Source organism: Cervus canadensis, chromosome 11 (genome assembly GCF_019320065.1).
Source record: "Cervus canadensis isolate Bull #8, Minnesota chromosome 11, ASM1932006v1, whole genome shotgun sequence".
Taxonomy (NCBI): domain Eukaryota; kingdom Metazoa; phylum Chordata; class Mammalia; order Artiodactyla; family Cervidae; genus Cervus; species Cervus canadensis.
Genome location: NC_057396.1, coordinates 31,742,760 through 32,027,506, shown reverse-complemented (window position 1 = coordinate 32,027,506; position 284,747 = coordinate 31,742,760). Strand labels below are relative to the sequence as shown.

Here is a 284,747-nt window from a genome sequence, read left to right as displayed (position 1 = left end):
GACACCAGGCACCCAGAAAGGCAGCCCATTGTCTTCGAAAGGAGGTAGGACAAAATATAAAAGATAAAAAGAGAGACAAAAGAGTTAGGGATGGAGACCCATCCTGGGGAGGGAGTCGTAAAAGAGGAGAAGTTTCCAAATACCAGGACACCCCCTCACTGGTGGGTCTGAGGGGAGTTTTGGAATCTCAGAGGGCATCATAACCGGGAGGAAAAAAAAAAACAAAAAAACCCATAGATTACATGCCTAACTGCAACTTCCAGCGGAGAAGTAGCACAGATGCTCATGTCCACTACCAGCAAGCGGGGGCTGAACATGGAGGTGCAGGCTGCATTGCTTAGGGTAAGGACCAGGCCTGAATGCGAGGGAAATCTGAGGGAGCTAATGTGAGATAGCAACCCAAACCATGTATCCCATGAGAAATTTAAAAAAAAAGAGGAAAGGGAGAGAGAGAGAACTTTCCTGCGAAAAGCTCTAACCTAAGGTACTGCTGGGCCTGCTCACAGAACAAAGGACTGAGCGAATGCCAGAAGAGAGTTAACTGGCTGAGGACTGGTCTATCCCCCGCCGGAGGCAGAGAGGCAGGTGGGCGACAGCCAGAGCCGGAAGGCAAGGGGCAAACTTGGCCCCAGAGATGGCATCCCCTACCAAACTGTGAGTGGGCTCCCAGTTGCTAACCAAGTCTTCTTGGGATCCTGGACAGTTGACATCTGCCAGGAGGGTCGCAGCCAGAGATCAGCTCCCCAGAGGAGACACACGGCACACCTAAGCTGGCGTTCCCGCTGCGCACCCAGGAAACGAGTGGCTGGGACCGGGGAGGTGATAAGATGCATCGCACCTGGGGAGAGTGCACTCACCAAGCATCTGGTCGCCTGAGCTGCTCGTATCAGGGAAGGGCACAAAATGCAAGCCCAACTGAGTCTGTGCCTTTGTGGAGCACATGAGAACCTGAACCTGAGCTGTGTAGACCTGGGAAGTGCACACAACCCAGGGCCCACCTTAGACAGTTCCCTGGCAGAGCAACCTGGAGCCTGAGCAGTGTAGACCAGGAAAGCACACACGCCATGAGGAGGGGCAAACCCAGTGTGGCCAAACATTGCAAGGACTCCCCACACATGCAGTGTTCCTTCTTCCCTGCAGCACAATTGAACAAGTGAGCCTAAATAAATGACCACCTTCACCCCCTTGTGTCAGGGCAAAGTTAGATACTGAGAGACTTGCAAACAGAGGAAACCAAAATAAACAAAGAAGAGGGAACAGCTTTGGAAGTGACAGGTGCAACAGATTAAAACCCTGTAGTTAGCATTGGCTACACTGGAAGGGACCTATAGACCTTGAGAAGTATAAGCTGGAACAAGGAACTATCTGAAACTGAACTGACCCCACACTGCCCTCAACAACTCCAGAGAAATTCCTAGATATATTTTACTATTAACATTTTTTAATTAAAAAAATTTTTATCTTTAAATTCTTTATTACTCCATTGATTTTAATTTTTAAAACCTACTATTACCATGGAAAAAAGACCCTGTTTTTAAAGCAAATTTCACATATATATATATATGTATATATGTATATATATATATAAAACTTTTGCAATTTTATTTTGTTTTATTGATATTGTATTTTTGAGAGTCTAACCTTTACTCTAGATTTTTAATCTTTGCTTTTTAGTATTTGTTATCAATTCTGTACCTTTAAGAATCCAATCTTCAGTTCCAATTTTTACTTAAGAGTGTGATTACTGGCTTGATTGCTCTCTCCCCTTTTGACTCTCCTTTTTTTCCCCCAGGTCACCTCTATCTCCTCCCTCCCCCTTCTCTTCTCTACTTAACTCTGTGAATCTCCTTGGATATTCTGGGCTGTGGAGAACACTTAGGGAACTTATCACAGGCTAGATTGGTCTCTCTCCTCTTGATCCCCCTCTTCTCCTCCTGGTCACCTTTATCTGTTCTCACCTCCTCCCTCTTCTCTTCTTCATGTAACTCTGTGAACCTCTCAGGGTGTCCCTCTCTGTGGAGAATCTTCTCACTATTAACCTAGATGTTTTATCATCAGTGCTGTATGGATGGAGAAGTCTTGAGGCTGCTGTAAGAATAAGACTGAAAGCCAGAGGCAGGAGGCTTAAGTCCAAAACTTAAGAATACCAGAAAACTCCTGACTCCAGGGAACATTAATCGACAAGAGCTCATCCAAAAGCCTCCATACCTATACTGAAACCAAGCTCCACCCAAGAGCCAACAAGTTTCAGAGCAAGACATACCAAGCAAATTCTCCAACAAAGCAGGAAAATAACACTGAGCACAAAAAACAGGCGGGCAAAAGTCACACCAAACCCACAGACACCTCAAAACTCACTACTGGACACTTCATTGTACTCCAGAGAGAAGAGATCCAGCTCCACCCACAAGAACACCGACGCAAGCTTCCCTAACCAGGAAACCTTGACAAGCCACTCGTCCAACCCCACCCTCAGGGAGGATCCTCCACAATAAAGAGGAAACACAAACTTCCAGCATACAGAAAGGCCACCCCAAACACAGCAACCTAAACAAGATGAAAAGGCAGAGAAATATTCAGCAGGTAAAGGAACATCATAAAAGGCCACCAAACCAAACAAAAGAAGAGGCTATAAGGAGCCTAACTGAGAAAGAATTCAGAATAATGATAGTAAAAATGATCCAACATTTTGAAAACAAAATGCAGTTACATTTGGAGTTATAATTTTGAAAACAAAATGGAATTATTTATTAATAGTCTGGAGACAAGGATTGAGAAGATGCAAGAAAAGTTTAACAAGGATGTAGAAGAAATAAAAAAGTCAATCAATAATGAATAATGCAATAACTGAGATCAAAAGCACTCTGGAGGAAATCAACAGTAGAATAACTGAGGCAGAAGATAGGATAAATGAAGTGGAAGATAGAGTAGTGGAAATAAATGAAGCAGAGAGGAAAAAAGAAAAAAGAATTAAAAGAAATGAGGACAATCAGAGACCTCTGGGACAATCTTAAATGCCCCAACATTCAAATCATAGGAGTCCCAGAAGAAGACAAAAAGAAAGGCCATGAGAAAATACTTGAGGAGATAACAGTTGAAAACTTCCCTGAAATGGGGAAGGAAATAGCCACCCAAGTCCAAGAAACCCAGAGAGTCCCAAACAGGATAAACCCAAGGCAAAACACCACATGACACATATTGATCAAATTAACAAAGATCAAACACAAAGAGCAAATATTAAAAGCAGCAAGGGAAAAACAACAAATAACCCACAAGGGGATCCCCATAAGGATAACAGCTGATCTTTCAATAGAAACTCTTCAGGCCAGAAGGCAATGGCAGGACATACTTAAAGTGATGAAAGAGAAAAACCTACAACCCAGTGTACTGTACCCAGCAAGGATCTCATTCAAATATGAAGGAGAAATCAAAAGCTTTACAGACAAGCAAAAGCTGAGAGAATTCAGCACCACCAAATCAGCTCTTCAACAAATGCTAAAGAATCTTCTCTAGACAGGAAACACAGAAAAGGTTTATAAACTCAAACCCAAAACAACAAAGTAAATGGCAACGGGGTCATACCTATCAATAATTACTTTAAATGTAAATGGGTTGAATGCCCCAACCAAAAGACAAAGACTGGCTGAATGGATACAAAAATAAGACCTCTATATATGTTGTCTACAAGAGACCCACCTCAAAACAAGGGACACATACAGACTGAAAGTGAAGGGCTGGAAAAAGATATTTCATGCAAATAGAGACCAAAAGAAAGGAGGAGTCACAATACTCATATCAGATAAAATAAACTTTAAAATAAAGGCTGTTAAAAGGAACAAAGAAGGACACTACATAATGATCAAAGGATCAATCCAAGAAGATATAACAATTATAAATTATATGCACCCAATATAGGAGCACTGCAATATGTAAGGCAAATGCTAACAAGTATGAAAGGGGATATTAACAATAACACAATAATAGTGGGAGACTTTAGTACCCCCTCACACCTATGGATAGATCAACTAAACAGAAAATTAGCAAGGGATCACAAACTTTAAATGATACAATGGACCAGTTAGACCTAATTGAAATCTATAGAACATTTCACCACAAAACAATGAATTTTACCATTTTCTCAAGTGCACATGGAACTTTCTCCAGGATAGATCACATCCTGGGCCATAAATCTAGCCTTGGTAAGTTCAAAAAAATTGAAATCATCCCAAGCGTCTTTTCTGACCACAATGCAGTAAGATTAGATGTCAATTACAGAGGAAAAATTATTAAAAATTCCAACATATGGAGGCTGAACAACATGCTTCTGAATAATTAATAAATCACAGAAGAAATAAAAAAAAGAAATCAAAATGTGCATAGAAACGAATGAAAATGAAAACACAACAACCCAAAACCTATGGGACACAGTAAAAGCAGTGCTAAGAGGAAGGTTCATAGCAATACAGGCTTACCTCAAGAAACAAGAAAAAAGTCAAATAAATAACCTAACTCTACACCTAAAGCAACTAGAAAAGGAAGAAATGAAGAATCCCAGGGTTAGTAGAAGGAAAGAAATCTTAAAAATTAGGGCAAAAATAAATGCAAAAGAAACAAAAGAGACCATAGCAAAAATCAACAAAGCTAAAAGCTGGGTCTTCAAGAGGATAAATAAAATAGACAAACCATTAGCCAGACTCATCAAGAAACAAAGGGAGAAACATGAAATCAACATAATTAGAAATGAAAATAGAGAAATCACAACAGGCAACACAGAAAGACAAAGGATCATAAGAGACTACTATCAGCAACTATATGCCAATGAAATGGACAACTTGGAAGAAATGGACAAATTCTTAGAAAAGTATAAGTTTCCAAAACTGAACCAGGAAGAAATAGAAAATCTTAACAGACCCATCACAAGCATGGAAATTGAAACTATAATCAGAAATCTTCTAGCAAACAAAAGCCCAGGACCAGACAGTGTCACAGATGAATTCTACCAAAATTTAAGAGAAAAGCTAACACCTATCCTACTCAAACTCTTCCAGAAAATTGCAGAGGAAGGTAAACTTCCAACCTCATTCTATGAGGCCACCATCACCCTAGTACCAAAACCACACAAAGATGCCACAAAAAAAGAAATCACTGACCAATATCACTGATAAACAGAGATGCAAAAAACCATAACAAAATTCTAGCAAACAGAATCCAACAACATATTAAAAAGATCATACATCATGACCAAGTAGGCTTTATACCAGGGATGCAAGGATTCTTCAATATCTGCAAATCAATCAATGTAATACACCCCATTAACAAATTAAAAGATAAAACCTGTATGATTATCTCAATAGATGCAGAGAAAGCCTTTGACAAAATTCAACATCCATTTATGATAAAAACCCTCCAGAAAGCAGGAATAGACGGAACATACCTCTACATAATAAAAGCTATATATGACAAACCCACAGCAAATGTTATCCTCAACGGTGAAAAATTGAAAGCATTTACCCTAAAGTCAGGAACAAGACAAGGATGCCCACTCTCACCACTACTATTCAACATAGTTTTGGAAGTTTTGGCCACAGCAATCAAAGCAGAAGAAGAAATAAAAGGAATACAGATTGGAAAAGAAGAAGTAAAACTCTCACTGTTTGCAGATGACATGATCCTCTACAGAGAAAACCCTAAAGACTCCACCAGAAAATTACTAGAGCTTAATCAATGAATATAGTAAAGTTGCAGGATATAAAATTGACACACAGAAATCCCTTGCATTCCTATACACCAACAATGAGAAAACAGAAAGAGAAATTAAGGAAACAATTCCATTCACCATTGCAACAAAAAGAATAAAATACTTAGGAATAAATCTACCTAAAGAAACAAGAGACATATATATATGTCTCTTATATATATATATATTATATATATATAAAACTATAAAACACTGATGAAAGAAATCAAAGATGACACAAATAGATGGAGAAATATACCATGTTCATGGATCAGAAGAATCAATATAGTGAAAATGAGTATACTACCCAAAGCAATCTATAGATTCAGTGCAATCCCTATCAAGCTACCAATGGTATTTTTCAGAGAATTAAAACAAATAATTTCACAATTTGTATGGAAATACAAAAAACCTCGAAGAGCCAAAGTAATTTTGAGAAAGAAGAATGGAACTGGAGGAATCAATGTGCCTGACTTAAGGCTATACTACAAAGCCACAGTCATCAAGACACTATGGTACTGGCACAAAGACAGAAACATAGATCAATGGAACAAAATAGAAAGCCCAGAGATATGTCCACGCATCTATGGACACCTTATCTTTGACAAAGGAGGCAAGAATATACAATGGAGAAAAGACAGTCTTTTTAGCAAGTGGTGCTGGGAAAACTGGTCAACCAGTTGTAGAAGAATGAAACTAGACCACGTTCTAACACCATGCACAAAAATAAACTCAAAATGGATTAAAGATCTAAATGTAAGACCAGAAACTATAAAACTCCTAGAGGAAAACATAGGCAAAACACTGTCTGATGTAAATCATAGCAGGATCCTCTATGACCCACCTCCCAGAGTAATGGAAATAAAAGCAAAAATAAACAAATGGGACCTAATTAGACTTAAAAGCTTTTGCACAACGAAGGAAACTCTAAGCAAGGTGAAAAGACAGCCTTCAGAATGGGAGAAAATAATAGCAAATGAAGCAACAAAGGATTAATCTCAAAAATATACAAGCAACTCCTGCAGCTCAATTCCAGAAAAATAAGTGATCCAATCAAAAAATGGGCCAATGATCTAAACAGACATTTCTCCAAAGAAGACATATAGATGGCTAACAGACACATGAAAAGATGCTCAACATCAGTCATTTTCAGAGAAATGCAAATCAAAACCACAATGAGGTACCATCTCATGCCAGTCAGAACAGCTGCTATCCAAAAGTCTGAAAACAATACATGCTGGAGAGGGTGTGGAGAAAAGGGAATCTTCTTACACTGTTGGTGGGAATGCAAACTAGTACAGCACTATGGCGAACAGTGTGGAGGTTCCTTAAAAAACTGGAAATAGAACTGCCATACAACCCAGCAATCCCACTGCTGGGCATACACACTGAGGAAACCAGAATTGAAAGAGACACGTGTACCCCAATGTTCATAGCAGCACTGTTTACAATAGCCAGGTCATGAAGTAACCTAGATGTCCAATAGCAGACAAAGGGATAAGAAAGCTGTGGTACATATACACAATGGAATATTACTCAGCCTTTAAAAAGAATGCATTTGAATCAGTTCTAATGAGCTGGATGAAACTGGAGCCTATCATACAGATCAAATTAAGTCAGAAAGAAAAACACAAATACAATATATCAATGCATATATATGGAATTTAGAAAGATGGTAACGATGACCCTATATGCAAGACAGCAAAAGAGATACAGATGTAAAAACAGACTGTTGGACTCTGTGGGAGAAGGTGAGGGTTGGATGACTTGAGAGAATAGCAGTAAAACATGTATATATCATACATGAAATAGATTGACAGTCCAGGTTCAATGCATGAGACAGGGTGCTCAGGGGTGGTGCACTGGGATGACCCTGAGGGATGGGATGGGGAGGGAGGTGAGAGGGAGGGTCATGATGGGGAACACATGTACACCCATGGCTGATAATGTGAATGTATGGCAAAAACCACCACAATATTGTAAAGTAATTAGTCCAATTAAAATTTAAAAAAAGAAAAAAATTAACCCCCCCCCACCCAAAACTCAACAGTCATAAAACTAAGATCATGGCATCCAGCACCATCACTTAGTGGCAAGCTGAAGTGGAAAAGTGGAAGCAGTGACAGATTTTATTTTCTTGGGCTCCAAAATCACTGTGGATGGTGACTGCAACCATGAAATGAAAGATGCTTCCTCCTTGAAAGGAAAGCTATGACAAACCTAGGCGGGTTTTCAAAAGCAGAGAAATCACTTTGCTGGTAGAGGTCCATATAGTCAAAGCTATGGTTTTTCCAGTAGTCACATACAGATGTGAGAGCTGGACCATAAAGAAGGCTAAGCGCCAAAGAATTGATGCTTTTGAGTTGTGCTGGAGTAGACTCTTGAGAGCCCCTTGCACTGTAAACCAGTTAGTCTTAAAGGAAATCAACCCTGAATATTTATTGGAAGGACTGATGCTGAAGCGCCAATATTTTGGTCACCTGATGTGAAGAGTCCACTGATTGGAAAAGACCCTGATGCTGAAAAAGACTGAAGGTAAAAAGAGAAGGAGGGGGAGAGGATAAGATGGTTAGATAGCATCATCGACTCAGTGGACATGAATTTGAGCTAACTCCATGAGATAGTGAAAGACAGGGGAACCTGGTGTGGGGCCGTCCATAGGGCCGCAGCAAGTCAGACAAACTTAGGCCCCGAACAACAATACCAGAAGAGGATTTCTCTTCAGGGACGACTCCTTGGAAGGCGTAGCAGTTGAGAAAAGGTGTAATTTAGGATGTTAGAATTCCATAGCTGGACCTAACTTTGCAATCTACTTGTTACAACTGTGGCCCAGAAGCTAACATTCTGAAGGCCCCTCAGCTAGTGATGTCAGTGTGGGCACCCTGTTCCTCCTCAAGTTCTTTGCTTTTTCCAAAAGCCGTGCGTGCTGCTTATTCCGCAGGTAAGTGAGAATATAAATATCTGTTTAGTTACTGATAGTATTAGTAAGCCTAATTTAGTACATTAACTCTAAATTCACTATGCCAGTAAGGCTACTCTTTATTGGGACGTTCATCATGCCACGCTAAGTGGATCTTCTTTATTTATTTATTTTTTCCTTTTTTTTTTTTTTTCCAATTATTTTTATTAGTTGGAGGCTAATTACTTCGCAACATTGCAGTGGGTTTTGTCATACATTGACATGAATCAGCCATGGAGTTACATGTATTCCCCATCCCGATCCCCCCTCCCACCTCTCCCCCCACCCGATTCCCCTGGGTCCTCCCAGTGCACCTGGCCCGAGCACCTGTCTCATGCATCCCACCTGGGCCGGTGGTCTGTTTCACCATAGATAATATACATGCTGTTCTCTCGAAACATCCCACCCTCGCCTTCTCCCACAGAGTCCAAAAGTCTGTTCTGTACCTCTGTGTCTCTTTTTCTGTTTTGCATATAGGGTTATCATTACCATCTTTCTAAATTCCATATATATGTGTTAGTATGCTGTAATGATCTTTATCTTTCTGGCTTACTTCACTCTGTATAATGGGCTCCAGTTTCATCCATCTCATTAGAACTGATTCAAATGAATTCTTTTTAATGGCTGAGTAATATTCCATGGTGTACATGTACCACAGCTTCCTTATCCATTCGTCTGCTGATGGGCATCTAGGTTGCTTCCATGTCCTGGCTATTATAAATAGTGCTGTGATGAACATTGGGGTGCACATGTCTCTTTCAGATCTGGTTTTCTCAGTGTGTATGCCCAAGAGTGGTATTGCTGGGTCATATGGCAGTTCTATTTCCAGTTTTTTAAGGAACCTCCACACTGTTTTCCATAGTGGCTGTACTAGTTTGCATTCCCACCAACAGTGTAAGAGGGTTCCCTTTTCTCCACACCCTCTCCAGCATTTATTGCTTGTAGACTTTTGGATAGCAGCCATCCTGACTGGCGTGTAATGGTACCTCATTGTGGTTTTGATTTGCATTTCTCTGATAATGAGTGATGTTGAGCATCTTTTCATGTGTTTGTTAGCCATCTGTATGTCTTCTTTGGAGAAATGTCTGTTTAGTTCTTTGGCCCATTTTTTGACTGGGTCATTTATTTTTCTGGAATTGAGCTGCAGGAGTTGCTTGTATATTTTTGAGATTAATCCTTTGTTGCTTCATTTGCTATTATTTTCTCCCAATCTGAGGGCTGTCTTTTCACCTTACTTATAGTTTCCTTTGTTGTGCAAAAGCTTTTAAGTTTAATTAGGTCCCATTTGTTTATTTTTTCTTTTATTTCCAATATTCTGGGAGGTGGGTCATAGAGGATCCTGCTGTGATTCATGTCGGAGAGTGTTTTGCCTATGTTCTCCTCTAGGAGTTTTATAGTTTGTGGTCTTACATTTAGATCTTTAAGCGGATCTTCTTTAGAGCAGCGCCCGGGTTAACCGGATCCTGCCCAGTTTACAAAGCGATACTAGAGACAGTCCGCCGGTCCGCCCATCTGTCCAAGGTCCGCCCGCCCCTCCGCGCGGCCGCCCCTCCACCCGTGCGCGCATCCCTCCGCGTATCCGCGCGTCCGCCCCTCCGCGCGTCCGCCCCTCCGCCCGTCCGCCCCTCCGCCCCTCCGCCCCTCCGCCCCTCCGCCCGTGCGCGCATTCCTCCGCCCGTGCGCGCGTTCCTCCGTTCCTTCGCCCTCCGTCGATCAACACATTCGCCAGTCCGCCCCGCGCTGCGGAGGCGGGGATTGCGTGTCTCCCTGACCGCGCCTCATTTTCTGCCGTAGGTGCGACTGAGCAGGCGCTCGCCGAAACTTTTCCTTCTTTGGGAACGGAGTTACCAAGACGAATTCGCAGAGTTCTGCAGAAGGGGTCCAGAGACCTAAGTAGGTGAACGTGCGCCCTTAGTTAAATACGCCTACAGTTCGGTCTGGACGCGAGAGAATACACTTTCCACCCACTTCTTAGGTGCTGCTCTCTCTTAAGAGGAAAAAGGAAGAAAGAGGAAGTTCGAGGCCTCGGTTCCGCTAGGCACCGGCAATGGCGAAGAGGGCGGCTGGCCGCGTGCGGTGGGGCTCCGTGTGGCTGCTCTGCGTTCTGATGTCGGTGTTGGAGCTGGAGCACTTTCAGCTAATAGCGGGTAGGACGCGAGGGAGAGAAGGAGGGAGGGAAGAGGGGTAGCCGTCGCTAGGCCGTGAGATCGCGGTCGGCTGGGTTAAGAGCGGAGAATAACCCGGCGGTTAGGACTTCGGCTTTCAGGAAATACTGATTCGTCCACTGATTGAATAATTGTATACTGAATCCCTGCTTTGTGCAGAGTCGCCTCGTGTAGGAGCCCGAGAACAAGTGTTTCCTCAAGTTTGTGCCCTGGTGTTCTGTAAAATTCTTTCTTTCTTGCATCATCCTAGTTGCTGTAACTGGAAAAAATAAAGGATGTGAAATGAGATTGCTCTGGGACTTCCCTGCTTGTCCAGTGGTTGAGATTCCACGCTTCCACTGCAGGAGGCAGGGATTCAATTTCTGTTGGTAGTAAACTAAAATCCTTCATGACACCCGTGGTGGCCAAAAACAAAAAACACTCAACAGAAACCTCTTCAACAGGGGAGAAGGAATTGGGCCATGGATCATACTGGCTGAGAGTCCCTTAAATCCCCTTTAAAAAGAAAAAGAAATAGACTCCACCGCATATCAGTGACTTCACTGAAGTCTTTACTGAGAGTGCATGGGTATAACCGAAAGTGGGGTACGCCTGTTGGTCCCTCAAAAGCTAGTGACGAGGCCAGGTTGGTGGAAAGGAAACTGCTTTATTTTGGATATTGGCAGATTGGCTGGGTGGATGGAGTGGGGGTGGGGTTGGTGGGGGGAAGGGAAAAACAAAGTTCAAGGATTTTATGTGGATTAATGAGGGGCCATGAACTAAGGGCTTTTGTATCTGAGGATGCCCCCCTGCGACCTGCCCCCCACCCCCAAAAAGGGGAAGATGTTCCCAGTCACGTGATTGTGTTTTAGAGTACCAGGACTATGTTTCTTTCAAGGGTCTTCCATAACCTTCTCTTGTTGGCCACAGGTTTACTGCAAGTGGAGATGGCGGGGAGGACTCAGATGGTTTTCTTGAATGAAAATGTGACTATCTCTTGCAAGATCCCTGATTCCCCACACCTGGACATCAACAGTATAGGTATCACCTGGTTTCAAAAGACTGGAACTTCTGAAACTGACACCAAACTGTTTGAGTATTTTGGAAACCACAGAGAGGCATCCCAACGTGGAGCCAGTGTGTCTCTACGGAGTCTGCAGAGGGGAGATGCCTCATTGCAGCTGCCTGGTGTCCGGCTGGAAGATGCAGGAGAGTACCGCTGTGAGCTGGTGGTTACTCCTCAGAAGGCACAGGGGACTGTCACGTTGGAGGTTGTAGGTGAGTGCCTGAGGGCAGTGCCCTGTGGTTTCCATGGTGATGGGGCTTGTGGTGGAGATGTGGATGGGCTGAGTGGAGCAGAAGTTTAGAGCCTGGGCCTGGGAGTCAAATAGACATAGGTTTGAGTCCAGGATTCCATGGACTTCTTAAGAACTTTGGGCAAGTTTTTAATCACGCTGAAACTCTAAACACATGTAATAGTATTTTTTCTCAGAGAATTGATTGTAGGGAAGTGGCTATGAAAAATGCAGGTAAGATAGCTAGTAGGAAGCTGTTGTACAGCACAGGGAGCTCAACTGGGTGTTCTGGGATGCCCTAGAAGGGTGGAATGGGGGGTGGGGTCAAGGGGCTCAAGAGGGAGGGAATATATGCATACATAGAGCTGATTCACGCTGTTATACAGCAGAAATTAACACAACATTGTAAAGCAATTATACTCCAATTAAAAATTTTTTTTAAATGCAGGTAAAATGCTTAGACTAGAGCGTGGTCCATTTTAAGTGTCAGTAAAAGATAGCCACAGTAATTAGATAATTTCCCTGGTATGTCTAGCAGTGAACGGCGGCTGCGTGGTGCTAGACATACCAGGGATATTATCTAATTACTGTGGCTATCTTTTACTGACACTTAAAATGGACCACACTCTATGCTAAGCATTTTAATTGCATTCAAAGATGGGCTCAATAAAGGACAGAAATGGTATGGACCTAACAGAAGTAAAAGATATTAAGAAGAGGTGGCAAGAATACACAGAAGAACTGTACAAAAAGATCTTCATGACCCCGATAATCACGTTGGTGTGATCACTCACCTAGAGCCAGACATCCTGGAATGGGAAGTCAAGCAGGCCTTAGGAAGCATCACTATGAACAAAGCTAGTGGAGATGATGGAATTCCAGTTGAGCTATTTCAAATCCTAAGAGGTGATGCTGTGAAAGTGCTGCACTCAATATGTCAGCAAATTGGGAAAACTCAGCAGTGGCCACAGGACTGGAAAAGGTCAGTTTTCATTCCAATCCCAAAGAAAGGAAATGCCGAAGAATGCTCAAACTACTGTACAATTGCACTCATCTCACATGCGAGTAAAGTAATGCTCAGAATTCTCCAAGCCAGGCTTCAGCAGTACGTGAACTGTGAACTTCCAGATGTTCAAGCTTGTTTTAGAAAAGGCAGAGGAACCAGAGATCAAATTGCCAATATCTGCTGGATCATCAAAAAAGCAAGAGAGTTCCAGAAAAACATCTGTTTCTGCTTAGTTGACTGTGCCAAAGCCTTTGACTGTGTGGATCACAATAAACTGTGGAAAATTCTGAAAGAGATGGAAATACCAGACCACCTGACCTGCCTCTTGAGAAACCTGTATGCACATCAGGGAGCACCAGTTAGAACTGGACATGGACCAACAGACTGGTTCCAAATAGGAAAAGGAGTCCGTTAAGGCTGTATACTGTCACCCTGCTTATTTAACGTATATGCAGAGTACATCATGAGAAATGCTGGGCTGGATGAAGCACAAGCTAGAATCAAGATTGCCAGGAGAAATATCAATAACCTCAGATATGCAGATGACATCACCCTTATGGCACAAAGTGAAGAAGAACTAAAGAGCCTCTTGATGAAGGCGAAAGAGGAGAGTGAAAAAGTTGGCTTAAAGTTCAACATTCAGAAAACTAAGATCATGGCATCTGGTCCCATCACTTCATGGCAAATAGATGGGGAGACAGTGGAAACAATGGGTGACTTATTTTTTGGGGGGGCTCCAAAATCACTGCAGATGGTGATTGCAACCATGAAATTAAAAGACGCTTGCTCCTTGGAAGGAAATTTATGACCAACCTAGAAAGCATATTAAAAAGCAGAGACATTACTTTGCCAGCAAAGATCCATCTAGTCAAAGCTGTGGTTTTTCCAGTAGTCATGTATGGATGTGAGAGTTGGACTATAAAGAAAGCTGAGTGCCAAAGAATTGATGCTTTTGAACTGTGGTGTTGGAGAAGACTCTTGAGAGTCCCTTGGACTGCAAGGAGATCCAACCAGTCCATCCTAAAGGAGATCATTCCTGGGTGTTCATTGATGTTGAAGCTGAAACTCCAATACTTTGGCCACCTGATGCGAAGAGCTGACTCATTTGAAAAGACCCTGATGCTAGGAAAGACTGAAGGCAGGAGGAGAAGGGGTCGACAGAGGATCAGATGGTTGGATGGCATTACCGCCTCAATGGACATGAGTTTGGGTGGACTCCAGGAGTTGGTGATGGACAGGGAGGCCTGGCGTGCTGTGGTTCACGGGGTTGCAAAGAGTGGGACATGACTGAGCAAATAAACTGAACTGAACTGATATGTCTATAGTTAGCCTTCACTGAAGGGATACCTCTGAAAGGTAGCTAGGGAAGGAGAGCAATTTCACTCTGGTTCCATGGATCTGAATCCTATTCTGTCTGACTTGGCTGTTTCCAAACTGAGTGATTGGTCAGTCATTTAATATCTTTGCCTGTGAATTTTCCCACTCAAAATGAGGTGACAAGTGTAACCTGCCTCATAGTGTTCTGAGGATTAGATAAGCTCATGTACGAAAATGCTCGACCAGTGCTGTTGTAAGGCAGGTGCTCAGTCATGACTTACAACAGCAACATTCTTCCCTAAACACCTTTTTGAGCTCCTGTTTCTGCTATTATAAGTATGTTGGATTCTCTGTGGATGGGCTTGGGGCTGCCATAACAAAACACTACTGACTGGGTGGCTTATACAACAGAAATTAATTTTTGCACAATTCTGGAGTCCAGAAGTCTGAGATCAAGGTGACAGCAGGGTTGGTTTCTTCTGAGACCTGTTTCTTTGGCTTGTAGGTGGCTGTCTTTTCCCTGTGTTTGTGTATCCTAATCTCCTTCTATAAAGACATGTGTCAGATTAGGGCTCAACCTAATGATCTCTTTTAACTTAGCAGCAACCTCACTAAAAACCCTATGACTCAGCTTTTGCTTGTCTGTAAAGCTTTTGATTTCTCCTACATATTTGAATGAGATCCTTGCTGGGTATAGTAATCTGGGTTGTAGGTTTTTCTCTTTTGTCACTTTAAGTATGTCCTGCCATTACCTTCTGGCTTGAAGAGTTTCTATTGAAAGATCAGCTGTTATCCTTATGGGAATCCCATTGTATGTTATTTGTTGGTTTTCCCTTGCAGTTTTTAATATTTACCCTTTGTGTTTGATCTTCATTAATTTGATTAATATGTGTCTTGGGGTGTTTCACCTTGGGTTTATCCTGTTTGGGACTTTTAATGGACCGGAACCTGGTGGTCTGGAGTCGACGATGAGAAAGTGAAAGAAGGAAAGAGGCTAATATTCCCTGGGTTACACAGCCGGTCTTTGCAGTCCAGGGAATCAGTCAGAAATAGAGAGAGAGAGAAAGACATGGGGACCCAAGCTCTGATGGAGCAAAGGTGTTTTAATCAACATGGTGTGGGCATGTATACTGTCTTACAAGGTAGTTATTCTCAGCAAAGATAAAGATTAAAATTCCAGACTTACAAAACATAAGGTGATCCATATTAAAAGAGAGAGAGTTGTAAACAATCACTTTTACCGCATGGTTCATAAGAAGGAAGGGGGTACTTATCACCGTATTGAATAACTAAGGAAGGACATACCTGGATTCCTCAGCCCTGGGGGAGGCTTGCCTCTCTTCTTAATTCCTGTTAATAAGGAACAGGGGATTCATGACAGATCCAGAACAGCACACAAGAAGTCTCCTGTTAAATGCTTCCTGACAGGGACTCTCTGGGTTTCTTGGACTTGGGTGGCTATTTCCTTCCCCATTTTTGGGAAGTTTTCACCATTATCTCCTCAAGTATTTTCTCATGGCCTTTCTTTTTGTCTTCTTCTGGGACTCCTATGATTCGAATGTTGGGGTGTTTAACATTGTCCCAGAGGTCTCTGAGGTTGTCCTCATTTCTTTTAATTCATTTTTCCTCTCTGCTTCATTTATTTCCACTATTCTATCTTCCACCTCACTTATCCTATCTTCTGCTCAGTTATTCTACTGTTGGTTCCCTCCAGAGTGCTTTTGATCTCAGTTATTGCATTATTCATTATTGATTGAATCTTTTTTATTTCTTCTAGGTCTTTGTTAAACTTATTTCTTGCATTTTCTCAATCCTTGTCTCCAGTCTATTTATCTGTAACTCCATTTTGTTTTCGAGATTTTGGATCATCTTTACTATCATTATTCTGAATTCTTTTTCAGGTAGACCCCCTATCTCCTCCTCTTTTGTTTGGTTTGCTGGGCATTTATCATGTTCCTTTACCGGCTGAGTATTTCTCTGCCTTTTCATTTTGTTGTAGATTGCTGTGTTTGGGGTGGCCTTTCTGTATGCTGGGAGTCTGTGGTTCCTCTTTCTTGTGGAGGGTCCTCCCTGAGGGTGGGGTTGGACGAGTGCCTTGTCAAGGTTTCCTGGTTAGGGAAGCTTGCGTCGGTGTTCTTGTGGATGGAGCTGGATCTCTTCTCTCTGGAGTACAATGAAGTGTCCAGTAGTGAGTTTTGAGGTGTCTGTGGGTTTGGTGTGACTTTTTTGTGCTCAGGGTTATTTTCCTGCTTTGTTGGAGAATTTGCCTGGTGTGTCTTGCTCTGAAACTTGTTGGCTGTTGGGTGGAGCTTGGTTTCAGTATAGGTATGGAGGCTTTTGGATGAGCTCTTGTCGATTAATGTTCCCTGGAGTCAGGAGTTTTCTGGTATTCTTAAGTTTTGGACTTAAGCCTCCTGCCTCTGGCTTTCAGTCTTATTCTTACAGCAGCCTCAAGACTTCTCCATCCATACAGCACTGATGATGAAACATCTAGGTTAATGGTGAAAAGATTCTCCACAGAGAGGGACACCCAGAGAGGTTCACAGAGTTACATGGAGAAGAGAAGAGGGAGGAAGGAGATAGAGGTGACCAGGAGGAAAAGAGGGGTAGTCTAAAGGAGAGAGAGCAATCTAGCCAGTAATCAATTTGCTATGTGCTCTGCACAGTCTGGATCACCCAGAGAGGTTCATTGAGTTCCATAGAGAAGAGGGAGGAAGGAGATAGAGGTGACCAGGAGGAGAAAAGGGGGAGTCAAAAGGAGAGAAGAGCAATCTAGCAGTAATCAGTTCCCTAAGTGTTCTCTACAGCCCAGAACACCCAAAGGGAGTCACAGAGTTAAGTAGAGAAGAGAAGGGGAGGGAGGAGATAGAGACCTGGGGGAGAAAAAGTAGAGTCAAAAGGGAAGAGAGCAATCAAGCCAGTAATCACACTCCTAAGTAAAAATTCGAACTGAAGATTGGATTCTTAAAGGTACAGAATTGATAACAAATACTAAAAAGCAAAGATTAAAAATCTAGAGTAGAGGTTAGACTCTCAAAAATACAATATTAAAAATACAAAACAAAATCACAAAAATTATTTAAAAAATATATATGAAATTTGCTTTAAAATAGCATCTTTATTTTGCAAGGTAGTAGTAGGTTATAAAAATGAAAATTAAGGGAGTAATAAAGAACTTAAAAACATTAAAAAATGATAATAGTAAAATATATCTAGGAATTTCTCTGGAGCTGTTGAGGGCAGTGTGGGGTCAGTTCAGTTTCAGATAGTTCCTTGTTCCAGCTTGTATTTCTTCTCAAGGTCCATAGGCCCCTTCCAATGCTTAGTCAATGCTAACTACAGGGTTTTAATCTGTTGCACCTGTCACTTCCAAAGCAGTTCCCTCTTTGTTTATTTTGGCTTCCTCTGTTTGCAAGTCTCTTCAGTGTCTAATTTCCACCCTGACACAAGGGGGCGATGGTGGTTACTTATTTAGGCTCACTTGTTCAATTGTGCTGTGGGGAGGGAGGAACACTGCGAACAAATATCACTGGTGTGTGTGGGGAGTGCTCGCAGTGTATGGACCACACTGGGTTTGCTCCAGCTCACGGCGTGTGTGCTTATATGATTCAGCTATCTCACTGCTGGGCATGCACACTGAGGAAACTGGAATTGAAAGAGACATGTGTACCCCAGTGTTCATCATAGCCCTGTTTACGATAGCCAGGACATGGAAGCAACCTAGATGTCCATCGGCAGACGAATGGATAAGAAAGTTGTGGTACATATACACAATGGAATATTATTCAGCCATTAAAAAGAATACATTTGAATCAGTTCTAATGAGGTGGATGAAACTGGAGCCCATTATACAGAGTGAAGTAAGCCAGAAAGAAAAGCACCAATACAGTATATTAACACATATATATGGAATTTAGAAAGATGGTAACGATAACCCTGTATGTGAGACAGAAAAAGAGACACAGATGTAAAGAACAGACTTTTGGACTCGGTGGGAGGAGGCGAGGGTGGGATGATTTGAGAGAATAACATTGAAACATGTATATTACCATATGTGAAATAGATCACCAGTCCAGGTTTGATGCATGAGACAGGGTGCTCAGGGCTGGTATACTGGAATGACCCTGAGGGATGGGATGGGGAGGGGTGTGGGAGGGGGGTTCAGGATGGGGAACACATGTAAATCCATGGCTGATTCATGTCAATGTATGGCAAAAACCACTACAATATTGTAAAGTAATTAGCCTCCAATTAAAATAAATTAATTAATTAAAAAAAAAATCCCTATCTCTAAATATAGTCACAGTCTGAGGGACTAGGTTTAGGACTTCAACATATGAATTTGGGACAGGTTAAATTCAGTATAACTGGGGGGCAGTATCTGTGAGCTCCTCACAATTGCACTGAAGACTTGGAATGTTTTGTACATTTCAGTTTTGGAGGTGGGGATGTATATTAGAATTCCTCTGCAATCGATAGCCTAAAATAAAAGTTTTTTTTTTTTTTTCCAAAAATTAAATAAAGAGACTTTTTTTTAAGAAGAGGTTTAGATTTATGGAGAAATTGCAAAGATAGTACAGAGTTCCCATATTACTCTTGCCTCCACACCTTACTTGCCCTATTAACATCTTGCGTTTATGCTATATTTTTATAATTAATGAACCAATATTGATACATTTTTGTTTATTAAAGTCCATAGTTTGTTCACTTGTAGCTCAGTCAGTAAAGAATCTGCCTGCAGTGTGGGAGACCCGGGTTTGATACCTGAGTCAGGAAGATCCCCTGAAGAAGGAAATGACAACCCACTCCAGTATACTTGCCTGGAAAATCTCATGGACACAGGAACCTGGTGGGCTGCAGTCCATGGGGTCACAAAGAATAGGGCATGACTGAGCAACTAATGCTTAACTTACTTACATAGTTTATTCAGATTTCCTTAGTTTTTTTCTCCTGATAATTTTTTTTTTTTTTTTGCTCTGAAGGCTATTTTTTCAAAAATAGTTTTATTTATTTATTTGTTTTTGGCTGTACTGGGTCTTCATCGCTCCATGGGCTTTTCTCTAGTTGTGGCAAATAGGGGATGCTTCTCATTGCAGTGGCTTCTCATTGTGGAGCATGGGCTCTAGGGCACATGTGCTTAATTATTATTTAAAAGTCTCTATCTGATAATTCCAAAATCTGTGTCATACCAGAGTTTGGGTCTGATGCTTGCTTTGTCTTTTCATACTTTTTGGCATGCCTTGTAATTTTTTGTTGAAAACCAGATGTTACATATCAGGTAATAGGAACCGAGGTGAATAGGCTTTTGGTATGAGAATCTGTGTTTCTTTGGCTAGGAGTTGGACTGTGTTTAATGTTAATGCTGTACCTATAGGTGCCAGAGACTTCAGTTCCTTCTGGTGTCTTTCCCCCCCGCCTTGTTTCCTTTGAGTTTCCTCATGAGCTCCTTCTGAAATAGAGCATTCTGGGGCTCTGTTGATGTAGTGGTTAGGTGTAGAGGGGAAGCTGTTTATAATTTTCTGATTAAATCTCATTCTTTGAGTTGCCTGAGCCCCTAGACTGTCTCACCTTCACAAGTGTTTCTAGGTGAGACAGGAAGGCGAGAGGGGGCTGGAGTTGGCTAAACATCACTGTCCCAGGTCAGATAAGACTTTGGCAAATTCTTTTTCCTTAAGAGCATCCTTCATTGTGGAGAATGCACTGGCTGTATATATATAAATACTTAACTTTTATTTATTTAATTACTTAGTTTTGACTGCTCTGGGCCTTTGTTGCTGTGCCCGGGCTTTCCCTAGTTGCAGCAAGTAGGCGCTACTCTCAGGCTGTGGTGTGTGGGCTTCTCATTGCGGTGGCTTCTCTTGTTGCAGAGCACAGGCTCTGGGGTGCACAGGCTTCAGTAGTCATAGTGCATGGGCTTAGTTGCTCTGCAGCATGTGGAATCTTCCCAGACCAGGGATCAAGCCCACGTCCCCTACATTGGCAGGCGCATTCTTAACCCCTGGACCACAAGGGAGTCCTGGGTATGTTTTGAAATAGTTACTTTTCTTCTCTTCCCTGCTCAAAAGAGGAGGGGATTTTTCTTGAATCTTCACAGTGAGAGCCTGGTGGGATTCTTGGAGGTACAACTCATGAAAGTGTGTGGCCCGCTCTAAGGCTGGGCCGCTAGGAGTTCTTTCCTCTCAATCTAGTCCACACTCATCCTCTAGCAATTTATCAGAGTTAGTGCTTATGTGTGTCAACCAGTTTATTACTCTAGTACCTTCTGCTCAAGGTTTTATGATCTTGGCCATGATTCTCTCAATCTGCCTGTCTCCCTTGTTTATATGGAGGTGGTTTGCCCTGTCACCTCAGTTCTCTGATGAACTAAGGAAAGCTGTGGATTTTCAGTTTGTTCAGCTTAGCTTTCTTTCCTGTTCCAAGGATAGAAATGATGACTTTCAAGATCTTTACATGTGAGAGGGGAAGCCAGAGGTCAGCAGTGATTTTAAGAAGGCGGCTTATTTTCCTTTCACAAAAATGTAGCCAACCCAGGGCAGATATGGCAGTGCTCTGATCATCTGGGACCCAGGATCCTTTTATCTTGTCACTTTGCCGTCTTCAAGCTGCATTTCCTCCTTTTGTTTAGAAATGGCTTCTCTGATATTGGAAATAAAAGCAAAAATAAACAAATGGGACCTAATGAAACTTAAAAGCTTTTGCACTACAAAGGAAACTATAAGTAAGGTGAAAAGACAGCCCTCAGATTGGGAGAAAATAATAGCAAATGAAGAAACAGACAAAGGATTAATCTCAAAAATATACAAGCAACTCCTGCAGCTCAATTCCAGAAAAATAAATGACCCAATCAAAAAATGGGCCAAAGAACTAAACAGACATTTCTCCAAAGAAGACATACAGATGGCTAACAAACACATGAAAAGATGCTCAACATCACTCATTATAGAGAAATGCAAATCAAAACCACAATGAGGTACCATTACACGCCAGTCAGGATGGCTGCTATCCAAAAGTCTACAAGCAATAAATGCTGGAGAGGGTGTGGAGAAAAGGGAACCCTCTTACACTGTTGGTGGGAATGCAAACTAGTACAGCCGCTATGGAAAACAGTGTGGAGATTTCTTAAAAAACTGGAAATAGAACTGCCATATGACCCAGCAATCCCACTTCTGGGCATACACACTGAGGAAACCAGATCTGAAAGCGACACGTGCACCCCAATGTTCATCGCAGCACTGTTTATAATAGCCAGGACATGGAAGCAACCTAGATGCCCATCAGCAGACGAATGGATAAGGAAGCTGTGGTACATATACACCATGGAATGTTACTCAGCCATTAAAAAGAATTCATTTGAATCAGTTCTAATGAGATGGATGAAACTGGAGCCCATTATACAGAGTGAAGTAAGCCAGAAAGATAAAGAACATTACAGCATACTAACACATATATATGGAATTTAGAAAGATGGTAACGATAACCCTATATGCAAAACAGAAAAAGAGACACAGAAATACAGAACAGACTTTTGAACTCTGTGGGAGAAGGTGAGGGTGGGATATTTCAAAAGAACAGCATGTATACTATCTATGGTGAAACAGATCACCAGCCCAGGTGGGATGCATGAGACAAGTGCTCCGGCCTGGTGCACTGGGAAGACCCAGAGGAATCGGGTGGAGAGGGAGGTGGGAGGGGGGATCGGGATTGGGAATACATGTAAATCCATGGCTGATTCAAAGAATAAAAAATAAAAAAAAAAAAAAAGAAATGGCTTCTCTGTCCCCAGCCATGATATACTATTCCAGCCTTTCTGTAGAAAGAAGGAAGTGGAGGGGGAGAGATACTGTTCTTTTCTTTAAGATACCCTTGTTATTTCAGGATACTTCTTAGAAGTTGCTCTCATCACTTCTGATTACAATAAAACTTTCAGACCCTTAGTTCACATGACTACACCCAGCTGCAGAGGAGGGTGGGAGAAGTAGCTTTAACTTGGAGGTGTCATGGAAGAATGGAGACTGGCAGCAATTAGTAGTCTCTGCCCACATCAGTGTTTATTCCAAGGGTTTCCTCAGATTCCCAAAGGTATCTATGACACAGAGGGACTTAAGAAACTCTGCTTTATAAAACTGCCTGAGATTTGGGGTCACAGCATATCAGTACCCCACTGGCACTGGGACCAACGTACCCAGAACATTTAGTCTAAGAAGAATACCATTCAGTTTATTTCACTTTTCTGAAGGCTTGCCATGGGTCTGACATTGAGCTGATAATAAGCAAATCTCTACCTACCCTCAAAGAATGACTTCTCTCCCCTGGCAGCTCCACCAGTCAGCAACTTGTCTGAACAAGTCATGATGAAAGATAACGAGGACAAACATATTTTCTGTACATCAAGTGGGTTCTACCCAAAGCATATTAACATCACGTGGAAAAAGTGGACCCAGAAGGATCCCCAGTTCCGGGAGTTTTCTAAGAACATCACCACTGACCGCATAGTCGAGAATGAGGATGGTACATTTAATATCACTAGCCACCTGAGGCTGAAGCCATCTCTGGAAGACAATGGGACCATCTATCAGTGTGTGGTATGGCATGTATCCTTGCCCACAATCCAGTGTTTCGACTTCCACTTGATTCTACATCCAGGTAAGCATCTTCTTGGACATTTCCCTTACTCTTCATCTTGAGGGGAGGATCATATAAACTTTGGTTATATAGGGAAGGGGAGAAAGACTGGTCTGATTTAGCTCAGCCTCAGAGTCAGCAGTCCAGATTAGGTCCCTAAGCCAGGACAGATGGTCTAATAGGTAGACAGATGGTCTAATAGGTGACCTGGCTTCTATGGTCATGGCTCTGGTCCTAGGTGGGGATGACCCTGTTTGTCCAATGCATCTGCATAGAGCTGAGAGAGGTAATGAAGGCAGAGACTGACTGGTGGCCCTGAGGAATGTGGTCTGGGTGTGCCAGATGGGGCTTGAGATGATCCTGAAGGGAGAGAGACATTGTTCTTGGAAATAAAGACTAGGGATTGTGTGGGTAGTATGTGCACAGATGTGTTTAGGGTGTCTCTGGAACATGGGGAATATGAAATTGAAATATGCTTTGTGTGTTTAGTATTAGGGATTTGTCTGGGCTGGGTGATATGTATACATCTTAGCCAATTGTTGTTGTTTAGTCGCTAAGTTGTATCCAACTCTTTTGTGACCCCATGCACTGTAACTCGCCAGGCTCTTCTGTCCATGCGATTTCCTAGGTAAGAATACAGAAATAGGTTGGCAGGCAGATTCTTTACCATCACCAGTCACCAGGTAAGCCCTCTTAGTCCATATGGACTGCTGTAACAAATTGCCACAGACCAGGTGGCTTGTAAGTGCCTCCTCAGGTGGTGCTGTAGTAAAGAACCGCCTGCCAATGAAGGAGATGCGGGTTCAATCCCTGAGTTGGGAAGATCCCCTGGAGAAGGAAATGGCAACCCACTTCAGTATTTTTACCTAGGACATCCCATGGACCAGAAGAGCCTGATAGGCTACAGTGCGTGGGATCGCAAAGAGTCAGCCACGCCTGAGTGACTGAGCATGCACATGCACGCATGCGGGTGGTGTATAAGCAACAGAACTTCATTTCTCACAGTTAACAGAGGCTGGAATCCCAAGATTAGTGGCCAGCATGGTTGAGTGAGAGCCCTTTTGCAGGTTTCAGACTTCTCATGCTGTCCTCACAAGGTGGAAGGGGTGAGGGATCTCTCAAGGTCCTCCTTTATAGGGCACTGATCTCACTCCTGAGTGCCCCATCCTCATGACCTAATCACCTCCCCAAAGCCCTGTCTCCTAATGCTATCATGCTGGGCATTAAGATTTCAGCATTCACATTTTGAGGGGAGAGTGACATTCAGACTTCAGCCGTTTACAGGTGATATAGGATGGTATAGTGGTATGGAAGCTTTAAACATGTGCCCAGCACGTGCATATTGTATGTAGTGTTTGATATTGCTGTATTTCTGATACGTGCTAAACAGGCTGTTTGGCGTCTGGAGGTGTAAGTGATAGGATGGAAGAGGGCAAAGACATGTGGCAGAAGGTTGGTGGTACTATCTCTGACAGAAGATGACATACAACCACACAAATCCTAGAAGCAGTCATGTGGTCTCTTTGCCCCCTGCCAGTATGCTTCCTCTTAACGTTTTCTTCTTTCCACAGAATCTGAGAAGAAAACTTACTGGTTCTATATTGGAATGAGCATATTAATTGGACTGATCATTATTGGACTGATATATCTTTTTCTTAAGGAAAGGTAAGGGGCTCCAAAGCAAAGTTTAGCCTTGTGTTTTGGAGTAGGCTCTGGGAGTTCAGAATTTATTGCCAGTGCATGGTGTTGGAGAGCTCTCAGGATTGATGCTGGAGTGTTCTAAGTGTATTTATGATGTATGACTTTTTTTGATATGTTGGGGAGGAACTGTCTCATCTGGTCTCCATGTAGCAGCCTGGGACTCTGGGAAGATGTGCTGTAAAGCCCCTCTGCCTCCTCCTGATTAACTGGCTCACTGTGAATCAAGACCTCATTGTTCACCCCAGGCCTGTGAATGATATATGAGCTGCAGTGTTACTGTCACATATAGAGTCCATGGCTCAGAGAGGGGATTTCCTTCCCCACATATTTGCGCATATTTTGTTAGTAACTCAATGGGATAACTTACCACCCAGATTATACTGGTTTAACCAAGAATTTCCAACCCTAGTGAGGGTGTTTCCAATCTAAAACATGTTTCCAAACATGTTATTCCCTATGGCCCAAATAGCAAATAAAACAACTCAAACTGTTGTCGAGGCCAGTTTAAATGCAGTTAAATGCTTCTGGGTAATAAAATTGCCCGCAATTATTTACAGGCCTGCCAATGCAGAATCTGTGCAATAGCTAGTATATCTCATTATAAATGCTTTTGGAAAAGCAGACCAGTCCATTCATCAAGAAAAAAGTCTGTTTGTCTAAAGTTGGCCAACTGATTCATAGGACTTACTCTCCTGATTTAACCTAGGTCAGCAAAATGCTGGAAATGCTGCCTGCTGGAGGATGAGGAGAGAGGGTCTGCGCTCAGTGTTGTCCAACTCTCCATGACACTACGGCCTGTAGTCCACCAGGCCCTTCTGTCCATGAAATTTTCCAAGCAAGAACACTGGAATGGGTCGCCGTTTCCTTCTCCAGGGGCTCTTCCCAGCCCAGAGATCGAACCCAAGTCTCCTGCATTCCAGGCAGATTCTTTACTGCTTGAGCCACTGGGGAAGCTGGAGGATGAGAGATACTGTAATCAGAGACTTCTGGAGGATGAGACTCTCGAAGCTGGAACTGGATCAGATGACCACTTCCTCAATGCATCAACAAATCTAGCTAAGACCCAGAGGGATGGGATGGGGAGGGAGGTGGGAGGGGGGTTCAGGATGGGGAACACAGGTAAACCCATGGCTGATTCATGTCAATGTATGGCAAAAACCACTACAATATTGTAAAGTAATTAGCCTCCAACTAATAAAAATAATAGGGGAAAAAAAAAAGCAAAAAAAAAATTCTGGCTAAGATCATCAGTACCAACAGAACTGACTCTTGAGTGCATGAGACTTATTTTTCAAAGCCACTTGAAAAATAAAGCAGTAGAGTGGCTTGTCACACAGTGAAAGCTGACTGATACAGCTCTTCTGGAAGCTGGATTTTGACCCAAAAGTGTGATTGCCATGGAGATGTGCTGCTGAGACCCCCTCCAAGAGAGCTTGCTACGAAGAGCCTACTTAGCCACCATGTTCCAGCTATGGCATCTCAGGTATCTGCTGTAGTTTTCAGGCTTACTTGAAAGCTAATGTCATGCTATCCCTCACTTATCCCTTCTTCCTCCCTTCACAGATAGCAGACCTGTGTCAAAGTTTCAGTCAGAACTGTACTTACTTCCCTCTGATTTACCCTGTATGTATTTCTATTCTCCAATAACAATGGCATAGTGAGAAAAACTGGAATTGATCAAGGGAAGTAAGAGTACATAGAAGCAGGGTTATGTAATGAATTGTGTAGTTGCATATGCACTTTGTATCACTGCTTCAATTATTGGCATCAATGCCTGGAAGGACCTAAGGACAGGGGAAAGACAAGTTTACACTCCTGTACCCAAGTTGGCCAGTTTAGGTGACCTGCCTTTCATATCACTCCAGAGTGGAAATAGAGTAGGGTGTAGGTAGATGAAGATATGCAATGCCCCAAGCCAGGTGGACCTGGCAGAGAGGATGCCAATTGTAGGGAAAGAGCAATCGGTGGTGGCAGTAGTCAGGCTCTCTCTTGTTCTACAGCCTCTTGCTCTTGCCCCATGTTTGGTAAATAATGATTATGTAAGAGCTGAGATCACTTACAGCACTGTGCATGCATGTCATGAGGTACTTCTTGGCCACAGGCTGCTTTTGTTCTGTAAGTATATATAAGCTCCGCCTGAAAAGCCCTGGAGGCTGCATTAAGGCTACATTATGGCTATGTTAAAGTTATGTTATGGCTGCTGCTATGGGTGCTGTGCCAGTCAGGAGAGAATAAATGTGTCTGCAGTTCCTATAGCTCCTTGCGTCTTCTTTCAGCCTCTTAGTTCACACCTCACCTACCCTGGGTTCAGCGAACAGTGCATATAATGAGATACAGCAAGACAGCTGGTATAGTCAGCAGGATACAGCGAGACACCAATACTCTAGGTTCTAATGCAAGAAACCCACTCTCTGGAACCCAGTTTTGACTCTAATCCCATTGTTTGGCCTTTCCCCAACTCCTTTCAAGTTGGAACAGATCTGTTGTTAATTCAAGCCTACCCTAATCTGGGGGTCAGCAGCATTCATGTCTTCTTCCTCCAGGTCTTCTGCATGTCTTAGTACAATAAGGTGTCTGACACTAGCCCTGGGGAGACTTCAGAGGTGAACCCAGATACATATGGGGAGCCAGAGCTACTCTTTGCAGCAAGCACTCTAGGAAAGTTCTCCCTAAGAAAAGATGTTGGAGAGGAACTCGAGAGCAGGACAGAGCTGAGAGGATGATACATGAGGAGAGTGGGTTCGTAGAAGCTGGCTGAGTCCACCCTAGCAGAAAGACCAGAGGGCCACCTAGGTGGGCCACATGTGGGCTGTGTGGTGACTGGCTGGAGATGCCAAACCCAGAGGCATTAGGCCTGAGCAGTTTTTCAGAATGTCTAAGTAGATCATGAACTCCTTATTGCCAAATTCAGACTTAAACTGAAGAGAGTAGGGATAACCACTAGACCATTCAGGTATGACCTAAGTCAAATCCCTTATGAATATACAGTGGAAGTGAGAAATAGATTTAAGGGACTAGATCTGGTAGACAGAGAGCCTGATGAACTATGGACGGAGGTTCATGACACTACAAGAGGCAGGGATCAAGACCATCCCCATGGAAAAGAAATGCAAAAAGGCAAAATGGTTGTCTGAGGAGGCCTTACAAATAGCTTCGAAAAGAAGTAAAAAGCAAAGGAGAAAAGGAAAGATATTCCCATTTGAATGCAGAGTTCCAAAGAATAGCCAGGAGAGATAAGAAAGCCTTCCTCAGCAATCAATGCAAAGAAATAGAGGAAAACAACAGAATGGGAAAGACTAGAGATCTCTTCAAGAAAATCAGAGATACCAAGGGAACATTTCATGCAAAAATGGGCTCAATAAAGGACAGAAATCGTATGGACCTAACAAGCAGAAGATACTAAAAAGAGGTGGCAAGAATACACAGAAGAACTGTACAAAAAAGATCTTCACGACCCAGATAATCACAATAGTGTGATCAGTCACCTAGAGCCAGACATCCTGGAATGTGAAGTCAAGTGGGCCTTAGAAAGCATCACTATGAACAAAGCTAGTGGATGTGATGGAATTCCTGAAAGCTATTTCAAATCCTGAAAGATGATGCTGTGAAAGTGCTGCACTCAATATGTCAGCAAATTTGGAAAACTCAGCAGTGGCCACAGGACTAGAAAAGGTCCATTTTCATTCCATCCCTAAGAAAGGCAATCCCAAAGAATGCTCAAACTACCACACAATTGCACTTATCTCACACGCTAGTAAAGTAATGCTCAAAATTCTCCAAGCCAGGCTTCAGCACTACGTGAACCGTGAACTTCCAGATGTTCAAGCTGGTTTTAGAAAAGGCAGAGGAACCAGAGATCAAATTGCCAATATCCGCTGGATCATCAAAAAAGCAAGAGAATACCAGAAAAACGTCTATTTCTGCTTTATTGACTACGCCAAAGCCTTTGTGTGGATCACAGTAAACTGTGGAAAATTCTGAAGGAGATGGGAATACCAGACCACCTGACCTGCCTCTTGAGAAACCTGTATGCTGGTCAGGAAGCAACAGTTAGAACTGGACATGGAACAACAGACTGGTTCCAAATAGGAAAAGGAGTACATCAAGGCTGTATATTGTCACCCTGCTTATTTAACTTACATACAGAGTACATCATGAGAAACACTGGGCTGGAGGAAGCACAAGCTAGAGTCAAGATTGCTGGGAGAAATATCAATAACCTCAGATATGCAGATGACACCATCCTTATGGCAGAAAGTGAAGAGGAACTAAAAAGCCTCTTGATGAAAGTGAAAGAGGAGAGTGAAAAAGTTGGCTTAAAGCTCAACATTCAGAAAACTAAGATCATGGCATCTGGTCCCATCACCTCATGGGAAATAAATGGGGAGACAGTGGAAACAGTGTCAGACTTTATTTATTTGGGCTCCAGAATCACTGCAGATGGTGACTGCAGCCATGAAATTGAAAGACGCTTGCTTCTTGGAAGGAAAGTTATGACCAACCTAGATAGCATATTAAAAAGCAGAGACATTACTTTGCCAACAAAGGTCTGTCTGGTCAAGGCTATGGTTTTTCCAGTGGTCATGTATGGATGTGAGAGTTGGACTATAAAGAAAGCTGAGTGCGGAAGAATTGATGCTTTTGAACTGTGGAGTTGGAGAAGACTTGAGAGTCCCTTGGACTGCAAGGAGATCCAACCAGTCCATCCTGAAGGAGATCAGTCCTGGATGTTTATTGGAAGGACTGATGCTGAAGCTGAAACTCCAATACTTTGGCCACCTCATGCGAAGAGTTGACTCATTGGAAAAGACCCTGATGCTGGGAAGGATTGGGGGCAGGAGGAGAAGGGGACGACAGAGGATGAGATGGCTGGATGGCATCACCGACTCGATGGGCATGAGTTTGAGTAAACTCCTGGAGTTGGTGATGGACAGGGAGGCCTGGCGTGCTGCGATTCATGGGGTTGCAAAGAGTCGGACACGACTGAGCAACTGAACTGCACTGAACTGAAGTAGGCTAGTTTCTCCAGCCCAGCAGTTCAGTTTCACTACTGGAAGAGGGTGGCTTGGCTTCCTTTCTCTGCTGAGCTCAGGACCGAGACCCAGGACACATGTCACAACATGTGTGAGTTGGAGACACGGATGGCAGATGTGCAGCGTCAGTCTGCACTGCCACCCAGCTGGCTGGAGCCGGAGGAGCCTACAAGGCACGGACCTCAGTCCACATGAAGAAGGCAGAGGATGGAGGGTTCTTCATAGACATCAGTGGGAAAAGGTGTCAGTGAGGCCCTGTAATAGGGAAGGAGCTTTTTATTCTCCTGTTAACCAATAACAGGCTGTTGCCTATAAGGTTGAATTATACATAATGGCCCATCCCTGGGAAGCCTGCCTTTCAGGTAATGAGTATTGAGCTAAAATACCTTTGTTGAGCTCAAAGGAAACATCCTGATGACCTACGAATGACTGCAGAAAGGAAGAAATGAACACATCTCTGGAGGATGACCAGAACCAGTAAAGTCGTTTGATTTTTACTTCCTCCCATTGCCTGAATTCTAACTCAGACAAGATGATTCTGAGGGGCATGAGTCCACCATCTTCCTGGGCTACTGACTTTCTAAATAAAGTTGCTGTTTCTTGCTCCAACAACTTGTCTCTTGATTTATTGGCCTCTCATGTGGCAAGCAATATGAGCTTGGACTCAGTAGCAGTCCCTCTGGCTCCTTTGGTGTTTGGACATGATCCGGGCTGTCACTTATAGATGAGTCTGCATCAGTCTCAAATCTAGGACCTTTCTGAGTTACACTTTCCCTCTTGTTCTTGGTCTAGAGACATCTGTCTGCCGGTGGTGGTTTTTGACAACCGAGAGCAAGGTGACACCTCTAGTAAAAGGTGATGCTCAGGTCATTGGGATCGTGCAGCAGTGGGAAAGGAGAGAGCTTTGGTGTGAGACAGACTCAGGTCCAAATCGTGGGCCTGTCACTTACTAGCTGTATGATCTTAGCAAGTGACCCCCAAGTCCAATCCCATTTCCTCATCTGCAAATTGGGAGAAGAGCGCCTCCCTCAGCACTGGACCACAGTGACATGAGACATCCTTTCTGGGGGATCTGCACACAGGATGTGGACGAGCTTAGACTGCTCCATCTGTTCTCACATGACGCCCTGGAGGCAGAATATCAGAAACAATTCTCACAGAATTTCCTGCTAGGCTGAGGGGAGCTTACGGGAACTCTTCTCTCTATAGTTAGACAAGTGCCTTAAAGAGATGGATGCCCGCCTTAGAGCTGGGAGCACTGTTAGTGGACAAGAACATTTGTGGGGTGGTCAAGGAAGGTCTGGTCCAGCTGCTCCCTCCATGCCTGGAGCTTTTTAGCTTTTCCCTGAGTTAAGCCTAAAGGCTAGGGGTCTCACAGGGTGAAAAGCCTAGGACTAGTGATTTCTGATTTTCTGGGATCAAGTAGGTCTTGTCTGTGGCCAGCAGGTGGTGCTAAGCCCTCAGTCCTGCCATTTCACTATCCCCAGCTGTTTAAGGTGTATGAAGGAGTGGAGGAAGGGTACTCTGAATGGTCCCCAGGGAAGGTGCTGCCCAGACACTTCTCATTAGTGAGTCTGGCCCCCTCCTCTGGTCTTAAGGACAGCTAAGCTGAGTCTTTAGACTAAAAACCAGGCACTGTCCCCAGAACTCTGGACCAACTTTGAACAGCTTTCTCATCTCCTTCCTCTAAACTAGAAACAAGTCAGCACAGCAAGAAATCAGTGTGTGTGTGTGTGTGTGTGTGTGTGGAGGGGGGGGAGTCTCTGTGGGTACACGGATGGATGGGGGGGTGTGGTGTGTGTGTCTGTGGGTACAGGGATGGGGCATCTTAGAGCTTGAACCAGCAGTTCCTTTGTCCTTCAGCCCTGCCTCTGGAGTAGCCTGGGACAAACTCTCACTGATCCAGCCAAAGCCCCCTGCAGGCCTCACACTGCACCATTGACCTTGACTCGTCCTGTACATTATTCATCATTCACTCATTCAGCACTTGCTCAGTGACAGTCACAGTGCTCAGTCAGCCACAGTCCCTGACCTCAAGGAGCCATGGACTTGGGAATGGGGAGACAGACCCACAAACACTGGCAAATGTGGAATGCCCACAAGCACAGAGGAAGGGACAGGACCATCACTTTCTAGAGGAATTAAGGGAGGCTTCAAGGAGGCATCATGGTGACTTGGACTTTTATAGATTTCCACAGGGAGAGATGAGGCCTGGACAGTCCAGGCAAAGGGAATAACATCATCTAAAGCTCAGAGGTAGGAAGATCAATGCTGTATGCAGGGAGGGGATATTGAGGCTGCCAGGGTGGTGGGTGGTTACATAGGGTCCTGGCCAGAGAACAGTAGGCTGTAACGACTAGAAGTCAGGCACAGCCTGAAATGACTGGTTATGGGTCTAGCCTTGACCAGAAGTTAATGGGGAACCACTGGAGGCACTTGATGTTGGAGAGAATGAAGTCTTTTAATAAGACCACTCTGGTCACCACATGGCAGATGGAGTCCAGAGGGTTGAGATAGAGAAAGAAGCACAGGTAATAGGTGCTGGCACAGGCCCTGTCGTCAGGGTCTGAGCTGGATGGGGACATAGTGTAGAAGGTACATTTAAGCACAGAAACTCCTCACTAGGGGACATATAATAGCACTTTCTCTGTTAGCATTCACTTGCTCAGTTGTCTCATCACGTAGCTGATTCAACAGCAGTCTCAACAGTTAACATTTATTGAGCACTTACCATGGACGAGGCACTCAAGCATTTGACATATGTTCTTCATTTACTCCCAAAACAATTCTATAAGGTAGGTACTATCAGTAGCCCCACTTTATAGATGAGGCAACTGAAGCACAGACAGGTTACATTAGGTGAAGCCTGAGAACTCGAGCCAGGGTGTGAACGAAAGCACTTGTTTTGAGAGCTAATGCTCCAGTCGCCACAGTAAGGCCCGTGACGTCCCCGCCTCTTTCCTTGAGCACCTTAGCCTCCTGGCAGATCCCTGGGAGGGGAGGCAGGGCTCAGGGCTGCAAGCTTTATCAGTGCCCAATCGAGACGGTTAGACAGGCTGGAAGGGCTGGGCTCCCAGAGGCAGAGAAGGGAAGTGTCCCTGAAGGGCGGAAGAGGACCAACCCCAGGTCCCTTTCCTGGCCTCCCAGCTAGGGTCCCTGGAGCCTCTGAAATGTGGGCTGGCAGCTACCAGCCCCTGCCCTCCCTGCCCACCAGCAAGAATAGCCCAGAGTTTAGGTCACAAAGGGGTAGGCTTTATTGACGGCAAAGAAGGCAGAATTCTGGGCAAGTACACATAGCACTGCTCCAAGAGTCTGGCTTGGGGTCAAGCCGGTCACAATCAATGGCCTTTTAGCCTCAGGGACCTCACCCACCCCCACCATCCTGTGCTTTCCACCATTTCCTCTTCTAGCAATCCAAAGGCTCTCTTAGGACACCCTCTTGACAAAGTGAGTGGCAGCCCCTGGTGGGGGGCCAGGGCAGAGCACAGGCCAGGCCTGTGGTGGGCCCAGGACCCCAGTCTCTCTCAGCCTGTTTCAGTCCACAGCCTCCCAGGGTGGGGGACAGAATGGGAGCAGGCAGGTGCGGCAGCTCTGGGCCATGGAGCCCCCATTAAAAGAGCTTTGAGGTCAGCGGCAAGCAGCCCATCTCTCCTCCCCGTGCCCGAGCAGGGCTCAGAAAGCTAAGCCCCTCAGTGACGTTTCCTATCTGCTGAGCCTGCCCGGGGGGCAGGGGCTCCCCATCTCCAGCCCTCCAGCTCGACTGTGCTCCCTCATCACCTGCCCTCCCTAGCAGGCCAGGCCCACCCTTTCGTCCATCACTTTTTCAGGGACCAAGTAGGGGCTGGGGCCTCACTGCAGGCATCTCTTGGGGCCACAGAAACGGGGCAGCAGGCCTTCAATTTGGAGCCTGTTCTTCCCCAGCCACCTGCCCAGCTTGCGGCCAGTCAGTCGTGGGGGCCCAGGACTAGATGGAGACCCAACTTTAGGGCCTGACCCTTTCCACAGCTCTGTCAGTCTAGGGCAGGGGAGGGGGATGAGCCAGTCCTGAGTTAGGGCTGGGAGGAGCAGGGACAAAAATAACCCAGTGCAGGCTCCTGCTGAGGCCAGAAATAGAGTAGCGACAAGTGCCTTGTAACACCCTGGGCGAGCAGCAGGCAGAGAGGCTGAGCTGGAGGGCCCAGCCTCATACCAGGTCCTGGCCTGGCCAAGGGGCCCACACCACGTCCGCTCTACATACCATGCCACACTGGCGTGCGCACACATAAGGAGGGGCCCCAAAGGAGCAGAGTTCAGGACAGGGAGTCTGGAGAGATGCTGAACTTGGGCTTGGCCTTGGCCACGGCCACACTGCGCTTGCGTAAGGGCCCACGAGCGAGGGTCAGGACATCCAGCAGGGTGGGGTCCTCCTCAAGCTGGCGGGCCGTGCAGACTGGCGTGGGCACTTTGATGGTGTTGCCAAACTTGGAGTAGTCCACGGAGTAGCGGCCATCCTCCTCGGTCACAATGGGTACAAAGCGTTGGCCCCACAGGATCTCGTCGGCCAGGTAGGAGGTGCGGGCCTGGGTGGTGATGCCCGTGGTTTCCACCACACCTTCCAGGATGACGATGATCTCAAGGTCCTGATGGTGGTGCAGGTCGCAGGGCGCCAGGTCATAGAGCGGGCTGTTGGCGTCAATGACGTGGTAGATGATGAGCGGAGCCACCAGGAAGATGCTATTGCCACCCACACCATTCTCCATGGGGATGTCCACCTGGTGGAGGGGGACCACCTCACCCTCAGGGCTGGTGGTCTTGCGTACCACCTGCATGTGGATGGTGGCACTGATGATCATGCTCTTGCGGAGGTCACCCACGCGCAGCATGAAGCAGAGGCGGCCGTGGCGCAGGGCGATGACTGCATGCTTGCTGAAGATGAGGGTCTCGGCCCGCCGGTGGGCCTGGGCCGTCTTCATGAAGATGCAGCCCAGCATGATGGCGTTGATCATGAGCCCCACGATGTTCTGCACAATGAGGATCAGGATGGCCAGAGGGCACTCCTCAGTCACCATGCGGCCGCCAAAACCAATGGTCACCTGGACCTCAATGGAGAAAAGGAAGGCAGATGAAAAGGAGTGGATGCTGGTGACGCAGGGCACAGCGGCACCCTCGCCAGGGGCCAGGTCACCGTGGGCAAAGGCGATGAGCCACCAGACCATGGCAAAGAGTAGCCAGCTGCACAGGAAAGACATGGTGAAGATGAGCAGCGTGTATGGCCACTTGAGATCCACCAGTGTGGTGAACACGTCCTGTAGGAAGCGGCCTTGCTCCCGGATGTTCTTGTGGGCCACGTTGCAGTTGCCGTTCTTGGATACGAAGCGGGCTTTCCGCTCACGGGCACGGTACCGGGGCTCTGCGGGGTCCTCGGCTAGTCGCGTGAGCACATACTCCTCGGGGATGATGCCTTTGCGGGACAGCATGGCTCCAGGGACCACCAGGTAGAGGCCTCCCCCATGGAGGAGGGGGACAACCCCTGACTGAGCCTTCTCCCTACTGTGGGGTTCCCGCCCTGGGACCACCCTCAGTCTGCACTGGTCTTACTTCTGAGATGCCTCTCCAGCTAGACTCGACTCATCCTCACCTCCACCTGGCCCCTGCTTCACTTCCTTATACCAGCCTCACACCTCAGCCCACCTGCCCACTGCCTACTGAATCACCTCCACTCTGCCTGTTCGACACCTGGCGCTGGATCCCAGGTCAACTCTCCTCCAGCCGCTGGCGACCCCTAGGCGTCTTCCTAGGACCCCTTCTCCCCACCGAGCCTTCCTTCTCAACCCACCTCTCCCACCTGGGAACGTCACACCTCCGGATCTTACCGACTGACCAGACCTCACACAACGTCCACCGTGTCTCCTGTCTGGCCCATTTCTGCCCTGGGCTCCCCTCCAAGCTCCAGTTTCACACGGTCTCCCCTCCAGGTACGCTCCCTCTTTTCCTACCCGACCCCGCGAAGCGCTCTCGCCGATTTGCGATGCGCCCTCCAGCTCTCGTCCTCTCTGTCTCCTTGGGATCCTGCGCCCTCCAGAGTCGCCCGTCCACCCGGCCCCACTCCAGATCCCCTCGCCCCGGCGCGACCCGGCGGGGCTCAACTCGGAGTGGCGGCCTCCCGGCCCCGCGCCCGCCGCACGCACGCCGGCGCCGCTCCCCCGCCCGCCGCTCAGTCCCTGCCCCGCCCGCCCGTCGCCACAGCACCTGCTCCTGCTCCTCAAGCTGCAGTCCTCGCCTCCCCGCCCCCTCCTGCCGCCCGGGCGCCCGCGGCGGGTCGTTCTGCGGCCCGTCCGTCCGTCAGTCGGCCCGCGGAGACCGACCTGTGCTAGGTGGGGTAGAGGATTGAGGACACCGGGCGCCCGGGCCGTGGAGTGGGGGCCGGGGGCCGCCAGGGGGAGCCCGACCTATTCCTGGGCCGGAGGGCGGGCGGGCCCCGGCGCAGGCCCCGCCCCTCGCCATTCACCACCCCCGCCTGCCTTCTCCCGAGCTCGCTGTCTGGCTTGGGGACTTTGCCCAATCAGATGGACCGAAGAGGTTCCTCCCAGCCTTCACACTAGGAAATTAGGGCGGGGTGAGGGGCGTGAAGGGAGTCGCGACCCGATCTCCCTTTCTGGGGGCAGATTCCCTGTGGTCCTGGCTCTCCTACTCCAAATTTCCCATCCTCGGTTGTGCCAGTATCCGCCTGGGCTTTGTGGGTTCCCCGCGAAATGAGATAGAGGAACTGTGTCACCAACCTGGCGACTGGGGCGGGGGGCAGATTAGGGGGCGGCGGGGGGGGAGGGGCGCAGATTAGGTGGATGGAGGACTTCTCAACAGACGGCTTCTCCTTGGCGAGGCTTTTTAGTATTTTCTGAGTCACGGATTCTTTGGGAATCTGATAAAAGCTACGGACTTCCTCCCCGGAAAAAAGTACCTTAGTAGGTGTAAAAACACAGTTTAACACCCACTACAGGGAATGCTGGATGCTTAAGCCCAGAAGCCTGGGTGGTTGCATCTTCTTCAGTCATGACCCATCCTTTTAAAACCACCCCTGCAGTTTAAAGAGGGTTTGAGCTACCGGCGCCTTCCAGGATGGCTCAGCAGTAAAGAATCAGCCTGCCAATGCAGGAGATGCAGAAGACACAGGTTCGATCCCTGGGTCTGGAAGACCCCTGGAGAAGGAAATGGCAACCCACTCCAGTATCCTTATCTGGAAAATCTCATGGACAGAGGAACCTGGCGGGCCACAGTTATGGGGTTGTAAAGACACGGCTGAGTCCGCACGCACTTAAGCTACTGGTGCTTGCTTTACACCTCCTAGGGTACATGATTTTGTCTGCCTTAGGTTATTGGAGGCACCTGGGTCTGAGGAGATGTGTCAAAGGGCTGTTTTGGGCACTGTGTGTGGGGGGTGCAGGGAGGGCTCAAGTTTTTGGCCTGAAGAGGAATGGTGTTTCTACTGCAGGCATCTACCTTGGGTTGTTCTGTGCCTTGGGCTCCCTCCACTACTCATGGTAAGCATGATTTGGGGCTGTGTTACCAGAGATGCAGATGAAGGCAGGAGGAGAAGGGGATGACAGAGGATAAGATGGTCGGATGGCATCACTAACTTGATGGACATGAGTTTGAGCAAGATCTGGGAGTTAGTGATAGACAGGGAAGCCTGGAATGCTGCAGTCTATGGGGTTGCAAAGAGTCAGATATGACTGAGTGACTGAACTGACCAGAGATGCAATGCTTAGGATGGGGAGGGGAAAACAGGATGAGGAGAGAGGGGAGCTCAAGGAGACAGAGTTACACAGGAAACCTCGGGGGCAACTACAGCTGTTCAGCCATCAGAAAAGGAGCCTTGGAGAGCCTTCCCAGGGAGTTTGGGTACTATTGCCAAAACCCTTGGTGTCCAAGGGGGATGGACTAGTTATTTTGTGTGGCTCAAAATATAGAATTGGTATAGACAGTGAGTGGAACAGAGGCAGGCTTTGATTTCATGTATGGAAAAGAAAGTGAAAGAAAGTGTTAGTCACGCAGTCGTGTCCACCTCTTTTGCTACCCCATAGACTGTAGCCCACAAGGCTTCTCTGTCCATGAGATTTGCCAGGCAAGAATACTGGAGTGGGTTGCCATTCCCTTCTCTAGGGGATCTTCCCGACCCCTAGAGGCAGGTGGGTTCTTTACTGTCTCAGCCACCAGGGAATCATCATACATGTATGGAAAAGTCAGTTCTAATAACCAGAGATGACCCTCATCAATGGGGTGTCCATGTCATGGTTGGTGGACCATCAAGGGTGCTATAGAGAGATTTAGGTTAAGATGACCTTGGGCATCTCTGCAAAACTTCAATGTGAGCTGTGATGTGCCCCTGTGCCTATGCTACTTTCCTTTAATCCCTTGGAGGGGGGGGTGGTGGTGGTCATAGACATGAGGATTGGGAATCCTTTTTTCCCTTCTTAGGCTCTGCTCTGCTCCTTCCCAGCGGAGGGAGTTGTTGGGCCCCCAGAGACATCTCTGAGGCATCTCAGAGCTGGAAAGGCTAGGACTTGCCTCACAGGGTGGCCCTGAGGCCTCAGCTATTCCTTGCTCTTCCCTTTGCAGGAAGGCTTGCTCCCCACCCAGAGGGCTCAGCCTCCTGCTGTGCTCCATCCTGCACCTCCTCATACTTATCTCCCCCCAACACTGCATTTGTCAGGTCTCTTTCTCACTAGAGACCTTCTTCACTTTCCTATTGTGCATAGGCTTGTCCCAGACCTTTGGTTGGTCGTGGCGTTCAAGGCTCTCTGATTTTGTTCTCCCTCACCATCTTGGGCCTTTTTCTTTAACCCTCTACTTAGATAAAATTCCTACCCTTCCCATGATCAGCTTCAATCCTGCCTCTCCCAGGCACCCTGCCAGGTCTCACAGAGCTCTTCCTTCTGAGCTCCTCTGGCTCCTAGAACATCTAGAAGGGTCTGTGCTGGGCCCCTCTCCAATGACTGGTGGGTTTCCCTTACATTGTCTGACTCTGACCCCCTTGCAAAGGACAAGGCTGCAGGCCAAGACGCCTGCATCTGCACCCCAGGACTCAGTACAGAACATATAAATGATAATAAATCGATATGGAAATGAGCATCTTCCTTTCTTGCCAGGATAGGTGTGCACTCCCATCTCATGATGCCTGTGGAGTCTGAGGACAACTGTTGTAGTCTCCCCCGTGTCTGGGCCCAGCATCTCCCAATAGTGACCTGGCTGACTTGTGGTATAGGTACTGTGCTTTCCTTCTGATGGGCCACCCTTTCTCAACTTCTGAATGTCCCTATGTGTGGGATGGAGTGGGGGACATATGATTCAGGCCCCCCTCTTTTTCAGAGGGGTAGGGTGTACACTGCAGGTGCTAGTAGCCATCTGTCATGGGTGAGGGACAGGAAGACGGAATCCATCAGCCCTGATGGCAAACACCTGGATCCAGCCATGCTTGAAGTAGTACACCTCCTAACCTTCTCAGTCACATAGGATAAGAAATTCCAGTTGTTTTTTTTTAAAGCCACTTTGAGTTGGGTTCTTGTCATTTGTAATTTAAATGCACTGGTCCAGGGTACCTGGGGACCCACAATTTTAACCCAAGAATTAAAGTAAGAAGGAAAAGGGACTGTATGAAGATCTGCCACCTTATCTGATGAGATAATCACAAAAATACTATAACCCCCAAATTCGTATCTTGGAGCCTCCAGTGTGATAGGGCCAGTGAAGAGGTAATTAGGTTAAATGAGTCACAGGAGTGCAGCCTCATCCAATATGTCTAGATTCCTAATAAGGAGAGCGAGAGACCAGGGGTGCACACAGAGGAAAGGCCATGAGCAGATGCAGCTAGAAGGAGAGAGGCCTCAGGAAAAACCAAGCCAGTGACACTCTGATCTTGGACTTCCACTCTCCAGCACTGTCAAAAGTAAATTTCTGCTGTTTAAGCCACCCGGGCTATGGTGTTTTGCTACGGCAGAACACAACCTAGCTGATGAAGACAGCCTTTATTTCACAGATGAGGGAAAGTGCTTTCGGCCACACTCACACAGCTTCCTTAGGTCTACTTGATGCTAAAGTCAGACTGCATCCCTGGGACCCACGGCCCACACCAGTCCCTGCCCACCAGACCCACGACCTCTGGCCTTCGGTAGGAAATAACCAATCTCTTTATTTACAAGGGATTTACAGTTAGAAAACCCAGGCAGGAGGGTGGGGCAGGGATCGCACTTGGGCTGTGGTAGGTCATTTGTCAGCACGGACAAAAGAGGCGAAGACACTGTCTTTCCGGCTGAGCAGCTTCTCTGGCTTGTCGAACTCAAGGATGGCGCCGCGCTTCAGGACAATCACCAGGTCTGCACTCAGGATGGTGTGCACGCGGTGCTGGGTGGGGCAGGAGGGGCTGTCAGTGTGGTGCAGGCAGGGCTGGGGCCACTGAGGCATCCCTCCTGCATCTTGGAGGAGGAGGCATGTGGCTAGAATGTCCTCTGTCTGTGGTGACTGCCCTTTCCCGGGGTGGGACTCCAAACCCTCCATCCGCTAATGCCACCTTCTCCCTCACCAGGTCTCAGATCTGCTCAGAGATCCCCAGCACCCACATCTCCCATTTGCTCTGGAGAAGTAACCCTAGCCTAGCTTGCAGGGTCTTGGGACAGGGGTGGACCCTGGGACCTGGAAAAAGAGGGAAGGTCTGAGGGAAGTGTGGGTGCAAACCTTCCTATACCTCAAATCCTGCAATCCAGGCTCCTTGCAAGCCTGCCAAACTGCTTGCTCTGCACTGCCCGGGGCTCTCTCTCGATTATCAGGCACAGGTGAGCCCAGAGGCTGCCCTCAGGAGGTCAGCCCTCTCTCTGGGTGTCCCCCCTGCACCCCATCAGTGGGCGCCTTACCGCGATGGTGACTACGGTGCGGTCTGCGAAGGCCGTCATCACCACTTTCTGGAGGATGTTTTCCTGCCAGGTGGAGCAGCAGATGTTGGCTCACCTGACCAGTGGGTGGGGTCTGGCCTGGCTTCTGGCCCAGTCGCCATGTGACCCCAAACCCAGCCCTGCCCCTTACCTGGGGCTCTAGTCCCCACAGGACTGACCAGGTTCCCAGCATTCAGGGGCTGGGCTCTGCCTGTTGGGAGCTCAGCTGTGTGTGTGCATGTGTGCATGCATGCAGGCTGTGAGTGTGTCTGGGTGTGCTGTCTGGTGGGGATGGGTGTGAAGTCTGTGGGTCCCTGTGCAGCTTGTGTATATGTGTGTTATAAACATGCCCTAAGACTGCTGAAATCAGGGTCCCTCATTCTTTGCCTTTTCTGCCCCAAATGAACCTTGATGTTAAGGGCAACCTGAACTTCAGGACTACTTTCTGAACTTCTCCCTAACACCCCCTGAAAACCCTCTCCAAGACCCCTGCCCCATGGGTGTGCCCAGCACCGACCGTGGCCATGTCGATGGAAGCTGTGGCTTCGTCCATGATGAAGATACTGGTCTTCCTCACGAAGGCCCGGGCCAGGCAGAACAGCTGCCTCTGGCCCTGGCTGAAGTTCTCCCCGCCTTCTGTGATGATGGCATCTGAAAACACCCCCGGGGAGGGCTGAGTTAACCCTGCGTTGTGAGTTGAGTGGATGGAGTGGCTTGTGTGGGAATGTGTGTGCAGGGGCTAACGTGTAGGTGTGTGTCGTGGGTAGAGGTGTGTGCAGGGTGGCTGCACCTAACACAACACAGGAATTACAGGAGTGACAAAGAGAAGCACGTCCCCTGGAGTTAGGCGCGGCTGTGGCCCTGGGCAGTACTGGGAGGAGGTGTGAGCACAGAGTGTGTATGTCAGGCATGTGTGTGGGCCATGGTGGGGTAATTTTCTGAAGCCAGGGCTTGGCTGGCCCCCACTGCCCCAGGGGTTGCAGCAGGTACACCAAGGCTCTGCTGACCCCCCACCCCCCGGGCTGGGGACAGACTCTTCTCAGTAGCTTCAATGAGTAAGCTGTGCCTGTGATCCCTGAGTCGGTCCTCTCCTTCCTCAGGGTGGAACAGGACAAGCAGGTGGATGAGGAGGACAGGGCATGGTATCAGGGGCTTGCAAGTTCTGTGTCACAGTGACCCTTACTGTCCCCCCTGTGCCCTGCAGGAGGGGCCAGATCCTGAACTGACCAGTTGTGTGACCTGGGAAAAGTCATATGACTTATCTGAACTTCTGTATGGTAAGAGGTAGAACTTAATGGTTTCTGGGGTCCTGCCAGACCCTAGGCTCTAAACTGTGGGTGAAGTTAAGATGTGGGTGTGAGTCGTCCGTCCCTAGCCCTTACAGGTGTCCCTGATTGCCCGGCCACTGCTCAGCCAGGAGTAGTTACCAAGGCCTCCCGGCAGCGCCTTCACCACCAGCTTCAGCTGGGCTATCTCCAGGGCCTCCCACAGCGTGCCGTCGGAACACTTCCGCTCCGGGTCCAGGTTGAATCTGGAGGGTGACATACAAAGCCCTTGGGGAGGGGAGCAGGGTCCTGGCTCCATTCCCAGGGTATGTGCAGTGGGCAAGGCTGGAAAAGGGAGCAGTGAGGGACCTGATTGACTTGGGGTCCGGCTGGGAGGGGGCAGCAAGCTGCTGGCTGTCGGGTAGGGGAGGAAAGCATCCCAGGCCTGAGGGGTGGGGGACCCCTACCTGGGCACAGCAGGAAAGAGGGCATGAGGGGGCAGCTCTAAAGAGCCAGTGCCAAGCCTTCATGCCCGAGCTGGAGCAGGGCTGCCCCTGGCCTTGCCATTCTCTCCTCTCTCTGCCCAGCTCTGGAGGAGTGGAGCTGGGCCTGGGGCTGGGGTGGGCCTGGCAGTGGGGTGGGCGGCTCACCGGATGGTGCCGCTAAAGAGGACGGGGTCCTGCAGGATGATGGACAGGCGCGAGCGCAGAGTGTGCAGCGGCAGTTTGGAGATGTCGATGCCGTCGATGATGATACGCCCTGAGTGCAGACAGGGTCACAGGAGGGGCACCAGGGAGCGGGGAGATGATGGCGCTGGGGACAGGGTCCGCCTGGCACCCGGGTCCCAACAAGGATGCAGGGGAAGGCAGCAATGGCTGGGCCTCCTGCGACTTCTGAGCAAACCCAGGACTGAGATCCCATCTGGTGGCTGTGGGATGCCTGTTATACAACTCACCTTCGAACATGTCCACCATGCGGAAGAAGGCGAGAGAGAAGGAGGACTTCCCACTGCCTGTGCGGCCGCAGATGCCAATCTGGAAGGAGAGGAGCAGCCACGCTGTGGGCACTGGGGCGGCTGGGAGCCGTGAGGGCTGGCTCTGGGCTGTGCGGGCGTGAGAGTGTGTCTTCAGCCAGGGCTGGTCCCGGGTTCGGGCTTGTTTCCTGCAGTGGCTCCAGAGGGGGGCTCCGGCTTGCCTGGCTGCATGTGGGTGTGGCTGGTACAGGGCCTCAGGGGAGTTGCGGGCCCTGGGGGCACTCTCAGTGGGGTATGGCAGGAGGGCACAGGGGTGGCTGAGTGCGGTGTGCAAGGCGTGCCCCCCTTAAACTGGAGCATCCCTTAGCCCATAGCTTCCTGCCCATGGATCCCTATAGAAATGACCATCAGGGACCAACCCAGAGGCAGAGATGGCCATACAGAAGGACCAGAGAGGCAGGGACAGAGTGTATCGAAAGGTCAGGGAGAGTAAGATGGGCAGCCACAGACAATGATGAAGTGAGAGAGACAGGAGGAAAGGCAGAGGGGGTCAATCAAAGTCAGATCAGAGTGCCAGACGGGGGGCTCCCTCCTCAGGACAGGCCCTCGCTCTCTGCCCCAGGATTCTGCTCTGAAGTTCGGGGACCAGTGTCCTGGGAGAGCCCCTGGCCATTTGCAGGGGGCCCTGTCAAAGCGCCTCTGAGTCTGTGTCCACCTCCGTGGTGGGTGAGTGGGGGCAGCAGGAGGAGAAGGGGAGAGGCCCAGGGCTGGGAGACTGGGCGTCTGGATGGGTGCAAGGCCTGGAGGGTCAGAAGGTGGCCCTGGGGGTGCTGTCCAGCTCTCCCTGCCCCTACCTTCTGTCCGGGGGAGATGAGGGCATTGACGTGCTTCAGCACTGGCTTCAGGGAGCTGTCGTAGCGCACACTCAGGTTCTGGATCTGGATCTTGCCCTGGTCCGGCCAGTTCTTGGGGATCAGCGATGGTGCTGGGGACCGATGGGGGGGGGTCAGCTGCCAGGCATGGGCCACAGCCAGTATCCAGGAGTGCCCCCCCACCCCAGGTTCCTCGTGCCTCATCAACCCAAACACACATCCACGCTGGGCCCTTTCCCTGGGAGTCCTCCCACACCCCTCACCCAGCAGCCCCTCATAGCTCTCCGCTTCGGTTTTCAGCAGCCCATGGATGCGTTTCACGGCCCCCATCTGGAGCTCCATGTCCGCCAGGTTCCTGACCATCCAGTTGAGGTAGTTGGACACCTGTGGGGAGCGAGCCAGTCACCTGGTCCCATCCCTGGGCCCTGGGATGGCTCTTCTTACAGTCCAGGGTGCCTTCTGCTGCCCGCTGCTGGCAGTCCAGGGGGCCCTTCCTGGGGGCTACAGTGAATGTGGATCCTTACCCAGCACCCATCTGGGGCCCAGGCCTGGGGGAAGGGGTGGGGACCTGCAGGGAGCCTTCCTGCCCACATGGTCCCTCTGGCATCAGACTCGGTGTAGCTGGGGGGAAGGCCCAGGAGTGTCTCAGTCGGGGGAGGGGGGTGCCCTCTGTTGTCTGCTGGTGTCTACCCCCTCTCCTGCCCCGCCTGTCACCACTCACCATTAGGGCGTAGGTGAGGCCCAGGCCCACCAGGCCAGCAGAGAGCTCCTTGTGCAGGGAGTTGGAGATGGAGGTCACGGCCGCGATGAGGACCACACATGCACCAATGTACTCCTGCGGAGGGAGCGAGGCTGGCCTGGGCCCTCGGTGGGTGCTTTAGCCACAGCATGCCCCTCTGCCCCAACCCACCTCAGTCTCTTAGGACAGAGAGCAGCTCAGCTGAGACTGAGTCCCAGCCCCACACTGCACACACACATCCTCAGACACACAGGAGGGCGTGAAGGTTGGAGCCCAGCAGACACCATGTGCACACAGCAGTGCTCCCCCACCCCATGCCCAACACGCATACCTCACCAGCTGGCCCCACGTGCCACATGACCCACTTAAGACACACACACTTGTCACAGCTCAACGCGCAACTCTTCTCCCTCTGGGCCCACACCTCAGACACACGAGCCTCCAGGCAGTGAGAGAGGGAGGACCCCCAGGGTTGGGAGAAGCAGGAGGGCTTGACACCCACCCCTGTGTGTGCACCTGAGTCGGCATCCATCCTTCCTTCCCGCCCTCCAGCCCCTGTTTGGCCCTTGCTCTGGCAGCACAGCGCTATCAGAGCCCCCTGTCCTGGGGCTGGTGGTGGGTGGGGGGAGGCACTTGCCATGCGGACTTCTAGCCACCTGTTGGCGGCCGTGAGGAAGAGGGAGGCGATGTTATTGGAGTCTGTGTATTCAAGGAGCTTCTGCTGGAACCGGGCCTCATACCTGGATGGAGGATGATGAGGGTGAGGGGGAATAATCTTGGTCCATGCAGTCCCTGGGACCCTCCTCACCTGCAGCCCTGAAACATGCCACCTCTGCCACCTGATGTATGCCACTCCTCTCTGGAATGCCTTCCCAGCTCCCTTCTTCTTATTCATACCTGTCAAGAGCGCCACCTCCTTCAGACTCTCGTTTTCACTCCAAGACCAGTTCTCCTCTGTAGGGCTTCCCTTTTACACTAAAGGGCTCCTCCACCCACCCCGTTGCTCAGGCCAGAAACCTGATTCACATCCAGTCATCTGATTCACATCCAATCCCTCAGTCCTCTTCTGTCTTCCTCCAGCACTGCCCTTGCCTCTCTGCCTGCCTCTCGCCTGCTTCTTGCCCTCCACAAACTTACCTGGACCATAGCATCAGCTTCCTAACCGGTCTACCTGCCATCTCTCTACAGTCCACTCTCCACACAGCAGCCAGCATAAGCTTCCCAAGGCATGAATTGCATCCTATCTCTCCAATGCTAGGAATATGAAAGACTTTTTAGGATAAAGAACCACCTTCTTGCCTGTGGGAACCAGCCCCTGCCAACTTCACCAGCCTTCTTCCATGCCACAAATCCCCTTGCTCACTGCGTTGCAGCCACAGAAGTGACAGCAAAGTAATTTATTACATTGCTTGCCTTTTTTCAGTTTTGTGACAATGCCAAGTTCCTCCCCACCCAAGGCCTTTTATCATGCTGTTCCCTTTGCCTGGAATGCTTTCTCCTCTGCTCTACCCAAGGCTGATTTCTCTCAACCTTCAGGCTTTACCTTAAATGACATCTCTTCAGAGTAGCCTTTCCTGGCCTACTGTTCTCCATCTCTGCAGCCTGTTTGTTTCATAATCTCTGCTCATATATTAATTTCTCTAGCTGTTTATCATCGATCTCCCTCATTAGACTGCAAACTCCATGAGGATGGAGACCTTGTCTGTTTTGGTCACTAATGTATCCCCAGCACTTGTGTGTGCTCAGTGGCTGAGTTGTGTCTAATTCTTCATGACCCTAAGAACTGTAGCCTGAAAGGCTCCTCTGTCTGTGGGATTCTCCAGGCAAAGATACTGGAGTGGGTTGCCCTTTCCTCCTGCAGGGGATCTTCCCAACTCAGGGATCAAACTCACGTCTCTTATGTCTCCTGCATTGGCAGGCAGGTTCTTTACCACAAATGCCACCTGGGAAACCCTATCCCCAGCACCTGGCACTGTCAATAAATATTTGTTGAATGAACGAACCTTCTCCTATCCCTCTAAGATAGATGGGACCTTTCTGTACAAGGAACACTGGAGGCTTCTTCCCTCTTCTCGCGCCCTCATCATGTTCTCCCTTGCGTTACTCTGTATGGATCTGCCTCCTCTCTGATCAGCCTGGGCTCTTGGTGTCACTCTCCTTGGCCACCTCTTCAGACCTTGGGCCAGGCCTACAGGAGGGGGCAGCTGTGCTTGTTTGATGGTGAATAAAGGAAAACCATCTCAACATGGTCTCAGGGAAACAATGGAGGGGACTCAGAGGGACTCAAGATGGATCTTGTTGGGTATTTGCTTTTCTCTCCCAGAAGGTGTTTGTTCTGCTGTGATTATTTCTGGGTGAAGGGTCTGAGTCTAAACCATGTGTCTGAGGAGAGCAAAGTGAATCTCTGGGGTGTGAGAGGGTGTGATTGCCCAACCACAGGGTAGATGTGTGTGTGGCAGGGAGTGTGAAACCACATGTCTGAGGGCTTGAGTGAGTAAGTGCATGTTGAAGATGTGTATGTGTGAGTGCTTGTGTAACTGGAGAGCCTGAAGCGTGTGTGACTGGCCTGAGGGGTGGGTGTGCATGAAGGTGCATGTGAGATGGGGCTTCTGTGATAGGTGTGTGATGATGTAAGGAATGTGGAAAGAGCCCCAGACTTGGGGTCATGCAGAACCAGGCTAGAGTCTGAGTATTACTATTACTGGCTGTGTTTCAGGACTGAAACTAAGTTTTTTCATGGGGCTAGTAATATTTCCTACGTGAACTGAAATAATCACTCAGTGTTGGGCATCCTTGAAACATTTTTGGGGAGAAAAAGTAGAGCTTCCAGGAAAACCAGAGGGTCAGCCAGACCTGGGTCCCAAGCCCAGAACCAGCTCTCACTGTCTGTGTGACCTCGGGCTGGTTACTCAGCCTTATCTGTAGAATGGGCCTTCTCCTACCTATGTCACAAGGCTCTTGTGAGGATTAAACGTTATAATCCACACACATGCCTGGCACACAGGAAGTGTACAACCAATAAATAAACACTAGTTTGCTCTTGGCAGGGCAGGCTGCTGGGCAAAAGCCAATGAATTCAACACCTTCAGGGATGATTTTAAAAAGTCCTTCATTCAAATTTAAAAATCATCCACTGTGTCAGTGCAAGGTGGAGTAGGCCTCCCAGGGAGCAGTTTCTCTAGTTGACCACAGGCTTGGTTGAGGCGAGTTGCAGGATGCTGGCATCCACGCAGATCCTGTCAAGGGAGTCTGGCCCACTCAAGGAAAGTCACATTCTCTCTGCCCCAGGCCCAGCCTGAAGACCTCCAGAATATCAATTCTAAGAGGAGCATCACCAAAAGTTAGAGTAGAGGTTGGCTGGGGAGTGCCGAGGGGTCCAAAGGGTGGAAGAACTGGGGAGTTCCGACTGGAGAAGAGGACGAAGCTGGGAGGAAACCCTGGAGTCATGCCAGGCTCCAGGGAGTTTCCATGGGGAAGACAGCGCAGGCTCACACAGCGGCAGGGGAGGTTCAGGGAGCAGGGCCAAGGCCAGGGCAGAACTCGGCTTTGCTTTCCTCAGATGAGACCCCAAAGAGGACTTCCCGCTGGCCTCAGGTCCCCAAGGAGCGAACTGGGGCTGCGGTGTGGTACCAGGAGTCTGGGCAGCTGGACTTTGGGGGTTGGAGGGAGGAGATACAAGCCTCCTCAGACCCTCTCCTTGAGCCCTAGGGTCCTGGACACAAGGCCAGTGTCGCATGGTTATTGTCATGCCCCGTACAGCTGTGTCATCCTAAAAATAACCTAGAGTCATTCTCTCAGGCTTAGAGACCGGGGCCCCAGAATCTGGGTCAGATGTCTCTAACGTGTCTATCCAGAGGAGAGATGCTCTAATATTTCAGACAGAGACTGAGGTGGGGAGCAACAGCCCCAACCCCCACTCCCAAGGCAGCCTGAGATGCCCCTGTCAAGATGAACATCATAACTCAGAGTGTTAAGAGGATGGCAGGGCACTGACGTTTGGGGAGAGTTTCTATAACCTGGTGAACTCTTATCTACTCTTTGAGTCCTAGCACTAATGCCACCTCTTCAGTGAAGGCTTCCATGACTGCCTCCCTTCAATGCTACCACAGCCTTTCTTTCGGAGTACTTGGCACATGGGTTTGTCCTGGCGTGCTCAAAGCATAGGCTGTAAATGCCTCCAGGGTATGGGCTCATCTGAATTATTTCTATCTTTTCACTGCCCAGCGAGGGGCTGGGTGAACACTCAGTAAATGTTTGTTGAATGAACAAGCCAGCTTCAAATCTGGACTTTGTGGAAACTTACAGAGAACTTCAATTTCCTTACCTGAGAAATGGGAATCATCAAGTTTTCCATGTCAGATTGCAGGGCAGAATGAATGAGTACTGGCATGTAAAGTATTCAGCAGTGCTAGTGTTTGGCTCACAGTAGTGTCTCGAAAGATGGCCTCAGGGTTGGCCCACACACGTGAAGGCCTTTCTAGCATAGATTTGTGAGGAATTGTCTCGGCCTTGTCTCTTTTCACGTTTTACCTTAGTTCACAGAGGCCCTGGGCTTGGCTCCAGGTCTGAGAGTCTCCCCTCTGGATCATGCAGCTGGAGCCCAGTGGACCTGACCCCTTGGGTAGACCAGCCTCGGGGCCTGATGAGGGGCTGGGAGACATGTGTTCTGGGCTTTCCTAAGCGGAGCCCTGAGAATCAAATCCCGTGACCTGTGACCCTGGTTCCATCCCCACCCCCCTACCCTCCAGGGTGAATCTGGTACCTGAAAGCCCGGATGGTGGTGAGCCCTTCCACAGTTTCAGCGAAGTGTGAGAGCAGCGGGAGCTGGGTGGTGTCGTCCAGCTGCTGCAGGTCCCTGTGGGGGAAGCGGGGAGCAGAGCCGAATGGTTAAGAGGGTAGGTCGGGGCTCAGCCTGGGTCTGAATCCTAGCTCCACCCCTACTATTGTGGGGCCAAATGGCTTCACCCCTCTGGGCCTCAGTTCTCCCCTGTGAAGATGGAAGCGGAGGGTACCACCCCATCAAGCAGTCGTGAGGACTGGATGGGCTTGTTTATGCAGATGCTTAAGCAGAGCATGCTGAAAGGTTACCGTTATCACGCACGTCATCCACCTCACATCTGCATCTGTCCACTGGCTTTGCTGCAGCGCCTCACTCTGGTGAGGCTCTGCAGGCAGTGTTGGTTCCCTTTCAGAGGTGAACAACCTCAACAGCCAGTCAAAGGAACAAGAGGACCAAACTCCCCAATAACCACCACAGGTGATGGCATGTCACAGGCCAGGATCTAAAGAGCTCCTTGAGAGGGAAAGGCCAGTGGTTTCCATGGCAACAGAATTTGCTCCTGCTCCCCACAGCTGCACCTTGACAAGTGTATTAGTGCCCGGGAGGCCAGGATGGAATGCAGGAAGCAGCTTTCCTGGACAAACCACACCCACGGCCAGAGTGGATGCGGGGAATAGGGTGGTTTCTCTGGCAGAAGAAATGAACTTTGTAGAACAGCTTGTATAGTGTTTAAAAAGCCTCTGCAATTTTGTGAATATCAATGCACTTTGTTCTTCGTGGGTACCAAGGGATTCCGGATCAACCAGGCAAAAAGCCATTTATACAGATCTTGATCCTTGTGGGCAAGGTAGTTGTAGCCAAAATGTATCTAAATTTAATTATTATTATTATACCCAATCAGTATTTTGACTCATTTCTAACAAAATCTGTGTACTTGGGAGACATCCTTAACCTTTCTGACCACAACCCCAGTAACAAACACATTTTATATTACAAATCAGTACACACACATGCACACCCCCCCCAACACACACACCCATACACAGCCAAAACAAAGGTTTCATCAAGCAAAGCGTACTGTTACTATAGGCGAATCAGTCTGATATTTTCTATATGTATATTCTATTTCATTGAAAAACTGGTTGTGATCTATGATACTGATATCATGACCCACTGATAGGTTGTGGTTGGCAGTTTGAGAAACACCGGCCTAGAGGCTCTTAAAAACTGGTCCTACAAATCTTTGGATCTGTGAGCTTAATAGAATCACTCCCAGAGAGAACTTCTTAGAAAATGTTCTTAGAAAATTTTGAGTGGGAAAGAGCCATGCGTGGTTCCGTGGCCCATGAAGGTGAGTGTGATCAATGAGAAAGGCTGTCAGAGGCCCCCTCAAGTCAAGGATTTCTCTAGCCTTGCTCTGGACCCACGTGAGTTGGGAGGTCTGGTTGCCATCAGACCCATCACATCAGGTGCCCTCTGATTTTATGCATCAGCAATCAGCCTGGACACTAGAATCATACAATCCTTCTGGGCAGCATTTTGGCAAAATGAATGAAGGGCATAGTCGCATGTATACGCCCTGACCTAGCAAACCCCATTCCTGAGCGTATCACCCCATGAAATAGTTCAGACAGTAACTGCAGTGTGTGTGTGCTGCCAGATGCTTACATTAGGATAGTGGAATATGAATATTTCTATTTTCATTTTGGGGAAGGGGAGATGACTCTACCAGTTCTGCGATGATTCTGATAACAGACCTGAAGTGCCTGTTGCAAAGCAGCTCCTATCCCTCACCCCCACTGGCAAGTGCTGCCATCACCTGGATGCCACCCGGAAGTACTTCTGGATGAAGTAGCACACGACAGCCAGGGGCAGGAGGGCCACGAGGAACACCGGTGTGACATAGGAGATGACGGCCAGGGCTGAGACACAGAGCAGGGTGGAGCGGCTCAGACACTCCAGCGTGGACGGGATGTGCTGCGGGAAGGGAGGGTGAGAAAGGGAGGTGAGTTTTTTTCCCAAAGCTTAAAAAAAAATTTTATGTATGGCTGCATTGAGTCTTAGTTGTGGCACGTGGGATCTTGGTTGTGGTATGTGGGAGCAGCCTGCGGGTTCCAGAGCTCTTGGGCTCTGTAGTTTGTGGCTTGCAGGCTCTCTAGCTGAGGCCCTCTGGGCTTAGCTGTTGCAGCACGCGGGCTTAGTTGCCCCACGACATGTGGGATCTTAGTTCCCCCTCCAGGAATGGAACCCTCATCCTCTGCACTGGAAGGTGCATTCTTCCACTGGACCAGCAGGGAAGTTCTGGGAGGTGAATTTTGGTATTGGGTCATCTTCAGCATGTTACCTGCTGCCAGGCTTTGCTCTTTCTTTACTACTGGTCCATGTCTTGTCCCTGCAGCCACACTGTAGGCCCCCTGAGACCAAGCATTAGGACTTTGCTTTTTCACCATTTAGTATGATGAAGAACAAGAATGTAGGCAGACTCAAAATGCTTGTTTTCCACAAACTCAGTCACCTTGGTGCAGAGTATGCTGGAACCTTCTTGTGAGCCAGAGTGGGCTTGGCCAGAAGCCAAAAGGATGTGGTTTCCTCCGGCCTCATTAAGAGAGTCTCCCAGGGGAGGCCCCAGGTCCGGAGGCAGCGTTATAATCAGATGGAGCCCACTAGATTCCTAGCCCAAGGCTCTGATCAGCTGATCTGGGGAAGCCAGCGTCAGACAGAAGCTCCTGGGGACCTGGCTTCTCTTTGGACTGGGGACATACGTCACCGCGATCTTACGTACCTGGTCGATGGTGTTACAATCAGATGAAAATCTGTTCAGGATGCTTCCAAGGGGAGTGGTCTCAAAAAACCTAAGAGGCGATCAGAGGACAGTTACTCATCCTTGTATTGATTTCCTTCCTGTTTACTGAAGGAGGGTAGTTATTTTTTTGTTTCCACATCTCTGGAGTCATCCCCAGGTCTGCCTTCCCAGGGCAGTTGCCTTGGTAGGTCTGTACACATCTGGCCTGTGTCCCTGAGAATTCCCGCGGCTGCCCAAAGGGGTGCTGGCCCCTTCCCAGCCTCTCTGACCCTGCCACCATTCTCTGCTTCTCACTGGGCCTGCCTCACTCAGCAGCTGTCCTCCTGGGGACATAGAGTTCTCTCCAGAGAGACGACTCTCCTGGGGGTGGGGATGGGGCCCTGGGGACAGCCTGTCAGCTGGCTGACCCTGCGAGGCCACTCCAGCTGTCAGCGCTCTGGCTGTGACCCGGAATCAGCCCAATCTCAGAGAATTTCGGAACCACAGATCTGGGACAAATAGAGGATAAGCAAACTTGGAAGCCATGTCTGTGGGCCACAGAGTGAGTATGAGGCTGAAGAGAGGAGAGTTGTGGTCGGGTGATGAGGAGGGGTCAGATAGCTTGTTTGCCTGCTGGGTTTGTAATCTGGGTTGGCAGCCAGTCGGGCTGTGACAGCTTTAAACGTCTTTCACACCAAGCAGCCTTTGGGGTTTTGATTGATCCCATTACAGGGGATTAGAACAACAACCCTGTGTGTCCCTGGGGTCAGAACCTGCAGAATGGCTGAGCAAGGAAGGAGAGGCAGCGAAGGGGAGAGCTGAACTGGGGTTGGCACTTGCCCAGAAAGGGGAAACATTCATGCCGAGCCTGCAGGTCCTTTGAAGGACTGTTGTGGCAATTACATGAGCTAACTGTGTGACATTTCTAACACCCTGTGTAGCTGAGCAGATGACAGTTTCCCTGTTTTCTGCACCAAGGAGGGGGCTTTTCCCACCTCATGTCCTTGAGTCACATCTAAGGACCTGCAATAGAGATTGAATGTATGGATATATCCCCATTTTACAGATGGGAGGGCTGAGGCCCAGAGAACAATGACTCGCCCACAGCCAGGCACAGCCAGGGCAGAGGGCTACCTCATGGGAGCCAGGATGATCTGGTTCAGCAGACTGCGGTGCAACCTCTTGGCCACCTTCAGCCCTGTCCATTCCACTGTGACGGATGTGACGAGGCACAGCACGATGCCCAGGCTGCAGAGCACCGTGAACACCATGGCGTAGCCGGTCTGGTTGAGGGAACACTCCTGGGCCTGGCAGAGAATGAGGCTGGCATCCTGTGGGGGGCGGCCGGAGCTCAGTCCTCCCCCTCCCCTGGCCCTGGCCCTGGGGCTGCCGGACCCACCTGGCTGAGGGAGCAGTTCCTGGCCATGGGGCTCAGGGTCAGGGCACTGTCAGTCCACTTGGCCAGCCAGTAGTCAATGGCCACCAAGACCATGTGCTTGAGCAGCTGGGAGAAGACGAGCAGCGAGAGGAGCAGGATGCCGGCCGAGGACAGGTACTTGGCACAGGCCCGCCATGGGATCTTGGCACGCTGGTGCAGCACCGATGACAGGTTGTCCTCCTCCTCGCTCTCGGCCGCGTCCTCTGCAGGTGTAAGAACCCCTGATGGATTCACCTTGCACACCCCTCTGAAGAGAACCAGGGGTTGTATCAGCCCCACTTACAGTTGGGGAGACTGAGGTGCACGGGGCAGGGAGGGCATGCATCAGAGGCACACCATCTCCCCACTCCCAGAACCCCAGCCCTCAGTCTCCTCGTGGTGGAGCAGACCTCAGGCCATGATTCCACTCCAGTCCCACTGTCTGTACCTTCCTCCTCTTCCTCGTCCTGCGGGAGCCCATCTCTGGAGGACATGGCTCGGGGCAGGCCCTGGGGTGGCTCTGTAGCTTTTCTCTCCATGACGGTTTCCTGAAAGATAGATGGGGCCTGGCTGATGTCCTCAGGGTGTGCAGAGGGGAAAAGGGAGGGGGGTAGGAGGGGACCACCCCTGGTGATGACCACTGGCAGTTAGCAAATTGCCCCTGCCTAAAGGATGGTCCAGATGGACACATATTTGCCTGCCAGAATTTACTCCTTCCCCTGCATCAGCGACTAGCATCCCAGTATCCCTGTGGGAGACCACCTCTCCCTTATTCTTAGTTTCTGTGATTCAGGTGGGCTAATCATTCTCTCTGGCTCCCAGAGTGGGCATGTGACCCAGGACTGGTCAGTCTTCACATTCCACATCCCTGACCACAATGATTTGTTCAGGATGGGCCCATGACCAAACCAGACCAACAGGAGTCAGCCCCGGGACTTTTGCTAAACTATCATAAAACAGGTGCTGTCTTTCTGGCAGAGCTGCTGACCTGGAAGAATGGAAGGCTGAGATGCCGATGGCCCTCACTGCCTCCATGAGAATGAAGCCGGTGTGAGAGAAGCAGAGCCAAGGGATGGGGAGAATGAGATTCCTGATGATATTGCTTGATCACCTGGATCCAGCTCTACCTGAAGCTATAGCATCACTGGACATTCTAGTTTCCTGAGCCAGTAAATCCTTAACTCCCCACCCCCTTTTTCTCTTTGTTTAGCCAGTCTGAGTTGGTTTTCTGAAGCTTTGTAACTAAATGGTATCTGACTATCTCAGGACATGGGGAAGGCATTGGCCTGACTCTGCCTTGGGTAGCTGGCACAGGTGCTGGCTGTCTAGTAGGAGCAATTTCATGCCCAGCTCCCACATCTGTCCTTTGTGTGTGTTTGGTGGGGGGCTTCCTAGGGCCAATTAGGGCAGGAAGGCCTTTATGAGTTCAGGTTCTAGCAGAACCTTATCCTCAGGGGCCAGGCTGCCTGGCTCCCAGGCTACACCCACCTTCTCCAGCTCTTGGTCCTGCCGATTCATCAGGGTCTTCCAGTGCTCAAAGAGCTGGCATTCAGACCTCTGGAAGTCCTTGAGTGTGCCCTCTCTCTGGATGGTGCCATCCTTCATCGCAATGATCTAAAAAGGCAGAAACAAACTCGGTGGGGGCTGGCTGAGGCGGGGGAGTGGAGGTCATACCCCTGCCTGACCGAGGGGTCTGAGACGGATGTGCACAGCGCACGCATCCCTTCCCCACCACAAATGGCTCCAGCTCACCCACTGCCCTCAGCAGGATACTCCAGGATTTAGAATCTGGCACATCTCGGGGGTTGTTCTCAGTGGTTGCCCCGTGGTTGATAGGAGGGTTTGCGGAGCAAATTAGTGCATCCTGGTCAAGTTGTCTGGTTATCCCCCAAAGACTCCAGCAATGACAGCTGTTTGCCTGCACTTAATGGGCTAACAGCTCATTACCCTTAGCTCCTCCTCACAGCAGGCCTGACAGGTTCCACCAGTGTTTGGCAAAGCACCTGTTGGTCTAAATGTGTGAGGCCTCTTTGGGATCAATAACACATATTTTATTTGAAACATTCAATGTTTTATACTCACATAGACTCATCATTAATCCAGAAACCCACCCTGCTCTTCTCACTCCCATTCACCCCATGCTGGGGTTCAAGGATCGATGCCCCGAAGTCCTGTTCACTTAAGGAACCAGGCACCCCGGTGTTTGCCTTCTTTGGACCAAGGATTCTCCTGAATTGTCTCATCAGGGTCACCACAGAAACTCAGACACAAACTTGTATCTCCTTTAAAAGCTATTTTAAAAATCTGGATTCTGCCTCCCCTGCCCCCGCTCCTGCTTTTTTCCTGCTTTAATAGCTTTTTTGAGAAATCTGGATTTTTTTTTTCCTTTTTATTCCTAGTAGAGGGAAGATCTTACTACATGTAGAAGGAAGACTTATTTGAGGGGAATTATCAGGGGCATTTAACACAGACCTGAAGCTTAGGAAGGGCCTCATTTTCCCAGACAAATTTATGCAGGATTCAGGCAAGGCCCCAATTTCAAAAGTCACATAATTTTCATCTTAAAAATTAAATGCTTTCCAATTTTTTGAAAAATAACTACTGTCTTCATGTTGAGGAATATGGAAATTTAACTGATATGATATTTCATTCTACTGATGACACTGATGTTTCTATTACTACTGCCATTGTTTGTTTCCATATTTCCCATTTAATCCCAACTTGAATCTGACGCACTAGTGGGCAGGAAGATGCCTCTCCTGTCCGCATGGGCACTCCCCAAGGACAGGGGAATGAGTCATCAAACCGGGTAGGAAACAGAAGTAGGAACTGAGTGTCTGCTTCTTTCTGAGACTTCTTGGTGCTGACCTTGTGTGTATCCACGGGGCCCCCGGTCAGGATGCAGATGTCTGCAACTCTAGGTGACACCAAACACCTGGACTATGCCAGGTCTCCCTGATGGCCCAGCCTGAGTGAAGCCATCCAGTGCTGCTCTCTTCTGCTCTGTGACCCTCAGCAATTGCTGATGAGACATCTGATTGAGTCCTTTGAAGACACCCAACTGCCTCTCCCACCATAGCCCGCCACAGTTTGACCCACTGCTGGCCCCTCACCCAGTCTGCATGTGGTAGATACTGTAGCTTGTGGGTCACTAGGACCACTGTCCTCTTATCATCTCGAAGCAGCTCAAGGATCCCGGCCTGCATCAGATGGTCACTCAGATGGACATCGAGAGCTGAGAAGGGGTCATCCTGGGTAGATGGGAGAAAACAGGAGCAAGCAAGGGGGTGGGTAACAGTGGATGTAAAAACAGTGGATGTACATGCTCTGGTTTAGGGACTGACACCACTTGGGCTGTGTGGCCTTGGATAGTGTACCTAACCTCTCTGGACCTCAGTTGCCTCATCTTAAAATGGGCTATCAGTCATCACTCTCAAACAGATCTAATCACAAGCACTTCCTGACTCCTGAACCTCCAGTGACTCCCCATAGTCTATTACGTCCGAATTCCTTAGCACCCTAATCCAGATCCTTTCCCACCTGCTCAGTCTTCCGTTCCAGCTTCACTTCCCATCTGTCTTGTAAAGGCTCCCTGTGCTCTGATTTCCAGGGAATCTGCCATTCCAGGCCTTTGCCCAAGCTTTCCCCTCTGCCTGGAGTGCTGATCTGCCTTTTGTCTGTCCGGTGAACTATTATTCATCCTTCAGCACTTCCCCTAAGCACCAGCTCTTCCCGTGTCCTTTTTCTGATACCTGAGCTTAGTCTTCCCTCCCTCTGTTCCAGGGATACCCTGCAGGAAGTCAGATCGGATCGCTATTTGTCTACCCCAGACCGTGGGACCCGCAAGAACTGGTATCCCCTGTGCCCGTGCCTAGTATAGAGTAGGAGCTTAAAAGTTAGCTGAAATAAATTAAAATATCCACTTTACTTCTCTCTAACAAGGTTGTTTAAAGCTCACCAGGGATCATGAATAAGCTAGCACTTTGTAAAATGCTATGCCTGTGTCAGATGGTAACAAACACTGTGAACCTTTCCATTATGCAGTGAGTTTAGTGGGCAGGTGGCGGGGTGGAGGATAAAACTAGGATCAGAGACCTGAGAGTCCTTCTTCCAACGGTCCGTCCAAATGGCTCCCTCTTTCCTTCTGTTTAACTGACTCACTCTTTAATACTCTCTTCTATGAAGCCCTCCCTGATTACTCTTGTCCTCACAATTGTCTCCCTGGACAAGGCCCTTCATAGTCTGTCACACAGTTTGGCTTTCAAGTGGGCTGTGGCTCTTGAGTATGGGCGAGCTCTGTTTCTCTAATTAGATTCTAAGCCTCTGAAGCCAAGGGCTATGTTTTGGAATTCTTCAGTATCAACTAAGGCACACCACACAGAACTTGGCATGAAGGAGGGCAGGTACAGCCAAGTTTTATCTCATGTTTGATTATCAGAGGTTACCTGGAGTGCTGTGTTAAGAAGGATTCTGAGGCCAAGTTAAGTTTTCATGGGAAAGAAAACAGGTCAATTAGCAACGTCTGCTCTGGGCGTGAAACAGGAAGTGGCAACTCACTTTCCATGTATTTGTGATTCTTATATTTGGGCTAAATAAGTATTAATAGGTTGGGGATGTTCTACAAAGAAGGGGTCTATAATTACTGCTCGCCTCCCCTCGTGGCTACTGCAGAGCTGTGTGACGTCCACATTGATCAGCTGGACTAATCTTGTCTCAGTTTTTCCATCAGTAAGATCAGTAGGTAGGGAGAGAGTTGGGAGGGGGGTTCAGGAAGGGGAACACATGTACACCCATGGCTGATTCATGTCAATGTGTGGCAAAAACCACTACAGTATTGTAAAGTAATTAGCCTTCAATTAAAATAAATTAATTTAAAAAAAAAGATCAGTAGGTAATATCTCTGGCAGAAGTTTGCTCCTGGAGAGGGATGTTGTTTGGTGATGGTGTGTGTGTGTGTGTGTCTGTCTGTCTGAACCAAGGGGGCAGCCAGACACAAGGACCTCAAGGAAGTTGCTGGCTGGTGCACTCACCAAGAAGACGACATTGGTGTGCTGGTAGAGGGCTCGGGCCACGCTGATTCGCTGGCGCTGACCACCAGACAGGTTGATGCCCTGCCGCCAAAGGGGAGGAAAGGTCAGGCCCGCACAGCCCTGCGGCAGAGACTGTCCAGGCCCCTACTTGATGTGAGCTCTTTGGCTTCATTCGCCTCTTTGCCCCTCCTAATCTGGTACAGAGGAGGAACTTGTACACGTTCAGTGAATTCATTCAGAAGTGGGGAGAATGATCCCCAAGCCTTTGACAATTCATCATGTAGGTGCTAGGGACCATCTGACCCATGAAAACCAGGACAGAGGAAAGTGAAAGTCTCTCAGTCACGTCCGACTCTTTGCTACCCCATGGAATTCTCCAGGCCAGAATACTGGAGTGGGTAGCGATCTTCCCAACTCATAGATCAAACCCAGGTCTCCTGCATTGCAGGTGGATTCTTTACTAGCTGAGCCACAAGGGAAGCCCAAGAATACTGGAGTGGGTAGCCTATCCCTTCTCCAGTGGATCTTCCTGACTCAGAATGGAACCAGGGTTTCCTGCATTGCAGGTGGACTCCTTACCAACTGAGCTATCAGGGAAACCCTAGGAAGAGGGGATTTAAATCACACGCCAGGAGGACAGCCATGGGAGAATCCTATTGATCTAAGTTTATGGAGGAGGGACCCCACCTGAGGATGGAACAGGAAGAACAACCCTGAGCCTGGCACACTGCTGGGCGGCTCTCAGTACATACTCGGGGTGTCAGTGGAGACGTCAATCCCTACCCAGTCTGGGAAAGTGCTAAGCTGACCTCTGCACCCAGCAAGACTGGAAACTTGTCCAGGACAGACACCAGCCCAAGGCTCAAGGATATCATTTTGATTCCATGGCAGGCACTCTCCAACCTTCCCCCTCTTTCATTTCACATTCCCTACTCTCCCTGAGAATGATCTCAGGGCGTGGTGATGGTGATGGGTGGGGAGCAGGGGAGGCCGAGGACCCCAGCTTTGAGTAACTCCCCTGGAGGTTGCTACTAACCCGTTCCCCAATCTGGGTCTGGTCTCCATGGGGCAAGATGTCGATGTCTGGCTGTAGGGAGCAGGCTTCAATGACCATCTTGTACCTGCAGTGAGGCGGGGTGGGGACACAGCTGAGCAGCCTGGCCAGAGGTGGGCCTGAGCTTCTGCAGAGGGTCATTACCCTCCGGGCAGCTGTGCCAGGATGAGCGATGGCTTTAATGGGCCTCCTGATGCGTGTGAGTAAACACCACGTGAGCTTGAAAAGAGCTGAGGGCAGCACCTGACACCATCTTGGAGCAAGTTAAATATTTGAAGGATGAAATTGGATGGGAGCAAATAGCCATGTAAGTGACAAGAGAGGGCCTGTGGCCCCTGTGTGGTGGGAAAAACTAGAGCAGAGCCCACGCTTGGGGCACTGCCAGGGAAAAATCACTGCTGATTTGTTGAGGCAGTAAATGATGATGGCTGCTCAAATATTTACCCAGCCTGCTCCCCTCACACTTCCCTGGCCAGCTCTCAGCCTGGGTGGGTGCCAGCCAGTGTGCATGGAGGCATCAGAGCGTCTTGGTGACAGGTACTTGGGTGTTAGGAAGATGGATTTGAAACCCATTTCTGTCACTTCCTGGCTGGGTGGTCTTGGGCAAGTTACCTAACCTTCCTGAGTCTTGGTTTCCTCATCTATAAAATGGGGATAATAATAGTACCTGCCTACTGGGATTGGTGTGAGCCTTAGAAGAAATCACAAATACCAAGAGCCTCTGGAAAGAGCTCCATGGATGTCAGCAGTCATTAGCCCTGGAGGGATTTGTGTGTGAGTTGCAGAGCTGGGGGTGGGGAATCATGAGAATGAAAAGGGCAGAGCTCTGGGGGAGCCTTTTCACCAACCTCAAGAGGAGGCACTAGTGCGCCCACACCTCCCTCCCCTCCTACCCTCTCAACCACGGGAGCTGGACTGCCCCAATGTCCAGCACATCTGGATCATTTCCAGATGGACCATATGGAACAGGCTGGAATCCAGATCAGTGGACTGGAGAGCAGGATGGCAGGGTGAGGGAGATGGATGGAGGAGCAGGCAGCTGGCTGGGCTTAGGGGCAGGGGAGGGAGACTGAAATAAGACCAATTTCTCCCCTCCTCCAGCCTGCCTCCCTCTGGGAGGCGTTTACCGTTGCTTGTTGAAGGGACTCTCAAAGGTGATGTTCTCCTCCACGGTGGCATTTAGCAGCCACGGCTTCTGAGAAGCATAGGCCACTGGGCCTCTCTTCCTGGAAAAGAGCAGGGCAGGAGTAGGGGAGGCATTCTCAGGGGGTCACTGTCAGAGGTGGTTACCAAGCTGACGGATAAAACTGGGGCTAGGGGGTGGGGGCAGCGCGAAGATGAGGAAGTGCAGTTGGCTGAAATCTGCTCTGTGTGTGGCTCCTGGTGGCCTCTCCATCCCCCAAGGCCTGAGGCAGGCTCGGGTGCTGGGTCTTAGCTGACTGGGGCATATGGGACCTCGACCCCTCCCTGCTCTCCACCCCTCCCTGTCCCACCCCTGCTGTCTGTTCCCCTCCCCAGGTCTACCCAGAGCCTGGGAGAAGCCAAATAAGCGAACACTTGAACCCTGATCTCCTCCTTCCTTGTGTAGCCCTCAAACCACTCAACTTTGATGTTAGCAGCTAACTCTCCAAATGGAAATTTTAAAAAGAGCGGTGTTAAGGAAATCATGTTCAGCGTGGTATGGTTTCTGAAGACAAAGAAAGAAAAGGAAAAGATGACCACAGGGATAAAAACGATCTGGTGTGAAGGGCTTGATGCATGGAAGCAGCAGCGGTCTCCCAGGCACGCTAGAAGCACAGCGCTCTCCCTGGCCTCCTCTGTGGCTGGGTTGGACCTGGGGGGCTGCCTTCTTGAGCTCTGTGGCTCCTCAGGCCAGAGACCCCCTCTGAGGAGGTCTGCCCCAGGGGGCGGTGCTCGGGGTCACAGTACCTGACGTCCGCATCGGCTGCCGTCTCCCGCTCGGGGCTGCAGCAGGGAGGGAAAGACACATATTCAGGGTTCACCCTGAATTCCGTAGACATTCTCAGCCCCTTCAGACCCAGCAGGACTGCCTGGATAGCCCCTGAGACGAGTCTGCAGCCACAAATGCCACAGGTCCTCCTGGGGAGCCTCCACTGCCTGGATACAATCGGGGTGTGTGAAATTGCAAGGGAGAGTGGAAGGATGTAGGCTCACGGTGGTGGTGGGGGCCTTCCTATGTCAGAGGAGTCTGAGGCCCAGCTCGGGGCTCCTGCAGACCCAGCCTCAGAGTCAGGGCTCGGATGCACTGGCCGAGCTCATGGGCTGACACGGCTGCACAGACAGTTGGGGCAGGGAGTGCGCTCTGCCCCTGGGCAGCCAGCCCGGGGGGGACAGGCCACCATGGGTGGTGGGAACCCACAGCTGATGCAACTCAGGGTGGCACCTGGAGGGCTGAGAAGGGCTCCAGGTGTGATTCCCAGAAGACAACCGTGGAGCCTGAGAGATCCACCCAGAGGGACAGGGTCAGCTGTGGTGGCCATGTGGCCTGGACAGACCCCAACTGCTCCGGTGTCAAATATTCTGTCCTGTTGCTCTCGTCCACATGTTCACACTTGTCACATACCGTGAGGTTTGCTTTTGGGCTCAAGAGTTACGGTCACTATGGCTAGAGAGGCTGGGCTGTCATCAGGCCCTGGCACTTGGTGACAAGGTGGGAGAAACAGCGGAGAAAATACAGGGACGTGAAACCTCTGTGGAGCTGGAGAGTGAAGGCCAGACCCTTACGCTGAGTTACAAGGTCAAGTCGACCTTCCCAGTCCTAACTTCCCACCACCTCCAGGGTGTCTTGACTCTCCTGAAAGAAGTGTGCTTAGGGAGGCTTTTGAAGGTCTTACAGCCACATTAATCTATTTCACTTGGATGTTTTAAACAACCAGAACATAAAGCACATAGAATATAAAGCAACAAGACTGAATTTTCTGTCTGGCCTGGGGAATACCCACCTTCTCTCCTTATAGCTTTGTTTCTCAACTTTTTTTTCTTGATCACCCCTAGGGCCATTTTAGACATATTTTTTCCTAATTGTCCTTTCCCTGCCACATTTATCTTCCAGTTCAGTGGGTTTTTAAAAAAAAATTATATTCATAAGTTTGTGCAACCACCACTGCTGTCTAAATCCACATCTTCATCACCCGTAAAAGAAGCCCCATACCCATTAGCAGTCATTGCCTTCCTCCCTTCCCACTAATCCACTTTCTGACGCTATCCATTATGAAATTTTAAAACCACAGGTCCACTGTACGTCTGCTTATATACTGTGGCCCTTTGGAGAGCCACAAAACATTGGAATATCTAAGTTTTTCCTCTCCAGTACCAGATTTTTCCCTCTTTGAGAATGCATGCCTCACGTATTTTAGGGCTTCATGTCTCTAAGTGTATGTGGACTATACAGCCCCGAATCTATACTCAGCACCCCTCCCTGCCCCACACACCCTGCCTAGCCCTCCCCCCTCCCCGACCTTTTTTTAAAAACTATTTCCCTCCCCTGTATTCCCTCTTCTTCCTTTTTTAAAATTGGTCACATGGCGTGGCATTTGGGATCTTTGTTCCCTGACCAGTAGTTGAACCTGTGTCGCTTGCAGCGGAAGTGTGGAGTCTTAACCACCGAACCACCAGGGAATTCCCCCAAGGCCCTTCCCTTTATTGGGGACCCCCTCCCAACCCAGTCCCAAGGCTGTACCTGGGGTCTTCTCCAGTCTCGCTGTCAGGAAGGCTGCTGGGGCACAAATGGGAAAAAACAACACCAGTTACTTCTCCCCCGCCCATTGCCTTTATTTAGATCACATTGTGTCTTTGGGGATAAGCAATCTCCACAATCCCCGCCCCTCCCACCCATCCCCAATGTCCCCAAGTGGCTTCTCAATTTCTGTCCCTCCCACAGCCCCTGGATGGGCTTCCTCCAAGCAGCAAGGGCTTCATCAGTGCTCCTGGCACCACTCCCAGCAGCAGCGAGGCTGGCTTGGTGTCAGGATGGGCTTTTACTTGGGAAAACTAAGGCTCAGAGAGGGAAAGTGACTTTCCCAAGGTCCTAACCATTTCATACAGTGTTTTCAAACTGTGGAATGGGACCCATATAGGGTCTGAAATAAGTAAATGGCACCTGCACTAAAACAAACAAACATGCAACTCCCCCACCCCGAAACCAGTTTGCACCACATGTGGTCAAGATGTGTATTCTTTCTGCAAAATTTTTTCTTGCCTATCAATGCATAAATGTAACAGACTGTGATATAAAATGCATTTCATACTGTGAATTATAGTAAAGAAGTTTTTTTTTGAAAAACGCTGCGTGAAGTGACCTGAATTTTGGTGCCAGCTTTGCTAGTGCTCTTTCTCTTGCCCCAGGCCACCTCTCAACCTTCCAGAAGCAACCTTCTGCCAATGAAGTGTGTACTTCTGACATGCACATTTGGGGAAAATCAATCTATTCTGTTTTCATGCAGATCTTACTTTAATAAAACCAGCTAACATTTATTATAACCTTGACAAGCACAGTGATAAGCACTGCAATCAGTTCAGTTCAGTTGCTCAGTCATGTCCGACTCTTTGTGACCCCATGGATGGCAGGACACCAGGCTTCCCTGGCCTTCACTGTCTACTGGAGTTTAGCACCGCAATGCTATTATTTATTTTAAAGTTCAAAAAAACCATATGGAAGAGATCTCTTTATAGACAAGGAATGTGAGACTTTTGAGAGTCTAAGTAATTTGTCCAAAGTCACACATCCAGCAAATAGCAGAGGAAATAGATTTGTCTGATTCCAAAGCTCCATGCTCTTAATGACTATGTTATATTGCCTCACTATGACTACCCAGGCCATAGCTCTGATAAATTTCTTGCAAGGAAAATCAGGATGGATAGAAACAGAGATAGGAAGAAGACAGATGAAATTTTCTTCTGTTCTCTGCTGAGGGGCAGAACTTAATGGAGACCTTGATGGATATATAATCATCAACTGTCTATGATCTTATTCTTCTATCTTTATTAGTTTCATTTCATTCTCTCAACTCAACCTAACTCATATTGCTTAATCATCAAATTGCTGTAATTTATGGACAAGCTGGTAACGTGAAACAGATAAAAAACTCAAGCTTCCAAATTCCAACTCTGCGTCCACAGTCCAGACAAGCTTATCTCTGCAATCTTCTGCCTTGACTGCATCCAGAGTTGCAAAGGCTGTTATTTATCTGGAGGGAAGCACATCTGTGGCCTCCCCAAGGACCCTGGGACACAGGGAGCTCCTTCGGCTCTAACTCAGTTTGCATCATTATCTGGGCTGCTCAATTAGCCCTTATAATGGACTACTTTCCCCTCTAATAAGTTCCTTTGTAAGTCCTTTATCCCCAGTGGAATTTTAAGGCAGGAAGAGCATCTTTTTTGGCCCTCATAGGACTTAGCATATGGGAGATCTGTTATAAATGGAGGTTGATAACAGACATCTTTAATTATTTGGGAGGAAGGAAGGGAGGGGGGCTGGCACTCAACCTGAGGCATTGTGTGCAGTTGTTTGTATCCATGGTTTCATCCTCACAACAACTCTATAAAGAGGTTTTCCATCTTACAGAAAAACCAAGGCTTAGAGTTTGCCTGATGTACCCAAAGGTCAGAGCTAGGAAGAGGGGAAGCTGGGGTGTTAATCCAGGTTCATTGTCTCCTCTTTTCAGCATAGTTCCAGCCTTCCTAGAATGAGCCTCCCCATTGTATGTGTATGTCTTAATCTGAAAAGTAAAGAAGGGTACACATGGCATGCACTTCCTTCCATTGATTGCTGGGCTCTTAAAGGAGTGTTCCTCCTCTGCCTGCACTTTTGGGACCAAACACTGAGCTAAGAAGACAATCTCTCCAGTTCTCTGATCCGCCTCCTTCTCTGCAGCCAGCTGTGAGCTGGGTCCCTGTGTGCACGCCAACCTGAATCATGGCACAGAATCTGCCCTCAAACGGCTCATGGACTGGCAGAGTGAATCTGACACGTACAGAAGTCAGAAAGCTATAGAGGCCAAAAGAAAAGTAGGAGCAAGAAAGTACTATAGAACTTTGGGAGAAAAGTATAGACACATATGCAAATATGCAGAAAAAGACTGGAAACTTCTGGGTGGTGGGATAGTGTATGTGCTCATATTAGGTGGTTTTTGCCCTCTTTACACTTGCTTCTTTTCTCATTCAATGTACATTCTTTCAGAATCAGACAAAAATATACTTTTCTTAAAAGATTTTTTTTGACATGGACCATTTTAAAGTCTTTTTTTGAATTTGTTATAATATTGCTTCTGTTTTATGTTTTGGTTTTTTGGCTGTGAGGCATGCTAGATCTTAGCATTCTGACCAAGGATCAAAGGACCAAGGACCTTTGGAAGGCAAAATGTTAACCACTGGATCACCAGGCAAGTCCAAATGTAATTTTTACAAGTAGTTTGGAGGAGGAAGAAATCTGAGAAAGTGAGGAAGGGCTCATAGAAGTTAACAGGTGAACAGAACCTCAAAGAAAGAAGGATTGAGACTGGGAGTGGAGGGAGGGAATTCCAGGCTGGAGGAGGAGCTAGCATGAGTGCGGGCAGTGAGAGAAGTGGAAGGAACACAGGCTGTAAAGTGTGTATCTGAGGGGCTTCTCTACTCACTGGTTGTGAAATCTTAGGCACGTTCCTTTACTTAGGTAGCCTTGTTTCCTTATCTATAAAATTGAAGTCATGGTAGGAACCTCACCGTGACACTGAGAGAATGTATTAACAACACAGTTCATAGTTGGTTGGGGGGAAAGATGAGGATGGGGTTTGAGAATGAGTGATGGAGTAGGGGCGTGGGGAGACCATCCTTTCAGCTCAGTGCTTAGTTTCAAAGGTTCAGGCAGAGGAGGAATCCAAAGGCCCCAACACTCATTTAAGACCCTCAACAATAAACGAAGAGGAAAGTTGCGGAGATTGAGGTTGAAAGGGTAAGTTAGGACTTACAGTTCTCCATGGTCCACACATCCCGCCTCAGAGAAACTTAATGCTGCTCTGAAATCCTTTCACCCTCAGTGCCCTGTCCAACTGAGGTTATTGGGTCCTAACGCCAAATCTCTGCTATTGTTCAGATGAGGAAACTAAGGCTCAGACCGGTGAAATAACCTGCTCAGTGTCACAGTTATCCAGTGGCAGAGTGAGAACTACAACCAGAGAGCATCCCGTTCTCAAGGCAGGCTTGTCACGTTCACACAGCGCCCCTTCTGTCTGCCCACCGTCTCTCCACACCTGCCTTCTCCAGGAAACTTGGGGTGACCTTGAGCTCCTGACCCAACTTCCCAAAGGCTGCAGGGACTGTATGAACAGATGGATCACAAGGCTATGCTGAGAGGAGCCTATCTTTGTTTTTGTTTTTTTTTTTTGCATTTTGGTCACACCCTGCAGCATGTGGGATCTTAAGTTCCCTGACCAGGGATTGAACCCACACCCGCTGTATTGGAAGACAAAGGCTTAACCATTGGACCACCAGGGAAATCTAAGAGGAGTTGTTTTTCACCCCTGGGGAATCAGGCGTCTCAGGAAGCAGCCTTCACAGCCAACCACCACAAGGCAGCAATGTTCTGAGGGTGTCTGAGAGCAAGCAGGGCCTGGGCCCCACACCCTAGCAGGTGGCAGGAGCCGCAGGGAGCGCCAGTGAGGCCAGTTCGCAGTTCCTGGTGGGGAGCTGGGATCTTCCTCCCACCCCTAAGTTTTTCTTGGATCCCTGCTTCCTGCTGGCTCCCCGGGGACATCTAAAATCAATCTACTGTGGACACTAATGGCCCTCTTCTTTATTTCCAGGGAAAGAACTTCACTGGAGTCTATCTGCTAATTTTGACCACTTATCAGAATGTTTTTCTCTTAATGATCAAGGAGAGAGTTTGCAAATTCCAGGCTAATGGTGCATCAGAGCAGAGAGCTGGGCCGGGGCAGGCAAGTATCATTAGAGAGAATTTTGAAAGCTGCACAGTTTTCCCAGAGACCTGGAGCCCAGCAGCTGATGTGTGGGATCTACTCAGGGCGGCCATAGTAATTCTTCAGCCTGGAATTCAGGGCATTACCCCTGGACTCTGGGGCCCCCACAGGCTTCTGTCCACCTAAGACTGGTGAGCCCCTGAGGGTGGGGCCAGGTCTTCTCGTTTGTACCTTACACAAAGCGGCTCACAAAATACACATCCTGTGTGGGCACCGCTTTGGAATAACCCTCCAGCCCCATCTCCAAGGAGCTCAGTGTCCTGGGGGAGACAGACACACAAGCATGCGATATGAGGCATGCACAAAGAGGATTTGTACATTCTAAATGCTGGTGGAAAAGTTGGTTGGTAGGATTATGGGTGAGGGAAACAGCCTGGGCCAAGGTGTGTGGGAAGGAGAGAGACATAAAGACATATTTAATGGCAGTCTCCTAAAGGTCATAAACTGTTCCCAGTTCATTCATTTAGCAAATGAATTCATTTAGCAAAGGCAGTGTAGATACAGAGAGACAAATAAGATATGATCTTTGTCCCCAGGGAGCTCACTGCAGTTTCTCCTGGGAGACAGGCTGGGGTATAATTAAAGAGCAATAGGAGAATTTTTTTCCTGGCATAGAAGTACATTGTCAAAGAATAATATTTACACTAATATTTATAGGTCACTTGGTATGTGCCAGGTTAAGCCTCACATTAACTCCGTGGGTAATAAGGGGAAACTGGTGCAGAAGGGTCACAGAATTTCCCAAAGGATGGAGTCCAGATTTGAACTCGGGCAGCCTGCCTCCTGAACTTTTGATTCTGTGCGCTTAGCAGCACTGCTAATCTTTTTCAAGGAAGGAATAAATGAATGGTGCACACACAAACCCGTCTCCCAGACCATTCTCTGTTGTGTGCCTCCTACTCCCCCAAATCCCTGCCTTGTGCCTCCGGGGACTCTTTCTGGCTGCCTGGTTACCAGGTCTCAGCCCTGGTATGGATTAAAAAAAATACGGGAGCAACCTGGCATCACCCTTGCCTCTGGCTGCAAACAGGCAGGCCCTTGGGAGGGGCTGCTGGGTCAAACACTATTTTGCTCTTGGTTCATTTTGCAAGTGCATCATCTCCCTGCAGACCCGGGCCCAAGGTCTGAGGCATGGAGCTCCTGCAAGTAATGGAGAAGGGCCCTCAATATACAGCCCCTACACTTAACTCACTGCCCAGGGTAGGTGGGCCAGGCAGAGCTGTGTATAAGCCAGGATTCTGAGAGCAGATGAAGCCAATGAGCCATGTCTGGCCAGCCTACTCCTTCCTTCAGTTACTGTAATGAGCTCAGGGCTGGTCTCCCTTCCTGTGGCCTCTCTCTCCCCCATCCCTCATCCTGTATCATCAGTACTTTTCTTCTACAGCCTTCAGACTAAATCTTATTTCCTGGGCCTGGTACACAGGGTGTCTGACCTCAGCTCAGCCCACATTTTCAGTTCCCCCCACCCCCGCTGCTCCGGGCACCAGAACCACATCCTCTCACATCAGCATGCCTTTGCCCACCCTGATACCCCTGCCTGGAACACCTTCCCCTCCCACCCCTGCCTCTTGCATCTGATGAAGCCACAGGGGTCCTTCAAAACTCAAGACACCATGTCCACATGAGTCTTCTCTCCTTGAACACGTTGTTCACTGATCCTCTGTGCTTGATGGTGGCACGAGGTAGCACCATGGTACTGGATATCTGTTCCCCTCTTTTGGAAGCAAGGCCACGTCTTCATGATCTTTGCATTCCTATTGCTGTGACTGGGGTCTGGCGTACAGCAGGTGTTTGATGAACATGGGGCGAGTTAATACATCAACGCAGAGAAACCAGAGCACAAGCTGAGTCATGAATGAATTCTCACAGCTTCTCAGGGTGGGCTGCAGGCTACCCTGACATGCTTGCTATGCTTGGGAAGGAAACTGAGCCATGGAAGAGGACAAAATAGCTTCTGGAGACATGAGATCCTCCCTGAGCCTCAAACAGAACCAGGATGTGGGGCCCAAGCTGCCTGTTGAGGAGAGTGAGTGTCCATGCAGACAGAGCTGTGAGCAGCGATGTGGTGGTTCTGCTGGGGTCGGGGGTCAGGGTATCATAGCCATAGCGGCTGTTGGCCTTCAGAACGTCAGGCGGGCTGTTTCTTCATGTTGCTCTCCAGCCCCTTCTCTCTCAGCACACAGTGGAAAGCCCATGCACTTGAGCACTACTTAAGTGTACATTCCACTTCTGCCATTTAAGAGCTGGGTGACCCAGGGCAACTTGCTTCACCTCAGTTTTCTCATCTGTTAAAAGGGGATAATGAGAATGCCTGCCTCATAGAGTTTGGTGAAGACTGACCAAGACAGTGAAGTAAATAAAGTGCCTTACACAGTAATCTTGTACACAAGAGCCACTCCAACTCCCTGGAGAGGACCCTGAATCCCCTGGGGCTGGGGCAGATTTTCTCATCTGTTAAATGGGGATAATGAGAACGCCTGCCTCATAGCGTTTGGTGAAGACTGACCAAGACAATGAAGTAAATAAAGTGCCTTACACAGTAATCTTGCCCCAAAGAGTTGCTCCAACTCTCTGGAGAGACCCCCTGGGGCTGGGACAGAGGCTTCCGAAGAGAAAAGAGGAACAGTCAGACCCTGAGAGCTTAGAGAGGAGGTGGGAGCTGAGGCTGAGGCCTCTGCAGAGGACAGAGAGGTCTGATCCTGGTGTAAAAGGGCACCCGAGGGTGAGGGGGCTGGGGAGGAGATGAAGGAAGTGGGACACAGGGGACAGGCTCAGAGAGGGCTGAGCCGGATGCAGAAACGGGAATCTAGGAGTGACCCCAGTCTCTGAGCAGTGTAATCCCATCCAGGAAATCCCACCCTGCCCTGAGAGAGGGCCTGGATCCCGCTTGCCCTCTACATGGAAATTGGAGAATAATCTCTGGAGCTAAGACCCAAGGGACCCCAGCCCAAGGCAGCAGGCAGGCTTGAGGGAAAGAGTCCAGGCTTGGGACTCCGGTCCACACGCTGAGCATGTCACCCCACCTCCCTGTCCTCAGTTCTTACTTCTGTGAAATGGGGTAATAACACCCAGCCAGAGGATTCAATGAGCTGTGTGTGCAGTACACTTAGCAAAGGGCCTGCCCGTAGCAGGTGCCCAGTAACTATCAGTTGTTTTGTTCAGCTCAAGTTCACTGGGGTTTCCTGTCTTCCTGTCACAAATATACACAGGCAGCCAGGGGCAGGGCTCCTCCCTCCAAAGCCCTGAGAGGCAGTTGGCACCAGGGTCTGGCAATCCAATGCCTGGACCTTTCCAGTCAGGCTGTGTGGAGAAACACCTGAATAAGATGGGGAGTGGAGGCAGAGACCCTGTGCCCCAGACACACCACATTCCCAGTGGAATTAAGGTTTCTGAGACTGAAGTTATAGGAAACCCAAGGAGCTCATTGCCAGCCCATAGCCCCGTTGAGGAAGGAAACTTGCCATTTGTTGGGTGCACTGTTCAGGGGCATTTTGGGAAAGCAGGAAATGGGGGTACCTGTTCCAAGGCCTTTCTCTCTGCTGTCTGCTCTCAAGTTGGTGAAAAAACCTGACATCTTGGAAGCTAGTTTGCCCCTAGAAATGATCGCTAGGGAAAGTTTGTCCTCTGTTGAATTGGCCTCGACTTTTATTCCTGAAACCTTGATCAGATCCCTCTTTCTCTTGGATACTTGGGGGCAGGGAGGAGTTGGGGGGCAAGAGGGTGGTGGACTCTAAGCCAGGTTACATGTTGACTGCAGTAGCCGTGTTCTGCCCAGGTTTCTGAACAGCTTTCCCACCCTCTTCATTTCTTGTCTCTTCTTTTCTTACTTTTAAAAAAGCTTTATCGTATATGTAACTTTAATCAGCTAGTTTAAACTGCTTTTTGGAAATAGGTAGCTATAAATAATAGAGAGTCACGATTGACTCAGGCTGGGGTTCGGCTCTTTAATTAAGATAGCGATCTTTGCCCAGAATCCCACATTTGCCTGATTTATCTCTGGTGCCTTGAAATACGCACTGACTGGTCTGTATCAGCTTTGCTGATGACCAAGCAAGAAACCAACGTTCGTGTTACAGTTCCCCGCACCGGGAGGCAGTGCGCCTGAGGGAACATAGAGTTTGGAGTCAAACAGAACTGAGTTTGAATTCCAGCTCTGCCACTTATTGGGTAGGTGAATTAGGGCAAATAGTTTGGCCCTTCTGTACAAAATGAGATCTGTTAATAGTACTCACCTTGCTGGTTTTCATAAGGATTAAATGAAATAGTGTGTGCAGAGGACTTAGCAAAGTACCTGGCACATAGTGAAAGTGTTAGTCACTCAGTTGTGTCTGACTCCTTGTGACCCAGGGACTGTAGCCCACCAAGCTCCTCTGTCCATGGTATTTCCCAGGCAAGAATACTGGAGTGGGTTTCCATTTCTTTCTCCAGGGGATCTTCCCAACCCAGGAATAGAACCCAAGTGCCTGCATTGCAGGCAGATTCTTTACCATCTGAGCCACCAGGGAAGTCCTTGGCACACAGTGAGGGCTAGTACTAATGATGGTAACAAGAATAGCAAGTAGCTGGTTTCATTGAGTGCTCACAGAACACACTCAATACATGCGTGACACACCCTGCACTGAGAAGAATGGTTGCAAGGAGGGCTGCCCGCCTGCCCGCCGTCTTCCCACTAACTGAGCCCGGAAGATGCACACAGTACCTGTTCCAGAAGACGGCCCCCGAGAGCTTCTGCATCTCCCCCAGGGTGGCGAGGAGGAGCGAGGACTTGCCGCAGCCCACCTGCCCCACGATCATGGTCAGCTGGCCTGCAGGGAGGGAGGGAGGGCGGCAGGTGGAACTGAGGCCAGAAGGAGTCTGAACAACTACCACCCAGAAAGACAGACAGACAGGCAGACAGATATACCCGACTCTGGGGCCCCCACTTGCTCTTCTCCTACCTAGAATCCCCAGGGAGTCCTCTCCTCCTTCGAGCCTTTCCTTCTGGAAACCCACACCCTATCTCTGGCTCACCACATCCTTCTACTGCCAATTCCCTGCCCTTTCCTGACGGCCTACTTTTCTCTCCAATGCTCTCCAGTGTGAGCTCAGGGCCTCCTGGTCCCCACAGAGGCCACCCTATCCTTCTCCTCCCGAGCTCTGCTCATGCTGCTGCTTCTGTCCACCCTGCTCATAGCCTGAAGGCCCCTGCTCATTCTCGGAGTCCCCAGCTCTGCCATGACACCTTCCCTGGCTCCTGGGGGTCACCTTTCCTTTTGTGAAGCACCCACTCTGTCTGCAACAGATGGTCTGACATCAAGGCCCCGCTGTCTTGCCCTGTCCTTGCTGCGGCTCTCCCACCAAGCACCTGGACTCCCCAAGGAAGGAGCCCAGCCCCTCTCTAGCCTTCGTAGCCCAGAGCGCCCACCAAGAGTACACATGCAGCAGCTGCTCAGTTGGTCCTGACACCCCTAGACCACGATGGAGGGGTGAGCCGGCCATACCTCGGGGGATGCGGATGGTGATGTTGGACAGTGTGGGGATTCCATCGGGGGTCCATGTGAAGAAGCCTCCAATGATCTTCATTAGGGGCACCCACCGACCAGAAGAGAACAGAAAGGCAGCTGAGGTTGGTTGCCTCCCCTCCCCCATGAAAGCAAAAACAAAAAACCAAGCCCCAGAAAACACACCGATTCCAGTCCACCTCCCAGTGTGCAGGGGGAGTGGGGGCATGGCCTTCTCACGCAGACCTCTAGCTGAGGCACCCTCCCCAGAGGATGGCCACAGGTCCCCCCACTTGGTGGAGGTTGAAGCACTGGCCCTGGTCTCAGGACTCCTATGGACACTACAGGCAGGCAGGGTGACCTCCATTCAGGGCAGAGGCCTCAGGACACAGGTGTCTGGTCCTTCAGATGTTGTGCTTCCTTGTGGAGATGATGCTGAGTGGCAGGGCATGGAGGTGCAGGGTCTAGGACTCACCTGGACACAGCAGTTGTCAGCATCCCCGTCTGTGCCAGGGGCCAGGCTCTGCAGTGGGTTCGTGAGGCCCCGACAATCCTCCCGGGCTGGACGCTTGCGGTTCACAACCTTGAGGGGCTGGAGTTGATTAGAGGAGGTGAGGGCCCAAGGGCTGGGAGCAGTGCAAGGAAGCTGAGGCAGGACAACAGCAGGGCTGGAGCTGCAGGCGTTAGAGAAATACACCGGGATGGGGGGTGAGGGGCAGGGGGGCACTCACCACCGCCTGGTACTTGCTGGCTTGGCCCTGGGGCGCGGGTTCTCGCGGAGCACACTGCTCCTCGCGGATCTCTGCACTGGACAGGAACTCGCTCAGCTTTTGCACGCTGCAGAGGAAGCGCAGACACCCCTCACCCTGCCGGGGGGCAGAGGGGAGGGGAGAGGAAGGAGGGCGAGGCCTGAGAGAGCAGCTCCGAGAAGACTTCAGGCTCCAGCTGTGGCCCCCACAAAGCCCACACGGGAGGGGACAGACCAGGGCCATTCTGTGGGGGCAACAGGAGTTACTAGGGCTTGTTAGGGTTGACTAGTCAGCTGGAGTAGGTTAGGGCATGGATTAGGAGGGACTGACTAGTTTTAGGGTTAGTTTAAAGTTAGTTGGTTAGTCTGGTTATTAGACTGAAGGATGGTTGGTGTTGGGCGTTACTATTAGAGTTCTGATAGGTTAGTTAGGATTAGGATTGGTTATTAACCATTGAGTTGGGGCTTCCCTGGTGGCTCAAATAGTAAAGAATCTGCTTGCAATGCAAGAGACCCATGTTCAGTCCTGGGATCAGGAATATCCCCTGCAGAAGGGAATGGATAACCACTCCAGTACTCTTTCCTAGAGAATTCCATGGACAGAGGAGCCTGGCAGGCTACAGTCCATGGGGTCACAAAGAGTCAGACATGACTAAGCTACTAACTACACAGCGGACACTGTTAAATACTTCATAAGCACATAATTGAATCCCCATTAAATAATTTGATCTTGCTGGGGGAGGTATGGAAGAGCTTTATTTCCAACTCATGGAGGAAAAGGCTATTCTTCACCCCAAGGATTTCCTTATGAACTCAGAGGAGGTTCCAGAAGCTTCACTTGATTCATTCTCTCTTATCCCTAGGGGTGGGCAAGGTGTCTAGGGAATCTTGAGAATTGTTCATACAATCCCACCTTTTGCTTAAATTTCCAATAGCCTGGGGGCCAGCCCTACCTCTATTTCTGTTCTGAGCACAACACTTGCTCCCCATCCAAGGAGCAGATTGCCAGCCTCTGCCTGCTTCTCCCTCTGTCCCCATTCCAACACAGCTTGGTGGGGTGGTGTGGGGGCAAGAAGTGGGAGATGGAGCCGACTTAGGGTAAAGCTTCAGGCTGTGTCCTGTTCCCACTTTCAGCCCAGAGTCTGGTCTCCTTTAAAAAGGCTGTAGCTATCCTGAAGTGAGATGAGGGTATTTATATAGAAATGCTTCTGGGTCAGGCAAGAGATTTCCCATGGTTGTAACACCTTTGAATATCTGGGTTCTACACAGAATCATCGGCTGGGGTAGGGGTGGCGGAGGAGGGTTAATCATTAGTAGTTTCACAACGTCACTAAAAGTGAGTCAACACAGTTGACCCTGGAAATGGGAGCTAATCCCTTTCCAGCCAGCTACTCCCTAGTGAGATTCTCCCATGACCACAGCTCTGCTGTGTTATGCCCCTCCATCCTCGACCGCTTTCCATCAGCTACTTCATTCCAACAGCCACCCCTCCTGCCAGCTGCCTTGGACCTGCCAGGATCCAGGAGAGGGATGTCACTTCCCTCAAGGCTGGAGGGGTTTGAGTGCAGAGGACGTTTGTTCCTGTCTGGTCCCACTGGTGATAAGGAAGGACATAGCCAGCTCTGCCCAGAGGCACACCTGGCCCTTGTTTTCACAAAGCTAGTTCAGAGGCCTCGGGAGATTTTCACACTCCAGCTGTGGCATTCCCCAGCCAGAGCCTCAGCCATCTACCTCCAGGCTTTCACTCCCAAGAAGGCGATGCCTCTGGGAGAGTGGCAGAGTCACCACTTGACTTGAGCCCTGAAGTGGGGCCTCCCAGTGTGCAGGCCAGTTGGAGACAGGGGGTGCAGGCCCTTGGGGAAAGCCTCTTCCCCGACCGGGACTGTGAAGGCGCTGAGTCCTGTGGAGAGACTGTGGGTGTTCAGCTTGGGGAAGACAAAGATTTCAGGGATGTCTGCTAACATCTGCAGGGCTGTCATCATGTGGGAGAGGGATGACGTTCATTCTGAGTGGCTCTGGAAGGCAGAACTTGTAGCAGTGGTTAGAATTTATGAGGATATACCAAGTTCAGCTCAAGGTCGATTTTTTTTTTTTTTTAATGGAGTTGTCTTGAAGGTGACATTGAGTTCCCTCTCCTTGGAGGACATAAGAAATTTGGCTAGTCCTTCTCGGGGATGGAGTAGAGGGGAGCTACACATGGACTATGTCCCTCTGACCAACCACAACCAGCTTCAGCGATGCCCACATCAACGGGCAGGCGTGTCCCAGGACCAAGCAGCTGTGGTTACCGTGGTCACTGGAGGAAGCCCGGGCCTGACACATGAGCAGCCTGACTGTCGCCCTGGCTGGATCCCTCCTCTCACCTGACCAGAGCCTTGACTGTGGACCGGACCACACTGGACAGCAAGAACAGTGGCGTGACCAGGATGTGGAAGAGCGAGAGGGAGGCGAAGGCCACCGAGGGGGAGAAGTCGGCCTCTCTGAAGAAGCTGACGTGGCCCACGAAGGTCTGTGGACAGAGGCACAAATGAGATGGGAGAGAGCGTGACTCAGGGCACCGGCCCCTCCCACACGGGCAGCCCTCAGTCCCCGGGGAAGGAAACCAGAAGGGGGAGCAAGGGACCCAGGGGAGCTTCTGGTTGGAGATGCTGTCATCCTCAGAGTCATCCATGGAACCACCCCTCCTGGCCCTGCCTCCTTCATTCTAGGAACACCAGGAGTCCTCAGGTTAGGTCAGCTCTGCCCACTCTCAGACAACAGTCCTCAGCCAGAAAATGCAAACATGCTAATTACAAAACCATCTTCTCAGCTGTGCCCCCCTCCCCCCCCAGCCTCTGGCTACCTGGCTTGGCTCAGTACCTCTGTTACCCAGAGTTCCCCAGGAGCCAGGCCGGGAACCAGCCCAATAAATCATGTTGAAAGTGAATTCCCAAGCGTGACTGACAGGCTGTGAACTTGACACAGTTCAGGGACTCCGGCCCCGGGGGAAAGAAATGCATCTTTTTAAAGAACTGCAGCGGTCACAGAAGCCAAGGATGGGAGTCCTGAGGGAAGGGGCTGTGGGCGTGTGGCCTTTCTGGAGGGGCGTGCTGCTGGCCCCCACTGCTCAGCTCCCACACAGCTCTGGCCAAAATTGCTTTAGAAAACCACCACTGTGATATTTAATGACATGGAGAATTGTTCGTGTCATATTCTTAACTTTTAAAAAGGTTGCAAAACTGCGTGTGAGGCACAATCCTATTTTTGTAAAAATGCTGTATTCTGTGACTCAAGAAAAGACTGGAAAGAAACACACTGAAGTTGTTGCCAGTGGGATTATGGGTGATTTAAGTTCTCTTTGCCTTTTCCCTTCTGAATTTCCCAACATTTCTACAAAAATGTGTCTCACTTTTATAATGAAGAAGTTTGACGGCAATTTTTTAAAGAAAGTTTAATTGCTCTCAAGAGTAAGCATCAGGTCTTCCAGGCTGGGAGGCAGAGGTCTGGTCTGCCTGGAGTGGGGTGTGGAGAAGGGACCAGCTCCATATACAGACAGACTTGCCATCCATGACCCCATTCTCAGTGCCCCTGCTGAACCTAGCTTCTGAAGCCCCTCTGCAGAAAGGCCAAACCCTGGGAATCTCCCACTCCAGACATCCCCACTGCCCGCCCCCCCACAATGGGAGATGGAGAAAGGGTCCACTTACGATGAGGACAGCCGCAATGGGGATGGCCGTGTTCATGAAAACTGTGGAGGAAGCACAGAGGGAGTTTAGCAGGATGAAGAAGACAGCAGGAGGTGAAGCTTCCCAGGTTGGACTGGAGGCAGGGCAGCCTCTGGGGTCCTTACCCAGACTGCAGGGTGGAGCTAGGGCCTGGGAGGGGCAGAAATCTTAGCCCTACGGCACCTCCAGCTCCTTACCATGTGCCCTCAAGACGCTTATCCCCTGTCCTGGAGCCATCTAAGCCTCTAAAGAAAGGCTGAGATGCTCTTACTCTGCTCCATGTGGACCGTGTGAAGAAGGCCCTGCGAGAAAGTGGCAGGAGGAAGGATTGGAGAGTTGGCGGCCTGTGGTCAAACGTGAGGTCAGCAGCATGTTTCTGAGGGCACCAGGTTGCTTCTCCTTCCTCTGTCTCTGGTCGCTGAATCTGCCCAGACTGAGGCTTAGAGGATTCCCAGTGGCTCTTAGAACTTCCCTGGCAGCTCAGATGGTAAAGAATCTGCCTGCAGTGTGGGAGACCTGAGTACAATCCCTGGGTCAGGAAGATCCCCTGGAGGAGGAAATGGCAACCCACTCCAGTATTCTTGCTTGGAGAATCCCCATGGATAGAGGAGCCTGATGGGGTACCGTCCACGGGGCCGCAAAGTGTCGGACAACGAACACTTTCACTCTCTCAAGGCTCTTAGGAAGGATTTCAAACTCATTCACACTGAGGTATTAGTGACTGAGGACAGCTCGAAGCAGGGACTGCCTTAGCTCTAAGGCTGATAGTTCATGCCTAGGTGGGGCAGTCGGTTTCCTGCAACAGAGGCCCGGTCTTTGTTCTGTTTACAGTGCAGTCCTCAGACTCGTCACAGGGACCCCAAAGAGCAAAGAGATCTGGACTTAAAGTCAGAGCAGGGTGGAGTCCTCATTTTTTCTAACCTGTGTAATCCTGGGCTGATCGTTTACCTCCCTGGACCTCAGTTTCTATCCCCTGAGTTTTGTTAACTTGGACCTACTTGTTACCACACTCAGGCGCTCTCCAAGGTGAGAGCAGGTATGTAGGGAATGGGCTCCATGAAGCCTCAGTGCTACCTGAGTATTACAGCCCCCGGGCAGCTAGCTTAGCCCTGCTCCTCTGGCCCAATCTGTGAGATGCCCGAGGCAGCCCTGACCCCGGGCCCAAACTTCCGGAGAGCAGCCCTCCTGGAGTAAGAGATGCCCATTCTAGCTGCCACCTTTCCACCTCCTCCCCCTTCCTTCCTGGAGCCTCTTCCAGACCAGCCAGATGCTAATTGCATCTGGTTCTGCAATTAGCCAGATGAAAGCAGAAGGGGCCAGGAGCCAGAGGCCAAGGGCTCAGCCTTGCACATGGCCCCTGTTCAATGAATGGTGAAGTGTCTGACACTCTGAAGAATTCCAGATGTTCAACACCATTCCAAGAAGCTGACTGTCTACTTACTCCAAGAGTCTAGCACCAGCAAGAGAATCCATGATGTGTGTTGGAGATGTGGAACCCCAAGAGAGAGGAAGAACATGGTCCCTGCCCTCATGGGGCTCCCAGACTGAGGAAGGAGGTAAGGAACTATGCTCCCAGGAGGCACCTTATAGCTTGGGAGACAGGGAACATGCTCATGTGGGGCTCTCGAGCAAATAGGGAAGACACTGTTCCCATCTTTGGGGAATTCCTGATCTATGGGCCCTGCCATTGGAGGGCTCCCTGTCTCATGGAAAAGATATGGCTGGAGCCCTTGGGGCACTGCCCATCCCTCTGACCACAAGGCTTTTTGTCAACACTAGTATCATACATGACGGTGCTTTGACTGGTCTTCCTGGACAAAGGCTCCATGGTCTCCTGGTGCCCACCACAATGCCACAGCCCTCCCACATGGCCCTCTTACACTGCAGGGGGCAGGATATAAGCAGTATTGGTTTTCCCACAGCACAGGGAACCCAGATCTGGGACACAGAACACAGCATGGCCATCACTGGCTGGGAAGAGGGAGGGAGAGGAGGATGTCCATCAGGCCTGGGCCCTTGACCATCACCATAGAAAGTTAGAAAGACAGGTAGCCTCGCCCCTCCCCTACAGGCAGTTCCTCCACGGAGCTCCCTCAGGGCAGATGGCACCTTCTGTTCCTCTCCTGCCCATCCTGTCAACAAGAACTTGTGCACCCCACCCTGCCCCAGGCCACACATGCGGGGGCTCAACACCCAGCTAAAGAACAGGCCAGGAAGTTAGATTACAAACCGGTACAACTCACTCAGAAAGCAATCTGGTGCTTTGTAGCTAGAGCTGCACAGAAATTCGGACCTTCTGATCCTGTAATCTCTCTCTTAGGAATTTATCCTGAATAATCACTCAAGAGAAGCACAAAGCTCTCAGTAAGACAGTGTGAGCCGCAGCACTATCTGTCACAGCGAAACGAAAACTGCAACCACAGCAAAGAAGCACTGAAATGAAGTAAACTGGAAACATCTAACGGGAGCGGCTGTTTTAGTAAATGGGGGATGGCAACTACAGGCAGACTCTACAGTCAGGAAATGTGTGATCATTGACATTGTGTTCCGCTCCGCGTTTTCCTTGGTCGTGATTTTTTAATTTATATATTTTTTTCTGTTTCATTGTCCTCATTCTTGTAGCTGCCTGAACTCCTTTGAGGAATGAGACCAGCTATACATAAATCTGAAAAGGAGCATTCCAAAGCTGATGCAGCAACACGGATAACACGAGTGATATATAATTAACTTCTGTCCAGTTCTGGCTATTGTATGGAGACGCTAAAAATGAAAATGTTATCTTCTATTGTCCTCATTCTCTTTTGGAAGGATGGCCTTTTTACAGGGAACTCTAGGTCACTTTCAGGGGTGGAGGTTGGGTGAATAGACTCGCCAGCTGCTTGCATTTCAAAGGCCTCTCTGAAGATCAGGCCATTAGGACCTGGGGTGAACACAGCTGGAAGTGGGGGTGTCTGTGTCGGGGACTGGGAGGTGTTAGCCACAGGCATGCTACAAGGTCTGGCGTCTCTCTGCACTCAGCAGACCCCCCTGTGCTGGGATGAAGGTATGGTGGGGTGGGGTGGGAAGGGAGCTGGGCATCCCTTCAAGCTGTCATGGCTTGAAAACCTGAGGCCTTGCCTCCATTTCCCTGAACCACATAAGGGCCTATAGGAGGAGTGGGAAATAAGACCAAGAATAGATTTCTCTCCAACTTTGGCATGGGGTAGGCTGACTCACTTTGATGTGATCTAGGAAAAAATTTTAAAAAGAAAACCATGACAGTGCTCAAACCTTGAATGTTGGGGAGTAGGAAATACCGTTAAATAACACGATGTGAAAGCAGAAGATTACGAAATGAGGTGTGAGTGTGACGCTGTTATGGAAAAGTTTAGTTGCGTGTAGGCAGGCCTGAAAGGCCACCTTCAAAAGGGAAAGCCTTTCTGTAACAACGTAGAGTTAAGGATAGATATTGTTTTAATAACCCCCTCCTCCTTGACGAAATATTCATTCAGCAATTGAGGGTCTCCTCTGTTCCAGGCATTGCATTCCAGGCAACCAACACAACCCCTCACTACTGAGGGGTATAGTAGTGAACAACTGTGTCGCCCCTCAAACAAAACAAAATAGTACATCCACTGAAAACAAAGCAGGGCTCAGACAACCCGCTCCCTGCTGGCTTTGGTCGAGGAATGCTGCCTGGCCCGTGGGTGCCAGCCCCCACATGGTAATAACAGGAGCTTTTCATCTCCAAAGCATTGATAAATATTTCAGAAGCCACGCATCAGGGAGTCACAGTGAGCCATTTGTGCCTCTGGTTAAGTTCACCCCCTCCCCGCCAGGCCCAGGGGAGAAGCCGGCTCACAGTGAGGCAGGCCGCACCTGCAAGAGCACTATTCAGTCTGATAGTCAGTCTGAAGTCAAGAGAGGGAAGGAAAGCAGGTTCACGGCGTGTCTAGCGCTGGAGGTGGTGGAAATGAGGCGGGGGGCTCACAGCCAGCTGAGTCCTGCCTCCAGTCTGCCCCCACCCCCAACTCCCTGGCCACCCAGCGCCCCCGCCACTCCCCAGGCAGGCCAGGATACGCATCAGCAGTCCACTGCGGCTGCACCAGCTGGCAGGAGGAAGACCAGATGCTAAAGGAGTCCCAAGGAGCTGGAGAAGTCTGGAGGTCAGCTTGTCCCCAGACACGGGCTGTCCTCAGTCAGGGCCTCCACCCAGGGGGAAAGAGGGAGCTTAAGACTTGCCAAGAATAAGCAGGCCCTGGGTTTCCAGGAGGGGCAGGTGCTGGGTGCTCCGTGAATGGCAGAGCTGGGTTTGGCAGGGGTGGGGGGGTGGGGGGCTTGTTTTTTGCTTTTCAGGACACAGTATGAGGCCAGTCACATTTATCCAACGTGAACCACCTGAGTGTGGTTCCGACCCGTCTGGGAAGAGTGAAGGCCCCTGACCACAGAACACTGGAAAAGACGGCAAACCCATCCTTCCTTTGAGCTCCTTCAATGCCTCCCTGCCTCAGGAGGAAAGCCAACGCACAAGATGCAGCACTATCTGGCCCTGTGATCTCTGCTCACAGCAGTGTATCTGAGTCTTGAACACGCTCTCATCCCTTTCACTTCTCAGCCTTTGGGCCTGGAACATCTTCCCTTACTCGGCTGACATATGATTCTTTGGGCACCAGCAGTGGGTTTCACCTAGCACAAGCCGTCCTTGGCACCCACCACCCCTAAGACTAGGTTGGGCGCCATTCCGATGGATTCCCCTTTCTGCTCCTGTCACTCATGGCACAGCTGTACATCTGGCTTCCCTTCTACCCTGTGAGTAGCCTGCAGCAGGGACTGGTACTTCTGCTCACCACCTGGTGTCCTGCAGGCCCTGACACATAGTAGGTGCTCAGTAAATATCTATTAGAGATGGGAATGAAATAAAAGAGGCCAGGGCCAGGTGTGCACCATGAACGCAAACCCGGGGATTTAGAACTGACCACAGGCATGGCCCCTGTTCACATCATGGTCTCCCACAAGACACGGAGGGCAAAGGCCATGCAGCCTCCTCTCTAATGCCCAGGGCCTCAGTAGAGTCTGGCAAAGAGAGAAGGCTCTGGAATGAGTGCTGCACAAAGGACAGAAGGAACAGGCAGCATGTCGGCTGGGTGACGGTTAGGGCCTGGGACCCTCCTGTCACCTCTGCAGAGCTTGTCCTCCAGTTCATGGCTGGACTGGACACCTAGAGCTATGTGGGTACTGCAAGGAAACAAGGGTGGGACTGACTTCTAAGGGGAGTGAGCATGGTGCTCACGCCCGCTTTTCCTCACTTGGTCTTCTACTTACTAAAACCTGGCCTGTGCCAGGCGCAGCCAAACCTCCTCCTGCATGAAGCTTTATGGGCACTCCCCGCCCACGTGGGCTTCCTTCTTCTCTATTCTCTTCCATTTATTGGCTGAGGACCTCAGAGAGTCTTTTCACTTCCCTGAGCCTCAGTCTTTCCTGCTGTAAAATGGGACAACAGAGCTGTGAGGGTCAGTGCAGTCAGGCTCGCCGAGCAGCCAGTGCAGAGCAGGTCCTGTGGGTGAGAACTCCCGGCCACACTGTCTCGTGTGTGTGAGCTCTGACCTCTCAGCAGAGTATAAACTCCATGAGAAAAGGAGCACATCTTTCGGCCTCTTGAGTGCTTAGCACAGGGCAGGGCTCACTCAGTGCCATCTGAGTAACTCACATCTGTTCTTCTTCAAGAGGAAATACCCATTCTGGATTTTGATAGCAGGGAAACTGCACTGATTTACTTTTCACCCCCTTGTGCTGACCTGCCCTGCACCAGCTCAGGGCTCCACACACAGGAGATCTCAGTGATGCTGACATTGAGACCATCAGATAGAGTGTCAGAGGTAACCTTGTCTGCCTGACAGTCTGACTGCCTGGTGTATGATGACCAGACTGAACACCCAGCAGGCAGCACCACCGACGGGCCCCATCAGGAAACGTGACTCCAGGGCTCCGTTGCAGTGCCAGGACCCCATGGTTGGTGCCAGAGGCCAGAATGAAAGATGCCCCATTACCTCAAGCCTAATCACCTGGGTCCTAATTCCAGGTGACAGAGAGCAGAAGGCAGGAAGCCCAGGAGGACGTAAATGAAAACACACTCAAAGCCAGTAACTGCAGCCTGGCAGCGCCGCTAACCTGTCTCTCCCCATCCCGCCACCAACCAACAGCGAGAAACCCATCCCAGGAAGGGCGAACACCCAGCGAGCAGCACTTGGCTCTCCAAGCTCTCTCTCTCCAAGGGCTTTTCCTGTTCCCGCTCTGCCGTCTCCCACGGACCAGCCTGGGCTGCTCTGATTGTCTTTCTAGGTCACCAAGTATTGGACAGGGGAGGGGCCCTGGGCAGACTCCTGCATAGCTCCAGAGCCCCTGATCCTTCCAGAGTCATCTTAGCTCTGGACAACATGCAGCCTCCTTGCCCTAGGTCCTCCTGCCCCAAAGCCTTCACAAAGCCATGGCTTGTTGCCTAGGGGCCCATAGGACAAAGAGAATTTATTAGACAGGCTTCATTGGGCTAGCCTGGAAACCTAGGCATCTTATAACGCTGTTTACATAGGAAGCCATGTCCCAGCGGGTTGCAGTTCAGATCGCAGGAAATGAGCATACATTTCCTAGATGCAAAGGAGCTCCCACATGCCCCTGTCTATATGGTCCGAGGCTGCCTCTACCTTGCTGCCAGGAATCTTGGGGACTCGGTGCCCCCAGTTTCCTTACTGCTTCCCTTCTCTCTCTCCCATTGTAGCAACGGTGAGCCTGGCCCACTCCACCTTGCTACATTCTTGTTGGGAGGGAGAAGCCCTCCCCTACCTCAACAGCTGTTCCTCCCGATGGGGTGTCTGGAAGCCAAGTGTCTGTAACTCAAGGAGCTGAACACAGTGTGGGGTTACTGTTACCACGATCAGGCCCAGGGGTAGGCAGACTGACAGACAGGCTGAAGAAGGCCTGGGGTTGTGGACACTGGTTTCCCTGAGCTCCCCAGAGGCTCCTTCTCTATTTCTCCTGTTCTATCAAGTGCTCACAAGAGTCCCTTGGACTGCAAGGAGATCCAACCAGTCAATCCTAAAGGAAATCAGTCCTGAATATTCACTGGAAGGACTGATGCTGAAGCTGAAACTCCAATATTTTGGCCACCTGATTAGAAGAACTGACTTACTGGAAAAGACCCTGATGCTGAGAAAGATTGAAGGCAGGAGGAGAAGGGGATGCCAGAAGATGAGATGGTTGGATGGCATCACTGACTAGATGGACATGAGTTTGAGTAAGCTCCGGGAGTTGGTGATGGACAGGGAAGCCTGGCGTGCTGCAGTCCATGGGGTCACAGAGTTGAACATGACTGAGTAAATGAACTGATCAAGTGCTCAGTCCAGGAGGAGGCCACAAGGTCATGGAGAGGAACCTGGAGTGTCTCGGTGAGGAGTCCAGGAAGCCTGCCATGCTCATCACTCCATTCTGTGAAAATCAGCTCTTAGCAGGAATTTCTGCAGAAAGGTGCTATGACTGGTGCCATGATGGTGGATGGCCTGGTTGCTGCTGCACGGACCAGGATCCCATCTGTCCTGTGCTGTCTGGCCGGACACAAGGAGGTGCTCAGTGCAAGCCCTGCCCTGTGAGAACCTTTGGGTTGAATGCAGGCCACTTTGCCCCGCCAGACCCTCTGTCTAGGCGGTGGACTGCCAGGAACACACAGATGACCCGAATCCCTTTTCATCCCCCCTGGGCCTGTCTGGGAAACACAGTCAGTGCACCCTCCACTGCGGCCCACTGCTGGCACGCCCACACGTATGTCTCTTCCTGGCACACCAGAGGAACCAGCTTCAGCTGGCGGAGGGGGTGGTAGTGTCTATCTCTCCTAATTTCCTTTTTTGTTTCCCATTCCCATCAGAGCCCATTCTAGGTTGCTTCTCTTCCATTCAGAGACCACAGCCTGAAAACGGTGTTCCATTGTGTCCTAAGTTTTCTTCACCTCATTTAGGTTCTCAGCTCTGAGAGTCTCAGAGATTCTAGAGAATCTAGTCTGAGCTATGCTATTAACCTCTGAAGTGACCTCAGGGAGGTACTCACTCTGGGCCTCAATTTCCCATCTGTAAAATGGTTTTCCTAACTTGCAAAAACATTTCCCATTTACTTCTCCCTGCCACATTCTGTGTAATTTCCACAGATACATCTTTTTATTCACAAATCCCCTCTTCAAGTTATGTAAATTCCTTTAACTGGTACACTGGGTTCTTGCCCTTTTATTTTTTCTCTCTGGGGGCTTCCCCTCAGCCCTTCCTACCAAAATGGCTCTTAAACTGGGCAGATCAGGGACTCAGTATGGGGTCTTCTAGCTGCTAAATATCTACATCCTGATTATGTACTTGGGCAGTAACTGCAAAGGGATGAGTCCATGGGGCCACTAGACCAACTATGGAGGTAAACTTAGGCCAGGACTCCATCCACGGCGTGACCTCTATATGCTCACTTGGACCAGGGAGCCATCTGAATTCAAGAACTGAATTTCTAATTTTGAGAAGTTCTTTTGGCTTTCTTTTTGCTGTTTTGCTTGTGCCCTCCTTTAGCTCCTTAGTTATTTTAACACATATATTTTATTATCTCTTTCAAACTATTCTATCATCTCTAGGTATTGAAGAACTAATTCTAATTTTTGCATTTGCTGACTCTCTGATGGTGCATCTTTTCTAGTGGATTTTAATTTCTTTATTATTAGCTCATTATTTAACAGGAACGTTTGCCACTGGAGTCCTCTGTTCTCTGGAAAATGGTTTTAATATGTGTATCTTCTGGGACCATAAGAGTTCTATATGTTTTGGGTTTTTTTTCTCTATTTTCTGGATTTGGGCTTCCCAAACCACTTGGCTAATGTAAATTCAGTCCCTATACCTGTAAGTACCTCAAGGGTGAGCTTTTGTTCTTTAAAGAGAAAACTTCTCACTGCTATGGCCTCAGGGAGACAAAAGCTTCCTTAAAGCTCCCTTAGAGCAGTGGCAGCTCAGCCTGACTTATTGAAAAGAAGTCCTCACCTTTGGGAGAATTCAAAACTGCCGTCATTTATTCATTTATTGATGCCTCTCGATAACATATCAGCTTAGTAAGACATCAAAGACCACATCTGTCTTTCTCATCACTGTATCTTGAGGGCCAGCCCAGTGCCCTGAACCTGGCAGGCTCTCAATACAGCTGCTGGATCAATGGCTGAGATCACTGCTTTCTGGCAGCTCTGTTATCAGAGACAGTTTAATCATCCCTGGATGGGATGGTCCCAAAGTCTCCTGCTTCTGCACCCCTACTTCCTCCTCCAGCCCTGGCACCCTATCCTGGCATGTAGGCAGCAGCACACAGTGCTGGCTGGTTGGCAGAGGTGGGGGGTACTCACTGGAGATGGAGGTGCAGATGGCGAAGGCCCTGAGGCTGGTCATCTCCTTCTTGCGGGTCATCTCTACCCGTGTGCGGAAGATGTTCTCCCAGGCATACAGCTTGAGCAGCTTGATGCCACGGAGCATCTCGTTGGTCTGCTTCAGCCTCTCATTGGAGTACTCCTGCCAGAAGTCCCCAAGTCAGAGGAGGGTCTCCTTTGCCCCCATCCCACCCAAGAGGAAGGAGCTGAGTCAATGCCCTCGCCGTTTTACAGATGATGCCCAGCTTTTGTCCCCACAGGAATGTCCCTGCATTAACCCTATTTCACAAAGAAACTGAAGCCCGGACAGTTGACGTGACGTACTTAAGGTCAGTCACGGTGTGGATGTGTGAGGGGCTGTTGGTGGCACCCGGGCGAAGAGTGAGCAGACCCACTAACACGAGGGGAGACGAGCCGGGGAGGGCTGGGGAGGGGGGCACATGCGCGCTGTGGATACTTACCAGTGTGCTTCGCTGGGCCTGCGAGAGCTTGGTGGCCACGAAGTACTGGACAGGGGCCAGTACAATGATGACGGCCGCTCCAATTAAGGCACTGATCCCGAGGATGTAGTAAAGGAGAATCACACCCACGATGATCTGAGGGAGGGTCACGGAGATGAGTTCCCTTTGACCTGGGGGCTGCCCTGCCAGGTCGTGTTGACGTTGTTCAGTCGCTCAGTCATGTCCGACTCTCTGCGACCCCATGGACTGTAGCCCACCAATCTCCCCTGTCCATGGGATTTTCCAGGCAAGAATACTGGAGTGGGTTGCCATTTCCTTCTCTAGAGAATCTTCCCAACCCAGGGATGGAACCTGCATCTCCTACACTGACAGGCAGATTCTTTATCACTGAGTCACCAGGGAAGCCCCTGCCAGGGGGTATTAGCGAAGTCTGCACCCCACCCCTCAACCCCACTACCCTAAAGTGGGACATGCCTTGGTGTCCAGCCTTCCAAAGTTTCCTCGGAGAAAGAAGAGGAGGTGTGACAGTGTGATTCCAGAAGGAGGGATTAATATGATGCGTTCTCACATAAGCAGAGAGTTTCTGGACTGGCAACTAACTACATTTATCTGCAAGCCTGACTGAGGCATTCACTCTCTCCAGGTCTACTTTCCAGATGGAAGTCAGTCTCAGAGCCGAAGCTGCACAAAGAGTGATGGTACCTTTTGTTCAATTTGCTGCTTATCAAGGTTGATATTTCACTCTATTGGAAAAAAAGTGATATCTGAGAAAAGGGGTAAAAGAACTGTATCCAGGCCCGACAAAACCAGTCCAGGGTCTGAGAGTTTACTTTTTATTCTAATGTTCCTGGTGTCTTTAATTTTTAATGAATCTGGTAGGTATTCTCTAAAAAGAGAATTCATTCTGCTTCTAGCTTTATGTAAGTGACAGCCAGCTTCTGAATATTGATGAGAAGTGTAAATTACTCTTGCCAGCCCTCAAAGCCTCAAGATGACAATTTCACAGGTTGCCTTCAAAGGCAGACACTTCTAAATTCAGGGCTTATTCTAGAAGAACAGATGTGCTGTCTTCCTTAATTGAAAAAAAAATGGTTAGGTTGGCCCTGCACTGCCTGAGCCCTCGTCAGATTGGCACCAAGATCCTGCAGCATCTCAAGGACAGAGGAGTGGGTGGCTGACTCTGTAACATATATTAATTACAGAACGCCTCCTGCATTAGCGGGTTCTTAGGGGCTGGTAAACGACCCCGTCACCACCTGCCTCCCAGTGTTTAACTGGTGTTAAATGCTGGCACGGGTGGGCAGAGGAGCACATTAGGGAACATTCCAACTCTTGCCAGAACCCACTCCCATCATCATTCTGGAAAGTTATCCTTGGCATCCACACTTTTCATTAGCTGTCCTCATTTGGAGGCAATCAGGGTGTCGTTCAGCAGCTTGGGTAACGATGGATACCACAAGAGCTCTCAGAGCACTCCCAGAGCACTCCCAGGGCCCCAGCTGGGTGTAGGTATCTGTACCCACCACCACCTCCACGGCAGGCAGCTGCTGGGGCAGGAGCTGGGGACATGACCACTGCCGCCACCAGGCTCATCCTCACACTTCGCCGACCCCGTGTCATGCTTCCCAGACCCTCTGTCTGCTCTGCTCTTCTGCAGGGGTCTGAATGGACCATGTGGAAGAACACACCAGAAATCAGGGATTCAGAGTGCGCAAAGCAAGTGTGGGGAATAAAAAGACTGTTTTATCTCTTAGTCACAGGCCAGGAGAGCAATCTCGTGTAGTAGTGGGGCAATCACAGTCCAAGAGTCGGGAGCCCTGAGTTTGAATGCAGTCCCAGCACTTACTGGCTGTGGAGTCTTGAGTCTCAGCTTTTTCATTTTTAAGGTGGTGACTTTAATTGCCCACTTAGCAGAACTGTTGTGAAGATTGCATGCAAGCATGCTCAGTTGCTTCAGTCACATCCGACTCTTTGCAACCTTATGGATTGAAGCCCTCCAGGCTGCTCTGTCCATGGGATCCTCCAGACAAGAATTCTGCAGTGGGTTACCATGCCCTTCTCCAGAGTTGTGAAGATTAAATGAACACATATGATAAGCACGTATGTAGTGCCTGGCACATAGTTGGAGACAAGGTGGCTGATTCTCCTTATTAAAATAAACAAACAAGCCTCATGGGAACTCCGTCACTAGGGAACCACAGAAAGGATATACCTGGGTATGGTGTTGCTTCCAGCTTGCTGGGTCGCCCAGGGTCAGGCCCTTGCCCTCTCTGGGCTTCCAATGCTCATGGGATGAGGTGGTACAGAGGCCCCCACTATGGACAAGTTCCTTAACATAGTTGTCCATAAGCTTCAGGGGGCCCACAAAGCCCCTGAAATTGTAGGCAAAACGTGTGAATGCACGTTTGTTTTTCTCAGGAGAAGTTTCATTATGTTTTCAAAAGTAATGACCTGTATGGAAAAAGAATCTAAAAAAGAGTGGATATACGTGTATATATATATATACACCTGAAACTAACACAACACTGTACATCAACTATCCTCCATAAAAATTATATAAAAGAAGTATATGTAGATCAGTGACGGTGTAGAGCTGGGGGCAAGGATGAGGAGTGACTCATCCAGTGGGTATGGGTTTCTTTTTTGGGGTAATGAAAGTGTTCTAAAATTATGATGATGTTGCATAATTCTGTGAACATGCTAAAACCCACTGAACTGTGCACTTTAAATTGGTGAATTATAGCTCAATGAAAGTGTTATTTAAAAGGCCTTTGTGATAAAAAAAAAAGATTCCAATCAGGGAGAGCCTTTGGGGATGAAGGAATGGGGCTCCGAGCTCTTTTCAACACCATCAAAAGCCTCGTGTGCCCTGTGGATAACCAGGCTGCATATGGAATCCTGAGCCGGTTGAAGGGATTATATTAGTTCTGGTAGTAATACTGGGTCTTGAGGGCTGGTCAAAGCTCTAAGTGCAAAAGTACAGTCTTTGAGGAATTAAAAACAAAAAATCAAGGTCTTCCTTGGTGGTCTGGTGGCTAAGACAAATGCAGGGGGCCTGGGTTTTATCTCTGGTTTGGGAACTATAGCCCACAGGTTGCAACTAAGGGTTTGCATGCCACAATGAATATTGAAGATCCCGTGTGCTGCAACTAAAACCCAGTGCAGCCAAATGAATAAATAAATATCAGAAAATAAATTTTAAAAATCTAGAAAATCAAATGATACTTCATGATAAATAAGTATAGATAAGTGATCAGTGGGGGCTTCCTTGGTGGCTCAGCAGTAAAGACTCTGCCTGCAATGCAGGAGATTTGGGTTCAATCCCTGGGTTGGGAAGATCCCCTGGAGGAGGACATGGAAACCCACTCCAGTATTCTTGCCTGGAGAATTCCCATGGATAGTGAAGACTGCTGGGCTACAGTCCATAGGGTCATACAGAATCGGACATGACTAACGTGACTAAGCAGCAGCAGCAAGTAATCAGTGGAGGTAAAAATTCCTACCTAACTTTCCTCCCACTATGTTGTAAGGGTTAATTATACATGTGAGAGAGGCTGGACAGGCCAGGCACAGGGCAGGGGTTATTAGTTGTTAGTTAGTATTGTTAGCAATGGTCCATATGCAATAAAAACTATTATTAATAGTAACCAGGTTTGTAGCAGGTTTGGTGGACAAAATCTCCTGAAACGAGTTGTTCAAGGGAAACAAGTAAAATGATAAAAGATAAAATGGTAGATCTTAGCAGAGCAGAGGGGGCACAGGGGTCTGGGAGTGAGTAAGCGGGGGATAGCATATATGGCTGTTACCATAAAAAGGACCATCAGATTTTCTGCCCTACATCCAATCTTGTCTAGAAGGAAATGGCAACCCACTCCAGTATTCTTGCCTGGAGACTTCCATGGACAGAGGAGCCTGGTGGGATAGAGTCCATGGGGTCACAAAGAGTCAGACATGACCGAATGACTAACACACTTCTTCCAATCTTGTCTAGCTGCCTCCCTATACAAGCCTCTTCTATTTTCCTTAGTGTCTCTTAAATACAAACTTTGAGTTTCCCAGGTGGCTCAGTGATAAAGAATCCGCCTGCTAAGCCCGGAGACGTGGGTTCGATCCCGGGGTTAGGAAGATTCCCTGGAGAAGGAAATGGCAACCCATGCCAGCATTCTTGCCTGGGAAATCCCACGGACAGAGGAGCCTGGCGGGCTACAGTCCATGGGGTTGGAAAAGAGTTGGACACGAGTGAGCGACTAAACAACACTCTATGTCAGGCTCCCTGCTTGGTGCTTTGCTTACATTATCTAACTGAATCAGCAGAGCAACTCCAGAGAGTAGGAATCTTCCCCTTTTTCACAGATGAGGAAAACTAAGGTTCAGGATAGGTTAAGTATCTTGAACCCAGGGAGCCTGCAGACTTTCTGGGCATGGATCTGGGGTTTTGGCTTTTGACCTGAGCACCAGATTGAAGATTCACCCTCAGGCACAGGACAGGGGTCACAGACTCTGTGGAGGAAGAGCTCAGGATGGGAGAAGGAGCAGACGAGGCCAGGAGTCAGTAAACCATGCCAAGGATTCGCATTCTATTGTCGGAGAAGAACACGCCTCCTCCAGAGCCAATCTCAAAAGTTGTCTGGCTTTAGAAAATGCCATGTTTAGATTTCCAAAATCAAAACAGGCTTATTGGAGAATTTAGAAACGGATAAAGTAAAAATTTGTAGGGCTTCCCTGGTGTCTCAGTGATAAAGAACACACCTGCCAATGTAAGAGACATGAGTTCATCTCTATCTGGGAAGATCCCACGTGCCGTGGAGCAACTAAGCCTGTGCACCACAACTATGGAGCCTGTGCTCTAGAGCCCTGGGAGTTGCAACCACCAAACCCTCAGGCCACGACTACTGTAGCCCACAAGAGAAGCCAGCAGATGAGAAGCCGGTGCACTGCAATGAACAGTATCCCACTCACCGCAACTAGAGAAAAGCCCGCTCAGCAACGAAGACTCAGCACAGCCAAAAATAAATAAAGTTTTAAAAAGAATTCATTTCTTTAAAAAAATCACTTGTAAGCCCCCATGAGGCCCTTTAGTTCTTTTTTTCCTGTGTGGATCTGTGCAAATGCATACATATGTGTATTCCAATTTAGCAGGAAGCACACTGTGAATACTAAAACGCATCATGTTTTTAGATATATGTTTTGAATACTAAAAGCGCACTTAAAAACACATCATGTACACTTTTCAATGTAACAGCTTTTATGTGAAAGTGTTCTACACATGATTATTCTTCAGTTTTGTTTTGCTTTTTTTTTTTAAGGTTGGCTGCATTTTTAAAGTCTTAGTAACCATTGCCTTCTTTGATCATCAAGAGAGATGCCTAGACCCCTTGGAGAGTGTGAGGCAGTGTAGACACCCAGGATGTACCCCATGGAGATCCCGAGGAGGTGAAAGGTATAGGTAAACATGGAATGGAAGATGGCAGGCTCTTAGCCACTGTGCCTGCACCAGCAGATTCCAATTTTGTGTCTCCCAACTCCAGACAAAGCACACATCTCTTACCTGTACTGGCATGGCCCAGAGATTTGGGCACAAGAAGAAAAACCACATGAGCTGGTTGGTGTCGATGGCTACCAGGTTACAGATCTGCCCGGCTGTCATTTCCCCCATGGATAGGTTGGAGGTGGACAGGTGCATAATTTTATTGTAAATCTTGGTCTGGAAATGAGAGTAGAGTGTTTCACGGTTGTCATCATCAACCCCCTAATCACCACTCCAGATGCCGTGTGTCTCTAAAGTGCCGGGGGCTCTTCAGGAATCCCCCCCATGGAGCCCCAGAGCAGCCCTGTAAAGGGCACTGTGTGACTGTTCCAGTTTTATAAATGGAGCAGCTAAGGCTCAGAGAGGTAAAGGGCTTTGACCACAGTCCAAGCAAGTCAGAGAGGCAGCACTCCCACGAGGAATCTACACCAGCATGACAAGCTACTTCCCCAGCAAGCAGGACCTTTCCCTTGGAGACAGGACTTAATTGGCTTTTAAATCTTAAAAGCAGATTGCCATGCCCAGTTGTATTCTTGATTTACTGGAGGCCAGTGGAGAACATACTTAAGAGCCATAAAAATGATGAAAGGTGGCAGCCATCTGTTTTAATGTGGCTTCTCTAATGGGGAAAGGGGTTTGCTCTGGGGCTAAATCCTGTCTTAATTGAGCCTTGAAATAAATACAAGGGTTCAGCCTGGGAAGGTCTTACGTGAGACAATGCGTATGTTGATCAGCTCTAGTACTATCCCGAGTCCAGCCACCCCCAAGGACCTTGTTCTGTCTCTCCAGGGCACATGAGGAACAGCCATGGTAATGGCTTTCCATGAGCTCTGAACCTAAAAGCTCTATGTGCAGAGCGATTGTGCCTCCCAGAAAGATGGCAATTTTCAGGCTATGTGTCCTGAAACAAGGAAAAGTGCATTTCTGTCTTAATGACCTGGGGATGCCTGCTCTTGAAGGAAATTCTATTGTGCGTTATGTTGTAAGGTGGATTCCCAGCCCTTAATCCATCTTTTGTGTAAGGCCAGGCTTTTTCGTGGGGCAGGTCTGCTTGAAGCATGACCTTCTGTCTTTTTTGAGTTTATGTACACCGTAGTTGAGGTTTAAAACAATGGCAGTGACATTTTTTTTGATAGATCTAGGCTTATCCTAAGTTATATACAATCGATTTTTAAAGAATAATAATAAATCTAGTTTCAGTGAAGTAGGAACAAAGGTAAACTAACAAAGAAAGCATTATTAAGTAAAGACAAGCATTCACAAAATTACACAACTAAAATCTGGTATATGTCAAAAATTATATACAATATAGGAATTTTGCTTCATAACCTTTTGTGAAAGAACTGTGGTTGTTCTCAAACTCATGAAGACATAAATCTTTATCTATAGATTTCCGTAAATCTTTGAAAGGAAGAATTTTTTTCTAATTTGTTCCCATAATTAATGCCAGCATTTTCTTTTGGGGGCATAATAAATTAATCTTTCTTATTCATGCAAAATATTCAGACAGTTTAATAAAAACAATTACATGCTAATACATTAAAAAGCCATATTTGCCTCTTTTAACATAATTGGAAAATATTAGGTTACAGTGTGATTTATGACAGAAATAGAAAGTAGATTTAATTACAAAACTGCTTGGCTACAAAACTGGCTTTTGTTTGTAGTGGTATATTCCTGCCTATCACTGGAAGGCTCTGAACAGAGGTTGGGATTTTAGAAAGGTTTTCTGAACTTGCAACAGCTTGGTTCTCCTAGATCTGAACCCCTATGAGTCTTAAGTGTCTTAGCTTTTTCTGGGATCTTTCCATCATTATCACATGATGACCTTTGTGAGGAAATGGCTCTGCTTTTCAACAAAAAAGCACTGGAGATGGAGTGTTGTCATGCACAGCTTCACAAGTTGTGTACTACACAACTCCAGGGGGCACCATTCACATGGACTATACCAAGATAACCAGAGTTTGGACCTTGACACTGTCTCCAGCCTAGGCTATACCCTTCTCTTTAGTCCCTTTTCTGCAGTGCTTCTGATCCTGGCTCCTAGAGGACCAGTCAATGTAAATGATTTTGAGGAACATTTCTGAAGAATGAGGCAGCTTTGGGATTTAGTCACAACCTCTTAGTGTTCTGCTGACTTCATGGGCATTGCTGGGTACGGCAGAATCTGCTAGCTGTTGTCCCCCATTATCCATTCTCTTCTTTTCATAAGAAGAATTTGTAGCAGGACATAAAAGCCTGTCAAGAATAAAGCCACACTTTCTAGCCTCTCTAGGTGCATCCATGTGGCCAATTGCTCTCCAACGGGATGGAAGAGGATCTCTGCAACTTCTGCATCATGATTTGAAAAGAAGGCAGCTTTCCCTCCTACTGTCCCACCTTTATTCTTGTTGGTTTAAATGCAGACACAATAGTGGTGATATCCATAGTCACATTAAACCATGAGACAAAGTCATGTGAGAAGGCTGGCAGCGCAACAGTACAGAAGGAGCCAAGATCTCTGATGACTGTATCAGCCGTGACCAAACGTGAAAGACAAACTTCCATCCTGTTTAAGCCACGATCACACTGGGTCTCTCCGTTCTAACAGTGGAACCAAAATTCTAATGAAAACAGAGGGCTTCATCACTACCTTGCCTAAAGGGTCCCTGAATCCTTCCTGACTTTGATCAGCCTTCCAACAGACTCTGAGGAGGAAGTCACAGCAGGCAGTAGCAAGAACCTAGACCCAGGGACCTACCAGGCCAGATATATCCCTCTCATCATGGCCTGAGACTTAAGAGCTCAAACTGATCTTGGTCTGGTCTGAAATTGCTCAGTCGTGTCTGACTCTTTGCAATCCCATGGACTGTAGTCCACCAGACTCTTATGTCCATGGAATTCTCCAGGCAAGAATACTGGAGTGGATTGTCACTCCCTTCTCCAGGGGATCTTCCCAATCCAGGGATTGAACCTGGGTCTCCTGCATTGCAGGCAGATTCTTTACCATCTGAGCTACTCAGTCTATCTAATCCTGGTATGTCAAAGATGCTTTTTTGTAAGCAAAGAAGACTGTCCAGTAGCAGAGCCCTGGAACAGTATTTGTAGAAGGATTATGAGGCTGCACTTGCATTCAGCAGGAAAAAGTTCTGTGATTGATTAGTGATGTCTGTCCCACTTTAGGCTAAGCAGCTGACATCTCAGATCTAGTCCAAGGCAGAATTAGGGCTGGAACTACTACAGTTCCAAGGCCAGCCCAAGGCATTTTCCACCGTGTCAACTGCCTTGTCAATGGTTAGTTTCAAAACACTGTCAAAGGGCAACAAAACAATAAATTCACAGCGGAATCATTCTTGAGTGTTCATGAGGACACATAATGTGGTCCTTATTGCAAAGTGAAAAGATAATCATTCAAGTACCTGTATTGCTCCTCTCAAGTTAATTCCAGTTTCAATGGCGACATAGTAAGATGCTTGCAGAAATGTCCTTTGCAGTAGGAGGGCAAGGAACAGAAGCACGGCTAAGACATAGGCATTAGCAAGGAACTCTTGGGATGAGACAAAGTAAACTCCGAGAAACTGTGTCTGTTGGAAAGAGAAATTCAGAGGTAGCTGTCATTGCCAGTAAAATGACCACCATTAATACCTGTTATGGGCCACAGAGGCCATTGTTATAGGTCTCTCCATACTTGCAAGCCTTGTGCAACTGTTTATGAGTGGAAAAATCAGGCTAAACATTCTTGTAACTATAGAGAGGGTTGCCTATACTCTCTCCATCAACCCACTTAGGTAAACAGAACGTGACCCAGTTCTAACCTTATGTCCATAAATATGATTCTCAGCTTTGTGGACATGAGGCCAGGGGATTTCACTCTGAATGGGGCAAGAATAAATAGAGCAAATCACAAAGCAGTCAAAACTAGAACCACTAAAACAGATCATACTACATGTATTCTCTGCTACAAAAGTGGAATCAGCTGAGGTTTTGTCTCACACTCACCAACAGCCTGCAGTGTAGAAATTCCTGGGAAGAAAGACCAGAAGAAAACAAGGCAGTACTGCTCCCAGGGAGGGATGGGACCGCATCGCCTGTAATGGACTATTTCAGACCCAAGCACCCCAGTCTTGTGGGCTCCTGGGACCTCCTTTCAAATGGAAGGCTTTCTGAACCTCCAGCAAGATCTTAGATGATAAGCAGTGGGAGAAATAAACCAAATGGTTTGATTTTGTTGCTAAAGATACCAGGGAACAACAGCATGTCTGTTTCTAAATTCAGCATCAACAGCTCCCAGGAAAACTTTGATCTTGATTAAGTCCATTGCTCCACATCAATGTTTCCATAAAGACACAGCTCACCCCTTTCTGAGACTCTGCCCTGAACTCTGCAAGTGGTTTGGAAGGTTGTGGGAGCTGCTGCTGCAGGGTAAAGAGTGGTGGGAACAAAATGATGAGAAGGAGCCTGAGGGAGTGTCCACACGAGGATCAGGCTGAAAGGGTCAGGATTCTAAGTGGAGGCCTTTTCTAGAGTCAGAAATTCCTACATCCTGGATATAGACCTTTCTGATGGTAGGAAAGATTTTGCCTCTTGGTTCAATAGAGGCCTTCAACCAGCTCTCACAGGTCCATGGAGCTGGTTCTGGTTACAGCTATATCGCCCTTCCTCTGTAGGACAGGGTTGCTCCCTTTTGGGGACAGCAGGAAACAGTCACAGGGAAAACTGAGGTCTCTTAGAAAGAGGGTCCTACTGAAACCTGAAGCCCCTGATTCTGTCTCACTTGTTAAAGTACAAGGGGGAAAGGCAGAGGGGGGAAGGGAGAAGGAAGAGAGTGGGGGTTGCTGGAAGCAGCAAAATGGACCTTAAAATTAGGCTGCTGAGTTTGAGACCCAATCTTACAGGGAAGCAAGGGGCAGGGCCCAGTGTTTACCAGGTGCAATGCTCACAATACCCAATGAGAAGCATACCATTATTAGACCAATTTTATACATGAGGAAATGGAGTTTCATCGTGGTTAAGTGGCTGGCCCAGGGTCACATGCTGATAAAGGAAAAGATGTGAACGTGAAACCATGTGATGCCAAAAACACTACCATAGATCCACTACCTGAGCCTCATCCAACCTTTTAACATTGAGTCTCCTACTGTCAGCTGCAAGCTTGTGACCTTGCAGGGACTGAAACCTGCCCAGTTGGCGAGTTCTGGGTCCAAAATGAAGGCATCTGGTCTAGGGAAAAACCTGGTCATGTTTAACATGCCTTGGAATTCTTCTGTTCTACCAGCCTCTGTAGAGACTCAGCTCTGGAGAATGGAGTCTATTATTTTGAAGCCACAAAGGACATGGTGGGGATTTATCCCAAAGGAAATAATTTAACATAATGAAACAGCTGTATGTGCAAAGATGTACTTTCTCTGGGTTAGAGCAGGCAAAAATCCATGTAAATGTGTAACCACAAGGGATGGTTAAGTATATTATGATACTCATGGGAAACACTATGTACCCAAGAACATCAATCATCATGAAAGCTCTTAAGTAGCATGGAACGGCTCACATTCACTATGTCACAATGATCAGAAAGCCCATAGGCTGCAGAATGAGGGCTAAAAAAATCAACCGATCTCATTGTTCAGGTTACGGGTGCGTGTGTGTTCTTTGTTAAATGCCCTCATCAATATCTGTACATTTTCCACAAAGCAACAAATTCTCTTTTTAGAATTTGTTGGAATTTTTGGTCTAAAGGAAAAGCCTTGCTCCCCTTCCCCAAAACGCACACACCCTAGGGTCAGAAATAATATTTATTTGGGTCAAGAGTTTTGTGACCTGTTAAAATGAAATTCTGCTTGCAGTGTAAGTCATTGGGTCATTTTTTTTTATCTCTCTTCAAAGAGACAGCATAAAAGAGATAGGGGCCAGAGTAGCTACCTTTTGATTAAGAAGTAGGTACTAGACTAGCCAAAGAGGCCAGGGATACTGCTCATGGGCGGCAAGCCTTGGGAAGCTTCAAATGGCTGTCAGGGCACTGGCATTGCCCAGCACCTTGACAGCTGGAGAGAAAGGCCAAGGACTTACAACTTGACATTTGGTGGGTGGAAAATGCTTTGGAAGATCAGATGCCCTTGTCTCACATTTTCACAAACTCTCAGGGAAGAAATTGTGTTTGTTTCCAGGGGTTTGCATAGTAGCACTCAATAAATATCTTTTAAAGTAATCAATGCATACGATCTTCATCTCCCATATACTTTTTATAGAAGCTATCCATTTCCCTATTTTACAGTTGAGCCAATCAAGGCATGCAGAATGTAAGGTCCCAGCACTGGAAGGCCATGGTAAAAACATTGATAACTGTCTTTGACCGCTTATAGACCAAGGAACCCACCCATCCATCCACAGCCATTTGACATGGTGGTTTAGAGTTTGAGGTTAGCCCATATCTGAGTTCAAGTTCTGATTCATTATGTTAGTGACTGTGTTTTTGTAAGTTCCTCAACATCTCTGAGCTTCAGTTTCTTTACATGGAAGATGAAGCTATTAAGGGTTTCTACTTCAGAGAGCTGTTATGACAATTTAGCGTAACAATGTAAGTAAAAAGTTTTCTTAGGACTTCCCCAGTGGTCCAGTGTTAACACTCCACATTCCCGACGCAGGGAGCATTGCCTTGATCCTTGGTTGGGGAACTAAGATCCCACATGTTACATGGTATGGAGAAATAAAGATTTGTAGTAAGTATAAGCACTCAGTATATGGTAATGTCTGCATTTTTCATTGAAAAATCAGTTCTCTTGTGCTTTTGGGGTGTCAGGCATGGAGCTGGGCACACAGAGGACAGCCAATGCAGATCCTGTCTTAGGGGACTCAGGGTCAAGTTGAAGAACAAGAAAATGGGTGTTTTGATGGTGCAAACATAGGATATTACAGAGCACATAAGAGGAGCATCTAATTCAATCAGAGGAAGGCTTCCTGGAGGACGTGACATCAAAAACACGTCTTTGCAGTTCAGAGGGAGTTAGTGAGGCATGCCAGACCAGAGCACCCACATGGACACCGTCATAAAGAGACCAACCTGCACATTGACATCACAGTCACAGAAATGTGTATAAGTTCTCAAAGTACCCAGAGTGACAGCCACAAATATGGGTGTCCAGATGGGGACACAGATATACACAGAAACAGACATACCAAGAGACACAGGGACAACAGAAAAACACACACAAAGACTCATAAGCAGGACCCAGGAGAACTCATTCAGAAACACACACTAACCTACACACGATCCCCATGGAGGTTTAGAGGCCGTGTGAAGCTTTGTTTGGCCCTGAGATCAAACCCAAACTGTTCTTTCTTCCTCTGCTCAGCTGACAGCCTATGGCAGTGCTGGCCGGTTTCAGATGCCAGCAGTTCTTTATAAATCCAATTCCCTTGCCCTCCAGCCAGATCAGAGGCATCCATGGCAGGTGACAGATTGTGGGTGGGGGTTGGGTGAGGGAGGGGGCTGGAAAGAGATCTATCAGGGGTTTTGCAGGGCCTGGGTCCCAGTGTTCCCTGGGGAGTGACAGCGGGGACAGGAGTGTTGAGGATCCAGCAGGCCATATGACACTTCCAGTAATAAAAGAAGAAACAAGAAATGCCTGTCCTTGAGGATGCCAAGGGCAGCGTGATTTCTTGCCAACTGTGAGTATCCTGGCAAGGGAAGGGACGACAGGGCAGCCACTGATAACAGAGTAAACAGTGGGTGCCCGCTGCGCCGACTGCTGCAGGATGGATCCAGGTTGAGCTGGAAGATGGGCTCTCTCACGGAGAGGGTTGTTAAACACAGCTAGAGAGCTTCCTTCCCTGTTCATGAAGACCAGGATAGCACCTGTCTCTCTGGGTGGGAGCCACTGGGAGGTGGGGTGGGGCGGGGGTGAACCAAATAACTTCAATAAATGACCCGTTTCCCCCACTAGACCTTCCCTGGTGGCTCAGACGGTAAAGTGTCTGCCTACAATGCGGGAGACCCAGGTTCAATTCCTGGGTTGGAAAGACCTCCTGGAGAAGGAAATGGCAACCCACTCCAGTATTCTTGCCTGGAAAATCCCATGGATGGAGGAACATGATAGGCTACAGTCCATGGCATCGCAAAGAGTTGGACACGACTGAGCAACTTCACTTCACTTTCCCCCACTACATGAGAATTAAGGCATATCCCAGGCAACCACACGACTGAGGACTTTCTGCTGCTGACATTGGAGACGATATTTACTTTCAACTCTCGTTTCTATGTCTGTAATTTGCTGATTGCATTTGGGCTGCTGGGAACAAATATTAGATTTGATAAGGCCTGCTGCCACTGAGGCAGGGCCATCTGTCTCGGCGATTTATGTGCTGACAAGTAACTAAGACAAGAGCATTCCAATGAGAGGGCAGCAAATCCCAGGGTTTGTGTACCAACAAAGAGAAAAGAGAAGGCAAAGCTAACATTCAAATGAACTAGTATTCTAAGTGTTGTTCTTGCCATTTCTTTGATACATCTGGCCCCAGAGTTCTTAGGAGACTAGTGTAAGAGTTTAGGGAAACAGGATGAAGACGATGATGTGGACAAGCTGATAAGGGCTCTGGCTGGTGTCACTTTTCAGTGTTAACAGTCGGCTCCATACTGCTGCAGGCTTATCAGTGTGGAGTATTTGGGAATCCCCTATGGCTTCCCTGGTGGCTCAGACATAAAGAGTCTGCCTGCAGTGCAGGAGACCTGGGTTTGATCCCTGGGTCAGGAAGATCACCTGGAGAAGGACGTGGCTGCCCACTCCAGTATTCTTGCCTGGAGAATACCACGGACAGAGGAGCCTGGCGGGCTACAATCCATGGGATTACAAAGAGTCAGACACGAATGAGTAACTAACATTTCCTTTTTTTTTTCATTTATGGTTAGACTGAAGCTGAAGGTGACCCTTTTACAAAAGAAACAGTCTCTTCCCCGCTTTTTGGGCCAAATAAAGTTCAGCAGCTCAAATGCCAGAGGAGGTCTCAAGAGCCACTGAAGTCTAAATAAGCAAAAAGAGTCCTAATCATTTTTTCTTTTCCTTTTTTTTTTTAAAAAGGCTTTCTCATGTTAGTTTTTTTAAAGAAATCGATGCATTATATAAACATTTTTAAAAGTGAAAAAATTGTGAAGTACTGTAAAGTTTTCATGAAATTTATTTCCAAGTTAATAGTTCTCACATTTTTAAATGAACAAGAAATCTACCCATCTTAGCCTAGGTAACTCCTACTCATCTGTCAAAGCCCCATTCAAATACCTTCTCCTTTTTGAAGCTATCATGATCACTGGCTGAGTTAATTACTCCTTTTCCTATAGTTCCTTGTATCTACTTCCAAGTAGCAGTATTTAACACATGAGTGGCACTAGTGGTAAAGAACTTGCCTGCCAGTGCAGGAGACAGAAGAGGCACAGGTTAGATCCTGGGTTGGGAAGATCCCCTGGAGGAGGGCATGGCAACCCACTCCAGTATTCTTGGCCTGGAGAATCCCATGGACAGAGGAGCTTGGCGGTCTACAGTCCATAGGGTCACAAAGAGTTGGACATGAATGAAGTGACTCAGCACACATAAAATATTTTATTTAGATTTCTCTCTCTTCCATTTGGTTTCATATTCCTCGAGGCCAGAGATGAAGACTTGATAGTAATAATCAATTTAACATCATGATTGTAAGTGCCCAGACTATGGAGTAAAAGAGACTTGATTTCAAATCCTGACTCTGTCACTAACTAGCTGAGAGACCCTAGGGAAAGTTACTTAATCTCTTTGAGCCCCAAATTCTTCATCTATAAAATGGGGATTAAAGATACCTACCTTATAAGTTGTATGGTTTTGTCAATTATATCTCAAAAGGTTGTTACAAAAAAAAAAAAAAAACTTACCCTAAAAGGCTGTTTTAGGGATTCAATGAGATAACACATGGATAACTTCTGCACATAGCCAGGCATGTATTAAGCAGTCAATCAGTGGTTGTTATTATTAATCTTCCTCATTATAATCATTGTCTCTATACTCTCTCAGTCTTACCCAGGTCTGGCACATAATACAGCTCAATAATTGTTTGCTGAGTAAATCAGACAGACTTAGAGTGTCTCATATTCCTGGCCAAAAGTGCTCAGCTGATTAATTATGTCTCTGGGAAAAAATTCATATGCACCTCCTGGGAATTAAATGGTATCTGCAGTTATGGAACCCACGAGATGGATAATACTACACAAGGGGAAGTCGTAAATTAGTAATCAGATCCCTAATTAGTGATTACCTGCATCTTTTTTGGACAGTCTATTTGTGGTTAAAAGGTTATAATGATGTTCCTGCTGGGGAAATAAGACTCTGAATCTTATTAGAGGTGAAAAGTTTTCCATTTTGTGGTCATCTAAACCTGGCATCATCGACTCAATGGACATGAGTTTGAGCAAACTCTGGGAGATAGTGAGGGACAGGGACGTACTAGCGTGCTGCTGTCTGTGGGGGTCACAAAGAGTCGGATGTGACTGAGCGACTGAACAACAAGAAACCTAAGCAGCAGCACAGAAACAGATCAAAGAATTAAGTACTCCACCCTCACCCCCAGAATGAATGCCATTGCCCCAAGGAAGGAAAACGAACCCCAGAAAGATTTTCTGTCTCTGTTGTCTGACAAATTTCAGTTTGTAGCATCTTTAAAGATGGAAAGGCCATTGTGTATCATCTAGTCCAATGGGTTTCAAATACTTTTAAGACACAGAACTCTTTTTTTTTAAACAAATTTTAATGGGAAGTTCTAACATGTTAATAAAACTGGGGCAGCTTTTAACAAAATTTGGAGTGGAGAGAGAAAAAGCCTCCCAGATGGAGGTATCCCACTCTCCTCCCCACAACAGCAGCCACCAAAGTGGCCCTGCAGAGCCTCAAGCGCTATGAGCATACAAAACTGAAGAACAGAGATCCCATAAAAGTTATCAAGAGTCTGTTAAGATAGCATGAATTAAAAACTAATAAATAAAAGCTTTAGACACTTCCTGCAACTTTCCGAATGATGATATAACCGAGAGAGGTATTATGGTGATTACGGTATGCCGCTGTTTAGTTGCTAAGTCAAAAGCGTAGGGCACCATAAATTCTCTAGGGGCACAAGCTTGCCTTCTAGCATTTCTGCTGACCAGATGCAGACATCTCCTAGAGACAGATACTGCTAAGGGCTCTGCATGGTGAGAAACTGCCCTGTGCATCCACTCTCACACACATCAACCTCCTGCCTGTTCTCACAAGTGAATGAAAACCTTGCAGAGGGTGCCCTGCTCTACCCCTGGGGGCCTACCTTGGGCTGGAAGACGCCATTCTCCTTCCCAAGGTGGTCCACGATTCCAAAGATGCACAGTGGCCCGGCGAAGCCCAGCAGGTCGGCCAAGATGCGGAACGTGCTGCTGAGGACCAGGCGCCTCCCGAAGGCACAGCAGAGGGCCTGCCAGATGGCCCGGGCACCTTGTGTGCTTGGCATGTCCTTCCGCTGCCCAGAGAGACAGAGTCAGAGTGGCTGAGGGCCCAGCCTCCCAGGGAACCCCTGGCTCCTGCTGCCTAGAGAAACCCAGTGGCCACGTCTGCTGCAAAAAGGTGAAGTCAGGGAAGAAATTATAGAGCCACCAAGTGCATGGTTGTATGGGTCCATATAGAGACCTAACGTGGTCCAGATAGGGAAACCGAGGCCAGGTGATGGATCAAGGTCACACAGCTGGGCAGGGACTGTGTGGTGAGCATAGTGCTGTAACAAGGACCTGACATATGTCAGTCCAATGCCACTGTGTCTGTCTTGGTGTTTTCCTCTGAAATGCTAGGGCAGGGGCAGTGAATGAGCACTGGATGGGGAGTCAGGTGACTGGCTCTGCCACCTGCCAGAGGTAGGCTAGCTCTGGGGAGGTCATGGCCTTTCTCAGGGCCTCAGTTTCCTCATCAGTGATTTGAGGAGATGCCTTCTGGCCTAACTCATAGAGTTATTGCAAGGATTAGGCCACTAATGCCCTTGCTCTCCAAATGGCTGACAATCCCCACCTGTAAAGTCACTGAGCTCCAAAAGAAAGACCATAAGACACCGGAAATCCAGTAGGGTTACCTCCCTTTAGAGCCTCAGTTTCCCCACATGGACAATGAAAGTGTTAGGCTAGGTGACCTAAACCATGAGGATCATTCCAGCTGTGACTGTCCTATGGGTCTTTGGTCTTGGACTTCTCCCTGGTTCACTGTGTGACTTAGGGCAAGCCTCTTTCCCTCATGGGACTCAGTTTCCCCACTGTCCCATCAGGGGTTTGACCTGATGCTTTCTGAGCTCCCTGTCTGTGACGCTAAACCAGAGCACAAGGAACGGAGAGTGTGATCACGCCCCCACTGACCGCCTGGGCATCGAAGGCCTCGCAGAGCCGCTGGTAGTTGGTGAGGGCCCGCATGGCAATGGGCAGCTTCCCAATGGCTCGGAGGTCGATGGGCTTCTTGTGGGCCGTCTTGATGAAGGCGTTCATCCACCAGTAGGTGCCTTTGGACAGCAGGTTCACAAAGGGCTGCAGGAAGCGCACCCCCAGGTCCTGCAGGTCCTCTGGGGGCTTCACCTCCCTTGGCATCTTGAAGAAGATGTACCTCTGTGGGCGCACGGGACACGGGGGAGGGTAAGTGCAACTTCTCATCACCTCTGCTTTGTCCCAGCAGAGATCTGGGGTTGTGGCACCCCACCCTTGATTTCTAACAGGTCGGGCCATCATTTGCCTCTTCCCAGGAAAAAGACCCTCCCAACTCCTCTTGACCACCAGTGCCAGGGCCTCCTGACTCATAACTCTTCATCGAGGTCCTACTTTGAATCCCCTGGGCTGGGTTGGGTTGGGCAAGAGCAGGAGTCTCCCATATGCCATCTTCTCTCTCCTATAAATCTGAAGAAACTACCATGTTCATATAGGGTTTGCAGAATGTGGACCCATGCAGACCTGGGTTCGAATTCTGCCCCCTCCACTTACTAGCAAGGTATCTTTGGACAAACCTCATCTTAAAACGTCTCGTCTAAAAAGGGGATTTAACTTGTATCACAGCAATGCTGCAAGGGTCAGTGGAGGCAGAGAATATGAAAGCCTCTGTATGCTGCACATCACCAACTAAAAGCAGAGGAGTCAGAGAAATGCAAATTAAAGTAGCACTTCACGCTCATCAGACTGGCCCAAATTAGAGAAGGCTATAGCCCACATTGCTGGCTGGAGGAAGGGAAAGGGCTTTCTAATTCATTGCTGGTAGATTACAGCATTTCTGAAAGGCAATCTGCAACATCAATTAACATTTCAAATACACAGGCCCTTTGAGCCAGCAACTCTGCTCCTTGGATTCCCTCCCATAGAAATAGAAGCAGCTTTACATAGATACAAGTATGTTTAACACGCCATTATTTGTGATGGCAAAAAATTGGCAACAACAACAAAAAAAATTGGCAACAAAGTGAATGCCTGTCAATAGGGCAATGGCTCAGTTACACAATGGAATATTATGCAGCCATTAAGAAAACTAAATTAACCATACTAGACTTGGAGGAAGTCCTAAGAGATATCTGATGGATGAGAAAAACAAGATGCAAAAAACTATATGTAATATGATCCCATTTTTACAAAACAAACACTGAAAGAAACAATACATATTTATGTTACGGAGATATCCTTAACAGATGCAAGTATGTAAGCACAATATATTAATAAAAAGAATGGAAGGATACATACTAGAATGTTAATCTGGGTTACCTGGGGAGGGACTGGTTGAGGGAGGGGAAGGTATGAATCTCAGAGAGGAAAAGGGAGCAAGCAGAAATGATTAAAAAAAAACCCAAACTCAAAAGATATGTATGTAGCCACACTTACCACATTTACTAACTCATGTGTAATTATATGAATACATTAAAATAAAACAAGCCCCCCCACCTCAAAGAGAAAAAAAAAATCAAACTCAGAGAAGCCAGAACCTGAAGTTTTATTTCCTATCAAACCCAGATCCTATGGCCTCAGCTGTCACCTCCTCTCCCCCTGGGAGCCTGGGGTAGAGGGCTGCTGGGCTGGATGGAACGTTCCTCCTGAAACATCCCTCACTGGCCTCAACTCTCCTTTTGAGGACAGGTGAAAGAAGCAGACTCCTTCCAGGACTTGGCTAAGAAGCAGAGTGGCAGCCCACATCCAGGGGCAGGACCCTGGTCAGCAGCCCTGCCCTGGCCCAGGTGTGTCCGCAGGTGGGTGCAGCCCAGGGGGCCTGCTTACCCTCACCCTGATGACGTTGATCTCCACGAGGAGAAGCATCCCATAGAGGATCACCAGCAGCCCCGTGAGGCAGAAGCGCAGCTGCGAGAAGCCGATGGCGTGGTCGTAGAACTTGACAAACTTGATGGTCTTGGTGATGAAGGCCAGGGTCCAGTAGACTAGCAGGGCTGCCGGGGAGAGGCGAGAGAGCAGGGAGGACGTGCACGCACGTATGTGTATGTGTGTGCACTCACATGTGCGCAAGTGTGTGCAAGAGGAGAGAAAAGTGTGTCAGGGAGGAGGTGTGCCTGTGGGCAAGCACACTCAGAGTGAGAGATGTCTGTGTGTGTGAATATAAGAATATATGATTTTGAGACAGTGAAAGTAAAGGTGTTAGTCATTCATTCACATCTGACTCTTTGCAACCCTATGGACTGTGGCCCACCAGGCTCCTCTGTCCATGGAATTCTCCAGGCAAGAATACTGGAGCGGATTGCCATGCCCTTCTCCAGGGGATCATCCTCACCCAGGGATTGAACCCGGGTCTCTTGCATTGCAGGTAGATTCTTTACTGTCTGAGCTACCAGAGAAGGAATGCGCATACATTAAAACATTCATGACAGGCATGTTCGGAGATAATAATAATCTCCTAAGTCAAGGTGGTCAGCCAAATTTTCCTTTATAATAAATAAGAAGAAAAATGGTGGAATTATTTCTTGAATTTAGCTAAGTTATAGGCACTGTGTCAAATAAGCACTTTAAACATATTTATCTCATTTATTTCTTACAAAAGCTTTGTGAGCAAAGTCCTGCCATCACCCTGTATTAAACAGATAAAGGAATCAGAAAGGTTTAGTAGCTGATACAAGGTCACACAGCCATTAAGTGGCATAACCGGGCTAGCCTAATGCCTAATACATGTAGGCTCCACCTTATAATGGCTTCCTTGTGGAATCCCCAGTCTGGGAATATCTTAAAGGTCCTTCAATCTAGTCCTTTAATTTTACAGATGAGGAAGCTGAGACCCAGAGAGAGGAGGGGACCTGCCCAAGCTCACTGCAAGCTAATGCCAGAGGGAGGGTGAGGGCCTAGGTCCCTGGCCCACCTCGCCCAGAGCCCACTATGGCACGATGATGCTCTTCAGGGAGCCTGGGGAGTGGGGGATACAAAAAAGCGAGTCACATTCCTGTGAGGCAGTGCGTATTGTGGTTAGAGCTGGGCCTGCAGCCAGATACGCCTGGGCTCAGATTCGACATGATCCTGAGAAAGTCACCTAACGCATCTAGGTTTCAGTTTCCTCATCCATAAATGGGAATAATAATATTACTACCTCAAAGGTTGTTGTGAGCAATGTATGGAAAGCATTTAGCACAGTGACCCTGGCACACACTGGGTGCTCTTTGGATATCAGGTGTTAATATATTTATCATCTCCAGATTTCAGACCTGGGACCATAAATGTCAGAGGCCATTGGTGGATTCTATCCTCTAAATTCCTATCTACCCCATTCAAATCCACCAATAAGCCAGCCGGTTTTGGCTTACTGGTGACGACAAAAGAGAGCAGTAATTAAGTCCCCCTTTAGGGAGAGCTTTAGCATAGGCGGTCCTTCCCCCTTACTCCCTAGAGTCATATGGTTTACGATATATGACATATGGGATCTTATATATGATATAAAGTCAGCCCAAATGCCTAGAGTTCTACTCTAGAGGAATTACAGAGAGGGAAGAAGACCGTCACCCTGCCTTCCCTCCCCGGGTGGGCCTGGACATGAATGCCAGAGCATCTCTTGGGGACAAGAGCTGCGGTCTGTCTCAGCCTGGCTCTGGGCTGGGAACTAGGTTGAGACACTGAATTGGGGAGGGGCGAATGCCACTATCTCAGGTCCTCGAGTGAGAGCATCAGGATAGAAGGCAGGCGTGTCTGCTTTTGGCCCCAGCCCTCAAGTCTGGATGCTCTCAGCTGAGTCTGGTCTCTGGGTCACAAGGAATCCCCTAGCTGGAGGCCATACCCCTGCCTCCACACCTATATTCTCCCAGTAGACACTATCCCAGCCACCAGAAGCTCTGGAGGCCTTCGTGAGTGTTTCCTACTGGGACCAAGACTTGTAAATACGTCTCAGATTGGTCTTGCCTCTAATGCTTAACAGACAGGATCTGGTTTGATCTTTATAAGAACCCTATGACTTAGCCAGGGCCTTACTATTCCTGTCCAGATGGGGAGACTGAGGCTCAGAGAGCCTGAGCGTCTTGTCCAAGGTCACACAGAGAGTTAGTGGTGGACCCAGGACTAAGCCCAGGGGTAATTTCCACAACCTTACCCTACAGTGCTGCGCCCTCAGCCTGTGGCCAGATAGAGCAGTGCTCGGTAAAAGCTTAGGGCTTGTCTGAGAGAACAGGAGAGGGGAAAGAACAGCACAGAGGCTGCTGCTGAGCTTTAAACTCTGAATTCCCCTGAACCTACCACAACATTGTTGGTCAACTATACTCCAATAGAAAATAAAAAGTTAAAAAAATAAAGTGATAAAAAAAAACCCTCTGATTCTCATTACCTCTGCTTCTTCCCTCGCTCTCCTCTCCCTCACCCCCACATCCTACCTATTACCAAATTCTATTTTACTTCCTAATTATCTTGAATCCATCCACTTCTGTCCATCTGGGTGGCCACCTGGGTTGCCACCATCATGTCTCCTCTGGACTACTGTTAGAGATTTCTCATGGTTTCCCCACTTCCCCTCCCGCCCTCCAGAGACCAATACATTTAATGAAATAAGATCTCAATGCACCCATGTTCATAACAGCATCATTTATAATAGCCAAAAGGTGGAAGCAACTCAACTGCTTATTGATGGATGAATGTATAAACAAAATATGGTATACATATAAAATATATGTATATATACAATGGAATGTGTATATACACGATAGAATATATATATACACACAGGGACATACACAATGGAAAGTCATTCAGCCTTAAAAAGGAAGAACTTTCTGACACGTGCTACAAATGGGTGAATCTTGAGACTATAAAACAAAGTTAAATGAACTTTAAGTGGACAAAATAGTGCACGATTTAACATAAATGAGGTGCCTAAAGTAGTCAAATTCACAGAGACAGAAAGTAGAATGCCAGCTTTAAAAGGTTGAGGGTAGTTATTGCTTAATGTGTACAGTTATTGTTTAATGGGAAAATGAAAGAGTTTTGGAGATGGATGGTGGTGATATTTATCCAACAAGGTGAAAGCATTGAATGCCACTGAAGTGTACATTTAAAAGTGATTAAAATAAGTTTTATGTTACATACCCTCAGTGGCTTCCCATTGTCCTTGGATAAAGACCAACGCCTGTGGTGTGGCCTTCAAGGTCCTGCCACACCTGCCACTCCAGCCTTCACAGCTCAGCTCCCTTCTGCCCGCTGCACTCTAGCACCACCTCCCTCTCCCACCCCAGATTTCCTAATGTGCTTTCCTTCTTCTGCCTCTGGGCCTTTGCATATGCTGCTCCTTCTGTCGGAAGCATTTCCCTGTCCCTTTCCCCAACTAGTTCCTACCTATCCTTCCGTTTTCAACTCAAACATGACCTTCTCATAGAATACCTCCTGATCTCACCCAGGTCCACGAACAAGGTTACTTCTCAGGACACTGTAAGCTGCATCACGGTTCACCTTTCTGTACGACTCCAGACCTGTGACCAGGCAGTAGCCTCCACAGAAGGACAGTTCTTTCTCTAATACTCACTGCCCTGCAGCCCATGGGGTGCATCCTTTTCACTTTTCCCTGTTCTAGAACTTCTGGCTCCACAGAGAGTAAAACTCTACCTAAGGGGAATGGAGGGAGTTAGTCCTTGTTCCTTGGAGAAAGACTGGTCTGTCCAAGGGTGGTAATTTGTGCTTCATTGTTGTTGTTGAGTCACTAAGTCGTATTCAACTCTTTCGACCCCCTGGACTGTAGCCTGCCAGGCTCCTCTGTCCATGGAATTTCCCAGGCAAGAACACTGGAGTGGGTTGCCAGTCCCTTCTCCAGGGGATCTTCCCAACCCAGGGATCAAAACTGTGTGTCTCCTGCATTGGCAGGCAGATTCTTTATTGCTGAGCTAGGGGAAGCCCAATTGGTGCTTTAGGAAGAGAATATTGTATGCTTTCTGGAGAATGACAAAATGAACTTGCCAGATGTGCAGATAGGGTGTTTCCAGGGGCACTGGTCAGCCGAGCCTGGCGAATAAGGAAGGGTCTCTATGCATGAGAACCTGCTTCAGACACTGGTGCGGGAGGCTCTCTGAAGCCTGTATTTAACATCTCTCCACCTGCTGCCCCTCAGTCCCCCAACCATATTCACATGGGGCTCCTGGGGAGAGGGCATCTCTTGGACGATCCTGAAGGAGTGCAGCTCCCACCTTACCAGGAAGGTAGACCTGAGACTAGCTTGGGAAGCACCCCCTTCCCACTCATGACACCAGGCTATCTCTGGCTTAGCCCAGAGAGTTCCAGACTCCAGTTGTCAATTAATGCTGTGACTTCTAAAAATCATGGTCTGACTTAATGACACACAGTCTGACCACAGCTAACAGTCAGATGTACAGCCTGGCCTTAGGCACACAGACCGAGCCCCACACAGAGGAAGGTCTGTGGATTTATACCTCGGGTCCAACACAGTCTGAGGACTTTTAGACACACAGCTTCATTCTTTTTAAGAGCCTGCTTGGGTCCCAGACTCCTGGGTTCTAAACCAGATTTTACCCCTTGACTAGCTGGGAAGACTAGTGCAAACCACTTAACTTCTGAGCCTTGGTCTCCTGATCTGCAAAAGGGTAATGATGGTACCTCCCTCATAGAGTTGTTGTAAGGATTACATGGAGTTAATACATGTAAAATGCTTAGGATTGTGCCTGACACATAGGAGGTGCTAAATGAGTGTTTGCTGTCATTATGTGTAACCTGAGTTCAGTGTTCACGTCTGTAGAATGGGGATAGCAACAGTACAGAGGGAGAGTGTCAGGGTTAAGTGAGATAATGCATGGAGGAAGCTTAGCATTGAGGCTGGCACACAGTACAGTTTCAATAAAGGTCAACAGTCATCACCGTTGTCTCTGCCTGGGACCCCAGTCACATGGTGTCAGAAGGTCTGAGCGGGCACTCCTAAGCGTTGGCAAACCGCAGGCTCTGGTCTTGGGGCCCTTCTCTTTTCTAAAGGTTACCGCATCTAGGCTCAAGTTTTACATGCCACCTACAAAGCCATGACTGCCCCGGACCTCCCCTGAGTGCCCAACTTGTTTATCTGCCTGCCTGATACTTGAGCTGGCTGTTTCAACTCAGTGTGGCTTAAACACCCCAACTCCTGCTCTTTGCCACATCAGTCACTAACACACTGTTCACGCAGGTGCCCAGGCCCAAAGCCTAGGAGTCTTCTGGTCCTCTCCTGGCCCCTGACCTAACCTTCAACCATTCTCCCCACATTTGCCTTGGCCCACACCAGCTTCTTTGCCAAGTTTGCGCCTATCAGAAGGTCTTTGCACTTGCTTTACCATTTGCATGCAACATCTACCCCCCAAAGTCTGCATGCTCACTCTTACCAGAGGCCTCCTCCGGGCATGCTATACAGACAGCAACACAGCTTTTCCTCTCTACCACTTTCCTTACTCTGTGTTCTTAGCATCATCACTACTTGTTTGTCTACTGTCTTTGTCTGTACGTCTCCTCCACCAGACTTGAGGCTCCACAATGGCAGGGATTTTTCTCCACTTCTGAACCTCCAGCGCCTAGAACAGCGCCTGGCACAGGAACAAATCGAAGTCCCTATTCCCTCCCCCTCTCACCCCTCCCGCTTCCCTACCGATCAGCAGCTTGGGGAAGTTGGAGGTCTCAATGTTGTGATAGTAGACCACAGAGGTGACAGCGGCCATGAACGCCATCCCGGCCGGCATGTACAGGTGGAGATGGCGGGACTCGGTCACCCTGAGAGGAGGGCAAGAGAGAAGGAGAGAGGAGATGTGGGTGAGCTGTGCCATACCCCAACAGAGTAGCCCAGGCCTTGTGTTTAGGGCGCAGCATGCAGTGCGGCCTCCACAACACACGCGTGGCGGCTATATGTTGGCAGCTCTGCTTGGCAGTACCCCAAACACGTCTGTTAACTAAGGGGCCCAGGCGTCCACACGGAGATGCTACGAGGGTTTGGTGTTCAGGCTTTGAAATTCATGGTCTTCTCTCCCTGGGTTCACACTTATAGGATCTGGCAGAGGGAAGCTGGCCTTGGCAGTCACAGCTGCAAAGCTTCTAGCCTGCAACCAGAATGCAGAGAAGCTGGGGTCCTGATGCCATCACTAAGCCACCACACCAACTAAAAACGGTGGCCTCCAGATTTCTTGTTAAATGAGACTGTAAATGTTGATATTCTTCAAGCCTTGATTAGTGGATAGTCTCAGCACAAGGCCTTCACACTGTTACAGGAGGTACAAGGCAGTCACTAGTGGGGACACTGGGAACAGCCAACACCCTGCCCAGGGGTCCTTCAAAACTCTCGCCTCTGTGTTCCTTGAAATAACTTTGAAGTGACTTCCTTGGCAGTTCAGTGGCTAAACACCACATTCCCAGGGCAGGGAGCGTGGGCTCGATCCCTGATCAGGGAACTAGAGCCCACATGCTGCAACTAAGACTGGCACAGACAAAAAAATAATAAATAAACATTTTTAAAAGAAATACATAGAACATTTTTTAAAAAGAAAGAATTTTGAGAAACTCTGTACCCCTGCATAGATTTTAAGTGACATCTAAAATGTTATTTCATAAGTTTAAATACAGTCTTTTGTTTGCAGTAGAAGGTAGAAATAATAAATATTCTATAAGATAAAATGACAATGAATAACCATAATTGAAATAAGAATTTTATGACACGACTTAAACAGATTTGGCTGCTTTATTGAATAATACATACTGACTTAGATAACAAATTAGGTAAAAGTTTCTACAGGGCTTTTTCCAGTTTATGCTGGTCTGGGAAAACATTCTATGTTAAGAAAAAAAATTTCTAAATAACCTAAAAACATTTGGTTGTTCTAAATTCAGAGCACCACAGAGAAATAATTCTTAAAGGAAGATAAGAAGCCCTATAGGTTAGATACCTTAATTAATCACTGTAAGAAGTTTGCATGTGTGCTAAGTCACTTCATCTGTGTCTGGCTCTTTGTGTCCCCATGGACTGTGGTTTGCCAGGCTCCTCTGTCCATGAGATTTTCCAGGCAAAAATAATGGAATAGGTTGCCATGCCCTCCTCCAGGGGATCTTCCCTACCCAGGGATCGAACCCATGTTTCCTGTGTCTCCTGCATTAGCAGGCAGGTTCTTTACCACTAACACCACCTGGGAAGCCCAAATGAGGCTTATACTTGAAGACCACTGCTTTAACACCCCCTCTCTTATCTGCCCTGTAGACTTCTCAGCAAGTCTGTAAACCCAGGGTGGGTGGATTGGGGGTGTCAGAAGGCCCCTGCCTTCTGAAGGCCCCTACGGCTTCTCCTCCAGTCTGATTCCCTGCCCATGTCCCTCTTTCATGCTCGCCTGCCCAGGGGTGTAGGCTACAGATGGAAACCAGCAGACACTAGGTGACAAGTGCCCAACTGAGGAGCTGACTCACCCTCTGGGGAGCTGATAGTGATTTGCACTGAGCGTAGAGAGGTTTGGGATACAGGTGCTGCCCACACAGGGGGGTCTGCTGAACAGCCAGCAGGAAGGAGTCCCCAGCCAGATTTTTTCTAGTCTGCCACATCCTGGGAGTGTATTATCTGCCCAGGGCTCTGCCACTCTGCACTCTGCATTCTCTCCATGCTCTAAAATCATCCTGGACTCTCCTATGAAGCAGGCCAGGCAAGGATTATGAAGCTCATTTCACAGGTAGAGAAAGTGAGGCCCAGGAAGGCTGGGTGACTTGTCCAAAGTCCTACAGCTGATACGCGGCATAGCAGAAACGCTGGTGAAGACCGAGGTCTACCTTTTCTACAGATAGGATGTCTTCCTCTCCATTGCTTTGTTCCTTATAGCCCAGTGAGTATCTTCTGGCCCCAGGGCTCACAAGGCAGCCCTCCCCTCTCTGGCATTTGCGCTGCTTTGGAAAGTGTGCTGGGATGGAAGGCGGGAGGCAGACTTCTCACCTGCTAGTTATGTGGCAGTATGCATTCTTGTCCTACTCATCTCTTGGGCTTTGGAGGAAGCCCAAGGCAAGCAGTTATCACAGAGATTATTTCTGAAGCCAGGATGCAGTGGGAATGGAGGGTGAGGGAGTATGTGTATCAATGGGGGTGGGGACCCCCGATCCCCTCCCCCGGTTGTCCAACTCCAGGAGCCAGGGTTGGCAGGAGTGGAATCTGAGCATAGTCTAATCCCCACTTACAGGGGTTGGACCTCAGCTATTTAAGCCAAATGCCCACCACCTTCCACCACCCCTTCACCCAGGGAGTCATTCTTCCTTAACGCGATGGCTGCTCACCTCCTCCCTGTCTGCACCCCTGGCTACTGACATACCACTTTCAGCTGCAGTCACCTCTCACCTAGACTACCGCGGTCACCTCCTAGGTGCTGTTTCTACCTCCAGCTACTCACGGCTGCCACCCTGCCCTCAAGTTCTCACCTCCAAGTGCTGTGCTGATTACATCGCTTCTAAACTGCCTGCAAATTTCAACTCAAACCCTCAGCCTGGTGTTGGAAACCTTCCTGGAGAGGCCCTCAGTGTCCAAGTCTCAGCCTTCACAGCTCTGGTGTGTTTCACACTAGCCCCGCCGCACCGCTCCCACCCTCTCCGGAACTCCTCTGCTCCTCGGAACCCTAGTCATCCTTCCAGATTCGGCTCAGAAGCCCCCTCAACCATGAAGCTTGCCCAATCTGCCTTCCTTTATCCTCCCAGAATACTTACTTGCAAGATTATTTCATTTATCCTCTTAAGGAGTCACTAAGGGTCTACGGAACTTTCTCATGTGCCTTGCACGGTAAATACAAAGATAAAGAAAATGGAGCTTCCAGTTCTGAGGCCTTTCTGGCTTAGGGGGAAAGAGTTTGCAAATAGATACAGATGAGAACATACAGTATGACCTGTGCAGTGGCAGAGGTGTGGAGAGTATGCTGTGAGGCCCTGGGAAAGGTGGGCATGGGGAGAAGGCCTTTGGGAATGAGGCTCGAGACAGGGAAGGCCAACTGTGAGGAACCTGGATGCCAGGCTAAGTACTTGGGACCTTGAAAACAATTGGGAGCCAAGGAAAGGTCTCAAGCAAGACTGATTTTTTACCCTGAGAAGGTAACTCCAACAGCCTGTGAGGGAGGCTGAGTATATCCACAGAAGCTACGGTACTCTAATAAATTCTAGGATTATTTCACTGGGTCTTGATGTGCAGATCTGGGTAGGGTATGATTCTCAGTGTCCAGTGCCTGGCACAGACAGCCTAGCATACAGATGTTAGGTGAACAGTTGCTGAATTTATTAGCAAGTGAAACCATATCGGCTCATGGAGTAAAGGTGAGCTGGGGTCTCCTTGGGCCTTTTGGGAGGCACCCTGGAAGAGACCCACTCTCTTCGGCCCTCTGAGAGCTACTCACCCATCAGACAGGATGCCCTCCGCGATCTCACACACCAGGACGAAGAGCAACATGAAGGTCAGGATCCAGCGCAGGTTGTGCCCCGGGAAGTGGAGCCATGTGCTGTGGTGAATGTGCACCTTGGAGCTCTGACTGCCCCATCCTGCAAGGAGACACAGGAAGAGGCGGGGAGCCTGGCTCACCTGGAGGAGGTTTCCTGAACCCCAGGAAGGTGCTTAGACACTGGGCCCATGGTGGGGATGAGGAGTGTACCCAGGACAGTGCCCCAGTCTGTTCACTTGAACTAAATGTCTTTGCATGAAGCCCAGACCCACAGAGGCCCACATGTGTAGGTACCCATTTTATATCTGGCTTTTCATGTGACAAACTACAGCGTAAATAAACCATCTGGTTGACAGCAACAGTGTAAATGCTGGTACAATTTTTGATGTATCTGTGAGCATAGCTTCCTTCCTATTTCTAATTGTCTTTGTCAGTAACTAGCAACTTTTTGCTTCTGCAGCATCTTCCTCTTTTTAATTCTGTGAGATGAGAATTTTTCCTTTCTTCCCAAAAGCTGTGTATGAATGTTAAGATTTGCTTTTTTTTCTTAATTAGAGGGAATTAACAGGTTTGGGGGGAAGCAGGGGACACCCTGTGAGTTGACAGAGCTAGCCAGCTTGTGAAATTCGAGGTCTTGGAGAGACATACAGGGGACCCCAGGAAAGAGGCACTGAAAACCTCCCCGGGGCGGTTCCGCCCAGCTCTGCAGAGGGTTTTCAAACAGGACTCTGGGGGCCTCCGGGGTCGCTGCTAAGTCGGATGGGCTCTGCACTGATGGAGCCTGAGAAGTTGCACTCTAGGCACACGCGCGCCCGGATGGGGTTGGCTGGGGAAGCGGAGCCTCTTCTCGCTCAGGGCGAGTGGGATCCCAGGATCTCCGGAGGCTGCTGACCACCACTGTCCGGCTCAGCCGAGGGCTCGCAGGGCCTCCATCCCAGCTTCCGAGGCGCAGGCTGCTCTCCTCCGGGCCCCAGTGGCGGCTGACGAGGAGGGTGCCCTGGGGGAGGGGTGACCCGGCTCCCTACCTAGCGCCTCTGAGAGTACAGCCCGACCCCCTCCCGACCTTTCCAGCGCGGACAGAGACCCCCTGCCTTCCCCTGTCTCCATTCCGGCTCTAGCCCTGCGGTGGCAAAACTTGGGGTCCTCTGGGTCAGGAGCTTCCGTTGTGGTTGGTGAGGTTTCAGGGACATCCCAGTGGTGAGGGCTGCGCGGAGGTGCGAGCGGAGGGACCGAGGGGCATCACACAGAGCAGGGGAACCCCGGAGGGAGGCGAGCGGCGATCGCCCGCCCGCAAGGGGACACCAAGAGCGGCAGGACGCAGCGCCTCCTCCTCCCTCCCGGCCTCGCCCTCCCCTCCTCCGCCGCTCGCCCCGAGCGCTCACCGATGAAGAGGATGGGGAAGGTGATGAAGAGCAGGAAGACGTGCGGCACCACGTTGAGCGCGTCCACGAAGCAACCGTTGTTGAGGACGCCCTGGTCCACCCGGTAGGCGGCCGAGTGGTTCTCGCTGCCGCAGAAGGCCAGGGGCATGGCGGCGCCGGCGCGGGCTCCGGCTCGGGCTGCGGCTGCAGCAGGCTCCACGCGCCTCGCGCGCTCTGTCCCCTGTAGCTCCGCGGCCCGGCCTGGCCGCCAGGCCCCCGCCCCCACCCCGCGGGCCCCGCCCCGCCGGCGCTCCCGCGCCCCCACCCCCCACCTCCCTGCTCCGCTACCTGCGGGGCCCCGGGGGGCGGCGGGGAGCCAGACCCGCCCGGCCGCGCTGGGACCGGGAGTTTCAGCTGCGGCGCCCAAGCGAGGTGCTGTGCGGGGGGCCGCCTGGTGGGTGCCCCGCTGCGCGCGCACGCGGGGGCATGGGAGAAGGCAGGCTGGCTGGGTGGGTGGGCCCGCTTGATTCTGGGTGGGAGGCTGAGGGGTGCAGAAGAGAGGAGGGGCCTCGTGTGTCCAGAGTGAGTGCGATAGGAGTCTCACTGCCCTGAGTCTGAAATGTGGGCTCACCTGGCCTGGTGCTGGTGGGTGAAGTCAGATCTGAGGGTCCTGCTGGAGGCAGAGTGGGACAAATCCCACCCCATATGAATAGGAAAAGCATTGAAAAACAGTATCTAGGGGGACAGTTCGATTGTTTTCTAAAGTCCTTCCAGGGGCTGGATGTTCACAGGTGCCTCATAGCCTATCCCACTCTTTCACAAAGGGCATCTCCCAATACTCCTGCTAAACACAGGCTATAATCTCTCCCATTTTTCTGGTGAGGAAACTGAGGCTCAGGGAGTCTACATGACTGACCCTAGGCCTCACTGTATCCAGTGAAGGCAATGGAAGGCAGCCGAGAGAGATGGAAAGATAATGTCCCCCTAAGCTCTATCCTTGGTGCCTCAATGGTAAAGAATCTGCCTGCCAGTGCAAGAGACACAGGAGACTTGGGTTCGATCCTTGGGTGGGGATGATCCCCTGGAATAGGAAATGGCAACCCACTCTAGTATTCTTGCCTGGGAAATCCTGTGGACAGAGGAGCATGGCAGGCTGTAGTCCATGGGGTCACAAAGAGTCCGACATGACTGAGTGAGCATGCACACAACCTGTTTCCTTAACCTGACACACACAAGCTTAAGGAGTTCAAGAACCCTTAAGCTTGTGAAATCATAGAGACAATATTGTGCCTTTTTGGAAAAATTCTCATAGGTCTATGGGAAAAAACAGTTTATGTCCTATGAAAAAAGAAGACAAAGGGAATTTTGGTTTAAATTTTAGAAGAATTTTCTGAGTTAGAGGTTTGCAACATAAATGCATGTATTCTCAAGGGGAGCTGGGGCGTCATCAAGGAAGCTCTCTTCAGTCCCTTTCCCTCTTAGCCTCTCTAAGCCTGTTCTGAGGCTACTTTGAGGCTCAGAGCCTTTACAGAACTCTGTCGGGCAGGGCTTCAGCTCTGCCTCAGGCCTTGAGAGAGGCCAGGGCAGAGCCAGGCACCGGAGCAGAAGGCAGGTGGGGCTGAGTGAAGAGCTTAGGCAGGGCAGGAGATCAGAGTCCAAAGTCCTTGGACCATCTCTGACTTTGGGGAATCTCCATGAGGCTGAAAGAGGCCTGCAGTATTAGCCAAAATAGTGAAAACCTGGTGGCAGTAAATGTCCAGAACCAGTGAAAGGAGTTAATTAACAAGGGTGAAGGCAGTCACTGAAAAAGTGATTGCTGAGTGTATGTATGTAACCAAGTGGGAAAAGCTTATGAGACAATGTCGGATGAAAAATCAAGAAATAAAATTGTATGTTTCCTTTGATTATAGTCATATTAAATATGTATATTTGAATGCAAGCCTGCAGGGGAAGCTCAGACTTGGAAATGGCTGTTAGGTTAGGGTGGTGTATAGAGTACATTAGCTGCTGTTGCTATGCTGATTCTTATTGTTATTATCATTCTCTTTCTGTAAGAACGAAACAACTATGTTTCAAAGAGATATGATGTGCCCTTGGTCACCTAGCAAGATTGTTTTTAAGATTTTATTTTTGACTCCCAAGCTTTTCTTTTCACACTTTCTGCTGCCATTTTGGGGACTTCCTTAGTGGTCCAGTAGTTAAGTCTTCACATTTCAATGCAGAGGGTGCAGGTTCGATCCCTGGCTGGGGAACTAAGATCCCACCTGCCTTGTTGCCAAACAAACCAAAACATAAAACAGAGGCAATATTATTGAAGTAACAAATTCAATAAAGACTTTAAAAATTGTCCACGTAAAAAAAAATCTTAGAAAAAAACCCCAGCAACTTTTTGTTGTCATTTTGTTTTTATAGTTATAATTTCAGTTTTTCACACTTTCAGCAATGCTATTTTACCTTTCAGTAGTAGTAATATTTTGTTGTTGTTGAGTCACTCAGTCTTGTCTGACTCTTTTTGATCCCATGGACTGCAGCATGCCAGGCTTCCCTGTCCTTCACCAGAGAATATATATGTGTATTCCAGTAGCACTATTACCAGTGGTGATATAGGTGTGTTTAAAAGACAAGTCCCCAGTCCTGGCTCTACCGCTGTGAGTTATGTCACAGAGGACAAGTCACCGTTCTGTGCTTAACTTTCCTCTTTTCTAAATGGGGAAGATAATGATACAGACCCCAGAGGATTAAAATGAGGTCACAGGCATACATGTGCTGTGTTAGCCTGGAAGATGATCCTGGCTACTTCATCCTCTGGGGGCTCACACATGGGACCCCATCAATCAATGAAGGTTATCTAGTGGCCTTTCCCTTCCTTGCACTCAGCACACAGTGCCCAGCATAACCCACATACTTGCTTCTTCTAGGTCATTTGAAATAAACAAAAAGCCTGCTCTAACCCAAACTGGGGGGCTTCCCAGGTGACATTAATAGTAAAGAATCCGGTTGAAATGCAGGAGACACGGGTTTGATCCCTGGGTCAGGAAGATCCCCTGGAAGAGGACATGGCAACCCACTCCAGTGTTCTTGCTTGTTAATCCCATGGAAAGAGGAACCTGGCAGGCTACAGTTCAAAGGGTCGCAAAGAGTTGGACACGACTGAAGCGACTTAGCACACAACCCAAGCTGGACCTAAATATACAGGACAATTAAGGGATCACTCACTGGGACTAAGAGAGTGTTGGGTCTAGAGGCTAGAAGGGGTATCATGTTTGCCATCTCTAATACAAATCTACTGCATGATAGGCAATTTCCACACTTCCCTACACCTAGCTTTCTAGTGAGGATACGCATCCCACTGCCCGTCATGTGACTGTATTATCTTGAAAAGTGTGGAGCTAGGGGACTTCCCTTGTGGTCCAGTGGCTGAGACTCTGTGCTTCCAATGCAGGGGGCCCGGTTGGATCCTTGGTCGGGGAACTAAATCTCACATGCCTCAACTAAGAGTTTGCATGCCACAGCTAAGACCCAGCATAGCCAAATAAATAAAATTTTTTAAGAAGTGTGGAACTGGGTGCATAAAGAGAGATGAAAAGACTTCTGCTGTAACATGGATTGTAATCTTGAAAACACCCAAATATTCATCAATAGAGGGCTAGTGAAAGCAAAACCAAAAAACAAACAAACAATATCATAATTCCATGCTGTGGGATACTGCGAGGCAAATACAGAGAATGAAGTAGGGTTATGTACAGAGATGTGGAAAGATGTCCAAGGCATAGATATAGAGCAGTATGTGCGGGCGGCATGAACCCATTTTATTTCTGCAACAGAAACAGACAGGGAGCTGCAATGTCTCTATGGGGAGGCACTGGATCTCAAGCTTTTCCACCTCTAAAGATGCTGGCTGGATTAGATCAATAGCAGGCTTGAAGCAAGGGTATTCCCTTTTGAGAATTTTCAGCCTTCCTCAGAGTAGAATGGAAAACCTGGGAAGGATTTCACGACCTGGATTCTTGAGCTCAAAGGGCTCACCAGATGAACACAGCTGCAGGTAGAGATCCTCCCTCTCTTTGTGTACAGCGAGAGGAAACCTGGGTACAAGGCTTCAAAAAACTTCCTTCTAGCTGTGTTGTTCATGCTTTAGTGCCCTGGCTCAGGTGTGTCAGTAACCTGACAGAGGGGGTCATCAAGATGATAAGGGTGACATAGTAGAGAAGGAGGATATTTCAAGAAATTAACCCTTTCAGTAACCCCAATCAATAGTGTGATGGTTAAAAACAAACAAAACCAAAAATGGTATTATCCATGCTATGCAGTAAGTACAGAGAGTAAAGTAGGCCTATCCGTGCATGCGTGCTAAGTCACTCAGTTGTGTCCGACTCTTTGTGACCCTGTGGACTGTAGCCCACCAGGCTCCTCTGTCCATGGAATTCTCCAGGCAAGAACACTGGAGTGGGTTGCCATGCCCTCCTGCAAGGCATCTTCTCGACTCAGGGATCCAACCTCCTTCTCTTAAGTCTCCTGCACTAGGAGGCGAGTTCTTTATCTCTAGCGCCACCTGGGAAGCCCCAGGGCTATCCAAACCTACTTGGAAAGATATTTTCCCCTGCCCCCAATTCTCCCTTCAGGCAGATGATTGTGAAGGAAATTCCAGGCGGAGAACAGACAACTGATATATCAAAGAGAGAGAAACTCTTGAGACCAGGAACCTGCGCTGCCTGCCTGCTGCACACACGGGTGTGTGTGTGTGTGTGTGTGTGTGTGTGTGTGTGTTTCTGTAGGGTGGGGTGGAGGGGTGGATAGCCACCCAGCAAGGGAAAGGCTAGGTGTCAGTTGTGCCAGAAAAATCCACACAAGGGCCATTTTGAAGGAAGATTCCCTTGCCTCAGAGCAGGGGCACCAGACTGGCAGTGGCAGGGGACCCTTTGCCATCCTTGCCTGGGTGGATGCTGCAGAAACAAGAGGAACCCTCTCCAGGGTCTTGGCACCGCGTAACTGGGAAGGTGGGGAAGGAACTCCAAGAAAACCCAGGGTTAACATTTTCTGCCAGCCTGGAAGGGATAGAGGTCCTGAAATAGAAATTAAATAAGTTTTTGTTCTTGCCCACTTAAGCTTTGGTCCAAGATCACCCTCACCATAGTAACACAAGCCAGAGGATGACTCCATGCATGGCCTGGTTTCTCTACACGCTTGAGGACAAGCCCATCCTCTCATTGTATTCCCAAAAGATCCGGCTCCCCAGTACCTTGATTTAAAATGGAGGCTTTACTGAACTTCTTATGGGGAGGTGGGAAGATGTAATTTTCACACCCACAACAGAGACTTGGTAGAATCTCCTGTTTCTCCTCCAGCCCAGCAGCCTTCTCTGATTTGTGTTTTCTTACCTCTCCTCTCTCTTTTTTCCCACACAGCCTCTTCTTCAAAACATGCCCTGCAGTCCCCAGGGCAATTCAGCGTTTGCCTTCAGTTTCTACACCCACTCAGGGTTTCTCAAGCATGCCCTGTGTCCCTTCCCTAGCTGCCGACTGGCCTCAAGCCTGCTCTCTTCCTGGACAGATTATTGGGAGAGAGAATAAGATTTTTCTCTCTTTTGTTTCCCCAACATTTGTTGAGTTCTTAGTGTATACCACACTTTACCTGATTTAAGTCTCAGAGGAACTACCTAGAAGTTACTATTATCAGAGAAAAAAATATCTGAGACTCGGAGGAGTTAAGCTCTTTTCCCAAGGTCACACAGCTGGAAATTGGTAGAGAAAGGACCAAAACCCAGCTGGAGCCAGCTTCAGAGCCTGCTGTCAGTCACTCCTTAAAGTGATGCTGAGGGTCCTGAGAAGTTTGCTGCCTCTGAGACTTCATCTCCTGAGGAGAGAATGAATGCAGGCCCCAAAGGACAGACCTTTGGGGAAACCTACACAGCTGTGTACTCTGCCTTTTCTCTGTGTTAGAAGCCAAAGGAAACACCCAGTCATGACATCAGTCACTGGCATCAGTCGGGGGGCCAGGTGGGAGGGCCTGAGTGTGAGGGGGTCCTGTGGAGTGCCTCACCTGTGGGTGAAGCAGGCTCGCAGATGACCTTGCGGTGATTTGCTTCAGAGATGATTTCCAGCGACAGAGGGAATGATTGCATGTGAGGTGCACGGGGATCCCATAAAGTGCGCTGGGCTGCCTCTTTCCCCACCCGAGGTCGCCCTGCAGCAGAATCCCCATCTGGGCTCCTGTCTCTGGCACAGCCTGGCCCCAGACAGGTGCCTCTGGCCGGTACAGCACAGCCTCAGCTCTCCCAGCCTGGGGGGCCCCACCAGAGCCAGGGCTGGAGCCAGGTGAGGTGGGGGATGCTGCTGGGCCACCTGTCTTCCTTTTAGCTTTCTTCCACCCACCATCCACCTAGAAGGACCTCAGCTCCTGTTCCCCTGAGCCAAGGGGACCCAACTCTGTGCTGGGGACGTTCAGGTTCCAGCTCAGCCACTGACCAGCCGTGTGACCTTGGGCAAGTCAGCCTCCCTGGTCTTCAACTGTAAAAGTGGACGAATAAGCCTTGCCTCGAGATTCAATTGTGTAAGAAAGCCTGGCAAACAGGAGACCATGTATCAAGCTTTCCCATTCTCAAATCAGCTTCTTATCCAAGGACAAGACACTGGTCCCCCTCCTAGTTTTATTAAGTGTAATTGACATAATGCATAAGTTTAAGATGTATAATATAATGGCTAAATATATGGATATGATTATCACTGTGTTTAGTTAACATCCATCTCTTTACAGAGTTATTTTTTTCTTGTGATGCGAATTTTTAAGATCTACTCTCTTAGCAACTTTAAAATATACAATACAGTACTGTTCACTGTGGTCATCGTGCCATACATTACATGCTCAGAACTTATCTTATAACTGGAAGTTTGTACCTTTTGACCACCTTCATCCATTTTCCCTATCCTGCCTCTCCACCCTCCATCTCTGGTTAACCATCAATTCATTCCTATGAGTTCAGCTTTTTTAGATTTTGCACATAAGTGAGTTCACACATTATCTGTCTTTCTCTGACTTATTAACTTAGCATAATGCCCACAAGATTCATCTGTTTTTTTGCAAAGGGCAGGATTTCCTTCTTTTTATGGCTAATATTCCATTACATATAGTGACCACATTTTCTTTATCCATTCATGCATCGATGGACACTTAGGTTGTTTTTTTGTTTTGGCTATTATAAGTAATGCTGCAACACTTACTGATTTTTAATAATTGATTGAGTTCCTACCTAAACCTTGAGTGGGAAAGAATAAAATGCCAAGGCCCTTAGAGCATTCTCTAGCTTGATCATCATCAAGCAGGTGATACAATCGTCACCTTTAAAGCAAGTGATACAATCATCAGTACAGAGGTGAGCATGAAGCAGAGTGGAAAAGTCACTGACCCAAGGACCCCCAGCCATGTAGGTAGCAGAACTCAGGTTCCTACCTGGAGCATCCTGCTGAGAAAGAAGGGTGGACTGGGGTAGGGGTGGGATAAATGAGGAAGGCCAAACGGGGTATGGGAGCTTTCCAGTTGGAAGGAGGTGCAAGGAGGTGTGGTGGGGGTGTCTGGAAGTTGTCTCTGCAAAGCAAGCCCACGCTCCTTATTTAGACTTGGCCGCTTGAGGGTGTGCCTATACGTAAGTATATATACAGCCAACTTCTTGGCGCACTGGTGAAAACCTGGTGTATAAATTAAGGTACGTGTGGGCACGCCTGCCACAGTGACTCTGTTGGGGAGGAGGAAAGAAGACCCTTCTGTCTGGTGCTTGGGCAAAGAAAGACCTCTTCACGCAGGCAGAGACCTGAAAAGGAGGGAGGGAAGGAGAGCTGGGGATGAGAGAGACAGAGGCATTGAGACAGACTCACAGCCACTACCTAACATTTACCTACTTACTCGAAAGAGACATTACTGAAGCACTCCCCCCTCATTCCCTGTACAGACTCAAAATTTGTTTTTAGCTAAAATTTAGTATATTAAATGTTCAAATTCGTGAATATGTTTAAGTTTAAGCTTTTTGAGTAGCCAGGGTGCCCTTGAGAAGACAATCATTTAATGATGTGAGTGTTATGGGGCTTGGGCAAAGGACAGAGCCTGGAGAAGTTGTGATAAGAGTAAAGAGCCCAGTGGTTTGGAGAGAAGCGTCACCTTTTCCACTGGAGCTGGAGAAATCAAATCAAACTCCTCTGCTGGTCCAGCCTGCTGGTGGGAGAGGGTGCGGGGAGGAAGATGTTGAAATTTGTTTGCTCTCCTATTTGGGAGAAATAACTTGGTTCAGTCCATGGCTGCTCCAATCTATCTGAGGCAGTTAGTCTATCCCTTATAGGCTTTATTGGGTATCTGCTGTGTGCAGACTGGGTTTCCCAGATTACATTGTTCCCTGCAACCCTGTAAACTGAGTATTATTGTGTCCTTAGGAAACTAAAGCCTAGAGAGGCTGAAGGATTTGCCCTAACTCACAAGCCAGTGAGATGCATAGTGAGTAAAAGTGAAGTCTCTCAGTCATGTCCGACTCTTTGCGACCCCGTGGACTGTAGCCCACCAGGCTCCTCCGTCCATGGGATTCTCCAGGCAAGAATACTGGAGTGGGTTGCCATTTCTTTCTCCAGGGGATCTTCCCAACCCAGGGATCAAAACCAGGTCTCCCGCATTGCAGGAAGACGCTTTAATCTCTGAGCCACCAGGGAAGCCAGTGAGATGCATAGCCTCCACTGAAACCCAGGTTCATCTGGATCTGGACCCACTATGCTTCCCATACCAGTGGTTCTCAGAGTGAGATCCCTGGGCCAATGGCATCACTAAGGAATTTGTTAGAAATGCAGATTCTTTGGTCCACCCTAAACTTACAGAATCTGAAATTCTGGGGATGGAGTTGAGAAATCTGTCTTATTTTTATTTTTAAAAATATTTGTTTGGCTGTGCCGAATCTTAGTTGAGGCCTGAGGGATATTCCATCTTTGTTTTGGAGTTTGAGGTCTTTAGATGCAACATGCGAACTCTTAGTTGAGGTATATGGAATCTAGTCCCCTGACTAAGAATTGAACCTGGGAGCTTGGCGTCTCAGCCATCGGACCCCCAGGGAAGTCCTGAGAAATCTATTTTAACAAGTCCTCCGGGTGATTCTAACCCAGGCAGAGTTCGAGAGCCACTGCTCTCTACTGCATTGTCTTCTGATTAGGAATAACAGATTGTCCCTACCCTCAGGGGTTTACAATCTGCTTGGGAAAACAAGATAAACATACATCTATTTATTTTTTTAAAAGGTGACTGGGCTTGCAGAGTTAGCGTTCTTGAAGTTTTAGGGGAAACAGTGGCCTTGGGGATGGCCCAGCCTATACAAGGGAAGAAGGGGGAGACTGGCTGGTTAGGGAGGGATACCACTGTATGTAAAGGTGGGGAAGCTGGGGTCAGACTTCCCCAGATGCAGTGAGGGAACCAGCAAGTCTGGTGGGGATGAAGCTCCATGAGGGAGGACAGTGGGAGGCTGGATGACTCGTGCTCTGGAATTTCCAGCTATGGAGCTCCCCCCAGAGATTCTGCCCACTGTTCATTTGGCAATCCACATTTAGGAGGAATCTGTTGGGTGTGCCCAGCAGGGAGCAGTGGGAGCTAATAATAGGCTCCCTGACCCACTGACTGCCTGCTTCTAGGCTTTCAGCCTTGGGCTCAAATGTTACTTTCTCGTGTGAAGCCTTCCCTGACCCTCCCTCCTAGTAGGCTACTTAAAGGTCCCTCCTTTCCATCTCTCAGCACTTTGTACAGTCCCTGTCACTGCCCTTGCCACCCAGTGATGGGCCATTTGCTGGTCTGCCTGACCCACTGTGGGCCAACACTGCGTCTCATGTAACTTTGGTTCTGGCACGTGGCAGGTGCTCAAATCTCAAATCTTTGTTAAATGAATGAGTGAGTGGATGAATGAACGAACAAGTTGATCAATGATAATGTTTCCCCATGGGCACAACAGCTGTGTGCTTGCTCAGCTAAGTGGAAAATTGATGTCTATGAATTGATTCAGCCTTTTCATTGACTTATATCATATCGTGCAGGTGCACTTTCTTTGTCTGTCTTTAACAGATTCCTCCTCATTCATTTGTTGGCATATCTCTATTGAACACATATTATATGGTCAGCCCCTTACAAAATGCAGAGACCCAGTGGTGAATACGGGGCCTGCTTTGAGTGAACTTATTCTTTAATCTTCCGGGAGGTCCCAACATCTCATTATCAAGGTTTTTTGTTTTAATCATCACCTTATTATAGAGTGGATTTAATCTCTTTTGGATCAGAGATACTTTTGAAAATCTGACAAAATTTAGACCACATCTCCAAAAGGAGATTTACATTCTGAGGTTCATAAGTTCTCCCTAAATCTATCCGTGGACCCTGAGTTAGGAACTGCAGGCCTGAGGTGGCTGCCCGGTAGGAGTTGGTCAAACTGTGCAGAAGGTTTAGAGCCACATCAAGCAGAATTTTGCCCCTCGGTATCTGTCAAGTGAGTAAGGGGGCCTGAACAGTAGTCTGAGCTGACTCAGTGGTCTCAGGATCACCATAAACTGATGGAGAGTCTGTGGTCAGAGTGGCCAGCTGTGCGGCACACAGGTAGCCAGGAAGAAACTCTGCTTCCTCTGAGGTGACAGCCTTCATCTCTTGCCTGTGATGCTCTCTGAGAACCTCCCTTGTCTGTCCACCTGTGACCAGCATGTGGACTGTGGGGAAATAAAACTCCCTTAGATTTCTCAGTTCAGTTCAGTTCAGTCACTCAGTTGTGTCCAACTCTTTGTGACTCCATGAATCGCAGCACACCAGGCCTCCCTGTCCATCACAAACTCCCGGAGTTTACTCAAACTCCTGTCCATCGAGTCAGTGATGCCATCCAGCCATCTCATCCTCTGTCATCCCCTTCTCCTCCTGCCCCCAATCCTCCCCAGCATCAGGGTCTTTTCCAATGAGTCAACTCTTCGCATGAGGTGGCCAAAGTATTGGAGTTTCAGCTTCCACATCAGTCCTTCCAGTGAACACCCAGGACTGATCTCCTTTAGGGTGGACTGGTTAGATGTTCTTGCAGTCCAAGGGACTCTCAAAAGTCTTCTCCAACACCACAGTTCAAAAGCATCAATTTTTCGGCACTCAGCTTTCTTCACCATCCAACTCTCACATCCATATATGACTACTGGAAAAACCATAGCCTTGACCAGATGGACCTTTGTTGGCAAAGTAATGTCTCTGCTTTTAAATGTGCTATCTAGGTTGGTCATAACTTTCCTTCCAAGGAGTAAGCATCTTTTAATTTCATGGCTGCAATCACCATCTGCAGTGATTTTGGAGCCCAAAAAAATAAAGTCTGACACTGTTTCCACTGTTTCCCCATCTATTTCCCATGAAGTGATGGAACCAGATGCCATGATCTTAGTTTTCTGAATGTTGAGCTTTAAGCCAACTTTTTCACTTTCCTCCTTCACTTTCATCAAGAGGCTTTTTAGTTCCTCTTCACTTTCTGCCCATAAGGGTTGTGTCATCTGCGTATCTGAGGTTATTGATATTTCTCCTGGCAATCTTGATTCCAGCTTGTGCTTCCTCCAGCCCAGCATTTCTCATGATGTACTCTGCATATAAGTTAAATAAGCAGGGTGACAATATACAACCTTGATGTACTCCTTTTCTTATTTGGAACCAGTCTGTTGTTCCATATCCAGTTCTAACTGTTGCTTCCTGACCTGCATACAAGTCTCTCAAGAGACAGGTCAGATGGTCTGGTATTCCCATCTCTTTAAGAATTTTCCACAGTTTACTGTGATCCACACAGTCAAAAGCTTTGGCATAGTCAATAAAGCAGAAATAGATGTTTTTCTGGAACTCTCTTGCTTTTTCTATAATCCAGCAGATGTTGGCAATTTGATCTATGGTTCCTTTGCCTTTTCTAAAACCAGCTTGAACATCTGGAAGTTATCGGTTCACGTATTGCTGAAGCCTGGCTTGGAGAATTTTGAGCATTACTTTACTAGCATGTGAGATGAGTGCAATTGTGCGGTAGTTTGAGCATTCTTTGGCATTGCCTTTCTTTGGGATTTGAATGAAAAGTGACCTTTTCCAGTCCCGTGGCCACTGCTGAGTTTTCCAAATTTGTTGGCATATTGAGTGCAGCACTTTCACAGCATCATCTTTCAGGATTTGAAATAGCTCAACTGGAATTCCATCACCTCCACTAGCTTTGTTCATAGGCCCACTTGACTTCACATTCCAGGATGTCTGGCTCTAGGTGAGTGATCACACTATTGTGATTATCTGGGTCGTGAAGATCTTTTTTGTACAGTTCTGTGTATTCTTGCCACCTCTTCTTAATATCTTCTGCTTCTGTTAGGTCCATACCATTTCTGTCCTTTATCAAGCCCATCCTTGCATAAAATGCAAATATATTTCTCAGGTGTCTATTTTTTTTTTTTTAAAGAAGCCCTAGCCTCCTGAGATTTGGAAATATATATGATGTAAAGAAGAAATTTTTGCTTTCACTTTCCCTAGAAGCATTTTGCCCTTCATACACCATGTGAGGGTCTTCCCTGATAGCTCAGCAAGTAAAGAATCTGCCTGCAATTCAAGAGACACAGGAGACATGGCTTGGTTCCTGGGTCGGGAAGATCCCCTGGAGGAGGGCATGTCAACCCACTCCAGTATTCTTGCCTGGAGAATCCCATGGACTGAGGATCCTGGAGGGCTATAGTCCAAAGGGTTACAAAGAGTCAGACATGACTGAGCAACTAAGCGTGTGCATGTGCGCGCACACACACACACACACATGCCATGAGAATTAGATCTGTAGCCATTTGTTTAGATAATTGCTTTTACCCAAAAGGATAACAAAACATATCCAGCAATTCCACCTGTGGATAGAGGCCCAAAATTATTGAAAGCAGAGTCTGGAAGAGATATTTGTACACCCATGTTCATAGCAACATTATTCACAATAGCTAAAGAGTAGAAGCAACCCAAGTGTACACCAGGAACTGAATGGATTTTAAAAATGTGCTATTTCCATACAATGGAACATTATTCAGCCTTAAAATCACATGCTACCACATGGAAGAACCTTGAGGAAATTATGCTAAGAAAAATATGTGTGCTTAGTCGCTCAGTTGTGTCCGACTCTTTGCGACCCCATAGTCTGTAGCCTGCCAAGCTCCTCTTCCATGGGGATTCTCTAGACAAGAATACTGGAATGGGTTGCAATGCCCTCCTCCAGGGGATCTTCCCAACCCAGGGATTGAACCCAGGTCTCCCACATTGCAGGTGAATTCTTTACCTGAGCCACCAGGGAAGTCGAGAAAAGACAAACACTATATGATTCCACTTATATGAGGTACTTGGAGTAGTCAAATTCATAGAGATAGAAAACAGAATGGTGGTTGCCAGGGCCTGAGGGGATAGGGGTTATGGAGAGTTATTTTAAATTTACTGAGTACAGAGTTTCAGTTGGGCAAGATAAAAGAGTTTTAGAAATGGATCGTGGTGATAGGTGCACAATAATGGGAGTGTGCTGAGTATCACTGGACTGTGCGCGTGAAAAGATTAGGACAGTAAATTGTAGGTTATATGTATCGTGTCACAATTTATATAACAAAGATTCTCTTATCTCTCCAAGAGAGCCAGAAGGTTATAGCCAGGGCCAGTTCCCGAGGTTAAGCCCCTGAGGTACCAGAAAGACTAGAGCACTAGCTCCCTAGGTGTGTACGTTCAAGAAGCTTAGATTGAGAAGCTTTTCCATCCCTTCTCAAAGAAGAAAAGACTTTTTCAGTTTCCCTTTCAAGAGGGGAGGGAAATGGCTATCTGCCTCCTATATATAAATGGAGAAAACCCAGTTTACCATCCCTGGCCTAGGGATTGTCCCATTACTCATGTAGGAGACTTTCCCATCTGGTTTTCATCTCATCACCTCAGGGGTAAGATCAGGGGCAATGGGAGGAGTGGGAAGGAGGGGCTGACTCCCTTATCATTGCCTATAAGATAATTGATAGGAAATCTGCCTCTGATCTAGAATACCTCCTGCACACATTCAAGACACAATTAATGAGGATGAATATTAAACACCCAACCAGTGCATCTGTGTGCATGTGCGCACACAAACACACACGCTCAGCTGGTGGCCTGCTGGGGAACAGGTGCAGCTCCCCTAGTAAGGGAAGGTGCAGGAGGACTTTGTGCACAGAACATGTGGACGGGGAGCTAGCCCCCCCAGCTGCTGTAGTTGTGGGTGTGGAGCACTGAGGCAAGCTGAGCAACACCTCGACCTCAGAGTCCACCTTGGGGAAGCCGCATCCTGAAATGGGGCCCAAGCTCCTCTTTCTATCCATTGTAGATCAAAATAATAATAATAATGTTAATTTGAGATCCAAAAACTGTTTCTAAGCACTTTACCCCTATTCCTTTTGATTCTCATAGTTCAATGAAGTAGGTACTGTTTGGTTGTTGTTGTTGTTTAGTTGCTGTCAAATCTGACTCTATTTCAACCCTATGGGCTGTAGCCCGCCAGGCTCCTCTGTCCATGGGATTTCCCCACAAGAGTATTGGAATACGTTACCTTCTCCAGGAGAGCTTCCTAACTCAGAGATTGAATCTGTGTCTCCTGCATTAGCAGGTGGCTTCTTTACCACGGCACCACCTGGGAGGCCCCAGGTACTGTTTATATAACACTTTTATAGTTGAAGAAATGGAGGTAGAGATTAAGTAACAGGCCCAAGGTCAGATTTCAGTTCTCACTTCTCTGGACATTTGGAATCAAGTGTTGGAACCCCTGTATCTCAGCCCAAGAGTTCTGTGGTCATAGCAGATCTTTCACATCCACATTTCTTGTCCCCAAGTGGTGACCAAGCAGCCTGCCCTGGCAGCTGGAGTAAGTGAGAGTTCCACACACCAAGGGAGTTATCCCCTGGCCTCCTGAGCCTCCTCCCAGAGTAGATCAGAACAGAGGAGAAGGGAGACCAGAAGGAAGGGAGGAAGGAAGGGAGCTTTGGAGAACTAAGGTCCTTACGGACACTACTTTGGGACTGCCAGATCTATTCCTTGTCCTCTGTGACAGCACCCCAATTTTCCTCTTAGAACCCAGTCTTCCCCTTTACTCAGTCCAGTTGGGTGCTGGTAGGGTTACATGGATGGACATGTGACCCAGGCCTGGCCAATTAGGGAAAGCCTACTCCCGGGACAAATTTATTGGAACTACCAGGTTAGAGGAGTGCTCTTCCCATTGAGGTAGCACTACCTGGTAGAATATGTTTTGAATACTGGAGGCCATCTTGGCATCACATGGAAGAGCCCATCTGAGAATGAAGCCAACCAGAGGACGGTAGAGCCAAGAGATGGTGTGATGGATAATTTTATGTCAACTTGGCTGAATGCTGCTATGAAGGTATTGTCTTTAGATGAAATTAGCCTTTAAATTAGTAGGCTTAGAGTAAAGAAGATTATCCTCCATGATGTGGGTGGGTCTCATTCGATCAGTTGAAATCGATAATAAAGAAACCCTACTTTAGGACATTAGGGTACAGATTGCCTTCATACACAAGCTGTAACATCAGTTCTTTGCTAGGTCTCCAGCTTGCTGGCCTGCCCTGCAAATTTTGGACTTACCAAGGCCCATGATCATTTGAGTCAATTCCTTAAAAATCTCTCTGCCTTCCTTCACACTCACAGATGGTCAGAACAGATCATTGTTCTAACACTTGGATCCAACCAGATCTGACATCAAATACTCCTGGATTTTTCACTAAAGTAGTCGTCTTGAATTGAGTTTCTGTCACTTATCTCCTAAAGGGTCCATCTCAGGAGGGAGCAGGAGCTCACGCTGACTGAGTTCTGTGCCAGGCCCATCGCTCCCTTTTCACAGTCCCCTGGGCCTTGAAGGATGCAGAGAGATTCTCACAGGTGTGAAGTGGACAGGGTAGAGTGAACACGTGCAAAGACACAGGGAATTCATACAGCACGGCATGCCCAGGAAATCCATATGCGGCGGATGTGGAAAAAGTGATGGGCAAGAGACTGGGTTGGAGACGTTGTCAGGGGCTACGTGACGCAGGATTTGAATGCCAGGCTGAGGAGTTTGGACTTTGTCCCGAGGACAGCAAGGGAGCCACTGAAGAGCGTTAAGCAGAGCAGTTAAATGAACTGACTCAGGCTTTGGTTGGTTCACTGAGCAATGTGAAGCACACAGGATGCAGAGATAACAGAAGCAGAGAGAAATCATGTTATGGCTGGTGCTTTTCCTGGTGCTCTTGAAATTATATCCTAGACATCACTTCCCTCTCATCTACTGGAAGCAGTAAAGCACAGTGGTTAATGATGTGGCCTGCTGGAGCCACCCTGCCTGGCTCCCCATCCTGGCTCTTCCACTTACTGTCTATTTAACCTCAGGAGGGTCACTTAAGTCTTCATGCCTATTTCTTTAGTGAAAGTAACACCTTTGTCCACCTCTTACTAAAGTCTTGTAGTGATTACATGTCATCACATACTTAGGGCTCAGCACAGTATTTGACACATGGTAAGGTGGCACAGTGGTAAGAGCCCGCCTGCCAAGGCAGGAGATGCAAGAGACATAGGTTTGATCTCTGGGTCAGGAAGATCTCTTAGAATAGGAAATGGCAGCCTGCTCCAGTATTCTTGCCTGGAGCATACCATGAACAGAGGAGACTGACAGGCTACAATCCATGGGATTGCAAAGAGTAGAACACCACTGAGTCTCACACACACACACACACCTCGTAGTTAGTAGCAATCTTACTCCTACCAAGGCCAGCAGGCAGCCTCCTAGGCTGCAAATCCCAGGCCCCAGGGCACCAGCAGTGGCAGGCCCCTGCCGTCTGTCCTCTCCCTGTGCCAGCCCCACCTGCCTTCCCTGGAGACCTAGTCTGCCTCTCTAGTTCTCACAGAGGCATGGCCAGCCCAGGCCTTGGAGAGCTGGGAAGGGTCATTGCAGGGACAGGAGAAGAAAAGGGCTTTTCGTTCTAGAAACAGATTCTCCTCTAAGTCTTGATCTTGGGAATTAGGCCGGAATCGGGTAAAAACCAGTTTCCCAGCCCTGCACAAGCCCAAAGGGGGTGTCCTGGGAACAGAGACTGTCAACTCAGCCCTTTCACTCCGTCTTCCAGATGCAGAGGTGAGAGGCTCAAAGCCGGCTCCACCCCAGGGACTGGCTGTGGGAAGAAACTTCAATGACATGGGACACAATGCTAAAAGTTCAGAGTCAAAGGGCAGCCTTGAATTCCCAGCCGTTTCGTCCCGTCTCCTCACTGTGAGGTGCGGTGGGAATGGCAGGTCTACCTCCACCTAAGGGGGGACTCTGGACAAGAGACTGCCTTTTTGGCCCTAATTTTCTTGAATACCCACTAACGGGGGTTGGATTCAAAGGTAGTAAATAGTGTTCTACTTAGGGGCCAGACGTTTGATTAGTTTTAACGGTTGCCTGGTTGACTGATTAGAAAAAGTGCTAGGATTGAAGGAGTGATGTCTGCCCTGCATGTGGGAGGCAGTGGGTGGTGTGTGGGCAGTCTTTGGCCTGGATTGGTTTTTCGTCCTGAGTACTCAGTCTTGGCTCTGAGGTGGATTCCCATGTCTGGCCCAGTCTCCCGGGTGAACTCTGAGCCTCAGTCGTGACCCTCATGTGCGCCCCCCTGTTCCCCGACCACCAGAAGGCCAAATACTGCTTTAGGCCTCCCTTCTATATATATTCTCTGAAGTTGTCCAGTCTTTAAGTGGTTGATGCCAATGTCTGCTGGATACTTTGAGCTCAACCTGGAATAGCTTTGCAATACACGAGAACTGATTTCCTTGAATCATGAGAGTCAGGCATCATAGAAAAGGAAGCTGAAGCTCAGGACTTACGTTCCCCCACTGTCTGCAGCCTCCCTTTATTTTATCCTCTCTTCTGGCCCAGTCCAATAGCACACTCTCCTGGCTCTTCTTTCACTAACCAGGGGCTCAAAGCCCTCTTTGTCTCACTCATCCGGTCTTGATAAGCACTGATAAACTCATTGACCCTGAGGTGCCAATAACTAAGAATAGCTGGAGATGAATTTCAAAGGGTGAGATTCCAGGCATGAAGGAGCTGAAGGCCTCAGCAGCAGTAATTGTAGGTCATACGAGGAAGTAACCATCCCTGAAGAACAGAACATTCATTGCTCTTCAACTGTGGGAAGAACTGTCCTGCTAACAGCCTAAAAACTGAGACATACCAATGAGGGTTGCCCTGCCCCCTACAGCTCAGAGTGGAGAAAGGTATGGGCTCCAGAGACAGAGCACCTGGGTTTTGAATGCCAGCTCCATAAGTTTTTGACTGTGGGACTTGGTGAAAGTCACTTCACCTCTTTCTACCTCAATCTTCTGTTAATAAGATGGGGCTGATGATGGCAGTCCCTACCTGGTGGAGTTGTTGAGGGGAGTAGATGTGCTTACCATAGAAAGACCAGTACCTGGCAGACAGCTGATGCTAAGTGCTGCCTGTTAACATGGGGCTCCTTGGTGGGGTGAGGGGGTGCTGCAGCATCTTGGTCGTTGCACTTTGAGGTGGCAGACACCAGGGTCCAGCTCAGGGATGGCACATAGGAGGTGTCAGCACATAGGAGGTGTCCCTCAAAGGAGGGACCCCTTCCTATGGCCTTCACTTTGGAATTATCGCCAGAGCTAAGTTAGGAACCAGATAAGAAAACATAGAATTCCTCAGCATGGTTGCTATCTCTGGGAGCCAGCTGTGAGGAGGTCATCGTGGCTTCGTCTCTAATACGATCGGAAAATCCAACAGTTTCTCCCTCTCTCGTTCTTTCTCTCTCTGCTCCTCCCATTGATCATGACTTGCTGCCCACAAGTCTGTCCTTGCCTCAGCCGCCTTGTTGGGTGGTATGTGACTCTGCCCCCAGCTGCAGCTGACTGGACAGCTTTCCCCAAGACCGCGCATTCAGGTGAGTTGGCCCAGTCAGATTCTGCCTCTGGAATTGAGAATTGGGAAATGGTGGTGGAGCTACAGCTGAAAGGTCATCTAGAATTAGGTAGAAGATGGTGACGGCTGTGTTCAAGGTGAGCTTCGAGGATGCAGAAGAAGCTGGTGGCAGAGACAGGAAGCCTAGTCAGAGAGAGCTGCTCCTCTGAGGCACCTTAAATCAGAAACACCTTCCACTTCTCAGAAGGCCTGGGGACCCTCGGCTCCTCGTCTTGGAGCCCCATGATATGCCGACCACTCTTTTCCTTGGAGCCAGCCTGGGAGCTCATCCCTGGACCCTGAACCAGGAGGGCTTCCACTCACCCCCTGCCAGCCCCTGCAAGCTATGCCCTTCTGCCTCACGTCCTTGTCGCCTCCCGTGAGGTTTTACCGGATGTAATTTCATGGATGGAGTGGACCCCCTGAAGCCGCCTTGCTCACATCCTGTCTTGGTGACTTCAAGAGAAATAGCTGTGACCATGCTGTCTGTGAGAGAAACTGGGATACCTCACACCTTGAGGTGACCTTCTGGAGCTGCAGGCTTCAGCTACACTTTCTGGAATTGAGCAAAGTCCCTGCCACACAAGCTTCATTTCCTGCCATCCTTCTGCTGAGAAGACACTGAAGAGCCCAGCCTGTCTCCAGCTTCCCCTGCCCCCTGCTCCAAGCCAGCTCCTAGCCACTGGATCACATCCTTCAAGTCAGTCCCAGATCCCGGCACCCGGATCTGTTTCTCATTCTTGAATAGGAAGCAAAACTACATGAATTTTAATTTGACAGCCTTGAACCTGCTGTCCAAAGCCACACTCACTCCTATAAGCTGGAAAAGAAGTCTGCTTATTTTATTAATGAGTTCAGAGTAAGGTTGTGGCATCAATCTCGGCAGCAAGGAGATCAGGAGAGAGAGGAGAGGGATAGGGGTGTGGGGGGCGGGGGGAGAGAGAGAGAGATAGATCCAAGAGTCAGGTCCTAACAGAGTTCAAGGGAGGAGTCTCCCAGATTCACTGGGCCAGAGGGATGACAGAACAGTCTGGATCACAGGGCCTCTTCAGAATGGCTGGCTGCTCCCTCCCTCCCTGTTGGCCTTGAGAAGGTGGCCCGAGGTGCTCCTTACGCAGCCCTGCTTCAGGGTCAGAGGAAGTTTGCCATCCCTGGGGGGTGGCTGCCGGTTTCCAGGGAGCCTGCAGGCGGCTGTGTCTCAGATGGTTCCAGGCATGATGATCAGGAGGGTGGAGCCACAGTTCACTGGCTTCTAGGGCTGAATTTGTTTTCTCCTCTGAACTTCAGAAGAAGGTCCTGCGGGGAAGAGGAACAACCCAGGCGGGTGCAGGCCTGCGGGCGGGCACTCAGCCGAGGGCAGGGCCAAGGGCAGGGAGCATACACTGCACCCCCTGAGGCACCTAGCCCTGCCGGCTTCCGAACTCCCCTCTTGGTGCAGGCCCCAAGCAGCCACACCCCAGCCATAGCCACGGCACACAGAAGCCAGGGAGGGAGCAGAAGGGACACCGGGGATGAGGTAAGAGGGGACCGGCAGGCAAAGGGGCCGAGGTCCCTCGAAAAGAGCAGAAGGCATGTGACAGAAAACAGACAGCCGCTGAGGCCACCCCGCAAGCCACAGCCACAGTTGAGGTCAACTGACTTGGGAGCATGAGGCCCTAACGTTCTGAGAAACTTGTAACAGAAAAGTCAGCACGTCCAGGCTTTGGTCTGCCCCAGAAGCTGCCAGCTGTGGGCTTTAGGCCACACCAAACACCAGGTTCACGGCCACCTACCAGCTCTGTCCATGGGCACCGCCCTGACACAGGGCAGGAAATACATCCCAAAGCTGGGCTCCACAGCGTCCCACAGATAGAGTCCAGAGTCAAGGGGAAGGGAAGGCGCCGAGGACAGTCTGGTCTGAGCCGGGCTAAGGCCGCAACAGGTCACAACAGCACATGGACCAGTCAGATAGGCCAGGCCTGGTTCTTTGGACCAGCTTCAGTTGCTTCTAAACTGCCCTGGCTCTACCCCAGCACAGTGCGCTGGTGGAGCTCCCAGAGGGTGGGCTCACAGGAAGGGGAAATCCAGGCTGTGCTTCCTTTGGGTTCTCTTAGCCCATCACGCCTGGTTTGAGGCGCTGCCTGTGCCCAGCAGAGAATGGTGCTCACGGGGGTGTGGTGGAGACCCAGGGCAGATCCCCAGGGCTGCGGGGCGTGAGGACACCCAGGTCTCAAGCATGCTACAAACTGGGCTCTGCTCGGCTTCCCTGAGCAGGAGGGCCTCTGAGTCCCACAGAATTCCAGCGTCATCACCAGCAGGCCCAGGTGGCACCTCAGGGATGGCACATCCCCTAGACACCAGTCCAAAGAACCTGCTGGCAGCAGACAGCCACGACATGCAGCCTGCCTGCCTATTCACCGTGGGGGCTGCCAGGCTCCAGCTGCAGGAGGAACCCGTGTCTAAGCACGGGAGCATGGTCTTCAAGGAGCTTTCGGACCGGTTGGGGGCTTTCGGCTGCAGAGGAGGGAAGAGAGGGGCTACATACGCAGAGCGGAGCAGGAAACACAAAACAGGGCTTGGTTATTCCAGGCAGAGCTCCTCCGGACCTCTCCCTTCACTGGGCTCCTGCTTTGGGTCCTGCCTGGACCCTGGGTTCCAGAATTAGTTGCTACAAGACCTTGATTTCTCTAAAACATACAGGACTCAGCCTCTGCTGGGCGGGGGAGCGAGCAGGCACAGCTGTGACAGGCAAGCACGGAGGTGGGGGAGGAGATGTGATGAAGTGAGGATGAAGGCCAGTGACAGAGGCACACAACAGAGATGGAGAGAGAGAGAGAGTCAGAGACAGAAAGACAGACGCTGAGAGAAAATGGATGTAAAAGGGTGGCAAAGATGGAGAATTAGACTCAGAGCCAGAGTGGAGAGAGGCAAGTAAAGGGGGAGAAGGGGGAGAGGGATGAAGGGAAGATGGATGCAGGGGAGAGGAGTGGATGGGAGAGAGATGGACAGGAAGGATGGGGGAGTGAGAGGGAGGGGGAGGAAAGACAGAATGAGACAGAGATATGTACACAGAGACTGGAATGAGACACACACAGAGAAAGACAAACCCTGGACCAAGGAAAACCTGCAGGGTGGGGCCAAAGCCTACAGTCCTGGCTACATGAGGCAAAGTAGCTAAGGATCAGGAAGCCCCGCCAGAGAACAAAAGACACAGAAGTCTTTAAACTAGCTGGTGATGGGGCCAGAGATGAAGGGCTGTCTGGAGAATCAGAAATCTGAGGCTTTGTCCCTACTTCGTTGTTTACTTGGCCTGTTTTCCACATGGAAAGAAGAATTTGGACAAGACGGACTTGGAGACAGCTTTGGCAATACTTGAGGACTGTGACTTTGTTCTGGGCTTGCCCTAGACGGGGAGCTTTCTAGGATCAGTTACTACTAGATGTTGTGTGCTTGGGCTGTTTCTTCAAGCTGGAAGAGGGCTGGGGCTGGGGTGAGAGAAAGTGGCCAAGATTCTGGAGGAGGAGGAGGAAGACGACAGAGAGGGCCAGGCGCCTGCACACACTTACAGCTCATCGTCATACTCCTTGGGGGGACAGACGGCGATGACAAGGTCGATCCAGTCCTGTGGGGGGGAAGCTGTGTGACTTGGGCATGCTCAGTGGTCGTGGCGTGTCTGCCCCTGCCACTCCGTTCCCATGCCTGGGCACCATGGCCCAGGACCAGCCAGCTGGGGTCTTCTTCCCATGGGAAGGTGGGCCCAGGTGGGGCTGGAGGTCCTTCTGGTGGGGAGGACTCTCACAGTGCAATCCTTCAGTCTGGGGAAGCTTCCAGTCTCTGAGGTTTCAGAACCACAGAGACCAGAGTTGCCAGGTCCTTGAATGATAGCGTATTCCAAATGGTGATCTGTGGACCACAGTCAGGCAAAAACCTCAGAATCACTCAGGAAATTTCTTCAAATTCTAGATTCATGGACTTGGTCCCTAGAAATCTGAGGTTAGGTCCTGGGAAACAGCATTTTCAACAAACTCCTTAGGTCATCCTGATGCACAGCCAATTAGGGAACTTCAGGCTCTTTCTGCTCCTAACATTTAAATTCCCTCAATGGCATCACCGCCATCCTTAGCTTGTTCCTCATTGTCCATTCTTGGCTTGGGTATATCCAACACAAATTTTGTGGAATATCATTAGGCCCCTCTACCATGCAATTGTTCCTGATATTGAACTGAAATCTCTCCCCAGGACCTCCCTCCATCCAATCCAGTTTTGCCCTCAAAATCACAGAAAACACTCTGTTCCTTCTACAGTAATGCAGCACTTCAGATAATCAAAGACAGTCATCATGTTACCCGTAAGTCTTCTCTTCTCCACATCCCTTCATGTGGGTCCCAGGCCCATCTGGTCAGCATCCTCGGCACTGAACTTAATATTTCAGGCTCGGCTGCCTGCATACAGTTGCACAGGTTGTGCATTGCACAACATGAGCGGGCACCATTCACATGGTAGTCTGTAGGAGAGCACCCCCTCTGATTGTGCAGTGCACAGCCTGGGAGACCTTACATGGCAGTCCTGACCCAGGTGGGTATCTAATGAGCCGGAGCAGACTACCACCAGCCCCTCCTCCATTCTGGGCCCTCTACTTCTGTTAATGCTTTCTAGTAGCCCCAGGCACTCTTTTGATTCCTGTTTGGCATGAACTTAGTGAAGACTTTCAAGTCTTTTTCTTGGGTGGGTTGCCACATCTGGTCTTGTGAAGTCTATTTATGTCACTTGGTTTTTGTGCTCAAGGTCAGAAACTGACTTTCTGAATTCTGTTTTGTCAGATTAAGACCACTGGCCAGATAGGATATGTGGGTGTCACCCAAGAGTTACCTGGACCTTGGATATCTACCCTGGGATAGGGCACCCTGACTGTAAGGTCTGGCTGAAGAGGCCAGGGTTTGAGGCAGGCAGACCAGGTAGGGAGAAGGGAGGGAATTTTTGTTCTTACCCCTTGATTCCAGGCCTTCTGCAAGGCAGCCTCAGCCTCAGCCAAGGTGTAGTCTGTCACGATCTTGCCATTGATGGCCATGATCTCATCCCCTTTCACAATGCCACCTGCAGGAAAGGAAGGCTGACATACAACTGGGCTGTACGTGGAAAACAGGGCGTCACTGTAGGGCCGCAGAAGGGGCCTGACTCTTGGGTTCAGAAAGCTCGTATAGGTTCAGAGAGCACGAGGGGAAACAAGTGACTAGGTTACTCAAGGGCAGCACTTCCTCCCCACCCCTTCACACGCCCTCCCCCCAGCTCAGCAGAATCGGGACACCAGTGATGAACTCCTGCCAACCCAGCCTAGTCTCTCTGACTGCAGAGGAAGGCTGACCTGCATTTCCGGTGAGGTTAACCAGAAACACAAGCTACTTCTGTGAGCCCTCCCTCTGTGCATCAGCCGTTCTGGATGGTTTTAGGCCCCTGAGCCTGAGCTCTTTCCTGCCTCAGAGCCTTCACACGATGTTTCACCTGGAGCATTTGCCCTCACTCTTTCCTCATTTGTTCCAAGTCTGAGATAAAGCTCTTGAGAGGTCTTCTCTGACTCACTCCCCACACTCAATCTCAAGTGGGTCTTTCCTATTATTCTCTCATAACATAGTATTCTCCTGGTCTTTTCCTGCACAGCATTTTCACGATTTGTAATCATATATCTCTTTGTTGACTGGTGATCCCTCCTATCAGACTGTCAGCTCCATAAGCGCAGGGATTGTATTTTTGACTCACCACTACATATCCAGTGCTTAATGAAATACCTAATACAAAATAGGAATTCAACAGATAGTTCTTGAATGAATGAGTGTGATTGAAGGTGTTCTTGGATAAGCAGACCTATGATCTGATAAGTTGGAGATAAGCTGAAGTTAAAAACTAAATAGAAGCACTTGCTGCAGGACTTGTCAGAGCCTTGAATATACTAATAGAGTATGTTTGAGTATACTAACATGCACTGTTCCTCTCCAAGAAGTTGATTGTGCGTGGTTTCCCCACACACCTTCAACATCAGAACCTCTCCTTATTTTTCTGAGGACTTCCTCCCAGTCCTGGTGTCCACAGAACATTCTGTTATGTTGACACAGTTTACCCAGGAGCCTTGTGGGCACGAAGGCCTACCAGCCTGTGGTGTGTGCTACTGAAGATGGCGGCTGTGGTGGCTTAAAACACACACGCTCCTGGGGGAACTAACACCAGCTGCTTTATGTCCAAGCAGTGTGGGACCAAACTGTAGGCAGCAGCTTCTTCTGGGCAGTGGGCCCGGGGAGAGGCAGCTCTCACATTTTCATTTTGTACAAACCCAAGATGGAGCCTCAGGGCCAAGAAGACAGTGCTCGGGCTGGGGCTTCGTAAGGAGGGGAGGGCCCAGGAAGTCACCCGGCCATCCTGCTGCTCTTTCCCTGATAGATACGGCAGACAGGTGGGGCCGAGCATCGGCCCTTCCCTCAGCTGGTGCGGGAAAGGAAGGCAGAGGAGGAGGCTGTGAGCCAGGTGGGCAGAGGTGGGCCACGGCAGCTGCCTGGTTGACCAGGAACCCCTCCTACAGCAGAAATGAAGGCTCAGAGTGTGGCTGTGAGGGACGAGGTCATGAAGGCCATGGGAGGCCGAGCTGGGCTCACCCAGGTAACTCACAGAAGCCTGGCTGCCACCGTGGTCAGGTCACCTTGCCGTCACTCCGCCTCCTTCCTCAGGCCTGCACCACCCTCTGTTCTCGCCTCAGCTTGTGGGAGAGACTCCAGCCTAGCACTGTGGAGAAGGGATCTGACCCCGGGATTCCCTGCAAGGGTGTGTGGTGTGTTCATCGCTCAGTCATGTCCGACTCTTTGTGACTCCGTGGACTGTAGCCCACCGGGCTCCTCTGTCCATGGATTTCCCAGGCAAGAATACTGGAGTAGGTTGCCATGCCCTCCTCCAGAGGATCTTCTCTACCCAGGGATCAAACCTGTGTCTCCTGCATTGCAGGCAAATTCTTTACCATCTGAGCCACCAGGGAAGCCCTCTTTGGCCTGCTAAGGGACTCCTCCTTCAAGGGCATCTATCCCTCCACAAGGAGTCAGGAGTACAGAAAGGCTGCCTAGACTGGAAGAAGAATTCATTAGTGGTGGTGTTTTGGACACGGACACGTGAATGGGTTGATCGTTTGAAGCATGAGTCTGTGCTGGGTCCACAGAGGCTTCACTCATTAGCAGGGGCTGTTTTTTTGTTGGTAAGGGGATCAAGGCAAAGCAAGAAGATCTGCTGCAGAAGGTCCCAAGCAAGGGTGGCACTTGTGCTGGCCAGTAAAGCAAAGGACCAAACTGTTGTGTCCAAGTGCTGCCTCCACTGCTACTGGCCGCGGGCCCTGAACCCTTCCCATGCCTCAGTCTCCTGGGATGTGAAATGAGAGTGATAACCATATCTACTCTCAGGGTTGTATATGGATTAAATAGGTTAATGCACATGAAATACTTAGACACAGGCCATATGCAGGTATAGAATAACATCTGGTGCAAGGTTAGCTCTGGACAGATATTGGCTCTTATCATTGTTAAAAGCACGGGTAAAATTTCAGTGGTTTCTCTCTTGCCTTTACTTGTGTAGTCCTCTCTGCCTGGAAAGCTCCTTCTCTGCTTCTCAAGGCAAGCATTGACTTACGTTTAAGGGCTCAGCTCAGGTATCACCGTCGCAGGGAGCCCTCCAGGCTGCCCCCTTTCCCTCAGTGGGTCAGGCCCTCAGGCGTCCCACAGCTTCCCTCCACCCTCTCAGTCCTCGGCCAGCCCATAGCACACCACACTGTTACAGTCAGCATTTGGTGATTCTGAGGATGTTTCCACCCCTAGACAGGGAGCCCCTGGTGGGCAGAGTGGTGTCTGAGTAGCTCTGTGCCCGTAGATCCCGACACCATCATGTGCCTGCGGGGAACGTGTGGGACTGGTGGACAGATCCAGCGGGGACAGCATTCCTGAGAGCTGTCAGCCCGCTCCCAGCAGGCTGCTGTTTGCTTTCCTGGAGGAGCCGGTATAACCATCACACCACCCCCAAACCTGAGCACAGCTGGTCCCCACTCACCATGCCGCTCAGCAGCTCCGCCCTCGTAAACGGCAGAGACAACCACCTTCCCGATCGGTGAGTCCACACCGCCTTCCAGGGCCAGGTCTAAAGCTCCCTCCTGATGAGAGGGAAACAGGCCTTTGGAGCCAAGCAGACAACAGACTGCGGGCACCTGGGCACCCAGGACCCTCTTCTTGGGGCCACAGAGAGGGCAGGAGAAGCCATGGGGACAATGACGGGCAGTGCCATCAGCAAGAAAATGGGACGTGGGCACCAAGTGGGGCCTGGGCATGTGGTCCCGCCAGAGGAAGGGGTGTCCCCAGGGGGGTGGAGGAGAGTGGGGATCTGAGAGGTCACCCAGGAGTCACTTTGAGAGTAGGAGAAACAAGGGACCAAGACGGGAGGGGACAGGGACAGAGAAGCATGGTCCCCGCCCAACCTCCGTGTGCCCCATACCTTCTTAATGCGCAGGAGCCGGACGTCCTTCCCCATGATCTGCTCCGGGGTGAACTAGAGGAAGAAGACAGGGGTGAAGGATGCAGGTGGGGGCAGGGGTGGGAGGGAAAGCCAGGCATCTGTGGGACTTTGGGCCCTGGAGAAGGGGTGGACAAGGGGACCCTGCCTGCCCCATTCCCATCAGTCATCATTTGGGGGCCCCATGGATGCCCATACACAGAGATGGTTTGTCCCTGGGATTATTGCGAGGACTGGGTGATAGCAGGCCTGGTATCACCAGCACAGTGCCTGGTACGTAGTTAGTGCTCAGCAAGTGTAACTATCGTTATAAAGCACACGCACACACAGTTCACAGCGGAATGCTGTTGGAAAGAAGCCTTCACAGGCAAGAGCCTCCTCGGCGCTCTTCACAGCCCCTAACTCATCCCCAGGACCCTCAGAGCCCAGAAGGCATCACCACCAAATAGACCATAACCCCCCGCCCCCTGCTCCTGGGCTTACTCCCCAGTGGAGGAGAGTCATCTCTCACCATGGAGTAGGGGTCGAAGCCTTCCTCATATTTCCGGAAATCCTGGAAGCAAAGAGAGAGTGTTAGGGCTTCGGGCTCCTCCAGAGGCACTGCAAGAAACAAGCCTAGGGTGAAGGAAGACAGGGAATGGCTGGGAGGTAGGGAGAGAGTGGCGGGGTGAGGAGGCAGCTGTGGCCAGCATAGGGGATGGTCACCCCAACAGCCAGAGCATCTATGTCTGGGAGAAGCAGGAAGCTTGGGAAGCATCTGAAGGACTCCAGCCCTGTTCCAGAGAGGTGGGCATCTGTGACTGGCAGGGGCACCTGCTGATGTCGAGGGCAGCCTTCCTGAAGGCCTCCTTACCCACAGCTTTAGGCCTTTCAGGCCCTTTCTCAGTCCCTCCAAGCCCACCTGAAGCCAGGTCCAGGTTCTGGGGGTGAAGCCCAGCTTTTCTCCACCCACTGCTCTGACCCCCAAAGAAGGATGGGACAGCTCAGGGGCCTTCCTGTGGAAACCAGCTACAGCATGATGGGCGTGGGGAAGGGACGTCAGGCACCCAGAGGAAAAGGGGGTGTCTGCTTGCCCAGTGCCCGGTACCGTTCTTCATGTCATGCTTATGTAGAAGGCAACGCTCCCCCAGAACTCTAGCCAAGGGAGGAGGTGGGGGACCCTCAGCTCACAGGACCTGGCTTAGTGGGGGCTGTGGGGGCAACCGCCCCAAGAAGTAGAAACAAAGTCATGAGAAGGGAGAAGGGAGGGCAGAGTCAGAAAGCATAGTCTTTCCAGGAGTCACGCGCAGAGAGCAGGAGCCCAGGGTCCACAGACTGAGGGGCTGGGCACCCCAAGCCTGGGGGCAGCAAAGCCTCAGTCAGTCGCCGTGGCAAGGTGGGTGCAAAGGAGAAGCCCTGTGACAGACGCCCATACACACTTTGTTGAGTGGGGCCACCCCCCAGCACATAGTCACCTGGGCCATACCGTGTCCCCTGGGGCCTGTGGTTGGCATCATGGGCGGCCACAGCCCCCTCTATGCCCAGCACGGAACAACCAATCTCAGGGCACAAGACAGGGGCCAGAGAGCAGCAGACATCCCTGGGCATCTGCTTCCCCTGCCTCCTCATGAGCCTCCATCACTCAGGCTCACCCCAAATAGCTGGGGTCTCCAGCCTGGCCCAGCTCTGAAGCCGCTCCCAGGCTGGCGTGTGGGTGTCAGGGCAGCAGACAGAGGAAGGGGTGCAGCAAATCCATGGGCAAGGAGGGTAATGGCAGGACGTGGAGTCAATTCTCTTCTACCAAGAGGTCTCTGCCTACCCATGGCTGTTTCTTCTGGAAAACTGGCCATGGGTCTCCCTCTTTCCTTCCCTCTGAGAATCTGCTCTCAGTCACAGGCCAGATGGCAAGGACTTGTGCCTTGTGTGAATTCAGATGAGAGCTCTATAAGCCACTAGCGCCGGTCAGTCCTTGAAGAGGGAGTTAGCCCTTCATCCAATAGTTGGAGACCCTGGGACCCAGAGAGGTGATATTCACGACCAAGAGGGTGGTAGAGGATTTAGGAACCTGACTATGGAGCCCGACCTCCTAGGTCAAATTCAAATATGGGGTCTGACACTGGCTGTGCCACCAAGGGCATGATTCCCAATCTTTCTGCACCTACCAAATGCGGATGATATAAGTGCTTACTTCCTAGGTTCTGGTAAAGATTAAAAGAGTTAAAATACATAAAGCATTTACAAACAGTGCTTGGCACAGCACACCTTGGGTACCTGTCACGGCCCAGTGGGTACCTGTCAGTGCCCGGCCTCCTTAGAAGGCCCCCCCGTCTCACTGTACAGTTGATACCTCCTGTTTCCTCCCTGCCCGCAGTCTGTTTCAGCCTGTAGTCAGATGTTAGGCTATTGGTGAGCATGTCGGTGGGCTTCCCGAGTGGCTCAGTGGTAAAGAATTTGCCTGTCAATGCAGGAGACCCAGAAGACATGGGTTCAACCCTTCGGTCGGGAAGATCCCCTGGAGGAGGAAATGGCAACCCACTTCAATATTCTCGCCTGGAGAATCCCATGGACAGAGTCTGGCAGGTTACTACAGTCCATGGGGTGGCAAAGAGTTGGACATGACTGAGCATGCACACACGAGGATGTTGGCTGCAAGATCTCCATCTTGGGCTCTTTCATCGGCAATGAGACAGCCAAACAAATGGCTGGCTCTGAGGATGTAAGCCCCAGGAGGTGGGAGAATAAATGGTTGCCTGCCTGAACCCACTCAGGGACCAGCAAGGTCTTCTGCGGGCCCCGGCCACAGGAGTGCCCCCTGCAGATAGAGGTCCTTGGTCCCCACTTTGTGCCTGATGTTGGTTTGGGGCCAAGTGGTGTTTGTTGAAGCTGTGATCTGCCTTTAGAAGGAAAGGAGGGACAGGGTCAGGGAAACGCCTCCGGCAGCCCTTTATCTCTATGGCTGGAGCAAGCAGACATCTTGGCCTCTGCGACACTCTGAGCCTTCCCTCTTCCTGCTCCTCTATGAACCAACGGCAGCAAAAGAGGCGAGTCCCCAGGGACCTGCAGCTTGCTCAGCTTGGGCGTGGGGTCTCAGCAGGCCCACCTTATATGAGAACCCCCCAGCCCCGAGCCACAGGCTGCCAGCAGATGGTGCCTGGGGCCGCCTCGGAGCTGACAGGCACCCCCAGAGAGGTCACAGTGAGAGGGACAGAAGGAGGTGCAAAGGACCACAGACACACGACGGGGATCATTTTACTTGTCGGAACGCTGTCTGATAAACCACCATCCTCTTCAACATCTCCTGTGGCTGCCAGGAAAAAAAAACACAAAAACTATGCTGGACTCTACCAACAGGTCTCGTCTGCCCCCTGGTGCCAGGCCTTGGGCCTGCCAGCCTGGGGCTGCCTGGCCAACATCCCTCCCCAGACGCAGCCTGATTTATGGTGGAGGGGGCCCTCAACACTCCCAGACACAGCAGCTCCCAGTCCCAGGCGAGCAGACACCACCCCCTGTCATCAGCCTGAAATGCAATGCCGAGGTATCCACGGGCTGTCATGGGAGAGTGAACTTTCACTCTTTGGGGAGCTGAGGGGACAGCTAAAACTCAAAATGAGTATCAAAGCGGCTCCACCCTGACATTTGGATAGGCTTTCCTTGAGAGGGGAATATAAACTCTAGCACGGCTCTTCCCACCGTGGGTGGGAGGCCTGTCAGTGGCCGGCACCCCTGGAGGGGGTGCACCTGAGTTCAAACTGGCTCACTCATAGGTGATGGGGGGTGGGTAGACCGTCCCCCTCCACCCCAGGCCCACACCCCACACTCCAGCCCCAGCGAGGAGTGAGACGTGAAATGGAGAAGAGAAATGGGCCAGCTTTGCTCACTGCCCCATCTGAGGGTGACCCACCACAGGCCTTAGGGGCTCAGGCCAGAGCAACTGGAATCACTGTTGGTTTTGGCAAAATGGCAAGGAGATAAGAACTTGGGCTTTGGAGTCTGAAAGACTGGAGTAAATAGTCAGACTTGGCTCTGCCTTGGATAACCTACTTAACCTCTCTAAGCCTCAGTTTCTTCAAGTGTTGAACAGCGGTAGCAAAGGAACCATCTCACTGGATTATTGTGAGGGTTAAATGGGGCCTTACAGAGCCTGGGACTTCCCTGGTGGCTCAGATGGTAAAGCATTTGTTTACAATGCGGGAGACCTGGGTTTGATCCCTGGGTCGGGAAGATTCCCTGGAGAAGGAAATGGCAATGGGGTACTCCAGTACTCTTGTACTCCAGTACTCTTGCCTAGAAAATCCCATGGACAGAGGAGCCTGGTATCCATGGGGTCGCAAAGAGTCGGACATGACTGAACGACTTCACTTTTACTTTACAAAGCCTGACACATGGAGGCTGATAATAATCAGTGCTGTTATTATTTTTACTTTGAGATGGCGCTCTAGGCCATTTGATCAAGTGAGGGACAGGAATTTCACTGGTTGTGGCAACACTCACCTATACCCACATGGATTCACCACCTGGCTAATGAGAAGGTTATTAGCCTTACAAAGAGTTATTAGAGAGTTATTACAAACTCTGATGTGAGTTTGAATCCCACCTCACTTTTCCTCTAGAGGCAGCAGCAGCCAGGGGAGACAGCCCATGTCCACTCCTCTGAAGCAGCCTTGCAGGGGACTCGAGGGGCTTACCAGGACCTCAGATTTCACAGGTGGCCTGTAGACATAGTTGGACTCCTGGTGGACCATGACCGGCTTGGAGATGGTGGACACGCCAGGGCCTCGTGGAGGCTGTGGGCTTGGGCAGAATGTCTACAGGGGTTAGTTTAAAGAGAGGCCCATGTGAGGTCATGAGATGGGTGGCCCAGGCCAACCACAGCACTTTGACACACAGGCAAATTCACACCATGCACTGAGCCAGCTTGGTCCGTTCGCCCTGCGGGATGTCCTAGGTGTGTGGCCTTCAGCAGAGGGACGAGACGTCCATCGGCCACAGTGTGTCCTGAGGCCACAGAAACATTTGGGTGGTTCCGAGGAATCAGGGACTTGAGCCGGAGCCTGTTGTGGGGGCGCCAGCAGGCACTGCCACTCAGAGGAGACTCTCGAGGCTCCCCCTCAGCGGCCACGGGTGCCATCCATCCTCTTCTCTTTCTAAGGAGGCAGCTGCAGTTCCCGGACTGCACACGCAGCATCTGCTGCTCCTGCTGGGTGGGCACAGAGTCCCTGGAGGCGGGGGGGGGGGGGGGGGGGGGGGGGGGGGGGGGGGGGGAGGGTGGACCAGTAAGCACAGCGTCAGGAGAGCTGATGCAACGTGTCTGCTTGGCTCTGACCCACTTGATCATCTTGGGCAAGACAAATCGGGTCACAGCCCTGCCCTGAACCCTTCATGGGTCCCCATTGACTACCAAGCTCCTTGGCTCAGCCCCCAGGGGCTTGTCTACCTTCCTTGGCAGTCTCATCCTCACTCCTTGCCCTCCTCACACTGCCTAGATTGAGCCTCCAAACTGCTCAGCTCTCTCGCCTTGAGGGTTTTGCACATGCTCTTCCCTCTTGCTTTACGTGCCCAGATGTTGGCTTGGGTGTCACCACCTTTGGGGACCATTCCTTGAGTTTTTCCTCCCCACCCCCTCCTGCAGTTCCCTCATCTGCCCTGGTGTGCGGGAGTTTCCTGCTGACTTGGCTGTCCTCCCACCAGACTCAGGACTGGGCTGTCCATCTTGTGCTGGTTCTCAGCGCCCAGCACAGCGTCTGGCACAGAGTAGGAGTCACTAAACAAGTCACATGAGCAAATGAAGGACTTAGTAGGTAAGTGGACGCCTGGGGCAGGGGGTAGACAGTGCCCTGGAAACCTTCCTCTGGCAGGTGCCTGTGTGGCTGACACGGGTGTTTGTTTCCACCACCCGAGACCTGCTGGGGGCGGGGCTGACTGTGCAGACGTGTGATGGTCCACACGTCCTACGGCAGCACTGATGACCCTCACTTGAGCATGCAGGGAGGAGGAGGATGGGCAGGGTCAGTGATGCACGGACCAAAGTGCTGATACAGGAGAGATGAAGCTAACCGAGACAGCTAACCCCCAACCTTCATGGCTTTCATGTCACTTAAGACATTTAGGGTCCAATTCTTCAGAGGCTCCTTGTGTGTGTGTGGGGGGGGAGATTTTAATTTTCTCTCTGCTCTGATCAGGAACTATCAGTGGGAACTTCATGATGACTGGGGGAATCTGAGCAAGTGGGACCTGGTTTTGAATCTTGACCCTGACTCAAAAGGCTGCAGGTTACCTCTAATCTCATGGTTGCAGCTTTACCCTAATTTTCTTGTACCCTGATCTGTCACTGATCATAGGTAATGTCTATTGAGCACCTCCTATGTGCTCCAATTATTAACTTAGAATGAGTTCATGTATTAATTCATTTGATCCTCATAATAAGTAGGTGTCATTAGCATTCCTATTTTATAGATGAGGAAACCCAGGCTCAGACAGATGAAGCAATGCATGCCCAAAGTCATAGAGCCAGCGACTGAGCCAGGATTCAAACCTGGGTAGTTCCTTCTTGCCATTGTTATGTCCATGGCACCTGCAATAGCCTTCTCCCATCCTACATGTATTACTATCCCCCAAGGCTCAACTCTAAAGAGGTGCCGTCAACCTCCCATCAGAATGAATCCCTCCCACAGCACCTAGCCTGTGCTGCTGTTATAGCTGATTCCTGCCTGGTCAGCTGTTAATCCTTTAGCTGGCAAAGTCCTGGAGAGCACAAGTGTGCCAACTGTCTCTGTGCTGTCTTCAGCTCTGCTCCCTGCACCCTGCTGCCATGGCCCCGACACAGAAGCACAGGGAAGGTGCTCAGTTGATTACTGAGTTGAATTCTTTGAGGGAAAGCTGCTGCCCCTCTTGGTGGGGGCCCCTCTCAAGAAGGATGTTGGCTTCTGTGCCAGACTCACTCAGCCTCCTGCAAACCTGCTCTGGCTGGGCCTGGGGGCAAGACATCCTTGGAATGCCAGACTTCCGTCAGGGCTCGGGGCTCAGGACCCCACTGGGAGTCCCTCTGAGAGGCTCCTGCTGGCAGTTGCAGCCTTGTCAGCATCTGGCACTTTCTTCGTTCCCAAATTCCTTCCTCCAAGCACTCCCGAATGAGATGCTTAGTCTGCACTTCATGCAGGAACCCAAACCCATGCAGCAAAGGTTAATAAAAATAGCTGATCAGGTACTACTGACTACCCTGCCCTCAAACCCCACTCTTAGTCAACATGAGCAGCTGTAGTTCTGACTGAAGTCTTCCCTTACAGCTACTGGAGCAGAGAAATATTTTGTTTTTCCCTCCCAGGGAACAAAGCTCTGTGTCTTCACTATGGATTGCCTCTTAGTCTTTGGCTAAAGAACAATTAATGAGGAATATGTCTTTTTGAGAAAGATCACTGTTCTGCCTGCTGACATCCAAGAAAAAGGTCCCTAATCTTTTAGTTGCAAATTTGGAGCTTTCTAGGAACTATCCATTTTCATTTTTTTCCATAGCTGGCAGTTGGACAGAAATTTCTGGGTATTATGCTTCAAGCTAATATAGTTGGCTAGTGTTGTAGAAAATAGCATGGTAATGTCTTAATACTGCAGTGGACAGTGTTATCACCTCATTTACAGAGTCTAACACTGCTCCCCTGTTAAACAGAGGATTCATTCACCACATTCAAGGCTTTCTGAGCTAATATCAAGAAACAACTACCTGGCATATAAATAGAGCTCTGGCTCTTCATTAACACAGCCTTGCAAGTGCTACAGTGAAGGTTACCAGCTGGTACTAGCCAAGAGGAGCAGAGAGAACAATCAACTTGCTCATCCCAAGTATCACAGGCAATTCACCATACCATGCAGCACTTCAAAATCAGCAGAAGCCATACGCACGCAGGAAGTCCACAACTGCAGGCTGGGGAGCCAGTTCCTGGAACAGGGGCTGGGGTGGTGTTTCCTCCCATCTGCACATGCAGGAGCAGAGGAGGGCGTGGGAAACAGCAGCCCGGCCCACTCTTCCTGCTTCCCTGCACTGCATGCAGAACAGAGGCAGTACCTTCTGGGCGGGTGGGAAGCTCCGATCGGGGACAGGAGAGTTGGCAGGCTTCCCACTGTGGTTCTTGGCCTCCCAGTTCTCTGCTGGATCTCCTGTCTCCCCAGCGCGGAAGGGGTGGTTGCCCAGCGCTTCTTCCAGCGCCGAGGGCAGCGGGCGGGTGGGAGTGAGGTCTTGGGTGGGAATGGAGGGTGGGGGAGGGATGGGGATGGGGGGTGGAGTGCGCTGCACCCAGGGCGAGGAAGAGGCACTCACGCGGCCTGATGAGGGCAGGACAGGGGGCGCGGGGACCTTGGAGGGTGGGTTGGAGGGTGGAGGGTGAGGCATGACAGGCAAGGCAGAGGCGGTCTTGGGGGGATAGTAGAACATGTCCAGGGGGATGTCATCCAGGTCCGTGGTGTGAAGGTGCAGCCCGCCTGCGAAGCGCCTCAGGGGCGGGGCCAGAGGAGACACAGAGGGTGGGGGAGGCGGGGGCCCTGTGGTCATCTGGGGGTGGCAAGGAAGTTCTGTCACGGGCGAGCGCCCCACTTCACGATACACCGTCTAACGCTCATCTGTTTCTCTTGCTGCTGGAGACCCACCACCCTTGAAACCCGAACCTTGGAAGCGGGAGGGGTGGTCAATTCTCTGCCACCTGGGTGCCCAGCGGATCCCACACCAGGTGGCCAGTAGGGGGCACCAAAACACATGCGAGTGATGAAAAGGCAACCATATAATTCATCATCTAAACTGGAACGCACATGACAGGGAAAAATACACTCTCAATAATTACGCCCGGACAGCAGGCCTAACGGATCATCTCAGATGAGCTGGGACTTAGCGGTCACTCTGGAAATAAGCCCAGAAATACAGACACATCTCCCTCCTCAAGACGGGCGCATGGAGTGGGCTGGTCAGCAGCCCTGGAGGGTGAAGCTTCTCAGTGGCCAGGCTGCCTCCCTAGCATGGGGACATGCCACCTCCCGCCATCCCCAGGGTGGGTGGTGTCAAAGGCAGCAGGAGGGTCTATGTGGACAGAAACGCTCTGGGAAGGGCTCTGTTACCTCTGATATCTCATTATCAGCAGAGGAAATCTGCTCAAGGCGTGTCTGACAGAGCCTTTCCACCCAATACTGAATCTTTTCCGACTCCTCAAGGTCTTCCCGCTCTGTCTCAGATACCTGGGACCCAAGGCCAGCGCAAAATGGAGAGGACGGAGAACACATTGAGTCACACGTGGACAGCACACTCAAGTCAATAGTTCAGAAGCACTTCTTAAACACCCAGAGTACTGCTGAATGTGTCAACTACCTAGAAAAAGTCCCAGGCTTGTTCCACCTGGCCCCAGCAGAGGGGAAATAAGGGAGAGAGGTGTTGGGGTGTTAGCTTACAGCAGGTGTAGGCAAAATTCAAGAAGGGGCTTATGCCTTGCATGAGATTAGCTGTCTTTAGGATTCCCACCAACTCTGAGGCTCTTAGGATTCTCCAAAAATGGTCCTTTTGTAGGCACATTCCAAGAGTCCAGCTTTACTGCTTGTTTCTTTTCCCCCTCATTCCAGGCTGTCTTGTCCTTAGGAGCACAAGTTCAATGTTATCTTTAATTCTGTAGCTAATTTGTTCTAATGTCAAATCTAATGCACTTCACATTTTCCAGGACTTCTCTGGCTTTGTAATCTAATCAGCTTGGCATTCTGATTCACAGAAGCTTTAAAGAGAAGCATAACCTGAGTTGTTGATGGAGGTGGGGCTCAAACTGACCCAGATCTAATGACAGGTGAGTAGAAGGCTAACTTCAGATCTACAGTCTGGGCAGAAGGGTTAGCCTCAGACTCAAACCCTGAACAGGGAGGCCAGCCTTACAGGGAGGCCAGCCTTACAGCCATACCAAGGAGGAGAGGCCTAGACTTGCACTCAGTTTGGTGGGAGTGGGGGTTGAGGGCAGACACAGACCTCTAGCCATGTGCAAGGAGACCAACCTGAGACCCACAGTCTGGGCAGAGAGGCCAGCTCCTGAGCAGTCTCCCCAAACATACACACCTTAGCCAGAAGCTAGTCTCACTCTGGGGAGGTGGGAAGATCTCACCCTCCAGCCTGGGGAGGGGGCTGGGCTCACTCCATCCTCAGACTCCATCTGGAAACAGCTACTCTAGCTGATTTCCTGAGAGCATGGTGGGGACCAACCAAACTGTCCCAGGGATGCTCCCTGGCCTCAGAGCAGGACACGTCATACCTCCTGGGCCAGCCGGTTGATCTTCAGTTGCTTTTCCTTCTCCAGCATTTCCTCTTTCTCTTTGTAAAGCTTCTGCTCAAACTCCAGTTCCTTCTTATTCTTTCTCAACTCCTGAAGGCTATCATACTTGGCTTTCTTCTTATCCTTTCCTTTCTGAGCAGATGTGGCATTGTTTATATGACAAGGGTTACAAGGCATTGTTGACACTGGCACAGCACAGCAAACAGGGCATTCAGACAACAGCAGGCACCTCCCTCCCATGAGTCCCTCTCCTAGGTCTGCTCAATCACACTGGGCACTGGGCACTGGGCTTCAGGTTTAGCAGGCAGGACGCTGCTACCCATCGCAGAGTGAGACACACTTCCTATGCCGGTCAGAAGAACTGGCTTACTAGTTCACTAACAAGCTGTGTGACCTTGGCTAGGCTCCTTAACCTCTCTGGGCCTGGTTTATCTCACCTCCAGAATGGGGGAAATACCTGCCCCACAGGTTTGCCATCTAGAGCCAATGAAGTGACATCTATGAAAGCATTTTGTAAGCTTCCAAGTGCTGTATTTAAAAAAGGCACTGTATTTATTTCCCAGTGTCTGGGCATAGGCCTTCTCCATTATCTGGATGTTCAGACAACACAGATGCATCCTGGTAGAATCTAGAGAAAATCTGGGACAGCTGGCTAAACCTCATTTACAGAGATCCTCTATCCTGAGCTAGAGGAGAAGGGTGTCAGCCTCAGACCTGGAAGCCCAGAGCCAAGGACATCAGATTTTGTCCTGCTGCTTAAACTCCAGACCATTTCCTCCTTCAGAGTCCAAACCCACTGTTTCTTCTGAACTAGGTGGACTAGTTAGAAACTATATGACTGGGAATTGGTGTGGAGGGGCAGGTAGGAAGGATGGCCCAAGTGTTCTTCACTGGCCATCAGGGTTCCAGAGGATTGGGGGAGGGAAGTGGAGGGCAAACAGACTTCTTTTTCCTGTTTGAATTAGACCACAAAGTCTGCTTTCCTAGCTGCTTCTCCCATGGGCTTGCAGGGAAGCTGAGGAGTAAAGAAGGAAGAGAGTTAAGACTTATGGACTGCCTGTGTACCAAGAGGTTTACATTGCTTATCCTATCCATGGGGCTTCGCTGGTGGCTCAGATGGTAAAGAATCTGCCTGCAGCGCAGAAGACCCAGGGTCAATCCCATCCATAGGTATTATCTCCCTTCTCTTGATGAAGGAGCCGAGAAGCAGAGGTGAAGTCCCTTGCCTGGTGTCAAACATCTAGTAAGTGGTGATGCCAGAATTTGGACTAGAGTCTTCCAGGTCCCACAGTTTCCCCACTGCACCCTGACGAGCTGGCGGCAAGGGAAGCATGGCAAGAGGGAGTGTCGGCCCCTCGTGCAGCATGGAGGACAGGGGCCAGGAGACAGCATCAACTCTCCAGGGAAGGAGGAAGCCTGCATGTTCGCTGAACTCACCCCCACCCTCCCAGGCCTTCCTGGGTGGGGCCTGCTCTCAGAACTCCCGAATCATCCCATCATTCAAGGCCAGGAATGAGAAATTGAGTTTCCCAGCAATGGACACACAACTTTGTCCACAGCTAGAGGGGCCTGATGGATCATTATGGACCTGTGACTGAGTCATTCTGTCTCCCTTCCTAAAGACAACCCCCAACTCTGTGCACAGGTGCTTTGGAGATGGTCCCCCATCTAGCAGATGGGGGCCCCACCCTCAGAGCAGTCTATGAGCCACTTGAGAAAATGGTTTTCACTGCTTCAGAGCCCTGCTTGGTTCCTTCTTACCTTGTTCACTAGACTCTTGGCTCAGTTGATAGATGAATCTCTATCATCACATTATTAATTCAGACAACTCCCCAAGAGGAGTCAGAACCATTCTGCCCAATGGCAGCTTGCTAGACTAAGGGCATGACCTCCCACAGGGACCATCATAATAGGCATGGCCATTCTACTGTTGTTGTCTTTTTTTTAAAAAAAACATCAGTGTTAAGATTTTAGAGCTAGGACTCCTGGGTGGGGAGGGAGATGTGACAGTTTCTGTCTCATTTCCAAGAAAAGAGCACCTGCTTACTGAAGCAGAAAGGCAAGCTGCCCCATAGCATCGCGTACTGGTCTCATAGTAGCCTTTTCCATATGGGTTACTTAGCTGTGTGTGAATCTGCCTCTCTTGCCAGACGGCAGGCTCCAACCAGTAGGGTTGGTCTGCATAATTTACTCAAGCGGTCCTGGGGAAAGGACTCAGTAAGAACAACAAAGCCTTCGGGCACCGGAATAGACTTTGTGAGGCCATAGGCCTGGGCTCCATGAGCCCCAGAGGGCCCAGGAAGACTCTGAATAGTTATCTTTTCAAATAAGAGGAATTTTGTGCATTGCTGACCACGGCCATCGAAGGCCACTTGTAATACCTGGGGACTTGGTTCTAGCTGCTTGGAGACAAAGCATCTCACATAACTCTAGAAAAAAAGTGTCAGTGGATTTTCAGAGTCAGCATGAGGGACATAATTCTGTTGTCCTTTAGTGGTCAGTCAAAGTCACTGCAAATACTCCTTCTGGTCCAGACTGAGAGGACAGGCAGATGGAAGGGAGGGGTGTGCTCTTGCCTCTACCTTCACGTGATTTTTCTCTCTTTTGGAAATGAAATGAAAACCAAAACACTAGCGATTTCTGGAATGACTAGACTAAAGGGTAGAGGAAAACAGGCTTTCCTCTTTGCCAACAGCGATTCTCAAGTGCTGCGATTTCTGATGGGAGGTGTGTGTGAAGGAGACACTAATTCTTTTACATTTACCTAGTTTAGTGCTTGGAAAAGAATTTACCTGTACATCTCCTTTTATTGTTTTTTCAAGTAAAATCCTCTGTGTGTGTGGGCATGTGTGTTACCCTGTCTGGTAGAGATAGTATATAGAGAAGAATTAGAAATTGAACCCAATGAAATATCATAAGCCATAGAGTCAGCCTGTAAGATGAAAAGGACAGCCCATGAGACCAAGACCTTTCTGGGAGGGGGGCAGTGTAAAGAGGGATCCCCTGAGTTGCTCTGTTGTGCTTATTCAATGAGATACAGATCATTATCTGTGCTCCTAGGTAAAGACATTTACCCCTGTCAAGGGTAATACAGACATCTATTATCTTAACAGTACCATGTTACAGGAAGGGGGTGGTTGTTTCCAGCACATCAGATATTCCCATTTTCCAGGTAGGGAGATGTTACATATCATCAAGGTCACCCAGCTGCCAGTGCTTTGGTTTCTAGGGAACTGACATCCTGCCAGAAAGAGCCAGTCGAATGATAACACCTAAATTAGTTCACCCAGATTTATGTTGATGCCTGATTTCCAAATACCAAGTCATTCTGAATGTCCAATCTACAAATATTAACAGCAGCATTTTCATAATCAAATGCCAAAGTGATTTAGGAAAAAAAAAAAAAAGGGAGCTTTATGGGGTCTGGAGATACAGGAATAAGATTTAGAGAGAAAATTCAAGGCCCCAGAGGCCAGAAAAATGCATTATCCTGGGCACATGCAGGGAAATTTCTAGGATAGAGCTAGGGTTGGTGAGACTTTGAATCCAGCCTGAGGCAGAAAAATCCCCACCCTGGAGCCAGTCTGTGTCTGGTGCAGTCAGCCTCATAACCTGTCCTGCATGCACCCAATTGGATTTTTTACTCTGTCTGACCTTGGCTTCTGCTCTTAGCCTCTGGTTCTACTTGACAGAGAAACAAAGCAGATTCCTGCCATGGCTCTGCCCTGCCCAGTGCCCAGTGGGCCTGGTGCTGACCCAGCGGAGCCTGATGGTACCTGGGCAGGTCTCCGCCTGTGCATACTTCCCCCACGGTGCCTCTGTGACAGCGCCCTATCCTGTGACATCAGCCATCAGAGAGGCACAGAGGGGGTTAGCCACCCCAGTAAACAGCTGGTCACACTGTTGAGAGGCAACAGGCAAAGAAACAAGGGGAAAGGTCAAAACCCACAGCAAACTCAGCGGCCAGCAGCACTCAGTCCTGGCCTACCTTCCGAATGGTTGGGAATTTGCCATCGTAACGATAAAACCAGCCAAAGGCTATAAGAACACAGAGAACAAAGCGATGAGATGCCGATCAGCTTAACCAGGGCATCCACGGGCAGCAGCCAGGAGCTGGGTTCCCAAAGAACGTGCAGCTTTGAGATGAAAGCAGCCCCGGCAAATCCAATAGCCGAACCGCACCCTCTGCCTGACTCGCCGCTTACCTGGCCTCACCCAGGTTGTAAAGCGGGCCCAAGATAACCCGAGAAACGGCCCGATTCCCAGGCCCTGGGCCGCTGTCAACTGCCTCCCCCGGACACTGGCTTCAGAAGTCAGTGCCAGAAAGTCCAAGACAAAGCCCCTTGTAGAAGGATGAGCTTTTCCCCATCATAGCCACAGTCTGCGAACACAAAGCCCCATTGAGTGAGGCCTCTCCTAACCGGCGTCGGGTCCCTTCATCCAAAAAACAACCCCAAACAAAAGGGAGCCTGGGTCTCTGCCTAGAACAACCGTCAGACAGGACAAAACTGTCTTGCCTCACAGTGTGGTCCATGTCCTCAGGTTTTAACATTGCAAGAGGAGACCCTGTGGGGTGGGGGGAGGGGGTCAGCCCTGGGAAGGATGCTCAGGCAGCAGTGGGCAGAAGAATTGTCCCCAGAAAAGCATATCCCCACCCAGGCCAGATCCACAGCCCCCTGCCTTCCCCAACAGCAGCATGAAGGATGGGCTAATATCTCAAGGCTAAAGCTCCCTGGCCAGTGGTGATGGCTTAACAACCCACTTGACCAGCCTGAATTCTGGAACAGGATCTAGAAAGCGCCTTGCTGGAGCCAGCACTCCCCTCTTAGTTGCTGGATGTTGGGGAGGTCTAGAGGGCCCGAGGGGAGAGGCCAGGGCACCAGAGGAGGAACCTGGGCCTGTGGGGTATTAAATGTTTGAATGAGCAGTTCCAGCTGACATTTCAGCCCGGGCACAAGTCTTTTCCTCAAGGTTTTGTGGGCAGTGCTTGGACCAAGCCGGGGACTTGGAGGAACTTCCGAGACTCCAGGAGTCCCCACCACGTACTGGGCCCGCAGAGCTGAGAGTATGCAGGGCTGGCAGGAAGAAGCAGGCAAGGCAAGCAGAGCAGCAAGGCCAGGGAGCGAAGCAGGGGCCGCAAACCTGCTCTCCCCGCTTGTCCGTGCCTCCATCCAGGTCATCTGCTGGGTCAAACTCGGGGTCCACACCCAGATCATCTACCCAGGAAAAGAGGAGGAAGCTGGTGAACCAAGAGGGACTTGGAAGACCAAGGGGCCAGAGGTGATTGGGGGAGCCTGGGGGCCTGTGACCAGCTTATTCCATGGGAGAGCTGGGAGGTCAGGGGCAGGAACAGGGCTCAGGAACCCAGAACAAAGGTTTCTTGCTGTGGGATGGTGCGTGCAGCACTTTCAGCCTTAGAAGCTCTCATTTCTCTATCTGTACATGGGGCTAATCTGATCTGACGGCAGCATGAGAACGATTGTGCAAGGTATTTGGTTGACACAGGAGGGGTGGTGCTGATGACGGGAACACCTGAGTATTTACCAAGGGCCTGCAATGGTAGAACAGATCCTCCCTGCTTCTTCTGATCACCCTGGGAGCTCTGGGTCCCCAGGGGATGTCAGAACTGTGTGGATGGGCAGCAGATGAAAGCTGGAATCTTAAGGAAGTGAGGAGATATCAAGGAGTAAAAGTAGTTAGGAAGACATGGATTTTGACCTAATGTGGAGAACACCAAACCATCCGTTCCAGTGGTTTCTAACCCAGACTCTGGCCTCCCTGGGGCCCTGGAATATTTGAGTCTGTTATGAGCTGTTTATTAATATTTCAAAATATCAATGAGAAGAACTTGCCCATTAACAAAGGAAAAGGTTATAAGTATTAATAAGTTCCTTTGCTTTTGGCTCAGTTTATATTTACTCCACAGTGAAACACTTGCTTTCTTGCTAATAAGAGGGATTACTTAATGAAACAATGAACACAAAAGGATGACTTAATAGTTTGGTAGGAAAAAAACTCAGCTTCTAAACCATGGTGTCTAACGGGGGTGGGGTGGGGGAGGGGCTACCAGATGGGGTCCTTGATGGGGAGAGATGGCTAGAAAGCTCTTATTTAAACTTCTTTATCTCTCAAACCTTCTTCCAGCTCTGGGATCCTTAAATACCCCTCTGCTCCCTGTTGCTTTTGCTAAGGAAAGCTATTTTGGGGCCTCTGTGATGGCATGTTCTGGCTTGGAGGACTCCATGTAATGTTGGGGTTCTCCTGGGTCAGTCATGGGTAGGCAGCCAGATCCCTGAGACAGGGGGTGGGGAGGAGATCAGGGTGGATAATTAGGATGAACTGCTTTATTTTCCAGGCAAGAGATGTTCCTCGCTCTTTCCTGTCTGTTCAGAAATGCAGGGTCCACATAGGCAGATACTTGAGTCAGATAAATAACCTGTCAGCTGACTGGTCCCCCAAATTGAAGAGTGGTCAGGGAGGGGCAGGCTGCAGCCTAGTTCCATCAGCTCAAGAAGACAGCATCCCAACCTCCCAGCAATGGGCAAGAGGCAGGAATCGGGCTGGCTCAGAGGCCTCAATGTATTTCCTGACCAATCTCCAAAGCAGAATTAAACTGCCGATGCAAACGGAGGTGGACGGAGGTGTAGCCACCTCAGCTCAGCTGGCAGGCCCTGGTCATCAGTCACGTGCTTCCCGGGGTCCCCTGAGAAAACACTTATATCTCGAGCAAAGGGAAAGTTCCTGCTCCTTTCATTCGAGAAGATTGATTTGGGTTAAAAGCAGTGAATAAATAGCTAGAGAAAGGGTTTTTATTTTCTACAGTCCCTTAAAGGGTGTGTTTGCTCTCAAGCCCAGATCCAGTTTCTAGGAAGGTACTAAATTGACTAGGATTCCTTTCATAAGAAGCAATTAAAATTGATTCCTCTCCTTTGGAAGCTCCTATTTCACTCCTAAGAGCAAATTAGCTCCCTGTCTAAAACACTGATTATTCACTGAGAATTTAGCTCAACTAACACCAAATGTCATGGGGTGGCTGATGACAGCGTGCTTTGTCCTTGGGAGAGGACCCGAGATGACACCGCCCTGGTGCCAGTAAGGAATGTGCTGGGGGCTGTTTGCCCTGCCCCCAGGAAGGGCGGCATGGAACTATCCAGACGCCCTGCACCTCTTGTGGACCCAAGTGGCCTGTGCTGGCAAGGTGACGTCCCTCCAGGGATCAAGTATGATCCACAGTTGGGGCCACAGCTGTCTGGACCCCATCACAAGATCCCATATGGCTGGTGCACAGCAGAAGTGGGGGAACCGTGGTTCTCGGATGCAGATTCAACCCCACATCTGGAGGATCCCAGGTCAGCTGAGCACAGTCAGCTGGAATAGATTCTGCCCCATGTCAGGTACAAATCAAAACAGCTGGAAAGTCAGAGTGAAGGCCCAGCCAGGAATCCTGGACCTGTGACCGCCACGGCCCCCACACTGCATCGCTCCTGACTCCCCACCACTAGCCCACGGGAGAAGCACTGAGGCTGAACCCCTTCCTCTGCCCCTGGAAGGGACATGACATCCTGGGAGCTGAGTTGGAGAGCAGGTGGGCAGGCGAGCGGTTGGTGGGGGCCTGGACTCAAAGTGGACGTGGGATCATAAGACAGATGAGGAAAGATGGGAAGGGTAGAGGCTGCTGATGCCCCAGGATGGTGCCTCGGAGGGTCGCACAGTTCTCTCCCCAACTCCGCCCTTGGAGTGGCATGACTGTGGTCCATGCACAGGGGTGCAGGTGGTAGGGGTGCTCCCAGGAAGCTCCTCCCACAGCTACCCATCAGCCTTGGATCACAGAGTCCTTCTCTCACATGAATCCCTTCTGCTTTTTCTTACCACTGTTTTACCACAGCCCCAGTTTAGAACGCAGCAAAAAGAGGACGTGACACCCAACACACGAAGATGATCATCCCTGAGCTGTTCCCGCTTTTGCCACTGCTCTCCAGTCCCTCTTCAGAGGTCCAAGGGCACATGCCGGAGTCTGGGTCATGGGGCAGAGCCGGGCAGCAGGCCCCAGGACAAGGAAGGCAGGCAGACTCCACCCATCCCAACACGCTGGCAGACAGCCCCTGCACATGGCTGCCCCTCCATGAAGACAGCCATGGCTGATTGGCCTGGGCAGGTGGTGTAGGTGTAGGGAGACCTGTACCTTTGTCGAGACACCCCCAGGCCCCTGGAAGAAGCCCTCTCCTGTCAGCACATGATACATACACTTTGGCTTGCGAAGGGGTATTGGGTGCACCTCGGCGGTGATGGTTTTAGGTGACCGCAGCTGTTCCTTTGAGCCCCAGTCTTCTTCCCATTGCTTCCTGAACTTCTCTTCCTCCTCCACGATCCTGAAATAAGATTCCCACGCCTGTGACTGGAGTCACAACCTTCACAGGCCCGCCTTCTGCCTACTGGGGGACCCCAACCACCCTGGGGAGAAGCCGTGTGGTTCCAGTTGTGGTGAAGGACCCGAGTCCCTGGCACTTGTATTCTAAATCAAGTGGGAAGGCCACCCTGGCAGTGACAAAACCATGTTCCAGTCACTGCCACCTAGTAAGACCCATTACTAGGATTATGGAATGGCTACAAATTATGGAATTTGGAATGGCTACATATATTATTTCATACATTATGGAATGGCTACAAAGGATGTTCCACCAGGGGAGAAGGTAAACTGGGCCTGGAAGTGGCCTCTGGGGCCACACTCCTGCGAGCACACTCACGTCCACACACAGACGTGTGCGTGCAGACACGTGGGGCCAAGGCACTCACTGTTCCATCTCCTTCCGGTATCTCTCATTCTCCTCTGCTGCCTTCTGGGCAATTTCCTTTTTCCTTCTGAAACACAAAAGCAAGTTGGCATGCCAGAGTCGATGTAAGAGAAGTTAACTCTTCCTTGTAGCTAATCTCTGATTTGAGAAAAAGCTTTAAATATTTCTTTCAGGCTCCTTTCCAAGGATGGCTGGACCAAATGCAGATGCTGGGGAAGTGGGTCCAAAAAAGTCTGGGTCCCAAAAAAGTCTGTGTGGTTTTGCTTGGCACTGCTGAGCAGAGATGCTCCTCTGCAGGGGACTGAAGGCCATTCAGGGCAGGCCACGTTGCCATGCAGCCACCTCTAAACACCAAGAGGAAGTGACTGAGTGAGGTCCTCTCAGAGGAGGGCCCCAGACCCCAGAAGCAATCCTAGGCTGCTAACCAAGGCCAGGGTGGTTCTCCAGGCTAATTCTGTGATGGGAGAGATGGAAAGATCCTGTCCACCTTCCTTTCCCAAATTCTTACTATGCTTGTAGAACGGAGGTAGACTGGAATTTTGACAATGGTTTTTGAGTTATGAATTGCTAGCTCCACTTATTCTCAATCATCATCCCAGCCACTCTGGGGTTGGTGGGGGACAGTTCTTAACCACCACAGATCGGGTGGCCAAACTGCCAGGGTGTGAATTCCACAGCTTAGCCATATCTGACTTGGTACACGAGTGGTGTAACCTCTCTGAGTCTCAGTATGCTCACCTGTAAAACGGGTTAATAACCATGTATCTTTCTCAGTTATTATGGGAATTCAGTTCAGGTACATAAACAAGGCCCTCACGCAAAGTCAGCTGCATGGTTGGTACTTGACAAATGTTAGCTACTGCTAGTAGCATCCTCATTTTCCATATTCCTGAGTCTTGGAAATCAGGGGGTTTCCTTGTTAAAGAGGGTGACGCCCAGTGGTCTGGAGGCAGGGGATACGCGCGCTGAGCATCACTGAACCCATCTGGTCTGAGGACAGGCCTCAGGGGGAAAGTCAGCTCAGGACGCAGCCAACAGGAAGCAAAGCAGGGGGGATGGTACAGGGCCTGGGAGGGCTGGGAGGGGGCACCCTGGCTGACCACACTCACTGCCTCTCCATCTCCTGCTGCTCCTGGAGGATTTTGTTGGATTCCATCGCCAGCCGCTTCTGCATCAGGAGCTCCTGCCGCTGCAGCTCGCGCTGCCGAACCTCCGCTAGCCGCTCCCGGTCTGTCATAAACAGCTCCCGGCCCTTGTGGGGAGAAAACAGGCCCTTTGCTCAGTCCCCGGGGAGCCTAGAAGTACAGAGCCAGAGCTTTGGGGGGCCAAGATGTGGGTTGTCTTCTCATCACTATGGCCCTCCATGTCAGGCATGTGGCTGCTGTTCTCTGTGACCTTAATTTCTGGCTGGGCAGGGGTCTTCCCATCAGCTATCAGAGCTTCAGGGACAGAGACCCCCGGGCCAGGAGAGTGTGTCGGAGACCAGGGGTCTGAGGAGCTGGGCTGCAGGTAGGGGTCGTGGGGCCCCCGCTAGCTTGTTCTGGACTTACAGCTCCAGCTACGATGGAGATGGTCAGGCTGCGGCTACTCTTCAGCACGTTCACGGCCTACAGGGGACAGACAGACAGTCAGCAGAGGCCTGACAGACCAGAGCAATCGAGGCCTCTGGGGAGCACAGAAGGGTTCAAACACTGCGGCAAGGGAGAGGAGGGTGGAAAGAGGAGGGCAGAGCGGCTCATCATGGCCGGCAGGTGAAAACCCCACATCTCACCTCCTTGTGGTCCAGGTTGGAGAAGTCGATGCCATTGACTTCAACAATCTGGTCCCCTGTCTGGGGGAGAAACAGAGAGGCATCAGTGTACTTGTATTATCTGGACACTTTTTCTGTTGGAAGGGCTCCCCCTGGAGGCCAGTATCAGACACTGGATCTTCAAGTAGCGGCGCCTCAACTCTTTCCAATGAGCAGCGTTCCAACGGGGTCCTCCCAGAGCCCCTCCATTCTCTATCTCTTTCAAATATTACACCAATAAAGGTTCATTCCTTTGGTTGAATTTATGCATTTGCTTAAAAAATCTCAGTTTGTAGGCATAGGAGCCTTTAAGATTCTCATACAGTAGATTCTGTGTGGAATCAATAATAATTAGTATAATAGCTAGTATTAATTGATCCCTCCCTATGTATCAGACACAGTTTGAAGTATATGTGTTAGTTCATTTAATCTACACAATGACCCTAGAAGGAAAACTATTACTCCCATTTTACAGGATCCTTTTTCTGAAGCACAGAAAAAGGAAGTAATTTGTCTAAAGAAGAGGTTAAAAGTTCTTGTTTTAGCATCAGACCACCGAGGGTTGAATCCCAGCCCTGCCTTACCAAGTACTTGATCTTGGGAAAGTCACATACTTTCTCTGGGTCTTGGTTTCCTCATTTGCAAAATGAGGCTAATGATAGTACCTAGTTCTCAGAGTTCTCATACATTTTAAAGGGCTTAGAACAATGTCCAATCCAGTAATCACTCAATGAATGTCAATTCAGATTATTGTTACTACATTCCCAAGCTCAGGACCAAAGGATCCTAGAGCTGGAGAAGGGCTGTAGAAAGGGTCGAATGTCACCCCCCCTGTGAAGCCTTCCCTTCGAGGGATTAACAGGAATCATCAGCCAGTGAGTGTCGAGAAAGGGCTGTGTGGGAAAGCACGTGCTCCATCCCTATGAGATCACAGTCCAACCCCACATCCCTGGGGGGCCCCCCTGGAGCAGGCCCAGGGTCACTCACCTCCAACCCCACCTCAGCAGACAGGGAGCCAGGCTTCACATGGCTGATGAAGATGCCAGGTTTCTGGATGGGGCCGCTGGAAATGCTGTGGGAGAGATGGGAGGTGTAGGTGAGCCTCTGCTCCAAAGTGCTTGCTCATTCAATGTCCTGCCCCATCTGCTTGTGTGTCCAGGTCCCCTGTGCCCTCAGTACCCAAGTCCTCTGCCATCTACCTCCTCAACTTCTGTCTACCAGTCCTGGGGCAATAACTACAGGAAGCTACTTCTAACTCCCCACACCCAACCTCTCATCCAACATGCAGATGCTGTTTCTTCTTTTTTTCTAGCATTTTCCAATGCATTCTTTAAGACTCAAATGCTATCTTCTCCTCATGGTTTTAACCAAACCCCTTATTCTCTCTCAAGACTAAGCTTGTTGCTCCCTTCCCAATGCTCCTAAAACACCTACAGCAAGGAAGGCGTTTGCGCTGTTATCCTCCCCTCCCAGGTCTGTGGCAGACATCACTAATCAAACATTCCTCTACCTGAGCCTAGATGCGGCCTTAAAGTTATTTTCAAAATAGTACTTCAGGGTGGCAGCCACCACTAATTGATTAGAGACAGCACAGAGTAGACAATATTTTCCATGCTTGCATGAGAGTCCCTCAGTACTAACTATTTATGTGGTTGGCTTCTATATTAAGCTATAATTTCTTAGAAAGGAGGGACTTTCTTTTTTATCACTTATGCTTGGCAGAAAAGTGTTAAATAAATGTGACAGAAAGGAAATAAGAAGAATCACTTAGGGAATTCCCTGGAAGTCCAGTGGTTAGGACTCTTCACTTTCACTACCAAGGGCCCAGGGTCAGGGAACTAGGATCCCATAAGCAGTGTGGCAAGGCCAAAAAAAAGAAAAAAGAATACCTTAAATAATAATAGCTAATATTTACAGAATGCTTCCTACCTGGCAGGCACTAAGCTTGGTGCTTCACTCTGTCATCTCGTTCTTTCTCACAACAACCTTGTGAGGTGGGGACCATGACCCCCGATTGACAGAGAAAGCTGAGGCTTGCAGTGCTGAAGTAATTAGTCCAGGGTTCTCGAGCTCACAGGCGTCAGAGCAGGGCCCGGAACCTAGACCTCTAACCGCTGCACTTGTGTGCTTAACAAGGCTGTCCCATGAGCCCCTCTGCCTGTTGGCAATTCCCTGGCTGCCTCTTACGGAAGTCACAAAGTAATAAGTGACAAGAGAACTGTGTCAGAGGTGGCCAACTGAACAGGCTCCTTTTGCGTGACTTGAGGGCCCACCAAAGGAACATGGCCTCAGTTTTCTCCTCTGTAAAATGAGCCTGATAGAGCTGTCCCTCTGGCCCTACAGGACTGTTGTGAAACTCAGAAGCACTAACAAGTGTCATTACTAGTGGGCAAAAATCTCAGCAGCAGCAGGGGAGCGGTGTGAGAGGCCGGCTGGCCATGAGCGAGCCCCAGGGTGCGCCTGCCACCCACCTGCAGCCAAGGCCCCGGGAGCCCACCAGGCTGATGAAGACCTTCTTCTCCTTGTTTTCCTGGCTGCCGGGGGAGCCCAGGCTGCTCCGCCCGCCCTGGGGGAGGGAGAGGCTGAGGTCACCAGGTGTCCACATTGTGCAAGTGGCCTCCCGTGCTCATAAGGCCTCCAGGGTGAGCACTGCTGCTCCCACGCGAGCCTGACTGCCCTTCTGGCCCTGGGGGGGTGTGTCTGCACCGGCTGGGCCACCGCCCACAGGGCCATCCTGGATGCGCTGGCAGCCTGTGTGAAGCCCCCTGAGAGCACCTCCCTAGAGCAAGCCCTCCTTCAGGCGGGCTGCTCCTCCTGGAAGACCACCCCATCCAGACCCACCCCCCACGGTGCTGACCTTACCCCAGATTCTGACACAAACTGGTCCACGTACTGCCATTTGAGGGGCTCTTCGGGAGAGCTGATGGGATGGGAATGTAGAAGAGGGGTCATTAGGGAGAGAGGGTTAAGGCACCAGACCCGGAATCCAAGTCTGCCCTCTCTGAAGCCTCCACTGTCACTGGCCCAGGGGCAGAGCTGACCAGACTCCAGGCTGACCCCAGGACCCTGAGTGCATGGGAGAGAGTCTGCCTGCGGAGGAGGGTCCTGCTCACCTCTTCACAGGGATCAAGCCGATATCTGTGGGAGAAAGGGGAGGTGGATTACGATAGCTTCTTTCCCCTTCCTTCCTCCCATCACAGCTGGGTATCACCAGCTGCCAGACCCCACCCTACCATCAGCAGCCCCTTGTCCTGGCCTCACTCACGTCTCACTTTGATGGACACAGTCTTCTTGGTGCGGATGAGGTTGATGACCTCCTCATGGGTGCAGGAGGAGATGGAATACCCATTGATCCGGACGATCTCATCCCCTACCTTGGCCGCAGGCAGAGAGAACACACATCAGGCCGCTGGGCAGCGCACGGCCAGTGCCTTGTCACCAGCCACACACCCTCCATCAGCTGGAGGATACCCAGGGCAGGCGGCACTTCCCAGCAGGCTTTCTGCCCATTTCACAGATGGGGGAACCAAGATGGAGGTGAGCAGCACAGAGAGCAGGAAGCAGAACTGGGGGTAAAAGTCAGAACTCGGTGTCCACACTCTGTGTCACTTCCACCCAGGGGGCACCATCAGGTTTTAGAATCCACGCAAAGGGCAACCTTTCATCCAGATTCAAGCGGTTCTTCCCTGGCCTTTGTCCCCCCAACCCTGAGGAGCAGGCTTGCACCGCAACACCACAACTGAGTCAGGATAGGAACTTCCATGACTCCTGACTCAAGCTCACATCACTGACACACACGATCTCTTCTGTTCCATTCGCTGGAAACTCAATGAACATTTTAACTCTGCCCTGGCCCTGACCTCTGAATTCCTCTTCTGGAAGAAAGCAATGAACACAAGGCTCTAGCATCAGATGTCCTGGGTTCAACCCCCTGCTTTTATTTTTGTTAGCTGTGTGACCTTAGGCAAGTCTCCTGAGCTTTTTGAACCTCAGTTTCCCTCATCTGTAAAATGGGGAAATACTGTGGATGCCATGAGAATTAAGTGAGCATATAACACAAGCTAGCGCCTAGCACACTGTAAATAACCAATAAATAGTTGCTGTTACCATTAGTTGGGCCTCAGCTCTAAGTTCTCTGCTCAGACCCCTCTTCTCAGGACTTTAGTCTCATTAACTGGGAGAGATAGGGGCTCAGGGACCTGCGGGGCCAGCCCTGGATACGGATCCCTGATGACATCAGTCAGTTCCCTGCTGGACACGGCTGTGGGCTCTCCCGAGCACCTTGGCTCTGGGGGTCAGTCCTGAAGTTCCTCATTTAACAACCACAGGCTGGAAGGATGCCAGGACATCAGTTGAAACCGGAGGTGATGGTTTGTGCAGGGTCATGGTCATGAGCTGCAGAACTGGGACTGGTTGGTGGAGGCCCTCCCCAGTCTGAGACCAGCACAGGTCAGCTGGAGGCTTAACTCACACCACATTTCCTGACCTTTCGGAGGCTTGTCAGTACATGGGGGGGACAAGGACTGGGCAGGCATACAGCCTCTCAGGGGTCCTGTAGGCCAACTCCTACCCTCTACAACATCCCTGCCCCAGAGTCACCCAAACACTTCCCTTCCAACCTGGACACAGACCCCAGTCTTCTCAGGGGCCTGGGATGAGTGACAAGCAGCTCAAAAAGGTGACCTGGGGCAGGGGAGGGGCTTGCTAAAGAACTCGCTGTGTTTCTGGGGATGTCTCACGGAAGAACAGCTGGATGACCTCCCTACATCCATTCTTCACAACAACCTGCATTTCTGCTCATAAGGTGAGGGGACTGAGGCTCAGAGAGGTGAGGAGACTTGCTCAAGGTCATCCAGCTAGTGAAGAGTGTTGCTGAGATTTGAAGCCAGGTCTCCCTGACAGACAGCAATTGCTGTCTCTTGGTTGTCTGGGAGCAGGAAAGAAGGGCATCTGGCCAAGCTTGGCTGCAGCTCCCTGCGTCCTGTCCTCTCTGGATCCTTGCCACCTGACAGAGCCCTCGAGGACCACAGGGAAGGCAAGGATTACCCCGTCCATTTTCCAGCTGGGACAGCCAAGGCGCACAGAATTATTCTCCAGCCCTGGACCATACAGCCAGCTGTGCAGGGCAGAGGACGCAGGTTCAGACAGGATACACGCGGATAAAAACCTAAAATACCTCCAGTAGGGAGACTAGGGCGGTGATGGAGTTCCAGGGCAGGGTCCAGGACCCCATTTGGAGTCCAGACTCACAAGTCAAATCATCAGGGCCTCTGGTTCGGCCAGGCTTGTCTGAACATGCCCCTCCCCTGCCTTTTGGAATCTTTCCCCAGCCACCCTGAGGCATGGGATCTCTCCAGAAACATGAACCCCAGACAGGTGAGTGGATGCAGACCTTTTTCCCCAAGCTCCTCTGAGTGAAGTTCCCTGTCTTGTTCCTAAAGGGAACCTGTGGGACCCCAGTGGGATGATTCCCCAGCTCAACTTGCAGGATCAGCTTTCCTCTCCTTCCTGCCCCTGAATGGAGCCCTGCAAAAGGCCCTTTGTGCGAGGGCCACGGTGAAATGACGATCTGAGGGAGACCAGCTCAAAGGAGAGATGAATCCATCAACCTGGGAAAGGGTCGATAATTCATAAGCCTGAGAAACAGGCAGGGAGGTAAAACTCTAAATGCCCCGACGCCCCCAGGCACAGAAGCGCCGTTGAGAAATGGCTTGTCCTAGGAGGAGAGCTCACCCTGGGAGAAAAGAAAGGGCTCAGCTGACGCCAAGAGAGGAGCTCATTATGTTTTTTCTCTGGCTGCGTTTCTGGGCTGGAAAATGTGCGGCACAGGAGAGGGATAATGAAGGGGCTGAAATTTCAGACGCTCCCAGCGAGCCGTGAGACAGGGATTTAGAACAAAGCGATGTCTGTCAGCACCCAGTTTCCACCTCCCACTCCTCGGTGTCTTATACCAGCCTTCGGGCCCCCTGAAGCCCCTGGCTTGGCAGCCCATATTGGGATGTTGATAACAAACATGCTGGAAGCTCAGGGGAGGGCGTGGGAGGGCCTCTTTTAGCTGGACATACAAAAACACAGCTCTGGGCTCTGGCAGGAGCGAGACCTGAAGGTCTTCCCATCTCTGCTCCGACACTGAGGTGTGGAGACCCCAAGGGAGGGACCCTAGGGTGCTGAAGAGAGATCCCTGGGCTTGGCAATCAGGAGACCCTGGTTCAATCCTGGCTCTGCCACTTAATGGCTGTGTGACTCTAGTCAAGTCCCTGATCTTCTATCAACTCTGTAAAATGGGGATGATCCAGCCGAAGCATATAAAAAGAACTAGCTGTCAGCATGTTATCTGGCACATTACAGGTGCTTATTAAATCTCCCTCTCTGCCTGTTTAACAAGCACATGGCATTTCCTGGTGTATAAAGAATGGATAAACAAGATCCTGCTGTATAGCACAGGGAACTATATTCAACATCCAGTGATACGCCGTAATGGAAAAGAAGATGAAAAAGAAGGTATAACGTTTATAACTGAGTCGCTTTGCTGTAAGCAGTAATTAGCACAGCACTGTAAGTCAACTAAACTTCAATAAAAAGCCCATTTAGAAAAAAATAGTACATTCATATGATTCAAAAGCCAAACAATCTTAAAGATGTAGCCTTAAAATCTCACTCTCACTTTATTCCCTATCCACTCCGGTTCCTCCTCCAAGTAACAGCCTTTCATTGGTGTGTGTGTGTGTGTTCCCACACACAAATACAAATTGAAGTCATACATATTCAAGGAGCATAAAATACATGCTGTTTTGTATAAACAAATGCATAGCATTTATGTGCCAGGTACTGATACAAGTACTTTGTAATGTGAATTCATTTATTCTTTCAGAACAACCTGATGAGGTAGGTTGTTCGTCATCCCATATTACAGATGAGGAAACTGAGGCAGTAATTTCACCAAAGGCATCCAGCTAATGAATAGCAAAGCCAGGATATTCTGGCTCCAGAGCCTATGCTTGAAGCACTGCACTATCCCAGGATTTCCTTTTCCCGTCCAGGGAGAAGGCTATGTATCCAGAAGTTCAGGTGTCAAGGCATAACTATGCTCTTCCTTCAGACATAAGGGAGGTGGGTGCAGAGCAGGTGAGGGCAGCCAGGTTCTCAGCTCTCCTCAAGAAAACAGGCAGCACACTATTAGATACAAAGTGGATAATAAGGACTTACTACATGGCACAGGGAATACTACTCAATACTCTGTAATGGTCTATATGGGCAAAGAATCTAAAAAAGAGTGGATAAATCTATATGTATAACTGATTCACTTTGCATACACCTGAAACTAGCACAACATTGTAAATCAACTATACTTCAATAAAAACTAAAATTTGAAAACAGACAAGTGCCTGCAGCCAGACTTCTACGGGCCTGAGGACAATCTGTCAGGATACAGCGGCCTTTTCCTCTCCCAAAGGCTCAGAAGGGTGAGGTGACCATGTTACACCACACAGCCTAGTGTGGGGAGACAGGAAGCCTGAGGGCCTGGTGCCCACGACTCTTGGGCCCTGCTCACTCACCTGGAGCCCGACGCTGTCGGCCTGGCCACCTTTGATGAGGTGGGAGATGAAGAGTCCACAGCCAAACTCGAGGCCACCACGCACGCTGAGGCCGAGGCCTTCGGGGTGCAGCCGGTCCAGACGTACCTCCTTCAGCTTCCTGCCATGGGAGGAGGGGCCAGTGACACTCCAGCTCTGGTCCGATGGCCAGCACTGCCCCATCCACTCATGAGCGACCCTGTCCATCCCAGGGTAACCTCTCCCACCCCCACCTCCAGCCTGCAGCTCCCTCCGTTCCACACCTGGAGCGCCGGGGGGTCAGCTGGTCGTACTCCACCTGGTGTTTCAGAGGAATCAGAGGCCTGATGGCATCAAACAGGGGAAGACGGCTGGGCTCGTTGATGACCAACTTCAGGTCCCCCACAAGCACGGCCACGTCCATGGTCCTGCAGAGACACAGGGGCCCTGGAGCCTCATCCATAGCCATGACCTCTGAGACCCAAGGATTCCCAGAGGAAGCAGTCCTGGGTTGGGTCCCCACCCCTGGGCCCAGACCTTGGGTGGATAAAAGCTTAGAGCCCCTAACCCTGGGCCAGGTGCCTCAGAAAAGTTTGTTCTCCCATCTAAGTATCCCAAGGAAACCGTCCAGGTAGGGGTTGCTAAGCCATCAGGCAGATGAAATCGAGGCAGGATCCTCACTCGTCTCTGCCTGGTTCCAAAGCCCAGGGTCCTTCCAGACAGGAAACCTCTGTGAGGTGGTGGCCAGCCTTCTCATACCCCTGCTTCTCGCCTCCGAGCTGCAGCTGAGCTCTGTAAATCCTGCCCTCACAGTATATCGCAGGAGCCTCCACCTCACACCGTTCAGACCCTCAGTGTCTAGGGCCGGCACTTTTTTGGCTACCAGCTGACTCGCTTCTTCTCAAGCTCCCTTCTCAGAACCCTTTGACGGTTCGCCACCGCCCAGAGGATGCAGTCCATCCTCCTTGGCAGGCTCAGGGTCTTCATGACCTGTCTCCATGGACCTGCCTGGGCTGTGGAAATATTTGCTGACACAAGTGAATGGCATGTCTACCTGAGTCCCAGGAACACCGAGCATCGGCCTCCCTGAGCCGCCCCGCCCCCCCCGCCCCCGCCCCCAGGATTCAAGCGGGAAGTGGTCCTGTCTCAGAACGACCCATCCCAGGGCTTCCTGAAGATAGAGGTACCCAGGCTGGTCCGCGGAACCTGGACCCTGCACACTTACTGGTGGTACATCCGCAGCACATCGTAGAGATAGTCCTTTTCTGCATCATTTTCAATCAGAAAATCCACCTGGAAAGCCCCAAGGCAGAATTATAGCTCCAGGCCCAGCACCTCCACAGCAGATCTCGGGACAGGGAGGTCACTGACGGTGGCAGCCGGGGGATGGCCCTCCTCTGCATCTCTTCAGGGTTGTGAGAAGAGGCGGGAAGCCAGAGGCCAAGCTGGCACCTGCCTCCAACACATCAGAGTGCAGACCACCCTGACGTGGCCACAGGAGTCCCTCTGCCTCGCATCCGGATGTGGTCAGGCTGAGTCTCGTCCCCAGGGCGGTGATGCACACAGGGATGCGTATGCGCATCATAATGTGAACCCCTCGTGACGGTGATGCACCCCCACGGCAGCCGTACTGCCGATCACGTCCATGGCTATGTCACCTGTGTCCAGGCGGCAACGCCAGTGTCAGCTCCCCCGTCTGGAAGAAGCCCACTCTTACCTGATGGTTGCTGTAGTGCCGGATGACTGCTTTCAGAAAGGACTTAGGCCACTCACTCAGATAGCACATCCCGCCCGCCCCCCACTGCCACCCCTGCCGGAGCACCCTAGCACTGAATTCTCCCTCGTCCAGTCCTGGCCTAAGCTGGGTCGGCCCTGACTTCTGGTCACTCTTTCCCCTCCCCACGTTCCTGTGTGCCTCCCCTGCCACCCGAGGGGGAGAATCAGGTTACATTTTTTCAGCTTCCCTGACGTCAATGGCTGGGAGTCCAGGGTCAGGGTCAAGAGCTGTTTCGTTAGCACCTCAGTCCCAGGGGAGCTGGTGGGCCAGGAGCCCTGATTCCACTCCCTGAGACAGCTCACTGTGTATCTCTCGCACTATGTCCTAAGCTCTCTCTTCAGCCCGGGACCGAGTGAGAGGTCAGGGTGGGAGCTTGAGGGGTCCTTGGATCCCTCCCTCCTCCAGGCTCCAGGCCCAGCAGCATGGTCCAGGGCTTCAGCCCACATAAGAGAGAAGATGCTGCTGGAAGCTGCAAGCTCCCACCTGATTGGTCCTCGGAGGAAAGTCGGAGCATCTTTGCCTTTTCTGTGGGCATCTTAAGGATTCTGGGAAGTTGGGGGGGAAATCTGTCTGTCCCAACCCAGAGAGGACACACAGGCCCCAGCCCTTAGGATTTCTGGCCTGAGCAGATGGATGACAGAATGCAGACTTCTGGTCTTCACCTAGCAGTACCTTCTTCCCTCTTAGAATCAAGCTGAACATTTGATTAGAGATGAGAATAAGCTAGGAGGCTTGCCCTGTACTGACTCACATTTGGGCTTCAGCAGCTTCAGAAATTGATCCTACCCGCTCCAAGGAGGGCATTCCTGCTTCCTCCTGCTTCAGTGTCCCTCTCCTCCAGGCCAGGGGCTCCCGGCCAGTAGAAGATGGGGGACAGGAGCATGTGCTAGAGTGGGCAGCACTGAATCTCAGGTGGTAGCCTTGGCTTTTCCACACACCACAGAAGTGGGCACCGTGAAAAGCCCACATCTGTGAGGACCCAGCCTGGACTCTCTCCACACTCTGCCTGGGTTTGCGTGAGGGGGTGGGGAGCCACACCGAGACAGACCTGGACTGCCCACATGTGGCTGTGGTGCAGGAGTCTGAGCAGAGAAAAATTCTGAATTTCTCTAGTATCAGGCTCAGAAATATTTAAATAAATTGGATCATATCACTTGCGTGCTTAATAGCTTCTCATTTTACTTAAAACAAAATTCAAGAACTTCCCTGGTGGTCTGATGGTTAAGATTCCAGGTTCCTGGTGCAGGGGGCCCTGGTTCAAGCCCTCATTAGGGAACTAGATCCTGCATGCCGCAACTAAGACCTGGCGCAGCCAAATTCCTTACCTTATCAAGGCCAAACTTTAGCTCCTGCCACTCTTCCTAGCTACACAAGCCTCCGTTTAGTGTTTCCCACAGGCTACACTCGCTCTAGCCTCAGGGCCATCACATATGCTGCTCCCTCTGCCTGGATGGTTTTCCTCCTTCCCTGCATGGCTGGCCTCTGCCCCAGGGAGGTCTTCCTGCTCACCAGCCTAAACAGAACCCACTCCATCACCCCAAAGATGCTTCAATTCCTTCATTACAACAGTCACAATTTGTAGCTCATTAAAGGCTGCTTTTTGGTGAACTGGTTTGTTTCCTTCACCAGACAGAAAACCCCACAAGAGAAAGATGAAGTCTGTTTTTTCTAAGTCTCTCGAGCCTAATGCATAGAATGTGGTCAGTAAAGAAGTATCAGAGGAGTTTGTCCATCCCCCTGCCTCCTGGTCCATGCACAGTCAGATGGGAGCAGAAGGGGAAGGGAAATAACATTTGCATCATGGGATGGCACCAGGAGCTTCTCTGGGCTTTACTCCACTTGTTTATCTCACCAGCCCTACGAGGCCAATTTTGCAGACAAGGAAACTGAAGACCAGAAAGATTACAACATGTCACACAAGGTCCCACAGCTAATCAGAGGCAGCACTAACATCTGAACCTCAGTCTGTCTGATTCTGGGGCTTCCCCAGTGGCTCAGCGGTCAAGAATCTGCAAGGCAGGAGACACAGGAGACATGGGTTCAATCCCTGAGTCAGAAAGATCCCCTGGAGGAGGGCATGGCAACCCACTCCAGTATTCTTGTCTGGAGAATCCCATGGACAGAGAAACCTGGCGGGCTATGGTCCATGGGGTCGCAAAGAATCTGAGTCACTGAAGTGATGGAGCATGCACAAATGCTATCTGATTCCAAAGCCTATGCTCTCCCCGCTATACCACTGCCTGTGTGAGTCAGGACTGAAAAAACGTCAGGGCCTCTTTAGGCCAAAATTTCAAAACTTTTGCTCTCAAGCAGGACCCCCTTATCTTGAATCCCCATCTCTCTCCTTTGCACTCTTAAGAAATCCCTTTGGGTTTGGTCTATAACAAGCAAGAAAAAACTTCTTTTGGATGACTCCTGGAACTGCAGATGTTCTGCTTTCTATGAAAGCGTAAAAAGCCCATCTGCTCTGATTGCAGTGAGGAGCCTGACCAAAGGGCTTCTAGCTCAATTCCAGCCATGGGTGGTGACATAAGACAAAATAGAGGAGAGGGAAATCTCTTCTTGACTGAGGCCTTATGACTGAAGCTCTCTGCAACCCCTCCTAGTAGAAACGCCTCCTGCTGCATCATTAAATGTAAGAAGTGAGGCACAGTCCTCCGCAGACAGCGTTTAGGCGCTGGGTGGAAAGTAGAAATGGAAGACAAAGGCAATTTCCAATATTAGAGTCTAAGGTTCTGCTTTTCTGCATCCCAAGCACAGATCACCTGGAGACACTCTTCAAGGAAAGAGCCTATTCCTGGGGGTCCCAGGCTCCTGGTCCTTCTGGGCATCTCTCCAATGCTGACCCCTGCATCCAGAGGTCCCCACCCAGAAACCACATCCTACAATTCTGCCCCTACCTATCCCTCCAGGCTCGTCTCTATCACCTCCCAAGTGTGACTCAGGCTGCAGCCAAACAGACCTTCCCCTAACACACTGGAACCTCCTCGACCTCATTCAGAATTGTCCCATCTATCCCCAGCAATTCAACTTGTCCATTTAAAAAATTATCCATTTACCATAATATCTGGGAAGTCATATCTGGCTTATGTAGAATGTCCTGTAAACACCAATGTAAAGGATAAATCAAAATGGTGGGAGTCTCATGACCCTGACCATTCCCCACACAGGAATGTCTCCAAAAAGACTCAGGGATAACAGCACTACTTTGTTCTCTGACCACATCTGAGTGAAAACACACACACCAAGAACAACAGCTGAGAAGGATGAAACTTTCTCTGGAAGCCTGAATGTGCAGAAACATCACCACCGTAATTCAAATTTTGCTTTTAAGTATTTAAAAAACTTGTATGATATCTCTTCTTCTTGGAATCTAGGTTCAAGCAAACTCCCCAGGAGGGTGTCCCCCACAGCAGCCCAAGGGGCAGCTTCGGGGATCCCATCCCTGAATGGGATGTGTGTCAGAATGGCTGTGTGCCATTCTCCCAAAAGCTTGTGCTCAGCTACCTGTAACACACCTGGTACACAGTAGGTCTTAAAGCACATGCCATGCAAACATTCACCGTGCTCAGTGGTGTCTGCTGAATGATGAATGAACTCCAGCGGCCTTAGTCTACAGTCTTCCTTCTATCCTCTCCGCCAGTCTGCAGTCACCTTCCCATCACTCCTCAGTACACAGCCTCCTGAATCTGTCTCCTCTTAGCTCAGTTCCAGTCTCAGACCCACGCAAGATGGCCTGCCCTTGCTCTTCCCACTGACCTCTGTTTTCATTTAAGGGGAGTCCAAGCCCCTCTTCTAGAGTCTTTCCTGACCATGCCCAGCCCAGAGCCTCCTTACCAGCCTCCCAGCCTGAGGCCCTTGACTGGCTCCCTCATTTGGGCCAGACTCTGCTTACAGACAGGCCACGATGTCTGAAGTACTTTACTTGTATTGTCTTTAACAACCCTCTGAGGCGGATGGATATTATCCCCATTTGACAGATGAGGAAATCGAGGCTCAGAAGTAGTAAAGATGAGATGACTGCTGGCTCCAAAACCCTTGCTTTTTTCCAAACTACCGCATGGTATCCACTCATCAGGTAGAACTTCCTTATTTGCATTTGTCTAATACACATTAATTGAGCACCTACTGTGTGCAAGACGCCATGTCTTCTTTCTCTAACTGGATATAAAAAGCCTTTCCCTTTCTTGGATCCCTCTTGATGATGGACCCAGAAGCCCTAAGGAGACCACCATGTACAAGTAACTGTGTGGGGGTCTCTTTAGCATATCATTACCCTATGCCCACTCACTGTGCCCACTCATCTTGTGTCTGGTCCCCTCTGTCCAGCATGGGCCTTCTCTGGCCGATGCTCAGCTGGCTCAGTGCTATCGGCCTGCATAGTAAGGGACATCTCCCTCCTCACAAGGTGCAAGCCCCTGTCTAGGGCACTGGAAGTAGACTCTGGGTTGGCCTCGGGTCTCTTCAACCTCACTTCCCTGCCTTCCTCCATATGGACTGCCCTTTCAGATTGACCTCACAGGGGAAGCACACAACCTTCCACTCATGAAAATTCATGTATTCACTCAGCCAAAGACGGAGAAAGAGAGCAAGAAGCAGATTAAATAATGCATGTTGTTCCACTGGGTGACATTTGCCCTCCTAGGGCTGTGGTGGGGATTAAGTGAGTGAATATCTGTAAAGTGCTTAAGACAGTGCCATGGCTCCGAAACTTCAAGGGCTCTAAAACGTGTGCTACATTGCTTCCTTTTTGCCTCCAGACCCACAACTGAGCCTCCTCCACCTAGAGGAGTGCCCCAAGAAGCTTTGTCTGGGCTCCCTGCCCCCTACTTCCTTCTGGGTTCAGCCAAGGAGGGCGGTAAGACGGCCTGGGGAGAAAGGGAGTGGAGCTCTGATTCCCCAGCTCACTCTGTGCCAGACCACCATGAAGCAGGTGCCCCCACCTGAGGCTGCAGCGTCTGACTGGGCGTCTCTCTGCAGCCACTTTCTCCCTTGATCTGGAACCCCCTTCCCTTGCCCCTTGGAGAGCCCCTGGCCTCCAGCTGCTGCTTGTCCCAGGCTGTGTCACCGCGCCTTGGCAGGTCAGCCATCCCCGCCCTTTCCTGTAAGCAGTCCCTTCATAAAACTCTTCAGTCTCCCATGTGAGTGAGCCACCTGCTTCCTGCTGAAGCCCTGGCTGGTGTGGGATCTTAGCTATAAGCACTGGTGGTACCAGCAGTGTTTCTTCTCTGTGAAGAAGTCGCTCAGTCGTGTCTGACTCTTTGCGACCCCATGGACTGTAGCCCACCGTGTCCCTCTGTCCGTGAAATTGTCCAGGCAAGAATACTGGATTGGGGAGCCATTTCCCTCCTTCAGGGGATCTTCCTGACCCAGGGATCGAACCTGGGTCTCCTGCATGGCAGGCAGATTCTTTACCATCTGAGCCACCAAGGAAGCCCAAGTCTCCTCAAATGCCAGCTCCCCTTGGTCAAGCCTTTCCTCAAGCTCCCCCACAAAGCCTGCCCTGTCATCCTCTCTGCACAGGATGACACGTTGTCCCCACCCCTGCCCTGGGACTCACCAAGCTGTGTTGGACTTCCTTTCTTCACCTGCCTGTCTCCTCACTAATCCGTGTGTGGTCCCAACACAGGCCTAATGGAAGGAAGGCGGGCAGTGAGGCCACACCCCCCTCCCCATGTGGGTCTGCACGTCACCCGGCTTTCAGCTTCCTCTTCTGTAAAACGGGGATAAAAGTATCTCATAGGATTCCATCCTTTCATGAGAGATAAAAACGGCTTTTTAAAAAATTCTTCATTGAGTGAATAGTTGTTACTTTGAACAGCACTTGAAAAGTAGCAGGTTCTAAGTGTTCATTAGTTAAACTAAGTAAGAATAAGTGAATACAAGTTCCGTGCTCTCAGCAGTTGGCAGAGAGTGGACCTCCATAAGTGTTGTTGGGATGCTGGGATCTAGTTCCACTTCCACCCAGGCCTGCACAGTGTGCATCCCAGAGTTCAGTTCAGTTCAGTTCAGTCGTTCAGTCGTGTCCGACTCTTTGTGACCCCATGGACTGCAGCACGCCAGGCTTGCCTGTCCATCACCAACTCCCGGAGTTTACTCAAACTCATGTCCATCGAGTTGGTGATGCCATCCAACCAACTTGTCCTCTGTTGTCCCCTTCTCCTCCTGCCTTCAGTCTTTCCCAGCATCAGGGCCTTTTCCAATGAGTCAGTTCTTCCCATCAGGTGGCCAAAGTATTGGAGTTTCAGCTTCAGCATCAGTCCTTCCAATTTATATTCAAGACTGACTTCCTTTAGGATGGACTGGTTGGATCTCCTTGCAGTCCAAGGAACTCTCAAGAGCCTTCTCCAACACCACAGTTCAAAAGCATCAATTCTTCAGTGCCCAGCTTTCTTTATAATCTAACTGTCACATCCAGACATGACTACTGTGGGCATCCCAGAGAGCACTGGGTTTATCTGACTCATGTTTTATTATCTTTTATTTTTCAAGAGACTTGTGTCATGCTTACTAGCTGGTAACATTTGACCCAGTGCTGGGCACAGCAGATCACACCCTGCTTCTGCTGGTTCTCTTGCCTTGCTTAAAGTTCCTTCTCCTCCTCATCTCCTCTACAGGTTGGGGTGCCCCAGGCTCTGTCCTGAGCCTTCTCTCCATCAGCACCGTCTCCCTAAGTGACTTCACCAGTCTCTGGGGTTTAAATACCATTTATACCATAAGGATTCACTGAGGCTGATCCCCAGCACAGAAGTTTTCCCTGATTTTCACACTCCTACATCTACTGATCCTCTCAGTCGCCTTTGTACTTAGAGATCTAAAAGGTATTTCAAACATAAAACATTCAAAATGGACCTCTTGGTTTCCACCACCTCCAGCTCTGTCTCCACCAACCTCCTCCTCCTCCTCCCAACACAGTCTCACCCTGATACCTTTCTCTCCACACCTGCAACCATCCCATCAGCAAAGCCTGTCAGATCTACACTGAACATGTATCCTGGGTCTGGCACTCCATCTAGTCCATTGCGGGAGCCTCCTAGGGAGGGTCCCCCTTCTCCCCTTTGCCCTCTCAGTCTCTTCTCTACCAGCAGTCAGAGCAATCCTCTTAAAATGTGAGTCAATCATCACTCCCCTGCTGGCTTCTCTCACTTAGAACAAAACCCCAAATCCTGAGTGTGGCCCATTAGGACTCCACCACCCCTCTGATCCATCTCCCACCACTCTTCATTCTCTAAGTCCTCTCAGAAACACCATTCTACTTGCTGTTCCTAAAGAAGGCAACCAGATGCTTGCCTCAGGGCCTTTGCACTTGCTGTTCCCTCTTCCTGGAATGTTCTTCTTACCACCTGAGACACCAGGTGTTCTACCCAATGAGGTAGAAATCGGCTCATGAGGTAGAAATGAGGTAGAAATGACTGCATGTTGAAATATGCAGTCATATATCTGCATGACTCCTCCCCTCATTTCTTTTATGTCTTTATATCTTTGCTGAAATACCACTTTTTTCAGAGAGGTTCTCCTGACTATCTTATAAAAAGTACTATCTTGTCACTCTTTATCCCTTCACCTCACTCAGTTTATTTTTTTCATAGCATTCATTACTATTTGGCATTTTATGACACTTCCATTGGTTTGCTTGTTAACTGTCTGTCTTCCCTACTAGAACGTACTCTCTAAGAGGGCAGAGACTTTGTTTTATTATTCAATGGTTAGAGTACTGCCTGGCATGTATTAGCAACTCAGTATTTATTGCATGCGTGCATGAATGAATGAAAGATTAGCAAATCCCTTGAAGGCAGAGGCTCTTTCTGACCTTATTTATCCCTCAAACCTCTTCTGCCAGATGCCTAGCTTTGGGCAGGGTACACTACAGATGCCCATGAATATGTGATTGCTGAACAGTCAATAAATACTTTGTGATCAAATGAGTAACCAAGTTCCTGCAACCTGCAGGTGCAGTGTTTCTTTTGAAAAGCTGGTTCTCTTGGGGGGAAGCCTTAGTCTCTGATGCCCCCCTCCCCTTGCCTTGGTATCCTGGCTGAAGGCTGTGACCAGGAAGGGCATGCAAGTGCTGCTCATGGCCTTGGGGAAACCGTACAAGCCCAACAGTCCCCGCTCAATGGTCTGGAGACTGTTGGGTCATCCATTAGGATGCTCTGCAGGCATCAGTGGGGAATAGTGAGGCCATTTACCAAATGGTTGCTTCACAACCAGAGAAGCCAATATTTGAATTCCTATTTCATCCTAATCATCCTGTGAGGTGAGCACAACGAATTCCATCTCACAGTGAAGGAAACTAAAGCTCAGCGAGGTTAAGTGGCTTGCTCAAGGTCTCACTGCAGTGAGTGACAGGACTGAGATTTGAGCCAATTTCTACCTCATTGGGTAGAACATCTGGTGGCTGAGGTGGTAAAGAATCTTAAATTTAAAGAATTAAAGAAAGTTAATAACTTTCTCCAGGTCACACAGCACTATCTGTGACAACACACTACCTTTAATGCTACCTCCAACGACTAAGGATTTATTTAGATTACATAACATTCTCAACGGGGTAAATTTGCTCTGAAACACTAAGGAAGGGGCATCTAGAAAGCAATCAACAGCAAGGTCTCTCCCCGGCTGCTTCATCCTCTCTCCCCAGTTCCCAGATGATCTCCAAACTGGGAGGGGAAGGCTGCTGCAGCCTCCAAAGCAACAGAGCACAAAGTCCAGCCCCAGCCTTGCCCAGCACGCCCCGCCTGCACACTCAGGGCATTAATAGGTAATGACTCTTGTGATGAGGAAGAGCAGGGCGGTGGAAACACACACAGGCCTGAGGCCCTTTGGGGCCCATGGGGCCTGGGGAAGAGAAACAGGGGCTAACCCAGGGGTTGAGTCAGATATCGGGGACCCCAGAAACAACGCTCTCAAAGAGGTAAAGAAAAGTACCTCATGAGGAGAAGACAAAAGAGGACCCGACCTTACTTTCAACCCCAGGGCAGGAAAGTGAAATTCAAGCCTGAGTCATCTTGGGGTAGGGGACCGGCAAGTGAGTTGCCTGAAATCTACACTCACCAAATGTCCCTGGCGGCTGAAATTTCTCCTCTCAGGTCTCTTTGCAAAAGGATGCGCTGGTGAACACTGTCTCACACTCCCCTTGTTATTTCCCAGCCCCCACACTCCTGCGTGAACTTCCGGTTCTCTCTCATCCCTGGGATCCCAAGGCCTCATTTTTAGAAGACTCCGGCCAGCAGGATCTGTCCCCTTCGTGCCCCCAGCAAACCTTGTTTCCAACACTCAGCACCCAGGTGTGGTTAGTTGTTAGTGTAGGGTCTGTCACCCACCCACATGACCAGTAACTTGAAGGCACAGACTGGGTGCTCAAAACATGTTTCTTAAATGAACAACTGACCGTTGGTCCCTAATCCCAGGCCACAACCCTTAGCCCCTGTGGCCTCCATGCTGGCTGCTCCTTGAGCTCCGCTGGGCTTCTCTGTGGCGAGAGGGGGGCCAAGCTCCCAGACCTTGTCTGCCTGAGCTCTGCCCCCTCAGGCTTGGGAAGGTGGTTGGCTGAATCTAAAGACACTGCCCCTCTGGGTGGGTCTCAAGGCGCAGTCACCCTTCCCTCAGGCAGGGCCTGTAGGTAGCTCCAGACACCCCTGGCTGCACCCTTGGGCTGAGGCATCCTCAGGGCTAGTGGGGAGGTACACTGGATCTCTTCAAAGGGTCCTCTCTGACCTCAGGGCCTCAGCAACTCCTGCACAGCTCTGGAAACAGTTCTGGGAAGCCTGGGTCAAACCCAGCGACGGTCTCTGACAGTTCTGGGCCACCAATGAGGCCCCTCACTGGGACACCCTAGGGGAGAGCCTGAAGGGTCTGGCTGACTCCCACGGCCCCCTGGGCAGTTCCTTGGCTATTTCTCAGGTCCTAAGAAATGCTCTTAGGTGGGGAGTGGGCTGTCTGATGTGCCTCTAACTCGAATTTTCAGGTCAGAAGACAGATGGAGGCATCCACTTGCCCTCCCTCCCAGTCCTCACCTCTCAGCCACTATCCCAGAGCCTCTCCACATGCTCCAACAGCCCAGAGCTGGGGGCGCTAGGAGGGAGCAGGGCAGGGGGGAGGGGGTCGTTGCCCACTATGGGGCATCTCAGAGAATTATCCCATCTTAAGACAAGATCAGAAGGAATTCTAACCCCCTCCCCCCCGCAGCGTATTAAGAAAAAGGACACTTTCAGGAAGGAGATCTGTTTAGTGGCTTCTACACCTAGAGTCCCAATGCTCCTCCCCCATTTTACTGGGGATTCCTGCTGGCAACCAAAGGACCCTCAGGGTCCCAACCCACCCAGAGCCCCAGGACTGGCTGGCAAGGGAGGGGTGGTGCCGAGGGTATCCACCGCCCACCCACTCTGCCCCCGGACTCCGCGGGGCCGCCAGAGGGGCCGCCAGTGGCTCTGACCTTGTGCCGGAATTCTCGGGCCACCTTCCGATCCATGGCTGGGCTGGATCGAGTCGCTCCTTCGGTTCCGCTCCTTCGGGTGCCGGCTTCTGGGTGCCCGGCTGCCCCAGCCCGCAGAGGCGGCGACCGTGACAGGCGGAGCCTGGGAAGGAGGAGGTGGGGCCTGGGGCGGACGGGGCGGGGCGCCGGGGCGGCGGGAGGCACCTGTCCTGAATCTTGCCGCCTCTCACCAAGAGCCGCTGGCCAGGAGGGTGCGTCTATGGTGGCGGCAGCGACGGCTGGACGTGTGACTGGCCCTGCCCTTGGAGTGGCTCCCAAACACACGCGATTAAGGTAACGGATCTCAGGAAGCTGTCTGACACCCCTTGCCAAGCATCTCACCTTTAGTGTACATTCTATATGGGCGCTTCCCTGGACTTTTCCAACTTGGAAGAACCCTGTTTGTGAATTCCTTGGGGCTGGGTCTTACTGTAGCCCACAGGAACCTGAACCGTGGGTAGGAGAGCCCCTTCTCCACTGACTTCCTCTCCCACACTTCCCTAGCTCCCCTCCACTCACACACACACACACACACACACACACACACACACACAAGCATGGGAGGGCCTGGAAATGACATCCTGATTTACAGCCGACCTTTACCCAGGGATGAGGCCCCGTCTGGTTCATTTGATTCAGTTCAACTAAGATCTGAGGTAGGAGACCGACCGGCTCCAGGTTGGACACTTACAATCAGCCAGCCTGCCTCCTCTTTGCATTTCCTGAGGCAAGAGATAGGTGGGCTGCAGTAGAGGAACTGACCACCAGCCCCCTGTTTGCTCTCTCAAATGGAAGCAACGACAGAAACAGGGTAAATAGAAAGTCTTTGTCTCCTGTAAGCATCTCAAGGGAATAAGGCAAAAGTCCAGTCTGAGTAGATGATACGGGAGACACTACACATGTGCAGAAAGGCTCCTTGGAGTTAAAACTCAGGGGATAACGCCAGGCCATATGAGTCTTGCTCCTCCCAGAAGCCTTCACTTTGAGATCCACCTTGGCTGACGGAATGTGTGCACACCCCCAGGGGAGGGTCCCAGGGTAGGCCAGGTATGGAAAAAGAAAATCAGACAATTGGCCTGAAAGATGACAAAGGCCTGGAAATACTGACCTATATAAATGATTTAAATGTATATAAATGTACTCCTCAGACGGGGGTACACCCACACACTTTGTCTCTGGGTGTGCATCTCAGCCTTGCTTCTATCTCAACTAAACAACCTGTTTCTCTATGCACTCTCCCACTTGTTGTGCTGTCTCTAAAGTAAACTTTGTACCTGCATTTACAGTTTCTGCCTCCGTGATAAATGCACTTTTCACTGCGGGCAAAGATCCAGGGAAAACTACCTTCTAGCCTCTAGCCCTTGCTGGTTTGGTGGCTAGGACTCCTGGTTTTCATCCAGGCTATCCAGATTCAATTCCTGGGCAGGGAACGAAGATCTCCTTTCAGGCCACCGGTCTCTGCTGCCCCACCCAGATCAGGTCTAGTGCTGGGGTGCAAAGATAATGATGAACCAAGCCTGAGACAGACTGAGAGCACAGAGGGGGTGAGGGGTGATAAAGACAGTTGTGAATGGAAAGAGTGGGCACCTTTAATTATGAATTTGTTTATTTGTTTCTGCATTCAACCCAGGGCAAGGGCCTGCCCTGTTTGTACCATGTCAAAGGGGAGGGAACAGGAGCTGGACTGCAGCCCAAATCAGTGAATTACTGTGATTTCAGAGGCACCTAGAGACCCCCCTCCTTTGCAGCCCACCTGCAATAGCTGAAGTTTTGCCAGCAGACTATTTTTATTTGTCTAAATTATGACCTAATTTGAGATGTAAATCTTTTCTGGAAAAGAATCTTAAAATAGCATCCATATTCTCCCCTTAGTTGTGTCAGAGATAAAAGACTTGTGGAATTTTCAAAGGTTTAAGAAAAGTGCACAAAATAAATTCCCCTCCAACTGACTTTTTTGACTTTCTGCATTTCATAACTATGTCATATGGCTGTTTATTTCATGTGTAGATTTCAGGCAGAGCAGAAATGCCCTTATGAGGGTGAATGACATCCATTGACACCCAATCCTTCTTTTACCTGAACACTGCCCACACAGATGTTCTTCTCTAAATGCCTCCCTCCTGGTTTTAGGGACAAAACTGAGTCCTGGTTCTCCTTTCCCATTGATAGCAAGCCCAAGCTCATGCTGTTTGTTGCACAACAGACCAATAAATTGAGAGATGACTTGTTGGGGAAGAAACCATGACCTTATTTGTAAAGCCAGCAGACCAAGAAGATAGTGGACTAGAGTTCCAAAGAACCATCTTCCCTGAGTTAGAATTCAGGCTTCTTTTATACTGAAAGAGGAAGCAGGCATCTTTTATACTAAAAGGGGAGGGAGTGTGGTTGGATGTTGCAAACTTCTGGACGCTGGAATCCTTTGTTCTTATAGCTGTCCACATAGCCTGGGTCTCAACGTTCCTGTAAATATCAAACAAGACAAATGTTATTCTCTGTTCTGAAACTTTTATCTCTATATGAGTGGGAAAGTATTAGACCTTTAATGGTCAGATCCCTGAAAATGGGTTATCCTGTATATTTCACACTATTGGCTACATTTTTGATTTAGAGCAAAAGGAATAGAATACAAAGGTTAAAGTAAAGGAAACAGATTCAATATGGAGTCAGATTTGTCCTTCCCTATTACACCATGAATGTTCTTTTTCAAGCTTTCTCTAAGACAATTTTGCTTTCACCTCTTCCTTAACTGGTGTTCTTTAAGGTTCCATCCTTGGCTTTCTCCTCTTCATCGTCCCACCTAAGCCCATGGCTTCAAATACGCCGTGTGGAGATAGTTATCCGTGCTTTATTTACCACTGTATTTCCAGAACAGTGTGTGGCGAGGAGCAGATGCTCAATAAATTTGTTGACTGGATGAATGAATAAATGCATCCCAAATACACACCTCTGCCCAGGGGCCTATGAGGGCTGACACTATCATCATCACCATCTGCAAGGCCTGGCATCTGGTTGATGTTCTAACACTTAGTTGGCCACGTGAAAGATGCAAAGTTTCCCAAGACACTCAGGTCAACATTTCTACCAGTCCAATTTTTTCCTGGGCAGAGTGTATCCTATTCACAAAACTAAAGCTGTTTTTGTCAAAGTCAGGCCTCAATGGGACCAATAATACCTGAGTGTAAGGCATTTCTGTGAGTCAGCATATCCTGAGCTGGGGTCTGATCTAGTGCTGGACACACAGAGAACTGAGGCATGATCCAACCCCTAGAGGTGCTCAAAACTAGGGATAGAGTGGGGTCTTGGGGACCCAGGAGGCTGTAGTGGGAAATGGTGTAAGCACAGGCTAGGACTCTGCAGGCCTGAGCCATGGTTTTGCCCCTGACCACTGAGTTGTGCCTCCTGGGACCTCTGTAAAAGGAGAGCATAGGACCAGACTCATACCAGCATCTTGGGTCCCCAAGAACCTAGTAAGGAGCTTCCAGAACCCAGGTTCCTGAGCCAGGGATCTCTGAGGAGCAAGGGATGTTGGAAGCTGCACAGACTGCCTGCCTCCTTGCTCCCCCAAGGGACTTAGCACTGAGTGTGATCTGAATCCAAGCTCCCTTGGGGAGGGGCAGCCACAGGCCAAGAAGAACAAAGGCGGCGCCCCCACCCGTCAGGCTCCTAAATTATGGTAATAAGTTGGGCGGTCCTGTCACTCTAGCTCGGGGCGGAGCCAAGTGCCTGGGAGGCGGAGTCAAGGGTACCCTGGGGCAAGAGAGCGAGAGGCGCCGTGGCCTCCAACCAGTGGAGGGGTGACCCGACCTTCGCGGGAGAGGCACTCGGACTGGTCCTGCGCTCAGGCTTCCCGGACCCCGCGCGCCCCTATGGGGGCCCCGGCGCCAGTGTTCTGCCTGCTCGTAGCTTGCGTCTGGCTGCCCCGGGGTGAGCCGGCTGGGGAGTTTCCACCACTGCAGTCTCTCGGTGAGAGGGGTGTGGACTAGGGGAGGCCAGGAACCTGGAGAACGTTTAGAGGGACAGGCCTGGGCCAGTTGGAGAGAGGGGAAAGAAAGAAGGTTTGAGGGAAGGCAGGGGACAGCCAGGGAGTGGGCCCGGGGAGAGGGACCGCAGAAGGAAAGAAAGGCCATCCGCAGTCAGGGGAATGGCTCTCAAGCTGGGCAGCGTGGAAGAGAGATCCAAGGAGGGGGAACCAGAGAGAACTGGGGCACAGAGAGTAGGAAGGAGGAGGGAGATACTTGTTGGAAAAGTGTCCCCAGGGAGGGGGAGAAAGGGTTTGAGAAGGCTGCAGGGAGAGAGAATGGGGGTGATGGCAGGTATGAGAGAGGCTTCCCATCAGGTGGAGAACCGGTTGAGAAGGGGTGAGGGGCATAGCTTGAGTGGGTAGTAATCCCCCCACCTCCAGCCGCAGCACCCACACCCCGGGGCAATGCAGAGCTGCAGCCTGAGCCAGCCCAGGATCCCAGGTGAGTAGGCAAGAACTGGTAGCTACCCCACTCACTGGTTCCATCTTCATTCCTGTCATGGGTGACCTCAGGGGTTAGCACAGGGGGTGGGATGGGCCTGGGGGTGGTGGGGAGGCATGGCCCACTCCTCTCCCCTCACCCACGCCAGGCTTGTTTCTCACCTAGCCACAGCCATCAGGAGGCAGTCCTTGCCATAGGGGATGCTACCACCATGATGGGAGGCCAGGTAAGGGGAGGCCTGGGGAAGGGGGCACTTCACTGGGCAGGGGCTTATTTCTGTCTGGGTTTGAGGCTGTCTGGGAGCTCTGTAGGTGGCAGGAAGTATGTTTCTACAGTTATTCAAAAGGGAACCAACAAGATTCTTAGTATGTGTCTGAAGAATGCGAATTCATAGGATATTTCTACTTCTGCTTTCCTAATCCCTTGGGGCCCTAGAGCCAACTTTTGTTTATTTATAAATTGTGTTTTAGAGGAAGAGGGCACAGAGTCGCCATCAGGAGACAGCTCAGCTCTTTCCTTTCCTGGGTGAAAGCGGGAAGGTGAGGGTTTGGGAGAGTGGAGTTCTCTATTCCCTGCCTGGCCTAAACCCTGTCAGAGGTCCCTCTTCATCCCCTGAGCAGTGCCCCAGAAATGCTGCTTTGAGGGGAGAGACAAAACTGGGTCACCTGGTGGGGCCTGCAGGGAAGGGTTGGTTAAGAAGCGAGCCATCCTCTAAATCCTGACCATCCCCTGTTGCCCACCCTCTCTAGATCCTCTGTGCTTTATTACTTAAAAAAAATTTTTTTTTGATTGAAGGATGATTGCTTTACAGAATTTTGTGGTTTTCTGTCATATCAGATCCTCTGTACTTTAGGAAGAGGTGATGCTTTTCTCTCTTTGCCAAACTTCGGTCGGTCTCTGGATCAAGTGACTCAGGTTTCTTTTCTAGTCCTGGCTTGCATCTGTCTCCTTTCTACAACCACAAACGTAATATAAATACAGCCCACCTGATATCAGGCCCCCCAGAGAATCTTGAGCCTCAGTTCACACACCCTGGCCCTTGGGATTCGCTCTGGGGAGCTCCTTGTGCCAGCAGAATGGAAGCATCCTTTATAATAGAAAACAGTGTGTCCCAAATACCTGCCCTTTTGAAATAGATATGAAGATCCCAAGGAAGGAGGTGGCATGCTTACTTTGGAATGTCTGGATTATGTGGGGGTTTTGTATCTTTTTTTCCCATTTCTCCAGGCCCCAGATTGAACTGAAAGAAAATGTTGTCATTCTTTTTATTTAGTTTTTATTTTATTCTTAAAATGTTTTCATCATTCTTTTTATGAATGGGGATACTGAGGCAGGTGGATGATTTGCCGGGCCCTCAGGGCACAGGCAGAGCATGGTCTCCTAGCTAGCGTGTTCTCCCACATCATAAATGCCCCCACTGGACTCCAGGGATCCCTTTATTTTAGTGGGGCAGTGATCCTACCCAAGCACTTCACTCCCCTAGAGGACTTCTTTCCTTACTGGATTCCAGGGTACGCCTCCCTTTCTTTTCCTTGGGGAAGCATCTAGACCAGGCCACCCCAATAGGTTTCTCACATTACTCCTGAGAACAAACAAGGGGTTAGAATGGCCCTCCTTGAAGGCAATTGGAGTTGGAGGAGGCTGGGCAGGAATGAGGCTACTTAGAAAGTGAACCTGGGGAGCCCTCAAAGGCTTCTGCCTGGAATGCCCTCTTAAATAAGGGAAGGGGAGGTCTCAGACCAGTAGCTTACCATCCTTCATTTCTGTGCTGCCTCACTCTATAGAGCTCAGCCATTCTCTAGAGAATTGCTGGTGTAGACCAGAAGTCTATGAACTTGGATCGGGGTGGAGGTGGGGGGAAATGCATTGTTATTTATGGGAACCTCAATGGAACTGGAATTTTAGTCTTCCCTTTAATTACTGCTAGACATTATAGACCACAGAATATTAGCAGTATCTGTGACTCTTATTAATAGAAATCACAGGCATTTTCCTATCAGCTTGCAATTGTCGCTGGCTCCAGATTGCATCTATGCTCATTGCTCCCACATACTGGCAGTGGTATGGCCTGTCACTTGGTCCTGTGATTAAATGTATTAATAAAGAAGCACAAATATTACCATTACTCACTTTTATAAAATATTTGATCACTGCATTGCAATATGTTTGATTTCCTTTATAATCTTATGTTTTATTTTATGTATCTAGAAACATCTGTTGCAAGAGGGGGCCCATAATCGTCACTAGATTGTCAGAGGGATTCATGGCATAAAAATGATTAAGAACTCCCCATCTATACTGAAGATGAATCATTTGGAAAGGATTTAAAATACTTCTCCAGAAATGGCCTCGATTCGTTGCAGCACAGGCCAGGCAGGAGGTGGAGAGATACAACCCACAGGAGGGACAAAGAGCTGGGGTTGGGCTCCAGGGACCAAGGGTTCTGAGTTTTTCTGTCTTCCTAGTCTTTGCTAGAGGCTGGGGATTTAGCCCAGGGATGAGGAGGTGACAGTGAGGGAGAAAATCCATGAGACAAACACCCTCAGTGTGGTTCATGTCTTATCAGCCCTGTGAGCAAGAACACGTGCTCTTGTTCCCTGTACCTCGGCCAGGCTGGGCCCTCTGTCCCAGAAGCTGTACAAATGAGAGGACTTAGGCCCTGAGAATGAGGATCCTACTGTGCCAAGGGTCCCAGTCCTCGGTGACATCAGACCCTCAGGCTGGAGTCCTGAGAGGGACTGAACACAGTGAAATGATGTTCGGGGAAGTCCTGATTTCAGATGTTCATATCTCAAGAGACCATGGGATGGGGTTTCTGGTCTGGAAAATAGGATCTCAGCGGGGCTTTGCCTTTGTCCTCAGATTTGTGGTATTGGGGAGGGTTCCGACTTGGACGAGTTCTGAGAACGGCAGGTAGTGATCCATGAGGCATTGTTTTTGTTGATAGAAGAGCCCAAAAAGCTGAGTTGGGGTGGGGGATGTTCCCCTGCCCTGGGTTGAGGGGCTGCCTTTGTTTCTCAGCTCTGCCCCATACGGTTTCTGTGGTGAGGAGGTGTTGTGTTTGTTCTCCAGACAAGGTGGTTTTGTGCTGGTCTGTGGAGCACACAAAGGTTTACTAGGGAGGGAGTCGGGGGAGGCCGGGGAACACTGGAGCATGGAGGGGAGGGGGTTGAGTTCAGGCTACAGGCCTCCCCAGCCTGCCAGTGAGATGCCACTCGGGAGGGTGTAAGCCAGGCCTCACACCACCTGAAAATCCTGCCTCCAGGCCTCTCAGAGGTGGGCTGGGTAACTGGGGCACCTAGCAGCAGTGGGCCTGTCTTCCTCCAGGTAGTGAACAGGAAGGGCTGGGACCTGCAGGAAGCCTGCCATCCCTGAGGTCAGCCCTTGAATGAATTCTCTTCTGTCTCCTATCTGTAAAAGGAGGAAGCTGAGTTCCTGGATTCCTTGGCCATGTCTTCCTGGGAAAGGCGGCTCCATCGGGCCAAATGTGCACCGTCTTGTAAGTGCCCCCCCTTCCCTGTGGCTCTTGGGAGGCCCTCGCCTGCAGAAAGGCCTGTGAGGGAAGCCTGGGGCTTTCTTGGGGCCTCCTGGCACCTCTTTTCCCTGCAGGGGGTCTCTTTCCACTGTCCCCAGCCTCCAGTTCTACTCTGCTTCTCCTTCCTGGCTGAGGAATGTCCTGTTTCATGACCACGGCCCAGCGGCTGTCCCCCCTCACATTGGCTGACTCTAGTGAGGTTGAGCTTCTTGTTTAGTGGTGGTTCCCCCCTGGATCTCACTCTGTGTCTGTAGCCTCTCTCTACGTTTTTGTGGCCTCTCCTCTCACCTGGTCTCTGTCTGTGGTCCCTCTTCTCACATTATCCCTCCCTCCCTCACCACACTCCACTCTGCTTTGTCCTTGCATCCTCGGTGGCCTTCCTTTCTACTACATTCCAATGCGAAGCCCCTCCGCTTCCCCTGGTTTATGCTATGGACTCTTCCCCTAAGCTTATGGAGCAGCGAGGAAGAGCAGTCCATGAAGAGCTCTGGGCAGGCTCCTGCTCACCCCTCATGCTCTGTATTCACAGCTTTGATGCCTTCCTTGCTTAGTGGCCAAGACTTTTAGTTTAGGAAACTGAAGGCCTAGGTGGGGCTGGCCTGGGGTCTACTTGATACATACCGAAGGTCAGTACTCTGAGACTTTAGGACCTATTAGGGAGAGGGTAGGGCAGCTGTCTGAGGCACCCTGCTCCTGCCCCCATCAAAGCCAGCTCCTGAGGAAAGTTGGGGCTACCTGTGATGGGGATCTGAGCTCCATGTCTCTCTGGGAGGGTGCGGGCCTGGGGTCCCATTATGATGGAGGTGCTGCGTCAGTGGATTCTGCCATTCTCAGCTTGATGGAGCGATGCCTTGCGTCTTCCTTGCAGACTTGTTCTCCTGCTTCAACGGGGGCGAATGTGTGCACCCGGCCTTCTGTGACTGCAGGCGCTTCAATGCTACTGGGCCGCGCTGCCAGATGGGTGAGTCTGGGCTCCATTCCACCTCTGGGAGGGGTCACAGGTTTAAGAAAAGCTGTGGACCTGAGACTCAGGGGTCTGGGCTAGAGGGAGTGGGGGTGGAACCCACTAGCCCTGGGCTCAGTGTCCACAGCTGCTACACACAGAGATGCCCTTTTTGTCCCTGGCTCAGTGTACAATGCCGGCCCTGAGAGAGACAGCATCTGCCGGGCGTGGGGACAGCATCACGTGGAGACATTTGATGGCCTCTACTACTACCTGTCTGGGAAGGGCAGCTATACTCTGGTGGGGCGCCATGAACCTGAGGGGCAGATCTTCTCAGTCCAGGTGAGGTGTTCACTGCTCCCTGCCTGTTCGGGAAGGTTCCTCTAGGCCCTGAAGGCGTGGATGCCTGGGCTCTGCTCGGCAGAGTTAAAGAGGCTGGCACTTTGCTTCACCCTCCCAGCTCCTGTCCAGGGCTTCTGCACCCAGAGGGAGCCGAAGGCTCCATGGTTCTCACTCCATGGTTCTGGTTGCCCCTGGCAATTCATGTAGTCCCTCATTCACCAAGTATTTATTAAGTGCATAGTTGTACTCTTTTTCCTGGCACAAGGCCTGGTGCTGGCCCTGTGGACAACAACACAGATATGGTCTCTGTCCTCATGTAACTTACAGTCTAATGGGGAAAACAGACATCAAGTCAAATGAATCATTTCAGATGCCACTGAGTGCAACAGAGAAGTGTCAAATGGTTAGAAGAGCATGTGATCGAAACCTAACCTCGCCTATTGGGAAAGATGGTGATCAGGGAGGGCTTCCTGCTGGAGGAAGTGATATTTATATTGGTATTGGAAGAATGAATTAGAGCTAGACAAGTGAAGGGATGGGGATAGACAGGAGAACACTCTAGGTCAAAGGAACATTGGGTGCTATGGTATGAACCTTAGATAAGAAAAAGCGTCGTGCCACAGAGGAAATGGTGGAGGTCCTGAATGACTCACCTGAGGGTGACCTCTTCAAAGGAGACTTTTTGCACACTCTGACCTCCTGAGTGGGCTCAGGGGCTCCTTTCTGTGGAACCAGTGTTCCACACCATTACCCTGTCATTGTGTCTCTCTTACAAAACTCTGTTTCTGGATTGGTCTCCTCTCCAGATACAAGTTTTCTGGGCAGGGGGACCATGTCTTTTCAATTGCTATTCCCAGTACCTGGATTAATGCTCAGTAAAAGCTTGTCTTGTGTATGAACACATGTGAGAGTCACAGTCTCATGGTCGGACAGATTTGATTTTCACATTTACCCTGTGTGTCAAGTGGGCAGTCATCTGCGGGCACTCTCTTTACCTGGAGAAGAGTCTAGCTGGGGAGGCTGCTCTGCTGGAGGGCACCTTGGCCAGTGTGGAGTCAAGGCTGAGAGGTTGGGAGATGGGGGAGACCATGGAGCTCACTGTCATCCCTGTGCCAGCTGGGTGTGCCCCTTCTGCCTCACGCATAGGCCTGCCAAGGGACTGTCTGGGGGCCAGGTCCTGGATGGACCAGGGACCCTGACCCTCTTTGCCTCAGAGTAGCATGGGTACCACACATCATGACTATGTCATTTCATGGTGGCTCAGATGGTAAAAAAAAAAAAATCCACCTGCAATGTGTGAGACCCAGGTTTGATTCCTGGGTTGGGAAGATCCCCTGAAGAAGGGAATGGCAACCCACTCCAGTATTCTTGCCTGGAGAATTCCATGTACAGAGAAACCTGGTGGGATAGGTTGATGGGGTCAAAAAGAGTTGGACATGACTGAGTAACTAACACACGCATGTTATGATTACCTAGACCAGTGGGATGCCACACATTCACAAGTTATGAAATGAATTTAATAGGTCATAACTACCTTGAAAATAAAGAAAAAAGAGAATGTAAATAGAAAATATTGTAGGAATGCATTACACATTAATAGTGGTGAATATTATTTTGTAAAACGTTTTGTTTTATTTAATTTATATGTGTATATATTTCTCACTATGGACCATGGTCGCAAAAGTTTGAAAAATATTTAGGCTATGGAATGGCTTTCACAGGTCCTACTTTTAGTTGAAATGGCTCCAGCCTGCCTAACCATGTTTAACAATAATCTAGTGGAAGGTTTGTTCACTCATGGGATGGATTTTCACATTTGGCAGAGATACATGTCAGACTTTTCCCTAAACTCTGACAGCCCCTGCCTACTTTGCTTGAGTCCTGTGGCTTTGGAGGTGTAGGTTCTGTCTGAGCAGGGGGCAGAGGAGATGCGCATGTGACAGGCGACCCGGGAGTGATATGTGTGTGTAGGGGACAGCTAAGCTACCTCTACCAGAGTGGTGACAGGAGTGCGTGTTTATAGTGTGAGCATTGAGAGTGCCCTGTGATATACCTATGAGATGTGTGTTCTGTTCATTATGAGTGTGAGATGGTGTGAGTGTGTAACTGGGCTTTCAATCTGATGGGATAAGCTGGGGTGGATAAACAAAAACGTCCAGAAATAGGGAGGCAGCACAGTTGGATTGGAATCCTGGCTGTGTGTGTGTCACCTGTATCACTTCACCTCTCTGAGAATGAGCCACCTCCTCCCTGAGGTGCAGGTAAAGACAGCTCTGACCTCCCTGTGGTGCTGTGGGGACTGGGAGAGATGACAGAGGAAAGGGGCTTGCCATGCAGCAGGAGGCAATCCAGCATCAGTGGGAGCTCAACAGGGTGCCTCTGGGCCCACAGCCGAAGCTGGGGATCAGGTGAGTGGCAGGAGCTTGCACGCTGGCCTCTGAAATGCCCCTCCCCCCCCAGGTGCACAACGACCCGCAGTGTAGCTCCTTCCCCTACACCTGCTCCAGGTCTGTCAGCCTCTTCTTTGCGGGTGAGCAGGAGATCCATCTGGCCAAGGAGGTCACCCATGGAGGCGTGAGGTAACGCTAACACCTTCTGCCCTGAGCTCCCCTACTCCTTGGCATGGGTGGTGGGAGATGGCTGAGCATCTGCCCTTCTCAAGTTGTTTTCTGGGGGCAAACAGAATCTCCACCACTATGGCAGAAACATACTGGCAGGTCAGCTGAATTTCTAGTCAGCTGGGCTTACAGAAAGATGAGTCCCTCATGATTTTCTGGAACTCTCAGGCCCTGTGGGTTTCCACACAATGGATTTGCAGGCAATGAGTGAAGTTTCCCAGATAGCTGTATAGGCATGATTAACAGGTTTTTGTTTTCACAAGTTGAAGGAAATCTTCCTGAATGTATCCTGCATAGTTCAAGTCTCATCAGAGCAGACTTTGAGCACACTTTCACCCTTTTCTGATGGCATGGAGTCATTTGAATGTCACTTACCTTGTTGGGACCTCAGGGATGACTGAGGGACTATTTAAAGGGTGAAGTCCCAGCTTCCTACATCAAAAGGTCCCAGACTGTGGTCCTTTCGGAAATCTTTCTTGCATCTCTTCTTCACTGGCCTCTCCTTCTTTGGCTGTACACTGCTGCTTCATCTTGCTGTCAGGGGGACCCTCCTCCCCTTTCTCATTTCCTGCTTCAGACCTGGAAACAGGGTAACCAAGCTTTCTGGTGCTAAGTGTAGAATTGAAGATCCAAAGTGTTTCCCTGTGAATGGCCTTGGTAGATGGCTCTTTTGGCTCCAGATTTGACTGGTTAGACACTCCTTTTGCTTTCCTCCTGATTTTCAGCTGTGTTAATGTTGCCAAATTCCAGATCGGCTAAGAGAGTCTCTGCCAGTAAAACGGGAGGATATCAAGATTGCCGGAGCCCTGAACTCTTTCCTTTATGTCCTGTTTGTCTTCTCTCTTGGCCTTTTCTTTTTCTCTCCAACTCCTTTCTTGCTTCCCACCAAAAATATAAGCAAAGTGGATGTCTGTTTATACCGAAACTCCTGTCTAGGGAAAGGAACTGGCAATTTCAGTCACTCTAAGATTTATTCCTGCCAGGGAAATTGCAATTTTATTTTTTAAGTATTATTTTCTGCTTAACTAACTGTGCTTTATTTATTGAAACACCATCAATAAAATATATGTCAATAATTTTTGTATAAAAAGTCACTACTATTAGTGCTCAAAATCCCATGATTGTCCTCACCGTGATTCCAGACAGCAAGGGAAATTATAGTTTTGAAAAGCAATTTTAAAACTCTGAAAACCAAAGAACCCCTTTCTAATTGTGGACTTCCAAGCACCCAAGAAGTCAGGGGGAAGGAAAATAGAGACCTTAGACCCTGTAGTGTCAGTGGCCAGGGGGTGAGGCTGATCCTCTGCACATGGTGGGTCCTTTGGGTAGAGGATGGTGGCCCTCTGGTGAAGGGCCTGGGCTGGTGGAGGTGGTGTGGATGCCCTGAAGCTCTGGGCTGTATCCTGCAGGGTCCAGCTGCCTCACGTGATGGGGAACCTGCGTCTACAGCAGCTTGCTGGCTATGTCCTTGTGCGACATCAGTCGGCCTTCACGCTTGCCTGGGATGGTACCTCAGCTGTCTACATTAAAATGAGTCCAGAGTTCCTAGGCTGGACCCATGGGCTGTGTGGGAACAACAATGCCGACCCCCAGGATGACCTGGTGACCAGCTATGGTGAGGCGCAGGCCAGGTGGCCTCCAAAGAGGTTTTTGTTGGGGTGGGGGATAGGTTGGGCTGGGAGGAGTGGAAAGGGACTTGGCACAGATCCCTGGGGTCATGGTATAAAGACCTGGTGGGAGGTCAGAGGCCTCTTCCAAGTGTGTTTTAACCACTCCGGACCTCAGTTTCCTCATTTGTAAAATAGCTGTAATGAGGATTTCTACTTAGGTTGTGTGAGGATCTAATGGACACTTTGCCAGGTGGCACTGGCCCTGCAAGGTGTCTGGGGGATGGAGGGGTTGAGGGGACTGCAGGCTGCAGGGGCCGAGGGAGCCAGGGAGAGAAAGGCTCCAGCTGGAGAGGCAGGAAGTTAAAGTGAAGAGTTTAGACCAAATCATAGCGACTCCAGCAAGAGAGGAAGTGACACCTCTGAGTAGCCACAACACACTGAACACTTTACCCATAGCATCTCGTATCGTCCTTGCAATAACTTCACAAGGGGACGATTTGCCCTATTCACACACGGGACCCTCATGCTCAGAGAGGTATGGGAGCTTGTTCAGACTCACACATTTGTTCCCTGTCGATGGCATGGTGTTGCTTTTCTGAGTTTAGAGCAGCAGGGAGCCGCTCCAGGGAACCTTGAGGGTCTTGAGCATTCTTGACTATTCTTACCAAAGAACTCTTTCAGGAGAATGGCTCTGTAGGGAAATGCAAACGGGGATGGTAGCTCAGGAGGCTGGTTTTTCAATACCTTGCCTTTCTCTTGGCTTCTCTGTGGCTCCACCTGCCTCCCCTGTGGCCCCCACCTGCGGTCCTGTTCGTTCTGCCCTACAGGGAAGCTGACAGACGATGTGGCGGAGTTTGTGCACAGTTGGCAGGGGCAGGCCCCCAACCAGCCTCCAGGTCCCACGACCTCCTCCCTGCCCCGCCCTCCGTGCCTGCAGCAGAGCCCAGGAACCATGCAGGTGTGGCTCCCAGATCGACAACCCCCACTCCGGCCCCCTACCCCCACCCTGGTGTCTGGCTTAGGTTGGTTTCCTGTCTACTTCTTGGAAAGTCACTGGCTGCAGGGGACCAAGTTTGTTGGTGTCCACACCCCTTCCGTCTCCTCTTCACCCTCCTCTTTCTCTCCCTCGGGCCCACATTGGAGTGCTGTGTGGGACTGGTGAAGGCAGGGGGCTGTGTGTGGCCCTGCCAGCCTCCAGCTCTGGCTCCTGGCCCGCATCCCAGGGTGTGTATGACCGCTGTGAGGCGCTGCTGCGACCCCCCTTTGACACCTGCCATGCCTATGTCAGCCCTCTGCCCTTCATGGCCAGCTGTACCAGTGATCTCTGCCAGTGAGTGGGGACCCAGGAGTGAGGGTGGTACTGGGCTGTGGGGAGACCTCTCCCAGTAGTAGGTGGGAGCTAAGCACGTGGGCCACTGAGCTTGACAATCCCAGGCAGATGTGCTTCCCAAAGTTCTGAGATGCTTACCTATCTGCATGGTTGGGACAGACTGTCCTCATTCAGTCGAGGCCCAGAAATGGGGCCTGACTGCCCCCCACCAAGGTCTCATCAGTCAGGGGCAGTGCTGAGACTCGAGCCCAGATTTTCCTACTTCCAGTCTAGGGTCTGTATACCTAGCTGCTTTCCCTGGCTCCCTTTCCCAGCTCCAGTGGGAAGGGGTACCTTGAGCCCTGGCAGACTCTATCTGGTGCTGGGGGGTTGGCGGCAGGGTGAATCTTATATCCTCGGCTTCCGGGCACAGATCAGCAGGCGATGAAGCCACCTGGTGCAGAGCACTGGCAGAGTATGCCCGGGCATGTGCCCAGGCAGGTCGGCCGCTGCAGGGGTGGAGGAACCAGCTACAGTCATGCAGTAGGTGCAGTCTGGTTGTGGGCAGGGAGGGATTCAGACAAGCTCTGTCCTGGGGCTGGGGGTGGCATTCCCAGGCCTCAGGTCACTGTCCTGTCCTGCTGAGAACCACAGTGGTCAACAGTGTTAAGCCCTGAGGTTCCATCCCCATGAGACAGATGGGAAAACTGAGGCTCAGAGAGGGAGGGACTGGCCTGGGGCCACCGAGTACGATGAAGGTAGCTCTCAGGGTCTTCCAGGTTCTCACTAATTTCCTGGTCACCTGGTGCTCCCAATGGGACTAAGAAAGCCCTCCGACCCCCACCCTAGGGCTTGGGTTGCCCTGGTTGGGTCCTGGCAGAGCTGGGGCCAGAAGGGAGCGGGCAGGCCATACCATGCTGCCTTCCTTCCAAGTGGTGCTCTGCAAGGAGAAGGCCTTTGTCTACAACGAGTGCATCGCCTGCTGCCCAGCCTCCTGCCAGCCGCGGGCATCCTGTGTGGACAGTGAGATAGCCTGTGTGGATGGCTGCTACTGCCCTGATGGTATGCTAGTGGTTCAGTGGGTGCCTGGCAGCATTTCTCTGGCCTGGCATAGATGGGCGTGAAGCCAGGGGTCAGAGTATGTCTGTTTGTAGAATGAAGGAAGGAAGGAACAAACAATACATGAATGAGTGAATGAATGGCTTAAGGGAGGTAAGGTTAGGGGCAGAGTCATAGCTCTTGAAGATTCATCAGGATATTTAATTTCATTGAGATTGAGCTTTTTAAGGTGTATAGATGGGGACAAGTTATTCAGTCATTCATTTATTCATTTATCACATATGTATTTGTTTAAACTTTCATCCATGTACTGTTTTTCATGGTGTATAAATCTGCAGCACATCTAATGGTGCAGAGCTTGCTTGGTGAGGATGGGATAAAAAATATACAGTTGTTGACTTTAGGAATCTGAGTCTGGTTGCAGTGATGATACTTACACATATTACACCAGTCTGAGGCATAATATGGTGAGGAGCAGTTCAGGAGTTCAGACAAGAAAAGATATAGGAATTCATTTGTGGGGAGATATTATCAGGGAAGTCTTCCTGGAGGAGGTGGCCCCTTAGCTGGTTCTAGATACAGTGACAGGCTTCTGAGAGATGGAGAGGAGAAGCTAGTCAGCATGCACTTTGTGTGGGGTGAGTCGTTCTCAGAGCAAAGGTCTGGAGGTGGGATTACTTACTCAAAGGGGATTCAGATCTGGCCTGAGCCATGCATTTATACAGGAGAAAGTTTGACAGTGAGCTGGGTGGTGAAAGAGCGTGGATGAGGTGATGTTTATCACAGGCCCTGGAGAGCCATGAAAGGTTTGTGAACAGGAGTGGAGGTGAGTTAAGTGGGCCTTTGCTGTCACCCTAGGGCTGATCTTCGAGGATGGGGGCTGTGTGGCACCGGCTGAGTGTCCCTGTGAGTTCCATGGGACCCTGTACGCAACTGGCTCTGTGGTGAAAGAAGACTGCAATTCCTGGTCCGTGTCCACTGCTGGGGAGGGGGAGCGGTGACTTCTGGGGCTTTCCATCAGGGCTACCCCTCCACAGTCTAGGAGCCTGACCACATAGGGCACGCACTCAGCACCTCTGAGTCACAGATCTCATCAGATCCACTCTGTGGGTGGAATCTCCACCACCCGTTTTAGAGCTGGGAAGACTGAGGGCTGGGAAGGAGCTCTGCAACCCTCTAGCATCCATCCTAGCCCTGGAGGGGTGAGTCCCTACCCGCTTGGTCTCTGTTTCAGCACATGCACTGCGGGCAAGTGGGTGTGCAGCACGTCCGTCTGCCCAGGTACGTCTGGCCCCACTTGGGCTCCACCCCTTCTCTCAGCCCCGCAGCTCTTAGGGCCGGGGAGCTCAGAGGGCCAGGCCTGCTGCTGGGGTGGGGCGCGCACTCAGTCCCATTGGCTCCGCCTGCCCCTCTTTGGGTTCTCAGAACTGCTCAGACTAATGAAGGGTTTTGTTCTGCCCCGGCAGGGAGGGTTTTTCACAGGGTCCCTCCTGAGTGTAGGGGCTTGGACCGAGACTGGCCTCCATGCTCAGGGCCTGGTCTCCGGTCAGAGGGAGAGGAGGGGAGAGCTGCGTCTCCCTTCAGACAGACGTGGGGGGCTTCTCCCCAGTAACCAGGGCTCTCAAAGGGAGGGCCAGGGCACCAGGCACAGGATGCCGTCTCCTCTGGGTGCTCAGAGCCGCAGGGCAGAGGCACACCCTGAGGGGCGGCCCCCAGGTCAGCTGCCTCTCTCTGCCCCTCAGCTGAGTGTTCAGTGACTGGCGACATCCACTTCACGACCTTCGACGGCCGCCGCTACACGTTCCCGGCCACGTGTCAGTACATCCTGGCCAAGAGCCGCTCCTCGGGCACCTTCACAGTGACTCTGCAGAACGCCCCATGTGGCCTGGTAAGGGCTGGGACCCCAGGCTCCAGCCAGCCCGCCACCCCTGACTGCTGCCCCCTAGAGAGGCTGGGGGTTTAGGGCAAGGCCTCAGGTCCCTCCACACCCACTCACCCTGCAGTCTCTTGTTTCTGGGCAGAGCGGGAGGACAGCAGACTGGGTTCTGGCTCCAGAACATCTGTTGGCTGACTCACTTCCCTGTCCTGGCCATCATTGTTTTGTTTTTTTTTAATTTATTGAAATACAGTTGATTTACAATGTTGTGTTAATTTCTGCAGTACAGCAAACTGAGTCATTCTTTCTGGTTTTGTTTTTTAAATTTTACTGGAGTCTCGTTGACATACAATGTTACAATAGGTTCAGGGGTACAGCATAGTGATCCAGTTATATATATACATATATTCATTCTTTTTCAGATTCCTTTCCTATGTAGGTTATTCCAGATTATTGAGTTCCCTGTGCTGCACAGTAGGTCCTTGTTGGTTATCTATTTTATATGCAGTAGTGTGTGTATATTAATCCCAAGCTCCTAATATATCCCTCCTTCCAGGCTACATTTCCTCTTGGCTAACCATAAGCTTGTTTTCAAAATCTGTTTTTGTTTTGTAATTAAGTTCATTTATATAATTTTCTAAAAATTAGATTCCACATATGAGTGATATCATATTTGTCTTTCACTGTATGACTTACTTCACTTAGAATAATAATCTCTAGGTCCATCCAGTGTTGCTGCAACTTGCATTTCATTCTTTATTATTATTCATTCCTTGTATGTGTGTATCACATCTTCTTTATCCATTCCTCTGTCAGTGGACATTTAGATTGCTTCCATGTCCTGGCTATTGTAAACAGTGCTGTAATGAACATTGACAAGCTTGTATCTTTTCAAATTATGGTTTTCTCCAGAGATGTGCCCAAGATTGGGATTGCTGGATCACATGGTAGTTCTATTTTTAGTTTTTGTAAGGAACCTTCATACTCTTCTCCATTGTGGTTGTATCAATTTACATTCCCACTAACAGTGTAGGGAGGCTCCCTTTTCTCACACCCTCTCCAGCATTTACTGTTTGTAGACTTAAAACATTTTCTTTTTCAATTTATATTTGGCTGTGCTGGATCTTCGTTGCTGCATGCACGGGCTTTTTCTCCAGTTGTGGCTAGCAGGGGCTACTCTCTAGTTGTGGTGCATGGGCTTCTCAATGCAGTGTCTTCTCTTGTTGCTGTGCACAGGCTCTAGGACACATGGGCTTCAATAGTTGCCGGTCCCAGGCTCTAGAGCACAGGCACAATAGTTGTGGGGCATGGGCTCAGTTGCTCTGCGCATGTGGGGTCTTCCCAGACCAGGGATCAAACCGGTGTTTACCACCGGAGGATTCTTTACCACTGAGCCACTGGGGAAGCCCTATAATAATATTGTATCGAAAGTATTACTACATGTTATATTATTGTTGTGATTATTTTTACATTATTATTATTATCATTCCCCAGGATGTCCCTTCCTATCTCTGCAGGCTAAGTCTCGTTAGCACCCTACACCTGTTTTCAGCACTGATCACCATAATTAACCAACTTTGTAATCCCTTATTTAAAATCTGTATCCCTCATGAGTATGTACTCTTCATGAGGTCAGGGACTACATCTATCACTTTCATCATGTATGACTGTGTGGAAGGGAAGTATAAATGGACCCAATGTGTACTACCCATTTCAAGGATGAGACCCTGAGGCCCAGAGAATATTAGCTCATTTCCTGCCTGCTTATGAGTGGAACTTGATATTCCACAGGGTGTGACACATGGAAAGAGCTACACAAACACCAATAAAAGGATGAAATTAAAGTCCTGGGTTGCAGTCAAGTGGGGAGGCCAGTGTTTCAGAGACTGGACTCTGAGCCATCTGGGGCCCAACTCTGCTCTGTGTCATGGCCTGAGGGTTGACTACCATTTTTATTTGTATTATCCTAGTTCTGCCACTAACCTTCTCCAGCCTGGGCCTCTGCCTTCTCATTCCCCAGATCAGAGCATTTGGTTAGAGGACCTCTAATGTCCCTCGCAGAGAAGGCAATGGCACCCCACTCCAGTACTCTTGCCTGGAGAAAATCCCATGGACGGAGGAGCCTGGTAGGCTGCAGTCCATGGGGTCGCGAAGAGTCAGACATGACTGAGCAAATTCACTTTCACTTTTCACTTTTATGCATTGGAGAAGGAAATGGCAACCCACTCCAGTGTTCTTGCCTGGAGAATCCCAGGGATGGGGTCGCACAGAGTCGGACACTACTGAAGTGACTTAGCAGCAGCAATGTCCCTTGGGTCTCTGACACCGTGAGGAGCCTGCCTCTGGCCTCAAACTGTGCTGAAATTCCTGCCTTTGGAGGGTTCTGTTGGGATCAGCAGGCAAGACAGACTAATCCTTCCCATTTGGCCTTCCTCTCTCACTAGAACCAGGATGGAGTCTGTGTCCAGTCAGTGTCAGTAATTCTGCATCAGGACCCTCGGAGGCAGGTGACCTTGACCCAAGCAGGGGATGTTCTTCTGTTTGACCAGTACAAGGTCACTCCACCCTACACAGACGGTATGGCCCTGGTGGACAAGAGCTAGCTGAAAGTTAGCAGCCCAGGCTCTTCTGGCAAAAGCACTGATACATGGGCAAGAGCTCACATTCTAGTACTGGGTGAATCAGGCCAGGGGACATCTTGGTCCCAGGGACATGGACTCTGGACTTGTAGAACTGTCTCTGCCCCCACTGCAGTGGGTTTCATGGCAGTATGATGGCGTCTCCTAACTTAAGGATATTAATGGAGCTGCCTTCCATCTCCACTCTATTATTATCCTTTCTGATTTCACAAGGGATTTGTGATAGCTTGTAGGAAGCACAAAATCTAACAAAAATGGCAGAAGGATTAAGAAATAAAATAGCATCAAAAAAACTAAAAAGAAAAAATAAAGAATAAGGGCTCAAGGCTGAGAAGAGTGAAGATGCAAGGGGTGTAAAGGGGTTAAAAAAAAAGCAAGTCACAAAAGGTGTAAAATTCACTACAACTAAATCTAAAATTTAAAATTGCTACAATTGAATCTGAAATCATATTTTCACCTTCCTGGTGGCCACTATGAAAAAACAAAAACCAAAAATGGGTAGTTACATAATTCTTTTTTGCTAGAGAAGAAAACATACCAATTCCTTAGGGAGGCAAGCCTTTACTTGGCACTGAATGCTACAAGAAATTTCTCATCTGGGGCTGCTACGGTAGCTTATCCCTGGGTCCTGATTTCATCATTGACCAGGATTTCTTCAGGGCTCCCCAAACCAACCCAGAGCTTCACTTCTTTATGGCAGTGCTTTACTGTGTGTGAGGACTGGGCTGGGTATGGGGCGAGCGTGGGCTATGCGGGTGATGGCGGTGGATGGGGTGATCTTGTCCCAACTTCCTACATCCCTTGTCCGTTCTGTGCGTAGACGCCTTTGAGATCCGGAGACTGTCCTCCGTGTTCCTGCGCGTGAGGACCAACGTGGGTGTGCGGGTGCTCTACGACCGCGAAGGACTGCGGCTCTACCTGCAGGTGGACCAGCGATGGGTGGAGGACACCGTGGGCCTCTGCGGCACCTTCAACGGCAACACGCAGGATGATTTCCTGTATGTGCCCTGCCCTGGAACCGGAAGGAGAGGGGGAGGCGGGGCCCTTAAGACTATATGCACCTGGACACTCTCTAATAACATTTCTCCAGACCCCCAATGGGTTCTCACTGTGCAAAAGGTGCATCATTGCTTGTTTATTCCTCTACATTCAAATTTTAAGTATGTTTCTTTAGGGCTTGCCTGGTAGCTCAGCTGGTAAAGAATCCACCTGCAATGCAGGAGACTCTGATTCGATTCCTGGGTCCGGAAGATCCTCTGGAGAAGGGATAGGCTACCCCCTCCAGTATTCTTGGGCTTCCCTGGAGGCGCAGTTGGTTAAGAATCTGCCTGCAGTGCGGGACACCTGGGTTTGATCCCTGGGTTGGGAAGATCTCCTGGAGAAGGGCATGGCAACCCACTCCAGTATTCTTGCCTGGAGAATTCCCAAGGACAGGGAAGCCTGCGGGGCTGCAGTCCATGGTGTTGCAAAGAGCCAGACAGGACTGAGTGATTAAGCACAGCATGTGTTTCTTTAAGGCAGGAGTTCATAGTCTTTCTTGTGCCAAAGAGTCATCCCGAGAGCATGTTAAAATGCTGACTCCTGGGCATGGACAGTTTGGGAACTTGGGAGGGGACAGAAGTCAGACTTTCCAGAAAGGAAAACAAATGATTGATCTTGATGGCTGGAGGTTCTGGTCAGTCCTTCGAGTTACACGCATTGGGTGATATAGATAGAAACGTGAGAGGCTTTCTTCAGCCAGAAATGAAAATCTGTTTGGAAAGTGAAGAATACAAGAAACTTGAGAGCTTTCCCCTGCAGGTACATTTTAAAATGTAACATCCTACTCTGCCTTGCCTGGTGGACAGCTCCTTGCCTGGTGTCAGGGCACCTGGTCAGAAAGATGGGAGAAGACCTTGTTTATTTACTGTGTGTGCTGCTTGCCATACTCCTAGCCAGGAATCCTGGGTGGAAATAGTGCTCTGTGTAACTTGTGTTTTCACTGTTCTGGAGCAGGAATGTGCATGTGGTGGGCGCCAGGCGGAATTTGCCCCTCATGGACTTATGACCTCTGGCCATTGTACCATCTACACCCAGTTCAGTAACCCTTGGAGACTGATGATATCTAGGAAACTTGAGTATCTCCCACCCTTTGTTGCCCCTCGTGTGACTATTTCCCACCTGGAGAGAGAGGAAGGGAAAAAGAATTTGGGGGAACTGTCCATGGAAGAGGGTGAAGGAAGTCCTTACTTGGTGAAGTTTGGTTCATGGTGTCCCTGTTTATCTCTTTCTGACATGAAGACCCAAGGGTGCATAGGGAGTGTGAGCTAGTGTACGGCCCCAAGCCCGTATGGAGCCTGTTAAATGTGATGTGTAAATGTATGCATGCGCATTTGTAATAGTATGTGTTTGAATGTGTCTGCGTAGATCTCCTTTTTGTTTGCATGTCTGTATATATTTGTGCTGTGTGTGTGCACAGGTGGTATATGTGGACCCATGCCTGTTATGTATTTGCGAGGATACGTATGCATCTGACTATGGGTGCTCATGCTTTATGTTTGCCTGTGTGTGTGTGCACATGCGTGTGTACATGAGCAGGTGGATGCTTCCCTGGGTGTATGCTCTGTGTTCACTTGGGTGCACATGGGCCAGTGTGTGAATGTGGCTCTACCATGGCTGCAGGTCCCCAGTGGGTGTGCCTGAGAGCACTCCACAACTCTTTGGCAATTCTTGGAAAACACTGTCCGCCTGCTCCCCGCTGGTCTCTGGCTCCCCGCTGGACCCCTGCGATGTGCACCTGCAAGCCGGTGAGGTGTTTGGGATGGGGGGGGAGAGGCGGTGGGTAGGGTTGGTTTGAGAGAGATGTGATGGGAACCTGGGCGTGAGGATGTTGACCACATTGGGTAGGAGTGATCAGAAAGGAGGAGCTGTGGGGAGGGGACAGGCCTTTCCTTCTGGTGAGGATCGGGCAAACTGAGGATCAGAAGCAAACTTCACGTTCTACCCCTGTCACCTACACACATATTTGTACAGGCTTCCCGCTCTCAGGGCAAAAGTGCAGGTCCTCACAGTGGCCCCGCCAGACCCTGCACTCCCCTCCCATCCCCCGTATCTCACCTCCTCCGCGCACCCACCCTCCACCTAGCTCAGCAGCACTGGCCTCCTTGCTTTCTTCCGACCCAGCCTGGTCTGTCTCCTCTCCAGGTCTCTGCACTTGCTGTTCCATTCTCCTGGAATGTTCTTTCCTCATAAACACACGCCTGACTCTCTCATCCTCTTCAAAGTTTTACTCTAACATCATCTTTCCACTGAGGCCTTCCGAACCACTGGGTTTAAAATCACAATTCCCCTCCTGCCCCCACCTTGCAATCCCCATTCTCCTTCCCAGCTTTCTCTCCTTAGATTCTTCACCTTGAATTTACTGTTTAAGTTGTTTAGGGACGGTCTCCCCAACCCAGAATGTCTGCTACACGAGAGCAGGGACTTTTGCCTGTTTCCTGTTTTGTTCACTCCTGTGACTCCTTCCACATATGGATTGATGCCTGACATGAGGAGTGCGTTGTGTGAGAGCCTGCACGTGCTCACGCACACATATACCGCACGTATATACACATACACACATGCACACACACTCCGGTGTACAGTCCCCGCAGCTGTGGGGAGGGAGGGAGGGAGAAGCTGGGGCCCGGAGCACCGGGCAAGTCAGACCCCTGACCCCAGCCCATTCGTCCATCTCCAGCCCCCTTTGCCCTGCAGGCCTGCAGCGTGCTCACGGGGGAGCTGTTTGCGCCCTGCTCCGCGTACCTGAGCCCCGTGCCCTACTTCGAGCAGTGCCGCCGAGATGCCTGCCGTTGCGGGCAGCCCTGCCTGTGCGCCACACTGGCCCACTACGCCCACCTGTGCCGGCGCCACGGGCTGCCCGTTGACTTCCGTGCCCGCCTGCCAGGCTGCGGTGAGCGCCCCACACTTGTGTGGCCCTGGGAGGGCGCTGGAGGAGCCAGAGCTCCAGATCTGAGTGTCCACCCGCCCCTGCCCCCCGACTGGCTGTGGGAGACCCCAGGGAGTGGGCTGGTGGCCAGGTGAAGAGAGGGCAGCCCCAAGTCAAGGCCCTGAGAGGCTGCTGCAGGGAGCACAGTTGATCTTCGCAACCCACGGAAGTGAGAGAGGCAGAGTGTGCGTGTGTATTTACACACCTGCCTGTGTGTGTCTATGTGTGAGTGATGGGGTGAGTGCAGGACTATCAGGGGACGACCTCCACTCCCCCCAAAAAATCACTACCTAAGAGGAATGCCCTGCCGAGAGATGGAAATGCCGATGGTAGTGTCCAGGCTGACCTCAGGAGGTGGGATCTACCTCTGTGGCTCTGCCATGCTGGGGGAGTGGGAGGCAGAAACTGGGTTCAAATCCCAGCTGTGACCTTGACCTGCTGTGTGACCTTGGGCAAATGTCTTAGCTCCTCTGGCTCTCCGTTCTCTTCTTTATGATGATGACCCCATTCCACAAACTTGTGGGTATGCGAGGGAGGCCACGCACGGTCACACTTCTCACTACAGCGCTGTCCTGTGAGGCCACCAAGGAGTACAGCCCGTGTGTGGCTCCGTGTGGGCAGACCTGCCAGGACCTGGCCGGCCCTGAGGCCTGTGGGGCTGCTGGTGGCAGTGACCTCAGCGGGGACGAGTGTGTGGAGGGCTGTGCCTGCCCACCAGACACCTATCTGGACACCCAGGCTGACCTCTGTGTCCCCAGGTGAGGAGGCTGGCTTGAGCTCTGTCAGGGGGCAGTGAAGCTGGGGTCTCCAGAGCATATGAAACTGGGTGCCCGCCTGGGCCTCTCCTGTGCCTACTTCATCTCACAGTGGCAGGGCAGGCCTTGGAGGATAAGCTGGGCTTCTTGGACGCCTTCCCCACTTCCTGCCCAGGCCTCTCTCCCCATCTCTGGCTCTTGGGTCCAGTCTGACTTTGCCACAAGATAGGACAACCCCACAGAGCTGAGAAGGTCTCTGCCCTCATCTCCCCTCTCCTTCCACACATCTCGATTGATCTGGTATGTTCCAGACATTTCTAGACAATTCAGCAACAAGCAAAACAGAATCCTGCCCTCACAAGAGCTCACATTCTAGGTGGTGAGACAGATAAAATAAACGAATAAACAGAAACTCAACAGATCTGGTGGTAACAAGAGCTACGATGCCAAATATGGCCAAGTGAGGCCAGGGAGTCCTGGGGAGGGAGGGGTTGCTCTTATGTCACATGAGGTGAGCATGGGAGGAAGGCCTTTCTGAGGAGTGGCATGTGAGCGGGGATTTGAGGAAAGAGTGTTCCCGGCGAAGGAGACTCAGGGAGCACCCTGAGACCTGCAGTGGGCGTTCTCCATGTGGCTGGAGGGCAGAGTGGAACGGGCAGGTGGGAGGTGGTAACCTCACAAGATCTCAGGGTTGACTGGCAAGACCCCTGGTCCCCTCCAGGCCTGTTTTTCTTTTTTAATTGTAAAATGGTATCACATTCAATTGAATGTGGGGGACATCAACATAAATGATGGGGGACATATTTAATTCGCTCAGAACCCTTTTGAGCTGGAGTCCTCGCTTGAGATCCAGATGTGTGCCATGCCCCTACCCCTTGAGGTTGAGTGTTGTGAGCGAGGGGAGCCCGTGAGGGTTATGTGGGATGGAAGAGGAGTTAGGGAGGGAGAAGATGGAGAGGAACACTGGGGTTGGATGAGTTCAGACAACCCATCCAGCCCTCAGCTGCTCTGCTCCAAGGCCACACTTGGCAGTAACCAGCTGTTTGAGGTATGAGAGGAGGAAACACGGTCTTTGCCCTCAAATGACCTACAAAGAGGAACCTGTGAAGAGGGTCACGTAAGGATCCCCACTTTACAGGTCCCCCGTAAGGAAGAGAAAGGGGGGCCTAGCCTGGTGTTCAAAATATTTTAACCACCCATGCGGTATAGGCACTGAGCTATCAGAACAGATGCTGGGGGTGAATACCCCTAGCTGACTGGGGCGGGCTCCCTGACTCCGGAGTCGGCTCACCTTTCTCTGCTCCCGGCTTTTATAGGAACCAGTGCTCCTGCCACTTCCAAGGAATGGATTATCCCCCTGGAGACAGCGACGTCCCAACTCTGGGCCACTGGTGAGCTTTCTAGACAGCGGCGTTGTTATTCCTGTCTTTAAATGGAAGTTGCTGACTAAAGAAAATGCAGCTATGTGGAACTTTCCTTGAAGCGACACCCTCCCTCTCTGCGCAAGGAGCCAGAGACAGCAGTGGGATGTCCGTCCAAACCCCGCAATGACCTGAGTGCGGTGACTCGGGGTTTCTGGGCCCTGCAGTGACTGGTGGGCTGATCCTAGTGCCTCTCTCTCTCTCTGCAGCCGCTGCAAAGATGGAGTCATGAGCTGTGATAGCGGAGCCCCGGGTAAGGGGGATTGGGAGGGTAGGGGATGAGGAGAGCCCACCCCAGGTCTCATGCCAAACCAAGCCTTCTGTAGTCCTTGTCCTCTCGGGAAAGGCTGCAGCTTAGAGCGTGGCATCATGAGATCCTGTCCCAGCCTCAGCTCCACTCTAGAGGCTGTCCCTCCTGCTTCTCAAGGAGATGCCGAGACTCTGTCTCCCTCAGCGGTGACCAGCTGGGATATCTGGGCAGTCCTGACCTCCCCTGGCTCCTGGATTTCCTCCATCTGAACTGTCACACGTCGGCTGAGGCTGACTCTGTATCCAACCTGTGCAGGATGTGGGGTCACAGCAGTGGGGAGGATAGGCTGGGTCTTTGAGACCCTTACATGCAGTGGAAGTCGGGGGGGTTGCTGGATGACACAGTGGTGGGTCGGCCGGGGAGTGTCTTGGAGGTGCTAGGGCAAGGAGCTGGAACCCTCAGAGAGGGCCTCGGAGGGCAGAGGATGCCACGAAGTATGGGGACCGGCACAGAGAGGATCAGAGAGTCATCACATGGCAGGTGGCGAAGAGCAGGGCCCCCAGACCCAGAGAGCCCTGACTTCACATCCTGCCCAGCCCTCACCTGTGCAGCCCTGAGGAACTCACCTCACCACTCTGAGCCTTCGCTTCCTCTCTTGTTGTATAACCCAGATGCCTGTGTTCTTCCCATGTTTCCTATATATCCCTCAAAGAGTGCTTCTTTTTGTAGTTCCTGTCCTCAGATTTCTTCTCTTTGGGACTTTTATTTCATCTCCCATGTCTATCCCTTTCTCTCTGTTCCATCCCAGGGTTGGCATAGAACTCAGCCCCGTTATTGATTTCCCTAAGAAAGATCACTCGCCTGGTATAAGTGTACAAGGCCGACTTGATTGAAGGCTCTGGGAGAGAGAGTGGGTTTATGTTACAGAAATACAGGTGAATGGGAAGTTGACTTTCCTGTTGTTAAAAGTTCCTGGCCACTTTGTCACACTGCGTGGCTGTCCTCTTCCTGGCTCCACTTCTGGTCCCTCCGGGATGCTTCGTCTTTCTTTATCGTGTCTTTTGAAAGCAGAAGTGTCTTCCCTCCATCATATGGGAAAGTGGGGGATAGTGATACCTCGCAGAGTTGTGGCAGGATAAATAAGAAAATGCAGGTGAAGGGCCGGGAGCAGTACCCGGTGAAAGGATGCGTCTGGTAACTGGTACCAGTGGAGGCTGTCCTGTGTGGGACAGCACACACCCCTCCAGCCCACTGTCATTTGCACCTGGGAACCGGAGGGATGCCTCAAGGGCAGCCAGGGCGGCAGAAAGCCTCAGAGCCCCAACTCTGCCTGCATCCCCCAGATGCTAGTCCCCAGGCCTCCCTGCCCGCCCCACCCCTTCCTCCCAGGAACCCACCCCAGGCCCAGGTGTTGCAAGCATCCTTCTGAGGCTCTGGGGTGCTCCACCCCAGGCTCTGGCCAGCACCACCCTCCTCTCTTCCAGCTGCCGCCTGCCCAGCGGGCCAGGTCTTTGTGAACTGCAGTGACCTGCACGCCAACCCTGAGCTGAACAGAGAGAGGACGTGTGAGCAGCAGCTGCTGAACCTGAGCGTGCCTGCCCGTGGGCCCTGCCTCTCAGGATGCGCCTGTCCCCAGGGGTATGTCTCCGTGTTGCCCTGGGTTCCTACACCTGAAAGGCTGGCAGAACCAGGGACCACAGGGCGGAGCAAGGGACAGAGAAAACTTCACAGTCTTACAGGGAGGCGCCAGCCCAGGGCTGGCCAGTTCAGTTCAGTTGCTCAGTTGTGTCCCACTCTTTGCGACCCCATGGACTGCAGCACGCCAGGCCTCCCTGTCCATCACCAACTCCCAGAGTTTACCCAAACTCATGTCCATTAGGGTTGCCATCCAGCCATCTCATCCTCTGTCGTCCCCTTCTCCTCCTGCCCTCAATCCCTCCCAGCATCAGGGTCTTTTCAAATGAGTCAACACTTTGCATCAGGTGGCCAAAGTATTGGAGTTTTAGCTTCAACATCAGTCCTTCCAATGACACTCAGGACTGATTTCCTTTAGGATGGACTGGTTGGATCTCCTTGCAGTCCAAGGGACTCTCAAGAGTCTTCTCCAACACCACAGTTCAAAAGCATCAATTTTTCGGCACAGCTTTCTTCACCATCCAACTCTCACATCCATATATGACTACTGGAAAAACCATAGCTTTGACTAGACGGACCTTGGTTGGTGAAGTAATGTCTCTGCTTTTTAATATGCTGTCTAGGACTGGCCAGGGACAGTGTCATAACCAGCAAGTAATCTGGAAAGAACAGGAGGGTGGGGAGCCAAGCCGGAGTGGTGTCTACCCCCTTCTGCTTTTCACCAATGTGTGGCCTTAGATAAGGCAGGGGCCTCGCTCCTCTGAGGCTCAGCTTTTCATCTGTAAAACGGGAATAATAATAATACCTGCTACCTCAAGAGATAGTTGTGAGAATTAAATGAGGTGCTGAAAGGGACGCACTGGGTGGGTGTGAGCCTGCCCTAGAGGTCTCATGGGCTGAAGACCATGAGAGAGGAAACCCATGTTTAGCTCTCAGCCTTCATCCCTGCAAATTTCTGACCAGGTTGAGGGCTCAGGCCTCACCCAGTAGAAGTGGTCCCCCTCTGGGGTGTCCGAGATGCTGCCATCACAGCTGTGTGATCTGCGTGCGCTGACTTTTATGGGTTGCCTCGTGGGTGTTCTGCTTGCTGAGGTGACTGCAAGGGTCCAGTGCCTCACTCTGCCCACTCCTGATGCTGGTCTTACTTCAGGTCTAGGCTGAAAAGACAGCTGGGTGCCTCATCTCATGACTTGGCAGCATGGGTCTGCGTCCTTCCACCTGTGCAGAGCTCAGTGCTCATGTGGGAGTCCCTGGCCAGGCCTGGCAGCCAGAGAAAGTGAGGAGAGGGTTAGGGCTTCTAGGGTGCAGAGGGGAGGGAACAGTCAGCTGGAGCTTTTCTCTTTATAAAACACTTTGGTATAATGATGTCTTTCAATCTCAGAGCATCCTTGGGAGAAAGGAGGAGGAAGATCATTATTCCAATCTTGCAGATGAGGAAATTGAGGCCAAGGGTTTGATGGAGGGAAGTGGTCTGCCCAAGGATCCATGACCCAAATCCAACTCTGCTTAGTCCAAACCCTACCCTTTGGTTAGAGCATGCTGTCTCTGGGAGGCCTGGGGTCTAGTCCCCTTCACAGAGGTCATGATATGGGTCATGAGCCTGCCCTTTCCCAGACAAGGGCATCCACAAGGGACCCCTGTGAGGTCTGGAGAACTCACATAGGATCCTAGACCTGAGACTGTGCATTTCTAGTAATAACAAGCTCCCACAAGGTGCCGATGTTGCAGGTCTGGGGACCATACATTGAGGAGCAAGCTTCTAAAGCAACGCCTGATATTAGGGATTAGTTTAACTCAAAAGATCCTGAAGAGTGGAGCTCCCTTTTCAATCCCCAGGCTTCAAAGGATAGGCTAGGATACGAAGATTTCCAAGGGCTGGGTGACCTTTGACAAGTGACATGACCACTTGGGCGACAGTCTTCTTGCCTGTGAGGCCCTGCTGCTGTCTGCAGGACTGGTCTGAGCGGACAGTACCTGAATCCTCTTCCTCTGCTCCAAGCCTCTCAAAGTTCAATCCATGCCCTGGTGCTGTGCCAAGAGCATCCACAGTCCAGAGGGCTTAGTGTTTGTCACTAGCTACGTGGTCTTGGACAGTCAGTTAATGCTTATGAGCCTGAGTTTGCTCATTCTGTGAATTGAGGGCAGTAACACCCACCGTGAAGGACTCTAGTGAGATTTGATAAAGACAATGGCTGTGAGGGGCTGGGCACACTCAGTTCTCCAGAGAACCTAGTCCTCTTCCCCTTAGTAGTGTTGAACCCCTTTCAGCTCCTGGGGTCTTTGCTGTAGTGACTCATGTGCGGCTTTAAATGCCCATTGAGGAGTTTCCACACTCCACAGCGGCTTGTCAAAGGGAAATTGTTACAGTCTCAACTGTAGAGGAAGGACAGGCACTTCCTGGCATCACGGAACATTCTCCTGGGAGCTGGGATAGGGCTCCTGATGATAAGTAACAACCCCTGCCTGGGGGCCTCTGGGCCCTGGTCCCCCTGCCGCCCTCCTTAGAGTTTCGTAGAGTCTCTGAGTGTGTGTATTGCTCCTGGGCCACAGCAGGCGTCTGGCGCTGTCTGTGCTGCTCCCAATTCTTTTGCATCTTGGTGCTGAGCCAAGGGCTCTGGGGTCACAAGGCAATGTAGCACAGTGGTTAGGAGCATGGACTCTGGAGTCAGGCTTGTGTCCCAATTCCACCTCTTACTGGGCGGGTCAATTAACTTCTCTGAGGCTCAGTTTCCTCATCTGGAAAATGGCACAGAGTAAGCACTCTATGTGAGTGATAGCATTGTCTTCCTTCACTTGGATCCTGTGCATTTGCAAATGCCCCCTGAGCGGGGCCAGGAATGAGAGAATCCCTTAGCAGTTAAGGAGAAAGAACTCCACAAATTGAGGACACCTTGAAGATGGCCTGGAGCGCCTCTCTGCATGTCCCTGTCAGTGGTGGGCACACAGAAGGTGCTAAGGATACACACAGGTCTGCAAAAGGCCAGGAGGGAGTGGTGGGTGGTGGGTGGCAAGGAAGGGCCTGGGGGTGAAGATGGAAGGTGATGAGCCAGCTGATCACTGGTGTCTGATGCGATTATGGGGAAAGGAAGGACAAGAAACCAATATTTATCATGTATCTATGAAGTGCTAGGCAGTGTGCCCAGGTCTATAATTAAATTCTCTTAATGACCTTCGGAAGAAGGTGTCATTATCCCCATTTTACCTATGAAAAAAACAGAGACTTAGAAAGGTTAAGTGGCCTCAGGTGGAACATTGTGGATTAAGCACATGCCTTTTTATTTTTTCCTCTCACAACCACGATGAAATGTTGGTAACGGAGTAAAAAAAAAATGTGTAAATCACCAGGGACAAAGGGAACGAGAATGGGGTGACAGTGGCATGAGATGGGCCAATAGTTTCTGAAGAAGGAACAGGGTGGCTGTGTAGAAACTGACCCTGCAGACCAGAGGTTGATGGACTGACGCTTGTAGAGGGGAGGGCCAAGGAGTAACAGGCTACATGGTGTTGACAGCTTCAGGAACAGGACGCTCCAGGCATCTCAGAAGAGGCGGTGGTGGGAACAAGACAGTAGGATAAGTGGCAAGTCTGTGTAAGGAGCAGTTAAATGTCCAGATTCCCTTACCCCATCTAGCAGGAGAAAGACAGTAAGAGTTTCTAGAAAAGTCAAATCCGAGACTTTGATCTTGGGGACAGAGGCAGGGATGAGATGCAGAGTGATGATAGGGAGGTGAGTGAAAGCTACCTGTGGCCCAGCCCTCTTCCCCAGCTTGGTTCCTGGGATGGTGGCATCAGAGTTTTTGCCCTCGCAGGTCAGAAATGGAAGAGGATTCTAATCCTGAAAATTGGCTGGACCAAAATAACAAACAAACAAACAGAAAACCCCAGAAACTGACATTTTTGGGCATCCTCAACAAAATGGTGGCCCCCCTCTTAAATATGGAGCTTCCAATCAATTTTTCATGTCTCAGTCTTTTTTCTTTTCAATTTTTAAAAGTGAGGCATAATTATGTGCAGTAAAACACACAGATCATAAGTATACAGTTTGCTGTGCATGTGTGCTCAGTCGCTTAGTCGTGTCTGACTCTTTGTGACCCTGTGGACTGAAGCCCTCCAGGCTCCTCCATCCATAGGATTCTCTAGGCAAGAATACTGGAGTGGGTTGCGATTTCCTTCTCCAGGGGATCTTCCCAACCCAGGGATCTAATGCCACCACATCTCTTGTGTCTCTTTGCGTTGGCAGGCAGGTTCTTTACCACCAGCGCCCCTCAGGAAGCCGCATGCAGTTTGCTGAGCTTTGACAAATTTATACCCTCTCGTAACCCACACATCCATCAAGATATAGAACACTTCTTCCCCCTCAAAAAATTTCTTGTGCCCTGTGTCTTTTCCCAGTTGGTATCTCCCCATACCCCTTCACCAAAGTTCTTTATTTTTGGCATAAATAGGCTCTACCTGTTCTAGAACTTCGTGAAAATAGAGTCGTCCAGTATCTACCCTTTGATGTCTGACTTCTCCTTAGCATATGTTTTTGACTGATCCACATTGTTGCATTTCCCAGTCATTTGCTTCTTTTTATTGCTCAGTAGTATTTCACTGTATGAACATATTATAATTAAATCATCCACTCAAATGTTGACGCATATTTAGGTTATTTGCAGTTTGGGCTATTTTAAATAAGGCTGCTTTCTCTTGGAAGAGCACTTCAGTGTGGAATTGAGTGCTAGGGTAAATGTACATTTCACTAAGTAAGAAATTGCCAAACTATTTTCCATAGCATTTGTACAATTTCACGCTCTCATTGTGTGAGAGTTCTGGGTGCTCCGTATCCTCACTAACACTTGATGTTTTCAGTCTTTCCCATTTTTGTTATTTTAGTGAGAACATAGTCAAATAACATCATGGTTTTAATTTGTATTTCCCTAGTGACTAGTGATGAGTACTTTTTCATGTGTTGTTTGGCCATTTGCATATCTTCTTTTGTAAAGTGTCCATTTAAGTCTTTTGCTCACTTTTTAAAAAAATTGAGTTGCAGAAGTTCTTTATATATTCTGGATGCAAGTCCTTTGTCGGATATATGTATGGCAAATATTTTCTCCTAGTCTGTGGTTTGCCTGTTCATTTATTTAAAATGTCTTAATATGTCCAAACATTTGTGATGAGCAGAAGTTTAAAATTTAGGTGATACCTACCTTGGCACTTTTTTCCTTATGATGCTGTGTGCTAAGACATCTTTGTCACAATTCCAAAGATATTCTTCTATATACCCTCTAGGAGCTTTATAAATTTTGCTTTTACATTTGGGTCTATAGTCTATCTAAAATTATTGTATTTTGGTATTTGCTATAAAATGGAGTCACTTCATTGTATTTTTTTTTCTGATGGATATCCAGTGGTTCTAGCCCCATTTAAAAAAGACTTTCCCTGTTGAATTGTTTTGGCACCTTAAAAAAAAAATCAATTGACTGTATAAATGTGGGTGTATTTCAGGACTCTGTCTTCTGTTTCATTGATCTATTTGTCTATCCTTAGGCCAATATCACTCTGTCTTGATTTCTGAAGGTTTATAGTAAGTCCTGAAATCAGAAGCTGATAGTGCCCTGACTTTGTTCCTTTTCGAAGTTTTTTGAACACTGCTAGGTTTTTGATTTTCCATGTGAATTTATGATAAACTTGTCAGTTTCTACAAAATGGCCATTGAAATTTTGATTGGGATTGTGCTGAACCTATAGATCAGTTTGGGAGAACTGACGTCTTCATACTAGTGGGTCCTCTAATCTACAAGTAGGTCACTATTGTTCCATTTCCTGGGCCTTCTTTAATTTCTCTCAGCAGTGTTTCCTAGTTTTCACCCAGAGGTTTGCACATTTGTCATTGAATTTATTTATAGATATTTGGTGTTTTGGCTGTTATCCCATTGAAGTTGTCAAACTTATATGGACATCAGTGATAATTTTTTTTGCCTGTTTGTTCTATCATTAATGGAGAAGAATGTTAAAATTATTTTTTTCTCCTTCAGTTCTGTGAGTTTTTGCTTCTGTTGTTAAAGCTCTGATACTTGATGCATGCCCATTTAACATTCTTGTGTTCTGCTGATAAACTGATTTTTGAAAATTAATTTATTTATTTTAATTGGAGGCTAATTACTTTACAATATTGCGGTGATTTTTGCCATACAGCGACATGCTGATTATTTTTTTTTAATTTATTTATTTATTTGGCTGTGCCTGGTCTTAGTTGTGGACATGGGATCTTTGATCTTTGTTGCTGCATGTGGAGGTCTTTTTTTCTTTTTCTTTTTTTTATGTTGCAGCACATGGGATCTAGTTCCCTGACCAGGGATCAAACCCAGGCCCCCTGCATTGGAAGTGCACAGTCTTAGCCACTGGACCACCAGGGAAATCTCTGACTGTTATTATTATGAAATATCCCTTGTTATTAGAGTTAATGTTATTTGTCTTGAAGTATACTTTGTGTAAGGTTAATATAGCCACACAGTCTCTCTTGTAACTAGTGTTTCCATGGTATCTTTCCCCATCATTTTGCTTTTCATTTATTTGTGCTATTATGTTAATATTTCAACTATATCTTTGGGAAACAGAGTACAGATGAGTCTTGCTTTTTTAGCCAGTGTTACAGTTTTTCGCTTGTAATTAGACAGTTTATGCATTTGCCTTTAATGTAATTGGATTGAATTTAACACTACAATCTTATTTGTTATTTGTCTTTGTTTTCATTTCTTTCTTCTTTTGAGTTAAGTAACTTTAGTCTCTTATTTTCTTCTCCTTTATTTCATTTAAAATATATATATTAATATTTTTAATCTGTATTTTTTTTAATTTATTATTTTTTTGGTTGCACTGCATGATATGTGGAATCTTAGTTCCCCAACCAGGGATCAAACCTGTGCCTCCTGCATTGGAAGTGCAGAGTCTTAACTATTGGACTGCCAGGGACATCTCTATATCCTGATTTTTTTATTTTATTTTTGTAGTTCTCTAAAGATTATAATATGTGTCTTTCATTTATCACCATCTACTATGAATTAATGTTTTCCCACTTTATGTAGACTACTTGCAACAGTCTGCTTCATTTACTTCCTTCTTGTCCTTTTTATTATTATTATCATACATTTTACTTCTGTCTGTGTTAGAAACCCCACAATTAATTGACATTAAGTGAAAGTGAAAGTCGCTCAGTTGTGTCTGACTCTTTGTGACCCCATGAACTATACAGTCCTTGGAATTCTCCAGGCCAGAATACTGGAGTGGTGTAGCTTTCCCTTCTCAAGGAGATCTTCCCAACCCAGGGATCAAATCCAGGTCTCCCTCATTGCAGGCGGATTCTTTACCAGCTGAGCCACAAGGGAAGCCAAATTCATGCCAAGTTGACATTAATCTTGCTCTAAATGCTCAATTATCTCTTAAAGAAATTAAGAAATAATTAAAAAAATATTTACCACCATATTTTCCACTTTCAGAGCTCTTCATTCCTTTATGTGGATCTGAGTTTCCATCTTCCTGAAAAATTCCCTTTCACATTTCTTTCCAGTGCAATCTACTAGTTACTCCATGAGCCACCTGGGTAGGAGGGTCCATGCCCATGCCCATGGTGTGTTCATTAGGTACAGCTAGTGTCCATGGGACAGCTGGCATCCAGCCTATCCAGGGGGATGTGGCTAGTAGAGCTGAGCCTTGCTTCCAGATGGATGGCAGAGACTTCTGAGCTGAGCCACGTCTGCCTCTCATTTTCCAGTTGCTGAGGAAGCTCTGAACCTCACTGGGCAGGGGCAGGATGGTGGTAGGTACACGGTCACTCTCTTCCAGGGTAAATGCTGAGAGCCATCCCAGGGCATCCACGTGACTACAAGATCGTCCGTAGGTGGCAGAGATGGAAGGGTGCTCTCCTGACCATCTGCCTGCTGTGTCCTTACAGCCTGCTCAGACATGGGGATGCATGCTTTCTGCCAGAGGAGTGTCCATGCACTTGGAAAGGGAAGGAGTACTACCCTGGGGACCAGGTCATGTCTCCCTGCCATTCCTGGTAAGTGAGGGCCCCATCCAGCCTCTACTTTTTGTTGGGGCTGAGGGTGGATATGGGCTGCATGACTGTGAGTATGGTTTAGCATTCCCGTGTTCATATTTACCTTGTGTATTTGTGTGCTCGGTAGGGGTTTGTGTATATATACAAATATAGGCATAGAAAGAATTTGAGGGGTGTTTTTGTGACTATAAATATCAATGTGAGTTTGTTCATACGTGTATTTGAATGTGTGTGCATGTGTATTTGTGATGATGTGTTTGCGTATTTATATAGATATGTGTCAGTACATGTCCAAAGTGCATAGACTGAACATGTGAGTGTATATGCACATTCATGTGTATCAAAGATGGACGTTCAGATCATGTTATTCCCATGATGAAATCCTCTGAATGCTCCCTCTCTCACTCCTAGCAAAGCTACCATTCTTACAGTGGCCTTCTAGGACCAACGGGATCAGAACCTCTGTTACCTCCCTGAGTTCCTCCTCTCCTCCCACTCTCTCTATTCTAGCCATGTTGTCATCCGGAGTGTTCTTCAGGACCTTTGCAAAGGCTGTACCCTCTGCCCAGGACACTGTTTTTCCAAATGTCCATATACTTAATTTTCTCACACCCATTAAATCTCTGCTCACCTGTCCTTCTGTCCATCTTATTTAAAATTGCAGCCCACACTACACACATTCCCAGTCCTTTTTATCTTGTTCCTTTCCCCACATAGCACTCATTACCCTCTAACTATTACCTACTCGGGGCTTCCCAGGTAGCTCAGCAGTGGAAGAATCCATCTGCAATGCAGGAGATGCAGGCTCGATCCCTGGGTTGGGAAGATCCTCTGGAGGAGGAAATGGCATCCCATTCCAGCATTCTTGCCTGAAAAATTTCATGGACAGAGAAGCCTGGTGGGCTACAGTGCATGAGGCCACAAAGAGTTGGACACAACTGAATGACTGAGCACACACACACATTACCTACTCATGCTTGCTTATTATTTTTTATTATTTAGTGTGTATCTTCCTCCTTTAGAATACAAGCTTCACAAAGGCAGAAGATCTTTTGCTGTTTTGTTCACTGATGTATCTCAGACTCCTAGAATAATGTCTGCGATATGATAGATGCTTATTACTTGTTGAATGAATGAATGATTGAAGTGGGAAAGATAGTGTGGATATTGGAGTTGAATCGATCTTGGGTCAGTCTTGGCTCTGTTATTGATTGGTTTAACCTTCTGAACCCCAGTGTCTCTTGCATAAAATGGGGACCCACCCTCGTACCCTTTGGGCCTTTGTTGGAGGTCGATGGTGTTTGTTGACACTCAGCCCAGGGGTACACAGTGGGCACTCGATGGGCAGTGGCCCCACCGTGGATGCTCAGGGTGGGGCGGGGCATGCCCTGTGAGGGGTCTCTGTGTTTCAGCGTGTGCCAGCGCGGCTCGTTCCAGTGCACCCTCCACCCCTGCGCCTCCACCTGCACTGCCTATGGTGACCGGCATTACCGCACGTTTGATGGGCTCCCGTTTGACTTCGTGGGGGCGTGCAAGGTGCACCTGGTCAAGGTGAGCATCTGCGTACATCTGCACAGCTGGCTCCATGGGCCCGCAGAGCAACTGATGCATAATTGGATGGTTGGGGCTGGAGGATCTAAGCCCTGGCGTTTGGCAATTCAGTACCTCAAAAAGGTGCTGAGGAGCAAGATCAGGGCTGGACAGAGCCCACCAGTTTAAATACCCCAATGCCTGTCCACTCACCATTATAACCTTGCCCTTCTTGGGTGCCAATGGTTTTTCTGGCTGTTACAGTAAAAACGAATACTTTCTGGACCCTCATTAGATGCCTGGTGGTCTACCAAGCCATTTTAAAGCATTATTTCACTTAATTCTTACAGCAACCCTAAATGACAGAGTTTTTTGAGCCCAGTGTTAGAGATGGAGCAAATTGGGCCAAGGAAAGTTGGTATCTCACCCAGGTCACACACTAGTCAGTGACAGAATTGGGGTCAAGCTGAAACCAAGAAATCTGACCGGAGAGTTGGTGTGTAAAGGAGTCAGGTGTCAAAGCCACCAGCTTACCCAGAGGAAAAGAAATGGTGATGTAGGAGAGCATCTTAGAGACAGGATCCCCTTCAGGAGAAGAGGGTACCAACAGGGCAGGTGGGCGAGGCCTTAGCCAAGGGTCCATCTCATCAAATAATAGTAATAGTAATACCTTCTATGGGCTTCTCTTGTGACTCAGCTGGTAAAGAATCTGCCTGCAATGTGGGAGACCTGGGTTGGAGACCTGGGTTTGATCCCTATGTTGGGAAGATCCCCTGGAGAAGGGAAAGGCTACCCACACCAGTATTCTGGCCTGGAGAATTCTATGGACTGTATGGGGTTGCAAAGAGTCAGACATGATTGAGCGACTTTCACTTTCACTTTCAATACTTTTTATGGAATAAGCCCTATCTATGGCGCAGGCACTGTGCTAGGGTTTTTCATATAATTTAAATGGCTCCACAAGACAAAGATGATAGACCTTGTTTTATTTTATTTTTTAAATCTCAAAGGCTTTGCATGGTCTTCGCTAACATTTAAAACAATGGAGAGGCATATATTAAAAATGAATATCCCTCTTCACATCTCTTCTGTTCCTGTTGCCTGCTGAATAACAGACAGGTGTGAATCCTGCAGGAACATGAGTAGGATTCTGCAATTTGCTTTCATCACTCGATAGTATACTTTGGACATTATCTCATATGATTGGTAAATTTATCTTCTTTCTATAGAATTCCACAGAAAGGATGTGCTCTAGTGTGTTTTATTATCCATCAGTATTTAAATACTCAATGAATACTAGTGTAGATGTGTCTCTAGACACTTAAAAGTAGAATTTCTATAAAAGTTATCCCTTTAGAATGTTGTCTGGTGCCTGCAGATTGCCCTCCAAAAAGGCTTACACTACCATCATCAGTGTCTGTAAGACAATGCTCCTTCCCTCACACTCCCGTCAACACCAGTTGACCCTATTATATATTCATTCACTCATCAAACACTTTTTGGAGGGTCCCTACATGCACCAGGTACCCAAAACAAAACTGAGCTTCAGAGAACTGAAGTAAGTTGCCCAAAGTCACACCACTCACATGAAGCAGGAGTGGGTTGAAAATCACTTCAGAGTCTGTGTCCCTCTACCCTGTGCCTCTCAGCAGAATCTCTTCTCACCCTGGTTTATTGCACTAACTTATTTCTCCCCAGAGCACATCAGATTTCAGCTTCTCTGTGATTGTAGAAAACGTAAACTGCTACAGCTCTGGCATCATCTGCAGGAAATTTATTTCCATCAACGTGGGGAACTCACTCATTATCTTCGATGACGACTCAGGAAATCCCGTAAGGCCTGGTGCAGGTGAAGGTTGTATGGACAATTTGCTGGTTGATAGCAGGCAGAAGAGGGTTAAGGACTGGCTTCCTTATCACAGCACTTTCTCTTGGAGCCATTGAGTGATTAGCCCAGATTGAGTTCCTTGGTCATGGCCAGGAACCCAGAGGTCACTGTCAGGACAGGAGGGAGGCAGAGGAATTGGTGAACTCCTGGGGCTGGGCAGTGACTTGTCGCCAGGCCCAGCTGACCCAGCTACTGGGGGATGCTCTGGCCTCAAGAATGGCCATCCCTGTCCCCCTAGAGTCCGGAGAGCTTCCTGGACGAGAAGCAGGAGGTCCACACGTGGCGGGCAGGGTTTTTCACGCTGGTGCATTTCCCACGGGAGCACATCACCCTCTTGTGGGACCAGAGAACCACAGTGCATGTCCAGGCCGGGCCACAGTGGCAGGTAGTCACGTGAGCAGTGACCCTCATCGGTGCTGTGCTCCTCCTAGGACCAAGGGGCCCATGGGTGTCCTTGCATGAGCTCTACCCTCGCCAAAGAGCCAGGCGCACTGTACCTTCTGTCCTCTCTGCCCTGCCCTGCCCTGGGCCCCTTCTCTTCTGACTCTCCTATCTCTCTGCACTCTGTGACCCCAGTGGTTGTTTCTAGGCCCATGACAGACTCCTAGGCTCATGGCGACCCCCATGCCTATGGTCCATCCTTGGAATGCCTGAAACTGATCATTCTGTCTTCTTTCAGGGCCAGCTGGCAGGACTCTGTGGGAACTTTGACTTAAAGACCGTCAATGAGATGAGGACCCCAGAGAACTTAGAGTTAACTAACCCCCAGGAGTTTGGTGGCAGTTGGGCTGCAGTTGAGGTAAAGCCTCTCCAAGCTGGCTCACTCCCCTCACCCAGATGGACCCTAGTCAGCACTGAGAGAACCTGGCCACAGGTCAGGGGAGAAGGACATTGGTGCAAGGCTGCTCCTGCAACCCATGGTCAGCCTCTGACCTGGCGTCCTCAGCCCTGTGGCCTGAGGACATGCACCATCATCCCATCTCACAAGTCAGTCCCTGGACCAAGACCTGGTGGGAGAGCTGGGGCTGGGAAGGAGACAGAGTCTGCCCTAGGAGAGCTGGCCACCTAGTAGGGAAGATGAGGCTTGTTGAAGCAGGACCATTTTACCCATCTCTGTGCCAATAGGTCTAGCACAGAGGAGAGACCAAGAGAGAGACCCACATGGGTTGAGGCAATCAGAGAAGACTTCCTGAAGGTGGTGGGACTAGTGTGGTACTTAAAAGATAGACCATATTTGGATGGCTGAATGTATCAGAGAGAAGACCTCTGAGAGGGAGGACAGTATTATCAGAGGCAGAAATGATAGGAGATGTCTGACTGAGGCTGCCAAGCTATGAGTGGTGAGGGGACACAGCACTGAACTGAGAGAAGTAGACCTGGGTTCTTGTCTTAGATCATCCAGGGACTTGCTCAGTGACCTTGAATAAGCCTCAGCTTCTCTATGATCCTCTGTGAAGTGAAGGAGCTGGAAGAGGAATGGTGGATAGATTTTACCTCGTGTGACAAATCTGATAAGTCAGATGAGGCTGCCTGGGAAGCCATGTTGAGAAATACCAACACTGTGTCAGGCTCACCTGGAAGAACTGTGATTGATTAGTTATGTCTGCCATTGATGCTGCATTAGAGAGTGGTGATGTGAGTGTTACATATTTGCCTTTCCTGGACTGAGTGATCTTCAGTTCCTGATTCTCTGTTGGAGAGTAGATGGAGAGAAGCCTGTATAGACAGGAGTCAGGGGAGCAGTTAGTCATAGCATGGAGCTCAGTGAAATCCTGAGGTGGGACAAATCTTTTCTCAAAGCCTCAAAAAAGTGTGCTCTTAACAGAGACACTGAATGGGTGATTAACTTTCATTACTTCCTTCCTTTTACCCACCCCGTAATGTTCTCTCTCAATAATTCCTATGGGCATACTCTGGGGGGCTCAAATGACAATGTAGGCCCAAGGGTAGAGGTTCGGCAGACATCAGGGTGGTCTGTATTCATTCACTCTAGCAGGATAACAACATAACTGCAGACTTAGCAGCATCCAGTCACACACACGGATTATCTCACAGTTTCTGTGGGTCAAGAATCAGGGCTCAGATTCGGTTCTCTGCATACAGTATCACAGGCTGCAAGTCAAGGTGCCAGCCAGGGCTGGGCTCTCATCTGAAGATGCCCCTGGAGAGGGATCTCCTTTTCCGACCACTCATGTGGCTGTTGACAGCCATTCCTTGTATCTGAGAGAACTGAGAACTTTAGTTTTTTTGCACACTGTTGGCCCAGGATGACCCTCAGCTCCTAGAGACCACCCACAATTCCTGCCATGTGCCGTTCACAGTCGGCAAGAGAAGGACTCCAGCCAGATGGGCTCTGTAGGCTTATGTAACATGATCATATGCAATCCCTGACACATAACCACATCCACGCGTCACCTTTCCCATCTCTTGTTGGCTTGTCAGTTTGGTCCCTCCCACATTCAAGGGCAGGAGATTATCCAAGGACATGAACACAGGAGGCCAGCATCAAGGGAGCTGCTCCAGGAGTCCTTCCACCACATCAGGCAGTGGGTATGTGAGGGGTCAGGAGATCAACCATGCTGCCTTTGCCCCCTCAGTGCCCAGACACCCTTGACCCCCGAGACACTTGTGTCCTGAATCCTCTCCGAGAACCCTTTGCCAAGAAGGAATGCAGTGTCCTGCTCAGCGAAGTGTTTGAGACCTGCCACCCTGTGGTGAGTGCATACCAGGCTCCGCTGCTCCTGAGACCCCCCACCTCCAGGGACTCCCTGGAGTCCCTTCTGCCCTTAGACCCTCTGCCATGCCTTGGTCTAGAGGGGAGACTCACTTCTGCAGTTCCCCTGCCTCTGGCCTGCTCTGATGACTCTGTCCTGTTTCCCCAGATGACCCAGGACAGGCAGACAGTCAAACAGCTTCTGTGCCCTTTTCAAGCTTATCTCCTTATGGCTCTTCCTCCCGATCAGGCCGTTCTTCTGAATGGTGAACACAGACCCCTCATGCGGCGGCAGCAGCCCTCAGCGGGGACAGAGGAGAGCTGGTGCTCAGCTCTGCATGGCCCCCTCGGGGGCCTCGAAGGCTGCTGTCGGACCTGTCTTGACTGTCTCTGGCCCTAGCTGGGGGTTCACACCCCACGTCTGTTTCTCAGCCTCACCCTGAAGCCCTGGATCCTATAGCTTAGTCCCAGAAAGGAGAGAGCTTAGTTCTCAAAAGCCGGGTCTGATCCCAGGCTATGGAGTTAACGTTCCCCTCTGAGCTGCCTGCCTTCTGCCCTCACCCGACACAGGCAGCACACACCATTCTTCATGCTTGTGCTGCTTCCTGGGGCTGAGTGGCATCAGACCAAAAGCTGAAGGGCTAATATTTAAGGCCTGTCCTCTGACCTCTGACTTCTGACCTCCTCTAGGTTGACGTCACTTGGTTTTACTCGAACTGCCTGACAGACACGTGTGGGTGCAGCCGGGGCGGTGACTGTGAGTGCTTCTGTGCCAGCGTGTCCGCCTATGCCCACCAGTGCTGCCAGCATGGGGTGGCCATCGATTGGAGGACCCCTCGCCTCTGCCGTGAGTGTCCAGACCCATCATCTGAGGGGGGGAGTGGGGCCCCCTCTGTGGGCAGGCCTGTGGGGTCCCATCACTCTGGTGAGCATCTATGGAGTACTTACTATGTGCCAAGCATTAGCATGGCTTGTATGTATAATTCATCGAATTATCAAGTACCCAGGTGGCTCTAGTGGTAAAGAACCCGCCTGCCAATGCAGGAGACATAAGAGATGCAAGTTTGATCCCTGGGCCCAAAAGATCCCCTGGAGAAGGAAATGGCTACTCACTCCAGTATCCTTGCCTGGAGAATCCCATGGACAGAGGAGCCTGGTAGGCTACAGTCCAAAGAGTGCCAAAGAGTCAGACACGATTGAAACAACTTAGCACGCATGTCCCCTGTGAAGTAGGACTGTTTATTCCTGTTTTACAGTTGGAGAAATAGATTAGAGAGAGAGAGATTCAGTAACATGCTCGAGGTCACACAGGTTGGTGGAGGAGCCAGGGCTCGTCTCTAGATGCCCTGAGTGCAGACTGTGCTCCTGACCACTTCACCAGATGAGTCAGGAGCTTTGGGTTCCAGACTCAGAGCTGCCATTTGCAAGCTGTGTGACCTCAAACTAGATCTCCAACTTCTCTGGGGCTCAATTTTCTTATCTGAAAATGGAAAAATAGGAACAGACCTGTCCCACCAGGCTTATTGCTGGGGTCAAAGGAGATAGTGAGCGTGAAAGCTCATGTCAGCTGAGACACATAAGGCCCATCAGAGGCACCACAAGATAGTAGTGTTTTTTTGACCATTTGTGGTCTACAAAATGCTTTTGGTTGCACACTCCTATCAAGTAAAAACATATGCACACACACACACATACATATATATACATAAGTACATGTACATATATATAATATTAGTAGTGTAAAGTATGCCACAAAACAGATACAAAAATAAATATTTAAAAGGGGAAGTAAAATACATAGAAATTTAAATGATTTATTATTTGTTCCTGCACACCAAAGATCTTCCTGGTGCAAGACACCTCACTCTGGGACACAGCACTAGTGCTAGAGCTGATGTAGCTGTCATTTTTCATGGGGACATGGGTGCTTGGCATGTCCTGAGCCCTGGGAGCTCCAGGCAGGATGACCTCAGGAAGAAGATGGAGCAGAATCACCTTTGGTTTCCCTTTTCTCTGCTTGTTTTACCCTGAGACCCTTCCACCACATGCAGTCTTGCTTTGGGTCCTTGGGTCCTCATGCAGTCTGCTTCTCCTTCTACTTCAGGAAGGAGGCTTCCCAGGTGGCTCAGTAGGTAAAGGATCCACTGGCAATGCAGGAGACACAGGCAGATGCAAGTTCAATCCCTGGGTCAGGAAGATCCCCTGGAGGAGGGCATGGCAACCCACTCCAGTATTCTTGCCTGGAGAATCTCATGGACAGAGGAGCCTGGTGGACTACAGTCCATGGGGTCACAAAGTGTCAGACAGGATTGAAGCGACTGAGCGTGCACTTCTGGAAGGAGAAGGGAACATGTCTACTGAGGATCCACTGTGTGTCAGGCCCTGCGCCTTCTGTGCATTCAATCATTTAATATTCAGGACTAGGGAAATGCAAGTGAGGCCAGTGCCTGGAGCCTAAGATTTAAAGGAGTACCAAAAGACTCAGTAATCAACATAAATCACGTTTTCAGGCAATACTTTTTAAAAATCAAAACTAATGCAAGAAAATCTTCAATGAATGAAATACAACAATTTTAGTAATAACAGGTTCAATATTATTGATTTTTCCTTTCACCTCAGGCTCCAATATGGCTCAGCAAGGTGTTGTCACTGATTTTGTCTTGGTTTAAAATTTTTGATATGTTGTTCATCATGGATATTTTTCATTCATTCTGAAATTTTAAAAGTTGTATTAAAGTATGACATATCCTGATTACTGAGATTTTTTTTTTGAGGCTCCCTTAAATTTTGCACCTGAGATGACCACTTCCTTTACTCCAGTTCAGACTTTACCAGTGTATGGGGCAATACTTGTGGTGGTTCCCATCCTACAGAGGAAGACACTAAATTTCAGGTTGGTTGAGAAACTTGTCCCCAGTAGGCACTGACAAGTGAGAGATGGGATTTGAACCCAGGTCTGTGGGTCTCTAGAGAGCTGGCTCTTGACCGTGTCTTTGGGCAACCTGGTACACATTTGAAAACAGAGACTTGGAGATCTGATTTTCTAGTTCAATCTTCTGAATCCACAAGTGAGGAAAAGCAGATACTTGCCCATAACCACACGGTGGGTCAGTCTACTGATTCCTAGTGCTCTTTCCAGAGGGCAGTGCCAAATGCTGAGGAAAAGTGTTCATCATGGGGTGTGGAGGGTGTGGGGTGGCCTTGGTGGCCTATGAGTGAGGGAGGCCCTTCCTCAGCCTTTATCCCAAATCTACTGGGTCAACTGACTTCTCATGGTCTTGCTCCTGGGTTTAGGTGCCTCCTGCAAAGTGTTAGTGATAGTTGCTCAGTTGTGACCTTTGTGACCAACTCTTTGTGACCCGTGGGGCAAGATCCCAAAGGGCAAGATCCCATGGACTGTGCAGCCCACCAGTCTCCTCTCTCCATGGAATTCTCCAAGCAAGAATACTGGAATGGGTGGCCATTCCCTTCTCCAGGGGATCTTCTCAACCCAGGGATCGAACTCAGGTCTCCTGCATTGCAGGCAGATTCTTTACCTTCTGAGCCACCAGGGAAGTTCGCAGGGGGCTTCGCAGGGGGGTCCCCAGTTTATCCTAATGGACTAATCCATGGCTGACTTGCCAAGGGAACAGGCTGTGGTGCTGTACTAGACCACTAGAGGGCGCATGGAGCACATACTTGGAGGAGCGCATCAAAGCCTGATGGAAACTGCACTGGGGGCCTGAAAAAGGCTTGGATCCAGGAGGCCCTTTGGGCCCTTCCTATCCATGCTATTGAAAGACCAACTTCTGTCTTGTGCTTGCATTTCTCTAGGACCTTCCACAACATTTTCGATTGGAGCTTCCATTTCTTTCTTTCTTTTTAAAATTTTATCTATTTTTTAAATTGAAGGATAATTGCTTTACAGAATTGTGTTGGTTTCTGCCAAACATCAGCATGAATCAGCCATAGGTATACATATGTCCCCTCCCTCCTGAACCTAACTTCCATTTCCTGATTCTATTCTTGCCTTTGGGGATCACACAGAGTATACCCTTCTGTCCCAACATTCATTCATTAATTCAGTTCATGCTGAATGCCTACGCTCGGGCAGCCTTTGAGCTTTATGCTGAGGGCAAAGAGAGGAGCCATTGTATTTCCTACACTTTAAGACATCTGGATCAATGACCATGTCTGAATCTTGGAGTTTGGGAGACAGGCCAGGTCCAGCCCTTGGGGAAGGAGGGAGAGCTGGGATGCTAGGGCCCTTAGCCCTGTCCATCTGTTCCAGGCTTCTCAAGAGGTCTCTGTTCTTTCTCTTTCAGCCTATGACTGTGACTTCTTTAACAAAGGTAAGCTCAGCCTTGAAAGCTGGGGCATTGCTGTCTGTGTCCTGGTGCCACAGCATCAGTCATCCTGAGGCCCTGCTGGCCCTGAGTGATGTGGGACAGGAAAACTCCATCATGCAGAGAGGACCCTAACAGTGCAGGGCCCAGAGATGCCCTGGGACTCTGCCCAGCAGCTTCTGCTGCCTCTGTCCAAAGCCCAGGGCAGGCTAGCTTCCTGGGTGTGCTCATGTGGCACCTTCACCAGCAAATGGAAACCCCATTTGCACCAACCTTCTGCCCCATAGCCTTTATCATCTGGCTCCTCAGGCCCATGGAATCTTGTCTTGGGTTTCCTGAAGTTTTGAGGTGGCAAAGGCAGATGCAAACTGCTCTTCCTTTGTTGGGGCAAAACCTGTGGTCCAGCGCAGTCTGTCAGATTTATCTTCAGTTTTAACCAAGGTCACAGGGTAACAGGATACACTCCAACTTCTCATTAACTAAGATTCCAGGGAGTTTAATGTCCAGTGTTAGAACCAATTAGTCAGTTTAATCACTGGGGTTGGATGGGACTGGAGGGTTGCCCAGGAGTAGTTTTCAGCACCGATCTTTGTGTAGGTGGGGTCAGGTTGGCCGAATTAAAAGCTCATCAAGTCCTTGGTGCCATTCACCTTTGACTTCTGAGGTCCCCTCTGCCCACACTTCCAGGTACCATCCTGCCAGGAGCAGGTCTATATGGGTACAAGCTCAAGGCTTTTTTCCTTGTTACCCACATGATCAGATTTTGGTTTGTGAAACATCCCCCTGGAGGGAGTATAGCAGGTGAAATAGTGGGGGCCTGACTAGAGGGACAAGGATATCAGGTAGGGGGTCCATGAGATGAGAGCTGGACCAGGTACAGCATGATCATTCACAATAGCTGCAGGGGCAGCTCAAGGGGCACGGGTTTCCTAGACAATCACAACAGCCCTGTAACCGACCTCACAGGCTCTGGTGTGCCCTGCCTTCCAGGGTCATCTTTCCAGCCACGGTCCCTGCTGTGACTCAAAATATTAGCCTCAAGGGGCTCCTGATAGCCCCTGACCTTTAACTCCTGGAGGCATGAATCTGTACTTGGAAGACTGCGGTCCCTTCACAGGCAGGGTCTGTCTGACACCAGGCAAGACATTTCAGCAAGACAGCTCTGAGCAGAGTTTTCTCCCTTCTGTGGCATTTTGGGTGGCAGTAACTGACAAAGGACAAGCTGCTTCTAGCATCCTCCACCCACCCACCCGCCCATCCATTCCTTGCTTGGCTTTTCTGCCAACATTTTCTCTGGTCCAGGCCTTTGCCGGGTGCTGGGGATGCAATGGTTAATGAGACCTGTCCCATTGGAGCTCTGGAGCCAGCCCACCCCGACTCTCTAGAACCCACTGTGTGTTCTTCACTCCACATTCCATCGGTAGTTTGAAGCTGACCACTGGTGGGAGTATTCACACCATGGAAATCAGCAAACTACCAAATGGGGTTTTGTCTATTCATTTTTTTGAGAGCTGACTGTTAACCATTTCTCAGCACAACACTGCCTGTGTCCCATCTGGTAGGGGAGACAGATGTGGACTCCCCAGTTGAGACCCTCCTCGTAAGAGCTGTGATCAGCGTGTGCCATGCACCAATGCTGCTGGAGCACATAGGAGGAAGGATGCTCGTGTGTGAGAGGAGAGGGTGCGGGGAGAGCCACACCAGAGGCGGCATTTGAGCTGGGCCCCAGAGATGGAGGAGGCGTTGGTCACGGGCACAGGCAGGGAGGACTGCGCTGAGTGGGTGGGATGGCACGAGTGGAGACAGGAGGTGGAGCACCATAGCTTCTTACAGGGAAGAGCGAGAGAAATTCGGTGTGGCAGGGGCAGGGGTTGGGGCTTGAGGGGTCCCTGAATTCAGGCCGGGCTCTTGGACTCTATCCCGAGGGCAGAGGGGAGCTGTTAAGGAGTTGTAGCAGGGACTGGAAAGAGGACCCTGGAAGGCAGGGCACACCAGAGCCTGTGAGGTCGGTTCAGGGCTGTTGTGATTGTCTGGGAAACCTGTGCCCCTGTCCCGCCTGTGCCAACAACCCCAGGAACCCGAGAGACCCTGAAGTGGCACATGTTTGAAAGAAGTGGATAGACGCTAACGCTGAGCCCAAGCCTTTCTGGCCTTTACTCTCCAGACCTTGGGTGGGCAGAGACCAGCGGATGTCTTCTCCCAGGGGCAACTCTGAATATTCAGCAGCTGGGGTGGTCAAGTCTCAGGCAGGGGGACTGGCCCATGGAGAGATGTTGCGGACCCAGATGCCCAACCCCCTACCCCCATCCCTGTAGGGGTGGCCTTGTTTCCAGGCTTCCTGCAAAGTGATTCAGGGTCCTATGAAGGGGGTTCCTCAGTGACTGGCAGCCTGGGCCTCCCGTCCCTTCCTTCTCATGGACATCAAGGTCCCCAGGGCCTGGGGTGAGGGATGTGACTCAGTGGAGCTCTTGGGCCTCTCTTCTCCCGCCTCTCCAGCAAGGCTGGCAGGTAGGGATAGATAGGAGGTGGGCAGAGGCCCAGGGAAGCAAGGCTTATGACTGGGCCCCCTTTCTCCAGCACTAGGGAAAGGCCCCTACCAGTTGGCCAGCTTGGTGGCTGGAGGTGCCCTGGTGGCCGTGAAGGTGGCAGGCGGTGCCCTGGTCCTAGTGAAAGCAGAGGACGTGGCGCCGGGGGACATCGTGAACTTCCTGCTGACAGCTGCGCTGTACAAGGCCAAGGCCCACGGTAAGGCCCACCCTCTGGCCCCTGGTGGAAGGAGGGGCCGGTGCTGTGGCCCTAAGCCAGCTCTGGTAGCTGGAGAAATGTGGGATTCCAACAGGCGCCTCTTTCCTAGTTGAGACAGGGTTCTGGGTCAGCCTCTCCGCCTCTCTCAAGAGACACTGTCCATCTTCTTCCTGAGAGATCAGGGAGGCCAAGGTCCAGATGAACATGTACACCCTGCTTCACACAACAGCTATGGTGCAGAAAAGCAGGGTGGCAATAATTACTACTTCCCCTCCCCTCCCCTCTGTCTCTCTTCCTCCTCCTCTGCCCCCTCTATTTTTAAGATTAGACAGACTTTAAGTGCCAGAGGGGAGCTGGCTAATGTATTGACTCCAGCAGAACTTCTCCTGTGAATGGAGGAGCGGGTTCTTGATTTGCTCAGGTTGTGGTTTGGAATTCTGGACTGGTGGGTCAACACAGACTGAAGCACACAGCCCATCTCCTGAGTCTCAGACCATCAACAGACCCAAAGGCTTAGCTGTAGTGGGCACCGTCTTCTCTTCAGAGTGTAGTAATGCCTGAGAGTTGGCAGGACCTTGCCCAGTGGGGAGTGACCCCCGGGTAATATTTGTGTTGGGTCCTGGGCCAGCCAAAGCTTCAGTTCACCAGTGCTGGGAAACCTTCTCTTCTGTGACCATTTCTGCATGTCCCAGCGTGCGGTCACTGTAATCAGAGTTTCTTCCCCCAAATCCTGTTGGTCCCATCTGGTCAACATCTCCCTAATCATAAGGATGGTTCACACAGCCAATCCCAGCGTGGACTGGAGTCTTGAACCAAAACACGTCTCAGAGAGTTCATTCTAACCTGAGAATTTAAGTTCTCACATTCTTAGGATCTGTGGTTTGTCTAGTTATGAGGATCACCCTCCCTCTCTCTCTTTCTCTCCCCTCCTCCCTCCTTCCTCTTCCTCCTCTGCAGCTTTCACTGAACCCTGTTCCCATGCCAGGCACAGAGTTGGGCACCAGGGAACCAGTGGTGTCAGAGACATCACCCCTGCCCACCAGAAGTCCACTGTCCCACCCAGGGGACACAAAGGCAGTTACAGTGCCTGTGGGAAGGCAGAGCCCCTAACTCAGTCTTGGGGAGTTCAGAGAGGCTTCTTAGAATAAGTGATGTTCCTCGAGGGGTTGGAAGGAGCCAGGGAAGGACCTGTAATCCAAGTGGGTCTTTATCCTGAGGGCAGTGGGGAGCCATGGAATGGCTTTAAGGAGAGGAGGGACACCCCAGCACAGCTCGGGGTGATGTTCATGGCAGGGTGAGTCAGGGGTACAGGATGAAGTGCCGGGAGGAATCCCATCACTGCACAAGGAAGTGTGGGCCTGAGGAGCCAGGGACTAGGCCATGGGAGAGCCAGAAGCACCCCCAGTGTCCCCCAAAGAGAACGCATCCTCCCTAGACATTCCTGACCTTCAGATCTGTGTGGTCCTGCTTGAAGAATTAAGGGTGTCTTACAACCTTCCAGATGTAATGGGCCATCTGCTTAGTGGGAATTCTCTATTCCCCATTCAGTATTTTGGTCCAGGAAGTAAGGTCTAGTGAAGAGGGGGTGTTGATTTTTCCAGTGGCTTTATGGCATGTTAAGTAGAACCTAGAGTAGCCTGACCCTGGAGAATGTCCCTGTGGATGGGATGCCCCGAGGCTGTGAAAGCCAGCCTCCATTTCGGTCAGACCTGGGTTTCCTGAGCAGCTGGGGGCAGGACCCAGGGAGGACCCTGGCTCCCACTCCCACCCCATCCTGTGCTCCTTCCCCGTGTTGAGCCCAGAGTACTGGATAGCAGAAGAGAACGTCCCTTCCAGGTAAGCTCTGGGGTAGCTACATGGAGGAGGTGTCCTTTGAACTTGTCCTTGAAGAACGTGAAAGACTGTGATGGAAAGAAATGTCACAGATGTGAAAAGGTCACAAAGAGGAGGACTCAGCAGTCATTTAGGCCTAAGCCTCTCACTGGCAGTATTGACTGCTTATGGAATGTACTGAAGGGACACATTGCCACATCCCGCAGCCCGTCTCCCTGGAGTATCAATTTTCATTCAAGATTTTTAGAGGAGGTTATCTATTATTGATTCTACTATTTATTATTAATAATATCTCACTCTTCTGTAGTATCTACCATGTGCTGGACACTGTTCTAAGTGTTTCACCTGTAATAACTCATTTAATCCTCACAACAGTCTTAGGAAGTAGGTATATCATTTAAATTATTTTCCCAGTTTACAGATGTGAGAACTGAGGCCCAGAGAGGTTAGGTAACTTAACGAAGGGCACATCACTTGGAAGTGACAGCAGCCCACTTTTTGATAGGCTGCCTTCCAAACAGAGAAATTAAAAGAGAAATAAAATTTAAAATGTGGAAGGTGAAAATCACTTGATTAATTAAGGTAAAACACAAGACTTTGTACAGTCAGTCCTCTGTATCCATGGTTCTACATCTATGAATTAAAACCAACTGCAGGCAGAATTTCAGATGTGAAACCTACAGATCGTGGTGGATGACTGCTAGGACATTTAACATAACAGACTTGGGCATCTGCAGATTTTGGTGCTGTTGAGGGTACTGAGGGATTACTGTACCTCAAGGTTTGGGTTTCAGCCTCTCCCCTATTAGGAGAACTTAAGGACAAATGATTGAGAAACTTGATTTAGGCCAACCCCAGTCTTCACAAAGGAGAAAGCCAAGACTCAGAGATGGGGAGTGACTTGCCTGAGTTCACACAGCAAGGGACTTCGCGCTCCATCCCTCTGGGGTGACCCATGCCCACTCCTGGATCCCGTCCCTAGGGCGGACTACATGATGGTTAAGAGTCTGGGCTCCAATCCTGCCTCCCTTGTCCACCATCAGTGTGACTCTAGACCTCGCTTCCCTCATCTGAAAAATGGGAATAACAGTGTCATCACCTTCTAAGCTATTATACAGAATTTGCTTATTCTCTAAGTTTACTCCCCTTGCCCTTCCACATCTGCCACTTGAATGTCAGCTCCATGAGGACAGGGGTTTTGTCGTTTTGCTCTCTTTTGTGTCCCCAGTGCCTAGAACAGTGACTGGCACATGATGGACCCTCAGTAATATTAGCTGCTGAATGAGTGAATTCGCCACCTCACAGGGCTCTCTTGGAATTTAATACAAGCAGCAAGCAGAGGGCTTGCTTGTTTAGCATTGCACCTGGCACGGAGCAAGTCCTTGATCAGTTGCAGTTGTTGTTGACATTAATAATGAATTCTTCCTCAAGTTATCTCATGTCTTCTCACAGCTGCCCAGGGAGGTCTAACAGGAACTCCTGGGGCCACGAGGGGAGGGGTGGTGATGGGGGAGATGCACCAGGTCTGGTGCTGGGCTTTCACACATTGTTCATCCTTCACAACCTGGAGGCGTTAATTCACTTGCCCACAACATGCCAGCCATGGCGGGCAGGGACTCCAGACACCTGCTTGTGGATTTGGGTCCTGACCCTTCAGGGCCCTGTGTGTGTGTGTGTGTGTGTGTGTGTGTGTGTGTGTGTGTGCATGTTTGTGGGGGGGAGGGGAGATCTGCCCAGCAACAATGCACTCTCTCTAGAAATAGGCCCTTGTGGAGACAGGAGACAGGACAGAGGGGCCCAGCTCTGGAGCAGTTTCCCCTCCATGAGTTGGACTCAAGTCCCCAGGTACCCCAGCTCTGACCCTCTGGGATTCTGTGAGGGGCAGGACCAGGGAAACTGAAACCCTGGCACATCAGCAAAGCCCAGCTTGTCCAGCACGTCCCATGGAGCAGAATCCGGCAGGACGGTCGTCTCCGTCTGTCCCACTCCCCGCCGTTTCCTCAGCGTCTAGAATAGCACCTGGCACACAGAGGGGCCCAGAGATGTTTGCAGGAGGGAGGAGGTGGGGGAAGAGAGTGAGGGAAAAAGGGAAGAAGAAGGGAAGGAGGGGAGGGAGGAAAGGGAGGGAGGGGATGGTTCGGTCACCTGCACAAGGCTCTGCAACTGGGACTGTAACTGCCCCCATCACCACCCGCTCAGGCAGAGGTGGTGTGTGCAGAGGGGTGGCCAGCAGGCCAAGATGGGTGGGCCGAGGGGAGGTGGCTCCGGCTCGGAGGAGCAGGGCCCAGGCCTGGGTCGCTGAGACTGCAGATGGTGCCTGGGTGTCTGCCCCGCCCACCTGGATCCCTCTCTGCCGACTTTACCCGCCCTGGCTCTTTGCAGACCCGGATGTGGTGTCCCTGGAGGCAGCGGACAGACCCAACTTCTTCCTCCACGTCACAGCCAACGGGTCTCTGGAGTTGGCCAAGTGGCAGGCCAGGGATGCCTTCCGCCACCGTGCCTCCTTCTCGCTGCACCGGGGGACATGGCGGGCGGGCCTGGTGGCCCTGGAGTCGCTGGCGGAGCCCGGGGCCTTCCTCTACGTGTCAGGCCCAGTGCTGGCCCTGCGGCTGTACCAGCACACGGAGGCCTTCCGCCGGGGCACGCTGTTCCGCCTTCTGGGTGGGTGTCTGCCCTGCCTCACCCTCCCTGCCCTGTCCCCACCTCACCCTTCCCATCGCCCCTGAGAGACAAGACCCTCACTCTCCTGTCGCAGGGAGGCCACACGTGCCACCCCTGAGATGGGAGAGGGCCTGGCCTCCATATTGGTGGCCCAGGGAGCCTTGGGCAGTGCGGCTTGGTGCCCAGACAGCCTCCTGGGTCCTGCCTACTCCCGCAGGCCATTTACATGGTCTAAAAATAGGGCGGCCTTTGTGGAAGCGAGGAGGAAAGTGATCATCCTGGCCACAGTTTGTGTAGCCTGCTGGCTCAGGTTTCCTGCTGATGGGGGCACATGCCTGCCCTGTGAGCTCAAAGACTGCCCAGTGGGGCACAGGCCGAGGAGCCCGCAGACCCCCTGTCCCCCTGAGAGGCCCAGACCCTGGGTGGCGATGGGGCAGCTTCGTGCCCTTTTCTAACCGAGACCAATGACTTCCAAGGCTTTGCCATACCCCTGCCAGGTGGGTCTGCCTCAAAGGTAGTTGTTGTCTGCCTACACCCTGGAGACAGTGATTATAATGTCCTTACTGCTCCAGGCTGGCCTGTCTGTCCTGTATGTGGACATGTATGTTTGCGCTTGTGTGGGCACCTGTGCTGTATGAATGGACCCACTTACATGCACATGTGTGTAAGTGTCCCCAGTCCACCTTTCCTTCACCATCCCCTGCCCCTCGAAGCCCAGGGCTGGGCCAGCTCATTCTTACATGCAGTGGTCACCTGTCAAATCCACCAGGGACCCCACCCAGCATGGATTCATCACCAGCTGTGATGCCAGGGCTGTGTCCCTTGCTGGAAGTCACCAGGGCAGACTGGAAAAAGCCCAGGCTATGAAACCAGACAGCCTTGGGTTCGAATCCTGACCTTGGCAGAGCCCCAGAACCCCTCTCCCTGTTTCGTCACCTGTACAATGGGGACATTTGCCTCAGAAGGTTGTTGTTGAGGCTTGACTGTCTCCTGGGCTTTGCTCTGGGCCTGGCTCACAGTAGGTGCTCCTCAGATGTAAATTCCTAGTTCTGGTCTCAAGGATCTTAGAAAAGCAGGCTTCGTTACAGTCAGCAGCAGTGTTGGGGACTGGGGAGTCAGGATGGGGCTGCTCCCTCCAGCCTGCTGGGGAGCTTGCCCACACCTCCCAGCTCAGGCCACGGTTTCAGAGACTGGTCACTTGTGCCATTGTGTTCTGGGGTCTTGGTGGCTCAGACGGTGAAGAATCTGCCTGCAGTGCAAGAGACCTGGGTTCGATCCCTGGGTCAGGAAGATCCCCTGGAAAAGGGAATGGCAACCCACTCCAGTATTCTTGCCTGAAGAATCCCATGGACAGAGGAGTCTGTTGGGCTACAGTCCATGGAGTCTCAAAGAGTTGGACACAACTGAGTGACTAACACACTACCTGGAAACCCCCTGTGGTCTCCAAATTTTCCTTGAAGATCCTTCAGTTGTCAAGGCATTGGCTACAAGGCCTTTTTGGAGGAAATCACTTCTGGGAAAGTTTAATATTCCCAGCATCTTCTGTGCTCAGTTTCCTCATCTTTAAAATAGTGCTACTTGTGAGGATGAGTGAGTAAATACTTGTGAAATGTTGAGTGTAGTGCTTGCTGTCAAGAGTTGGCTGTTGTTACCATTAGCCACCAAGGTCAGAGGGGGCAGTTCTGGCTACCAGAGTCTCAGAGGGGCAGGGTGACAGGGCAGCTTCATGGAAAGGTCAGGGGCCCCAGCCTCTTTGGCCGCCTCTCAAAGTCCAGCCCCAACTGCCTGCTCCATAGACCCACCCTGCTGAGACTTCAGCCCCCACAAAACCAAGGTCCCAGAGTCCCAACCCAAGGATCCCCCAGATACTGACGAATAGTTGTTTGACAACAACTCTCAAGAATACAGTTTCTCCTTGGGTTGGTTTTTCATTTTATTTTTAAATTTCATTTCAGCCTTCACTTTTTTTTCATGAGTCCATTCATCTCGTCCATGGAGCAGGGTGGGCATGGGCTGAGCTGGGATGACCTCTGTGCTCGGGCATCTGGTCAGGAGCTGCTGCCCGGTGTCACTCAGTCTCAGGGCCCTGGGTTGGGGTGCCTTTCCAGATGCCAAGCCCTCGGGGGCTGCCTACCCCACTTGTGAGTGGCACTATGATGCCTGTGCCAGCCCCTGCTTCCAAACCTGCCGGGACCCACGAGCAGCTGGCTGCCGGGATGTGCCCAGGTGAGGGGTCGTGGGAGTCAAGGTGCGTACATCAGTGTTTGTGCATTCATCTGTGTGAATGGGTTTGTATGCCATCTGTGAGTTTAGGCATGAGCTTGTACTGACGTGTGTGTTTTCACATATACTTGTATATATATGTTTTGTTTACTGGATACGGGGATGCATGTGAACCAGGGTGAACCTGACTGATAAGGGCATATGTGAATACGGATTTGTGCACGTGTGCATATAGTTGAGCCCTGTGTGTGTTCATGTGGGTGTAAAGGGTGGCTATGGGTGCACAGGTGTACACAGCTGTGTGTATGTACTTGTATATGAGCTGCAAGTATTTGGGTGTTGGTGTAACAGGGTGTGTGTGCATAGGCGTGTGTACACTGATGTTTCGGCAGACTGTGGTCATGTAAGTGTCTGTGTGAATGTTTTTGAGTCCTGCAGGTGTGGAGAAGAAACATGAAAATGTGCCTAAGTGAAGACACGTGTGCACCTGTGTGAGTGTGGGCACCAGGTGTGCATAAGCAGTCCTTGTTTGCATTTCCCTCTCTGTCTGGGGCGGAGCATGCAGCACACATGTTAGAGTGTGTGTGCTCCTGGGCCTGGTGTGTGCATGGAGGTTTGTGTGGGTGTGTACGTGATATCCACGCACACACGTGTGTCACGAGGAAGGATGAGACCTGTGCTCCGTCCAGGTGGAAGGAGCGTCCCTGTGCTCCAGACCATTAACTAGCGCCCTGCTCTGTCCTCAGGGTGGAGGGCTGTGTGCCCGCGTGTGCCACCCCCAAGGTGCTGGATGAAGTCACACAGAGATGCGTCCACTTGGAGGACTGTGAGTGGCCTGAACTTCTCGCCCTTCCTCCTATGTCCTGTAAATCCCCCGGTCTCACTGACCAGTCATGCTCACTGGGGCCCCCGGTCCCTGGAGAAGCAGGGTCAGCAGAGGGGCCTCTGGAAGGTGACGATCCTCTAGAGCGGGCAGGGACTCATCCGGTGCATTACCTCGCTTTTCACAGAAAAAAATGAGGCCCATGTGGGGAAGAGACTGGCTTGGGCTCCTGTGTTGAGAATGTGGCCAGTTTCAGACCTGAGGTCACTGGGCTCTGGACTCAGGGTTTGAGGTGTGGGGCAGGGACCTACTGATTTATTGGGTCATCTTATACCACATGACAGAGGCCCTGGATGGGTCAGGCAGCCCGACTGGTCGTTGGCAGCTGCCTCCCCCCCTCACCAAGGATACCAGTCCAGGAACCCCGCATCACAGCCCTGCCCAGTGATGACCCCTGGACGCAGGAGTCACCCCATTGGCTGAGCCTCTTCTCTTGTCTGCCCCAGGTGTGGAGCCTGTGGTTTTGGTTCCCACGGAGGCCCTTGGCAATGAGACCCTGCCTCCCGGTCAAGCGCTGCCCACTCCCAGTGACAGGGAGCTGCAGTTTCCACAGGAAGCTCCCGGGGCCTCATCCCACAGGCCAGCGCTCACACCGACTGCCCTGCTCACCACAGCCCTGAACCCGCCCACGGCAGCCTCCGCAGGGCCAGTGCTGTCTCCAGGCACTGCCCAGGCCACTCAGCAACAGCTCCTGGGAGTCACAGCCTCTAGCCTCCCCGAGCACCCCACAGAGGCCCTGGCCAGCAAGGGAGTGACCGCTGGCCACCCAGCCAGCCCCGGTGCCCCAGAGCCCTCCTCCCTCCCCCTTTCACAGCACGTGACCACATCTGGCATGGGGTCAGGTGCCATGGAGACGACCAGGGTGACCGTGATCCTGGCTGAGAGCCCCAACATCACAGTCTCCTCTCTGTCACCCCCTGCTCCTGGCTTCCCCCTCGTGACCAAAGCTGTTACGGTCCTAGGCCTTGGCTCCTTGCCTGTTAAGACGACGCCCCTCCAGCCCTTCCCCAGCCTGGAGTTGCCTGCAAGCCCCTCCTCCAGGCCTGTGGCTTCCCCCGCAGTGACCTCCATGCCCCCCACTTCCTCAGGAGTCCGTGAGGCTTCGCTGACATCTGCAATGACGAAGGTCATGACCGGGACAGGGGTCCCACAGTCCATACAGGCCCAGGGCCCTTCCAGTCCCAGCAGCCCCCCAGTTGAGGCCAGAACAGCTGCAGAACAGATTCCTGCCCATCCCCTGGTGACTGAGAGCATGGAGACCGTGCCTCCCCCAGAGAAGGTCCAACCTGGGCCCAGCCAGCCCACAGGCCTACCAGCAGCCCCACTTCCAAGCCCATTCCCCATGGCCCCAGCCCGCCCCGCCCAGCACGCCACCACAGCCGCCAGGCCCCCAGCTTGGCCCTCAGGGACTGCAGCTGCCGCCAGCCTGTCTACAGTTGCTCAAGGGCTGAGGGCCACACCCTTCACCACTCTGGAGTCCACCCGGCCAGCCCAGCTCCTCTCCGGCCTGCCTCCTGACACCAGCCTGCCCCTGGCCAAGGTGGGAACGTCCGCCCCAGTGGCCACGCCTGGCCCCAAAGGCTCTACCCTAACCCCTCCACTCCAGCAACAGGCCACATCTATCGCCGTGGCCACGACTCTGCCTGCTGGGACCCTCGGTCCTGCACCGCCTCTAACCCCGGCTGTCCTGGCCCAGGTTCACCCGCCCAGTCACGCGGTCCCGCAGGCAACAGGCACGGCTCCAGGCCTGCTTGTGGGAGCCACACTGCCAACCCCTGGGGTCGTGGCCGTGGCTGAAGGGGCGGCCTCCACAGTATCTGCTGCCCCACGAAAGAGCACCACAGAGAAGACGGCCATCTTGTCCAAGCAGGTGTCTCTGCCTACTCGGGTATCTGGCTCTACCCAGAGGGGCCCCACGGAGCTCATGCCTGCGGTGGCCCACGCTGCTGCTACCTTGGTGACGGGGGCCGAGGGCCTCTGGGCCGGCACGGTGCCTCCAGCACCCACATCCTACCCGCTGAGCCGAGTCTCTGCCAGGACAGCCTCCCGAGAGAGCCCACTCATTCTGCCCCCTCAGCTGGCTGAGGCCCACGGCACCTCGGCAGGACCTCAGCCCCCAGCGGAGCCGGTGGGAGAGGCCACCACCCAGCAGTCCGGGCGCTCGGCCCCCGCAGTCCAGAGAGTCTCAGCGGTCTCAGCCGAGGCCTTGGTGACCACTGCTGGGGCCAGTACATCCGCCCCCTGTGTCGTGAGTGACTTGTCGGGGTCTGCCCCCGTTTGTGGACCCCCTGTGCCCTCCCCTCTCCTGTGCCCTGGGGTTTGGACACGATCACCCTCTTACAGCCTCACGGCTGGCTGCAGCTTCTTCTTAGCCAGCTTCCAGGCTGCCAGATGACCATTTAGCCACCATCCTGGCCCCTGCCCCAGGTTCCTCAGGCCTCTGATTCCTTAGCGGATCCCACATACCCCACGTGGGGCCCAGGGGCCTGTTGGATGGCTTGGTGGGACAGCCAGTGTGACAGCAAGATGTGCTGGTGTGTGCATAGCATGTTTGTGTCTGTGTACCCACATGGGACTCCATGTGAACATTCATCTATCTGCATGTGTGCACTTGTGCATGTGATGTATGTTGTTGCAAGATGGTATATGTCTGTGTGTTTGTAGGAAAAGAAATAAAGTGTGTATGCGTGTGTGTTCTGGGTTTCTCTGAGTCTGAGCTAGTGGTCTGCACGCCTGTGTACCTAGAGCTCTCTGCAGGGCCAGGCGGTTATTTAGACTCTCTGGGACTCAGTCCCTGACTCCAGTCTCATGCTCAGCCCAGCCCCAGGCCCTCGATGTTATGTTGGGTGGGTGGAGGGAGGGTGAAGGCACCATTTCCTTGTCGTTGTGCCTCAGGGTCTCCCGCCTGCCAGAACCTACAAGGGTAAGGGTCTGTGCCCTCGTGGCTGGGAGTGGGCCAGAGCAGGGGGTGTGAGTGGCTGAGGCCTCAAGGGGGTCACTCAAGCTGTTCCTCCACCCTGTGCCCCAGCCGATCGCCGAGCAGGACTGCGTCCGCCACATTTGCCTGCAGGGTGAGCTGATCCGAGTAAACCAGTCCCAGCACTGTCCCCAGAGCGCCGCAGCCCCTCGCTGTGGGGTCCTGGGCCTCGCAGTGAGGGTGGGCGGAGACCACTGCTGCCCCGTCTGGGAGTGCGCCTGTGAGTCGTGGGGTCTGCTGGCACCTCCCGTGTCTCCCTCGTGCCCTTACCCTAGCCTGACCGCCGCCCCTCGCTTGCGTGCTCTCGGCTCTCGGGGTAACCTTGACATGAACTCTCAGTAAGACCTCTGACCTGGCAGTTTCCTACCCCTGTGACCTTTGATCTCTGTGGGACCCTCCAGCCAGCCCCCAGGGCCTCTGGATCACCCCGGAAAAGGCCTGGTGCTTCTGAGTGGCCTTGTCCCTGGGGGCATCTGTTTATTCTTCTCATCTCTCCCCTCCCCAGGCCGGTGCTCAATCTTCCCTGACCTGAGCTTTGTCACCTTTGATGGGAGCCACGTGGCCCTGTTTAAAGAGGCCATCTACATCCTCAGCCAGAGACCCGAAGAAATGGTCACCGTCCACGTCCTCGACTGCAAAAGTGCCAACCTGGTGACTGTCCCCTGCTTCCCTTCCTGCTGGGACCTCGGGAATTGACTAGGTTTGGAAGGGAGATTGAGCAGTGAGTTGGCTTTGTTGAGGGTTATCAGAGGCCCCTGCCCACAGCTCCTCTCTCAGGCAAGGGCGGGGTGGGCGTCTTCTGGAGCCAGCACTCGGGGACAGAGTGGGTGGAGCGCCACCTCCTGGCCCTTCCCGGGGCCTGTGCCATTCACTGCTCATCCTAGCAGCCCCTGTGAAAGGTGCTGAAATGCTCTGACATGCAGAGGAGCCGGAATGCCATCCCTAGGATGTGGTCTGTGGTCAAGGGTGCTGGCTGCACTGAACCACCTACTGGGGTGCCCCCATGAGCCAGGTGGAAGGAGATGGCTTTTTGGGGGGCTTGCAGGAGGTCAGGTGGAACCAGAGTGTTCTATGGGTTTCTGTGCACCATCTGCACGGCTGCAGTGGGTGCTCTTAGCATATTGAAGGAGCGTTGGCTTGGGGGAATGGGGAGGAGGAGGAGGAGCCAGCAGCACTGGCCTCCGGGTTGATGAGGGCTGGGTTCTCTCTGTAGGGGCACCTGAACTGGCCCCCGTTCTGTCTGGTGATGCTGAATGTGACTCACAAGACCCACGAGGTCACCATTGACCGCTTCAACCGCAAGGTGAGTGCATCAGGGAGCCGGCCCACAGGTCAGGGCAGCAATCGGGGGGGGGGGGGCAGGAGGGGCTTTGAAGCTTATTCATAACTTGGGATAAAGGTGGGGAGGGACCCTCTGAAAAAGTAATGCAAAATTAGATATACTTGGAGGTGATTTTCATTAGGATATTTGTGACCACTCTAATGTCAGGGGAGGAACTGAAAGGAAGCTAAATGGCAAGAGACAGTAGCCTTAAATGATTTTGGTTAAAATATTGGATTGGCCAAAACGTTCATTCAGGTTTTTCTGTAAGAAGATGTGACAGAAAGACCCAAATGAACGTTTTGGCCAACCCAATATCTCACTTTTGCAATTTTTACAAAACTAGGCTGCCATGTGAACACACTACTAGTGGCTCTTCCAAGAAGGGCACTGTCTAAGCAAGGAGCCCTGAATTTAAGCTGTATTGGCTTCCCATTAAGCCCACCTCTGTCAAGGAGGCCGATGCCTGACCACAGCACCCCCCCCATGTGGGGGTACCCTCCCCAAGGACCCTGCCTTTGCTCCTCCAGTGGGAGTGTGAGCTGGGCTTACTCCTCCTCAGGTCCTGGAGTCCCCACCCTACCCACCTCTTCCTGAGGCAAGACCTGTAGCCCTCTTACTAGAATCTGCTCATGAACATTGAACACAAGGTCCATGCCTTGTGAGGCTCTCAGAAAAACCCACTGCTTAGACTTCAGCATAATACTCCCTGGGTTTTGTTCCACGTGCTTCAGGATTGTGGAGCCCACGGCACTGTCTGTACAGCTCAGAAGGTTCAGGATAAGAGAGAGCCAGGGACTTGCCCAGGGTTAAAGTTTTCTGACTGCTGGGCTGGGACTCCCTCTATGCAGCACAGTAGTTTATGCACTGGATAATTTGCCAAGTGATTAATAAAACAGTGATGCTTGGGTGAGAGGGTATAAAGTCATTATAAATATTTTAAAATCCTAATCTTTTCATCTCCCATTTCTACAGAGTAAAACTGAGAATCCATAATACATACAAATTTAACCTTGTCTGTATGTAACAGGAGTTGTAGCTTTGAGTTTAAAGTGTTGCATATTTAACAAACATGCTTGAGCCCCCAGTTTATGTCAAGCCTCAAGGCAGGTGCTGGAGATTCAAAGGGGTGAGTGACTAGACATAGTTTCTGCCTTTAAGAAGCTCATAGTGCCCTGAGGGTCATGATGAAGGAACAAATCTGTCTTAAAGGCCAGCACAAATCTGGGGAGACCCCAGAGAAGGAGTACCCAACCTAGGGGCTGGAGATTTAGGGAAAATCTCCCAGAATAAAAGGACTTCCCCCATGGCTCAGTGTTTGTAAAGAATCTGCCTGCAATGAAGGAGACATAGGAGATGCAGGTTTGATTCCTGGGTCAAGAAGATTCCCTGGAGGAGGAAATGGCAACCCACTCCAGTATTCTTGCCTGGAAAAAAATCCCATGAACAGAGGAGCTTGGTGGGCCACAGCCCATGGAATCATGAAGAGTCAGACGTGACTGAGAAGCTAAACATATGAGCTTGTCCCAGAAGAAATGACCTGACCAGGATCAGGAAAGAAGGGCTCAGGATTTGGGCATATTTGGGCATATAGAAATTGCCTGCCTCTGCCTATTGCATTTGTTTCATTGTTTTGTGCTCATAAAAATGATTTCAGAATTTTTCTATGCCTCCTTAGACTGTGTCTTGGCTGCATGTACTTGAAACAGAGCCTGTCACACAGCAGATTTTTAATAACTGCTAGTTGGGTAGATGGGTGGAGGGATGAATGGACAGGCAGACAAGCTGTGCTCACGCTGAACACCCCCCTCCTCACAAGGTGTCTGTGGACTCACAGCCTGTGTGGCCCCCTGTGAGCTGGCATGGGTTCAGAATTGAGGACACAGGCCACATGTACATGATCCAGACGCCATCACACATCCAGATCCAGTGGCTCCACAGCTCAGGACTCATGATCCTGGAGGCCAGCAGAGCCAGCGAGGCCCAGGGCCGTGGCCTATGCGGTGAGAGGGGACCCAGCTAGGGGAAGGAGATGACTCCTTGGTCCACTTCTGTCCCCAGACACCAGTTCCCCTGAAACAGGGAAAGCTGGGACAGAGTGCCATGCCAGAGGTGGGACCAGCGGAGCCACTGGAGCAGAGACCTAATGTCTTATGTCCTGGGGCTGAAATTGCCAGCCGGGAGATGGTGCAGGGCTCTGGCCTCAGCCAGTTGTCGTTTCAGCCGAGATGGTCTGTCAGTTTCCCTGATAGCCTCCTAATACCAGATAATCCCCCCTGTCTGCATACGCCTGGGCACTTCACAAAGCACTTCCACACTCTGATCTCACTTATTCCAGGTTATCCACACAATAGCCTTGAAGGATAGCCATTGAACTAAGGAAGAAAGGGGACTCAGAGAGGTTAAGTGGGTTGCCTAAGATCACACAGCAGAGCTGCCACAACACAGAACTAGTGCTGTTCAGACCACAGCGTGATTACAGAGAGCTTTCCCTAAGAGCCTGGATGTATTTTGATAAGAAAAAGGGGTACAGGAGTCTGAGCGTGAACTGCTGCTCCTTGCAGATACAGAAGGACCCCCATAAGACACCCCATGACAGACTGCCATGGTTATAATGATGGATGACACAGGAATAATTAAACACACATACTTGCATGCCCTCCATCCATAAATCTGCACCCATTTTATTCATTCACACTCTGTCAAAATGCCTCCCACATATGCACTAACACATGTCAGTCTGCACCCTGCTCATTCACTCATTTGTGCACCACATATTTTCTGAGTATCAGCCACTAGGGAGTAGGCAAAACAGGCAAAGTGTGTCTTATGAAGCTTCCATTCCGACTGATATAACCATCTTTTCTTACACACACACACACATGCACAGGCACACACCCTTCCACTACCATCAGCCCCTCCTCTGCCATTCTTTCTCACCATTTCTTCCTTCCACTGTTTATGACTGGTGAAGGGTGCTGTGGTCAGCCTCTGGTGGGCCAGCTTCTCCCTATGATGCCTTTTTGACTCCCTTCCATGACTCAATGCCAAGACACCAAAAATCTGACCATTGGGACTCGATAAAAATCTGAGGATTTTGTGTTAAATTATGCTTTATATTCATGAAATTAGTGGCTAGAGGTATCAGAGCAGAAGTCAGCTAATTTATCTCTATTTTATCCAAACTAACACTTGGTGTCTTGGGCACCTGCTAGACAACTTGGGGAAATATTGAAAGAGTGAGACTATAAAGGAAAATGAATCTTTGCACTCAGAAAGCAAGACAGGCCTGTAAACTGAACCTGTCACACAGAATTGGGAAGGTCAGGGACCATGCATCTGAAGGGCATGTGAAGGAAGGACTTCAGAGAACATGTTTCAGACAGAAGACAAGGGCAGGGAAGTGTGTGTTCAAAGACTAGATTGTGAGAGATGAAGCTGGAGGTTAAGGTCATGTTAGAAGCTGTGACAGATGAACTTGAGCCCCATCTCAGTGCCTTACCACAGTAGAGGTTTATTTCTTGCACACATAAGTTCCCTAAAATGGAGATTCCTTCCATCCTGTGGCCCTGCCATTTTCAACACAAGCTTCCAAATGCACAGAAAGGCAAAGAATTGGGCAAATTTTATGCATCCAGCCTGGAAGTGGCACCCATCACCTTCACTCATGTTCCATTGGTGGGGGACTCATCACATGGTCTTGCTAGCCACAAGAGAGCCTGGGAGAAGTAGGCTAGTGGATCGTCCAGGAGGAAAAGGAGACAGGTGCTATAATTAGCTAGCAATCTCTACTAAAGCAGATTTTTTGGAGTAATTTTTAATTTTGATATAGTGTTAAACTTAGAAGTTGCAAAACTAGTATAAGAAACTCCCATGTACTTTTTACCCAGATTTACTAAGTGTTCACATTTTGTCCATTTGCTTCCCTTTCTTTCTCTCTCCTTGTACCTGTGTGTGTGTGTGTGTATATATGCATGTGTATATGTAAATATGCATTATATATGTATATATTCATTTTATATATTCAGTTCTCTATGCATATGCAGTTTATATAAATGCATTTTTTTCTGAACCATTTGAAAAGATGTTTGAGACATGGGTCCCTTTATCCCTAGGTACTTTGGTGTGTATTTCCTAAACAAAGACAGTTTCTTCCACAGGGAGTTTCTTGGCTTCTCTGTGTTGTATTTCTCTCATCTATAAAATGGGGATAGCGGTAATACCAGCCTCAAAGGGTTATTGTGAGGAATGTTCAGTGTGACAGCTGGGGAGCTGGGAGTGGTAGAGGTTACTGTGGCCACTGGGGTAACTCTGCCGCTTTCAGGTGTCTGTGATGGGGATGCGGCCAATGACCTCACCCTGAAGGATGGCTCTGTGGTGGGTGAGGCCGAAGACCCTGCTCCCTTTCTGGATAGCTGGCAGGTGCCCAGCTCCCTGACCTCAGTTGGCCAGACCCGCTTCCGCCCAGACAGCTGTGCCACGGCCGACTGCTCGCCCTGCCTTCGCATGGTGTCCAACCGCACGTTCAGCGCCTGCCACCGCTTTGTAGGTGTCACCGGGCTCCAGCAGGGGGGACCCCCCGGGCTGAGAACAGCAGCTCCTGTCTGCAGAGGGCAAACTCCCCAGAGGTGGTGATCCTGGGATGGGTTGGGAGCCTGCAGAAGCTCCTTGCTGCCTCTGGGCCGGGCTGGGAGGGGCTGAGCCCTGGCATGTGGGGGTTTGGAGTGGCAGCACCATCTGATGCACGGCCCAGGTCTCCCCGGAGTCGTTCTGTGACCTGTGGATCCGGGACACCAAGTATGTGCAGCAGCCCTGCGTGGCCCTGACCGTGTACGTGGCCATGTGCCACAAGTTCCACGTGTGCATCGAGTGGCGGCGCTCCGACTACTGCCGTGAGTTGTCGGGGAGGGGAGAGGGGAGGGAGGCGGCGAAAGCAGGGCACCCCGGGGTCTCCTCCATGCCTTCTGTTGCTCTCACCCCTCACCCTTGTTAGAGGGGCAGAAAGGCTCACAGACCTGAGTCCAGGTCTGGGCTTTCCCAGGTTCAATTATTCATTCATTCACTAATGAATATTAATTAATAGGTTTACAAATATTTTCTAAATAAATCTATAAACTACTAACAAATTTAAAATTTTACCTTTATTATAATTTATATGAACACATCAAATAAATATTATCAGTTTACTATTTAGTTTCTTTGTTTCCTTGCCTCATCTGTAAAATGGGGGCAGTCCCTCGAGTGTTGTTTTGAGGGTGACATGAGATAATGTATACAAAGTGCCTTGCACAGGCCCGTCACGTTTCCATCCAGTAAATATTAGTCCTTCTCTCTTAGTTTTTGGTTGTCTTTCCCTTTCGATCTCTCCTCTCCTTCGCTGAGGATGGATGTGAGAGCTGTTCCTCTACACCCCCCATTAGGTTTGCACTGGTGGGGTAGGTGGGGTGGACCAGCCTAGAGTAGTTTGATTTGTAAATGTGAACACATCCAGAAAGGCTGGAGACAGCTCAAAGGAAGATCACATCTATAATATGACAGGCAAAAGATGGAAAGACAAGCTTATCTAGGGTAGTGTTTTTCAGGGGCTTCCCAGGTGGCTCAGTGGTAAAGAATTCACCTGCCAGTGCTGGAGCTGCAGAATATGTGGGTTTGATCCCTGGGTTGGGGAGATCCCCTGGTGGAGGAAAGGGCAGTCCACTCCAGTATTCTTGCCTGGGAAATCCCACGGTCAGAGAAGCATAGTGGGGTCACGAAGAGTCGGACACGACTGAAAGACTGAGCATACACGCAGTGTTTTTCAGACTGTGGATCCCAAGTCAGTGGGTATGAAATCAGCATACCTACTAATTTGGGGGTTGGCATCAGCATTTAAAAATGCAATAGAATTTTAAAAAAAGAAAGAAAAAAAAAAACACTAGTGTGTACTACACCTGGAAAGATTAAGTATTGTTTTGTGAAAAAAGGTTTTTTGTTACAATGCATCAGTGATTCTTAACCCCAGCTACTGTTTGAAATCACTCAGGGAACTTCAAAAAGTATTCATGCCTGGGCCCCACAGTGAGAAATGCTAATTTAATTGGTCTGGGGTGGGGTCGTTGCAAAAGCTCCCTTTTGCAGTCAGGCTTAAGGGCCACTGTTTATGTGCGAGTGTATATTGGACCACAATGTAAGATCTAGTTTTTACAGTCGAGGAACTTTGGAAGCACTGATCTACAGCAAGATGTTGGCAAATGTTTTCTGTAAAGGACCAGCTAGCAAATAGTTGAGACTTTTAGTTGTCTCTGTCACAATTGCTCAGCTCTGCTCTTATAGTACAGAAGCAGCCAGATACAATAGTAAGTAAACGGGCATGCCTGTGTTTCAGTAAAACTTTATTTGCAAAACTGGGCAGAGGCTGGATTTGGGCTGTGACTGTGCTTTGCTGGCTCCTGATCTAGAGGGAGGCGGCAATGCCCTAAACCCCGTTGAATTAATACTCTCTGCCGAGGCACAGATGAGCCCCCTGCTCACCCTCCTGGGGTCTGAGCCGGGCCTGGCGCCCGCTGCCGTGTCCCTGCAGCCTTCCTGTGCTCCAGCGATTCTACATACCAGGCATGTGTGTCCGCCTGCGAGCCCCCCAGGACATGCCAGGATGGGCTGCTGGGCCCGCTGGACCCAGCGCAGTGCCAGGTGCTGGGAGAGGGCTGCGTCTGCTCCGAGGGCACCATCCTGCACCGGCGCCACTCCGGGCTCTGCATCCCCGAGGAGAAGTGCGGTAAGTCCCTCCCCTCCCCGGGCAGAGGGAGTCTGCCCTGGAGTCTGGTAGACCCCAGAGCCTCCTTTGCCCTCCTATGCCCACGGCGAGGCCCCCTGCATCCCTCCAGGTCTGCCCTGGGGGTGGTCAGTTTCCCAGGGAGGGTCTGGCCTGGGATGGTCTGGGTCTTCCCACCCTCCTCAGTCCCTGGCACCTCGCCATGCCCACTGCAGCCTGCACAGACAGCACAGGCGTGCCGCGGGCCCTGGGGGAAACTTGGAACAGCTCCCTCAGTGGCTGCTGCCAGCACCAGTGCCAAGCTCCAGACACGATCGTCCCGGTGGACCGGGTCTGCCCCGGCCCCCGCCCTGAAAGTTGCCCGCGCTTCGGGGAGGTGGCCCTGCTGCAGCCCACCGAGGACCCCTGCTGCCTGGGGACGGTTTGCGGTGAGTCCCACCCTTAGACCTCCATTGTTAGATGGTTAAAAGACTGCAGCCCTGCTCCTTGACCTTGATGGATAGGATAAGACCTGGGGAAATGAGAGTGTCTTGTGGGGGTGTGTTGGGGACAGTGGAGGACCATGGGGGTTGAGGGGAGCTGTGCCTTCTGAGTCAGCATGGGGCAGGACTTAATGACGTGCACTTGGAGCCAGGCAGCCTGGTGGACGCTTCCTCCACCACCTTGCAGCCTTGTGGCCCCAGCAGATCATTGAACATGAGGTCCATTCTCCTGTAACATGAGGCTGATAACAGTACCCACTTTCTGGGTTGTTATGAGAATTATAGAAGTTTAATCTGATCTAGTAGAACTACAGCCGGCACATGGCCGGCTCTTTCTCTGACTGACCCAGAATGTTAACTCTGACGGCTCTTCTGTCTCAGTCCTGAACCCTACATGACCCTCAGGGGCCTTCTCCAGGGACATGGGTCCTGGGTCCTGGGGGAAGTGCTGGGGGTCAGGTGTCCAGGGGCCGGGCAGTGCTGGCGGCTGGGGGGAGCCCCGGCCTCCAGGTGACAGGCCCTGCGGCCCCCGGGCAGCGTGTAACCAGACCCTGTGTGAGGGCCTCGCCCCCACCTGCAGCCCCGGCCACCGGCTCCTCACCCACTTCCAGGAGGACTCCTGCTGCCCCCGCTACAGCTGTGGTGAGAGGCCCAGGGTGGGGCTGGGGAGGGGCTGGGACACCTATCACCCAGGGGCGGGAGCATGGCTAGCCCTGGGAATGACTGGGTTCCGGCTGGAAATGAAAGCAGGGCTTGGGTGGGGGCCCAGGCATGGCCATGCAGGGTCTGCTCCCAACCCCGAAATTCTGTTTCCCCCAGAGTGTGACCCCGACCTGTGTGAGGCAGTGCAGGTCCCCAGCTGCCGCCAGGACCAGAGCCTGATCGCGGGCCGCCTGGGGGGCTCGTGTTGCATCTCCTACTTCTGTGGTAGGTAGATGTGCCCTCCAGTAGCAGCAGGCCCGCCCGGATCACCGCCACCGCCTCCCTCACCCCTGCTTCCCTGGGTGGCTGGGAGGCAAGGGTGGGGATCTTCAGGTGGAAGGGGCAGAGGGCGAAGGGTGAGACCCCTGTCCAGGAAGAAGTGTAGGAAGAAACCACCACTGCTTCAAGCCATACATTACTGAGCTCGGGAAGATGGGTGCTTGTTCAGTAAAAGAACTTAGGTGGCGGTGAGGGAGAACTTCCCGGTTCTAACTGCAGGATGGGTCACGTGGAACTAAGGCATACTGCTCATGTTACCAAGCCAAACTTGGGTCTCCTCACCTGCCCGCAGTAAAGCCCACTTACTGACTCCAGGTTGTGGTGAAGCAAAGTGCAGCCTTTATTGCAGGCTCCAAGCAAGGAGAAAGAAAGCGTTAGTCGTTCAGTTGTGTCTGACTCTTGGCGATCCCATGAGCTGTAGCCCGCCAGGCTTCTCCGTCTTTGGGATTTTCCAGGCAAGAATACTGGAGTGGGTTGCCATTTCTTTCTCCAGGGGATCTTTCTGCCACAGGGATCGAACCCTGGTCTTCCTCGTTGCAGTCAGATTCTTTACTGCCTGAACCACCAGGGAAGCCTGTAAGAACAGGCAGTTAATGCTCAAACTCGAATTCCTTGCTTGGTGCCTGCAATAATCACGGCACTTTCCTTCACCACGACTGGGTGTCTTTAGATTGGCTTTCCCGCGAGCAGGCGAGCAGACCCAAGCTTGGTTTGGTACCGCTATGAGTCTGGCTCCTGTCACACCTGCGGTCTAGGTGCTTCCCACGACCACCTGCTCTGGACCACCCTCCCCGGCACTGGGACCACCTGTGACAGGGGTGGCCCCTCTCTCCCCGCAGCCTGTGGAGACTGTCCGGATCCCATCCCCGAGTGTCAGGAAGGGGAGGCGCTCACCGTGGACAGGAACACCACGGAGCTCTGCTGTCCCCTGTACCAGTGCGGTGAGTCCTGCAGGACGTGGGGGCCAGGGCTGGAGGGAGCTCCAGGGACCGTCACAAAGTCCTCACTCTGGGATCCATGGGCATTCAACAGGGGGCAGCGAGGAGCCCCCAGGGGGTGGCCTCTGGGGAAGCCACGGAAGGAGGCCCCACCTGAGGAAGCTGGGCTGAATAGCGAGGGTCTGGGCTGTCCCATAAATGGCTCTGAGGCTTCCTAAAGAAGGTCCCTGTCCCCTCCATGGAGGCCCCCAAGAGCCTGGGTTGAGGCACAAATGCTTAGGCCACTCCCACCCACCCAACCTGGATCCACAGTCCTCTTTCTCTGACTGACCCAGAGCCCCTGCCTCAGGGTCTCTACCACTGTTCCCATAGTCCCTACACAAGGCTGCATTCTGAAGCCTCTGAAGCCCTGTTATTTTGCAAAGATAAATCAAAGGGGGCCCTTTCTGATATTTTTATAAGACATAGCACCTGTATGTATATAGGATATACCTTAATGTATTACTGTATACAATAATACCTAATAAGCATAGTCATAGTACAGCCAGCATCATCGACTTTAAGCAAATCTATTGGATGAACATTAATAAAAGGGTTAAATTTAAATACGAATTAATTTACAAAAATTACTTTCCATACCAACTCTAGGAGAAAGGTGAGGTGGACCACACTGGCACAGAGCAGCGTAGGGGAGGGGTCTCTCCCAGGATACCCCAAGGGCAGCCCCCATGGGATCATTTCTAGAACCACCTTTGAAGCAATCCAGGTTCCCATGGAGGAGAGTTCCCCCAAAGGCCCAGCTGTACCTGACCAAACAGCTGCACCCAGGGGCTCAGAGGCCGCTTGTCACAAAGTGTTTACAAAGCTCATCTGAGCAGAGGGTCAGCATCTTTCCTCTCCTCCGTCCTCTTCAGTCTCTCTCCTCATGTCTCCTTCTCAGCTTCCCCCTGGTGTTTCTCAAGAAGGACTCGAGTAATATGGAGTGAGTACAGTGGTATGGAGTCAGTCACTGTTCTGAGTGCCAGTCACTTACTAGCTGTGACTTCTCTGAGCCAAGGTTTCTCATTTGTAAAATACTGATAATAGTATGTGCCTCAAGGGGATATTGTGAAGATTAGAGATAATATACATGAAGTGTGTGCTGTGTACATACTACCTTCATATAATGGTGCTTGGTATATAGTGCGTGCTGTCGCTTTAGCCATTTCTGACTCTTTGCAACCGTGAGGACTATATAGCCCACCAGGCTCCTCTGTCCATGGGATACTCCAGGCAAGAATACTGGAGCAGATTGCCATGCCCTCCTTCAAGGGACCTTCCTGACCCAGGGATCCAACCCATGTCTCTTCTGTCTCCTGCACTGGCAGACGACTTCTTTACCACTAGCGCCCTCGATCAACAGAGGCCATTGATATTACCTTGTCCCAGTATTCACTACACTTTTCTTGCAAAAATGCTTAGTCTTGTAGAAAGCACTGAATCCAAGTCAAGAAAATGAAAACACAATTTTCCTACCTCCCAGGTATTCCATTGTCAATATCCTCCGATTCAGTACATATTCTTCCAGATATTTTCCATGCCTTTATACAATATAAATGTGTTTTACCAAATTGAGTTTATACCATACATGCTCTTTTTAAGCCAGATTTTCAGTGAATGACCTTTACTTTTCTTGCTAATACATTTTCAAGTCCTATCACACCCAGTCTATGATTTGCCTGGTCTGTCCAATCCAGGATCCCAGCCAGACCCACACATTAACATTATATCTCTTAAGTGTCTGAATCTAGTAAGTGCCCTTTCTTCCATGCGATGCTAAATTGTAGAGTTTGGGTTATGGTCCAGCAGGAAGTCCCACTTCTGGATTTACCTGGTTGCTTATTCTTGGAACTGTTTACATTGCTCCTCTGTCTTCTGTGCTTCTATAACTGGAAATTAGAACTAAGACTTCATGGATTCAGGCTAAAAATCTATACTATTCTTGAGCTTCATCACACCAAGAGGCACATACTCTGTGGTTGCTAGCCCTGGATTATGGTGACCTGTCCATCTTACATTTACAAATTTCTTCTTTCAAACAGAAAGTAACCTATCACTCAGACATTATACAAATGTCCTTCTCACCTTTCACCTCTTAGGTTTTTGAAACATTGATTAATAATTCTTACCTGTGCCGATTTTTTTTTAGTAGATAAAATAAGTTTTACAGTCTTTCTCCTTCAGCATTGTCCCTGGCACCTTCCGTCCCCACCAGAAAGTTGTGTCCAGGGATTCCCTCCTCCTTGTCTTGGTCTCTCAATGAATGGCCAGGGAATCCTAAACTAAGAGAGGACCTGCTGAAGAGCAGGACGAGGGGAAGTGTGAGTCCTGGAGTGTATGTGGCATCTGCTGAAGCAGAGCAGACTGGGGCTGGGATGGGCTACCAGAGGAGGAAGTCTCCACAGCATGGGAGGAGCTGTGTTCTTCTTAGAGAGGAACTGTCCATCAGGAGTGCTTCCCTTGGTCCTTGACTACCCTCAGAGCACTAGTCTCAGGGTGACACAGAATCCCAAGAGGGAGGCCCAGCTGAGCGAGTTGAAGGTTCTGACATTGTCATGTTGCTGATACCTCCTGGAGCAGAGCTAGGGTGTCCTGACATAGTTCTATGGGGAGACTTCAGGAGCCCATACTTCACCCCTGGATGCCAGAGGGTGTCTGAGGACACTGAGGGGGCCGCAGGGGGGGGCCGAGAGGTACCCCCTCCTTAGCCAAAGTGTTTCTGAGGATTCCAGCTCCAAGGAGTCTGTGTCTGATGCGTCCCCTGCCTCCCCTCCCGCGCAGTGTGTGAGAGCTTCCGCTGCCCACATGTGCAGTGCGGCATGGGCACGGCCCTGGTGGAGGTGTGGAGCCCAGAGCGCTGCTGCCCCTACAAGTCCTGTGGTAAGTCCCCGCACAGAGACGCCCCCTCCCCAAAGGTGGAGACCCAGGGCCCCTGGGGGAGGCGGGAGTGGGGCCACCACTATCCACCTGGCTCAGGTTCTCCTCCTCCAGAGTCACCAGAGGGAAGGAAGCCTCCAAATGGCCTTCCTCCTGGCTTCATCTGCTCCCTGAGTGCTGGACATTTTTTTGTCTCCCCAGAATAAAAGAAGGAAATAAGCAACTTCCGTGTTGCAAAAAGGAACTTTTCCACCTTAAAAAAAAAAATCTTTATTGCAGCCATCGGATAATAATCATGATTTCGTTCAAATTCACCTGAAGTCCTTTTGGGAAGCAGGTGGGGAGTGGCAGTGATCAGTAATGAATACCAGCAAACTTTATATAAAAATGGTTTTCAAAAGAGATCAAAAACTCTGTTTTGCATCTGGGTATTTTGCTTGCTTTTTCCAGGCCTCACTAAAATGTAAACTTCACGAAGACAGGGATTTTAGTTTGTCTTATCCACGGATTTGTCCCCAAAGCACAGACAAATCTAAGCATATAGGTGCTTAAAACTATTTGCTGCATGAGTGGATGACTCCAAAGCATGTTTCACAGCCACTGTGACCCTGACTTCTCCTCCCCTTGAAGCTAGAGCTGGTGGAGCCCTTAAGTCACAGGCAGCGGTGCCTCCAAAGTCAGCTCCTTCGCAGCTTAGAACTGGACCTGCTCACGGGCAAAGGTTCAGTGTAGAGCTCAGCTTGCTGAGTGTATACTTTGGGAAATGCAGATGATCAGAAATTCCACCCTTGCCATGGTCCTTCTTGGAGAGGCCCCACTCTGCTCTGCTCAGTGGGTTCTGGAGCACTGGGAGGGATGAAGCCCAGATGATGGAAGGGAACCTGGGGTTGATCCATCCACCTGCTTATCCTCCCTGCACATTCAATTATGGGCCCATCACACCCCACCTGCCCAACCAGGGGAGCTGCAGCCCCCATGTGGGGATGGAGGGAAGCTAGAAGAGAGACTGCACCTGTGGTGAGGAACCTGGGAGGCCTAGGGGGCTCCCACCTGGACATCTCTGGTGAGGTGGGTCCTGGCCCCTCCTGTTTTTCAGAATGTGACTGCGACACAATCCCAGTGCCCCGGTGCCATCTGGTATGAAGACCCTGCCCCTCCCCACTCCCCCTGGTCTTCCTCCCCCTTTTCATTCCTCTCTTTCCCTTCTCCACTGCTTTCATCTGGTCGATGAGCCTTGAATTGCAAGTCAGCATTCTTGTATCAAGTTCTGCTCTCTGGGCATTGTACCCTCGCTTGTAAAGTGGGTCTGATCATAGTTCAGAGTTGTGGTGACGATTAAGTGCCACAAGGAAGACACTGATGGTGGTGGTGGCGGTAGGGATGATGGTGGGGATGGTGGGGATGACGGTGATACTCATGACAGTAACTAATGTTTTAGTTCAGTTCAGTTCAGTCTCTCAGTCATGTCTGACTCTTTGCGACCCCATGGACTTCAGCATGCCAGGCTTCCCTTTCCATCACCAACTCCTGGAGCTTACTCAAACTCATGTCCATCAAGTCAGTGATGCCAGCCAACCATCTCATCCTCTGTCGTCCCCTTCTCCTCCCCTCTGAAGGATCTTTCCCAGCATTTGGGTCTTTTCTAGTGAGTCAGTTCTTCACATCAGGTGGCCAAGTATTGTAGCTTCAGCTTCAGCATCAGTCCTTCCAATGAATATTCAGGACTGATCTCCATTAGAATGGACTGGTTGGATCTCCTTGCAGTCCAAGGGACTCTCAAGAGCCTTCTCTAACACCACAGTTCAAAAGCATCAATTCTTCAGCGCTCAGCTTTCTTTATAGTCCAACTCACACATCCATACATGACTACTGGAAAAACCATAGCTTTGACTAGACTTTATATACATTATCATATTAATTCTCATGATAACTCAAACAAGGTGGAGTCTATGATTGTCTCAGTACAAAAAAGGAAACTAAGGTTAATGCAATGTAGCTAGTAAATCTCAGAGCCAGGATTGAAACCCAGGAAATCTGATTTCAGAAAGCATGCCCTTAACTATCAGGCTGCATGGCCACTGAGAAAAGTTGAAAATACTTTAAGAAAGGGAAAGTTGTGTTTAAAGTTATGTTGGTTACATGATTTTCTGGATCATAAGTATTCCCTCCCTCCTACCCAGCCCTCATGTCTTCTCATGTTTTCCCTCATCCCGGCCTCTTCTCCTTTTAACTGGGGTAGGAGGAAGGAAAGTGTATGAGCAGAGCAGGGCTCTGGGCCACCAGCCATGCAGGGGCCCTGCTGATATGGCCAGTGAGTGCTCAGGATGACAGGAGAGGCCCGAGGCCCAGAAGAGGACATTGGGGAGCAACTCCTCAGCATGGAGTCTCGGGAGCAACCCGGGCATCCTTGTAAGAGGGTGAATGAGCTCACAGGGTGCCAAGGGCCCCCGTGGCCAACAGGCCTGCCAACCCCCTCCCCACCCACTGCAAGGAAGCTACTGACAGAGAGAGGGCCCCAGGTGGCAGGCTGCTCCTGACGGTGGGGCTGGGCCTCCCCCTCCCTGGGGTGCTGACCACCTCTGCCCACCCAGTGGGAGAAGTCCCAGCTGGACGAGGCGTTCATGCGCAGCGCGGAGAACGTGTGTGGCTGCGCCAAATATGAGTGCGGTGAGTGGGGAGGGCGGAGCCGGGGAGGTAGAGCGCGTTGGGTGATCCCGGGCTGGGCCAGTCAGCCTGGGGCTGGCAGGGGTGCTGGGCTCTTGCTGACTGTCACCACGCTGCTCGCCCATCCAGTGAAGGCCCCCGTGTGTCTGAGTCGCGAGCTGGGGGTGATGCAGCCAGGCCAGACGGTGGTGGAGCTCTCGGCAGACGGCGTGTGCCACACCTCCCGCTGCACTGACGTGCTGGACCCTCTGACCAGCTTCTACCAGATCAACACCACCTCCGTGCTGTGTGACGTCCACTGTGAGGCGGTAGGGGGAGGGGGCTGGGGCCCCGGGGGCTGGCCTGCAGACCCTCGTGCCCTGGGTGTCAGCGGGGCCCTTCAAGCTCGCCCAAGCTCTTTGGACGAGTCTGGAGAGTGGGCATGGCGGGGGACCTCCGAGACCCCCTGTGGAAAGTGCTGAGGCCAGCGGGGAACAGCAAGAGTGCAGGCCTGGCGAGGGTGGGCATGTGACAGAGAAAATACACGTTTATCAAGCACCTACTCATGCCTGGCACATTCGCTGTCGTCTTGGTTTGTGTCTTTGTGTTGCTGCCATTTGAGTGCTTCTATATGCCCATTACCTAGGACAGCAACTGGCTTCTAGTAAGGCCTGGATCAGTATTAGTTGAGTAAAAGATGATGAAATTATTCCCATTTTTCAGATGAGAAAACTGAAGTGTAGGGAGGTCCAGCTGTTTGTCAAACTTTCCCCAGGAACTGGGACCCGAACGAAAGTCTATCTGGAATGAACACTGTCACCCTTAATTAGCTGCAATGCCATCTCTTGGTCCACTGGGGCTGGGTCTAAGAAGGGCTGTAAGGGAGGCTGAGGGTGGACATAAGGACGGCCTTCCTACTTGACACAGAAGGACCCTGGGGGTTTCCTTTCCAGCCACCTCCAGCGCCCCTCCTCTGGTTTCTGGGCTCAGGGACAAGCAGAGAGTGGGAGTGTGGGAGGGCGGAGGCGGGCCCGGGGGCTGAGGCCATCGCGTCCCGCCCTGTCCTGCAGAACCAGGAGTACGAGCACCCGAGGGACCTGGCGGCCTGCTGCGGCTCCTGCAGGAACGTGTCCTGCCTCTTCACCTTCCCCAATGGCACCACCTCCCTGTTCTTGGTAAGCAGCCCCCACTTGCACGACTGGGCAGGCGTCCCTGCCTGGGACACCCAGGACCAGCTCCCGGGACTGGGTCCGCATGGGGCCCTGGGCAGTGCCAAGTTCTGGGCGGCACCTGTCCTGAGAGCTGTTGCCTACCGGCTCACTGGGGCCGTCGTCCCCAAGTCCCCATCAGCCACCTCTGTCCCCCCAGCCCGGGGCATCCTGGATCGCACACTGCACCCGCCACCACTGCAGCAGCACGCCCCTGGGCGCCGTGCTCGTCCGCTCGCCCATCAGCTGCCCACCACTCAACGAGACCGAGTGTGCCAAGGTCAGTGCCAGCCGCCTCTCCCGACAGCACAGCTGGAAGCCAGGGGTACCGGCTGTCTTAGTGGTGGTGGTGGGTAGGGGCAGGGGTGTCTTGTGGTGTGGAGATGTATGGAAGGAGGGCTTCCCTGGAACCTGGACCTGTCCAGCCACCTTGACTCCACCCTAACTCCACATCTCTCCGTGTATCTTTGCTCTGACCCCGTCATACTGCATTGCACACATCACACGAGCGTGTCCAGATGCACACAGACACACACTGCCACACATTGTCGGCACACTCACATACACACCAACACCAGCAGTCAGCCACTCACAGGCACCACACACTCCACAGGGCCATTGACACCTCAGCAAGCCAGTGAGCATGCCACACACCAAGGCACACATGCACCACACTTGCACACACTTGCACACATGCACCATACAGATGTATTGTTCGGCCTGCACTGAGCTAGTGGGTGTCCAGTACGAGCATGGAGAGCTGTCATTCTGTACACACCTAAAGGGAAGGGATTTCCTGGAGGGTTTAGGGCTATAGTTGAGTTATTAGAGTTCCTGACATTCAGTTCAGTTCAGTCGCTCAGTCCTGTCTGACTCTTTGCAACCCCATGGACTGCAGCACGCCAGGCTTACCTGTCCATCACCAACTCCCGGAGCTTACTCAAACTCATGTTCATAGAGTCGGTGATGTCATCCAACCATCTCATCCTCTGTCATCCCCTTCTCCTCCTGCCTTCAATCTTTCCCAGCATCAGGGTCTTTTCCAGTGAGTCAGTTCTTCACATCAGGTGACCAAAGTATTGGAGTTTCAGCTTCAACATCTGTCCTTCTAATGAATATTCAGGACCAATTTCCTATAGGATGGACTGGTTGGATCTCCTTGCAGTCCAAGGGACTCTCAAGAGTCTTCTCCAACACCACAGTTCAAAAGCATCAATTCTTGGGCACTTAGCCTTCTTTATGGTCCAACTCTCACATCCATACATGACTACTGGAAAAACCATAGGTTTGACTAGATGGACCTTTGTTGGCAAAGTAATATCTCTGCTTTTTAATATGCTGTCTAGGTTGATCATGGCTTTTCTTCCAAGGAGCAAGCATCTTTTAGTTTCATGACTGCAGTCACCATCTGCAGTGATTTTGGAGCCCAGAAAAATAAAGTCAGCCACTGTTTCCACTGTTTCCCCATCTATCTGCCATGAAGTGATGGGACCAGATGCCATGATCTTAGTTTTCTGAATGTTGAGTTTTAAGCGAACTTTTTCACTCTCCTCTTTCACTTTCATCAAGAAGCTCTTTAGTTCTACTTCACTTTCTGCCATGAGTTGGTGTCATCTGCATATCTGAGGTTATTGATATTTCTCCCAGCAATCTTGATTCCACCTTGTGATTCATCCAGCCCAGCGTTTCTCATGATGTACTCTGCATATAAGTTAAATAAACAGGGTGACAATACACAGCCTTGACATACTCCTTTCCCAATTTGGAATCAGTCTGTTATTCCATGTGCAGTTCTAACTGTTGCTTCTTGACCTGCATACAGATTTCTCAGGAGGCAGGTCAGATGGTCTGGTATTCCCATCTCTTTTAGAATTTTCCACAGTTTGTTGTGATCCACACAGTCAAAGGCTTTGGCGTAGTCAATAAAGCATAAATAGATGTTTTTTCTGGAACTCTCTTGCTTTTTTGATGATCCAGCGGATGTTGGCAATTTGATCTCTAGTTCCTCCACCTTTTCTAAATCCAGTTTGAAGACCTGGAAGTTCTCAGTTCATGTACTGTTGAAGCCTGGCTTGGAGAATTTTGAGCATTACTTTGCTAGTGTGGTAGTTTGAGCATTCTTTGGTATTACCTTTCTTTGGGATTGGAACAAAAGCTGACCTTTTCCAGTCCTGTGGCCACTGCTCAGTTTTCCAAATTTGCTGATATACTGAGTGCAGCACTTTAGCAGCAACGTCTTTTAGAATTTGAAATAGCACAACTGGAATTCCATCACCTCCACTAGCTTTGTTCATAGTGATACTTCCTAATGCCCAGTTGACTTTGCATTCCAGGATGTCTGGCTCTAGGTGAGTAATCACACCATTGTGCTTATTTGGGTCATGAAGATCTTTTCTGTATAGTTTTTCTGTGTATTCTTGCCACCTCTTCTTAATATTTTCTGCTTCTGTTAGTTCCATACCCTTTCTATCCTTTATTGTGCACATCTTTGCATGAAATGTTTCCTTGGTATCTCTAATTTTCTTGAAGAGATCTCTAGTCTTTCCCATTCTATTTTTTCCCTCTATTTCTTTGCATTGATCACTAAGGAAGGCTTTCTTATTTCTCCTTGCTATTTTGTGGAACTCTGCATTCAGATGGGTATATCTTTCCTTTTTCCTTTGCCTTTAGCTACTCTTCTTTTCTCAGCTATTTGTAAGGCCTCCTCAGACAGCCATTTTGCTTTTTTGCATTTCTTTTTCTTGGGGATGGTCTTGATCACTGCCTCCTGTACAATGTCACGAACCTCTGTCAATAGTTCTTCAGGCACTCTACTTATCAGATCTAGTCCCTTAAATCTATTTCTCACTTCCACTGTATAATCGTTAGGGATTTGATTTAGGTCATACCTGAATGGTTTACTGGTTTTCCCTACTTTCTTCAAGTTGAGTCTGAATTTGGCAATAAGGAATTCATGGCCTGAGCCACAGTCAGCTCCCAGTCTTGTTTTTGCTTCTCCATCTTTGGCTGCCAAGAATATAATCAATCTGATTTTGGTATTGACCATCTGGTGATGTCCATGTGTAGAGTCTTCTCTTATGTTGTTGGAAGAGGGTGTTTGCTATGACCAGTGCGTTCTCTTGGCAAAACTCCATTTGCCTTTACCCTGCTTCATTCTGTACTCCAAGGCCAAATTGCCTGTTACTCCAGGTGTTTCTTGACTTCCTACTTTTGCATTTCAGTCCCCTATAATGAAAAGGACATCTTTTTTGGATGTTAGTTCTAGAAGGTCTTGTAGGTCTTCATAGAACCATTCAACTTCAGCTTCTTCAGCATTACTGGTCAGGGCGTAGACTTGGATTACTGTGATATTGAATGGTTTGCCTTGGAAATGAACACATGTCATTCAGTGGTTTTGAGATTGCATCCAAGTACTGCATTTCAGACTCTTTTGTTGACTATAATGGCTGCTCCATTTTTTCTAAAGGATTCTTGCCCACAGTAGTAGACATAATGGTCATATGAGTTAAATTCACTCATTCCAGTCCATTTTAGTTCGCTGATTCCTAAAATGTCAATGTTCACTCTTGTCATCTCCTGTTTGACCACTTCCAATTTGCCTTGATTCATGGAACTAAAATGGCAACCCACTCCAGTACTCTTGCCTGGAAAATCCCATGGACAGAGGAGCCTGGTAGGTTACAGTCCATGGGGTCACAAAGAGTTGGAAACGACTGAGCAACTTCACTTTCTTTCACTTTTCATGGACCTAACATTCCAGGTTCAGATGCAAAATTGCTCTTTATAGCATCAGACTTTACTTCCATCACCAGTCATATCTACAACTGGGTGTTGTTCTTGCTTTGGGTCCATCTCTTCATTCTCTCTAGAGTTATTTCTCCACTGACCTCCAGTAGCATATTGGGCACCTACTGACCTGGGGAGTTCATCTTTCAGTATCCTATCTTTTTGCTTTTTCATACTGTTCATAGGGTTCTCAAGGCAAGAATACTGAAGTGGTTCACCATTCCCTTCTCCGGTGAACCACATTTTGTCAGAACTCTCCACCATGACCCGTCAGTCTTGGGTGGCCCTACATGGCATGGCTCATAGTTTCATTGAGTTAGACAAGGCTGTGGTCCATGTGATCAGATTGGCTCATTTTCTGTGATTGTGGTTTTCAGTCTGTCTGCCCTCTGATAGAGAAGGATAAGAGGCTTATGGAAGCTTCCTGATGGGAGAAACTGACTGAGGGGGAAAGTGGGTCTTGTTCTGATGAGCGGGGCCATGCTCAGTAAATCTTTAATCCAATTTTCTGTTGATGTGGGGCTGTGTTCCCTCCCTGTTGTTTGACCTGAAGCCAAACTACAGTGGAGGTAATGAAGATAATGGTGACCTCCTTCAAGAGGTCCCATACACGCACTGTCGCGCTCAGTGTCCCTGATGTAGCCTGATGTAGCCTGATGCAGGCCACCGTCAACCCATGCCTCTGCCAGAGACTCCTGGATATTGACATTAATATTGAGCTTTTAAAGATTTCTGGTCTCACCTAGAATACCATTACACACATCCAATCATTCTCTCATTCATACAGGCACACATATGCAAAATCACACATAAATCACAAAAATCACACACATATACTTAGACCCACACTCACACACACATACTTATTTACAAAGAACTGTCACATCCATTCTTTTATCCATTTCACTGTAGAGGAGAAGGGCTATCAGGGATCATTGTCCCATTATAGAGGTGGGAGAATGGGTTTCCCTGGTAGCTCAGTGGTAAAGAATCTTCCTGCCAAGTAGGAGATGTGAGTTTGATCCCTGGGTTGGGAAGATCCCCTGGAGAAGCGCATGGCAACCCACTCCAATATTCTTGCCTGGAGAATCCCATGGACAGATGCGGGCTACAGTCCATGGATTTGACTTAGCGACTGAGCAGAAGCACAAGCATGAGCGATAGCAAAGCTAAGTCCAGAGGAAAGAGGCATCTCATCCAAGGCTGAGATAGAGCCCAGCCCACGTGGGTCAGTCCCTTCCCTGACCCTCTGTGCAGGAAACACTAAGCAGGCTGACCATGCTGGGGGCAGGGTACATCAGGAGAGCTACCACCACACAGACAGGAGGCCCTGGCACCCTGCCCCCTCTCTACCTAGCCTCCAGCCTCACAGGGGGCTGAGGTAGTCTTAGATCCAGTGTCCCAACCAGTCAGGTTAGGCTCTGTGACTCTCGGATGATGGCCAGCCCAGGGGCCCTTCCCGCTCTGGCCTGGGCCTGCTGGACCACAGGGCCTAGAACTCCTGCCCTGGAGCATCATGGGAGGAAACAAGTCAAGACTCTTACAATCTTTGTGCCTCTTGCTGGCATCTTGGCTCCTGGCCTGGATGGGGCCTCCCACCCACCTCTCCTCTTCCTCTAGGTTGGGGGCTCGGTGGTACCTTCCTTGGAAGGATGCTGCAGGACATGTGAGTGAGCACATGTAGGCCGGGGGAGGGGGCGGAGGGGGCTTTGGTTGGGGGCACAGGGTATCATGTTGGGTCTCAGAGGGCCAGGTTCCTGGCCTGGCACCTCTGGTGGTGGCTCTTCCTGGGGGAGTAGATGAAGGGATAACACCCCCACCATGGGGTTCACAGAGCTGATGTAGGGCTGCAGGTGAGCAGGGGCCATGCTCACATCCCTGTCCCAGTAAAAGGCCTCTGCTCCTTGTTGGAGATGGGGGGGCATTGGGATGTTGGATCCAGGAGGTCAGTAACTCCTCAGCTACTCTGCCTTCTCCGGGCCTGCCATGACCTCCAGCCCAGATGCCCCCACGTGAATTCTCCCTATGCTCAGGAGCCCTGTCTTGGAGGTGCCTCCTGGGTGGGCCTCAGGTGCACAGGTTCCCTGATGAGGTCTGAGTGAGAGCTCTGAGCATCTGTCCTCACCCCCACCCCAGGAACCCAGAGCCCCAGCTGCCTGTGTGTGCGTGTTCCCATCAGCCTGAGGACCTTTGACCCTATACCTCCCATCCCCCAGGGCCCTTGACCCTCCCGTGGAGGGATGTAGGATATGGGACCCTTTTATGTCCAACTCACATATTCCAAGGACACTGAGCTCAATGCCTCATTGGCTGATCTCTGTTCCCTGAGATCACAACTCTGTTGTGATCCCTGTGCCTCTGTTTCCTGGCACATCTCATGTTCCCTGAATGTCCCAGGTGCTCCATGTGACCTGAGACCCATGTCCCTCTCCCCAGGTTTCCCGGGGACCCTGTTTCCAGTGGTCCCCATTAGCTCCGCCTCTCCTCCACGCGTTAGTGTCCACTGCCACCCAGGTACTCCTCTCGGAAGCCCATGGGACTGGAGGCGTGTAGCTGCATTGCTATTTCCGACAATGTCCCTATTGCTAGGTGGCCCCAAGCCCTGGGAGTGGGGGGAGGGGAGCATGGTGCCCCGGCTCCCTGCCACTGGCAAAGGCATAAGGCTGGCAGTGCATGCTGGGTAGCGGGCTGCACCCTGGGCTTGCATGGGGTTGCTTTGGCAGTACCCGCTCTCCTGGCAGCACATGCCCACCAATGCCCAGTGCCACCACTGGTTTGCTCCCGCTGGTCACTCAGCTGGTCTCAGTCCAGGACCCTGACACCATGGCCAGGACAGCCCTTGGTTCTTCTGCTTCCTGGGAGCAGAGAAGGAGGAAAAAGTGAACTTAGCTCTGGCTAGGAGACCTCCAGCAGGTGTGGTCAGAAACCCACTGTGGTGAAGCCCAGAGGCCAGAAGAGAGGATTCCACCCCATTTCCTGTGGGCACCCTGGGATCACAGAGGGAGTCTATGCATCTGGCAAATATTTGTTTAGCACCAATATGCCAGGCCTTGTTCTAGACCCTGTAGATAGAGCAAAAATGAAACAGTCTCATGGAGTTTACATTTTAGTGGGAGAGTGAAAGAAAGTGTGAGAGTCGCCTAATCGTGTCTGACTTTGTGCGACCCCCATGGACTATATAGTCCATGGGATTCTTCAGGCCAGAATACTGGAGTGGGTAGCCTCTCCCTTCTCCAGGGGATCTTCCCAACCCAGGGATTGAGCCCAGGTCTCCTGCATTGCAGGCGGATTTTTTTTACCTGCTGAGCCACAAGGGAAGCCATATTGCTTAGTAGGAGAGACAGAATGGCAAGTAAAATTACAGCAAGATGGATGTGACTGGTTTTATGGGGGTTGAAATTTATGCAGTTGGGGGTAGGCTTCATTAAGAAAAGGATCCCAAACTTACAAATCAATATTGAGGTATGAGAGTGAAGATTTATTTAGAATGAGAACTCATAACAAATTGTGGAAGGAGCCTGTGCAAAAGAAGATCCTAAAGCTTATGTGTCAAGAGCATCATTTCAAATCTGTCTCTCAGGATGGTGACAGTGCCCTGGATAGAAATAGGGAATGGAGGGATCAGGGAAGGAGGTTGGGTGGAGGGAAGAAGCTGTCGTTCCAAGAAGAGGGTCAGGAAAGGCCTTGGCGAGGAAATATTTGAGCAGGTGAGGGTGTGCATGAGCCATGTGATTGGTTGTCTATGGGAAGCATGGTCCAGGAAGAGGGTTTATCATGGGCCGTGATAGGCATGGTCCGTGCTTATCAGTTTCTGTCTGTGTGATGGCAATGTGAGGTGGGCCTGTCTTGTTTGATAGCTATGGAAACCGAGTGATCCTGCTGTGTGCAGGCATTGACTATCCTAGGGACTGGGGCTTCCATTCACTCCAGAAACTGCAAGATCTGAATGCTTGAAAAAAGCTCAGAGAGGGGAGAATACACACCCAGGGTCACCAATGGGTTAGAGACAGGTGTTGGGGCTTGGGTAGAGGGGCAGCTTGCTTTGTCCCCAGATCCTCCTCTTCCCTAGCCCAGAGCCCCCAGGCCGTCTCAGACATCCTTCTCTGTCTCACCATCTCCCCTGCCTTGCCGCCTCCAACTCCTTCCGGGGCACTGGGTTACAAGCTTTTCCTCTGATGGGGAGGGGCTCTAATGTGGGGCACTAACGCTGGTGGAGGGGCCCTCCAGCATGACACTAATCCCCCCAGTCTGGCCCAGCCTGCAGCCCCGGGAGCACTCCTTAGCCATAGCTGCCTCACTCACCCTGTCCCCCCAGGTAAAGAGGATGGGCGCTCCTGCAAGAAGGTGACAATCCGCATGACCATCCGCAAGAATGAATGCAGGAGCAACACCCCTGTGCGTGGCCCTGGCAAGACGGGGGCGGGGGGGGGGTGCAAACCGAATATGGGGATGGAGGGAGCTTTGGGGGGAAGGAAGCCACACAGGCTGCCTCACTGGCCTGCCTATCTCCAGGTGAACCTAGTGTCCTGTGATGGGAGGTGCCCGTCCGCCAGCATCTACAACTATAACATCAACACCTACGCCCGCTTCTGCAAGTGCTGCCGCGAGGTGGGCCTGCAGCGGCGCTCCATACAGCTCTTCTGTGCCACCAATGCCACCTGGGTGCCCTACACGTTGCAGGAGCCCACGGACTGTGCCTGCCAGTGGTCCTGAGGCCTGGGGGCCGGGGCTGGCCGGATCGCTCTCTGCTCTGGCTGGCCTAGTGTAGGGTGGGGGTGGGCACTAGAAGTATGAAGAGCTGGTACGTGCTGAAGGTGGAATGGTGGGCAGAGCACAGAGAGTGACCAGAACCGGCCACACTGGCCCATCTTGCCTCTCCCTCCTCCACGTACGGGAGAGTGCCACAGCCTGGGAGCTCAACTCTGTCCCTGGCTTGAGGTCTGGGAAGGGCCCTCTGTCACTGGAGACTCTGGCTGCAGTGTTGGTGGAGGAGGAGACAGCTTTCCTGAGAAGCTGGGACCAAGGCTATACCCAAGACCTAGTAGAGAGCCTGAATCTGATGGCTTATCCTCCTCCTTGGCCCTCTGGACCACGGAAGAACCACAAACTCAGTAAAAGGAAAGAGGGCTTTAATTGCAAGACCCGGATCTGCACAGTGCTGTCCAGGAGGGCTTCCCAAAAGCAAAGAGGGTGGGTTCCCAAGCCCATGTGCTCTCACCAGTATCTGTGAGGTCAGGTCCGGAGACTGGGGAGTGCATTCAGTGACCTTCGTTTCCCATAGCTCAGAGAGGGGAGCCTTGATATTCTGTCATTGATCTTGTAATTCAGGAAAGGATTTAGAGGAACAGGGCCATACTCACCCCCACTCTCACCCCTCAGAACCAGCCTCCCTGGCTGGTGGGCTGGCTCTGGTGAGGTGTGGTGGGAGGACCCTCCGTGAGGGTCCAGCTCCACTCAGCCCCATGTGGCTGGACAGTCCATCCCTCCAAGGGCCTTAGGGTGTTTAATGATACCTTCAGTCTGCCAGAGCAGACCCCAGCTCTGCCATTTGCCTTTTCTCCAAGTACATGGTCTCTGGAGCAGCCCAAGTGTGGGTTTCGTAGCTCAGCCAGTGCCCAGCTCTCTGCTTCATGAGACTGTCCAGTAGGAGAGCAACGGTCAGTGGGAAGTGAGGCCTGATGCGTGTGTAGCTGTCTCTGAGCATGTCAGAGCCTGGTGTCTGAACCACAGCGTCCTTCCTAAAGCCAGCCTGGGGGTCCCTCCACACCCCACCACATGCCACTTTGTGCTGGTGGGTCCAAAGGGTATGAACGTGAGGGTGTTCTGACCCTAGCACTGTCCTGTATGTCTGGAAACGTGTGGCTGCCCTGGCGCCCTTGGGATCGGGGCCCTGTGCCAGGATGGTCCCCAGCTGTTCCTGCAGCCTCTTTGCTCCTGTATCTGTGTTCTGTTTGTATATCCAGTAAACCACAGGAAGCCATCAGGCCTCTGAGCATCTCTGAAGGTGTCAGGTTTGCTTTGAATCTGAAGGAATTTCAGCTCTGAAGACAAGACCCTATTTTAGGACCCTGGAGGTCACCCCGACTTCTCCTGCTCCACCCTCACTATACACTTACAGGTGGCCACACATTCTGATGATCACACTGATCTCTGGAATCACAGTGTTTCTGGGTTTCCATCCCCACTGAAGTACCCCCTCCTGCCTGCTTCACCTGGAAACCCACCTCACATCCCAACCCTATGGCTAAAACTCCCAGTCCTGTTCCCCTAGCTTCCTCCTGGGGAACCAACTCTTTTAGGCTAAGACGCAAGTGAAAGACTAACAAGAAGCAAATCACCAACCAGCATGCTTCCTGCTCTGTACTGGGGGAAGATAGCAAAGGGTGAGGATGTCAAACCTAAATCAACACTGCTCAGTGGCACTCAAGAAGCCAGTACCCATAGTGCTGATATGAGTGTTCATTGATACAATTATGAGATGTTGATTTACATTAAAAATGCACATACCCTTTGACTCAGCCATCTTATTTCTAGGAAGCTGTGGTGGGCTGAGCAGCGGTCCTCCAAAAACATCCACATATCAGTGCCAGGAGACTCTGAATGTGTCCCTTACCTGGTAAAGGGGCGTTGCAGATGTGATTAAGTTCAGGATCTTGTGGTGGGGAGATGATCCTAGATTATTCAGGTGGGCCCAACGGAATCACAGCAGGATGTGTCAGAAGAGATGCAATGATAGATGCTGAGGCTGGAGTTTATGGCAATTTGTTACAGCATCAGGAAACGAACACAGCATCTAAAGAAGTAATTCCTACAAACAGGCATGTGCCAGGATGTTTATGGCACATTGTCTTAAGTAGAAAAAAAAATTGATAACTTTAAATGCCTATCAGTAGGGAATGATTAAATAACCTAGTACAGTCACACCATAGAATACTATATAGCCTTTTAATAAACTGATATGGTGGGCTCTTCAGGATATGTTCAATGAAAGAAGGAAATTGTGGGCTCGTTCCCAAAGAATAACCTGCTTCTTTCATGCACCTATGCAGGGACACACACACACACATATCCCACCTACCCACCATATCCCTCTGATTCCCTTAAAGGGTTTTCAGGACTAAGGAGGCCCTTCCTGGCTGTTTGGGCCAGCTAGATCCATGTCAACATAGGTCCTGGAACAGCCTGTTGGGTTCTGAGGGTCCCAAAGGCTGCCGCTGAGACAGAAGGTTGAAGTGACCACCCCCAAAGAGCCTTAAGGCATATCTATAGCACCTCCCCCATCCTTGGTTTCCTCCCCTCTCTCTGCACTTGACTTAAAGCTTGAGGGAACCCTGGAGGCCACACACCAGACAGGTAAGGAAACGGGAGCCCAGGACCTGGCCACCAGAAAGCTGGTAGCTGAGCTGGGCGGCCGTCCAGCCTGCAGCCCCCTGTGACGTATTTGCCAACACGAGGGGTTTTGAGCTCCAGAACTATCCCATTTTCCGTGCTTCAGGCTCAAGTTCCCGCCCTGATTTTCTGGGCTTAATCCTCTTCCTGTGGAAATCAATAAGGACATTGTGATGGAATGATTCACGTTCAAGGTCAGGCCGGAGCAAATTGGAGGCGACATGCTGATTTTACTGCCCTCACTTAGAGGGGAGCCAATCCTGCTCTCAGACTCCTTAACCCTTTCCTTTCCTCTCCCATCCACTGTGTCAGCACCTGCCCCGGCTTCAGGCTTCTCCCCCAGGCCTAGGTCTGGGGCCTGTTCATGCACCTGTGACCCTGACTTTTACATCTTCCTATGGCTCTGACCACACAGGTCTTGAAGCCTCACACCCTTGTCGTGGTGGTTTGGGGGAGGCAGACTGCAAACATAGCCCCAAACCAAAAAGGAACAACCCAAGGCGAAGGTTAAATGCTGCCTGAGTAAGTTCACTGGCCATATCTTGCCTCAGGAAATCTCAGAGCAGAGTGTTTCCTTCTTCCAACCTTCTTTTCAGAATTCCAGGTCCCCTCTTCCTTGCTTTCTTGGATTTTCCAACATGGGAAGATGGAGAAGCAGGAGGACCCAGCTCCTTTTTTTTTTTTTTTTTTAATGAATAGCAACTCAGATCTTTTCTTGGGCTGAAACATGATAGATGTTTGTCTCCCTCTTACTATTGAAAATGAAAAGTAGATGTTCCTGTGTAACTGGAACCTCGCATCCAAAATGATTCAGAGACCCTGGCTCCTCTGTCTGGAGGGTCTCTGGTCTTCAGCCCGAGCCTTCCAAAAGTGCTGTGCTTATCAGCGCCCCCAGGAGGAGTGCAGGGAGCAGGCGCTGCAGGTTTGAGGTAGCAGAACTGAAAGTGTCTGGCTCTCTTCCACTCGCATTCCACTGGCCAGAACTCCTATACATGGCCACACCTAACTGCAAGGGAGGCTGGGAGACGTAGTCCAGCTGTATGCTCGGGAAGAAGTGGAAGTGGGTCTGGTGGACGGTGTCTTCTCAGTGAGGAGGCAGAGATAGTGTGGACAATGCTGGGGAGTTTGGCTGAGGAAACAGAAAAGAGATAGGGCATAAGGTCAAAGGAAGGTTTGCTTGTTCTCTGGTTTGAGGAGGGCAGTGATTTGACCACATATCCTGGAAGGAGCCAGCGGAGAGAGAAGGGTTTTGCTGGGAAAGAGATGTAGGGTCTTAGAGGTCCCATGGGTGGCACAAGGAGAGACAGTGATGGACAAAGCTGCCTCTGGCTGAATAGACCCTGCCCTGGATCTCTATTTATCTCTGTGCCCCCAATGTCTAACACAGGACACTGAAAAAAGAGAAATAACATGCCTGTAAAGATGAAAGCAAAGGGCCCAGGCAGCAAGAAGTTAAAGGGCGTGGGGTGAGCTGAGCCGGGAGCCGGGTGCCCCCCACATACCGCAGCAGTGCCAGTTAATCCCCTGCAGGAGGCTGCACAGCTGTCTCTCCCAAGCTGGACCCGAACCCTACCCGGCCGTTTGCCCAGAGGTCTGGGCAACCCGTGGATGGGGCGGAGGGGGAGGCGATAGGTGGGCAACGCGGTGGGTGCTGGTACAGCCCCTGCACCCTTGGAGAACTTGTTCTCCAGGGCTGAGCATCCTCTGGGCTTGTTACTCAGCCCCCATTCTGCATGAAGACCCACCTCCCTCTGGGCCAAGTGTCCTCCCCAGGCAGCTAAACCCAAACTCCATCTCTGTTCCTCCACACCATGTCTGTTCCCGCCTCTGCCTTTGGCCTGTGCCTCACCCGGAATGTCCTTGTCCTCCTTCCTTCTAGGCAGCTCCTCCCACCCTTCAGACCAGCCTAGACTCCTACCTCACTGCAAAACTCCAGCCCACAGGATCCTTCTCTGTGGCCCTTACCACCACCCCCTACCCCCAGTCCTACATTCTGATTCTCTGGGATGTCCCATGCCAGCCTGTGTCTGTGCTCTGCTCAGGGAAGGGGGAGGCAGGCCAGCCTCCAGCAGTTATTTATTATTCACCCATATCTCATTTACAACACAGGAGGAAGCTAAGGCTCAGAGAGGTTAGGCAACTGCACAGAGAGAGGCAGAGCTTGAACCCATGTTTGCTTAACTCCAGAGCCCACACTCATACTTTCCTTCTTAACTCTAGAGGAACAGGAGCATGAAGAGGATTGTGGGGCACCTGGTAGCTAGTATTCCAGCCCCTTCTCCTCTAGGAGGCCAGAGGGGACAGTGGAAAGAGGGGTCTAGTCTCTCTTCAGTTAGTTACCAGTTATAGGAATGCTGGAAAATTTCAAGCCTCCATCCCTCATTGTGAAGAGGGCTGACAGGTTCTGCATCCTAAGCTTGGCATGAGGCTCAAGTGAGCTCATGGATGGGAACGGGCTGGACAACTGCAGAGGCCGTGACCATGTGTGAGGCTGCCTGGCTGAGCCAGGAGATCTCGGCCCAGCTGCGCCCAGGACAGGAGAATAAAAGGGGCAGGGAGTCCCACCCAGCCGCAGCCCGCCCTTCATCCAGGAGCTCTGGGGCTCATCGCTAGCCTTTGCCTCTGCTGGGCCCTAGCCAGCCGTGCACCCAGCCTCCATTCTACCTGAACTCGGTCGCCATTTACAGACTACTGGAGATGAAGACGGAACAGGAGGCCATGGAAGAACCTGGACTATGGGGCCAAGCTTTGTCTCTGAGCAGCTGTGTGATTCCTGCTCTCCAAATTCTCAAATTCTCAGTTTCCTTGTCACTAAAATGGGAGAATCTGGCAAAGTGATGGTGAGAATGTTTCTGGATAAAGCCCCTGGCCTATAGTAGATGCTGAATGGAGCTACTATTACCACTGTGGACAGAACCTTAAAGATCAGCTTCAAATCCCACATTTTCAGGAGCACCAAATAGATCCTAGAGAGACAGTGACTTATACAAGCTCTCACTGCATAGTAAGCAAAGGTGGAGGAAGAATCAAATGAATTCAAACCCAGTGCCCGTTTCACTTCCTCCTCCAGGGAGTCTTCCCTGAGTGCCAACCCAAGCTGGGCCTCCCTGCTTCCACCTCACAGTCAGTCTCGGCTGCTGTCTGAGACACCTGCTGGGGCGTTGTCTCCCTTTGAGACAGGGCCCGAGCCTCTTGCTCCTGCTGTAGCCTCCCCAACAGTAACGATCACAAGGCTGGCTCCTCTGCAAGGTGTTCACACCCAACCCGGGGATGTTCCTGGGATTTGGTCGAACTGGGCGACATCCACTCCCAGGATGGAGGGGAGTGAGGAGTAAGAGAGGGAAGGGTTAAAGGCTTGGCAGCTGGGGAGGGCAGCCTGCAGACGCCCAGCCCAGCACTGGGAGGCCTGCACCATTCCATTCCTTTGCAGATCAGTTACACCCAGCTGTCTCCCTCCCCACCGCCAGTGCCCCTCGGATTAGGCGGGAAAGGATCCCCGGCCTGCAGCCTGCACACGGCCCATGGGGAACAGCGCCTGCAGCCCACGCCTCTGCGACAGCTGCTGAGTGTCAGACAAGAACATAGATCAGCAGGATCCTGGCAGAGGTGCCCCTAGCCCAGGCCCTGCCCCCAGCATGTGCAGGAGGGGCTGCCTAAGGAGAAAGGGGGTCTGCAAGGGATTTGGGAGGTACAGGGAAGGGACTGCTCCCAAAAATATCTCCTCTGCCCATATGTCACTGTGCCTCAAATTCCACCATTAGACATTTTAGAAACTTTGGGTCTTCAAAGATACCAATTAAAGCTACACTCCATGGAGTAGCTGGCATGCTTATGCACGGCTTGATGGAACTGTCTTGATAAAATTCAGGAAATATTTATTAAAGTAAGAAGTCCTTCAAAAAACATCTATTCCTTTGTCTCAGTAGTTCCATCATGGACTTTCACTTAAAGAAAAATGTAACTTAAGCAGTTTATAATATGGAAAAATATTCTGGGGTATAGTTTCAAAATTAAAAAAATTAATAGCCTGACTATGCTCAGATTACTCAAAAAAGCCATATGAAATAACAAAGAAAAATTTTAAACTAGAAAATTATGTACTTGTAATGAAAAATATGAAATAATTCCATCAATAGGCCAGATATATGACATTTCTGGAAACTGTGAAGCACAGTGTACAGGTTAGACAGATTGCCAGTTTTCCAGTTATGGTTGCTTCATCCACTAGTTCTGTGACCTTGGCAAGTTACTGAACTTCTCTGAACTTCAGTTTCTTCAACTGTAAAATTGAAATAATAATTATAATAGTTATGAGAATTATGCAAAGATTTTAAAAGTTCCTATGTGGGAAACATCATTGTGATTTCTGGTTCCATAAGAGGAACCAGAATCGCCCAATGAATGAATGGTTATGATATGTTTCTCCCTACTTCCCGCCTACATAGTTGCTGGGGAACCCCACAGGGTGCCAATTCTAATTAATCTTGACTTTTATTATATATATTATCAGTCAATTAAAACTCACTGGCTATTTGGACAAAAATAGTGTCCACACTGAGATAGCAGGGGAAATTTCCCTCAATGAAATACCACTAATTCAAGAAACGAGAAGGACATGAATAGCATTCTTATTAACATTCCCAGGATATTTATGTATCCATAGAATAAGAGGCTTATATGTAAAAACACAGTCAAAAAACATGTATGTTTTAGCAATTGAAAACATACATGACCTCACAACAGAATACTCTGCAATTGCTGACTTATAATTGCCTGGCAATTATAAGCAACTAGAAAATTGGACAAAATGCATGAAATTTGTGCCTTCAGACATCAGACAACAAGCAGTACAGGGCTGGGATCCCCTAGGTAAGGGCAACAAGTGATATGAATCTTACTAGAAAGCTCCATCTTTCTTCCTGGAGGTATTTTCTGGAACAGGTACAGAGAGGGGGGAGTCCCAAAGAGCATGGTGGTCCCACGAAGCAGAGGAGACAGAGATCAAATTCAGAAAGTCTGAGGCAGCTGGAATTTGTGAGGCAGACTACCAGAGCAGAGGTTGCTGTGTAGAAAAAGAGCTCCAGAAACCCGCATAGATTAAGTCTGCTGCTGAATACTAAGTGTACACATGTAGGGTGCACATTCATAAGGTTGAGCGGAGAACTATAAATTAATTGTGAACTGAGCAGTTCCTGGAACTTATATAGGGCTGGGAGAAATTCAAGTGCTGACCAGTCAGAGTGAAGAGACCTCATTGAACATCAGTGTGCTTAACTGACTCTCCAGAAAGGGTCATCCCTTAGAAATAGGACTAGATAAATAGAAATAGGAATGAGCAAACACTAACCCTAGAGTAAATCCTACCCTAAGGCTACCCTAATCAAGCACAGAGACACACCTCAAACTGACCCTGTTGTTACACAAGTAACTTCACTATAAGACCCAACAAAGTCTAAATATTCTTTAGGAAAAAAATCCAGACATGTGACAACATAATAATGTCTAGAATTCAATAAAAAATTACTAGGCATGCAAAGAGACTGGAAAATGTGACTCATAACAATGACAGTAATCAGTTCAATGGAAACAGACATGAAACAACAAAGGTAATGATAAAAGCCGACAAGCATTTTAAAATAGCTATTACAAATATGCTTGAAAAGCAGAGAAAATTATGAAACTACTAAGGAAAAAAAAAGATATAAATAAAGAAAATGGAACTTTCAGAGGTGAAAACATAAAATGTTAAACAAAAATGAGATTAAGAATAGATTAGAGATTTCAGAAGAAAAGATCAGTGAACTTGAAGACATAATAAGAGAAAATATCTAAAACAAATCATAGGCTGAAAAAATGAATAGTGCCTCAGTGGCCTGACAAAGAGATTTTGAAATCTGTGCAATGTAAGGCCCTGAAGGAAAGAAGAAGGGAAAGAAAAGAAATAATGACTGAATCCAGAGTATATATAGAACTTCTGTAACTCAACAACAAAAACAAACCACACATTTTTTTTAAAGACAAAGAACTTGAATACGCATTTCTCCAAAGAAATATATATATCCAAATGGCCAAACAAGCACAAGAAAAGATGCTCACCATCAATAATCATTAGGGAAATGAGACTCAAAACACAATGAGATACCACACTGATCAGTGTAGCTATTATTCAAAAAAGAAGTAGCAAGTGTTGGTGAGGATGCAGAGAAACCTGAACATTTGCACGTGGTTGGTGAGCATATAAAATGGTATAGCCACTATGGAAAACAAGGCTTTCCCTTAAAATTAAAAATAAAACTAGCATACAATCCAGAAATCTGCTTCTGGGCATATACTTAAAAGATTTGATAGTGGGGACACAACAGATATTTGTACGCTCATGTTTATAGCAGCTTTATTCACAATAACCAAAACACAGAAGCAGCCCACATCTCCATTGATGGATGAATGGATAAGCACTCAATGCTTATGCATACAATGGAATATTATTCAACCTGAAGAAGGAAGAAAAGTCTAACACTTGCTAAGGATGAACATTGAAGGCATCAGGCTAAATGAACTAAGCCAGTTACCAAAGAAAAAATACTGTATGATTACACTTACACAGTACTTAGAATAGCCTCGCTTTGTGGTTAGCCAATGAATTGGACGTAAGTTATGCTTAAACACTTCAAAATCCACAAAGTCCATACTCTGCTTATTGGTCTATATGTGGGTTGACAAGTGCACTCAAACTTGCAGTCATGGAATTGACACAGTGACAGAGTTTATTTTCTTAGGCTCCAAAATTACTGTGGATGGTGACTGCAGCCACAAAATTAAAAGACATTTGCTCCTTAAAAGAAAAACTATGACAAACCTAGACAGAGTATTAAAAAGCAAAGACATTACTTTTCTGACAAAGGCCAATAAAGGCAAAGCTATGGTTTTTCCACTAGTCAGGAACAGATGTGAGAGTTGAGCCACAAAGAAGGATGAGCACTGAAAACTGATGCTTTTGGATTGTGGTGCTGAATAAGACACTTGAGAGTCCCTTGGACTGCAAGGAGATCAAACCAGTCCATCCTAAAGGACATCAGTCCTGAATATTCATTGGAAGGACTGATTCTGAAGCTGAAGCTCCAATACTTTGGCCACCTGAATCGAAGAGCTGACTCATTGGAAAAGACCCCAGTGCTGGGAAAGATTGAAGGCAAAAGGAGAAGGGGGCAGCAGAAGATGAGATGGTTAGATAGCATCATCAACTCAATGGACATGAATTTGAGCAAATTCTTGGAGACAGTGGAGGACAGAGGAGCCTGGTGTGCTTCAGTCTATAGGGTCACAAAGAGTCAGACTCAACTTAGCAACTGAACAACAAAAACAAAAATAACAAATTGACATAAGAATAACATGTAGATCAGTGGAATAGAATTGAAAGCCAAGGAATAAACCCAAACATTTATGGTCAATTAATTTTTTGACCCACATGCCATAACAATTCAAGGGAGAATAGTCTTTTCAGCAAATAGCGCTGGAACAACTGGATGGCCATGTGAGAAAAGTGAAGTTGAACCCATTCCTTACACTATGTACAAAGATTGACTCCAAATGGATTATAAACCTAAATGTAAGAGGTAAGACAATAAAACTCTTAGAAAAAAAATATGAGTAAATTTCCATGACATTGGGTTAAGCAAAAGTCATCTTACATGTGACATAAAAAGCTCAAGAAACAAAAGAAAAATAGATGCCATGAACTTCACCAAAATGAAAACTTTTATTCTTCAAAAGACATCAGAAAAGTAAAACAAAAAATAAACAAACAAAAAAACAAAAATGGGAGAAAATATTTGCAAACTTTATGTCTGATAAGGGACTTGTATCCATATTGAACTATCTATACCAAAGAATTCCTACACATCAGTAGTAAACAACAACAGCAACAAAACTCAGATAACTCAATTTTTTAAATGGGCAAAAAATCTGAATAGGCTTTCTCCAAAGAATATGTATAAACATTCAATAAGCACATGAAAACATGATCATTAGTCACTGAGGAAATGCAAATAAAATGCACAATGAGATACCACCTTTCATCCACTAGAATGGCTATAATCAAAAAGTCAGATAATAATAGGTATTGGAGAGGATATGAACAAATTGAAATCCTTATACATTGCTATCAGGAATGTAAAATGATGCAGTTACTTTGCAAATGGCCTAGTAGTTTCTCAAAATTTTAATCAAATGGTTTTTATTGTTGCCATTGTTGTCCAGTCATTAAGTCGTGTCTGACTATTTGTGACCTCATGGACTGAAGCATGCCAGGCTTCCCTGTCCTTCACTATTTCCTGGAGTTTGCTCAGATTGATGTCCATTGAGTCAGTGATGCTGCTGCCCTCTTCTCCTTTTGCCTTCAATCTTTCCCAGCGTCAGGGCCTTTTCCAATGGGTCAGTTTTCAGTAGTTTTCATGTGACCCAGCAATTTCACTCCTAGGTATAAACCTAAATGAAAAAAAAAAATGAAAACACAGAAAAAATTCTGAGAAAGATTAATTACCACTCAAAAAGGAACAAAAAATACGTAGGACCTATATCAAGTAAAGAATCTGACTTGATAAGCAAAATTTATCCCACAAAGAAAACCCTAGGCCCAGATGCCTTCACTGTTGAATTCTATCAAACATTTAAGAAATAAATAACACAAATTCCTACACAAACTCTTTCAGAAAAAAGAGAAGAAGGAAAAACTTCCTAAATTATTTTATAAGGCTGGTATTCCCTTGATACCAAAGCCAGCAGAGACATGATAAAAGTCAAAACATCTTAATGTCTCACATGAACATGGGTGTGTGCATGCATTCATGCATGCTCAGTTATGTCCGACATTTTGTAGCCCTGTAGACTACAACCCACCAAGCTCCTCTGTCCATGGGATTTCCCAGGCAAGAATACTGGAGTGTGTTGCCATTTTCTCCTTCAGGGGATCCTCTCAATCCAGGAATCAAACCCACATCTCCTGTGTCTCCTGCATTGGCAGACAGATTCTTTAACACTAAACCACCTGGGAAGCCCAAACATGGGTACAGAACTCCTTAAAAAAATATATTGGCAAGCAAAATCCAGCAACTTGTAAAAGGGATTGTATACTATGACCAAGTGGAGTATTTAGGGATGCAAGTTGGTTTAACATCCCAAAATCAAGTAATAATATTAATAAGTGAAGAACTAGTTCCAACATTATCTCAATAGGCACTGAAAAAGCATTTGACAAAATCCAACACCCATCCATTAAAAGAAAATACTCTCAGAAAAGTAGGAACAGAAAGAAGCTTCTTAAACCAGATAAAGGCATTTCAAAATTTTTCAACTAATGTCACACTTAATGACCAAAGGCAGAATATTTTCCATTAAGAGATTCTACCAGTGCAATAAAGTAAAACAAGAAATTAAAAGCATACAAAGTGGAAAGGCAAAAATAATATTGTCTTTATTAAAAAATTATATAATCATCTATGTATAGAATCTTAAGGGACTACAAAAAAAAGCTACTAGAACTATTAAGTTAACACAATTCAAACTCAATATGCAAAACTCAATTATATTTCTATATAATAGCAACAACCTGAAAACGAAATTATGGAAACAATGCTAATCACAATAATATAAAAAAGAATAAAAGAGTTTGGGTACATTTAAGAAACCTGCACGACCTATAAACAGAAAAGTTAAAAACATTGCTGAGAGAATTTAAAGATGTGAATGAATGGAGAGCTATATCTTCTTCATGTATTGGAAGGCTCGATATTGTTAAAGTGGCAATTTTACCCCAATTGAAATTCTCATCAATTCTTGTCTCTAGTCTATCTATCTATAGCTCCATTTTGTTTTCAAGA

General features: G+C 49.9%; 5 protein-coding genes across 9 annotated transcripts; 2 read left to right on the top strand and 3 right to left on the bottom strand.

The window, feature by feature from the left end:
* Window positions 1–10,370: 10,370 nt before the first annotated feature.
* Window positions 10,371–25,852, top strand: NCR3LG1 (natural killer cell cytotoxicity receptor 3 ligand 1). The gene is given in 6 exon segments (XM_043481652.1): window positions 10,371–10,843; window positions 11,771–12,118; window positions 22,775–23,101; window positions 24,652–24,745; window positions 25,488–25,781; window positions 25,783–25,852. Coding segments are annotated over 6 exon segments (1,218 nt in total). The 5' UTR covers window positions 10,371–10,743; the 3' UTR covers window positions 25,838–25,852.
* Window positions 25,853–33,044: 7,192 nt separating this feature from the next.
* KCNJ11 (potassium inwardly rectifying channel subfamily J member 11) lies at window positions 33,045–36,238 on the bottom strand. Its single transcript, XM_043482544.1, has one exon. The coding sequence runs from the start codon at window positions 35,268–35,270 to the stop codon at window positions 34,104–34,106; it is 1,167 nt and encodes a 388-aa protein (XP_043338479.1). The 5' UTR covers window positions 35,271–36,238; the 3' UTR covers window positions 33,045–34,103.
* Window positions 36,239–39,959: 3,721 nt separating this feature from the next.
* On the bottom strand, window positions 39,960–118,388 carry ABCC8 (ATP binding cassette subfamily C member 8). 4 transcript variants are annotated; one of them, XM_043482393.1, is made up of 39 exons: window positions 118,138–118,388; window positions 116,714–116,855; window positions 112,969–113,090; window positions 107,160–107,326; window positions 105,276–105,518; window positions 104,210–104,398; window positions 96,322–96,486; window positions 92,945–93,100; window positions 87,397–87,531; window positions 86,915–87,077; window positions 77,515–77,555; window positions 76,192–76,337; window positions 73,812–73,917; window positions 73,556–73,672; window positions 73,081–73,156; window positions 72,300–72,405; window positions 63,328–63,363; window positions 61,557–61,592; window positions 60,755–60,853; window positions 59,610–59,694; window positions 58,574–58,654; window positions 56,657–56,794; window positions 55,032–55,157; window positions 53,992–54,091; window positions 53,526–53,767; window positions 53,261–53,457; window positions 52,127–52,196; window positions 51,164–51,321; window positions 49,327–49,419; window positions 45,202–45,304; window positions 44,547–44,660; window positions 44,089–44,209; window positions 43,808–43,938; window positions 42,936–43,014; window positions 42,631–42,739; window positions 42,143–42,246; window positions 41,233–41,366; window positions 40,698–40,760; window positions 39,960–40,191 (listed from the first exon to the last, which is right to left on the bottom strand). In XM_043482393.1, the coding sequence occupies exons 1-39, from the start codon at window positions 118,283–118,285 to the stop codon at window positions 40,054–40,056; spliced, it is 4,779 nt and encodes a 1,592-aa protein (XP_043338328.1). In that variant the 5' UTR covers window positions 118,286–118,388; the 3' UTR covers window positions 39,960–40,053. The 4 variants fall into 4 exon arrangements, with proteins under 4 accessions (XP_043338328.1, XP_043338330.1, XP_043338329.1 ...); XM_043482395.1 differs by having other exon boundaries at window positions 39,966–40,191; window positions 53,261–53,433; XM_043482394.1 differs by having other exon boundaries at window positions 39,966–40,191; window positions 63,328–63,360.
* Window positions 118,389–137,889: 19,501 nt separating this feature from the next.
* Window positions 137,890–186,296, bottom strand: USH1C (USH1 protein network component harmonin). 2 transcript variants are annotated; one of them, XM_043482500.1, is made up of 27 exons: window positions 186,179–186,296; window positions 175,195–175,262; window positions 174,254–174,397; window positions 173,973–174,111; window positions 169,682–169,790; window positions 169,530–169,554; window positions 169,279–169,336; window positions 168,888–168,982; window positions 167,404–167,488; window positions 166,399–166,458; window positions 166,178–166,234; window positions 165,737–165,879; window positions 164,629–164,694; window positions 164,080–164,204; window positions 159,824–159,873; window positions 155,815–155,967; window positions 154,649–154,765; window positions 153,609–154,091; window positions 150,238–150,357; window positions 148,806–148,856; window positions 146,085–146,126; window positions 145,556–145,609; window positions 145,118–145,217; window positions 142,035–142,141; window positions 141,566–141,568; window positions 140,614–140,669; window positions 138,371–139,584 (listed from the first exon to the last, which is right to left on the bottom strand). In XM_043482500.1, exons 1-27 carry the CDS (start codon window positions 186,212–186,214, stop codon window positions 139,458–139,460), a joined length of 2,673 nt encoding a protein of 890 aa, XP_043338435.1. In that variant the 5' UTR covers window positions 186,215–186,296; the 3' UTR covers window positions 138,371–139,457. The 2 variants fall into 2 exon arrangements, with proteins under 2 accessions (XP_043338434.1, XP_043338435.1); XM_043482499.1 differs by lacking the exons at window positions 138,371–139,584; window positions 141,566–141,568; window positions 148,806–148,856; ... (3 more) ...; window positions 155,815–155,967; window positions 159,824–159,873 and adding exons at window positions 137,890–138,364; window positions 160,978–161,051.
* Window positions 186,297–189,989: 3,693 nt separating this feature from the next.
* Window positions 189,990–273,990, top strand: OTOG (otogelin). The gene is made up of 56 exons (XM_043482455.1): window positions 189,990–190,180; window positions 190,620–190,680; window positions 190,846–190,906; window positions 194,101–194,179; window positions 195,084–195,176; window positions 195,346–195,500; window positions 197,961–198,079; window positions 199,528–199,733; window positions 200,556–200,686; window positions 200,952–201,058; window positions 201,471–201,580; window positions 201,971–202,099; window positions 202,955–203,063; window positions 203,331–203,377; window positions 203,839–203,984; window positions 206,417–206,549; window positions 207,432–207,609; window positions 209,273–209,397; window positions 210,330–210,542; window positions 211,144–211,336; window positions 212,650–212,724; window positions 212,964–213,007; window positions 214,489–214,642; window positions 222,572–222,679; window positions 224,092–224,230; window positions 225,908–226,042; window positions 226,336–226,482; window positions 226,777–226,896; window positions 228,695–228,811; window positions 229,501–229,657; window positions 233,115–233,141; window positions 235,713–235,880; window positions 240,096–240,374; window positions 242,483–242,600; window positions 243,344–243,423; window positions 243,927–245,728; window positions 246,509–246,677; window positions 246,963–247,108; window positions 247,671–247,760; window positions 249,598–249,781; window positions 252,103–252,323; window positions 252,532–252,670; window positions 254,338–254,532; window positions 254,745–254,957; window positions 255,549–255,653; window positions 255,831–255,938; window positions 256,832–256,933; window positions 259,751–259,849; window positions 260,943–260,983; window positions 262,438–262,513; window positions 262,640–262,818; window positions 263,560–263,664; window positions 263,858–263,977; window positions 269,104–269,149; window positions 271,799–271,878; window positions 271,996–273,990. Exons 1-56 carry the CDS (start codon window positions 190,084–190,086, stop codon window positions 272,194–272,196), a joined length of 8,781 nt encoding a protein of 2,926 aa, XP_043338390.1. The 5' UTR covers window positions 189,990–190,083; the 3' UTR covers window positions 272,197–273,990.
* Window positions 273,991–284,747: the final 10,757 nt, after the last annotated feature.

Coding starts and splice junctions, on each gene's coding strand:
- KCNJ11 (XM_043482544.1), bottom strand. CDS start 35,270: ATGCTGTCCCGCAAAGGCATCATCCCCGAGGAGTATGTGCTCACGCGA.
- ABCC8 (XM_043482393.1), bottom strand. CDS start 118,285: ATGCCCCTGGCCTTCTGCGGCAGCGAGAACCACTCGGCCGCCTACCGG. Junction 104,399..105,275: donor AGGCCTTCGATGCCCAGGCG/GTCAGTGGGGGC, acceptor CTCTCTGGGCAG/CGGAAGGACATGCCAAGCAC. Junction 44,661..45,201: donor GGTGGCTAGAAGTCCGCATG/GCAAGTGCCTCC, acceptor CTCCCTCCGCAG/GAGTACATTGGTGCATGTGT.
- USH1C (XM_043482500.1), bottom strand. CDS start 186,214: ATGGATCGGAAGGTGGCCCGAGAATTCCGGCACAAG. Junction 174,112..174,253: donor CTGACCCCCCGGCGCTCCAG/GTGTGGAACGGA, acceptor CTCCCATGGCAG/GAAGCTGAAGGAGGTACGTC. Junction 142,142..145,117: donor CGGAGCTGCTGAGCGGCATG/GTGAGTGGGGAC, acceptor CCTTTCCTGCAG/GTGGCATTGTGAAAGGGGAT.
- OTOG (XM_043482455.1), top strand. CDS start 190,084: ATGGGGGCCCCGGCGCCAGTGTTCTGCCTGCTCGTAGCTTGCGTCTGG. Junction 212,725..212,963: donor GTCCCAACTCTGGGCCACTG/GTGAGCTTTCTA, acceptor CTCTCTCTGCAG/CCGCTGCAAAGATGGAGTCA. Junction 228,812..229,500: donor TTGAGACCTGCCACCCTGTG/GTGAGTGCATAC, acceptor GACCTCCTCTAG/GTTGACGTCACTTGGTTTTA.